This window comes from Onychostruthus taczanowskii, unplaced genomic scaffold (genome assembly GCF_017590055.1).
Source record: "Onychostruthus taczanowskii isolate IOZ18803 unplaced genomic scaffold, ASM1759005v1 scaffold142, whole genome shotgun sequence".
Lineage (NCBI taxonomy): Eukaryota > Metazoa > Chordata > Aves > Passeriformes > Passeridae > Onychostruthus > Onychostruthus taczanowskii.
The window spans coordinates 34775-263805 of NW_024498597.1; the positions used below are offsets into that span (position 1 = coordinate 34775).

At 45.1% G+C, this 229031-nt stretch overlaps 3 protein-coding genes across 21 annotated transcripts; 2 read left to right on the forward strand and 1 right to left on the reverse strand.

Moving 5' to 3' along the window:
- Positions 1 to 9684: 9684 nt before the first annotated feature.
- Positions 9685 to 63788, forward strand: LOC121332607 (rho GTPase-activating protein 39-like). 3 transcript variants are annotated; one of them, XM_041398205.1, is made up of 10 exons: positions 9685 to 9815; positions 34749 to 35147; positions 44983 to 46285; positions 48789 to 49335; positions 50622 to 50711; positions 57517 to 57590; positions 59332 to 59531; positions 60461 to 60552; positions 61065 to 61234; positions 61630 to 63788. In XM_041398205.1, the coding sequence occupies exons 1-10, from the start codon at positions 9805 to 9807 to the stop codon at positions 61822 to 61824; spliced, it is 3081 nt and encodes a 1026-aa protein (XP_041254139.1). In that variant the 5' UTR covers positions 9685 to 9804; the 3' UTR covers positions 61825 to 63788. The 3 variants fall into 3 exon arrangements, with proteins under 3 accessions (XP_041254139.1, XP_041254138.1, XP_041254140.1); XM_041398204.1 differs by lacking the exon at positions 9685 to 9815 and adding an exon at positions 14472 to 14497; XM_041398206.1 differs by lacking the exons at positions 9685 to 9815; positions 61065 to 61234; positions 61630 to 63788 and adding exons at positions 14472 to 14497; positions 60735 to 61057.
- Positions 63789 to 79471: 15683 nt separating this feature from the next.
- Positions 79472 to 144332, forward strand: PHF20 (PHD finger protein 20). Of its 12 annotated transcripts, none has more exons than XM_041398234.1 (21): positions 79484 to 79513; positions 84745 to 84793; positions 86424 to 86552; positions 90957 to 91071; positions 96937 to 97108; positions 97320 to 97404; positions 98106 to 98185; positions 101612 to 101999; positions 102388 to 102495; positions 103519 to 103695; positions 104506 to 104685; positions 111632 to 111910; positions 118939 to 119112; positions 122585 to 122683; positions 124411 to 124572; positions 126909 to 127105; positions 132283 to 132382; positions 136589 to 136784; positions 139220 to 139619; positions 141470 to 141653; positions 143191 to 144332. In XM_041398234.1, exons 4-21 carry the CDS (start codon positions 90989 to 90991, stop codon positions 143331 to 143333), a joined length of 3207 nt encoding a protein of 1068 aa, XP_041254168.1. In that variant the 5' UTR covers positions 79484 to 79513; positions 84745 to 84793; positions 86424 to 86552; positions 90957 to 90988; the 3' UTR covers positions 143334 to 144332. The 12 variants fall into 12 exon arrangements, with proteins under 12 accessions (XP_041254180.1, XP_041254168.1, XP_041254171.1 ...); XM_041398237.1 differs by having other exon boundaries at positions 126936 to 127105; XM_041398236.1 differs by having other exon boundaries at positions 104506 to 104679.
- Positions 144333 to 152385: 8053 nt separating this feature from the next.
- Positions 152386 to 217870, reverse strand: NDRG3 (NDRG family member 3). Of its 6 annotated transcripts, XM_041398203.1 has the most exons (17): positions 217730 to 217866; positions 190139 to 190243; positions 184672 to 184707; positions 169407 to 169512; positions 168614 to 168734; positions 168064 to 168126; positions 167679 to 167739; positions 166007 to 166093; positions 165418 to 165474; positions 164008 to 164111; positions 163554 to 163619; positions 163045 to 163096; positions 161694 to 161741; positions 161015 to 161050; positions 160873 to 160924; positions 159060 to 159098; positions 152386 to 153914 (listed from the first exon to the last, which is right to left on the reverse strand). In XM_041398203.1, exons 2-17 carry the CDS (start codon positions 190193 to 190195, stop codon positions 153736 to 153738), a joined length of 1164 nt encoding a protein of 387 aa, XP_041254137.1. In that variant the 5' UTR covers positions 190196 to 190243; positions 217730 to 217866; the 3' UTR covers positions 152386 to 153735. The 6 variants fall into 6 exon arrangements, with proteins under 6 accessions (XP_041254137.1, XP_041254135.1, XP_041254134.1 ...); XM_041398198.1 differs by lacking the exon at positions 152386 to 153914 and adding an exon at positions 202046 to 202127 and having other exon boundaries at positions 158637 to 159098; positions 160873 to 161050; positions 217730 to 217795; XM_041398199.1 differs by lacking the exon at positions 152386 to 153914 and having other exon boundaries at positions 158640 to 159098; positions 217730 to 217869.
- Between the last annotated feature and the right edge of the window lie 11161 nt (positions 217871 to 229031).

The window sequence follows — 229031 nt, forward strand, 5'->3', positions numbered from 1 at the left end:
CCAAGGCAGAAAACATCATTATGAAAAGTCTCCAATTACCCCCACACTGAATAAGTAAATGTCACATCAGCATATCGTTCTTGCTACATTTAGATATCACAAAGATTTGATTTCTGGAGCAGCTGGTTGGAGAACATAAAAGAAGGAATTGGGTTTAATGCTGAGTTGTGTGAGGGGCTGTTAGAACAGTCATGGATAGCAGTGAGTATAATGTATTCAATCTGGTGACAATGAATGTCAACAAAGGAATTCCTATCTCAAGTGGTTATTAAAAAATTAATAAACCGAAAGGATAACATGGTTGTAAGAAGCATGGAGATTCTAAAATTACTCAGAACACTTCCATCACCACAAAGAAAAAGCTATGGCTACAAAGCATCAAAAAATAAGGTTATGGAAATATTAAATTAAAGAAAAAAATGTGAAGGTGGCGTAGACCATGTCCATATACTAGCAGAGAAAATCCTGAATAGGTTATAAACTATCAAATTAATCTGACAGTAACTACAGAAAGTAGATTTGAACAGATCCTGTTTCCTCATGTGGATCCCAACTGCAGCCCACTGACCTGCATGAGGTTGCTAAAGACATGGACAAGGACTGGCTGACAGCCAGACAGCCCAGCTTTTTTGGCACACAGTGATCTTAGTCTGTCTCTGACATGAGGGGGAAAGATGTTCCCAAGGACTTGACAGTGGTGGTGGAGGGATTTGAGCTTCTTCTATGTATCAACCTGCCTGTCCTCAGCTTCTCTTCTAGTTTCACAACTAGATGAATCTCTTTCTCCTTCCAGAAGTTCTAGTGATATGTCAATATGAGCAGCAGTGCCAGCATCTACGCCCCTCCACTTTTGCTTGCTTAGGAATTGCACGTGAGGGAAGGGCAAAGGTTTTCCTTTGTCAACCATCCCTGAAGATCGGGACCTGGGAGAGGCAGAACTTTGGCTTCATTTCAAGTGGCCATACTCATGCTGTTGATCTCACCTGTCTGTGAAGCTATTCCCAGGGCCCCAGGAGCACTAACAAGCCCTTAGACCAGCCTCACTAAAGGCTTGCCCCCCAGCCCTGCTCAGGAGCCCCAGTGCACATCAGCCCTGTGTGGCAGCAGCTCTCTCCACAGACAGCAGCAGGCAGAACTTTCCCAGGTATTTTCCTGGGGAAGGCTGTGAAAAGATCAGAGAAAAGAATGAGAAACAATTCTTATCTCCACTTGCTGCACCTGTTGTTGTGCACATGTGGAATGCACATGTTATGGATATTTGTTTACCAAAGGGTGATTTCTTAACTGGACTCTTGTTACTCTAGGACATGAAACAGAAAGATGCAGACACCAGATTTTCCAAGGCAAAAAAGAAGGAAGTTTAATTCTGACTCCAACATTTATAGATTTCCAAAAGTGACAGTGGATTGGAAGGTGAAAGTGCCACCTCTCCAATGGCAGTGGACAAACCAACAGTCTATCAAATTTCTCCTCCTCCATAAAAGAATGCAAAACAATAAGTATTTACAGAAAAGTGCTTGAGAAAGTTCGTTACAAGAATGTAAACATCAGAAGGCTTAGAAGAACTCAAAAGAACAGGGCAGCAGACACTGGTGATGGTCTTTTGATTGATTGACCAATTAGGTCAAAGCTGTATCAGACTGTCTGGAAGGGGATGAGTTTCTTAATTAGTATAGGATAGGATAATGTACTGTAATAAAGTGATTGATCAGCCTTCTGGAATCACGGAGTCAAAGCTAATTATTACCTGGATGGGGGCCTGTGGCAACAGCCCTGGACCCTCAGTCCCCATGTGAGCTGCGCTGGGGTGTGCCTGTCTCCAGTACTCCTCAGCAGTGTGCCCATGCCCATGGCCATGCCCAGCCCTGAGTCTCTGACCCTGACCTGGAGCCTGCCTGCCTGATCTAACCTCAGCTTTGCCTTGTTACTACAGACCTGTCATGGGCTGCGTCTGTCCCTGGTCACCATCGCTGGCCTCATGCTGATCCCAGCCTGCAGACTGACTTTCCAGGCTGATCTCTGACTTGCCTCATCCCTGTGAGCTTCTCAACAGTCCAGGCTACCCATGAGACAGCCCCATCATGGTGGGGCTGACCATGACCTCCTGCAGATGTGCTATTCTGGGGGACTACCTGCAGCTTGCATGGGGTGGTCCCCTGAGACACTGCTCTAGTGTAATCCCAAGTGTTTTCTCTCTCCTCTAACAGCAGCTGTTCACAACGAGCAGCCTCAGAGGTACATGGACAGAGATGCACAAGTTCAAGCTGTCAGCACTCAAATTGAAATATAAGAACTGGTTGGTTGAGTTGATCTGCTTTGTAGTACATCTCCAAGTTGTTAAAAAAATTAACAAAGAACAGCCTTCAAAGGGGTTTGCCTAAAGATGAATACCTACATGCTGAGAGGAACCCAGCTTGCCTGTCACAGTCAGTGCAGCACAGGGGGACGTTGAGCATTGCAATGCTGGCAAGAACAGGTTTGGAAACTTCACTTCCCCCTGCAGTTATGTGGTACAGCAAAGAATTTGCTGCTATTCCCACTGAGTTCAGCAGGAACACGGCTGGTCTTCAAACCCTTGACTGTATGAGAAAGGATAACAGATAAAGAGTTATAACCCACTTCTAGTGCCCATGATAGGATTTCTGTTTTCAGTATGTATTAGTAAGCAGGTGGTGTGCAGGCAGAGGTAAAAAAATACCTGAGAGCTAAAGGGATTTAATTTACAAAAATGAAATCTGTTTTATTTTATTGAAAGGGTACAGTAAGAAATAACAACATGCAAAAATTTCAGTTGAGGACACCTATAAACAACAAAATGGAACAATTTTTTTGTGTTAGTTAAAAAGAACAGGAATAATGGGATGAAGCTGAGAAAACTTAGGCAAAACACCCTGGTGGGATTTCAGATAGGTGTCTGAATGGTCATCCCAGAGACAACAAGACCAGAAAGAATTACCCCCAGAAATGCCTCTGCACTGGTCAGAAATGGTGAAAGTGATCTCACAAATCCCCATCTTTCTTTACGTCTTGAGACCTGACTGTGGGACCTGCCTTCCAGGTTACTCATAGAAATGGGGTTTCAATTAGTTTGGCAAGGCTTGTGAGAAAAAAAAAAAAAACAAAAACATCAGACTGTAGGATTAACTTGAGGAGTTACAGGTTCTGCCTGTGGCTAAAAAATAAACTCAGTTCTTGCCAAGGACCTAGAATATTACATTGCGTAGCACAAATGTCAACCACAGCAAAGCCAGATGGGCCAAGCAGCAGGTACAGCCCGGTGGGAGAGTGAGCAGGGAAGTACAGGGAGCTGGCACAGCTCTGTCTCTACTGCTCGTGCTGCTGTTTGGGTGCACTAGCAGTACCAGCTCAGTCTTGTGTCGTAAGCCCACAGGTCTCTCAGCAATCGTCCTCTGCTCTGGGCAGGTGTCCCCCAGTTCAAGGTTACTGGTGGTGAAACAGTTTCATGTTTTCCAGACTATAACATCTCTTGTGGGGCAGAGAGCACTACAGCCCAGCTTGACCAGTAAATCCTTAGCAGAAATATATTTGAGAGCAGCAGATTTTCCCAGAAACAGAGAAGTATGGGAGGCTGTGATACGGTAGAAGTCCTTTGGGAACCTGTAACTGATTTGGTGTCAGGAACCCTTATTCTGGGGAGTTTTCATCCCACAGGAATTTTGAAGTAAGGCAGGCAAACCTCTGCTGGGTACATTTTCCTGACCTTCACTGCCAGCAACCTCAGAGTCTGGCTCATAGAAAGTTACCTGGGAGCATGGACCTCCCTTCCTGAGTCTTGTCTAGCCTTGGGACAAGGACTACCCTGGACAGCAGAATCGATCTGGTTCACAAGGGACATCCAACCTCCACCTTCCTCCCTTGTTCTTCTGGCCCATTCTGGAGTGTGGCTGCTCTCCTCATTCTCATCCCAGTGCTTGCCAGATCATCCATCAGGCCAATACAGGTTCCTAACTGTCAAAACACCTCTCACTTTTGATCTATGCCAGTTTAATGAGCTGATGGGCTTCATCCAAGCTCAGATGAACCCCAGAATCAGGACTCAGAGCAACAAGAGAAGCAGGACTTGTTGGGCCCTTGGCTCAGTTCAGCCATTTCACCCACTGCACCCTTCCTTCCCATGCAAGGGAATGTTGACATTGTATCTAATGCCCTTCCTCTCTTGGCAGCTCTTCTCTCAAAGGACACCTCTCTCCTTTGCTGCGGGGAGATGTTACCCCCGCTATATAATACCATGGCATTGTCAGCAGCCAGGAAGCCACAACAGCAGGGAAGATGGCAAAAACCTCCCCTGTATGTTTTTACTCACAATCTGTTTTACAAAGTAGGAGAGGAAACAAAGAGCATGTGCTGCTCCATGTGTTTCCGTGTCCCATACTGCACTGTTGGCTTACAGCCAGCTGCTGCATTGCTAAGCAGGAGCTAAAGATGGTAAGGCAGAAAAAATTAGGATAGGATGATTTTTTAAAAGCCCCATTGCAAAACACCTGGCTAGTTATATAAATTTGCATCATGCCTGCTATGAAAAAGAAACAAACCACCAAACGACTACAACCTGCTGATTGATGCTTAGAAACATGTATTTTTACAAATGGTCAAATATCTCCAACTATCCTTTTCCAGAGGACTGTCCTGGGCTATTCTATATCATCATCTTCACAAAACAGACAGGATTAATGAAGAACAGGGATGTTTTTTCTTTTCCTCATACTTGCTAAGACCATTTGCCAGAGAGAACTCTCACAGCACACAATCCAAAGAACTTCAGCCAGCAATGCCTGCAACCAGGTCAGCGTGGTTCCATACAATAAGGTCTTTGAGACACTGGATACAAGATGTCCGTGCTGAAATACTGGAGAATTCACCACATATGGTAAATTTCAGCCCAGCTCAAACCTCCAGCTCCCTGATATGGAGTTACAGACGTGTTGGTTGGGAGGGACCTTGGGTCAGCATTAGCTCAAACTCTTGCTTGAAATGAGACCATCACCAATACTAGATCAGGTAAACCATGGCTTTGCACAGCCAAACCTTGAAAATCTCCAAGGACAGAGATCTCATCACCTATCTGAATGAACTGTGCTCCCCAGTCAGCCCAGCACTTTGTTGCAGCAAAGAGCTCCCCATGGTGAGCCCACATGTCAACACTCGTAGGAGTATCTGGGCAGTAGTTTGACCTATAAGACAGGGCTTTCACAGTATGTTTTCTGGTATTATTGGCTCCCTCATCACAAAAGCACACTAAGCTGCTCCTGCTCCTGTTCCCCCTTCCAGCCATGGGGCTTGGGGTGCTGGAGGCAGAAGAGGATGACAGATGAGCAGGAGACAAGATGACAGCATGACAGCACCATACTCAACATGCAAGAGGAGCAGAGTTTGGTGCCAGTAACCAGGGCCAGCCAGGGTCGAGTGACTGCTGACCCAGTGAGTGGGCCTGGCACAAGCTTCAGTGGAGTACAGCTGAGGTGAGGTCAAGGCTGAGGACCTGAGCTCAAGTGCAGCTCAGGAGTAGCACAGGGAGTCCCAAGTGAAGCATCTCCCAACTCATCCTCCTACCATTGCTGGTGCCCTGGAAGGTGGATCCAAGGCTGAAGCTGCAGAGGGGCAGTGCTGGCTGTAAGCCTAGCCACACAGACCTTGCCAAGAATTTTAGGCATCTACTCCCAGTATCACCAGTCTCTCAACAAAGGTTTGTCAGACCTGACTGGAGCTGTTACTCCCTTCCTTGCTGTACATGGAGACAGTTGCTGTGGGTCTGGTGCTGGTTCCAAGGTGTACAACCCAGTTTGTTAATAGAGGCTGAGCAAGGGCAGTGCCTGCTGGCCCAAACCTCTAGGGCAATGTGCTGGCTGCGCTCACATCTGTAGTATATCTGCCTAGGGATTGCCAGAACTCTCAGCCTGGGACATACATCAGGACAGAAGCACTGCAATCCTAAGCTTTCCATAGTTTTAGCATCACTGGTTCTCCCACACCCCCACATGAGGAAGACCTCTCATGCCAGGACCTCCACCTGCCTTTTCCTGGCATGGAGTGTATGTCCAAGTATGAGCACCAGATGAGCACTTTTATGAAAGGGTGTACGACTCCAAATACAGTTACTTCCACTTGGGAGCAGTATCTGAGGAACAATTCAAGCATGATCTCAGGGAGCTGCCTCATTTTGCAGTTCTGCAGTGACAGTTATACAGTATATCCTTCAGCCAAGAACAGGCAGCAATGAGATGATCTGCTCCGGAAACACTGATCTCTTACCACATCTTACAGTCGTCTGGTGTTCACAGCCTTACAATTCATGAAGGCTATTTCTTCTTTTCTTAGCAGGAGAGCCAGGGCCCTCTGTTCTCAGAGACATTGCATTGTTTTTTCCATGCTCCCAAGTCACTTCACATTCACCTCCTGCTGCCACTTTTGGTGTATTGATAACAGGCCTCGTGATTGGTGGGCTTGATCTCTTAAGTATGTGTCACAGTGACCCACCTGTATCTCTGGAGGAGAACTGCCTTGTGTTATTGCGCCAGGTGCCACTAGCAGAAGTTTTCCTCAGCCCATGACTGTCTAAGGTGTGAAAGTCTCTGAAAAAGTTCCCACAAAAGAAGCTTCTCCTTTAGCTGCTTCATTTTCCCCCTCTGCTTTACTCTCCCCCTCCCTGAGTCACTAGTGCATCATTGGCACCGCAAGGCTCAGCCTCGGAGCTGCCTGTTGTGACGTGTAATTGAACCTCCTGTCACCCAGCTTTCCTTCTCCAGCAGTGGGGACTTCTGCTCCAAAGAGTGTCCTTGATGTCAGCAGGTGTGTGACCCTCCTTTAGTGGGGAGGTTCTGCCCTCAAGGTGGCTTCCTTGCTATGCATTTTGATGCCCTCCTGCTATGTGACTTTGTGCAGGTCAGCACAGAGCTGCCAGCTCATGAGTTGGACTGACCTGAGATGTCATGTCAGTGTGTCCTTTTTGTCCTTGAGAGCCTTCACATTGCCCATTTTGGCCTGAAGAGAGACAGGATCTCTTAGTGCAGAATAACATCCCAAGAGTTTGAGCTGTGGCAGCCAAGTGATGATGTTTAGGTTCTTCAGCAAGGCTGCCAGAAGTGTAGGTGGAAAACAGCCTACACATTATCATCAAATGCTGAAATACGCAAAATAAAATGAGAATGTTGCAAAAAATGAATATTTTGTCTGGTCCCTCCTGCAGCCAACTTCCCACTTACTGTGACAAGTTACTCATTTTGGGGGGCCCCAAAGCTGGGCCTTCTGAAACCTCCCATGTCCCAAGCATCTATTTTCAGCATATCCAAAGGACCTTGCTAGCACAAAAATTATGACCAAATGGTTAAAATTCTTACACACTAAGTCTGTGTCTACAGGAACCCTTAAACAGAGACTGTCAGGCTGCTATAAGCATTTTCCCAGTATTACTGTTTCCCTGAGGACAGGTATAGCCTGTATTGGCAAAGGTAAGCAATATCTGCATATCCACAAGGAGGGATGCCAATTTAATCATAGTAGAGCTACACCTGTTGTGCTGCACCAGTTTAGTTGTTCTCTTGCACTGGGTGATTGGGAATTTGCACAGAATAGTTTTGTAACGCACTGTATAGCTTATGTTACATCATGTGGTTTGTTACCCCATTTCCCCATCACATGGTCTTTTCCTCGCCTGTCCCGGAACCACCTGGCAATCTCTTCCCTGGGTTACCCCTCCCCTTGCCATTCCTCACTGGTGTCCTGTTGGCTGTAGACATCTTCCTCTGTCCCCATCCCCGGGGTTTAAAAGCTCCCTGCCGCCAAGAAACGCTCTCTTTCTCCCGTGGGTTTGTCCGCCTGATGTGTGTCTTGGAATAAAGGACAACGTTTCCCACGTGGAGGAGAGCGCTTCTCTAATCTTTTACCTTCGTCTATGAAATATCATGTGGGCAAGGGTCTTATAGCTAGCCGGAGTGGACCCCAACAGCCCAGGAAACACGTTTCGTCATACACCAGCAAATTTTTGTTTTCAACACAGACCCAGTTCAACTCCTCCTTTTCTTCCCTGCTAGCCTGTGCCTCAGTCCCGGAGCTTTGCAGTCCCACAGAATTCAATTTCTCCTGCCTGCTTTCCCACAGCACCTCAGGCATCTCCAGCAGCTTCACAGCCCCTGTGGGGGCCCCACTCACCACTGGCCTCGGGCTGCAGAGACACACTCTTCTCTTTCTTCTCCTCCCCCCCGCCCAGTAAGCACAGTGCAGCTATGTGACCAGCCCACAAGTGCAGCAGCCATGATCTCACTGTCTCTCTATTTGCTATTTAAAAATCAGGTGGGAATTTAATGGGAATGTCTTCAGATTAAGTTACCCTCAAGTTCTCAACAGTGCCTAAATGCCATTTGAAAGCGAGCGCAGTGTTGTCTGGGTGAGACCCTGACCACTTGCATGGGGTCATTAATAACGGACTGAATGGACTAATTTTTTACTATAGCAGACATTTGCTCCCTGGTGTGACATGAGCCCCAAACCACTCTGTTAGTGGCAAAATCCACCAAGTATCTGTCAAGACTTGTGCCCCTAGTTATAGGGTCTGAGGAATCTGAGCAGCTCAACCCCCAGGATTTGCCTCCACATGGGACTGTTTCTATTCTGGAATAACAGGACAGTAAAAGATTCCTTGGGAGCAGTGCCACACTGCAGCAATTACTGATATACAGGAGCTGTTCTGTGCCACCATGCCAAATGACATACCCCAAGGCAGTGGCTGACAGAAGCTTATCTAGCAAGGCTGACCTTTACAGCACGGCTTGTTTATTCAGAGTACTCATGCTGGCCGAGGAGCAGGGCTCTACTTGTTCTTGAGGTCTCTGAATCTATGCTGTTTGTACGCTGCTGGTGGATCTGTGCATCTGCTGGAGATGCATCTGATGGTCCTGCACAGCTTTGACCAGTCTACTATGTGCTCAGGATAGAGAAGAAACAGAAAGTCTGCAAAATCTGCCCAGACAAAGCTGCTGCGGCAAAAAAAGAGAAAACATCTGGGTAAACCCAGAGAATGGCAGCCTTACAGTTCAGGCTGACCCAAATGACTCTACCCTCCCACCTGGAAGCAGAGACAGCTCAGCATCCAGCACTGGCAAAGGAACTTCCCTCTCTCAATGCTCCACACTGGTTCAAGTCCCCCCTGCCACTTGGAGGATGTCTGGGAGTACCAGAGGGCAGAGCAGAACTAATAAAGCCTCATGTGCCCAGGGCAGCGGGAGGCAGCGGCGGGAAAACAGGGTCGGGAAAACAGGGTTCACCGGTGCACCTACGATCCAGCGGCGCGCACAGGCCGCACCTGGGGCCCACAACTACAGCGCTGCCAAAACACCCCCGAGGCGAGAGCGGGATGTGACCTGCCTGACCACGGTTTTCCTCACAAAAGAGGTCACGACCACTGACTTTTGCCATAAGGTTTCAGTGGCTCCAAAACTGACGTCCCGGGTGCGCTCCCACTCTCCTTGTTTCCACGCCTCGGGCCGGAGCTCCGCGACGCCAGGGCTCGGCGGACTCGGTCGGGTTCCATAGCGGCCGCACTCGCCGCCAGGGGCTGCCCTCAACCCGCCGTTCCCCCACTGGCCCCGTCCCGTCCCGTCCCGTCCCAGCCCGCTCCGCCCCTCCTGGCCCCGCCTCTCCTGGCCCCGCCCCGTCCCGCCCCGTCCCAGCACAGCAGCCCCCGGCAGAGGGACCCGGGGAGCGGCCGGGGGTCCCGGGTCGGGCCGCGCCGCCCCCGGGCGGGGCTGGGATCGGGTTTCACATCCTGCCCCGCTCGCGGGCAGAGCGGCCATGGCGGAGAGGTGAGTGCGTCTGCCGCGCACCTGTTGAGCGGCGGGAGAGGGGAGAGAGGCGTTGCCGGTCCCCGGGGCAGTGGGCCTGGGCCGGGAGCAACTCCCGGCTCGGGTGGACGTGAGGCCGGGAGCAGCTCTCGGCTCGGGTGGACGCGGGGCCGGGCAAGCCGACGCGGCAGGTGAAATGCAGCCGAGTCGAGGCTTGCCGAGCCGAGCGGTCAGACTCGTGAGGAGCGGTGGTCCCAGGCCGCCTCCCGCCACGCTGGGCTGTCTGTGGCGGGACCTCCCTCTCGCACCGTTCTAGCTCCCGCCGGGGCCTCCGCCTGGGGCCGGGACTGGGCTGTTTGCGGCCTCCGAGCAAGGCGGGCGGCCATGAGCTCGGCTGAGCGGAGCCGGCCCGGCCCTGACTCGGAGTCCTCCCTGGCCCCGGCGCCTCCCCGGAGGCTGCGGCCGGACTCTGTCGGGTGCCCTCGCACCTCCGAAGACGGGCGGCTCGTCGGGAGCACACCGTGGTTTTGTGCCCGTTCCGGCCCGGGCTCGCTGGCGATGGGCAGGGTACCCCCGTAGCTTTCTCTTTTTCGCTTAAAAAATAAGCGCTTTTACAGAGTGACAGTGAAAATAATAACGGGTGTGGCTGTTGTACTGTGGCCAGGAGAGGTTTCTGTCCTCTCCTGGAAGTGGCTAGGGAGACAGGATCACCTGTTGGCAGTGAAAATGGAGGGCCAGGTAGCCAGGCCAGTTTCCCAGGCTGCATCCGGCTTCCGACAAACGCAGGCGGATTTTACGGCTCCAATGAATAACCCCATTGAAGGAGGACTCTTCCTGGTACATCTGCGCCTGGGATTATCGGCCAGAAGTGGTTAAGTTTGGTTCTGCCAGGAGGAAAGTGCAAAGCCTGGCAGAGGCACTATCCTTGCTGTTGCTGATGCCAGTTGCTGTTGTGCTGTTTTCTAGTGGGTTTTTTTAATCCTAGGTTAATACTTGACCGATTTAAAATTCGTGCAGTGTGACTCCCAAGGGGTACCAGATTTCAGCTGGCTTCTCACGTTCTCGTTGGCTGGGGGAGAGCTGCACTGGCCTTTTGCTCAGTGCCTCATTGGTGATGCAAGGTGCTTGGAATAATTTTTTATTTCTCTTGCATTTGAGGTTGTTTTATTTCTTTTTCCTTCTGTATCTCCTGCAGCAGACCAGGGTGTGAGTTAGTCTGTAAGGAGCATTGTGGGAAGGGATAGCAAATCCCATTGAGGGTGGCCCTAGAATACCAGAATCAGACAGAACAAAATGATGAGCACAGCAGCATTCTCTCATCTTGCCAGGAGCAGCTGCTTCTGCCTCTGTGCTTGTGACAGCCAGAGGTGCTTGGAGATCGAGGTTGTAGATTCCTCATTTTGGGGTAAACTCTAAAGCCTGACAAAATTGTGTAGGTTTGAGGCTATCATTCCACTAGCTGGTGCAGATGAGTACTCCAGCAGAAGCTGGAGCTTCTTGTGCTGGATTTCACTGTGTTTTATCTGTGTATCCCTCGCTGTCTCTTTAGTACTTTTGAATTTTGTTTTTGCTGGGTTGACAAGACAACTCTTCCTATCAGTTGGATGGAGCCTATTTGGAGGGATCCTGAGATCACAGCGGATTGTAGGAATGCAGCTATAAAGACACAATTTTGTTCAGATAGTTCACATGCCTTCTGTATTCACAACAGGTTTGCATAGCTGAAACATATATCTTGGCCTTAGCTGGGTGAACATAGGCTACAGTGAGATCTCAGTCCACAGGTCTGGTGCATTTTGTAATTGAGAGAATTTTATGATCATCCCTGTAGTGCGAAAGTCTGGATTCAGCCTGACCCTGACTGGATTTGCAGCAGAAATCCTTAGGGAGACATGTAATATGCCATGCAGAACAGGGCTTGCCAAGTGCTACCCTGCTTTAGGGACACAAAAAAAGTGCCTCCCATTCAACTGACTTACGTGATTTCTAGAAAAATGTAATGTGTGGTACAAAGATGAAAGGAGAGCCTGGAATTCCTGTAGTGAGCTGCCTATGGGGTAAGAATGTCTTGCGGGTTTTCTTGCATTGGTGTCTGAGCTTTGATGCATTTTTAAAATCCATTTTGCTATTCTTTTGGGGCTGCCTTTGCAGGATTGACGTAACTGCCTGATAACAAACTGGTAGAGTTCTGTAAACCGGGGACCAAGGGATTTTTTTCCCCTGACAGCTATGGAGGAAGAATTATTAGCATTGTTGTGGGACTGTGGGATGAGCTTTAAGATACATAAAATCAGCTTTAATGGAATTACTTCTGCAATTAAAGGTAATAAAGCATAAACAGCTGTAGGATTCTGACTTTTTGGCCCATGAGGGTAGCTTGTTTTTTTCCACTGGCAGTGCCATTTAATAAATATTCATTAACCCTTTTTTTGGAAGTCATGCATGTCATATCTGTATTGCCTGATGGGTAAATGCTTTAGTAATGATACTACTTGGGTTGCCATTTTATTTATGGAGAAGAAAGCTTTTAAGTTTGGTCTTGCTGTTTTAGCAGCATGTTTTTGGCTGTTTGAATTAAACAGCCTCAGGATGGGTGCAAAGGGAGATCTTCCAGCCTATCCAGAAATACTGAGGTTGCTGAAGTCATGTTAGTTGGGTGGAAGGACTGGGAATGGTATTAAGTGTGCTTGTTCAGCAGGAAATGTGCTGTTCTGGTTGGCTGTTTCAATTTGATTTCTACAAAATATGTTTTGTTGTGATTACGATGAGGACTCTTAATTTTGTTATTGAATCTTGAGTCATTTTAGTATAGTTTGTTGTTTTTAGTTAATTCAGATTAATTCAGGCTTTGAGTTTGCATGAATACCAGTTTCCATGTTTTTTAGCAACTTTAATTTAGGAGTGAATGAAAACTCTTGACACTTCATCACCCTGCCCTGGAGCTGCTGGTGGGCTTTGTGTGTCTGAACTCAGCTGTGACTTTGCAGCAGAGGGGTCTTCTAGTTTTGGCAGGGCATCCAAGCCTCTCACTGTGGTGCTGTGCAGAGCCTTCCACATCTTCTGAAGTGGGTCCATGTGCCCTGTTCTGGTTTAGCCTCTTCTTAGCTGGCTTAAATAAGGCCATGAATAAACATCCTCTCTGTAGCTAACTCTGACTGCAGGACAAGTCCGCGCCCCTCAGCAGGTCATCCCACTCTTGTCTGCTGAATGAGCTTTTTCTTGGATGGGCTGGATGGTGGTAGTTCACTTGGCAGTAAATAAACTGGGATAGCAAAAGTCTCTGTTAGCTCTGCAAAATCACTGGAAATAAGTGCAGGTGGGAGAAGTTACTAGCAAACCTGACCTCTGCCATATGCTTGCTCCTGTTGTCACTGTTCCTCTAAACCTGCTGCTGAGCTTGTAAGCTTACCAGGGAAGTTTCCTTGGAATGAAATGTTTTAGGGTGACTGTCTTTAAGTGAAGCCAGGAGTTTGTTTTTCTCCAGGAGCTCTTCTGGCAGAAGCAGAAGAGGGGCTGTAGAAGACAAGGTGGTTGTCCTGTCTACCGTTGCTGCCAAAACCTTTTTAAGGTGCTTCCATCAGCAGGCCCAGAGCTAGCTCCTAAGGGGCAGTCAAACCTTCCAGCGTTTGCCTATGCAGATAAAGCCTGCTCTTTGGGAAACGCCTTCAGACACACCAGAGTCTTTTGATGGAAACTAATCAGAAGTTCAAAGGGAAGGAGTGTTTCCTCCTTCTTGTAGTCTCCTTTTCCAATGATTCTGTTCCTGCTGTACTCCCCAAATGGCTTTCTCAGTGGATGATGCAATTAGGAGGAGATGCTTGCAAGCTTTCAGCAATTACATAGGTCAGAAATTTAGGCTCCATCAGTCCTTCTCAAGTGGAGTGCAATTATTTGTGCTTTGTGACGTGTGTACACTTGTGTTTCTATAAAAAGTCCCCCAGGCAGATTAAAATAGTTCAGGAAGTGCCTCTTATCTGTAATAAAAAGAAATTCCAGAACAGGCACTGGGATTTGGTTTTAGCTTGATTCATAGGAGGTTCCCGAGTTCTGCTTTCATTATTGCATATTTAATGTTAATTCCTGCCTTCGCCAAGGAAGGCTGTTCCTGTGTAGGAAAGACAGCTTTAATGAACAAATAATTTCTTGTGCTTTTTAGTAGCTCAGTTGTGAGTATCCATTGAAGCAAGCTGTCTGTTTGATGAGTTTTATGCTTTTCATGAGGGAGAGTAATCTGCTTTGGATAGTTTCTTAAAGCAGTCAGTTCTTGGAGTGGCAGGAAAGTATTAACTAAAGCAGCAGCTGTGAGGTCCGTCTGGCTCATACATCTGGAAGAGACACTGTAGGTCGAGAGAAAATTCTTTTGTGCTTGGTCTTTGTCTCATGGGATAATGGAAATACCATTATTTGGCATATATTCTCTCATCCTAATTACTGTTACATGAGTTTGAGGTTGCTGCTGTAAGGGTTAAGTGTTTTATATTTCCAGTTGAGTGTAGCCCAGTAAATTCCAGTGTAGCTGGTGTCAACTGTCTTCCAGCTACTCTCCCAAGCTTTTTTCTGTGTGGGTTGTCAGCTGCCATTTTTTGGTTATGCAACTCACATAGCCAAGAGATATTTGGTAAACTTAAAATGAGACTGCTAGAGATCCAGACTGTTTGCTTGCAGCAAAGCACGGGAGAGGGAAAGGACTCTATGATTCCCAGGTGAGTGTTGGCATGGCAAAGGAGACATGGCCTCCCCCTCTTACATGCTTCAGGCAAAAAGAAGGGGCTTGAGGTAAACAGTATCAGCTTTAGAAAATTCTTCCTGAAAAAAAAAGACACTGAGAGATTAAAGTGCTGGAGATGCTGAGTTTATTTTTTTTTCAGGTTCTTTTGTCTGTTTGTACTTTAGGTCTTGTATGAAATTCCAGCAAGGGCTCTATGCTGCAGAGTGCTAGAACTTCTGAAACAAAAAGCTCTTAGTAAAATTATTTGCTGGCATCTTCATCAACCACCAGAGGCAAATAGAGGTCTGGTTCTCTAGGGAGGGTGTATTTTCTTACCCATCTTGTGACCTCTTGTACCCTTCTTACTCTGCTTGTGCCCAGCTCCCTGAACCAAGCTCTTGCTATGCTTTGTCTTCCTCAGTGGCAAGTGCTTCGACATGGGTGAAGATGAAGAGGGAGCACCCTGTGATCCTCAGATTTGCTGTGTGTTCCTGTCTCAGCTTGAAGCAGAGCAGTCCTGAGCCTCTCTAAACCAGCCTTTTTCTTAGCTGCAGGGTTTATGATCTACCAAAACCAAACAAGCCAAGAAGGGTTCCCCCACACAAACCTGTGCTGGGTTCACTTGTGTGTGTAACTTTGCAGCTGTGGGACACTGCCATAAGGCACTTTGCTGTGACAGATGGGGCTGTTTCCCACCTGGGCAAACAAGGTTGCTGCTTTTTGCCTGGAAACCTGTTACTGAGGCAGAAAAGACTCAGTGTAGTGGGATTTTGTGTCGTCATGGACATCATGAACTTGTGGCCCAGGGCCAGGTGCACTGTAGCAGGGATAGCCTCTTTGTTCTGTAGCTCTGGTATTTTCTGTTTGCTTTTGCTTGTGTCATTCATCTGGGAAAAAATAAACAAAGAGGCTTACTGTCTCCATCACTAGTGATACCAAGAAAATCCCTGCACAATGCTGCCTGATGAGCTGAGACTGAACTCAGCAAATCCCCTTTAACCACATGGAGTTCATCTGTCTTGGGTTTTTCTGACTCTGAGGCAGTGCAATATGTTGTGTACAAGCAGCCAGGGCTCAGGTTAGAAGGATGAATTGGTATAAAATATTTTCAGTCACAAAGGAAAGTCAGAGAAAAACTTACAGGAGACTTTCTAGCTGGATAATTAAATACAGGCCCAGGGAATACAAGTGCATGAGCTGTGCTGTGTAGTCTTGCTTGGAAAGGTTCCTCTGCACTGGCTGGAGTGGCTGACTCACATACTGTTGGAATTCCAACCTGCCTGCTGGTCCTGGCCACATCACCTGCTTCTCGCCCCCCTGCTCATCTGCTGGCACTGTTGTACCCCACCACATAGTGTTATCTCCTCTGGGCTTGTCGCCATATACTGTTGGTGCCATGCGGGAAATATCAAGTGCAGGGTTGTTTCCAGATGTGGAGTAAACTGCAGGTGGTCCCATTGTAATCTAGACACTGGGCCTTCCATTTAGGTGTTTAAATAGTAACCCAAGGTTCAGCTGTTACTTCAGACATGGTCACTTTGCTGTAAAGTGATAAATGCCATATTTGGTCATCTTCTGGTCCTGTACCCATTTCTTCCTTCTGTATATTGTAGTTCTTTGGTAGTCCTTTGATATCTACAGCTATCCAGCTGTGCATCAACCACATTGTTTTGCTCTACTTGGCTCCCTAGATCCAGTAGTTATGCTTGGGATTTTTTTTCTATTAGACCTTCCGAGTATTGCTCCAAGCTAGGTTGAGAGGAGAAGCTCCAACTGTTTTACGTATTCTTGATCATCACCGATGGACATGAAGTGAAGCAAAGAGAGATGGTGAAGTGGCTGTGAGCTGAGGTGCAGAGCCTGGAGTGGAGCCAGCATGAGTAGCGTTTAATGTAGGCCTGAGGACAGGTGCTTAGCATGTAGTAATGTGAAGACATATCATCTTGGCAATTTATACGCTGAATAGTCTGGGTGAGATATGGCTGAGTTGCATTTAATCAGCCTGGTAAAAAGAGTGTGAAGGAAGTAGCATTGGGGCTTAGAGGGCAACTTTGTGCTTGAGTTGGTGCTGCCCTTGGCCTCTCATCTGCAGTCCTGAGTTACAGTACAAATGGTGTGCAAATTTTGGCTTGGAAACTCCTTAGGAAGCTTGCCCCTGAAGTAATCTACTCTAATTTTCATTAAATTACTTTTAAAATCTCTGAAAACAATGGTGAAAAGCAAATATGCTCCTTTTTTGTACAGAGGGCTTAGAAGCTGCTGAGGAAATGCCTGATGGTGGTGTGACAATCCAGCCTAAATTTACTAAAGCTGTTGTTTGAAATTAGTCTAAAACACAGGTTTAAGAGTCTGGAGACTTCCCAAGTAGAAGTCTGTTTTGTCATGGCAATAAGCAGAAAAAATAAAAAAGACAGTGATGATCTGGAGGTGAGGCTGTGCACTGCCAGCGTACCTTTTTTTTTTTCTGGTTCTGAGTCCTGTTACCAGAACGGCTGAGTTCACTCAAGCAAGAGGAAACCATCTGCTGTTAGTTAGCAGGCTGAGTTATCCCTGTGACAGATTTGAGGAGCTCTCCTGGCCTCATGTGATGAGTGCTGGGGATGGGGAAAGAGTAGGAGGGGGTCATGGAGAGCACATCACTGAATCATCCGCTCTGATTTTAGTGTCCATTGTGCCATGACGTTATCATCCTGTTCCCTCTCCATGGTCTGTTGAGCCAGCTTTGAATGTAATGCTGTTGAAGAGACTTTGGCCTTGAATTCTAAACGCTGCTACAGGGGGAAGGCTGGCAGAGAGGTACTGTGGGCAGAACTTTCTCTAATGGTGACACTTCTTTGTGTTGATCTTGTTCTTGAAACAGAGAAGGCTCTATGAGTTAGGCTGAAATCACTGACATGCCCCTCACTGCCATTCTGGCTCCCCATAACTCTTCCCTAGGAAGGTAGCCTCTCAAAGTCCAATGACGCCTCCCCGTCAGCCATCTAGTGCTCTGATAGCTGAGCACTTTTATGCTTAAACTTTATTTGGTCTTGGAGGGATGAAATCACTCGCTATTTTCTCTTTAGATAAACAAAGCTGCTGCTGAGCTGTGAGAGCTGTCTGTACATGGAGAAAAGCTTTTTGGGTGCCTGGTGTTCAGTGAAGTTGTACTTGCTGCAGAGCTACAGGGAAGTTTCACCTTGGGCTGCTTTGTCCATCCCACTCTCCCTGGAGCAGGAAGCAAAGACTTCAGATGGGAAAGAGGGAACAGCATGGTGATCACCAAATGATTTAGTGAAACTACCCAGAGTTCAGCTGGAAATGCAAAAATTAATATCTTCCAGTAGTTGTTGTGCTCTGGCCTGGATGGCTCAGGTGGTGAGCTGAGCTCCAGAGGTATTGGTTTTGAGCTGCTGTGGAATCTCACTGGGGAGGAGCAAAGTTTTCTATTTTAGGGTGTCTCCTGATACAAGGTACATCTCGTACTCTGGATGAGAAATAAAATAGCCTCTGCAGCTGGCCCAGACAGCTCTGTTACCTTGGTCTTGCCAGGGCACATGGCACCAACTCCAAAGTGGAGCTGGGCTGCTGGGACCTGCACGTGTTGGGCCCTTGGTGCAGGCAGAGGAGGGCATGCAGTTAATTCCTGTTGCTTTGCTCAAGCCTCTGCTGCTTGCAACGGTGGTTATTTCTTCAAGAAAGAGCATGCGGGTGGTTGGAGAACAGACAAATTCGTCATGGAACTGCCAGCAGTGCTGCTTTCTTGACCTTCAAATTCCAGCTGGACCTGGCTTAAACACAGAGGTTTTACGGACTGCAGAGATTTGAGGGACTTTAGATGAATTAACAGTATTCCCCAGAAACTACCATTTTGGGTCTGTTTCTTATGGTAGGAATCTGTACTGCTTTGCCTATAGATCTATAGCTGTAAACCTTCCTAAATGGTGCGGGTGTTTGCCCTGGGAAAGGCAAATGTGAACTGGGGTATGAAGAGCTTTAACAGTGAGATGTGTCTGTGCTAGAGCTTGGACTGTTCTGTTGGCTCTCTGGGTAGGGTGGCCTGTCATTAGGACAGGCAGTATGTGGGCCCATGGACAGAAAGAAATGTTGGGGTGGCTGACTGTGGAAACTGGGTGCTGCTGCAGGGGGCATTCAGCCAGCCCCTTCTTGGGTGCAGCTCTGTTGTAGCAGAGCTCTCTGTGTTGCTCAAGATGCAGGACAGTATTGAGCTTCATCTTTCAACTTCACACTTTGCTAAGCTGTGAGAGAAGATGAGAAAAGGAATGAACAGCTGAGAGACGTAATCCTCACTTTTACTGTGCTTCAGGCAATAATTGATCCATGATGCTTTTACTTTTTAGATTAAAACCTGTTGCTGACTAAACTTGTTTTGCAGTTTGTTAGCCATTCGGCCCAGCTTTTTGTCTCATGTACATCTCCTGCCAAGGTCCTGCTGGCCTCAACCTTGGCTACAGCTCTGCACTCAATAGGGCTGAAAATAAACAAGGGAGAAGGTCTAAGCTGTGGCAGTTCCTTGGAAGGGAGGTGCTGTTGCAGGGTGCTGCTCTCCTGGAATCTTTTCTGCCCTTTGATGTCATCCTGCATTCCTCCTGGGAAGGAGAAGCCTTGACCCCTCTGCCTCTCACCTGGTGGGTGCCTCAGGAGGTGCTTTGTTTATGTAACATGTTTCCAGGTGGAAAAACATCTAGTTTTGGGCATCTGGAAACTGTGAATATGCAGTTACCTGTGAAAACTCAGTACATATATGCTGAATAGTCATAGTAATGCGAAGCCTGGGTTATGATGGGATCTTCATGACTGGCAGCATAAAAATAAAATAAATGAGACTTGTCTGCCTCACCCCAGAGCTGGTGTTTACTCCTGAGTCTGCTAAAAAGGGGCTGTTTGCTGTCTTGTACAAAACCTGGGATCCGCTCCTTGGCTAAAGAGGAGCTGATCGCAACTGAGGTGGCATAGAAAATATTTAGTGATTATATTACCAGCTCAGAAGAATGGGTACCTCCACCAAGAACAGATCAGACTTTTTTGTTTGGCCTTTTAAAGAAAGACACAAAAAAAGGGAAATGTGCAGGGGAAAGAAGGACAGTGGAATGACAAGCAGGCTTACCAAAAAGGGGAAGTTGTATCTAAGCAAGAAGACCAAAAAAACAGATTACATGTAAAATCAAAATAAGGTGGGCCAGATTAAGACTTTTGAGGAGTGAATTTGCCAAATATTAAACTTTCAAATGCATTGAAACCTTTTGGAAACTGGCAGCAGAAGAGATCAAAGTGTGAGAGGCACAGAAGATAAAGCCATCACAGAAAAATCTTAACCATTTTTGGCCATCTTGACTCCTGTGAAGGAGCTTTGCAAACTTCAAGCTTGCTACAGAAGAACTGCCAGAGAAGTTGTCTCGCATTGAACATCAGTAGAAATAGCTTGAGAGCAAAAGAGGAACTGATAAGAAACTAAGGAACAGATAGCATTTACTCAAGAGTGCCAAAACATCTTAAATCTGAAATTGCTGAGATACTTTCATATGTATCCTGCTGCTAAAGTGCCCTTGGTATCACATAAGTTGGTGGTGGCAAATGCAATAGCATTTTTAAAGGTTGAGAGTCTTGAGGAAGTTGAAGAAGTGGCTCAGTATTTGTCCATGTGCACTGCTAGGGAAGGGCTGTGAAGAGTATTCAGGGTTTCATGGACTGTTGGGTCTGACCCCTGTGCCTAAGTCTCTGCAACGAAGAACAAGTTTGCTGAAGACATGACCAATGTCTAACACTGCTTGGAGCAGTGTTAGAAAGGCAGTTGTAAAGGCAAGCCCTGCCTCTGCCTCATGGATCTGCTGGAGGTTGAGGAGCATGCTGTGATCAGGACCACTAGGCTTCGTGTGTCTGTGTTTTCAGACAGCCTTTGGCAAGTTTCTCTGCCAAAGGCTTTGAAGAAAGAGCTGCCATGGGCATGGAGGAAGGGTCTTGTTATGGACAAAGAGCTGGTGAAAGCACAGACTGCAAAGGGTAGGGCTTACTGGTCATTTTCCAGTCTGGGGAAGTCAGCAGCAAGGCCTGAGAAACTGGTGCTGTGAGTGTTTTGCGCCTTATGGGTAACCTCAGGTGAGTGCAGTGACATTCCCAGGTTTGCAGAGGATCCTCAGTTTCTTTAGTGGGTTGGATAGCGCACTGATGGTGAGGGAATCCATAAGAACCTCACAGAACTGAGGAAATGGACTGATAAATGATAGATAAGCTTCAGTATAGGAAAACATAGTGAACAGGGAAAAATTATCTGTACTGGACCTGTTTGATACTCAGCCTGGAACTAGTAGTTATAGCTTGAGAAGGAGCTTGGAGTCATTGACAGTTCTCTGAAATCATCAGTTCTGTCTGGGATGTTTGCCAAAGAAACCAATCAGTTTTGGTCACCATCAGCAAGGGAGTTGATACTGAAGCAGAGGGCATCAATTTGACCCTCTTTAACCGTTTGTTCTTGTCTTGGAGACTGCATGCTGTTCTGATTTCTGCATTGTGAGAAAGACAGTGGTGTTAGAGAGACTGTAGTGAAGATAATTAAAATTACTAAAGGGCAGAGCAGCTGCCTTATGAGGAGAGAGCGTAAAACTTACGATTCCTTGGTTTGGAAAAGTCTTGCACAGCAGGATCAAGGTATACAAAGTCATGAAGGTAATAGAATCAGAGAATGGTTTGGGTTAGAAGGGGTCTTAAAGATTACCTACTTTCAACTCCCTGTCATGTACAGGGGAGATCTTGGACTAGGCCAGGTTGCTCAGAGCGCCATTCAGCCGGGCCTTGAACAGCTCAGGGAATGGGCATCCATGATTATTCTGGGCAAACCCATTCCAGTGCCTCACCACCCTCACAGCAAAGAAGTATCTACCTTTCTAACTTTTTAAAAGTTGAGGACAGTGTTTCCCCTTTCTATGGGTAAGTTGAGTTTTTTCTACCAAGTCTGTGGCCCTAGAACTATGGGCACTTGGTGAAACCTAAAGGAGATTGGTTTGTAGCAGATAAGAGGAAGGCCATTTATTTTACACAATCTGTGATGAACTTCTGGTTTCAGTGTTCTTGGGGGTTGCGGATGCAAAAGGCATCATCAGGTTGAAAAAGTATTTGGGTAAACTTATAGACAGTCAGTCTGAAATAGTTACTAGGAAGAACAGCCAGCCATCTGCCTTTAACATCTGTAATACATGTGTGGGTTCTTGAGCAGTGAGGGAGAAGATGGAGAATGGACATGACCCGGCTTACATATTTTGCTTAACAAACCTCTTAGAGTGTCTCACCTGTAGGCAGAATGGAAGGGGCACTTGGTTTTACCAAAGGTGCATGTCTTACATTTCAAAGTTTCCAGAAACCAGCATTAAGTGAGAACATAAATAGGTGTGACATGTTGGGGAAGAGCCAGTATTGCTAAAAACTGAGCTACATGACTCCACTGGTACTTGGAAGGTGTTTCCAAGTATATGGCGGGCATGATCAAGTGGAGTGGTCTAGTGGACCTCACTGAAATGTTTCAGCACAGGGTGTCAAGGAAAAGTCCATCATGGGTGAATAAAATGGTTAAAAGATCATGTTGCAAAGATGAGGGTGGTCAGACTTTACAGAGGAGGAAAGTCCTGGGGGAGCCAGGCTGGGATCTCTGCTGCTCACAGTGTTTGTACCTGATCTAGAAATGGGGGTGAAAGTAGTGGCTGGGGAAGAGCAAATGAGGGAAGAAATCCTGAGCACTGAAATTCAGGAATGAGTTGAGGGTAACAGACAGTTCTGGAAAGTATCAGCACTCTGTGTGTGCTCTGTGCTTGGCAGTGCTGCAGTAAGGGAAGAGGAGGCTGGGAACTGCAAAGAGGAAAGCAAAGGACAGAATAGCACAGCATCCTTGTGATCTGCTGCCATGTTGGATATTGAATGTCAGGTCATCCCATCTTGGAAGAGGCCTTGCTTTAAGTGCTTCAGTTATTTGCTCTTATTTTTTTTATCGGTAGCAAATACGATGTATTGGGTGCGTAGTGTTTGGCAAATTAAGACTGTCTAGATGGATATCAAATAAAAAGCAAAGTTGAATGTGATGCAGTTTCTGCCCCTGTCTATCAGCCATGCCACTGCAGGAGGACAGGGAGTGGTGCCTGCTTTAATGTCTTCCTGAATTTGTCTCTTTTTTGCTATCTTCCGTGCCACTGTTGAAAGTGAAAAGCTCAGTTCTGGACTGAACACAAGCTAATAAATGTGTGGGTTTTGGTGGGAGAAAACAAAAGAAAAAAACAGCATTTTTGTTTTCTTGGTTTTGGGCACCAAATCAAGAAGTGTATTGTTCTCACCCCACTGTTCACTGTTACCATGTATAGCAATTTCTGCCATGGCAACACATATTTCCATGAACCAGCCAAGATCTTCCAGGGCTGCAACATAACTTCTGCTACTTGCTCATTGTGATGCTATTAATAACTGTGTTTCCCCCTGTCGTAGCCAGGAAGCTGCTTCTTCCTCATGGACCAAGTGCAAGGAATAAGCTCATTTAAAATCAATTGTGGGGAGAAGTGACACTGCGGATTTCCTGGCTTTTTGTTTTTTTGGTTTTTTTTTTTGTCTGGAGATCCTGTCTAGTGCTGCCAGCTCTGCAGCCACCCACTGCACTGTCTCTTTTGTGCCATTTATAAGAAAGTCATGTCTCAATTTTCTTTTTAATTCAGTTTATTTTTTTTTTTTTCTCTTTTTCATTGTTCTCCCTTCCTTTAAACCAGGACAAACAGATGATACATATTTACTCCTCCAGCTATGCAAATCAGCTTAAGTGTTTATCTCAGACTGACTTGGTGAAGGGGAGAACCTGGTGCAAATCAGACATGATCTGGGCCAGGCTCTGGTCTACATGATTTCTTTGCTTATCTCCTGGTTATTCAAACAAGATAAACTGAGTATTTAAACTTGCAGCTCAACTGTTCTTGGCACTAGTTGAATTTAGCGGTGTTTAAAACCCCAGAGTGCTTTAGCATGTGCCTGCATTAATCTTCTTTGAATTGGAACTGTGTCAAAAGTACCATCACCAGTGTGGTTTTTGGAACCTTTTAAAGAGCTGTGGAAAAGGTGAAACCTGGGCTTTTGCTTAAGAGGGTGTTCAGCCTGAGCATCTGTGAAGAGCTGCAGTGGGTTCCAGCCAGGGTTGTGAGTTGGTCCCCAGCTCTGGTTCTGGGTGTACACAAGTCACAGTTCTCCAGTTTCATCCCTCCAGAGGAAGAAGTTATTTTGCCAGACCTGTCTCCTCTCATTCGGGGAGTTCACTTTTCTTCTGCTGAAGTGTAGATATTAACTGTACAACCCTCCCTCCCTTTCCTCACCGACTTGAAAGTTTTTTTGGCAGTCTTGAAACTTGTGGCTTCGAATGTCACTGTCTTTGATATTGCACTTTCCCTGATCTCCCTGACCTGCTGGATTGATAGCCTACTGTCATTAACTGAGAAAAAAGATACAGTGAAACCAGGGAATTCTTTATCCTACTGACCTCCTTGGAGAAGCTGAAGAAATGAACATATGCCCTGCAAAAGGTTTGTCCAAAGCAAGGAGTAATTGTGATGTCCACAGTGCGTGACTGCATCCTTCTTTTATTGCTGCTCTCCCCATTTATTGGGAGGGTCTGTTCAAGGTAGTACCTCCAGAGGTGCTGCCAAGTGCTGAGTCTTCCTGGGGAGGCATCATATGCCGTGCAGGACTGCCTCCTTCTGCAGCCCAGCTGGTTTTTCCTGAGCATCTCCAAGAAACAATGGAGACCCTTTTTGAGAGCCTTCAGTGACTGATGCAGTTATTGGCCACGAGCTGCCTTCTTGTGGACTCTTGGGAATCATAGAATATGCTGAGTTGGGTGGGACCCATTGGGGTCACTGAGTCTACAACCTCCTGGCCCTGCATAGGACACCCCAATTATCCACTCTGTGCCTGAGACCGTTGTCCAAATGCTTCTTGAGCTCAGACAGGCTTGGTGCTGTGACTGGTACCCTGGGGAGCCTGTTCAAGTGCTCAGCCACCTGTTGGGTGAAAAAGTTTCCTGATATCCAACCTAAACCTCCTCTGACTTCATGCTGTTTCCTCAAGTCCTGTCACTGATCACAAGAGAGAACAGATTAGTACCTGCCCCTCCATGTCCTCTCATGAGTGTGTTGAAGACCACAATTAGGTCTCCCCTGGTTAATCCCACCTTTGTTTCTATGACATGGTGAGAGCAAAGGCAAATTTGGAGCTTTAACTAATTGCACTTTATTTTGTGAAGTCTTACATCTGTGGAATTGAAGAGATGTTCCGTTTCAAAAAAGCTGTGACTGTATTTTAAGGCAAAGTCAAACACTTCAGTCTTTGTTTCTCATTAAATCAAGCCAGAGCTTGTTAATGACAAAGCACTGGAACTATAGATAACTAGTATTTTGGTTTACTTGGAGTTCAAGGTGTTACTGTAGTCACTGCTGGTCTTGCAAAGGCAAGTGTGTAACAGACAAAACAGAAGCTGAAACACAGCTCAAGGGATGTGACTCGCCCTGTGATGTTGTAGAGACAATCAGGAAAAGAATGTCAGTTTGGGACATCAGTTAAGCATGCCTTTCCTTTTGGAGGAAGCTTTTTTAATTTTAGATAAGAACAAAAGACAAGATAAAATAGTCAAACATGGGCTGTGTTTTTCATCCCAAACGAAGAATTCACTTGCATCAGTTAAGCATGCCTTTCCTTTTTTAATTTTAGATAAGAATAAAAGACAAGATAAAATAGTCAAACATGGGCTGTGTTTTTCATCCCAAACGAAGAATTCACTTAGGGATAGGTGAGCTTTCCAGAGCTGGAGCTGTGCATAGAGCAGGGACCCATATACTTCCCTGTGGGGCAGGCATGCAGGAGGGGAGGCTCTGGGGTTGCAGGAGGGACCAATGCTGTGGGTACAGTGCATTTGGCTTTGCAACATCCTGACTCTGTTGTGTCTGATGTGCTTGTAGTTCAGCAATTCCTATAGGCAAAACAAATGGAAGAACCTCTTTTCCATTATATATTTATTTTTCTTGCTTATTGTTTTATAAAGAGCTTATGAACTTTGTGCCTGAGGTTTTCAGCTATTTACTTACTATCTCGCCTTCTTTGCCAGAGGAAATTGATGTGTTTTGGACTGAAAATCTTGACACTGAAGTGGCTCCTCTGCACAGAGTCCTGTTGGGATGAGCTTCCTGATGGTATCTCACAGGAGGACGGGAGAGAGTTGTTTGTTTGAAGACAGTTATTGCTTTGACTTGCTGCCAATGTGCTCCTATTCTTTCCTTTGACTTGCAACCAAATTCCTCTGCTAGCCTGGTATTGCAGTGGTTAACTTGAGTCACACATAACAATGTTGGACAGCTAATACTTCCAAGAGCTTCACTGCATCTGTTCTCTCATGATTTTTTCCAACAGAATTGGCAGAGACAGCTGCAGCTGGAGAGATTTGCTGAAGAACGAATAACCCTAAAGAAATTATGATGAAACACTTATATTTGTTTTGTGCTTTTAGCCCACAGTGTTTTGTGGACTCTGCTATCTGAGGAATTACTTGATCCCTTGCTGTCTGTGGCTATGTTGTACATGAGTTTTCAAGGGACCCTGTTTTTCAGCTCATAAATGACTGGTAGCCCTTTAAATTAATAGAGACAGAGGGCCATCATTTTGCTAATGTCACACTTCTAGAATTTTAGCTGCCTCAGATATGTAGCTTTGCTGAGTGGTGCTTGAAAGCACTATGCTCTGTGATCTGGCTGTTTGTAGGGCATCCTCTGTTGACACCTGGGGTGAGACTGTCCAGTTGTGCACGGCCTGGCAGTGCAGGTTCTCCACCCTGTAATTACAGTCTCAGTCTGCTGTTCCTGACCACTGCCAGCTCATGTTCTGCCTTTAGAAAAGCTATGGTTGTCATGTTTTTTTGATGATCTGGTGGAATTATTTTTGATCAGAGGTGGGTGTCTTGAGAGGTCCTTAAGTCCCCAACCCTGCATGCCCTCACTATGGTGGCTGTTTGGTCCTGAGGACCTGGCTGATGGGTTTCCCTTTGCTGGTTCTGGAAGTATCTTTTCTGTTTCTGTCTTCCCCATCTTCACCCTCTGACACTGTTCAGAAATCTATGTAAATATTTCATTGTCCTTACTCAGTGTTCCCTACTGCAGCAAAAAACTATCCCTGTGCATGATGCAAATGAGCCTTGGGAGCTGGCTACTTACTTTGTCTATTCTGGCTGCTATGGGTTCTCTCTTCCCTTCAGTGAAGATGGCACAAGATGGTTGTTCTTTTGCCCTCCTGTGTGGGGAATCTGTGCTGCACTGCAGTGTGTTTTATGTCTGTGCAGTGCCTGTTGTGTCACTGAGCCCAGGATGATCCATGTACAGAAATGACGAAGATCAGTCACTGCTGAGTCCTGCTCAGTCCTTCCACAGTGTACAGGTTCTGGATTGCTCCCAGGGTACTGGAGCAATTACTGGGTTTATGTGGTAATGTGGCTTTTCTAAAACAACTTCTGATCGGAGAGTGTCCTATTCCCAGACTGCTTTTTTTGGCGTCAACTGTCTGAGGCAACAGCTGCTGTGCTGGACCCCTGGTTGCAAGGGCTTTGTGGCAATGCTGGGAGGAATCCCTGAAATCAGTAGCGGTGACACAGGAGGCAGTGAAGAGTAAATCTCAGTCCTGAAGCAAGCCAGGACAGCAAGCCAGATAAATCAAGACCTTTGTCAGTAATTGTAGGATGACGGGGCAATGATTGCTGCTGTGTCCTTGAAATAGCAGGGATATCATTGATGTGATGTTGCTTGCTTTGGCCCAGAGAGAGCACTTGGTATATGCTGTTTCTCCAGGGCTCCGGGCTCTTGCCGTTCCTCATTTTGGCAGGTACAACTTCTTCAACTCATACCTGCAGCTTAAGAGCATGATGCTCTTCACACAGGGTGCAGTTTTGTCAGCATTGGGAAATATCATCCTGCTTCAGGTCTAGTTTACTTCTGTTCAACAGCTGCCAAGAGGTAGTGGGGTCTTATCGGTCTGTGGAGCCATATTCAGCTTTCTAGCCACTGACCAGGATTTCAATGAGCAGGTAGTGCTAAGAGGTACTGTGGCCCATTGAGAAGACTGGAGACTCAGGGGTTCCATCTCCATCCTTTCCTTTTGTTTGTATGCATCCTCCTTAAAGAAACACAAACAGCCCAGACCTGATTTTAGAGTTTCATTCATGCAGGGAGGCTCTTAGCTGCTTTGAGTACCATTGTGGGCAGATCCTGTATGACTTGGTGCCTGCATACAGTCTCAGAAGAGGATAAAGTTTAGGTCTGCTTCAGCTGGCATCATGTGTCTTAGATTCATGTGTCCCAAGAAGATATGGAGAAAGTAGATCTATTACCCTGGGTACCTGCCTGCAGAGATTTACACTCCTGGAAGGATGTGGCTGGTGCACCTGGTGACGATTTTGCATGAGTCCTGCTGCCCCCTTTGGTGGGACCCTGTACAGGTGGGAAGACCATGGTGATGCTTGCAGTGTGCCTGCATGAATCCTCCCCGAAACTAGGGACATCACCATGGGAGCAATGGGAAGGCATCAGGCTGCCTCCTTGGGGCTGAGGCCAACATGCTGCCATGGGGGAGCACCAGGGGTGGAAGGTAAACAGTATGCATCCCAGCCGTGGTCGTCGTTTGTTGCTGAACTGGCAGGTTGTCCTGTAATGCAACCTAAGCAACTGTAAAATATTTTCGCTCTAAGTTTTCCCATTTAAATCCTGTCTGTTGGGGACAAAGTCTAGTTATGAGCATGTTGAGGTGGGATGCAGTCACTGTCAGGTACTGTGGTGCTACTGTTGGTCTCAGTCCTGGTCCCAGTCCAACAACAGACCTGACCACATGTCCTGGGATTGATGCAGCCTAAGGCTGTGCAGGTAAGAGGCCAGCACCGAGCTGTGCCATGTCTCAGCTTCCTGCCAGGGCGCCTTGTGTCCCCTGGGCAGGGACCATCCTGCTGGCACCAAGCTTCCCCCCGCCCCCCCCCCCCCCCCCCCCCCCCCCGCTGCCTGCCTTCCAGAGCTGTGGTTTGGATGCAGCTGTGGATGCACGCAGCACATTTTGGAAGGAGAGGGGATGAAGACTGCCAGTTTCTTTTTTCCTTCTGCAACTTGTTCTTAAATGCTCAGACCCTTAAAAGGAAAAATAACTGTGCTGAAGCTTTCATTGAGCTTAGGAGGTGCTACTTCATCTGGGGGAAACCAGAGCTTCGGGGAGGCTGTTTAAGTGCTGTAGTTTTGGGCTTGTGCTCTGACCTGCAAAATGAAAACTCCAGCCATAATGGCAGAAGAGACCCAAGGCATGCTATCACAGCAGCTTGAGAGCTGTGTAGGGTATCGAGGCAGATCCCATAGCCCAAGGAGGCTAGCTAACTTCTCTGCTGTGTCCTGGGTCTCAAGCTCCACAAATGATTTTGCTCCACAGCGTGTGAAACCCATGGGCTGGCTGTGACAGATAGGTGGGCGAGGCTGCCTGCTAGATGTGTGTCCCTGGCCAGCCTGTGGATCATTGCAAAGAGTAGAGGGAAGCCCCTGGAAACTTCTTGATTCTGAATGTTTTTTGACTTGTCTTTTGCCTTCTGCTGAGGTTGCAGTGGCCACAGCTGGTCTCTAGCCATAACACAGGCAAGGTGCTTACCCTCAATGACAATTTGGAGACAGAGAGAAGTGAGAGACCCTTGGCCTCCAGGGAAGCAGCAGGTATCTTTCCGGTGAAGACCTGTACCTGGTCTGCATCACCAAGATTTTTTTTAACAGGAATGGATTTTACTGCTCCTCCTGCCCTCACGTGCAGTTTCCTTTAGTGTTGGTCTGCTGGTCACGAGGCAGTCCCCTGGTGCCTATGTCTCCAGTACATGACCTCCTTCTGCTCAGAATGTCCATCCAGCAAATGCTTTGTGTTTTGTCTCAAAGCCATGAAAACAAGTTTTCTGTCCCTTGGTCTTCCCTCTGTTGCAGAATTGCCCATCCTGTGATGGGGGAGGGGGGACTGAAGGATGGGGTGGGGATGAGCAACAGTTCAAGCCCTTCTGTCTTCCCCTCCCCTTGGGGCACTCTGCGTGGCTCCAGGGAGTGATTTCAGGATCCAAATCAGTCCTAACCTAGAGGACAACACTTAGCACAGAGTGGGTGATGGAGAAACATGAAGTTTGGTGTGGGAGTGTCTGTGCTGCCCTCCCTCCTCCCTGCTGACATAGGGAGCTCTAAGATGCCTGTGTATCCATCCCACCCAAGGCCCAGGTACTGGTCTTGGGCTGTTGGGCCTTATGCCTTTGAGACTGTTCTGGACTTTATTTTTAGCTGATTATCATTGTGGCATGGCTTGTCATGGTGTCTGTCCTTCCTTATGCCCCTCCTCTCTCCTTTTGCAGAGACCCTAAGACATCTCACCTGTGTCCTGAAAGTCCTTTTCTCTCTGAGACAGGATCTTGGGGGAGTTTGCTGGTAATTTTGGTGTTGCCCCAACCTGCTCCCGTAGACTGAGCTGCCTCTTTGCTGTCTGTTCTGCTCTGGATTTGGGATGAATCAAGAGGCTAACGGGAGCAAGATGGAACCAGCAAGGCTGGTACCTGGGCTGGGGGAAAGTTTGGGAAAGCCAGGAAAGAGGCAAGAGCTGACAGGCTTTGAGCAATCAGCATTTGTTCTGGATTTTCACAGTGTGGTCTGTCTTTGGCAAAGCAGAGATTGGTTTGTTTGCATAGTGCTTATTTTAAGGAGCAGGAGAGTTTTATGAGCAGCCTGATGTTATATTTACTTTTGTTTCTCTATAATTTTTGTTAGAAGGAGGCATGGGTATTCAAAAGAAGTTATTGAGTGTGTGTGTGTAGGAGGGAGATGTTTGTTTTGGGTACTTTTTTCGTCCTAGGATGTAAATTACAGCTTTCCTGGATTCAGCTGAGAGAAGGCAGTGAATAAAGCCTGAATTGTCTCACTCAGCTGAAGGGAGGATTACCATAAGGAGCTGATGCTAGAGACCTTCTGGAGGCTCTCTGCAGCTCAAGGGTAGAGATGAGTTTTACAGCCTTGTCCTGGCTTTGATACGCAAATCTGAGTGAATCAGAGCCACCTGGAGGTTGCACTTGGTTTCTCAGCGTCTGTACTAAGTGAATTTTTCTGAGATGGGTTTGCCTGTTGTGCAGAAGGGCCAAGCATGATTGTCTTAAAAAAAAAATCTGTGTTGGTGTTTGATTTCTTGAACACAGTGCGTGCTGTTCTTCAGTCAGCCAGGAGCCTAGACCCACAGAGGAGCTGCAAAGTCAACAGCAGTGGAGCCTCTGGGGTGGTACCCACTCCTGAACTGGCTTGCCATGGTCTGCTTCAGGGGCTTCCTTTTAGAGGACTTATGATGATGAGCATGGCATCATTCTCTGTATGACTGCTTCTGCTCCTTTTCATTGGTCCTTTGTCCTATGCTCCATTAAGCAAGTGAAAGAGGCTCTGAACTCGTCTCTGTGGGGTGGATAATTTCAGATGCCCATCCCCATCACCCCAGTTGATTGCTACAGCAAGTAGCCCTGCACACACTTCCCTGTCTTTGGCTGGTTTCACACCATGACCAGTCTCTGGGAATTATACTTCACTCTGTGTGTGATGGCCAAACTGCATTCCTCCTCCTCAAGGAGGACCTGTTAACAAGGCACTTAGTTTTGGCATTGGCACGTCTTCAGCTAGATGACTGATCTCTGATAATGGCAACAACTGGCATCTTTGTCTTGGGACTGGCTTTTAAGTATGCTGCAGGCCTCCATTGAGGGCATTAGTCTTGAAAAATCCCACTTGGTATGGAGCCGAGTTTGGCCAGGAAGGACTTAGTACTGCCCCAACTTCCTGCAGGGCTCATCCCAAAGAAGGGAAGTGGGGGAAGGAGGTGGGATTTTTGCTTGAAGCACAGAAATCCAAAAATTACAGAGCATGGAAGTGAAATGGGAGACCAAGTCATAAGAGGTGTCCTTGTAGCCATGCAGAAGGGTTTGTTGGCAGCCTGGTGTGAAGCTCCTTGAGGCAGTTGATTGCCATGGCTATCCTTGGTGCTCCCTTCCCCTTGGTGGATGTTTGCCTTCTCAAGCTGGTGCTGAGCAGCTTCCACAGGTGAGGCTGCAGATCACATCAAGCTGATCTTAAGCTGCCAGCTCTGGCTAAGCAAACATCTCTACTATTCTTACCTTTTTACAGCCTTGGGAAAAAGTTGTGGTGTCCTGGGAGTGCGCTTGCCTGTCTGGGCTGTGTTGTCACTTGGGTCATGGTGGCAGGACAACCAGCTCTCTTGTGGGGGACTGGCTGTTTGACTTCTTGGGGTTCCTCTGCTCTTCCTGAACTGACTCTTCACCTGTACCTGGTCCTTTCCATTTCTGGTCCTGCTCAGTTCTCTGTAGTTAAAAAAAAAAAAAATTATTCCTTCCTAGTCCTCCTACAAAGCATTTACAGTCTTTATGAGAAAGATCTAGTTAGGAAATGCTTGCAGATGCCCTTTCAGGATGAAACGCCGTTTCTTAAAAATTACTGCTATTATTTTTTATTCCGAGGCTTTGCCAAGCAGGAGTGGCAGCCAGGAGGAACTCAAGCTGGTTTTGAAGGAACAAAGTTTGTACATGTCCATCCCCTGTGTCCTTGAGGCTGCAGGACAGAGCGCAGCAGCTTGGCTCTTAGCTGTACTGTCTATTATAACACTTCATAAAAAAACCAGCTGCCCATCTGTGATGGGACCAAATCTGTCTGCCTACATGAGGTGTGATTATTCACAAAAAGCCCTACACTTCCTTCTGCTTTTTCCATGCCTGGTGCACCATCCTGTTCACAGCACGTTGCTGCTTGGGGGCTGACCCCTGCAATAGCCTTGCCACTCCCCCAAAACATCAGCATGCTTGAGGCACAAGCCATCACAGTTTGGGGGCTTTGCCTGCTGGGGTGAGCAGCTGGAGCTGTGTCCTGTTTCCCAGGTATGAAGTCTGGAAAGTATTACTCAGGACACACAGGAAGCTCCTGGACTTTCTGACAGTACAGGAGGATGCAGCTTGGGAACGTGGCTTGTTTTTGGAAGCAAGTGGGAGTTTTGTTGAAATCCCTCCGCCTTGCAGGCGCTGGTGGCTGCGTTAGTTCCCCGGAGCCATTGTGATGCCAGCAGGCTGCCTGTCCTGTGCTCGAGCAGTGGAGGGGTTTGCTCTGGCACTGCAAATGGGGCCTGCAGGTCCTGTTTTGGGGACACTGAGTCACAGGAGCTGAGGTGAAGCTAAACCATTGCTGTGATCCTGCTGGTGGGAGCAGGTGCTGCATGCTAGTGGGCACCCACTCTGTCTGCTGCATCCCTCAGCACTTGGAGTTGAAAGGACAGAGAAAAGTATTATTTAAACCATCCCCAGGAAACTTCTTTAACCTTGTGAAGTGGAATATCAATTAATTTTAGTTTTTGTGTGTCCAAGTTTACAGCCTTATCTCTGCAATCCTGGGTTTATCACATCTTTCCAGAGTTCCTGATGTTATGTTTGAGGCTTGTGTGGCAGCCTGGGGCTGGCTCTGCTCCAGGAATGTGTTTCTTGCTTTTCCTCAATTTTGAGGACTGGCCTGCTTTTTATGGGTGCATGCCAAACTGCTCAGCATTGATTGCTGTCAATCAAACCTACAGTGTTTCTGTCAGGGAGGTGCAATGGGCAACTAAACCCTCACCTAGACTTGCCTGATGGTAGGAGACATGCTGACCTTCCTCAGAAAGCCAGGGCTGGGCACAGGAGTCTGGGCTGCCATTTCAGGCACTGCAGTGCTGCCACCATCACTCCTGACCCTTCTGAGAACCTGCAGGCTGGGAGCTGAGGGTGTGAGAGGGATGCACTGGGATCTCCCTTCTCCTGCTTCTGCTGTGGTAATGGCTTCTGCTGTCATACCCTCCCTCGAGAGCAGCTGTTGGCTGTGTCAGAATGAACCCCTGGGCAGGAACAGGTTTCAAGAGGGGCCTTGGACCTGTCCTCTTCATATGGCTTTTATTAATAACAAAAGTAGCTTCAGTTATCTAGGCCCTCTTTCCTGCAGCCTCCACCAACATTGGGATGGAGGCCAGGCTTTGGGGTGTGGGAGCAGGAGGGGCTCATGTTGTTTTTCAGCATGCTGAGCATACAACTTGGTTCAGGATCATTTTAGGCAGCATCTCTCCTTTGTGTAGGGAAACCTTGCTGGGTTTGCACTCCCTTCTTCCATTTACCTGGGCTATCCAAAATGGTTTGGGCTACTGCATTGGGTAGGCATTGACTTTGCTGAGCTCCTCAGGCCAGCTCTTTAGGGTTGGTGTGTCAGTGATACGGTTGATATGCATGTATAACAGCTGTGCAGCCCAACACCTCTGCATAAAAACCATGGTGCTGATCTGCCTGAAAAGCAGTCTTTCAGCACTACCTGCTTTGCTCTCACTGACTGGACCAGTATGGGTGCTGATAAAGGACCCTGGGGCTCAAGGGGTTCTTTAGGGCTGCAAAGGGTTATGCATCAACAGCAGTACCTGCCCACTGAGTCACCTTACAGCCTGCTGAAGGTTCTGTCCCATCAGCCAAGGGGTAGGGGGAAGAGCCTGCAATGGAGATGGTCTCATGCACCAGTCATTCCCCATATATATATCTTTTGGACAGATAAATGTGGGCTCCAAGCAGGGTCCATGGCATCCAGAGGTCCGTCCCTTCCAGCCCCAGAGCATGTGGAGCCTGCAGGCAGGCACTCACATGGCGCAGGTTGCCTGCATTGTTGGGAGCCAGGGCTTTCATCTCCCCAGGTGGAATGTGCAGCTCTCAAAAGGAGCAGATCCTGTTCTGCAGATACTCCCTGCTCCTGAAAGTCAAATCCCCTACACTCCTGCATCCTGCACTCTGCATCTCCCAGGTGCTGGCACTCCTGTGACTGGGCCAGCCTTTGATGTGAATCATCCCAGCATCAACAGACTGTGCTTGCCAGCCCTGTGGGTTAGTCCTGAGCTGGGGAGTGGGAAGAGAGTGGGTCAGGCTGATGAGGCTGATCTCCCCTTCCCTGTGCCAGAGAACTGCTCTTTTGTAGCAGCCCCATCTCAAACCCTTGCCCTGGCTTTTCCTAAAATCATTAGATTGCTGAATAGCCCCAAGTAATGCTTTGATCTGCAACCAGGCTGCCTAGCCCAGTGGCAGCATCTCTGTAGGACTCTTCAGACAACCTATTTGCTTTGAGGCTCTGGCCCAGACTAATGTGGCTCTTGTGTCCCTGCAGCTCAGACTGGGTGGAGATCATCGAGCCCCGCTCCCAGGAGCGGATGTATGTGAACCTCACCACCGGGGAGTGCAGCTGGGAGCCCCCTCCCAACCTGAAGGTGCGCCAGTCAGACCAGAAGCAATGGTGGGAGCTCTTCGACCAGAACAACAACCGTTTCTACTACTACAATGCCATCACGCAGCAGACTGTGTGGCACCGGCCCCAGGGCTGTGACATTGTGCCCTTGGCACAGCTCCAGGCTATGAAGGGCAGCTCCCAGCCTGACTGCTGTGGCCGGGAGCACCGAGGCAGCAGTGGCAGCGGTGGCAGAAGCACCCCCATCCAAATGGCTGTCTTGCAGGAGATGGAGAAGGGCAAGTGGAACAGTGCAGCAGAGAAGAGGAAAGATCCTGCCAGGTATGGGGAGAGCTTCAGCCTTCTCTGTTTATATCTGTTGGGTGAATTTAGCTGCCAGGCAGGCCCTGTAAGACAGGTTGGGAACCGTGCTTCCCCAGGACGGTGCTATGCTGCCCCAGGAGGGTGCAGCACTGGGGCCAAGTAGTGTCAGGCCCCCAGTCACTGCTGTGTGCCCTCCTCTTCTTGGGGTACAGCTGTCTGCTGTCACCACTACCTAAATGTCCCCAGCTTGGGCCAGGCCATCTTTGTGTGAGACACCATAAAAATACATGTCAAAAGATAATCTTTGCTCTAGGTGCTACGACAGAAGGAGACGGGAAGGCAGGAGTGTCATGTAGTGATGAAAACACTCTCAAAAACTTGCAACAGGGTTTGTTGTAGTGGCATAGCTCCTGGGCAGGGGGTCAGGCTGATGTAGGATGCAGGTGAGAGGATCTGGTCTGACTACTTCCTTTCCTCCTTCCTCAGTTGCTGATGTCTTGCAACTTCAGCCAGTGCAGGAGTGGAGCTGCAGGGACGGAGCTCCTGGGCACAGTTATGTGGTCTCATCAAGTCTGAAATAAATGGCCAATAACAAGATGCTATTTTGTTTGACTAAGAGATTTTTTTTTTTACACTCAAACTAGTCTGACAGCAATTGGGGATTTTTTTATTGTATTGAAACTATGATTTCAGCTTCAGTTGCACCAAAGTATCCCCCAATCTCTGTTGGGTTGGCCTCTCTGCCTGGGATGCTGAGTGGGGCTGCTCTGCCTCCCTCCTGCTCTGTCTTGGCATCATCCTGCCCTGGAGGATGTGGTACATGCAGCTGTGGAGGCCATGCAGCAAGCAAAGTTGGGTCATACTGAGAACTGACCTGAGGGCTAGAGCAGCGTTGGGTAAGACTGACTGTCCTGCCATATATGCTGGGGTGGCTTGTCCTGGTTCTGGGCAGTGCAGCAAGTGCTAGCACCTTGGGTTTTGGATCAAGGCTGCCTCTCTGTGTGCCTGGTGCAGGCAAGGATAGAAAAAAAAAATGCCAAGTTAATGAAAGCCACAGAGGATGGCAGTTCTGGAAAGTCTATGCACCCTGAAGTGAGGCTTTTCATGTCTGCTGCTCCCTGCAAAGATGCTCCTGTATTCAGTCGAGATCTTAATGGCTGCAAGACACTGGTGATGCACATAAAGTGTGCTACAAGGAGCCCAACACTTTACTGGTGCTTGTGATGCTCCCTGTGCCTCCTGCCCCAGAAACAGCACCTCTGAGCTTCATATCTGTCCAGAAAATGATCCCTGCTCTGCCAGGAGAAATCCAGAAATCCAAGCTGTACCTAAGTAGTTCCCAGTTCTCTCAGGTCACCCCCAGTGTCTTGGGGGGGCGGGGGGAGTGTGTCACACAGTTGAGCTACAGGCACATAGGATTTGACATGAAACAGGTGACTTTCCTTCCTTGTCTGTCTACAGCCTGGCACTCCAGGGCAGCCCGAGTGGGCACCATCAAAACTACATTACATGTTTCCAGAGAAATGAGTGTAAGAACCCTGATAGGGTGTAAGATATTGTGAGCTTCACAGAGTCCAAAGTATTCCTGACTGTGCTGGTTTTAACACCAGCTGGAATTAAACTCCAAATATGCCACTCCTCTTCCCCTCACTGTTTCCAGTAAGGGAGAGACAAAAGCAGAGATTACAGGTTGAATTAACAATTTACTGAAAGCATAAAGCAGTGGAATAAGACACACACAACAACAACAGCAATGTTAATAGCAACAGTATACCAAAAGAGGAGGTGTTTTGCCCACAAAAAGTTGTTCTCTATTGGGAACAAAACCAAGATGGCAGATGTTCCTTGTAAGCTGCATGGTTTTCCTGGACAAAGGCAATGTGATGGTGCCATTTGTGTGCTGCCCATGTGGCCACTGGGAGCAAAGGCATGATGGTGGGAGAACTGCTGTGGCTTATGTTTGCTACTTCCAGGCAGAAACCACAAAACCCAGTGACATATCCCCTGAAAGCTGGATCGTCCAGGTAGGGTCCTGCAGCTGCGCTGCTGGGCTCATTTCCACACAGGTAACCGTGCCACCATTTCTACTGCCCAGCCGCACTAGAGGTCAGCCCTGCAGGGCACTGCTGCTTTTTTGTCCTACTGCTCAAATGCGCTCAGTTCGGCTGGGTTTGGCAGGGCTCCTTTCTGCTCGGCTTGGTGGGCTCAGCAGGGTTGGGGTCACTCCCACTGCTGGACTGTTCCTTTCCAGCAGCCTCCTCCTCACCAGGTGCTGTTGGTTCAGCACTGTGATCAATTTGCCTTTTCACCGCTGTCCCTTTGAACACCGTGTTCTGTAGTTGTGTAGGGAGAAAACAGGAGGGGAACCAGCAAGGGAGCAAAGGGACCAGGTCCTGCCGAGAGAGGCAAAATGGCACGCTTCAGATCAGGTGCCTGGCTTTCCCTCCTGAAACCGTGGCATGGTTCAGGAGGGAAAATGTTATTCTATGCGATGATGTGCCTGGTATAGAGTACCAGAAGCACTAAGCTCTGTCCTTGTCTGCAACCAGGACACGGACTCAATCTCTCAGGAGGGAACATGTCCTCCTCTGCCTTTGTATGGGAAGCTGTTGTGCCTCAAGGGAAAAGGGATGCCAGTTTTGACCCATCCCTCAGTTCTTCAGCTCTCTCAGCAGGGAAGACCCTTCCACAGGGTCCCCTCCTATAGAAGGAAGGGGAGTGATGCAATGTGGGCAGGAGTTTGCTGTACCTTTCCTTGTCTGCCAGGGCAGCATCACCATCACTGCTGATTCTCCTGCAAGGAGGGGAAGTGGGAAGGAGTTCTTGTTTGTTCCATCCCTAAATCAGGTTTATGCAGCAATCTTGGGGCACCTTGAGCCTGCAATGAATTGAAGGGCAGGTGTTGAGAAAGGCATGAGTGGCAGCTTGCATGGGAGTTCACAGGCTGCTTGGATATGCAAGGCTCTTTCAGATGACAAGGCTCATACCAGTAAGCTGACATCTGCGAAGTGTGCTTTCTTGGAAGCAGGAGATTGGACACTGTTTCCTTGCACACCTATTGTGTGTTCTCTACTGTGTGAGCGAGGGTTGTGTAACTGGTTGTAATGCAGAGTTTGATTTCTCTAGTTGAGCCTGACACCCAAGGAGAGATTTCTTGCCTTTTGCTGGCTTGTATAATGGGGAGCAAAGAGCTGAGACAGAAGCAAATGCTCTCAGGTGGGATCTAATGCCATTGCTGGGATGTCTGGTATACTAACAGCATGAGCACACTGAACTTTTCAGCTCTGTTGTCTGTGTTATTCTCCAAAGACAACCTCAAGCATGTCCTCCTCTGCTCAGGAGAAATGCAGCTGCATAAACAGAGGGTGAACACATTGAGTGCTGTTGGTAGTATTTGACATCTTTATAGTTACTTACGCCCAAGACAGTTTCGCTTTTGTCTCTTAATGCCCATGCAAAAAATAGTGTTTTTCTTTCCTTCATGTTTGTCATTCTGTGATAGATGGAGAGGCCAGCAGAGACCAGTGTAGTCCCCAAGAGGGATCTCCTGCAAGCCCATCTGACAGAGATCTGGGGGAAGGGATTTCATTCTGGTTTTAGTTATACTTTGTGGTCGAGTTTTTTTCTTTTTGTAAACTGGTTTTTACCACCTTTCCTCTCTTGTCCCGTATATTAGCACTGCTTAATTTGTTGTGCCCCCTGCCGCATCTCAGTGCTGCAAAACCCTCAGCAGCCTCGAGAAGAACAAAGAAGCTCCCCAAACCTTGCTGCCTGTTCCCTCTGTCTCTATACCCATGCCACCCCTCCCTCACTGCCCCACAGCTTGCTGCTGCTCTTCCAGCTCTCGCAGTGGCTTGGAGCTGCCTTCTCTAGACATCAGCCTTTGGCCTCCCCAGGCAGCACAGGATGGTAGACCCCCTAAGGAAATGGCAGCTTCTTGCAGTGGGATAAGACACTGGTGCTATTGACCATCTCTGGAGCCTCCTGGGGAAGCTCCTCTGCCCATGCTCCTGCTCCCATGTTGTCTTTCAGCTGTGCTCCCTGGGGCTGCCCAGCCCAGTGCTGGCTCTGCTTCTCCCTTGCTGGACAAGGACAGCAAGCAGCACACAGCTCCAGACCCATCCTGAGCTCTTACAATCCTGTTAGGAAGCAAGATGGACTCTCTTCAGGGGAAATGATGGCCAGATTATCATTTCACACACTGGAAAGCTGTGCGAAGGATGGATATGCTCCCTTGGGGACTGTGAGACCAGCCTGGGGTTGAATGCAGCATTTTGGAAGTGTACTCTGAGCCCCTGCAGCCATGCTGAGGTTTGCCAGACCTCCAAGGTAATGGGTGAAAAAGGGCTTGGTGGAGTGCGAAGGCCTGAAGAAGGCAATCTTTCTGGGAGGCTGTGTGCTGGTCTTCAGCATTTCAGCATGCTGCAGGTCAGGACTGAGCAGGCTCTGCTGTCCCCAGCCCTGCTATCCGTGCAAAACCAGCCCCTTTACTCCTCTTCCCCTGTTTCTCCTAAGGTCAGCACTGGGAGTTTCAGAATGCTGTTTCTGAGGTTCTATTTGCAATAACAGGCTATCCTTAAAATCCTGCTTCACTAGGAACATTCTGTCCCCCAGAAGAGGAAGGTGAGGGTCCTTTTTGCATGGGCAGTACGTTGTGCTGCCTATTCCCTCCTCACCCACCTTTCCCACAGCTCAGCATTCTCAGCTGGGAAGGAGCAGGGGCTTGGTCTTACAGTGCCAGGAATATGTGCTGGAAGAGGAGTGAGAGGGAATGTGTGATTAGGTGGCTATAAGAATACCTCTGCCTCTTCCAAGTCTGGTTTGTTTCATCAGGGGATCATGTCTCTCAAGGCACAGTATAAGTAATGCAACTGTTAAGTTTTCATAATCAAGCAAGAAGGACCATCAGAATCCGTGATACAGGTTTGTTTCGTGCTTGTGCAGTTGGGATTGAGGTAAGGATACGCAAACACAATGTTCTTTGCACAGCTCTGCAGAATTTTTGGTTTGGGCAGGTTGTATCCCTGCCTTCAGTGTGGGAATTAAGGGCAGAGCAGCAGTGCTGCTGGAATACAAACATCCCTGTTCACTCACCTTTGTCACAGCCCCAGGAAAACAGCTACTAGAAAGGGCAGAGCTAAGGTGCAGGGCCTTTTCTCCAGGCTTCTGGGAAGGAGAAAAATAAACATTGGAGACCTGGAGCCTGGGAAGAGCTGCTAGATATGCTGGGCCTGTTGGAGCTGGGTGCAGGCTGGGAAAATCAGTGCCAAATTGAGGCCTTTATAATGGAGCTACTTGAAAGCATTCCTCACAGGAACAGTCCCAGGGGATTCATCAAGGTTTCTGCTGCTGTTGGCTGAAGGGCTCAGCTGAGAGGCTGCACTGGGACACTTCTCCACCACTGGCTTTGCTTTTTGTCGCAGCTTTCACAAGGACAAGACTGAATCTTCATGCTGGGAAGTCAGGAAGTCCCTGTTCTCTTTTGCTTGGTCTTTCCAGCAGCCCGGGGATGTAGTTGAAGGAAGCTGTCTCCAGACATGGCCCCAAGAAATCATCCATGGCTGTGGAAATGGCCTTTTCAAGACAGCTTTGTCTTTTCTGTGATGGTGCTTCTTTCCTCTCATCTCTGGCAGCCAGGGAGGCTGGAAATAGCATGATGTGTCCATGGTGAGACTGATGTGCGAGGCGACGTCCTGTACACATTTAGACGTTTCCCTTCACCATCGCATTTCTGGGTGGGGGAGGATGGTGGCACTCTGTGACGTGGGAGTGGCACAGCTTCCCAGTTTCCTCTGGCCCCTGCAGGGCATCTAGGTGCTTTGCCTCTTACCAGTGTCCGTGGTAGCCTAGCTGTGGCAATCCCACATGTTTCTGCTTTTCCTCAAAAAGAAGCAGTGTCAGTGGGTGGGCTCTGCCAGCTCCAGGGGTTTGCAGCGGTCCAGAGCAGGCTGGCTCCCAGTGTGCACCTTGACTTAGGCCTGAAGGTGGGAGCATGTTGGGGCATGGACTGCAAGTGCCAAAATCCTGCTGCAGGGACGCTTGCTGCTTGTGGCAGAGCCACTTCTTCATTGACTTGCTCTGGCTGTCTAACTTGGCTTGCTGTCCTGCCGTCTGGGCTCAGGGCAGGTGCAGAGAGAGTCCTGTACCAGTGCAGAGCTCCTGCTGCTCTCCATCATGTCCCACCCATGTGGCCAAGTCTGTGCTAAAGACCCAGCACATCTTGCTGTCCTGGGCAGGCCCAAAGTGAGGGATGTCCCTGATGAAGGGACTCTGGGCAGTGAGGAGCTGTTGTGCTTTGAAGTGCCTTTTGCCCTCCGGCTTGCTGGGGCTCACAGGTAGGTAGTTTGCCTCTGCAGGAGGCTATGAGCACAGTATCCTCTCTTCTTTTTCAGATCAAATCCCTCATCACTTATCTGAGGACTAAAATCTGGGCTGTGCTCTTTACCACAGATGCAGGAGCAGAGGTTGTTGCCAGCTGAGGTCCCACAGGGCCCTAAAAGTTATAATGCCATGCTGGAGCAGAAACCCATCTCTGATGGGCAGGTTGGTGATGTTCTGCAGATGGCCAGGCCCACTCCTGAGCAGTGACCTACAGTGCTGCTCTGTGGGTGTGAATTGGGACAGATGGGGCAGGAGGTGGTGCCAGTGCCTGCTGTGTGGACAGGGAGGGGCTCCTTCCTGTGGCTCAGAGCTGAGCAAGTAGGTGGCTGAGCTTCAGGCTGAGTTGCTGGTCATTTGATTTTCTGGTGCCAGACAGTGTGTGATGAGCCTGGACGGGGGGCACAAGTCTGGCCATGCTGTGTCTGGCTGAGGCGGGTCTGCCAAGCGTTGGCTGAGTGGATGGCTCAGCTGTGCACAGCTGGCTGGACCTGCACTGCTGCACATCAGGGAGAGGAAAAACTTCAGGAGGTGGCTTGTGGAATATGGGCATCCAGCATCTTTCCACAGAGCACAGGGTTATTTTGCAGCCCTGCCATAACTGGCGGTCTTGTAAGGCAGTGGGACACATCTGCAGCTCTGGGCTATCCCTCTGCAACCCAGCAACTGGGTAATGCTGGTCCAGATGCAATGATGGTTGCTCTAGGGTTGAACTAAAATATATCCCAGTCACACACTTGTGGCCTGCCTGCTGAGTCAGGAGCTGGTGGATTGTTCTGTCCTTTGCCAGTCTCTCTTGTGTGCCATGAAACAAGAGACTGGCACAGTCTCTCTCACCGATACAGCCATGGAGGTGTCAGAAATCCTCTTTTAAAATCCTACCAAGTGTTGGTGTTCTGGTTCTTCTTGTTAGTCCAGGCACTCTTTGAGGAAGATCCTGGTCTTCAGCAGGGATTGAGACTGGAGCTTGGCTGTGCACAAGGAGGATGCACTGATGCAAGGAGCAGACCCTGTCCCCCAGGGAGGGATACCTGGTGGGCTGTGGAGCTGGCTGTCCTCATGAATGCCGCCCTCATCCTGCTGTGACTGCTGGTGGTTCCATGTGTGCATCCGCACTTGGCACCGCTGGCGCTCAACCCCTGCATTCGGCATCATGCCCCAGGAAGAAGCATGTGGAGGACAAGCCACTGAGGGCTAAACGGGAATGGGAGAGCAGGGGCTGTGCTGGATGGTGGCTTGGGCAGATGGAGAGGGGCCAATCTCATATTTGTCAATGTTTCCCAAGCTGCTCTTGGCATAGGGCTTAGGTCAGCACTGGGCTGCAGTGCTGTGAAGAGAATGAAGGTGGAGGCTGGGAGACAGGACTTCCTCATGGCAGTTATATCACCATCTTGAAGTAGTGTCAGGAGCTCCCTTAAAATAAAATCCTTGGTGCCTCAGTGGGAGATACGCAAGAGGTCCCAGAGCAAGAGTGGGCCCCAGGGTTCAAAGCAGACAAAGACAGCCCTTTCTCAACCTTCTCTGGCCACACCTGGGTAGTTGCACAAGAGAGCTGTATGGACTCTGTTCTGGGAAAGGAGCCAGCCCTGCACAGACAGGTGCAGCAAGTGTGATCTGAGTGTCATGAGGCCTTTGGACCCTAGCCAGGGGTCAGGCACTGCACCCATGGCAGGGCAGTGCCAGTCAGCCTCGTCTGTGCCACTCATGGTGCCATTGTGTCAAGGTGAGATTCACAACAACACATTGCCAACAGAGAGCATGTTTTGCCAAAAATACGGTAAGCAGTGGATGGGGAAGGAGCACACCACCCCTTTAGGAGGGCAGTGATTGGGAACCAGTGTGAGACATTAGGTGTGGGACAGAGGATGTGGGGAAGGTGACTGGAGTGCACCAGGTGAAATAGGACACCCACAGTGATGTGGAGCAGGTGTGGGGAGAGCAGGGGGTGTGCAAATGCACTGGCAGGATAACCATGGAGGAAGGACAGGCAGAATACTCCAGGGAAGCTGTGCTGAAGGAGGAGGCTGGCACCTGGCCAGGTGCAATGGCTCTGGAGAGCAGGAGCAGAGCAATAGGGCTGGGGTGTCCAGATACCTTGGGGTTTGGCAGGGAAGGCACAAGAGAGCCAAACATTGGCGGGGGACACCTCTGGACATGCAGCACGAGTGGGTGTGTGTTGTATTGCACTAAATAGTTATTTAGTTGTTTGCACTGGGTGTTTGTAATTTGCACTGTTCACATGATTTCTATCCTATCACCACATGGTCTTCCCCTTTCCACCTCTGCAAGTGTCACTGGTGGTGGTCTCTCCCCTGGTCAGTTCCTCCCCTCGCCCCTCCTCACTGGTATCCCATTGGCTGTGATCCTCTTCCTCCGCGCCCCCCATTCCCCCAGGTATAAAAGCCCCACCACGAGAAGGGGACGCTCTCTTTTCCATGCGGCCTCTTTCCCACCTGGGTCTCTTTCCCACCTGGGTCTCTTTTCCATCTGGTGGTCTTCTGGAAATAAACTGAGGACATTTGTACCCATGTGGAGAAGAGCGCTTCTCATCTTTTGCCTTCGTCCATGTAAGATCATGCGGGCTGGGGTCCATAGCTAACCAGATTGGACCCAAACAGCCCGTCCAGTCATGGATTCTTACAGGTGTGTCTGCTAGCACAGAGGCCATAAAGGACAGGTCAGCAATATGGAGTGGGGAGCAAGGTCAAGGTGCAAACAGCAAAATATCTGTGAAGGTGTTAGGGAAATATTTCCTGTCTCAGATGGAACATGTGCAGTATGCCTTCAGGTGATGGCTGGTAGCACATACGTGGAGGTAGGGCACAATTCAAGTGGAGCTGGGTCAGATTCAAGTGGACCTTCCTGGGGACTGTGGTGCCTTGGAAAACCTGGAAGCTCAGGTGGTTTAATATCCTTTTCATTCCCTTTTTCTCGGGGCTCACAAACACAGACTGGCTGTGGTCACAGCTGACAGCAGGTTGTTATTGCTACACTGTAGAATATATCCTGGGAACTGGGGGGCTGCAGTGGGCACGTCGGGTTGTGGTAGATCCCGAGTACTGTCATGGATCAGAGGTGATACTCCCTGCAGAGGAGGGTTTCAGCCATGAGAGCTGAGCAGGGCCAGTTGGTGTGGCCAGGGGTTCCAGATCCAAGTGCATCTGGACAAAATTGGGTGGAGGCATGGCAGGTTGTGTAGGAATGTAAGCTGTGAGTGGAGAATGGACACACCCATATGCCTCCCATAGACCTCATAGGTTTTTCTACAAAATAAACGCACATGTGGAAACTTAAATAAAAATACAGCATTGTCTGGAAGGACTGTCATCATAGTTGGATAATCTGAAAGCCAGTACTTCAGGGGAATATTCAGGTACTTTGAGACTAACAATTTGTTATTTTGTTAGATGTAGAAGGTACTTCAGTAAATATAATTCTTAAATAATTGTGTGTATTTGTATCTTTCTTCTTTTAGGGAGACTCCTACCCACTGGCAGCCTCTGCCAGGCACGAAAGCATCCATGTTGGTCAAAGTGAACAGTTTGAGGCAGATGCAGAACTTTTCAAACAGTTCTTTTCAGCTGCAGGGTACTCCAAAGCCCAACAGCCCAAAATCTCTTCCCAAACCAGCTATATATGCTCAGCCTCAATCCACATCCCAGAGCTCTGGAGCCACAAAGCAAATGCCTGCTGGAGAAATGAAGCAGTCTATGCAGATCAAAAAGACGGAGAGTGGTGGGTTTTGCCTGGTGATGATGAATGGTCCTACTCCTCAAACACCTCCAGCAAGCCGGACAGGAACCCCCCAGCCTGCATCCCCCACATATGCCTCTCCTGCACCTATATATGATGAGCCATCTTTAGAGTTGCCAATTTATGATGAGCCACCAGTAGATATGGACACCGAAAGTATTTGTGTGAGTGGGATGTCTCCACCAAGGTCACCAAGCAATAGCTTAAAAAAGCAGCTGCAACCAACCAAATTATTGCAGCATCCCAGTATGCAACAACAGCAAGCTGCAAAGAAGCATGTAAGAAATCCCTCTTCCACTGAGTACAGCCCAGCTGGCAGAGAATACATAAAACATATGGTAAATGTTGACCAATCTGTGAAACTCTCCCACTCTTCTGCTGCAACAACGGATACCTCCGCTAAACTGCCTGGTCACCTTGCTTCAAAGGACAGCTTCAAGGAGTCTTGGAGGATCTTGGAAGCCAATGTCCTCAAGAACATGGAACTCCACCACAGTCAGCAAAACAGCCTGCAGACTCAGGAGTACCCAACCGGCCATCAGGATTCTGGTTATTCAACTGGCCCGTCTCCAAGCTTGAGAAAAAGGAAAGGAAGGAGGCAAGGAATAGGTCAAGCAAGACCTGGCTCTGTGGGCAGCAGCAGTGAGCTCACAGCTCTGAATGACAAAGTGATCGCTGAGATGCGTGCTGTGGTGGGCAGGTCAGCAGCTTGCAGGGGAAGCAAAGCCAGCCTGGATGCTGAGAGCCTGGAGAATGGTGTTCCAGGAGAGAGCAGCAAGGTCAGGTTTCAGTCTGACCACTTGAAAAAATGCATCAGCCAGAGCTCCAGGGATGATGTCGCAGCCAGCAACAGGTCTCTGTACAGACAGGACTTGGAGATTAGGGAATTCTTTCCCAGCAGTGTGGCTGCTGCGCAGGATACAATGAGGCAGAAGAGAACTTTTGAGAAAATAGATTCTTTAGAAAAGAATGTCACCAGCCGGACAGACTTGGCTTCATCAGGTGCTACACGCCATTCCTCACAGGTACCTCCCCCATCTGTGCCATGTTACTTTTTTTTCTTTGCTGGACTTGCTAGACACATCATACACAGCTTGCTTCTGAGGGGGTTTAATTCCAGGGGTGTGCTGCAGGCAAGATACATCTGTTCCTGCAGAATTGCAAACAGGTCATAAAGCTTCACAGCTTTGCTCGTGGAAACCTGTTTGAGCCCAGTGGCTTGAGAGGAAGAATTGTGGGATGGGGCTCGTGTCCAGCAAGGCCTCAACACTTTGGGGAGCTCTGCTCTGTTATTTGGGTAAATGTGCTTGCCTGATCATGTTACTGTCACTCATGTCTCCTCTCATACATACTTTGTTCACTGGAATAGTCTGAGTTGGTGGGTATGGCATCAAGATTTGCGTAGCCACATGACAGCAATTCCTCTTTTTCTCTCTCTCCTTTTTCGAGTGGCTCTTCATATGCTATTCTCCCTCCCAATTCCTGAACATGGAATAGCAGTATTTAGAAAATCAGTGTCAGTGGCTCTAGCATCTTGTTGGAAATAGCTATTTTAAAGCCCCATCAGTGTGCCTGCATAAGGGGAGTAGTTTTTTCTCTCTAACCCAGCACTTCTGCAGGATTATTTAGCCGTCTTTTTTCCTACTTTGATTCAAAGGAATGTCCTGCTTCCTGGTTTCAGTTCAGATTTAGGTTCTTTGTAGATAGCTTTATATCTCCTGAAGCTTTTGCCCTTTTTTATCTTTGCTCACTCTTCCAGTTATTTTGCTCCCATTTTGAACAACCAGGGCCTCTGCATCAATTTGATAAGGCAGAGCTGATAATCATCCTCCATGCTGAAAAGTGGCTTCTTACTTTTCTCTAGTTTTTCTCCTGTTTGCTGGTACAAAATCTTTCATGAAGAAACTTGGAAAAGCTCCTTGACTATTCCAGATTGCTCCAGCAGACCTGTGAGGTGTAACTTTTCTTTGAAAGCCAGGCTGACACCTCTCTGCTCTATAAGATTTATCTGTATGCGTTCTCTTTATTGCCATTTTGGATCAATAAGTGCCTTGCTTTCCTCTGAAACCTTTTGGAAAACTGATATCATGTTTCCACATTTCCCACTTTTCAGGCAGAGACACATCAAGTTTACATGACTTGCATGTTACTATTAATAGTTCAGCAATTTTATTTCATAGCCTCTTTAGACTTGGTAGGAAACTGCTCTCCAGTCTTCTGGCTGTGTTACACCCTGTTACATTGACAGGGAGAGCTGAAAATTGATTATGCACAAGAAATGGTAGGTTGGGGATAGGCTGTGAATGTCCTTGAAAGTGAAGAAAAATAATTCATATGTGGTAATATGGAGAAGCAGAAAATGAAAGGAGACAGATGTTGTGGTAGAGGCGAAAAGAGTCAATTAAAAAAAAATATTCACAGAAATACTCAAGAATCCAAGGAAGGAGGGGAGGAAGTTGCAGAAAATATGGCAGCAAAATCACTGCCTCACCTGAAAAAAACATCAAGTGTCTTGAGTGAGCAGTGATGTCTTGTGCTGGGCTTGCATGATAGAGAGGAAAATCGGGAGATAAGAAAACTTGGTATCGGAGGAGGGTAGGTAGGAGTTCTGGGACAGGCTAAACAGAGGTGGCTGTGGACAAGACATGAGAGAGAAGCCTCAGAGAGAGCAGAGGAGAGAACCCAGAGCCTCCTGAACCTCAAGATAGTCTGAGGAGGTGACTCCTCAGAAGGAGCATGCTGAAGGAGCAGGCAGGGTGACAGAAGGAAAACCAACTCCACGCAAGTAAGGTGTTTTGAAGGAGACTGAGGATGTTGAGATGGCAGTCAATGTGTTGAGTGAATTCAGAGAGGGTGAGGAGGTAGAGGAGTAACTCGAGGGATAAAAAAACCAAAGTCAAAAGTCAGGGGAGATTATTCTGCCCTGGGCTTGCAATGAGGGGTGGAACGTGATGTGTGCTAATCTCATCATCTGCATGCCGAGTCATGTGGGGTGTGAGATGGGAAAGGGCTGGACTGCAGAAGCCTCTGTCCTGAATTCAGGAGTTCCTCTCTACTAAGAAGGAAATACTAACTTGCTCTAAACTTCTAAGGACTAATGTGTGTTTTGGGGTTAACCGTAGACCAGTGTCCCACCCTCCTTCTGGGCTCCTGGAGCTCCATTGGAACTGAGGAGTGCAGAGATACTTGGTTCCTTGGTGTGTGCTTGGTGCCACAGAGCTGTGCTGCTGCTCTGGAAATCAGCTCACCTCCTGCCTGTCCCTGTAAACTCGGCGACAGCTGGGACACTCAACCCTGTTGCTCCAGATCCCAGCACTTCCCTTAGTGACAGCATTAGTGTGTGGCTGTGCCAGCCAGGCTCTTTCAGAACTACAGGTGTTATTCACCAATTCTACATGTACCAAGTCATGTTTGTACAGATTCACCACTGTGCAGTTGCTGGCAGCTTCATGTCTTGCTCTGGATAATTTTTCTAGCCGGATAAGGAGTCACCTAAGCTGCTCTTAACGTGTCTATTCTTCTTTGCAGCCTGAGACCACAGAGCTGGAGACCAAGCAGGAGGGCAGTAGCCAGCGTGGTGGCTGTGTGGGATGCCATTTCCCTTACAACACCCTACGGAAGCCCATCTCTCAGAGCAGCATGGCGGACTGGGCTTCCAAAAACCTGAACATGCACACGCAAGGCATCTTCCGACGAAGGATCTCCATCTCCAACATGCTGTCCTGGAATGGTGGCTCCATTAAAAAGCCAATGCTCATCACTAGCAACCGGACCATCAAAAAAGAGGCATGTGAGATGTTCAAACTGGTGCAGAGCTACATGGGAGATCGTCAGACTCGCATGGACCGCAATCACGTGGCATTGGTCACAGTCACCAAATGCTGGAGCATGCAAGGCCTACGGGATGAGCTCTACATACAGCTGATCCGGCAGACAACAGATAACATGTGCTACCGAAGCCTGGCATGGGGCTGGGAATTGATGGCCATCAGTCTGGCCTTTTTTTCTCCATCACCCAAATTTCAGTCTTACCTGGAAGGTTACATTTACCGCCACCTTGACAGTGATGAAAAGAGTAAGTGCCTCATGCACCTCGTCTGTATGCAGCAGCATCTTGCTGGGTTGTGACACATAGTCAAGGTTGTCTGGGTTTTAAAAGTACAGGTAGTTCCCAGCTAGTGCTGTGGGCTCTGTCAGTGAGAGCACAGTGTGTTGTCTGTGTCCACCTTTCAGTGGTGGGATGAAGCTGCCCCCAGCTTGTTTCTGGAAAAGAAATGCGATCCCCAGACTGTGCTCACCTCACCCATCAGCACTTTGGAGGGTTTACATCAGAAATGAGCTGATGTAAACCCTCCAAAGGCAGAGCTTTTCTGGGCTCTCTGATGATATAAGTTACTTTTAAGTTCCTTGAAGCTGGCAAAAAAAAAGGATTGTTAGTATCTAAGTTTTTAAGGGAGCCATCACAGACACTGAGAACAGACCTTGGCTGTTTGGGGATCCTGAAGAACGCAGGCTTTTAGTGTGAAGAGATGCAATTTATCTGTCTTTCAGAAGTTTGGGGACCAGCCCAGCTTATATTCTGTTATTACCCCAATTTTAAATTGCTGTAGCATCTGGTTGGGGGGGGGGCGCAGGCATGAAGAAAAGAAAAAAAAGCTAAGTACCAGCCTGGAGAGTATTAACTAGTATTTATTGGCTTATTTCCCACTATTGCAGCTGCACTCACTGTGTCTTGTCCAGTCTCAGGCTAGAACCAGACACCTATTTTCCCCTTGATCTCTGGGGATCTGCTGTGTTTGAAGCCCCCCCAGGTCTCCAGGATGGCTACAGGAATTCTGCCTCAGCACCCCTCTGCCCCTTCTCATGAGCATGGTGGCAGAGATTGGACCAAGGGGCAAGTGGTACAATGGCAATATTTGCCTTCTTTTTTTTATGATTATAGCCTTAATGTGGGATTTCTTCACTGAACTTCCAGGTATGCAGCACTAGTTTGGGTTTTATAAAGATTTTCAGCCATTGTCACTTCTGTTCAAAACCATTCCCTCCAGCTGTGCTTTGCCCAGAATGCAGGCAACAAGGAGGAGTACTCTGAGATATTGAGAAGATGGTTTTTTGCTGGTGTTTAGGCAGGAAGTTTATTTAGGTATGAACTTTTCAACTGTTTGGCCATTTGGAGAAGCTGAATGATGTTCTGAGCCTCTCATTCAGGTTCATTGGGAGCTGGCTCAGGTGCAGGACCTTTCCCCTGACAGAGCTTCTTATGCTGCAGTCAGGCTGGCTGCCATATCTAAGCGCAGTTCTGTATTTTGGTATTTTAGTATATACCACATTATTAATCCAGACCCTCTTCTGAATTTTCAGTTGCCCAGCACATCAAGGAGCTTGTGGATCTGAAAAACAAGAAGATCACAAAATCCAGGAAAAAGAGGAAACAAAACACAGAGGATGAAGGTAGGGAGAGGCACAGGGAGCTGAGAGAGAGGTTTACACTGACTTTGAGCAGGTGGCAATGCTGAGCTCTGCTGAAAATCAGACCATTTCTTTAAATACAGAGACTTGGATTTGGGAGAATTTGTCTGGTGGCAGGCTGGTGTTTAAGGTTAGACCAGAGCCTGGATTAGCAGTGTGAGTGGCAGCTGGGCTGCATTTGGGGCAGGTGGGGGCCCTTTCAGTCACAATTGTGCAAGTTGTGTCAGGGATTTTAAGTTGTATGCAGACCTGGAGCTGTAATTCCTCTGATCTGTGCATGCCACATTTCCTGGAGCATATTCTGGTGCTAGAAGCCATATGAGCCAGTGTGTTGAAAAGAACCTGTCTCAGTTGTTTTAATGGATTTTGTAAATCGCTGCCTAACCTGAGGCTCTTCCTAGAGGGTGCTGGTACCTGGTGAAGGACACTGCCTTTTTCTCTCCAGAACTGGCTGACACACTTTCTGAGCTCTGCAGCCCAGGGCTTGCCCTGACATCTGGGTGGAATGAACAAGAGCTTGTATATTCCTTCGGACTTAGTTTAATTGCTGGCTGCAGGATAACACTTTATTTGGCTAAAGCCTTACTAGACAAAGTCTATTCAATATTTTTTATATTGATTTCAGGAAACTTCAGTTAGCCCTGTGAACTCCTCTCAGGCAGCAGTTTATATCAAGTAGCTTCAGTGTTTTTAGTCTGTGAGAGCTGGAGTCCAGCTTCCTGCATTCCTGAGCCCTCCCTGACACCAGCAGACAGCTGCTGCCTGTGGTGGCTTCGCCGTGTCATTGCTGTGTCACCCTGTTTCATGGGGCAGCTGCAAGTCAAGGGTAGGGCTGAGGACAGCATTCATTGAACATGAGAACAGTGTTCATTGTTTCTCTGTCTGTGGTGGGATTCAGAGCAGAGACTTGCAATTGCATGGAAAGAATATATTTTTGGTAGGGATATGTGTTTTTTCTTTCCTGTTCAGGCCCAGGAGAGTTCAGACCATTCTGAACCTTTGAAAATTCATTTTGCTTGTGCTTCGAGGGACTAAGATATCTTTATGAGACAACTCCATGGAGATTGTTCTGTTCAGCAGGGCATGCTGACTGTGGGCTGAGCAGGCTGTTCTGTGCAATTAAGTGTCTAAATTGCGTGTGCTGGAGATGTACTTAGGAAAACAGATGTAGTTTTCACCTAAAAACAAACACTAAATTTAAAGTTTTAAAAAAATACAAACAAAAACAAACAAAACAAACATCAGCAGTTAGAAGTTTTGTAGGTCCCTTCCAACTCAGGATTTTCTATGTTGCCTCTGATACCTATTTTTATATATATATATGAAATGTTACGAAAAAGGCATGCCAGGATAACTTTATAAAGTTTCCAGAAGGAAGCACTTGAAAGTCAGCTGTGCCTGTGTGGCCGTAGTTGGGGCTCTGGTGACAGGTCACACACACTTTCATAGAATCACAGAACCACTAAGGTTGGAAAAATCCTCTAAAGTAATTGAGTCCAACTGTTCCCACAACACTCTCAAGGCCACCATCAAATTATGTCCCCAGGTGCCACATCCATACATTTTCTTAATACTTCCAAGGATGGAGGTTCCACCACTGCCCTGAGCAACCTGTGTTCCAATGCCTAATTACCATTGCAATGAAGAAATTTTCTCTTCTCTCCAATCTAAATGTGCCCTGGCGCAGCTTGAGGCTGTGTACTCCTCTGTCTTTGTGGCCCAGGAGGCTGCTCTGGCAGGGACCAGGCTATGAGTTGTTCTGCAGGGATTCAACAGTGAAGGCAGCAGGGCAGCTCACTCAAAACAGCTTTTTCGCAGTGACTGAAACTCTGAGGACTTTTCCTAGAGACTGACCTCAGAATTGCACCTGAAGTAAGGGGGAATCTTGCAGGAACATACCAGGCTCTCTCTGCTGGCTGGAAAGGTCAGTTTTTCCCTAGAATACCTACTTCTGTTTGACCAGCCCTGCTTTCCAGATGTGTGAGGGGTGGGTAGGATGCACCTGAAGCTGCAAGGCTGTTGTGAGAAGTTTCGTGGTGGCTCTGAAATATTAAGATGCTTATGGATGCTGTAACATCAGTTTAGCAGAGAAATCCATAAGGAAATCAAATGTACTGACTTCAGTCAGAACTGAATAGAAGATAAGTAGGCATCTATGTAAGTCTTTCAGTGAAAAGATGAGTTGAAGCACTGATTCCCCACACATGCACACATACTCCTTTCAGTCCAGAAGCTCATAGGTGAGTAAATATTTACCACCTGACATATACCCAGAGAAAGAATTCTGAAGTTTCCCACACTTAACCTCTGCAGTATTCATCTTCTAGCTTAATTCTCTATGAGTAAATGAAATGCAAATGTGATGCAAGGTCTTTTCATGCATGAATAACCTGTTGGCAGGCAGAAGAATAATGGGTAGGAATAAATGCTGTGTTTTCAGAAGGAGGATTGTCTGCTGATCCCACAGGAATGCAAGCTGGTCTGTGGGTTTATACAAGGAGACAAATTATGAGCTGACATCTCAGTGTTGATAGAAAATTGTTAACAGCTATAAAAATTAAGGGTGCAGCGGGATCTGGCGAGGGTGACAAACAGAGCAATCAAGCAACAGAGAATACTGTGTCACCAAAAGCAATGTTTTTTACATGGGGGAGAGGTCCCTGACTGCAAGTGCAGGGCGAGGCCCCAGTTGAGCCTTTTTGAGGAGGGAAAGATATATTCCAGCTTCTATATGAATTTCCAGAAACATACACATTGCTGGGAAGTGGTCAGAAACCAAAAGAGGGGTCAGGAACTTGCAGGGAAGGACAGAGAGCAAAGCAGCATTTGGCTGTAGTTGTGCTGTGCCTACTCTGGATGTTCTGCCCAGGGTCTCTCCAAGGCTGATGAGTGAGGCAGGGGAGGCGATGTGAGCTGGATGTGGAATGGGGAAGAGGGGATATGGTCAGTGGGATGAAAGAAAGTTAAGATTACATAGGGAAAGCAAGAAGAAAATTTCTCACTGTGTGCCGTAGCAGAGCTGAAAGCTGCCTGGTTTTTGTGTTGGGCAGCAGGCTCAGGAATGGTCTGTACTGAAGCACAGCATGAAATCCCAAAGGGCCAGCACGTTGTTCAGATTGCTGCGACCTTCCTGAAAAAGCATCTTGAAAAAGACACCTCAGGGGCACAGGCACGTCTGTGCTCACACCGGCTGATTTCAGCTCTTCTGTGATCCGGGCCACACAGAAGGACACTTGGGATCTTCATGTGGGTTCCAAGGAGAGCCTTTACTGAGCTTCTTCCTCAAAGGGGTCCAGGGATGAGGAGCCACTCAGACAGGGAAAGCAGGGTTTTCATAGGGATCTTGAGGGGTGGGGCAGAACACCAGGGCCAATGGGCTGAGGGTGCAGGGATGGAGCGAGTGGGAAAGGCCAATGAGATACATTGAATCTGCATGTCACAGCAAGGCATGCTGGGAGAAGCTTTTTTCATCACCGTAAGAAGGGTGGTTGTGGCTTGAGGGGTTTTCTGTCCAGGGGGGTATTGTGGGTTCTTTCCCTGTTGGCCCACCAGCCTCCACAGTTCAGAATGTAAAGAGGTTTAGAAAGAAATGGGACAAATGCAAAGAAAAGAGGTCTGTCTCTTGATGGTTAATGGTCCAGGTACAACTCTGCCTTAGGGTATTGCCCACCTGCTGTTAGCTAGGATTTTTCTGAAGAGAGATACTAATTTTTAAGACATCCTGTATCTGTTTCTTGTCTTGGTGACAGGTGCAGGCTGCTTGCTTGTCTGGCTGATGAACATGGCATTTCCCATACAGGGAATGGTGATTGAGAAGCATTGTTGGGATGTAGAAGGAAGCACTGGTGGTGTGAGAAAGAAGAGCTAAAGCAATGCTGTAAAATGGGGGATCCCTGGGCAGATCTAAGCCAGGAGAGCAACACTGCTGGTGCCAAGCCCAGCTTACCTGCTCAGGAGCACATACCCCTGTGCTATAGAGTGCAGTGAGGTGGGATTCTGGTCTGAGAACCTGCTCTGGCTGTGCCAGGCTGAGATCCAAAAGGCTGTGGTAGATCGGAGGAATATCCAGACAACAGCTTCTCTAGTGCTAAAATACATATTCTATGGCCAGGTCCTAAATCCACTGTTTGGTGCATTTTTAGGACTTTTTTTTTGCAGGAAAGCATTTAAGTCTGTTCCAGAAGGTATATTCCTGCACGTACCTGGTCTGGATTTTAACTTTTCTAAAAGGAGGTGTTCTTTAAGGTGCTGTCCACATGTGTTTCTAGGCTGGCATATGAAGAAATATTTTCCTTTGAAAACTATTTTTCACTGTGTGGGCTGTTAGTAGTTGTTCCTGAGCTCCTGTGATACCATAGGGAATAACAGATCATCTTGGATTTCTTAGATTAATTATCTGCTACAGAAGTGGAATTGCCTTCAGGATTAGCCCTTTACAGGTAGTGCAGATGAAGCTGCCCAGCCCTGCACCAAGAGACAGGAGCTGGGCTGTGGAGGGAGTACCTGGTCCACATGTTTGGAAATGTCAGCGTGCATGATGAGCTCAGTGCTGGGAGTCAGTCTCCAGCTGAGTGTTCTGAAAGCAGCAGATGGTTGGGACAGGTTGCTGATTTGGAAAAGCTGAGGCTAAAGCTAAATTCTACTCCTCTCCCTCATGTTCCTTCCTGCAGCTCAGCAGGTGCCTTCTGGCGTCTCTGTCTCTCTCTCCATTGTTGCCCATCCCACTTTACACATGCCCTGGGGCCAGGAGCACTTGTGTTGGGGCAGGGAGGCTGCCTGGGAGCCATTGCTCTGTTCCCTCTGGGATGAGTGCTGCTCACCCTGTTCCTCAGGGCTCCTGCCTCTTTTTTGGCCATTCAGGTCTATGGACAGTAACTCCTCCATCCTCTTGTGCATGCAGCAAGTTTATTTTTCAGTTACTTAAATTTGGTCAGCTTCACGTGTGACTCTTAACAGCTCCCATTGGGTCACAGGCTGCAGCATAGTTGTCATGGGAGCAGGAGGCCTCGCTGCAGAAAGTGCTGGATGTAGATTTTAGGCTTTTTCTGGGACTGGGGAGCTTCCTGGGAAAGTACAAAATAGGCTGCCCATGCATCAGCCATGCAGAATCTGCAGGACACCAGTTTCTTTTGCAAACATGGTTAAGCTTTTAGGGTGATTATGTGTTTCATGGTCTAAATACAGTGTGAAAAAATATTTCTTATTATTAGTTTTGAATGTGCTGTCTCCTGCAAAATTGCTGGGATGCAGAGACACAGTCCAGCTTCGTCCCCTTCCCCTCTGAGAAGGGTGACACCTCACTTCGGGGTGTGTCTCACATCGGACAGCAGAAGCTGTAACCTGGGATAGTGAAGCATCACAGGGCATCTCATTTGATTTGTTTCCTTTTAATCCTTAGATATTCCCAGTGTAAGTCATGCGTAGGGTTAGCAGGATTTTTGCTTACAATGAATATTTTGCTTTAGATATTCCCTAGAGAGAAATTCCCAAAACTGGCTTTCCTTCCCATTGCCTGTGGGAGATGGGAATGCTGTTGTACCTCTTCTGGTATGGCTCCAGTGGTGTGGAGAACAGCCGTGAGGCAGATTGATGGAGGCAGGAAGTGCTTGTTTCATCAAGAGGAGCCAAGGACTGTGGTTTATGTGCTGGCTGAGAGGACAACACATCTCCCACCTCTGTGAATTGTTCTGCTTGGGAAGAGTTTGTCCTCCCTCTGCATTAAGAGGATTTGAAGACCTCCAAGCTCCCAGTCAGCATACCTAAGCCACAGGGGATGTGAAAGGCTGATGTGAAATGCACAGCGTCTGACTAGAATGTAGACTTTGACAGCCACAAGTATTTGAACTGTGATGCAAGTTTTGGGCCTGGCAAGGAATCAAATAGGGCAGATCTATTCACTGCTTGCAGTGAGCAGTTTTGGGTTTTACTTGGACAAGAGTAGAAGGCCAGCGGTTTTGGAAGAACTCTCAGCAATCAGTGCTCTGTCATTGCAAACATTTCTCTTGGTGTCAGGGTGGGATTATCTCTGTGAATCGTGGCTTGCACTTGCCTTCAGAGTACGCTGAACCAAGCACAAACAGAGCAGGTGCTCTTGTGGAGGGCAGCAGCTTTTGAGGTGCAGTTCCCAGGCTTTGGTGTGTCCCATTTTCCTTGTCTCACAGAGCATGCCTGAGCTGCATGGTACAAGCTTGGGTTGGAGAAGGTTGCAGGCAGGAGCATGAGGAAGCCTTCTGCAGGTCCCCGGGAAGATAAGATCCCATCAGCTCCCCACGCCTCTTCTTGTGTCCTGAGGTCACTGTTGGTGCTGCCACTCTATCCCCACACACCTGACTCTACTGCTCCTCTCTCCCTAGCAAAGGAATCGAAGTTCTCAAATAGTAAACAACCTTGGCTGTGCCCGCCAGGCTGGGGCCCAGGCATGTGTGTGTGCCCAGGCTGTGAATGCTGAACTGGTGCCGTGTGTGGAGTCAGGGAGGGCAGGTACACTCCGGGTGCGAGAGGAGGAGATCTGCAGGAGCAGGGATGGGAGGTGCAGAGCTATGAGCCTTCAGTCAGGAGATGAATCTTTCTAAGCCCAAGCACTGGCATGCACTGACGCTGCCTGCCGTGGTGCTGGGAGACCTTCAGGGCGCTCAGTGCAAGTTTTGGCAGTCCCGCCCTGCTGCAGTGGGCTGTGCATTGAGGGGGCTGCTTGTCCAGAATGAGCTGCTGTGCTGGAGCTCTCTGAAGGGCTTCGGTGTGGGGTGCGTGGCTCTGGGCTGACCACTCATTTCCTCTTTCCCACCAGGTCTGCCCATTAGCACCTACGCCAAGTACTGCTACCGGAAGCTCCATAAAGTAGCTGTCACCGGAGGCAAAAAGGTGAGCAGTTGCCCTGACTGCAGGGCCTGGGGGCTGCCTGGGGGACTCTGGTGGTCACCACTGAGTCAGTGATGGGAAATGGAGATAGAGTGAGCAGGGGAGGTTTGCTCAGAGTACATTTCCCCACGAATGTGTGGGAGAGGGCTGCTGTTCTGCCATCCTTCTGGCAGACAGCAGTGCCTGCTGTGCAAGCAGCTGCATGGCTGCCTGCATCCTGACCTCAGGGACAAAGACAAACCCAACACATACCTGTTTGCAAGGTAAAAGGAGTTGTCTGTGCAGGGGATACTCATCATTTTGTTTCTTCAGGTGAGGGAAGAGTCTCCCTTTGCACTGAGAGCTTATATGGGCTGTGTCTTGCAGCTGGTTTACTGCGGAGTTGTTCATTCCCAGTTCAAACAGTCATACAGCAGAGATGGCTGGTGCAGAGGGGAGTCTGTACTCTGTGTTACCTGAAAATCTTCCTTTCTTCCCTCTGCACAGTTCTGCCTGTGGCCATGAAAAGTGGTAGATGGCCTTGGCTTGTCAGTTCTAGGTCGCTAAGCCGGATCTGGTCATCAGGGGGTTTTTTTGGACATTCCTTTGGGGCCTCCCTGCCATCTGAACTTTGCGTAGTGAACAAATTAGCTGAAATACCTTGAGAGGGGTGAAGGCTCCTGGCATCCTGCCAGTGGCAGGACAGTAAACACATTGCACACAACTGCAGCCCTGGCCACTGACCCTCAGAGGACTCAGTGGGAGCTTCCCCCTGTCATGTTCCCCACTTGGCTGCAGGATCCCTGCTGAAGGTCACTGTGCTGGGCAGCCTGTTCCCCCTGCGATGGCTCTGTGCTTTTCCAAACTGACATTCAAAACCCCTTTTAAGTGTTGGTATTTGTCAAAAGCAGCAGGTACCAATGCTCACTTCTCAGGTTTTAGCACCTCTGAGAGCAAAGCTTTCCCTGGAATTGGAAATACCTGGAATTCCCATCTCCAAAAGACTGTTTTACACCTGTCCATAGCTAAGCACTCATCTGATGCTGCGTTGGGGTATAGGTGCCCTCTGCTAAGCTTACCACAGCCGGGGCTGGGCTGGGCTCCACTCCATACTGCCTGCTCCAGCAGGTGGAGTGTTGCTGACTCTCTGTGTGTGGAGACACGAGGCTTGACTCCATTTCAGAAGACTGATTTATTATGTTAAATATTATATTAAAATACTACATTAAGACTATACTAAAGAACAGAGAGATCAGAAGGCTACAACAAGAATAGAACAGAATAGAATAACAAAATGCTGTGACTGCTCACAGCCTTGGCACAGGTGGCTGTGATTGGTCATCAATGGAAAACAATCCACATGGACCAATCACAGATGCACCTGTTGTATTCTACAGCAGCAGATAGTAATTGTTTACCTTTCTCTCCTGAGGCTCCTCAGCTTCTCAGGAGAGGAAAAATCCCAGCAAAGGATTTTTCATAATATCATAGCTACAGTGGAGCTCCAGCCAGAGCAGTCCCCTTGCTGTGCAAAACACAGCAACAGAATCTCTGCAAAACCAGCCCAAATTCTCCAAAGTGGTCTCCTCTGCTCCTCCTGGGCCGATGAATAGAACCACCCCTGATTTTAGGCAGCAGAACAAGAACCATGCTGCCAGGAGGCTGATGAGGTGCCCACATGGAGGGTCAGCCTTCTCTGTCCTGGTCCCTCTTTCTCTGTGGGCTGGCTGTGCCATGGCTGCACTGAGCTTTTCTCTGTCCTCAGGGCCTCCGGAAACCAACAGTGGAAGAGATAACGCATGCTAGGAATGCCATCCTCACTCCGTCACTCTTCGGCAGCTCCCTGGAGGAAATCATGCTGCGGCAGCAGGACATGTACCCAGGGAACAAGCTGCCCTGGGTGCAGACACAGCTATCACAGCAGGTCCTGGCCCTGGGAGGGGAGCAGACTGAGGGAATTTTCAGGTGAGCTTTTGGGGTGCTGTGCTGCTTTTGAGCAACCCACTATGTCAGTCCTCATAGCCAAGGAGTCAAGATTCACCTCCACATGCTTCCTCTTCCCTAAGAATAGCACTTCACTGTGGACTGGACAAAATCTGACTTTCCTCAGGTTCAGGAATCACCTCTTGTAGTATCGTTAGCCAGCTGGCATGTGTTAGCACAGAGGGAACTGGTGTAGGTGTGACTTAGCTATGTGGTCAGCTCATCCCCAGGCAGGGCGATGAGCTTTCATCAGATTTGGCAATGGTGGTTAGCCGGTGTAGGGAAGGGAGGAGCTCTGGTGTCCTGACAGAGCCCCTCATCTAATGTGGCACATCAGCCATAGTGCTGCACAAGACACAAGGAGTCCAGAGAGACACAAAATCTGTGTGGTGAACACAGGGGATTCTGCTTTGGGTTTGGGTTTTCTGTGTTGTTTTTCTTTGTGTGTGTGGTTTTGTTTTGCACTTAAGATTTGAATTAGTTTCTCAGTAGCTAAACTTAAGATAGTTATTAAAAGGCTCCACTTTACCTTGTATGGGTAAATTTTTTGATAGATAAATAGATAGATAGACGATAGATAGGGGTGTGTGTGTATATATAACTATATTTAGCCAGAGATGCTGCTCATCTTTGGTCTGAACATGCTGCAAAGAAGCCTAGTTATGGAAAATAATCACTGCTGAGAACAGCGATAGTTGATATCAGAACTAGTTGGAGCCCCCACTTCAAGATGGTGTATAAAAATAAGCACCCCCTTCTCTCTGAGCAACTGCTGCTGTAGCTGCCACTGGTGCCTGAGGCCTTCTCCCTGAGGCCCCAGAAGCAGCTTTGGAGCCATGCTTTGCTGGCCAGCTGCCTCACCAAGCACATTGCCTGGCTCACTCAAAAGGACCTTTTCTGTGCCTCTGCAGGATACCTGGTGACATAGATGAAGTCAATGCATTGAAATTGCAGGTGGATCAGTGGAGAATCCCAAACAGTCTCAGTGACCCCAACATACCAGGTACAGGACTGTTGCAGGTGTGTTGCTGCGGCCCCAGCCACGGTGCAATGCGGAGGGGGAGAGGCAGGTTCAGGAGCAGCTCAGTGGGTGTGCTGCTGCTTGGGAATGTGTACACAGGCTGTCTGCACTGACTGGGATTTTGTTCTGTGTCTTTTCACTGCCTTTCCAAACACTGCCCATAGAGGAAACACTGGGAATGGGGAGGAATCTCTGTCTCTGATGCAGTAAGGCTGTGCAAGCTGGGCAGAGTGGTGGCAGTCTTTCAGGACTCCTTGTCCGCTTCTTTAGGCAGCCCCAGAGGTGCTTCCTGGAGGAGCAGGTAGGTAGCAGCCAGTATTTCCCACTAACTGATCTGTTTGGGTGCCTGAGCATTTCAGAGCCAAGACTGAATTAAGGTGAAGCAGCACAAGCACAGAAATCCCTTCTCTGCCATCTCTCTCGCTGCCAAGTTTGCCCCTAAAGGGGGTGGGGAAGTGACCAGAGCTATTCTCATGCTCCTGCTTTCTGCCCAGCCTCTCTCCTCAAGCTCTGGTATCGGGAGCTGGAGGAGCCTGTGATCCCCCAGCAGTTCTACAAAGAGTGTATCAGCAACTATGAGAACCCCGACGCTGCCGTGGCTGTGGTGCAGCTTTTGCCGGAGCTCAACAGACTGGTGCTGTGTTACCTCATACACTTCCTGCAGGTAGGCAGCCCCCACAGCCCTGTACTGGGGCCAGGAGCATGTGGGGCACAGTTAGTGGGACAGCTGTGCTGGGACCATCAGAATGGTTTTAAGACCTCTTCTCAGTATTTAAGGTGGGATTGATGGAGGGGTGTTTGCTGGCCTTGTTCCTTATGGAAGCAATAAACCCTGATCCTGATCTTGTAGAGCCTGGGGTTGGTTTCCTGTCTGCCAAGGCTGCTGCTCTGTTGGTATATCAGAGCACAGTGCTCTTCCCTGTGGATGTGTGGCACTTGGGGCACTGTCCTTAAGGCAGGCGTTCTGTCTGCTCTCCTTGCACCTTTTCTTGCACCATGTGTTTGGACTTCCATGCCCTTTTCCACTGCTCCATCTGAATGTGTTCTTGCTATCTGCAGATCTTTGCTCAGCCATCAAATGTGGGCAGAACAAAGATGGATGTGAATAACCTGGCCATGGTGATGGCCCCCAACTGCTTGCGCTGCCAGTCGGACGACCCCCGCGTTATCTTTGAGAACACACGCAAGGAAATGTCTTTTCTCCGCATGCTGATAGTACACTTGGACACGAGTTTCATCAAAGGGCTGGTCTGAGCCACTGGCCCCACGGTGCAAAATGTTGCTCTGAGGAGCTGCTAGATTAAGTCTTCTCCTCTCCACGTAGGTTTCTTCTATTGTCCTTCCTGTTGTCATGCCCTGGGTTAGCCCTTCAGCATCTCCCAATATATGATCATAAGGACTGGACATTTCTGGAAGGCTTGGTTCTGTCAGCACCAGGAGTCCTTGGGCACGCCAGGTCAGGTTTAGCAGTTCCTGGCCTTTCAGTGTGTGTCAGAGAGGAGCAATCCTCTTCCTGAGAGCCACAAGATTGGGTGCTCAGTGAAAGGGCTGTGACATGTGTGAGGAACTGCTACGTGGGGCAGTGAGACTCTCCATTTCTCTTCTGGAGGCAGAGTTGGCTTGAGGTAGGAGAACATCACTCCTGTGCTGTGGCATGATCTGGTCCGAGGGAAGGTGCTGCCTCATCAGGAATAATCCTACTACTATGGGGACAGCCTTGTTCACCTCTGCAGACTGTTGGCTGGAGGTGTCAGGGTTGTTCTGACATCCCACAATGCTGTCGGTGGAGGGCTGTGAAGGTGCGGAGGTTCAAGAACTGTAGAGCTGTGCAGCAGCATGTGAGACCAGCCCTGTGCTGAGTACCCACCCACACCATGGCACAACAGGAAGGCCACACACCTGACAACAAACAGTTAAATAATCACTTTGGCATACTCTTAATGAGGGCCGTATCTTCTGGAGCAGTGACCCAGTGGCCTTGCAGCTCCTGTTTGCTACAGACAGCATGAGCTGACACCAGCTTTGCTGAGGAGCACCTGAGCCCATGCTCAGAGAAGCCTTCACAGCTCCAGCTTCTCACACCCACATCCTTCCCAGACCACTCTGCTGGGAACTAAATACCAGTTTGACCCACCCTTCTGGCTCAGCCCAGGTCTAAAGAAAGCCCCCAAGAGTCAGAAGTGCTCCTGTGCTCAGGTACACCCTTCCAGGCAAAGCAGCAGCAGTGCTATGTGCTTGAGAAATGCTGGTACTGCCTGTAGTCAACTGTGGTATCTATACTCTTCCTTTGAGGTGTTTTCCTTGCTGGGGGTGGCAGGTCTGCTGCAAAAAAGTGTGTTTTGGGATTACTGATGCAGTGCTAAGTCTGTCAGTATCATGCAAGGTTGCATTTGTCTTTCTGTATCCCCCTCCCATTCCAGTGGGGACCTGGGATTGTTCTCTCCAGACTGCAGGGGGGAGCTGAGCCCTGCCGACAGTGAGGTTTAGAGCTGATGCCTCCATCAGTACCAGCGTGGGCGTGAGGTGCCATGTGCAGTCTTTCTGAGAGGGTTCCCAGAGCCTATGTTCAGATGAATTTGAATGAACTCCAGAGCAGGAATTCAATTTGTGCCCACGTGAATAAAGGTTCCTCATACCAGATGATTCTGTGGTCAGGAAGTCTTTCTCCCTTGTCAAGATTAACTTTGTCAGACATGCCCACAAAATGTGCCAGCATCTGTTTCATGTACACACCCATCTTCATGCTTTGATGCCACCCAGCTTGCTCTGTCCTTCTGTAGTGCTGAACAACTTATTCTTCAGATGTTGAGCTACTGCCCCAGAAGTGAAGAGACAGACAGAGGTTACCAGCTCTGACATGCTGTCCTGAGATTTGAATCGCTGAACAAGCTCAGGCTGTCCTGTTCCCTGCCAAGGGCTGGAGCAGCCATGTGGGACCTGCCCTCGTCTTCGGGCTGCAGGTGCCTGTGTCTGTGTCAGGCTTTGCCTGCAGCCACTGCAGTGGTGATCCATGTTATTTCTTGCACTCAACCAGTGGCAGTCAATCAAACCTTAGGCATTTGCTGTTAATAAAAGTGAATTATTCTGGCAAGGGTTATAAAACATGCTCATAAAAGACACTGGATATTATTGTCTTTGCCAACAGATTTGTAAATACCAATCAGTAAAGTAGCTTTTCCTCTGTTCTAATAATAATAAATACAATCTTCATGGCTGTATCTTTTGTGAATTGTCTTTCTTGTGAATTTCTGCAGCACTATTACATCTGGATGGGGCTGCACATTTCAACCTGAATGTCAGTGCTCTTGAGTAAGATTTGAGAATCAGCATGAAGTAAGCACTTGGAAACCTTGCTTTGGGCTGGTTCTGTTGTTCTTAATTCTCAGGAAGCTACCAAAGGACACTTAAGAATCTTGGAAGAGAATGGGTTGAAACAGGTAAAAGACAATACTGCTTTACACATATCTTCTGAAGCCTTTCAGGGTCATAAAGGTATGAGAGAAGTTTATGGGCAGTTGGAGGGTAAGAGGGATATTCTGCTTGTGTCCCTCCAGCAGCTGTGAGTGCTTTAGGTGCACTGCAGGAGGTGGCCACACAGGCATCCTCTGCATGGCCCCTGAAGGGTCTCTGCTGATGGAAATGTGATTAATTGGGCCGTTAGGCTGACCTGGTGGGGACATTTTTATGTTCAGACTGGAGCATTCTCTCATCTTTGCTCACTGGTAGTCCAAGGAACCACTAGGAGCAGCCTGTTGGTGCTCGAGACTGGTGCTGGTTGCACAGTGTCATGGAGCTGCAGGGCAGGTGCTGGCTGGTGTGCTACTTCAGACACACAGGAATGAGCCCAGGCTCTGGGTTGTGTTGCTGGTGCTCTGGGGGTGGTCACTGTCCTGTCAGACTAGGAAAAGCTGCTGCACTTCAGACAAAGCCAGTGAGGGCTGCTCTGTCACACCAGCAGTTTAGAATTACATATGCTGGCTATACCACTGAGTCTTCCCACCAGTGTGGTGGGTGTAGGACAATGGAGCGCAGAAGGAAGACCAGGAACATTGTAACCTCACACAGCCCTTTCCTAGGGTGATATCTGCAGCCCAATTTCTCAGTGTTCCCCAAAGCTTTGTGAAAAGAGCTGATTTTTGCCAAATCAGAAAAGGCCACAAACCAAATGCTTCAGCTCAGGCTCCAAGACTCAGGCTCACTCCTGCAGTCACCATGGCCTGAGACCTGGAACAGTTAAAGCAGTGATGACCAGAGCAGCAGCTGGCCTTGGAACAAGCTTGTGGATTTTCTGGGCTTCCATGAGCAGTGCAGTTGGAGCTGGTGCTAGAGGGCAGCTGGGACACAGCTGCTTGAGAGGAGGCACCAGCGGCTTGTCCACTACCTGCTGCTGGTTGTGGGAGAGTGATGTGTTCCAGTGGGGCCAGCACTCTTGCAGTGCTGGGTGTTCTTGCTTGTGCTGTTGGATTTCTGGCTGGTTTTGAGGATCCTTTTCACAGTGCCTTACAAGAACTTTTTGCTGTGTCTGCAAACAGAAATGGTGAAAGCAATTCTGCTCATGGCAGCTGATAGACACCATGTCCTCATGTCTGTTGCCCATGTGCCACCTCAGCTCCTCAAAAGGCTGGGCAGATGTTGGGGATCACAGGTGGATCACCTGTGATCCTAGATTACAAGGCAATATGTATTCTATTTGCCATCTGTTAGAGGTTTGGCAGTTATCTTCTGTTAATTGGGCAGTTTTTCTTCATCTCTTCCACAAACCAGTCCTCCCTCCAGGGAGACACCTGCTGTTAATGGGCTATTGAATGTCACTGCATGACTGATAAGAATTACATTGTCATCAAAAGATGTATGGCCCAGAGGGAGGAGCCAGGCATTCCTAACTGGATATAATCTGAGTTTTTGGGACACCAGATCAGCCTTTCCACTGGATTCCCAGAGGAACAGCTGCCTTTTCCACTGGATCTTCAGAGGAAGACTACACTCTTCTGCAGGATCACTGCTCCAGCAGAACCACAGCTGCCACTCCAGGAGGAGTGCAGCCACCATTCCAATTGGGCTGCTACCAACACCCTGACCAACAGGGTGTTGGGTTGTATTCTGACTGTCAGTGGTTTTTCTTTTATATTATTGCATGTATTTTGGGGTTTTTTTCCCTTTTCCTAATAAATTGTATTTCTGACTTGGAATCTCTTACTGTTGTTGCTTTCAAACCAGAACAGCCTCTCTGTAGGTTCAGCTTGAGATGGAGAAAGGGCTTAGCTTTGACAGCTGCCTGATGTTTTACAGGACACGGCAATCACAAGGCCACGCCTCCTGGCAGAGAAGTTCCCTTCTGTCTTTCCTCCCCTTGAAAATGTGAAGGGTATCCCTGCCCTTGTCCACTAGAGATACTCCATTTCTTTCTCAAACCAGAGATGTGCAGACATTCTGCCACCTCCTCAAAGCTCCTGGGTAACGAGAGGCCAGTTTTTAGCATAATTCTCATTGAGGTTTTTAGTCCAGTCCTTACATGGAGCTTTGCACTAAATCAGCCCTGTGGGAAGGCAGAGACCAGAGGAATGGGCAGGTCTGCTTCAGGAGCCTTGCAGCACTGGAAGGAGGCAGAGATGGGAGGCTCCCTGTCCTGATGCTGCCCCAATGCTGGTTTGATGTGGGTGCAGCACAGCACTGGCAGATTGAGCAGAACTAGCCCGTGGAGACAGTGCCAAGTTGGGGCTGTGTGGAGCAGGACTGGCTCTGGCACACCCATGGACTGTCTGTGGGACACCCACCAAAAATGAGATGGGAAAAGTTGAATTAGGTACTGAGGTTGCTGTTTTTAGACCTCCTGTTGTCCTATACCATTTGTTAGCCATGACAAATGATGAATGGTGGCAAGAACTGGTTGTGGGTGCAGTGGGCTGGGGAAACCAGCTCAGGTGTTCATCATCCCATGACAAGGGAAGAGGAAGGAGCACGGGTGTTTTGAGTGAGGTGGACCACATAGGGACCTGGCCAGAGTTGAGTGCTTACAGGTAGCCATGCAGGAAAGCTTTTGGGACATACGGAGTCACTCACCAGCTTGACTATTCCTTCCAAAGCAAGGGACACCAGCTGAGGACTCTGTCCAGGCCACAAGGATTTGAACCTGCAACTCCTGCCCCAGGCTCTGCCTGGACCTTCCTCTGGCTCACCACGTAAAGTATCCATTTTGTCTAAAGTGCTTAGTGTTTACAGGTACCCTAAAGGTGTGTGACCTCTGTGGTCAGGGCTGGATGATGTCAGTGGCAGGAATCGAGGCCTGAAGTCATGAAGGTGTTGAGAAGGTCAAGGCTGCTCTTAAAAGCTGCAGCTTCTCCTAGAGGAGAACTAGTGGGTTACGTCAGTTCAACTCTGCTCAGACACTTTTCTTCCAGCGCTTCTGTGCCACATCTGGTCTTTTGTTCAGATTACAAGTGAGGCAGGAGACCAGGTGGTCTGTGAGGGATGTAGAGGGTGCGGAATGGAGGAGGGAGCGGGGCCCTTCCTTTTCAGTGAGAGCTGGATTGCCTCAGCTGCCCTGCAGCAGGCTTCCTTGAAACGGCATGGCCTTGGTGCCTGCTGGGGAAGACAAAAGCACTGTAACCACAAACAGTCCCCAAATGTCTCCGTCTCTCTGGGTGCCTCTCAGGAACCCCGGCCAGCCCCGGGTCGGCAGACAACGGGGGGGCAGCCCCGAAGTGACCGACAGCAGGGGGACACTCTCTGGTGCCCCGAGGGTACTGAGGGCAGCTGGGCTGGTCACCTTTGCAGCAGAGGACACCAGAGACATCGGTAGAGGGTAAAAGGCCGACTCTGAACAGGGGGCCAATCCAAGGTTTATTCGGAGCTCCCCAGGGAGCCCCACACCTCAGTGTGCGCCTTGCTCAGAGTAAAACAAAGGAATCTCAAGGTTACATTTAAAGGGGGGAGGAAATCAAAGCTAGATACATTTGCTGACCAATAAAGACCCTCCAGGGATGCAGCCTTAGGGATGGACATTTGGGATAGCGTATAGAATAATACTTGGGGGGCTGACTCCTGGCCTCAGAATAATCACTCGACGACTTGGGCCGAAAGTTCTAGATAGAGGGGATGGGATGCTGACTGACAGAGAGCCAGGGGATTTGGGGATGATCTCGACACAGGGGAATGATTACACAGGTAGAGGGAGGGGGTACAAAAAGGCGCACACCATTTGGGGAAAATAAGGGGATACAAAACCAAAAGTATTACAAAGTATAAAAGCACACTACAATACCCAAATACTGGGCTAGGGTGTCCCCTGGTGGGTGTTACCTCCTCGCTTTTGGGACATGTCAGTCAGACCCCATAACCGCAGGGACCACAGAAAGGCCTGTAGAGCCTCATCTGCAAGTGGACACCCCTGTAAAGAATGAGGAAGTGAAGAATCTACAGCTTTCTCCCTTCTCCCAGCTAAATCAGGCTTTCTCCAGCTAAATCATGATGTCTGGGCGCGGTGATGTAGAAATGTCTGCTTGTCTGTGTGTTCCTCCCAGCCACTCCCTGGATGGGGCTTGCTCTGGCCAAGGGCACAGGCTGAGGGTGGGCACCCATCCCTGGAGATGTGTAGCCAGTTCTCAGCCTCTGGTGCTCTGATCAGCAAGGAAGGGGTGAGAAACTGTCCCAAAGTAGAAAGTACCCAGATGTGGAATCCTGCTGTGATGATGGCACACTCACCTGGTGAGTCACTCAGCTCCCATCCTTGTGTGCACCTTGGGAGCAGCCTGGAGGTCAGCTAGACCTGTGGGACCTCCAGCAGCACTCTGACAAAAACAAGTACAGACAGGGCAAAGCACAGTGGGGAGAGCTGGACACAAAGCTCATCCCTGGCCTGCTGTACATTGGTGTGGAGGGGGGAGACCATGACCAGAGGAATCAGTAATCCTCCTGCCCCAGAGTGGGATGCTGCAGCAGCTCTGCAGACTGCAGGGCCCCCATGGGGGCTGTGTTGAGGCAGCTGAGGGCTCTGGCAGACGTCTAGAGACAGGAGAAGACCCTGTTGGCACACACCCCCTCCTTCCCACTGCCATGCGGGCCCCAGAGTGGCCAGGCACGGAGGAGTGGAGGGTCTCAGGAAGGAATTGCTCCAGCCAGGCACAGAGGCCTCGGTGGCCACTCTTTGGGGCTGCTCCTTGGGTGCATTGCCCTGCCACAAGTGTGATTGTCTCGGCTGGGCTGTAGGGCTGCGAGTCAGCACGGGCAGTGTCAGAAGCAGAGCTGCTAAGCTCAGGGCCAGCTTCCCAATAGCACCACTACGGCCAGGCCCCTGAGGGGAAGGAGCTGAAGGACACCTCGCTGCGAACTTCCTCCCTGTTGCTCAGGAATGTTGCCTAACTGCAGACCTTTGCCCTTGGACCCCTGCCTGAGCGGGGTAAGCCATTTCTGTGATGATGGAGATCCTGGTCCAAGCCCATGCACTGACTTCCTCCCCTGACCTGCCTCATCGCTGTAGGATTTTCCAGTTCTCATCTGGTCACTGTCACTGTCCCTGCTTTGCTCCCATTCACCACTGGCCTGTCCTGTGCTGGATAGGGCAGTGCTCTTCCAGCTCAGTTCCTGCTCATCTGTCCTGTGACAGCTCTGGCTGCTCCCTGACAGTGAGTCCTGTGGAGTGCACAACTCTGCTCATGCTGAGCTTAAATAAAGGCTTTACAGGTGACACCTGAACTCCTTTGCAGAAAAAGCAGAGAAGATCCAAACTGATCCTTCCACTTGCTCAACAGCAAAGCTTGCTAAACAAGACAAAAATGCTGGCTACTCCTTGCCTCCCTACCTCAAATTCCCTATAAAATTTGATCTCAGCATGATAGAGGCTGAAGAATGGAAGATAGAACAGGTTACACTAGGGAAAATGCCCAGAGACAGTATGGTCTAGCTTGAGGAAAGTACAAACAAGGCCTTGGAAATAAACTCTTGATTTCCACCACAAGGATCTGGTCTGTGTTTGCTGTCTGAGGGCTCTTCAGCTCTCCAGTCACACACCTCATTTGCATCAGATGAGCTTTGGGTGCTCTGCTCTGTGCTGTGCTCTGGCCTGGGCTGGAGACATGGGCTGTTGGGAAGGCTGTGGGTCCATGGCAGGGAGAATGTCCTCAGTGGCACAGCTCTCCATTTCACTTTGGGATGTGGGTGGGTTTGCCACAGGCCCTTGAAAATTCTTGTCAGGGGCTGGTGCAGGCCCAGGTTGACTGATCCGCTCTAATACTGAGTCAGCAATCTGATTTGACATGGTCCTTATATCCAAAGTGTTGGCTAAGGCTGTTGACTCTAGGTTCCTTTTTTTTCCCAAGACCTCCTTCACCATTGCACAGTCTTCAGGCTCCATGGTTTTGGCACACCCAGCCCCTTCTGCAGGTGCAGGCAACATTGCTTTCAGGCTCTGCTGTTCAGATGCTCGGGAGAATCCTTGTCCTGCTTCCATGCCCTGCCTTGGAAGTGTTTGGGACGACTGCACTTGCCTGTTGGAGGCATTTCCCCGAGGAAGCTCCAGGATTTCAGTGTACTCACAGCCAGTGTCTTGTTCAAACTGAGAAGTTACAGAGGATTCCAAGGTGTAGTGAACACTCTCAACAGCTTGTCTGGTGAGTGTGTCAAGGGAGGTCTGTGAAAGTGCTCTGTCTGCTTGGGTAGCTCTTCCAGCAAGAGGCAGCTCCTCCCACTTGGCTGCCACCCCTGTCTCAGCAGCTTTGGATGTGCTGGATGCCAGACGGTCCCCCAAGATCTCCAACACTGTTGCTACAAGCTCTTTTCCCATCACTTCCATTTTCTGATGGTGATCTAGAGAAGTATCCGAAAGTTCTACTCTCATGCAGCCTGAAAGTCTTCCTCTGATTCCCTGGGCAGCCCTCTGTAAAAAGCTGACATGCTGATTCTCAGGAATCTTCAACCTCTCCAACAGTCTGTACACCACAGTCTCAACCAGCTCTTCAAGCTTCTTGGCTTCTGCTGCAGTTAGTTGCTCAAACACAGCATTCAACAGGCCATTGGCAGTGCAATCTGGCTCAGCTCTGGAGAAAGTTTGGCCCTTGTTCAGAGCTTCTCTCCCTTTTCTGCATCCCCCTGATTTTTGGCTCTTGGGTAGGCTAGAAGGCTTTTGAGGCTGCAGCTGCCGCTTCCCCTTGAAGGAAGTTTTGGTGATTCCTGGCAGGTTGGGGCCATGCTTTAATTGGGCCCAGGATGGCAGAGGTCCTTCCTAAAAGGTAACACCAGGTTGTGGGTTATGTTGCTTGGCCCTTGTGTGCTGAGGATTCCCGTGGGCCCAGGCTTCAGCCAGGCCACGAGGGCAGGAGAGAAGGGCTTCCCTCAGTGCGGTGTGTGCCTGCACATGGCCCTGCTGCCCGTGCCCAGCTCAGTGCCCTGCGCTGGCTCAGCTCCCAGCCTGGAGTCCTTTCCCTGCCACAGTGCCTGGCCCAGCAGCACAGCCCTGCACCGTCCCATGCCTCTGAACACAATGCTTTGCCTACCTCTTGCTGCCCCAAGTTCTGCTCTGACTGCAGCTTGATCCTGGTCAGGTACTGCCTGTACTCGTTGAACTCCTTCACAGTGCAAATCACCTATGGAGGGACAAGGGCAGAATGCCCCAAAACTGTCAGGCCATGCAGTCAGCCTTCCCTAAATCAGCCTGACCCCAGCGGGAGAGGAGCTGCCCCCAAGCCCTCCCCCCATACCCTGGGTTGGGGCCACTGCTGTCCCCCCAGCCGGGGCTGAACAGGCAGTGTGGGGCAGGCTGAGAAGGGCAGGACTGGGGCTTGCCAGGGGGATGTTGGCACTGCTTCTGCTCCCAGGGACACCAGCGCACGGCCCTGTCCTCTGGCAGCAGCAGGGCTGCAGCAAGGGCTGTGGGAGCCCCGCTTGAAGAGGGCTGTTCTTGATTAGCCTGATGTCCAAACCTACTTTGTTGTCACTGGTGACGAAGCCCTGTCTCTTCAGCATCTGCAGGATGTCCTTGCGCTTGTGGTAGTCCCGAAGGACGGGGTCATGCAGGCAGTTGTACGCGGGGCTGAGGTGGTGGCAGTAGGGATCATCCAGAGTGAAATAAGGAAATGGCCGGTGGAGCTGTAAGAGAGAATTTCCAGAGGCAGGAGAGTAGAGCAAAGAGGTATCACGTGGTACCTGTGAAAAGGTAAAGGTCTTCTCCATCCTTCTGTAGGCACAGAGACCTGCACAGACTACAGGGCTGGGCTGTGATGGGTTAGGGGACAAAAGACAGACCACACAGCAACTCCACCAGCAAATAGGTATCTTAGGCCACCAGGAAGAACTGCAGACCCATCTGCAAATTAACCTTCAAAGGTTCAAATGCAGACAGTGGAGAGTGGATGAAACCAGTCTTCTTGGGTTAGGCAGGCCCAAGGGCTGTGTTGGCTACCTCCACCTCCAGAAAATCTCTATCTTGGGAAGGTGCAGCGCAAGCTGGAGGACAACACAGTGTGTATATCCCCGGCAGGGAAGCCCAAGCTATTCCAAAGGTGTCAAGAAGGCAAGCAGAAGGTTGGAATTTCCCTCACAGGTGCCCCAGGGCCTGGCTTGACATTGTGGGATGAGCTGGAGGGATGAGTTGCCCTGGCACCCGGACACACACACAGCTGCCTGCTGAAGGCAGGGGCCTGGCCACACACATGCACAGTACCAGAAACCAGTGCAAATATGGACAAGTGCTTTCTCCTCTGTATTCCAGGGAGCCTGGAGCCTCCCTTGCCCAGTCCTGTCCAATTGAAGGGCTGCAGCTCCTGCTGCAAACAGGCGGCCGCAAGAAAATCTTTGCATGATGGGGACTCTATGAAAGAGATTTTCTACCCCTATTTCCTTTACCTTTTCACCCAGCTTTCCCCTGCAGAAGACAGGCTTGGATCCAGGTGCCACAGGGATCTTGACTGTGAGTGGGAGGTTCAGCAGTTCAGGGTCCATTTTCCTGGTATCTCCTTCTCCCAGGTGTGGTCTTCTGGGGCTGAGATGGGAAGACACAGACACTCAGGTGTTGCCCAATAAGCCTCCTGGCAGTTCTAAAGCCCTAGAGCATTACACTGTGTCCCAGGCTCCCCAGGAGATCCCTCTATATTGGCCCATTAGTCCCCTCCCCTCTAATTCCCAGTGCACCCAGCAGTGCCTCTGCCTTTCAGCAGGACACCAGCACTGGGACGGTGCTCCACAGCTCTTGCACAGACCTCTCATGGTGTTGTGATCCCACTCTGACTCTTGCTCCAGAGACATAGCAGCTGGTCTCCTGGCTAAATATAGCCATGGGGCATTGTTACATCATGGTGATGTCACATCACCGCATTGTCACATCACCGCGCTGACATTGTGTCACACAGAAACTGCCCACCACACCTGGGGGAGGGGGGCCCACCTGGAGGCCTCTTTGGACAGCCCTGTGGCCCACCCCATCCGTGTGACCCAGCTGTGAGAGCTCCTGTCCACAGGCCCCTTCCCCCCTCCCTGTCATGTCATTCTGTCAGGCAAAGCTTCCTCACCAACAGGAAGGAACAGGAGGAATTGCCACTCCAAAGATGCCCAGTCTGGGGGCTGCTTTCCCCATTTCCCTTTTTAGACCTTCTTCCCTGTCATGGCCAAGCAGCCACAACTGGGAAATTGCAGCAAACTGGATATTTGGCCCATCCCTGGCAACATCTAATTCCTGGTTCACATCTTGAGAAACAGTAGAGAAATACAGGCTGAGGGAAAGCCCTCTCCTCCTCTTTCGTCAGGTTTCCATTCAGCTCAGACACCTTCCTGCCACCTTCCCAGTCTCCCCTGGCCTGGCTTCTGCCGTCCCCATCTGCTCTCATTTCCTGCCCCTTCTTGGCTGGATTTGATGAGGTCTCTGGTGCCCGTTCCTCCAGCCTGTCTGGTTCCTTGGGGCAGCTTTTATGGCAGCCTCGCTTTTTGCACAAAGGCAAGAGACAGGCAGAGCAATCTGTTGCAGGTGCAGTTGAAATAAATGGGCAGAAGATCTTTCTCCTTTTTAATGCCTTTATTAAAGAGATTCAGCTCAGGTTGGGAGAACCCACGCCGCAGTCGCTCTCAGGAGTGGCAAGGAGGAGGAGGGTGGTGATGATGATGATGATGATGCAGCTCTGTCCGCTGGTCTGCAGGCAGAGCTGGGGACTGCGTCCTCACGAGAGATTAGCAGATTCCTACTTTTCGGTCCAACACTTCTGATCCCCTCCTTAGTAAACATCTTTTCAGTTCAGGGTGAGAAGCAAAAAGGATCCAAGCAGGCACTGGACTATGCGCCCATCCTTAGACATCACCTAGGTCCCCTAATTCTGTGTTGGCTCGTTGTTTTTAGGGGTTTTCCTGGAAAACTGGAAGATTTGGTGCAATGCATTTCTCATCTGCATACGAGCTCTGATGTCATTCCCATGCCCTGCTGCTGCAGGGTCCTGGTGTCGCTCCCTGGCAAGCACCAGGGGGACAATGGCTAATCACCAACCATTAACGGGCAATTGAAGAAGAACTCTAACAATGAAGCTAACTTAACAGCAACTGGTGCAACCGGTGTTAACTCTGCAACCTTAAAAAAAAATAGATAACTTTTTCTTCATAACACAGTGATTGATCTCCACGGGGCTCTGGGGAACAGCGAGAGGCGCAGCCCAGGGACGGTGTTCCTCTGCTCCCAAAGCCGTTTCTGGCACACGCTCCAGCTGCAGCTCTTCTCCGTCTCGGCCAGGGGAGGAGCAGCATCGGCTGTGCCCCAGCTTCCCTGTGCCACATGTCCTGCTCAGCCACGGGGGCCGTGAGCCCCATACCACCTTCAATGGGCAGGGACTGTGAGGTTCCCAGCATGGTGACATCCCTGCAGAGAAATCCACTGAAGTTCACAGTGCAGAACTGCAGCAGCTCAGCAAGGGTGGGAGCAAGGAGGTCTCTGCCCAAAGTCTTGGGCAGGGTCTGATGAACAAAGGGGACAGAGGAAAGTAGGGCTGCCTGCCTCTGTTCTCCCCGGTTTGGTCTCCTTCCTGGACTACAAAGCTTAGTTTGTCCACATTTACTACTTTATATGAGGGGAAACTCTGGACCCAAATTTATCCAGCTGATCCCAGCACGGTCTGTCATCAACCTGCATCAGAACAGGCAGAGAGCAGCCAGGTGTCTGTGGAGGAGCACTGCTCCTGTTCCCTGGGAAGGGCTGCCACTCCATGGCCAGCCAGAACAGGCAAGTACGGCAAATGTCTGAGCACTCATCATCATTTTAACCATGGACACTAACATTAGAGAAGCTGGAGCCCTGGACAGTGAAAAAGGAGAAATGTCACAAATTGGCACAGACACATCCCTGAACTACCAAGAGCCGTGTGCTGTCAGTGGGAACAGCAAAGCAAAGGAGTCCAGTAGGATCTAGGAAGACCTATTTTGGAGGAGAAGGAAATGGATCTAAGGGCAGGTGTGCTAAGAGTCTTTTTTTAAGTGATGAAACTCCAGAATGAAATACAGTGCTGTCTAAAAACCCATTATACAAACACTATGCTGATGTTTTGGTAAAATAAAAAAAAAAAATCTATTTCTCTCAAAACTTTAGGGTTATTTTCCAGTTGCTTTCTATTTTAATTCTTTCTGCTTTTTTTTTTTTTTCTCTTCTAGACACCTGCAATGTTAAGACCACTTCCGAGATTTCCAGGTTAAAATATAAATCCAAGCTGAAAACTGTATATTCAACCTTTTTTTTTGCCTCCCTGTTGCAGTACTTTTAGCAAGCCACTCTGCTTCCACAGATTCCCAGCACACAGTTCACAGGCTCTGTCAGAAAAGCACTAGCACCTACTGCTGTATAGCGATGGGGACACTCTGCTTTAAACCATCCTTTGTGCTCCCTGGGTGCTTCGATGCTAGTGGCACTGGGCAGAGGCTGATGTCAAAGAAGCAGCCATATTTGCGTAGCAACAGCAGCTCCCGCAGCTGTAGGAGAGGGAAAACAGAAGGGAAAAGCCCTTGGGCCACGCTGTGCCTTCCTCCGAAGCCCAAAGGCACGCGGCGGCGCTATGTGGACGCCTTGGCCACAGCAGCTACTCTTCCAATCACAAAACCTGACAGGCAGCTGCCCTCTGCTGCTCTGTGGCCTCTGAGCAGAATTTCAAGGATTATCCCAGGAAACCTACCTGAACCAGGGAGAATTTATCCACCCAGGATAGGATAGGAATTCCAGCATACATAGATTTTTGCTCTACTGTGTCAATGTGGTTTGGGCTTTAATCCAGCATAAAACTACCAAAAAAAGAAAATTAAATTAATTTCCCCTGAACAACTCTGTAATCCACAGCTGAATCCCCAGTCTTCTGGCCGTACCAGAGAGTGAACACGGCTGAGGGACAGCGACGACTCCCTCGGACGGGCACTAGTCAGGCCCACCCTCTTCCCGGCACACGGGGCACCAGCCCAGGGAACCGGGCCGAGCCCCGGGCGTGTGCGCGCAGGAGCGCCCGCATCCCGACATCCGCCTCAAGGGAGGCTCAAGAGGTCAGGCCGCCAACTCTTCCCGACATTTCACCGCCGTGCAACCCCAGCGCTCACGCTCCCTGCAGGGCACTGCGGCTGTGCCCCGCTGCGGGCCGAGTTCCGCCCGCCTCGGCAGCAGCGCCCGGCGGGGCCGCTCCCCGCGCGCCCTCCGGCTGGAGTGGGCGGGCCTCCCGCGGCCCCCGCCCCCCAGCGGCGCCGCATCGCGGCGGCCATTTTGTGCGGCTGCGGTCGGTGCGCGGGGCTCGGCGCGGCGGGGAGCGGGAGGTGCAGGGCCCGGCGGGTCTGGGTTCCGGTGGGCGGCTGTTCGTCACCCGGGCCCGGCAGTGGGGAACCCGCGCAGAGCAGGTACATGCCCTGCCAGATTTTCAGCACGGCAAGAGGAGTCTTCCGTTCGTTTTCTGTCCCATTAAATCTAGAGCATTTCTTTATCGCGCTGCATTCTGTCCCTTTAAACCATTTTAAAAGAACAGAAATTAAGATGGATATTTTCACTAACCCCAAAGTTGCCTCATGTCGTACCTGTGTAATGCGTACGGTTGGGAGGCACTATGGTGTTCTTCCTGGCACGTCTGTGTTCAGATATGACTTACTGCCAGCAAAGTGGATTTTTGTACCAGGTGGTAACCTGTAGCCATTCCAGGATTTAGTTAATATAAACAGGTACAGTTTCGGGAAACCATTTTATCTCCTTTACTGACTTAAAAATCTGGGTACCAGAAACGTTTCTGTGGTCCCGGGCTGTTGTTTCTAGCCTAAATACTTAAAAATAAATCAGGAGAGATATCTGAAAGTTGATGAGTCCAAGTTAAGTAAAATAAATGTCACTAGGATACAGAATTTTGTTGTGTTGTATGCAGTAGGGAATTAAACAAAATGTTAAAGCAATAGTAGTGACTTGAAGTAACCTTTTGTAAGTATCTGTACAGGAGTTAGTAATGGAGCATCTCTGTAACTAATGCTTTTGACCTAGGTTCATTTAGTTTTCTGTAGTGAGTAAGGATCCTTTTGCAGAATCAGTTTCTAAAAAAAAAAGGCAAGAAAGAAGGCTTGAGCAAAGATCAGTCATACAATAATTCTCTCCTCTAATTTTTGTGTGACTTCTAAACTTCGGTAGTAATAAAGGAAGGTGACTTAGAGGAGTGCATGTTATTTGAATGCATGCTGAATCAGCTTGTGGAAGAGTTCAGTAGTTTACACTCTTGCTGATAACTTCATGGATGTCTCCTCAATGGAAATAAAATTTTACTTGAGCAGGGTGAGAGTAAAATCTGTGTGCCTGTAATTTTAAGGTCAGGTTGGGAATGGGGCTAGAGTATTAATTGCTCATAACAGTACTGCCTTGACTGAAATGTAATAAGCATGTAATTAATTCTTAACTTTAATTGGCAAAGCTCTCTGTAGCACTTCTTTTTCTCCTGTGGTTCCTGCATGACCTAGGCAATGATATTGACTTAATTCTCCCTCTTGGCCAGGAAAGGAGAGCACAACCCCTAATTTAATAGTAGGGGATGATAAATTTTCTGTAACAGCACATTTTATTTATAACTGCCTCTGCAGAAGATAGGTATTGTCTGCAGCTGTAATTCATCAGGCTGACAGGCTAACTCTAGCTCTCTTACCTGTGTGCCACTGTCCTGTGCACATACGAGCACTTGTATTGTGAGCTGAGCTAAAGAATGTACATGGGACAGGGAAAGGATTTATTGCTCAGCCCTACAAGTGGTTGTTGTCAGTATTTAAACTGTACTCTTGATGGTTGTCTAGTTGTATGGATGCAGTGGGGTTTTTTAAATCTTAAGAAAAAGAACTGTCCTTTGGACTGGTGCATACTGCGAAGTCTTGTGAAATGCTAATGAGTTAATTGTATGTCTATGTAAGTCATCCTTTATTTTTTGCTTCAATTAATTCCTTGTCTTCATACTTCGTACTTCTGTTGCTTGCTTGCCTACAGGTTTATTTTGACTGCTTGTACTTCCTGCAGGAAAATACTTTCTTCAGGTGAAAAATGGTGGCTTGGAACTCTTGGTTTGTCTTTGCTGTTCAAATACCAATAGCTACCTGGCCTGTATATTTCTAAAGACCTTTCAGAACTACTGGCATTCCAGTATTTTTGTGTCTGCAAACATCAGGCTTAAATGATTATGCATGCATGGGTGTATACTGTGTCTGTGGTGACTGGCTGCAGATAATAATGCGTTTTGGAATATAAACACTCCTTTTGGGGGCGTGTTAGTTTGTTGACATGCCTGTGTATCTTTTTACTGGGCTTGAGAACTTTCAACCAGGCTTATTTAAGTGTAGGCAGCTATGGTCTGCCTTATTGTTTCATAAATCTACCTGAAATGGAGTTCTTAGGATTGGTTAAAAGGAAATTGATTAGAAAGGAAAACATGTCTTCAGCTTGGTAGCCGGTATTAATGAAAAGAGAGGAAGCACCGTTGCTTATTGTGCGAGGGTTTTTGTTGTTTTGTGGGCTTGATTGTTTGGTTTGGGTTTTTTAATATGAAGTTACTATCAAAGAGCTTTTCTGATCTTGTTGCTAATGTTAAAATAGTAGTTTCAGAATTGACTAATTTTTGTACTGCTGAAAATCAGCACTTTCCCAAGGAATTGGAGAATATCCTCTTGTTCCACAGAATCATTGAATGAAGAAACTGTTTTCAACAGCTCTGTGCTTCAGATGCAGAGCTGAGCATCCTTAGCCTAGACCTGTGCATCAGTGGCGCAGAGACAGTGTTATTGGTAGGGTTTGAGTTAGAATTTTAGTTAGTTTTAAAAGCATGTGTTGGCACAGCAGGGGTTATTAGTACACCAGGCTGGAATTGCTTCCTTATACTGTAGTTTGCTAATGGTTTTTTTTGCTCCAAGATCCCATGTGTTTGTATCAGTCCTTTCCCTGTGCTGCAGCTGTCTTTTGTTGCTGTTACCAGGCTTGCAGAAATAGGCACTTACAGTTTTTTGTTTTTCCTGCTGTCCTTTCATCTCTAAGCTGGGAGACAAGTCTGCACAAAGCCTTGAAGTGCACCCCTTTCTTTTCTTTTAAAACAAATAGGCAAGTTGCATCCTTCTTACAGGGTGACATATGCACAGATGATCTGTCTGCTTAATGAATTATCCTAAATAAAGACATAATTTTTATCAGTACTTATGGCAGTATAACTTGGAAGATTTTCCTTTATTTGGATGTCTTGAAAATATCCTCTTTATCAACAATTAGGTAGATTAGGTAGATTTGGTTCTCTCAAGGCAGGAAGCAATCAAACAGAATGCCACATCTAGGAGTCAGAACACTGTATACTGACTGGCTGGAAGCAGTGACCTCTGGGATTTTCAGTAGCCAATGTTGCAAGTGCTGGAAATTATCTGTGAAAAACGTTTTTCAGAATTTTTTTAAAATGGATATTTTTACAGGTAGATTTCTTGTAGGAGTCAGAAGTCCCAAGTCCAGTTACTGCTGCAGGTACTGTAACCAGATAATTTTTGTGCTTTGTGATTTGCTCCTTCCATTTTCAGTCATAATGTTTTCGTCTGATAGCTGAAATTCATGTTGATGCTTGATGATAAAATCTTAGGTTCAGCATCCTGCTGTGAGTGTATACTGTGCTGCTGGAACACCCAGAGCAACCTCAGAGCTGGGATATCGCAGCTGATGGGTGCGGTGCTGGGTGGTAATTTGGCCAGGTGACTGGGATCCCTGTCCTGTGATGCAGGCATTGACTGGGAAATCAGGAAGAGGACAATCATTTATCCTCTGGAGGCAACTCCTGTCAAGTGTGAGGGAAAGGTAGTCTCTCAAGGATGGTGTAATGCGTGCAAGGAGGTGGACTGCCATAGAGAAAGGTATCCACTACCCGAGAGAATCAGCTGTGCTGGGGGTAATCTGTAGGGATTCAAATAACGAGCAATGCCCTGTCAATCCAGGTCCAGAGTACATAAATGTTGAATCCCAGGGCTCACTTGGCAAGTTGCTTTAAAGAAGGTACTATGTTTCCCTGAGCTGGGCACACAAGAAAAGTGATGCAATGTTCTCAGGAGGTTAAAAAACCAAATCTAACTGGCAAACTTTAGCAGAGCAGGAATTTGGCAAAATTTAAAACAAAACAGTCAGTCTGAATAAAGCATTTCGTTTAGCAAATTCAACCCATCCAACCATATATTATCCATATTCCAAGAAGGTGAAGTTAGGAATGAAAAAGAGAGAAAACCAAGATACAACTACCATCTTTGATCCAAGTGCAATCTCAGCTATCATAAAACTCCAAGGATGATAGCAAAGTGACCACATGCATCTTAAAGCAGTGGGTTTACCTGCTCTGGCCTCCTGTGGCTATGCTTCCCAGGTGGGACTTCTGGTTGTCTCTGGAGCTAGAGTGAGGCTGCAGGTATGGAGTGTGGGGCATTGCTTTCAGTGTGCCAGGGCCTGGCAGTCATTCTGGGCTGGACTAGAGGTTTCTGGGGTGGGGGTGTGGAATGGAGCAGTGCATCTGCCACTTTCCACAGAACTGCCCCCTCCCCTTCAGTTGATTTAAGCCAGTAATAATTTTCTCTAGTTTTTCACAACAATCCATGTAGCAGAAGTTTGTATGGAGTGCACCGTTGTCATACGCCATGGCGTTGACATTGATGTCAATGAAAGAAGGAGGACAAGAAGTGCTCCAGGTGACTACCTGATTCAGGCAATTTGAGATCATCTTTTTTCCTCCTGACTGAACTGTGGCTGTGAACTGTCCAATGCTCTGGACAGACTTGAAAGACTCAAGCAGATTGGAGAGGAAATGTCCTGTAGTCCTAATTGTACTCATACATACAGTGTATGAGTACAACAGAGAGTGGACACTGAAGTATTTTGGCCTGAACGAAGTCACACCATCATTGCACCATCACTGTGCCAGACATGCTGGAACTTCAGTATGACCCAAAGTCCAGGGCAGCAAAGTGGTGCCACCATTGAGATTGCCAGTGTGTTTTTCTCTATTACTTTAGCAACAGAATGCAGGCCACTGTTAGTGTTTACCTGGAGTGGCATCCAGTACACCTGGAAGCGACTGCCCCAGAGGTGGAAGCGCAGTCCCACCATTTGCCATGGACTGATGTAGGCTGCACTGGAAAAGGGCGAGGTTCCAGAACACTTGCAATACATTGATGACATCATTGTATGGGGACAACACTGCAGAGGAGGTTTTTGAGAAATGGGAGAAAATAATCCAAATCCTCCTGAAGGCTGTTTTTGCCACCATCGAGGACTTGCCCAGAAAATTCAGTTCCTAGAAGTAAAATGGCAGGATGGATGTTATGAGAGTCCGGCAGATGTGGTCATCCAAGTAGTGTGTCCAGAGAGAAAAAAGAAACACAGGCTTTCCTAGGAACTGTGGGTTTTTGCAGGATGCATATTCCATAAGATAGTCAAGATTGTAAGCCCCCTCTGTCATGTGACATGGGAGAGCAACAATTTTAGGTGGGATTCTGAACAAGAACAAAAAGTTTTGGACAACTTCAACACGAGATTGTGCAGCAGCCTTTGGGCTACTCAGGACAGGATAAGATGTGAAAAATGTGCTCTACGTTGCAGCTGGGAAGCGTGGTCCTTCCTGGAGTCTCTGACAAAAGGTACCTGTGGAGACTTGAAGACAACGCTGGGGTTCTGGATTCACTGATAAAGAGGATCTGAGGCCTGTTACACCCCAACTGCAGAAGAGATCTTGACAGGTTACGAAGGGGTTGGTGCTGCCTCAGAAATGATTGACACTGAAGCACAGCGCTTTCTGGCACCCAGACTGACAGTGCTGGACTGGATGTCCAAGGGAAATTCTCTTTACACATCATGCCACTGACTCCATGTGGAATAGGTGAATGGCTCTGACCACACAGTGAGCTTAAACAGGAACTCCTAATCACCCAGGAATCTTGGGAATCATCACAAAGTGATGCCAGGAAGGCAAAAATATCCGTACCATCAGAAGAGGAGGAGGAAAAGGTGCCACCATGCTAAGGAGGCTCCACCATTTAATCAGCTACCAGAAGATTAAAAGTGATGCTCTCTTCACTGCTGCTTCCTGTCATACCATAGGGACAAATTGAAGATGGAAAGCTTCCATATGGAGTCTTACACAGTGAGTTGCAGAAGCTATTGAAGGACAAGGTGGCCCTTGCACAGCTGAAAGCCATCCAGCTGTCTTCAAATATTGCTGAATGAGAGAAATGGCCAATATTCTACCTCCACATTGATTTGGGGATGGTGGCAAATGCTGGGGGGAGGGGGGCTGGATCAATGGAAAAAGACCAGTTGGCAGTGCAGAGGGAAACCCATCTGGGCTGCTGAAGTTGGCTGCCTGGGTAGAGAAATTGACTGTAAAAGTATGTTGTGTAGATGCACACATACCCCAGAGTTGGGCTACTGAAGAGCATTGCAGCAATGAACAGATGGATCAGGCTGCCAAGGTTAAATTGCCTCAGGTGAATTATTTCTGGCTTGATGGGTGGCCTGTGACACCTCATGTCATCTGGAAAGAGATGCAACATTACAGATGGGCTCATGACTGTGGGGTGGACTTAACCATGGACACTATCTCCAGGTTATCTATGACTGTGAAACGTGTACTGCAGAGCCAAGTGGGTAAAGCTCTTGTGGTATGGGGGGCAATGGTCAAAATATAAATATGGGAAGGCCTGGCACATTGGTTACATCACACTTCTGCAGACCCGCCAAAGCAAATGTTACGTGCTGACAGTGGTGGAAGGCACCACTGGATGGTTGGACCTACCCCATGCCTCACAGCGCTGCCCAGAGCACCATCTGGGCCTTGAAAAACAAGTCCTCTGTCAACATGGCACTCCAGAAGAATTGAGTCAGACAAGAGCCTCGTAGACATCTGGGCCAGATACTGTGGGATTGAGTGGGTGTATCATATTCCTTAACATGCACCAGTCTCTGGAAAAATTGAACAGCATAATGGACTCAACCATATTGAAAGCAGTGGGTGAGGAACCATCGGACATTGGCATCTACATGTAGCAAAAGCCACCTGGTTAGTTAACACTTGAGGTTCCACCAGTCAAGCTGGCCCTTCACAATCAAAACCTCCACATTCCGTATAAAGGGATAAGGTCCCCATGAGGGATAGAATATGAGGAATATATTAGGGAAGACAGTTTGGGTTAGTTCTACCTCAGACAAAGGCAGGCATGTCAGGAGATTGTTTTTGCTCAAGAACCTGGGTGCTCTTTGTGGGTAGTGCAGAGGGACAAGGAAACATGATGTGTACCTCAAAGGGATTTGATTTTTGGGTGAGAAGAGTCTGTAATGTAGAATTGTATAGTATTGGTTGGTGAATAGCAATGCCACTGTGTGCCATAACTGCCATTGACAAGGTATACAGACTGCTGCAGATATATCAGTCATAAATTCATGATGCAGTTTGCAACCAGCCCTCTTGCCCTAGAAGACCTCTAGGATAGATTGAATCCACAGTCTTGGACTAAATGAACTCAACAGACACCTTGGAGGGACAGCCATTGATGATGGAAATGATCTCTGTGCTTTTGTAGATATCTATGTCTGTGTGTATGTGTGTAGTTGGAAAGGGGTAGGATTTGAACATGATGTGTGTGGTACAGAATAAAGGATGGGTAATGTCCTAATAGCCAGAAGAGGGTGTGGCTAGAATCTGATGTGGATATGCAGAGGGGTGTCTGTGTGTTTGTAAGGGTCTCTTAAACATCTCTCTAGTTTGGATTACAGCAGCCTTCTGACCTGTACTGAAATTCTGCACCACCTCACATCATTTTATGGGGACGGGGAAAGGGGCCCCTTCTGGGTTAGGGTAGCTTGGGTGTGGTCAGATTGCATCAGGCTCTGCAGTGAGCATTCACATGTGAATTGCTTGCCTCTCTTGTACACTTCTGTTCTTAATACCATGACGTTTACAGTTCATTTTCTTATCTCATTGCGGCTTTCAGTAAACTGTTCTTATCTCAACTAATGATCTTTACCTTTTGTGCCTCTAATTCTCCTCTCAGTGGGAATACTTGATGGAAGAATACTATCCCTAAACCACAACAGGTTCTATGCAGCTTCAGTTGAGGTAGAGACTAGGAGCAATGTCATTAGAGTGCCAAATCTGCAGCCTAAATTGGGCTTCTGGGAACAATTCAAATGGCTGTAGTTGCCACTTCTGCAGTGTGAGGAAGCCTATGTGTATTGACGGGAATTGAATTTGTGGATGAAGAAGCAATTCTGGAGAAACACTTGTAGTTCATTCTTGTATTAGCAAAACACAGCTCCTTCTGCCATGTGGTGAATGTAGATTATCCAGTTGAGGATGTCTTCATTGACAGGAGCAGACTGCTTAGTTAATGCCTAGTTAGTTAATACTGCAGTACCTGTTGCACTAAAGTAGGAGTAATGATAAAGTTACTGGTTACTTTTAGTTGACAACAGATAAATAAATGATGGAGAAATATGATGTGGATATGCAGAGAGAATATCTGTGTGTAAGGGCCTCTTAAGCATCTCTCTAATTTGGAACACAGCAGCCTGCTGACCTGTACTGAAATATTTTCAGATTACATTTTTGTTCTAGAGGTGTTATTCTATTCTGAAGCTACTGTTGACCGTAGAGAGGATATTTGTTTTGAACTCAGAACTGCTTCTAGTCTTAGAACTCACATGTTTTTATTTTTCCTTTCCTGTAGTTACACAGCACTGGTTGGAATGTTTGCAGCAACATAAACAAGTTTCTTGGTGAGTATAAGCATAGATCCTTTTTTTAATTGTGGCTTTTCCTTAAGCTTTTGAAATTTTGCTTTAAAATTCAGGTTTTACTTAAATACTACCCACAGTGCTTCTGCCGGACTTATCTGCGTTGAATTCTTGTATTCTTAAAGGCTGCCATTTTTCTCTTAAACTGAAAATGCAGTCTTATTAAAGTCAGTTTTCATTAATATTACTTTATTTAGGAAAAACCTGATTTATTTTATGGGACTGAAACATTTTTCCAAATTCTTTTGATTTGTTCAGTGCTTAGGTGCTTCTTTTTTATCTTTAGTGTTTACAGGAAAAGAGAGGGGAAACCAGAACATGGGATATGATCAAATAACTGAAAATAACTGTTTTCAGTAATGACTATTTATTTCTTTTATTGCACTTGGTAATTCAAATAGATTTCATTATAGAAAATTTTTTTTTGTTCTGTTGAATTGCTTATATTTGTAATTTCTGCTTCCATGTTGGTCTATCCCAGTCTCAGCTCCAGTTGAAACTGACTGCACAGTTACATGAGATGTTGCTGAGGGGATGAAAATTATGTTCTCCAGGCCCTGTAATCTCAGGGAGAGAGTGAGGATCTTGTTCAGAGGCTCATTGATGTAACACCTTTTCAGTTTTGTCACCGAATACTTTGGGAAGGTCTTGGTTCTGCCTGAGGAGAAGAGCAAATGTAGATTTTTACTACAGTTCTCTTAACTACAGTTTACTGCAGTTCTGTTAACTCAGTTCTCTTAATCTACTTGTATAAACTAGAGAAAAAGTAGGAGACTGAAATCAAGTACTCAAGTCTTACGGTTTTAGGGAATGTCAGTGGTGAGTAGTAAGCTGTTCAGCATTCTTGTTACGCAGATGTTAAGTATCAGTTCAGGATCCAGTATCTGTGTTGTGTGGCTCAGAGTTCACCTGTGTAGTTGTTAATTGAATCTGGGAAGCTTTTAAACCAAGAAAGTGCTGGTGAATATGTAGTTGAGGATGCTACATCGTGCAAACAAGAACTGCATATAGTCCAGTGTCTTGTTTGAAATGTGTCTTTTGGATAGAAGAAGGGGGGTGATGCAGTATTCCTTGAAATTTGTTGTGGTGTCAGGTCTTCCTGTCTAGTTTAAATCTTTCTTGTTCCTGTTACTTTAAAAAAATCCCAAACACAAAAACATGCCTTAAGACCTAAGCATTGTGGTTTGAAATACTGAAGGACATAATCTGAAACTTATGGTCACATCTGAAAACAGTAACCTACCTGTGAAATGATACACAAAACCAACATGAGGCAGGAGCAGACATGTTTGGATGAGCAGAGGCTGTTCTTGGGTTAACATGTTTAGCAAGTATAGGAGTTTTACGTCTGTTTTTATGTGTAGGGCAAAACACAGTAAGGCATACTTCATGGTAGTACTGCTGCTTTAGGTAAAACCTGCCAGGCAGAGGGTGTTTTGTCTGCAGGCAATAAAAGTCAATTGTAATGATCTTCCTAGTGCCAATGCAGTTTTTAAGTGCTGCTTGTGAGCCTCAACGTAGTCTTCATAAGATGCCATTAGGATTATATAGTATAGATGGTGTCTGTAAATACTGTTTTGCAGTCTGATATCATACCTTTTCTCATCTGCAGGTGTGTGATTTCAGCACAGCATGGCTGTGGTCATCCACTTGCAAGTTGTTCCGATTGCGGTGGGGACCATGGACTTCTCTGGACTGACCATTCCCGATGGGGGTGTGCATATTGTAGGGGATGAACTGGGTGAGGCTTTCATCATTTTTGCCACTGATGGAGACGTGAGGCTGGTGTCATGGGTACAGATGATAAAAGTAAAAGGTCAAAACTAATTACATTGAAGAGTGAGAAAAACCTGATGTACAAAATATGAATGGACTTAGTCCTTGGCAGTTCCATACGTAGATGTGCAAGCAGATTTGGAGCAGTGGTGCTGGAGAGGATAGCAGAGTCAGTCTTAGCATTAGGTTTTGTGGAATCATCTGTAAACATGCTTTGTCCTAGAAGGAAACAAAACAAGCTGGTGTTGCTTGTGTAGGAGTGGCAGTGCTGCCTGCAGTACCCCAGGTCAGCAACACCTCTGCTGCATCTCCCAGGAATAGAAGACAATCTCTGGCTAGTTGCTTTTACTTCCTGGTTTTGCTAGTGCTTTTTATTACCTGTTCTACCCTGTAGTCCTGTGGAATCACCACCAAGGTACTGAGTGCTTCCTAGGAGTTGGGACAGCAAGCTTCCCATCCAGAATAAAATATAAGTTCTGAGTGCAAAGTAGGATTGTATTTATGCCAACTGTCAAAGTTGACTGTGCTCCTTTATCATGTCAGAGAACTGTGGGGTTTTTTTTCATGGTGTTCCTCTTCTTTTCTTTATTGTGTCCTTATGGCAGAGGGAGGGAAATCCTTGGATGCACAGAAGAATTAAGGAAATAGGCTGAATTGTGGAAGTGAGTTGCATTTTTTCTGAACTGCTTATGAAGCAGCACTGAGACAGAATGAAGTTTGAAAGTGGAGCTGATTTCAAGGAAGGGGTTTTGGTGTGACACTTTGTAAAGGAATGGTTTAATAACTCCACAGGGATTTGGAAAATAGTTTTGCCCAGGTAGGTGTGGTTTGGAAAAGGCTGCAGTGGTTTTGCAGTTTCCACAGAGGAAACAGTAGAGGCTGTTACTAGTGAAAGCTTGCCGTAACTGCTTGGGTTTGTTCTGTCTTAGAATATGAAACAGATTTTCACTTGCCAGAGGAGCCCACTTCTGTTGCAACTTGGTGATATCCCAGATTTGGAGCTCTGCACTGACAGAGCCTAAAGCTGGAGAGAGTAAGAACAGCTACAGGTGAAGGTGTACAGGACCTGCACTGTTAGCAGAGCAGAAAGCTTGTTTTAGGAGTCAAAAATTGTGATCCCTGAAGGGATCAATATTAATATATTTTCCTCTGCATTGCCCTGAGATAAATGTACCTTTGTCACTGATATCTGTCTGAATAGTCAAATAGTCTTTAGAAGTTAAATTGCCTTATGATGACTTAGATGGAGAACAAAAGACTGTGTCTTTTAAATAGCATATATTTCCATAATATAGATTTAGAAATGTTTTGGAAGTAGTGACTTATCTAAATCCTGAAGTATTTGGTCCTGAAACAGATCTGATCTTCATAGAGAAGTAAGGAGTTTTGGAGAAAAGCCATTAAGCTTTTGGAGTAGGCCTAGTCTCCTTGTTTTAATCATGGTCTTCAGTACACAGGATAAATGTATTCTCAGCGTTACCAGAGCGGAAATCCTGTTTGTGTGTCGATTTAGGTACCAAGTTAATACAAACTGATTTTCTGGTGAAGAAAATTTTAGGAGAGATGTTCTGGCAAAGTATTCTTATTTCCAAGTTGTAGCTGTCTGATCAGTCTGGGGTTGTTTGTTGACAAGCTGTTTCAATGTAGTTCAAGTTTTTTGAGCAGTCTTTCCTGGAGAGGACGGGGCAGAAACATAAAACCTCAAAGCAGGCAAGCCCCTGTGTTCAGTGCTTGCTTTCTGAGAAATGAAGTTATCAGTATAGTCATGGTCATGCTGGTGAAGCGTATTTTGGCACTGCCTCTTGGCCTAGTTTGTGCAGAGCCATGTCATGGTTCTCAGTAAAAGTTGTGTCTCATGGTTTCAGTCTTGCTCTAAGGCTGGGTATTCGGAGTAAAATGGTTGAGACCCTCTACTGAGTAATTTATGTCATGTCAAATATACATCTGCTTGAGGAAGCTGTTCCTGAAATGGGCTGTAACTGGAAAAGCCAGCCTGCTTTCATGGTCTGAGGAGCAGAACCACAGTGTAAGCCTGTGGTGGGATGTGAGAGAACCCAAAGCAGCCTAAGCTTTGTGACTTGGGAGGGGAGAGAAATGAAGACTTGGGACAAGGGGCCAATGATATGAGATTTTTTGCTCACAAAATTTTTTCTCTCTTTCAACTTTGTGACCTACTGCCTTCTAACAAGCTTAGCTGAGTTAGTGAAGTGCAGTATGCGTGTGCTTTAACTATTGTTGGTGTTAGCTGACTAGCTGTGTTCAGATTTTCATGGAATGCGCTGCCTCTGTACCTCTTGATTAAATGGCTTTGGTTGTTTTCTTCACATTTCCTATTAGTTGTGATACTCATATTTTTAAAATATTTGAATGAAACCATAGTATGACCTTCTGCACCAAAATTAATGTGTTTATGGAAGCCCTGTTGTGTGTGATCCTGTTAGTGAAGTCAGGAGATGTGTATGTTCCTCTCCAGCCCCATGGAGGTGAGCTGAGATGAGTCCCCTCATCCAGATGGCAGCTCTTACTGGGGAGAACCATTGTGGGAAGCTGAAATAATGCACCGAGAGTGCCTCTGTCATGGCTTTGCATGTCCCTCCTTAGTGAAAAGGAAAAATAAGTGTACTAGGGAAAGAATCACCTTGCAGATACAATTTTTTCAAGTGTTAAGCAAGATGTATGTCTGCTCAATGTTTGGAGGCATGAAATTCCATTGCTGGAGTGAGAAAGGGATATTTTAATGATGTAAATCTGCAGAGAAAATAGTGGATATTTGAGATGTTGGTGGATAAACCTCTTAAAATATAGCTTTGGATTGCTGCCTTTTTAGTTTTTTCAAATTCTATGTTCTGATGCAGCATAAACTCTAAAATCCCAACCATCTTAAGTTTTTCTTAATTTCCTTTCCCAGTGAAAAGTTATGGACTCCCACCCCAACCATTAGAAGACTGGGCTGGTTCAGATCCAGTGTGATACTGCGAAAGCTCAGTCTGCTATCAGATATTACTCTAGGAAATGAATTTTTTTCAGTTCCTAGGTGGCTGTAATATTTTGTCTTTTGCTGTGAATCAGACTTACAGGCAATAGTATTTTTTCCCCTACACCCTTGCAGGCTGCTTTAATAGAGGTGAGGATCAGTCTAAAAAACACTGTTAGAGGAAGGCAGCAGATGAGCTTTTGATAGAGAAGTTTGTTTGCAGTGTGGTGGTTGAATGGAGGTGGTTGGGCTGTCCCTGTGGTCAGCCCTTGCCAAATGGCCTGGCCTAAAAAGTGTGGTGAAGGAGTAGCTTTTCCCTATTGTAAAAGCTCTACAATATTCCTGAAAATCTTTGATTTCTGAACCACGCTTGAAATTACAGTAATTCTTCATGATGTTAGTATTTTTGTAGATGCAGCTAAGTTGATACCATTGCTATTTATGCCTTGTGTGAACCAAAATGCTAGTGCTTATATCTGTGCATGTCTCCTTGTTCATGTAGTGTAAGACTAGGTTTTTTATTTTAACTCGAATCAATTTTGTCCATCTGTAATTGAATCTTCAAGGCACAACCTTACTATAAGGACAGTGATATTGAGTGAGACTTACTTGTGGTTTTGGATCTTGTGAGCTTGAAGACTATAAGAATGGATCATAATTTGTATCTTAAAATTGTGAGAAACAACTGACAAAAATCAGGAAAAAGAGCTATTGGCCAGGCTTCTTCACTGTGTGTACCTTGAGAGAAACTACTAGAGCAAGATGTCTTAAACTTTTATATTACCTGTTGGAAACAAATATCAATGAATACTTCTTTTATATTCTCGTTAAAACAGTGGAGAAATTGGATGAACACATGGCAAATATGCAAGGAGTATAGAGAGTCTTCTAAAATTGATTAAAAAAACCTACATATTTCTAATGTCTTTGAACTTTATTGCACTTCTAGTGATGAGGTGACATAGTGTTCCCGAGTGTTTCGCTAATGCGGTAGCTGTTGAAAGATTGTCATTGTGTTTGGTTTGCCCACTTCCTGTTTACTGGACTCCTTGTTCTCATCAAAATGGAGAGGGGGGAGAAAATATTACGAAACTTCCATCTCATTTGTGAATAAACACTGGGTTGCGTGATTCTTAATTGACCTGGAACTTGGACCAATGGACAGAGGATGAGCTTCACTCTTTCATGGTCCAGTAGCTGCCATTTTGAACATACTTTTGGAATCTTTCTGCACACTGTCACTTGGGAAGCCTTGTTTAAAAGATAATTGCCCCCTTACTTTCTGCAAACCAAAATTACAGCGGTTCCTTAACATCTGGCTTCTGGGAATTATAGTTCATAAGCTTATTTTGTGTATGTCTTGATTAGTGATTGATATCTAATTGCATTTTTCAGGGGAATAAAATCAGCAGTGTTGATATTACAAAATGACAAAACATCCTCCGAATAGAAGAGGGATCAACTTTGAGGTGGGAGCCCAGTTGGAAGCCCGTGACAGATTAAAAAACTGGTATATTTTTAAAACCATTCATGTTATATTAAAGTCTTTACTATCTATAACATTTTGTATTGGTTCAATATTTAGAGTCTTATTCATTGGTTTGTAGGAAAGTAGCTAATTTATATAAGTTTATATACCAGTGATTGAGATGGGGAGTAGATGCTGATATGTTGTGCTGGCCCTCCAGAAGTGTACTGGTGTTGTGTCTGGGAATAGGACTGCTCCTGAATCTAGTTAGACTTCAGGCTCTCATTCCCCTGAATTCACCCTTTAAGTTCTGTGCTATATTTAATATTGCAGAGCAGATATTACGGAAGAATAAATTCTTTGTACAGAATATCGTTACTGCTTCCTTTCCCTGTGCTGTTGTGAATTCACAGGCTCTCTGATTGAGTTTGTTAGGCCTGTACTCATATAATGGTGGTCAGCTTTAGTATTAAAGAATTGTGTGGAGAAACATGTTTCATGCTAATAAGTCTGGTCTGGTGCCTGTTTTGCAGCTCTCAGCTGTGAGGAGAAACATTTTTCTTTGCGAACCACTGCATTAGGAAGATGAAAAAGAGCCTATAAATTACTTAGGCTAACTTTGAATTTTCTAACTCTGTACATTTCAGGTAGTCAGCTCACAATGTAGCATTTAATAATTCTCAGTGAATGAGAGATAAAATAAAAATCGTCAAAGACTTCTTAAATACAGGAATTAATTTGGTTTTGTTAGCTCGTGTAGATAAATTCTTTCCAGAAATCATCTGTAGTTGATTTTTATTAAGAAGTTTGTATGGGTTAGATATGATTGTACTTAAAGCTCTGGAACCTGCCAACAGGCGAAGTGTGTGAGGTCAGTATTGAAAAGTATTTGGGCATCTCAGGAAGACGGTGCACTGTCTTAGACACAGGAGATTTATTTCAAAGTGTCTTGGTTGCATGCAGAGCATGTTCTCCCCAGGTACAAGGGCATTGGAATTGTGAAAATGAGAAAACATAGCTCTTTCCATAAAGAACGCAAAATATGAACATTAAATCCTATTCACAGGTTAATTTGGCTTATCTGTGTCTTCAAGAGTTGTGTAGGTAAGCACTGATCTGAACCTGCCTCTATTTTCAATATTCTTGAGTTTTGTTAGTACATCAAAAAAAAATTAAACAAGCTTACAAAAATAAGATCTTGTAGCCTGTCTGTAGTGTAGGCTTTTTAAAGATGCAGTTTGGTGTAGCTGGTGTTTGAGTAAGCCTAATAACTTGTGTCCATGACTCTCATCCTTCTGACGTTTGCTCAACAACAGTGTTTGAGTGTACATAACTCTTGCATGGGAAAACTTGGGGGGAGGGAATTCAACAAACTGCTCTACTTTCTGCATATCCCTTGGCTTAAATTTGAATTTGGGGTGTGCTATTTGTTCCGTGTTCTTTGTTTTTTAGAAAAGCTTGGTCTTAAATTACCTGTTCTACACGCAGTGCTTCGCAACTCTGGTCTCACAGCTTGGTTATGAACTCTCCAGTTCTGAAATCTTTTGTTTACTTGCTAAGCTTCGAACCCTGCATTTGTGTGCATTTGCATTTTCAGGGTTTCTAAATAAAATTTTTTAAGAACTGGGGGCTTAGCAAAACTGTCAGTACTGACACAACTCACTGGGTGTGGATTTGTAGAGGACAGCAGACTGTTTTTTTTTTTCTCTGCTGCTTTCATCTGCCCCTGTGCAACCAGGACCACTCTGTGGTGTGGTTACCATGCACTTCTCTAGGGGCACAGGATTTTCTGTTTGCTGATGCTTGCTTTTCCCAGTGCTAGACGTTTGGAGGTCCAAACTTTTCTTGTGTGTACTTTTGTTGCTGTGTTGGTGCTAAAACGTAGTCACAAGTCTCCTGTTAAGTTGAAGTGCTGGCTTTGATTTCTGCTCTCAGTACCAAATACATCAGTCAATTCATGGGCCACTATGCCAGTCTATTGGCAGTGATGCTTTGGAAAATATTTCATGTCAGAGTGCCATATACCTCTCCTTCATGTCAATGGCTTGTGCTCCAAATTGCTAGTTAAGGACTTACAGGGTGTTTGGATGCGTTGTCAACTCTAGTGAAGAAAAAACACTGTATGCCAGCAGAGTAGTCAGTGTGGAGCCTCCTCCTTGTCAAAGTGCAAAGTGAATTTTGCATCTTTACTGCTTGTCGGAGAGGTTGCTTTGTTGTGTTTGGAATCCTGTCATATTGGCAGTGTGCTGCAGGTCCTGGTGCAGTTGTCTGTCACGTCCTATACTTGAACTCCATGGAGCACAGTGAGTACTTTTGGTGTTTCACTTTAGGTTATTAGGGCTTGGGTTGATGCATCAAAGCTGTCATGAAAGGTTGGTCTGTTGTCCTCAGGTTGCTATAGGGAGAGAGCCTCTGTGGATCCTGAAAGGTCTCATAGTGCTGGAGTTCAGAGGATGAAGGAGAGGGACTGCTGCAGTAGGGCAGCCCTGAGTAGAGGGATCGCAGAGGGGTTGCTGTAGCCATGGACATGGGCGCACTGTCCCAGCTGAAGTGACATTTTGAAACCTTTTGCATTGAATCATTTAAACTGAGTGGTGGCTAGCTGCATCTTTTCTTACTGAAAAGAGGATGACAGCTCTGGATGCCTGCAATAGGCAAATGATGTTTGTTACCTTGTAATGACACATCCCAGTTTTTCTGTCTGTTGTCTGAGTAAAATGGATGTGAAGGGGCTTTTGATGATGGTTAGAGCTCTTGAGTAATATTAAGGGTATGGTGCTACCCTGTTAAGATTCAGATTGTCAGTCCCATGAGTTCAGTTGTTCGTGCTGTCAGGAATTGGTCTCTTAAGTACTAAAAAGATGAACCACTATAACTGTTGTTCTTTACAGTGCTGCTTCTCCTGGGTGCTTCCTTCCCTCTCTGCATTGCTTTGACTGCACTAAGCTTGTCCCTTCCTAGTTCCAAGGGAGTGGGGGTTTATAACAGTTCTGCTTTGGTGCATAGGAAAAGAGAAGGGAAACAGATGTAGTCCAGGGAATTTCCAGATATTTGCCTCTTCCCAGAAGAGGATAGTTTTACATTTGTGTACCATAAACCCATTTTCATACTGTTTGCTGTGCTTAGATAGCTGTAGTCTGAGGTTGCTAGTCATTGCTAACCATAGTCTATTTAGTTCTTGAGGTTTTGATTGCCTCTTAGGTTCTTAGAAAACTAATGCTAGCAGTTTGGCCATCTTAGAGATTTTCTCTTACTGTTTAGCCAGTTCATGAGTCCTTGAAAGGTATGAGTGCATCACTCCTTTCAAATTGAGCTGAAAAACTACTTGTTTTGCCCTTCCTGTATGTTGCAAGATGTCTCCAATTTCACAGTGTTTCAGATAAATATTTAAATCAGTACCATTTGGGATTTTCTTACCCAGGATCTCTTAGCTGTCTTGAATATCCATTGAGTCAGCTGAATACTTCCTTTGTAGTTTGGGGGAGGATGTGTTGAGCCACCCTGGACATATCTTAGTTGTTCTCTGGGGCCTTATCCAAACTTCAGCTATTGGCCTTTCACTTAGTGTATCCTCTCATAGTATTTTTTTTTATAAACAAGTCTGAATTTCTTTTAAGTTACGTCTACCCCTATGTATGTTCACAGGCTATATGGAGGAAGTGTATGGGTAATGTTCTGTTACTCTTCTGTGTAAGTCTGTGAGCACTTATACCTCCTGATGTGGTGTGCTTGCTCAGTTCTACAAAAGGTGTGGGAGGAAGGAAGCTTGGCCTGTCAGTGTGTGGTGCTCAGGGCTGTTGAGAACCTATGAACCTTTCTGTGACCCTTTCTGCTTTGTTTTGTAGCTGCCAGTGCTCTCATCTGAAAGGAAAGTGGTGTCGAGGTGCCAAGGTCTGTCAGAGTTCATGGATAGGTCTAGCACAGCTTGTAATAGGTTTCCTGCTTTCAGTCAAGAGCACTGAGTGTATGTTAACTGATGTTTATTGCTTCAGAAAGAGAAGATGTTGAGGCTTTGCAGCGTGTTCTCCGAGATCTGAAAGCTCTGGCTCAACCACACTTACTCAGGTAGACTCAAATTTGGTCTCATTGTCAGATACGCTTTTCTTGATGATCTTGACTCCCATTAATGAAGTGGGATAGATGCAGATGATACTGATGTATGGTTCTGGTGGAGAAAGTTCCTTCTTTTGCTGGATATGAAGCAGGGAGCAGTCTCGCGTCATTGAGTTAGTTGGCTCTTGTAACTTGGGCTTGTCTCATGTCAATGGTAGAAAGTGAATTGTGCTTCCTAGAGGTGGTTATCTGCTTGGACAGGATTATTAGCTTCATACTGAGTGAGCACTCTGTCCTTTTTATCAGCTTCCCTCTTCATCATTGAAAATCTAAACGAGTCCTAGGCATACTGCAGTCCCAATGGCAAGAGCACCCTTCTGGCTGCTCTCTTGTTGAGAGGATCTGGGATTTTTTTACCTGTTTTTGCTGCTTTCAGATTGTAAGAAATGGCACGCTGATTTTTGTCATTACCTGTACTTAGTGATATCCAAAAATAATCTGTTTAGGTTGTGACTGTGACTACTGCCCCCTCAAGAGCTTGTGGAGGGCAGTGCTTTGAGTTACCTAAGTACAAAGTAACTTGACTGTCACAGGAAGGAAGTTTCTTTTTTTCCCAAGAAGTTGGTAACCAGTTACAGATGTCCCTGCATAAATATCTGCCATTGCAATTCCTCTCCTCTACAGCCTTTGCTGCATGCATTTTGGTAATACATTGGGATGAACTAATGGCATAGCTTGACATGTGTGGCAGTGAGTATTCTTAGTCTGTAGTTGCAGTGTAAGACTCTAGTATGTCCTATTAATAGTTTTTTGTGAAGTCATGACTGGACATGACTCAGATCTGCTGGAGAACTTCAGTTGTAGGTAGATTTGCTTTCTCTTTGTGTAGGTTTGTAGAATGGTAGCCTGGGTTGCATTTGAGTCTTAATTCTTACATGTCTAGGCTTTACTGTTAGTATCATGCTTGATCTTTTTGAGATGCCACTTCTTTCTACCACTTGTTCTGTCTTTCAAGTGTGGTTTGCCAGATAAAGAATACTTGTGGAACTGAGTTTTGTCTTCAGCCCTTTGTTCAAGAATTCACTGAGGCCTTGTCTTTCCAGAATACCGAAAACACCAACAAATGGAAATTTTCTCTTGATGTTCCTATTGTGGAAGGGAAAGCTTTGTACTTGGAATGTTACCTTCATCTGGGATAGTGAAATAGCTGTGATTCTGAAATCTGTACTGAAGTTACAAATTACCAATGCAATTTAAAGAAATACAGAGTTTGCAAGGTCTTCCTGATCAGAAACATTTGAATTTGGCTCATCTCAGATTCCCTTACTACTAATGTACTAAGAAATTTATATCTTAAAGATCCCAAGATTTTGCAAATTAAATTTAACTTTGAGAGTCTAACACTTAAATTACATTTAGTGTGCCTGCTGGATTTTTCCTGTTGCATTGGGTAGATGATTCATGATGCCTGGTGATGGGTATCTTAGAGAAGTGAGTGTATTGGCACCCAAGTGTTACTCTTGATAAGAGTGGACTGAAGCTATTGATTTTGTAAAATGTGATATGTCTAGATGTAGGGAAGGTCTTTCTGACTTCCAAATCTGTAGTTAAATTTTTTTCCACCCTAGACTAAGAATTTGTCTCCTCTTGCTGCAGCCAATGTTTGCATTTGCTGTTCAGTTTTGGGTTTTCTTATGTGCTTTGCTCCCTCATTATGTAGCATCTTTATTGCTTACACGAGTGGTACACCAAATCAATACAATTGTAGGAGCTAAACCAAGGGTAATTTGTATAAAGTGTCTGAGACAGTTTACCTTATTCGTAATTAAAATATTTTAATCTACCTTTGACTAGGTATCCAGCGCACATTGAAGAAATTGATTATGAAGAGGGGAAAGTACTTATCCATTTCAAGCGCTGGAACCATAGATATGATGAATGGTTTTGTTGGGACAGTCCTTATTTGCGTCCCCTAGAGAAAATACAGTTAAGAAAGGAAGGATTGCATGAGGAAGAAGGTTGTGCAGTAAGTAGAAATTTGAGAACATTTGTGTAACAGTTTAACGTGTCTTTGTATGAATGATGACCTTTAAAATTCTTCACTGTTGCTGTGTTACCTGCTTTGTAAATTTTATGATTTCTTCTAAACATTGGAAAGCTAGTAATTGAAATGTTTTAATGAAGTTGTATGTTTCAGTAATTCTCAGATGAAGACACTTCTAACTACTGTTTCATAGGGATTTCGTATCAACGATCGGGTATTGGCGTGCTGGTCTGACTGTCGCTTCTATCCAGCCAAAGTTACTTCTGTTAACAAAGATGGTAAGGATTCCTGGTTTTGTAACACTTAGTAGTTATGTATTTCTAATTGTGCTGGAACCTCATTTAGGTGGAGAGATACTACAGCAGATGGAAATCAGCTGTGGAAAATTGCATTTTCAATTATGTGTTTTAGTCTGTCATTAACTTTTTTAACCTCTTTCCTTTTTTACAAGAAAAAAGCTTTCTGCTGGGATATCCAGTCAGTACTTGCTTTTAAGTATATATGTGGGGAAAGTTGTTTCTTAAATTTGTTGTTATTGCCTATAAACTGCATTAAAACCCATTGTCAGAGCTGCAAAATCCCCTTAAAAATCAGCAGGGGAGGGGGAACTGTGAATGATTTGTTCTAATGTTGGGCTTGCTTTAGATTGTCTTTGTTGTAAGATCAAGGAGAAAAGGACTGTGTAATTACATATTGGAATATTCCACCAAAAATATTTTGGGGTTTTGTGACTAAGGTGCATCTGAGGAGCAGCTCTAAGATTAGACATGCACCTTTCTTTTGACCAGAATTGTTTTGGATAACTTTGCTGCGTCTTCCTGGCCTGTGATAGGAGCTCTGTGTTGAGGGTTCTGACAACACAGGTAAAGAAGCTTTCGTCTAGGGCTAATTGTGCAGCTGGAGTATGGGAGCTGTTAGCTGGTGCTGTGTTAAATATCTTCTGATATTTGAACTCTTACACTTTGTTTTCGTATTTTAGGTACATACACTGTGAAATTTTATGATGGTGTAGTTCAGACAGTCAAAAACATTCATGTCAAAGCTTTTTCCAAAGATCAGGTAAGTATGGTGTTTGTGCAGCTAGCATATTGTTAAATGAGCAGTTCAGATGGCTAAATCTGTTGAATTATAAAATGTGAAATTAATTAAGAACCTTTACTGCTAAAATACAGTATGTATGAAATGAAATCCCTTAAAATGAAAACAGGTGATGGATAGATATCTCAGAAAGGGAAAAAGGACACTTCATTTCCCCTTCATTAAAGGGAATCCCTTAAAATGAAATGTGAATCTTTGTGGTATGATTTGCAGAGCTCTCAGGTTTTTTAGATTCACCTCTTGAACTAAAGAAGTCAAGGTATATAAGTAAAGCAGATTTCTGAAAGTCATTGGAAAATTCAGAATGTACATACTAAACTAGTGGTAAGGTTTTGAATTGTGCTGTGATTGTTTTACCTGTTTGAGATTACTTTAAATATATATATATATTTAAAAATTATATATATATATATTTAAAAATAAAGAAGTGACAACTATGGAGTGGACAGAAACTATTTTTTCCCAAAGTAACTGCTTAATATTCATGAGACACTTAAGGAGCATGGCTATTAATCTTTCACCTCACAACTTTGAGACGACCAGTTTTTTTAAATATTCCTTGTTTCCCTTTTGTGGTTTGGCTGTTTTACCAACCCTTCGCTTGCTCAGCACACGGGTTCAGCCTTCAGCTCATGATGTAAAGTAGTAGTGAGCCATTACATTCAAAAAAATAGAAGCTGTTGTGCTGATGGTGAGGAGGAGGAAGTGCTGCTCTGTACTTTGATTTTCATGTACAGGCATGTAGGAAAGGCTGACCAAGTTCTGGTCTTGAGTAACTTGGTTAAAACTTCTTAAATACCTGCTTCAGAATAATTTTCATTACAGACAGGATTTTAAGTTTGATCTCTTGCCACACATTCCTGTGTGGTAACTGTAGCATGTCTGTTTTTTGTCCTGCTCTCTGCCTTTAGTTTTCTGAAACTTTAAGTTTGAGCAAAGAAATTTAATTTGTCACCCCAGTACAGTCTTAAACACAGATTCCAGTAATGAACGTCACTGGTACAATTTATATTTGTCACTGTTGTGTAGAGGTAGGCAGTCCTCCAGATTTCTGTATCTGCCAGGCTGGGACAGAACACTATTTCACATTTGCTGTAAAGTGCCCTGAATAGCTTTGAAATGGTTATCATTGTGTGTGGTGGAAAGTTGACTAATACTCACAAATGAACTACTGCAGAATCTTCATTTCCATGAGAAATGTTTTTATGATATTCAGTGTTAAATAAAGGGAGTTGAACAATCTGAAGAAATAGTCTGCATAAGTAAACAGAAATATTTTCATCACTCTTCTGGGAAGTTTCGTGATACTGCATAGCTTTGGAAAGGTTTTGAAAGGAGACGAGAGGGGTTTTTGGTTGGTTCTGTTTTCTCCTTTTATCCTTTGTCCAAGAAGATTTCTCTTAGTCCAAGAGAATCTCTTAAGTTACGCTAGAACATTTTTTCTGTCCTTTAGCATAAAAAAGCATAAAGTGAGAATTTACTAGTGAGCTCTACTTATACAACCAGAAGTAAAGTTTGAAAAAAAAATTACTTGAGGTACTGGAGTGTTCAAGAATCAGAAAAAACCAGGTGCAGCAGTAGTGTAGCAGAATGTTGGAAGTGGAAGGGAGGTGTCTTGTTCCTGTTCTTCAGGGGGGAGAGAGTGTAGTCATGAAGGCACACATGGCTCAAATCTTGTTAAGAAAAAAAAAAAGTAGTACTTGTTAAGGAAAAAAAAAGTGCTCCAAACCACACAGTTCATGAAGGGAACAATATAAGCAGGTCATAATTCCTTTAATTACAGTATTTCTCTGTCCCTGTGTAGAGTGTGTAAATGGCTGTGTTGAACAATGATGGTAAAATGCTAATGACCTGTAACAGTGTGAATGTGCCTTTGCAAGGACACACAACTTGTAAGAGTTCAGTAACACCAAGAGGTAATTCAGACATACTGTATTAATGATTCAGTTTTTTGAGAAAATTTTGACTAGGATGGCTTAGGAGTATTCCAGTACCAGATACTTGATTCAAATCAGATGGTTTTGTAAGCATGGAAAGTGTTGAAACGTAGTTGTCTGAGTGTTGTTTTTTGAGGTGGTAGGTGTTCATTTGTTTGTTTGGGATGGGGTTTTTGTTTTGTTTATTTTTTCCCAATGTTTGAGTTGCTGCTAAAGCTTCTCCCCTGAAGCTTCTCCCATAAGGAATTTACAGAATACAGACTTACAGGATGTGTGGTAAAAGGAGTGCTCAGACATGTGGAAGACTTCCTTCCAATTTACCTGTCTGTTTTCATGGAATATATAGCAATTTCATTTCATGCTTTTAAACAGTGACTTTTTTTTTTAATCACATCTATTCCAAGTATGGTTGAAATAATATTATAGAGGGTGGAGCAGATTGCATGTTCACCATTTTAATGCAGCAGTATTATTTCTAAAGGCTTTGGTCTGAAAAGACCTTAAAAGATATCAATTCGTGTAAGCCACAGATAGACAGGAATACTGGAGTGGGACAAGGCAAGATGTAGTGCAGTACAAGGAAATAGTCAGTCTTAAGTGGTTTCTCAGAATTTCATGTGGTTTGAATCACGTGTTCCACTTCCTTTCCCCAAGAAGGTGTTGAGCCTTTCCTGTCCTCTCATCCTGGGTCAAAGTTCAAGATTGTTGTGCCCTGTAGAACTGTGTCTGGGAGGCAGCATGGTTGCTCTTCCTGCTTCAGTTAGGTAACAGGAAGAGAGAATTAGTTGAACTAAAGGCAGTGTTGACACATGACCAAATATAAATTACTAACCTGTGTGCAAAGGTAGAAGATTTCTGCTCATCTGGGACAGCCTGTACCAGGATCACTGGAAGGGGAAAAAAACATCATTAGCATGTATCATCCTCCCTGCCCCTTCCCAGTGGTGTAAAGCCTGATCACAAAAGGGGAAGGATGTGGATTAGCCTTAGCAGTATCAGCAGCAATGATTAGTGCAAGCAAACTGCGTGTCTACTTTGAATGAGACTCTTCTGTGAAAGGAAGAGAGTTTGCACATCCAAGTGATTGAGCTGTCTGCCGTTTTCTCTGCTCCTGACTCTCACTCTTTCTGCAGTGTCCCAAGTAGGTTTTGTGTAGTACTGCACAAGCTAGTAGGGACCCAGCCTACTTCTGGGAGCAGAGGAACAGCAAATGTCTTCTGCCATTGCGAGGTGAAGAATGGATTTCTTGACCTGTCCTGTTCACATTGCACAGGTCCTTCACTAGTTCACGTGCCTCTAAGTTTTAATCTGTGTGTTGCAATAGAGTGCAATAGTGTGTACTTGTATCACTTGAAAAATTGGACAAAGATGCAGGTCTGCTACACACAAAGGGGCGGGGTGGCTTTTAGACTACAGTGAGTTGATTTTCCTGTCATTGCCTTTATTCTAGAATATTGTGGGTGATGCTAAGCCTAAGGAAAGAGGTAATGAAATTCCATCATCTCCTGAAAACCAGGAGAAATTTAAAGAGCAAAGGAAAGCAACAGGTAATGCAAAGAAAGACGAAGATGAAAAGACATTAAAGACTGAGAAACGAGTTAAACAACCCGATAAAGAGGGAAAATTTATAGTCATCTCGGAAAAAGGCAAGATCTCAGAAAAGAATATACCTAAGAATGGAAAAGAAGATAAAGAGAATATATCAGAGAATGATATGGAATATTCAGTAGATACACAAGTTGAGAAGAAGCCTGAGAATGACAAGGTAAAGAGTCCACAGGAAAATGCGAAAGAAACTAAGCGAAAGCGTGGCAGACCACCAATAACACCTCCCACGGGTATGTAGCCAAGCTTAAATGTTTAGGCATGTACCAGAACACTTTTAAACTTACCTAAAGGAATAAGAAGTGTCTTGCTCTTTCACAGCCTAAATGTCTAGAAAGTCTTAAAAAAAATTAAGTTCATCTTTGTTCAGGACAGCCAGGAACATACTGAAGTTTGGAGCCTTGGTGGTTTGGTCAGAGATTGGATTTAGGCAAGTAACCATCACACAATGTAAAGCATACCTGTAGTAGGGTTGAATACTACTATACGGGTTTTAGAAGGCTGGATGAAGCTGTATTTATGCAGGTCCAGTATTTTAGATTGTGAGGCTTGGGAATTTGTGTTAAAGTGTTTCACAGCTTTGTATTTAATCAATTTTTCTTCTGTTATGTAAATATGTAGAGCCAAGTTCTCAGACACTGCAGCCCATAACTTTGGAGTTAAGACGTCGGAAAATACCTAAAGGAGGTGATGTTCCATTGAAGCGTCCCAGGATTGAAAAAACGTTGTGTGAGTTTTTTGATATTTAGCTCTCACACTATGTGTGTGTGTATAAATATAAAAGTTCTTCAAGCTTAATGGATGGAGGAGGGATAAAACAGCTATGGTATTAATCTTGAACTGTGATAGATGCATTGACTGAAGTACAGCATTTGTTTTTCACAAATTTGCCATTCATATGTGGCATCATCATGCTGGAATTCCCCCCTAAATCTTAAAAGTTGGTTTTGGATAAAGGAGGCATAAGTTGTGAGACTTGATGCAAAAGTTCATAGATGTATGGGTGGCAGTGATTATATTGCCTCCAATATATAGAAGGCTATAGAAGCCTTAGAAGTTGTAGAAACTCTTCAGTTACAAGATGGAGGATTAAAGCAAGGGCAGTTTAATGGTACATAAATATTCATGCCACTGCAGTTGAATAGCTTCTATTTTATCTTTGTGTGGAGGCTGAAGAACTTGAGTGTGTTGATGAGGAAAGAAAATTATATTCTCTGTAAAAGTGTCATGGCCAAGGAGATGAAGAGCTGAAGAAACTTTCCTTTCTTAATACCACAGTCTTAAACTTTAGTAGGTTATCCAGCTCAGTCACAGCTTTTTGCGTGTCTGAATTGTCTCATCTAACTCCTTTAGTCCGTGGAACAGTTTGTGTAGACCAGCTCCACTATAAGGTGATGAACACACCCCCACTGCTCTGCAGTATGCCTCTGTGTGCATTTTACTGAGTGGAATTTTTTTTCTCAGTAAGAAACTAATGAGATACTGATCTGTATTCATACTTCAAATCTGTTACTAGAAGAAAAAAGTTGAGAGCTTTTGCTGTATTTTTATGCTTATTTGTAACTTATTGTAGCTTTTACAGAGGCCTAATTTTCCAGGCTTTTTAGCTTTTGGTGCAAAAAATCTCCTTAAGCCTTAATCCTTAAAAGCACACTTTCAAAGGAGTCACAGGGAGGGAAGAACTTGGAAGTTTGCTTGTGATCTGTTTGTACTCCTGTAACTGCATAGTACCATTAAATACAACTGTTCCAGCTCAGGAAAAATTTAAGAACTCTTCAGATAATGCTGAGAGAGACCAGATCAGGAGGCGATCTTCAAGACTCTCATCCAGTATTAGCCATGAGATTTTAAATACAGATCTTGTCACAACTTCCACGGAAATTCAGACTTGGAAAGATGCAGTACCTAACCAAAATGAATCTGAGAAGGGTAAGTGCCTTCACACTGTACCCCAGATTTTGGGATGAGATGGTCGTGTGGTTGTTGCAAGCGTTATATTTTCAGTTGCTAAACCTGCAGGCTCTATATCTGCCATGAAAACCTGTTTGCATCAGCAGTACAGGGAAGACTCATGTAAAGTTTCTATTGCTCTGCTGCCCTGATTGCTTTTGGCTTTTGATTCCCTTTCTGTCAGTAACCTCAGCATTTCCCTTGGGTGATGGGAGCTTTTCCAGCAAAGGAGAGCTCCATAGGCTAAAAATTCCAAGGAAATAGTTGGTTTGGGTTTTTTTGATTGGTTGGTTTTCTTTTGTAGGGAATGCAGGTTCTGATTGTGAAAATGAGGTAATTTCAAAGTTTTAACACTTTCACATTGTAGAAGTAACAGCCCTTGTACTGAATTCTTACAGTTCTTACAGGTTAATCATGTTGTTGAACACTAAAAGCATCAAATGGGATGCTTTTATGCTTAAACAGGGTTAAGATAACACTCCCTTTTCTGCCCTCTGCTTCACTGCCTTTCCCTTTTGAGGGAGCTCTTGTAGTGGTGTGAGATCTGTCCTATTCTGGGCTATAAACAGTTAAGTTGTGTGTTTCTCAGCAGCTGTAAGTTCAGAGGGATACAAGTTAGTTGTGTTGCAAAAATTGTGTGTGACCAAGAGCAAGCAGTCAAGAGCATGGATGGGTATTTTTCTCCATTATAATGTGATGAGGATTCCCCCACTCCCTGCCCCCCGCCCGAGTTCTGAAGTATGTTTTTGTATACATTTTACTCAGGGGAAATTTTTTTTCTCATTCTAGTCCAGTTAGAAATTCCTGTTGAATCTGACCAAAGTTGTGGTGAACAAGGAGCACCTGGAAACGCATTGCATAGCACAGCACTCAGTGCAGATGCCAGTTTGCAGGAAGAAAAAGCTGAAGACACTGAGTCTTCCTCTGTTCCTGTCAGAACTCAAGAACCTTCTGCTGCTACAGGTTCAGGTTTTTCATACTTAATGTTGATGCATTTCTTAAGGCAACTGACACCGGGTGTTTTCTACTTGTGCAAGTGTTAAAAGGGAGCATTTTTGAAATGTTAACCATGGTAAAAAACGCATATTTTTATTCCTTGTGGACTCAGTTTTAGTCTTATGCTTTAAAGTTGGACAGCAATCTTAAAAGTGGAAATTGTAATTTTTAAATGACTGGGTGTAATATTTTCAGCATGATGATGAAGTTAACAAATGCTTGTTTTCAGTGTTTGGAATTCTGGATTAAATTGAATTTAACACCATAAAAGGTCAGGTTCTTTTCTCCTTAATCTGCTGCACGTATGTGGTAATACTACTGTTACTGCTGTTTGGAAATCCTCATTATGCATTTTTATATCCTTATGTTTAGACTTGGAGGATTTAGTGCAAATTTATGAAATAGTTCAAAAATTTCAGTGTCTGTTGTAATACATTTATTCTATTTTCTCTTAGCTGGGGAGTGTTCTTACCTTGCCTTTTCAAATTGAAATTTCCTGTGCAGATAGTAGACATAGTCAAAACATGGTGCTGTCTGGTGATTATTTCTCATAACTTTAATCTATTGATCTACAGCTAACTGGGGAAACTTGAAGTATATATTTCCTAGTTTATGCTCTATTTAACAAGTTTAATTTTAAGTGTAACAGAACACTTGGAGAGATTTACGGTTTCTCAGCATTGCTGGAGTAATCTCTGTTTTGTTTGGTTATTTTAAATTTGCCTCTTGTTTGCATTTATCTTCTCTCACTCACTTGGGTATAACTGTTCAAGTCACATGTCCTCTTCCTTTCCACTAATGGGTGGAAAGTGCTGGAAGGAACCGACCTCTTCACTTAGGTTGGATGTGTAAATGAAAATTTACACATTTACACTATTTAGAAATATGAGCTCTTTTGATGTTGGTCTCCTTCAGCTACTGCTGAGCATTTGTAATTTGAGTTTGAACTCGGGAGAATTCCAACTGAATGCTTAATATTTGTGTGTGTAGTGTGATTCACATGAATGGAATGTGTGGGATGTGGCCTGAGCTTGCTTCATTGGATACAAGCAGCAAAGCTGTGGGAGCAGGGCTTGGCTCACACTTGCCCAAAGGCTCTGATAGAGAGTTTGTGTACTCTTATTTCTAGCTCTTCTGTTAAGACTTGAGCAAGCTCGATTAAAGGTGATTTGGGAATATTCACTCACATTGAATTCTGACCTGAGGTACAACACTGTTTTTTACATAAAAATCCACACTTCTGAGTGTGGATTTTATTTAATTGAAAGCTGTTTCAGTTAACGTTAGAAATCAGACATGCACCTGAGTGGACATCCGGGTGTGGCAAGCAGGTGTTCTTATTGTAGAGTACTCTTAAGGATTGATGATAAAAGCTATGCAGGGTCTTGGAGTAAATACTGTAATCTGAAATCCAAGTGCAAAAATCTACATTTCCATACTTAACCAACATTAAAAATGTTATTAGCAAGCAGTTTTAGAAAATCCATTATTCTATCACAGAGAAATCCTTTGTAGTTAAAAGTGGATCTGTGTTTCCTTCTCTGTGCTCTGTCTTGGTTGTGGGATTGTACTGGTACACCCCAGTGCTGATGAGCTGCTTGATGGGGGAACAGCAGGACTTGGTATTTTACCTGGTAGTGGTGTATGTGTGTAGCAGCATGACAATGTCAGGTGCCTCTGGTGGGATCTGAAAATACTTCTAAAAATTGCCAGTGGCTTCTGCTCTTATGGAGGGGTAGATATGTTGCTGAGCCCAGGCATGCTGTCCTGAAAATAGCTGGTGTTGGAGACTGGAAGCTGAATTAAATAATTTATGGATGATTAGCAAGGGAACAGATAGGCTCCAGATAGAATAACTGTGTGTCAGGCGGTTATGTTCATTAGTCTGCCCTGTGTTTTAAAGAGATTTGGGGCTTGGGCAGGGGCCAAAGTACATTGTTGGAGAGTAGGTGGTGTGTGTGGGATGAGAGGGTGTGTGTTGCATGTGAGATTCCCACAATGTACAGCATGGAAGTTAGTCATTGGTAGCTTTCCATGTGTAGAACAAAGGCAGTATTGTAACCCAGTATTACCGTTATTATTTGTCTGTAGACTTCAATTCTAGTCACTTAATGAGAATGAATTACCTTCCTGTAGGAGAATACTGTGAAACCCGTTTTCCTCAGTGTGATTTGTTGGTGTCATTTTTGGCATTGTTGAGTAGTATATTCTGGTAGTACAAATTTTATCTTGCAGGATGTATAGGAAGAACATTATTTTTATAGCATTTGAATATCAGGAACTTTTAAGGACATGAGCATTCCTTTTAAAGGGTGTTTTTCTAGTCACTGATTGGTAGATGATTCAAGATTAATAGTGGTTGCAGATATTTATAACAGCAAACACAGTCTGGAGTCTTCCTATAACTGAGATGTTTTAAAATGTAACATGTTCTAAAAGGGCAATATAGCATTGCTTGTCAAAAACGAAGTTCCTTTTTAAAAAGCTTCACCGAAATTGTGAATAATTACATGTACTGAAAGATTAGAATCCTGTTCTGCTGGCTTTTGGCCCCCTAATGACAAGAAGGGGTGATCAGAATTTAGCTAAATCAAGCTGTCTTTCCAAAAGATATGTGACAGTCAGTTGGCAAATTTTTGCAGCCAGTTAAAGCTCTGCATACATGCAAAACCAGAAGCATTTCATAGCTGTTCATGTGAGTTTACTCTTAAAAATTCCTTTAAATTTGAAGGTGAGCTGCCTTTGTTTTGTGCACATCTGCTATTGTGTTTGTAGCTGTATTTGCTAGCACTGTTGAAGTTACTTATTTATTTGCATAGAGGTGCATCAGGGATTTTATTTGCTTTATACTTACGCCTGCTTTTCTGATTTTGCTGTTAGCTTTGGGTTTCAGTTAAGGAGAAGCCTAAGACCTTTTCATCAGTTTGCAAGAGCTGCTGTTTCTCCTGCAGCTCACCTCAGTAGGCTTTAATCCCTTCACGATAGCGTGAAAGTTGTATTTTTGAGCCTAACAATATATGGTAGGTAAGTCAGTCCATCCTGCGTTGCTCACTTAAAGCTCCCTAGGGTGGGGCACCACAGTCTGGTCACAGTGTTCCAGTTACAGGTCAAAGTGCAGGTAAAGCCTTCACATCCCCCCACCTGGCCCCTCCAACAGTACGCTGAGGTGTGAGTGCTGCACTGCAAGGCTTACGTGCTTTACTGCCAGTACAGGCTGCTTTTATTGGCACCGATTTATTTCCAGCACAGGGGGGAACTGGTGAGTGGAGTGTCATAGGAAATACTGTCTTGAGTAGTTCTTGCAGTGCCAAGTGATGTTACAGCTCAAAACCTCACAAGTTTATAAATATGTAATGATCAGTGATTATTGATGCTGTTATGTATTTCTTACACCAGGCATCTCCTCCTGTGGATTCTGAATGCACTGGAAATTCTTGGATGCTGTCCTTACCTAAATTAGCTTGAGAAGAGCAATTAAGCAAGATGGTTTTTGTTTCACGACTGACGTATTGAAAGAGAGGGGGTTTTTGAAAATGAAGGAAGAAATGTAGTTTGAGAGCTACAGGAAAAACAGCAGAAGATTTCAGAAGAAATAAGTTGAATGAAATAAGTAATTAGTGAGGACACTGCCCAGTGGTGTCAAGTGGTCCAGAGCACAGTGTGAAAATTGTCAGCTCAAGCATGTTTGTTACCATGACCTATCAGGATGATAATGCGCCAGAGAACATGAGTTTTAGAGAGTTTCAGCGTGTTTAATTTAACAGCAAGTGAAGAAATAATTTGATCTTCACTTAGTATTTCTTTGGAGACCAGGAAATAGAAAGTGAAGGTCTCCACATTTTAGCCAGCAGTTGTGTGTGGAAGTCTAATGGCTTGAAACTGTAGTAAAGCCACCTTTAAGTGGGGGGAAACAGGAAGAGTTCTGTGTGCTGCTGGCTTCTTGGATTGTTTACCAGGGTGTTGCAGGAGATGCCACAGGATGGCAGACCTTCAGTTAAGGTATATTTTTATTTATATATATATATATATTTGCTGCTGCCAAATATTCCTGTCCCAGCAGGAGTCATGTCAAAGAGAGAATTGGTGATAGTGTGAAAACACTTCTGGTGGACTTGGAAGCTTCACACTGTGCATTTTACAGTAAACTTACTGCTGAACATGGTCATAGCTTGAGCCTTGGATAATTCAGCCCAGTGAAAAGTGGGAAGCATTGCCGATGGGAACACTGAAGGAATGTTTTTCTCTGTAGTGAAACTTAAAGGACACATTGATGTTTGACCATGGGTGTCTGTGCTTAATGTTGTAATGGCTGAAAAGCAGATGAGGAGTTTGAATTTTGATTATAATCATGGGAGAAATAGCAGGTGTCAATTTACCATTCCTTTTCCTCTGTACTCACAGAAAATACCCACCAAGCTCCTCTGTAAAGGCAATTGCCTGAAAATCTGAAGACAATACACCAAACTTGTTTCTCTAGAAACCAATTGTAGTGTCATATGTTGTGAGCAAAAATTCCGCGTGTAAGGATGGTAGCTGCCGCTTTAGGTGTTGGTGTAGGATGTCATTTTCAGAGTGCACAGAACAAGGGCTCTCCAAAGGCTCCCCTGGGTGGCAGAGTTGGTTGTCACTTTCCTGCTGTGCCTGGGTGACAGGGAGTTCTATTGTGATACTTGTAAAGAAGGAAAATGTAGTGATGGGAATGATTGAAGCTTTGTTTCAGATTTTGTGGGATCGTCTGTATTTCTGTTACTCTGAATTCATTCCTTTTGCACATTGCAGTTAAGCTTTTTGTCTGCTTCATTTCCCTTTGCCCCGTGTCTTTGTTATCCCTATTTCTAACTTCAGCTAATGCAATAATTTCCTTTTTGAACTTGTAGCCGATTAGGTAGAAGCCATTCCCTATATCTTCTTCAGAATCTTTCTAGCTCCGTGGAGGAGAAGTGCTCTGGATGCAGGGCCTCATACTGACAGCTGTGTGATGGTGTAATAGTTTCCCTTGTCATCTTTATAATGGTTTTTGTTAAGTCTTTTTGACCGCATTAGTCCCTTCTGCTGCAGTTGTTTTCCAGCTTCATGTTGGTTACTAAATAGTAACAGATTCTCAGCATCTGTAGTCCCAAATGCTGTTTTTATTCCTTTACAGTCAAGAGGACCTTTCTGTGTTTGCTTTCACTAAACCCACAGGCCATTGCACTGAGCCTTCCTGAAATGTTTTCATTCTTCCTATATGCAGCTTTTGGTGGTCTGCAGTATATTTTGATTTTGGTAGTGGCAAAATTCATCTTTCTGCAAGTGTGAGTCTGGCTTTGCTGCAGTCTTATTGATGTTCCTGTCCGCATGTTCTTAATGTGGTTATGCCACAGTGTCTTCCTCCTGGTCATTACCACTGTGAAACACGCAGAGCTAGTATCTTCCTTTGTACTGTTTTGTTCTCCAATTTTATTGCATATTCTTTCTTTCTTTTAACCAGCTTGGTGTTGCATATGACTTAATCTTTCCCTATGCATTAGGGTACAACTGCTTGTGTTTTCTCCGTGTTAAAGATTTGTTTGTACATGATACTTAAAGGCTGGATGTGCCTCAGGTATAGCTGTCTCGGATGCTTCCCTGCACTGTGACAACCTTTAATTCTGCTGTTCAGTAACACCATTTTTGTTACTGCATGCTAAAAACTTGGAAACAAGCTGTACCGTGTTTTTACTCCAGGGTCGTGCTGACACTGCCTTTAACACTCTTGTTCAAAGCCCTACTGCACGTAGAGAAAATCTTACTCTTGTTCATGATGTTTTTGGGTACTTTTGTCTCTTGCTTAGAGCTACTTCTGATACAGTGTCTTAATTTTCATTCGTGTGCTGCATCCCTTGAGTTTTAGTCATGGTTGCTAGGTTCGGGTCTTGCACTTAAACACTGTTTTCTTAATCCTGAAAGTCGAAAACTTGTAAAGATGGAAATAACAATTTAGTACTGGCAAAGCAAATGGAAAAATTGTATTTGGAGGCTAGCTTTTTTTAAAATGATACCTCCTTTCCATTGTTTTCTAGCTGGAGAGGGATTTTTTGATGCTGTGTGTGTATTAGTGATGGATAATTGTGTAGATCTATTTAGATCGTTTCCTCATTTTTACTTCTTATGTGTTGTATTGAGTACAGATACTTGTGACAGTAATCTGATTTAGTTCAAAATGTTTCTTTTGTATGTTTCTTAGGAAAAATATGAACTAAAAGTTCCTAAAATTCTTGATAGATACAGCTCTGGGTTGCAGAGCAGTGCTCTGTGGAATAGGTGCCTTAAAATGTTCCTACATTTGAATCTTTAGACTTTCCTTACTTTTTTGAGAAACTAAGTAACATAGGGAACATTTGTAACAGATGCAAGCAAATTTGTTTTTCATTGCTGCTTAGAAACTGAAATAAATTCCAATTTTACTTTTAAAATGTTCTGACATACTGCTTCTGTTGTCTTTGAAAGTAACCAGCCTTTGGTGGCAGAACTCTGCACCAAGAAAGCAGGTAGCAAAATAATTGTAAGGAGAAAAGCAGAACTGTTTTCTTGCTTTCACCAAAGATGTGAATAGTTGCGAATGAATAATCTTTAGTATTCGGACTTGTGATTCGGTCTTTTATCTTTAGGAGCACCATACAGTGATATCAGCTGTTGGGCAAGGACTCAGGGAAGCAAAATATTTTAACTTATTCATAAAAACAGTGGCGTCATTACAACCAGATTTATGAGCAGTGTAGGGTAGAGTTTTCTCTTTAAAGTTACTAATCTTAAAGGCAGATAAGGCATTAACATTTTATTTCTAGCATTTCATAGCTAATATGTGTGAATGCATGCTTCTTTTTGCTGTTTAAGTTTAGGAAACCATTTGGTAAATATAGCATATGCATGGGGCAATTTATCTGTTTTGTTCTTACAGTAACAAAACCTTGTAGGAGAACAGATTTTCTTGCATCAAAAAAAGCTGCAACTGTTGACCAAGATCACAAGTTTAGATGCAAGTTCTTGGACTGTTCAAAATCCTTCCGCAAAGCCAAGTTATTGCATTATCACATGAAATACTTTCATGGAGTGGAGAAGGCTGCAGAATCACAGCAGAACCCTGTAAAAAGAAATATTCAAACCAGAGCTTCTTTGGCTTCTGAAAAAGCTAATCAAGAAAGGTCAAAAAGAGGACGGACCACAGCTGGTTCACTGTGTAAGTATGGTGTTGATCTCTTTCTTTTTTAAAACAGCAGCAGTCAGGACAGACAGAAAATACCAGAAATCAATTTTCCTTTGGGCTGAAGGAGTCTCTTTCAGGGCTGTGTCTTAGCATGTTTCTGTGTAGAGAAGCATCATAATACATGTGTACATCATGTTGTAGAAAGGTATGAAGGTGTTTCTTCTTCTAGAATTCAAGATCATTTTCTGGTAAAGATGCCACTGTGCAGCTTCTCTTATTTTTCTGTAGCAGCTCACTTGCGTATTAAACCTTTGTTGCCTTTTAAAACCCCCAGTTCCCTGAGTTTGAGTTGATTTTCATTTTTCTCCTGGCTTACAAATAGTATTGGTTGGAAACCTCCATCCTTTTCTGTGTTAGAACTGGAGGTACCCAAACCATTCCCTTTCTTATTTCTTCCTTATCTTTAGATTTTGACTTTACTTTTCTGTACGCCTTCAAGCACATACCTGGCTGGAAATCCAGTATGAGTATTTACTGTTCTATGTAATGAAAAATCCTATATTTAACAAGTGCAGTTTTTTCAGCTGTGCTTGAAAAAGATCTTCACACAACAGATGGTCAATGGAAAAGGACAAAAACTTACTGATTAGCAAGAATAAAAGTAAGTTTTAACTGCTTTGCAGTCTGCAAAATCACGTTCACTTCTGCTTCACCCTCGTTCTCTGAAGCACTCTCTGCCCGGTATGACACCAGAGTGGCAGTCCAGGTCTAGTGAACACTGCAGTGGTTGTTGATAACCTGCACAGGCTTGGCGCTTGTGGACTGATGTCTCTGTGTACCGCAAGTCCATAAAACTAGTCATGTCTTCTGTCTTTTCACTGAGCCTTTTTTATAAAATCCATCTTTCTCCTTGCTGACTTCCCTGATGTCTTTTGTCTTTGGCGTAAATCTTTCATTAATACGTTGTTTAAGAACTACAAAGTATGGCAAGTTGCTCATAGAGCTCCAGCTCACTGTAGCAGGATATGTCCTGCCTTACTTTGCTTTGTGGCTGCTCTTCTTAAGAGTCCAGAAAACGAGTTTTCATTTGAGGTGCTGCTGCTCGTTCCTAACAAGATATGTGTGACTTTACATACTGTAACTACATATAAACCCCAAATATTTCTGTATCTTTAAATAATGCAAAGGCATAAGCTTGGATTAGGTAGGAAAAGAGTTCTCTTTAAATGCTTTAGGATGTAATGATTTGTATGTATTGTACTCTGCATGCAGCTTAATTGAACCCAAGTGTTGCCTGGAGAAACATACCTGAGGTAGGCATGGTGTGAAGACTGGCTCCTGACAGCTGCAAATTGATCAAAACAGGCTTTGTGCATGTCATGAACTTTTCAGTAACCATTCTTCTATTTGGCTCTTTTGAACTGTGTAATTATTTTTTTTATTTGAGGAGTTGTTTTGTTGTGATTGAATGCACTGACTAGTAACTCAAGATCTTGACCCTTCCATTTATCCTTTCCTCCAAGTGCATACAGTTAGGTGCACCATAATCACTAGCAGGTAATTTCTTGTGGAGCTGAGGTCTAACTGTGTTTGCTTATTTTAAGCCTCCACCCCGACTTAATTCCCCATTTGTGGTTGGATACTTTTCACCTGGATCATTTCCATGATGTACTCCATAGCCGCTCTCTGCACAGAGTGCCTGGGGTGTGCTCACAGCTGCTGAACATTGCATCAAGGTGAAGGGGGATCTGTAAGGTTCTCAAGTCACCTTCACAGTTGAAGCCTGCTGTTGTGGAGCTATAGTAAATTTTTTCTTGATGAGGAAAGACAATGTCGTTGTATATTAGTTACATGTCTGATATTAAGTGCCACTGTTTTCTAACTCAGTGTGTTCTTCATGACCCTAATTTTTGTTTGGTGGTGCTATACAGTTGAAAGCAGAGTTAATGAGATTAATGAGCTCTTACTCTGAAGTTGTATTTAAAGTTCTGTTCTTCTGGCTTAATGACACGTATAGAAAGCTTGTCTTATAGGCAAGACCTTCTGTCTACTGAGCACTTATGCCACCTTTTCAAAAGGCTTTTCAGGAGGTACTGCTTAGAGTGAAAGCTTTTGAATCCATAATTCAGTCTGGTAGTGATGGGTGTACTTTTCATCTTTTTGAGATCCTTTTGTGAGCAAAAATTCTCCTGTTTGAAAAGAATATATTTAAATCATTGTATCTTTTGTAGAAGTGTCCTTTTCTTATACTTCACTGTATTAGGTAGATTTTAGTGCTTAAGAAAAGGTGGCAGTTTCTAACAGATAAAAATTTCAGCAATCATGATTTTTGTTATTTCATAAAATTGAAGATGCTCTTGCCTTAGGACCTTTGTCAAACTTATCTCAAGTTTTATTTTAGATCTCTGGAACTCCTTACTCTTTATGCTGCACATAAAATAAATGGTGGGGGTTATCTGGTGCTGGATTTAAAGTGAAAGTACTTACTGCTTCTAAAGTTGTAGGAAAATGTGGAAAATGCAGAACAGTAGCAAAACCTTTTCCTTGCAGTGCTTAAAATTAAAATTTTTAACACATAAAAAAAAGATTAATGTAAGTGGTCTTCAGTGACCATGTTGTGAGATTTGGGAAAAAACAATTCAAATATAGTTGCTTTGCACTGGAGTGAGACTCCAAAGTTAAAATTTCTAGTATGTGAATAGTGCTACTTGACATTGGAATCAAAGCTTGAGTAAGCTGGAAAGGTTAGCGTGGTACTGATTTGAGCTGTCTCCCTGTTTCCAAGGAAGGCTCTTGCCTTTGCAGTGGCAAACTTGACAGATAGATCTCTAAATTCTGTAGTTGCTCTGAACAGAGAGGAAGGAAGTGCCATCGCCTGCAGCTCGTATTTTACATATGCCTTACAGAATATGCCTAAACAGAATGACTAGGACTTCCTTAAATTTATCAGAAAGTAGTATGGGATCATTTTAGCTGATGAGCAGCTCTTCCCCGAAGTGCCTGTTACAATATTTACCTCCTTGAGTTGCTGCTGCTTTGGTCTTCCGGAAAGAATTGTCCTTACATAGAAGAAGGCACTTGATGTTGTGTCCCCCCTGGGCTAGAGGAGATGCAGGTGTGCCTGCCCTCAGCTCTCAGGTTGCATTACACCTCAGGCGCATTGCAGAACCACCTGCAGGCCTCTCTTAGGAGAATCGAGATCTGTACAAAATATGTGTGGATGTTTAAGCCTAAAAGAGGCTTTTTGAGTCTGGGCTGCAGATGACTTCAGTGTTGGTCTTAGATCGAAAGAGTTGCTTAGATTTTTGTGCTAGTTGAAATAGAGATGCTCTATCAGAATAATTGCTTGGAAATTAAATATGGTACATTATCTGTGACAGTTTGTCGGTTAACTACCTATTGATTGCTTTAATGAAAAAAATGGAGTACAGATGTACAGAACATTCTTATTTGGAAGTCATCCACAAGGATCATTGAGTCCAACTCCTAAGTAGAACTGCATTCTGTGCCCATATGCATTAACCTTAAGACAGTTTACTTTCTTTGTGGTCCCTTCTCTTTCGCTGCAGAACCCCTTACTTTACTGTTAAAATACATCATCCCATACTGCGACTTATGCCCTGCAGACACTGTAAACAGTTTTCTCTTTCAGATTTTTCTGTCCATGTTATTTTGTATAAAGTGCTTGCAAAAGCTTTTTCTTAATAAAGATTGTTCTTTCCTGACCTATAAAAATTGTGGGTTTTTTATATAATTTTATAAAAAAGGTTTTTTCCTGATCTAGACCACTCCAAGGGCATGAGGCATAGAACAGTTAAATTTCTTTCTTTGTTACCTGCAAGTCACAATTTTGACATCTTGACTTGGAGTTTTTCTGTATTGGTGACTTTGATCTTTTTAGTGAAGTCTATCCATTTGGAGATTTGCTAACGTAGTTAATGCATTTGGGCTGTGAACATACCTTCTGAAATCCGAAAGTCAGGACTTGAGAGCTTGCACAGCTGATGTGTCCCCACATCATACCTTGGTGAAGCTCTGTACTTGCTGGATGCTGAGGATTTCTCAGGAAACACAAACCTCATGAACAAGAAGGGGAGTTGATAACAGAAGTGCCATCTGAGGTGATCGGTGTGCTCTTAATAACTGCTTAGTACTGGTGTCAGCAGTTGTACTGACAGCGACCTCATGACTTGATACCCAATGACTCCCTAGGACATGGTTTAGTTCCTCTCAGGAGATTTGGTAATAATAAAAGCTTAACTCAGTTTTGGGACTTCCAAAGCACTGCACAGTATTAGGCTTTGATTTGGAGTGTGGGTGTTATACAGTAGCCTCAGTCTGGCAAGTTGCTGCCGCTCTTGGCTCTCCTGTGTTCCTTGCCATGAGGAAGAAACTAAAGGAACAGACCTGCAGTTTTTAGTTTGGCTACTATAAAAAAATCTGTCCCAACTGTGGAGTCCATATAAATCACTTAAAGAAGGAAAAAACGTTTTGTCAGTAGATTTAAACTTTTTTACATAACCTCATTTTTAGAAAATTTTGCCTACTCAGAGTTATTGACAGTATGTCCTGTTAGTGTATAAACTACTCCATGCATTAATTCTTTACATGAGTAAACAAAATAGGTATTTTTTTCCTTACTCGTGTTACTGATGAGAGCTCAGTTGTGTGTGGGTGGGGTTAGCAAACTTGTTTTGACATCTTAAGACATCTCAGGCATCTGGTTGTCTCTAACCGCTATTCTCAGGCAAACCTCTTGCTTGTGGTGTAGTGGTTGTCAGATTAATCCTTTGGGAAATTTTCCTGTTTCCTCTTGATTCTGGCTGACCCATGCCTCTTTACTAGGCAGTGGGTATGCATGGTGATCTACAAATGTGAGCTTTTTCCATGGAGCCAGGGAAGATCTGTATGAACACCCTGTGTGTCTGCAGAGTTGCCGGTTGTATTTGGCTTATCAAGACAGTACTGCATTTGGTTTCTGGGGGGTGGCTGTAAGTCAAGATGAAGCATGGTCTTTCAGTTCTTGAAAATACCACTGGAAATTCCCAGCAAATGATCTCACAGCTGTGGCTGGTAACTTTGTCTGATTCACATACTTGGGAATGCAGTCTCTGCTTCCTGTGAATGCTGAGTTATCGTCTTACCTGGGGTCCTACATCAGGGTTCCACAGGACAGAAAGCTACTGCCTTGTCTGTTGCTGAACCTCGATGTGTTTAGTAGTAAGTTTTCTAAAGCTTGATCTGTGTGGTTTCTGCATCATTGAGATAATTTCCTATTTCAGGTTTGTGTGTGTTAGTTTCTAAGATCCTTCACAGCTTCTGGGTCGGCTCTTTATACGACAGAGGATACTTCTTCCAGACTTAGGAGAGACAGGCCTGAAAGAACTCCATGGAAGAAGGCTAGAGACAGTTAATCAGCAATCCAGTTCATCTGCAGTATCTTGTGAACATACGTCATATTCCTGTTGGTAGTATTCAGTGTCATCTGAGCTGGAAATTTTTGCCATGTGAACTGATATCTTGACCCCTAGTCATGGAAGTTCTCAGAGGATCAGGAAGTCGAAATAGACCTGACTTAAAAACAAACAAGTAAATAAAGATAGCACCAAAAAACCCAACCAAACAAAAAATTAATTAACCGTCTGGACAAAAGGCATCTGTTAGAGAGTCTTGTGAGTAAATAAAGATAGCACCAGAAAACCCAACCAAACAAAAAATTACCACAAAAATTAACTGTCTGGACAAAAGGCATCTGTTAGAGAGTCTTGTGTGGTAATTGGGTTTTGGTTTAATTTCTGTCTTTTGTGGCTGCTACAGAGCACTAGGGCAGTTGACTAGAAGATACAGTTGTGGAAATAGTTAAAAGTGGCGCCTTTTTTTGGAATTTTTTTTTTCCTTTCAGTTCAAACTTCCTAGAGAAAGAGGACCAGGGAAAATGTCGTCAGATTTCTGCATCTTGGAGTTTCTTTTGCCTGAAGAGATCTGTGTGATTCTGAAAGCTCTAACAATGGCGTCTCTTAATGTGCCTTTTTATTTCTTCAACTTGAAATGTTGATCAGGGCAGAGTGTTTGATCCAGTTTCTTCTCCTAAGTGTGTCCTCTGGGACTCTTTCCCTTCCCTTTTCAGTCACACTCAGGTTCTGCTCACAGTTGTTTTATCAAAGGTGTCTAAGTGTGGCATGTTAATCTCCAGACCAGAAACAAGCTGCCTTTCTTACCTCTGAACTTGAGATGCATATGATGATAGAACTGGATGTTTTTGGTAAATGTCAGCAGCCTGTCACCTTGGCTACTGCGTCTCATTGACCAGTGTACTTGATGTGATGACTCCAAAAGTGCAACTGGTCTTGTTTAGTCTGCTGTCCTATCTGCCATGCAGCTTTAGCTTTTATCACCTTCACTGCTCTGTTCCTGTGTTCAGGAGTCTTTCAGGAGGAGTTGCCACTTGCAGTTAGGAGGATGAAACTGCTTGAGTTAATTTAAATAAAAAATGAAATCTCTTACGAAGCCATGTGTGCATCTTAACAATTTTTATGAATTTTAGGTAGTGGTTCTGAGTTCTTGCATCTCACTCTAGATTGAAGCACTGTTGTTTCAGTAGTATGTATTTAAAAACTGTTCTTCCTTATATGTGCAGAGCTGCTTTATGCCACTTCAGTGTGTGTTACAAAGCACACTTTCAAGAACTGGCTGTGGTTCCTCTAATTACACCAACTGGGCACTTTTTCACTTGGAGGAGCTAAGAAAAATTACCCAACCTCTATCTCTGCTGAACTGAACTGTTTCTCTTTTCATTTTTTCTCCAAAAAAAAGTCACAGTTTTTCTGGAAGAATAGAGATTTGGGAATGTGTGGACATCCCCTGTTTATTTTTGAATGAAAAGCCCATCAGCAAATCCAGCAAAAGTTTTGGAGGTTTTAGTGTTTAAGTCAGGGCTAGGACTGAGTTGAGCAATGTCTGATCAGAAACATTCCACATGGTCTGTCAGAGCTGCTGCTGCTGAAATAGACTGGCTTTGGAAAGTATTTAAAGCTTGGACTTGGTCTGTGTTCTGTTTGTAGATGCTCCTCTACACATAACCCTCAGGAGTACCCCATATAGAGATGAAAAAGTAGAAAAGAGAAGAACTTCAACTCCTGTAAGTGCACTAAATAGTCACCGACATTCTATTAAAGACCAAACCAGGAGCCGCATAGCAAGAGCACTGCGGAGGCCTCGGGAAAGAGTTCAACATGGTACGGTTTGGGTTTAACGTGGAAAGTTAAGCATGGAAGGTTAACGTGGAAAGGAAAAAGTCTTGAGAAAGTTTTAAGCATTGTAAGGCGCTGATAATATTCTGTATACCTTTGTTATAGATGAGTAAATGGTTGGCTCTCACAATTAAGGGGTAAATATTATTTGTATGGTATAAGTTTTATAAATGTATAGTTATGTTACTGCAGTGTGCTCCCCCCAATATGTGTTATCATGGGATGGTCTTGATAATCCAGGGATTTGGGAAGGTTGGCTTGCCACTATGGCAGCACCTGACCTCCAATCAGAATGTAAGAAAGTGACTTCTACCACTGGATAGCAAGGAAGGAATTGACTGACAAGGCTTTAGGAGAGGCTAACAACATAAAAGGCGAAGCATCCATCTTGAAGATGAGCCAGCCACTTGGTGGGCAGCCATGAGAGCAGTTCCCAGTACTACTTTTTCTTATCTAGTTCTTTTGTTGTATTTTCATTAAGATTTAATAAACCCTTTAATTTTTTTTTTTTTTAAGTGGGCAGTTGTTTCTCACACCTTCATTTAGAGAGTAATTCGGTATAAATGTATGGCATAAAATGTAAGCAGTGCTTTTTCACTGTCATTTTGTAAGTTTTTATGCTCTCTGCACTGGGATTTATTCTTCCCAGTCAGCTGGTAATATTTATAAGATGTAAAAAGTACCAAAGTATTAAAGATCATTAAAAGGTTGTAGGTCTTAATTCTGTTAAACTCCTGGCTGCCCAAATCATTAAATATTTTAAGTAATCTTGTACCTACTGAGACACCTAAACTTAGAAGCGGCGGATGGGGGTGGACATGAGGCAGGATGATCTAGCATGGTTTATTTTGCAGGGGATTTTTTCCAATAGCACTTGACCACTTCTGGTAGTCAGCAGTTGCTACTAGACATCTCTGAAGAAATTCACAACTTTGACTGTTCCGGGGTATCGTGTAAACTCTGTACTGAAATCTACTCTAGTATAAGTGGGTAACAGCCGAACAGGATGGGGGGATGTATGTATTCACTCACATACGCTCAGAGAAACAATAGATATATTTGAATATTTTGTATGTATATAAATAATACACAAATAATTCCCAGCATTCTTCTAAATTACTACATCACCACTTTCCTTCAGATGTTGGTAAGAACTTGAGTCACAGTGATGAGGAAAACATTAATAAAATTTGAGGTTAGACTGCTGTATCTATGACAGATGCGCTGTCCCCTGGAGATGACCTCTTTAGCTGCCTATCTCTGTGTTGTCCTGTTGATCCTAGCAGACAGACAGTACTTAGCATCTTGTTTATTCTTGGGCATCCCTCACTGCCCTTCCTTGTAGGAAGGTCTGAATGAGTTCCATCAGTATCTCCTCACTGTTCCTCACTCAGCGGGATGTGTCCTATGTGCAAGTATGGCATTTAGAGATTATAATGAACTTTCACAGTGGTGATGTGTTGGAGGATGGTGAGCACTCCTCCCAGTTCTTACGAGTCTCTGTTATTCAAGGAAGTTGAAATCCTTTGTCTTTTCAAAAAAAAAAAAACCCAAACCATTTGAAAATATAGTTGTTTAGTACCTGGTTTTTTGGAAGACTCAAGTAGAATACTTGAATACTTGTTCTTTGAACTTTTTTTTTTCCATGGAAACAGGCATTAACTGTGTTGCGCATTTCAGAAGATAACTGCACAAAGAAATATGCAAATATTTAGATTTTTTTTTCAGATTTTAAGACACATGGGGAAGCTTAAGGGGACAAAGTGGATAAAGTGGCAGTTTATTTTGTATTTATCTTGGATATTTTGATAATGGTTGAGGAGGCTTACCATGTGCCCTTGGATATCTTCAAACAAATCCAGCAAAATCTGATCATGTGAATTTGAATTTTCAAATGAAAAGACGCAAAATTTTCCTACCTCTGTGGAGTTCAGTTATTCTCTCTTTGCCCTTCTGGAAGAATAAAATGGTAGAACTTCCTTGCATCCCTGTGAGCAAAGAGAAGGAAATGATACCAAGAGGATCGTGACCATTGGAAGTACAGGAGATGAGGACAGAAGGAAGTTGGAAGCACTGTGTTCGATACTTAAATTACCTGCCTTTTCTTTTCATGTTTTTTGTTTTGCTTTGTTTTTAACCTCCCTCAACACCAAGAGGTGAAAGAAGGTGACTTTTGTGCTGCCAGTCGTGCTGCCTTTGGAGGCCAGGTGCCTGGTGTGGCCGTGTGGGTGAGCACACTGAGGTGTCTTTGCTAAGCTCATGCTAAGAGGGGCACAGAAATAGCAAAGTAGCAGGAAATCTTTGAGGACTGAGAGGGATGGGGAGGTGCAGAGCTCAAGAGTCTCCTGAGGACAAGCTATTAAGCTTGTCCTGCATGCTTACCAGAACTGATTAAATGTGACTGCAATTCGCCGTTTCTCAGTGAACTGTTCGTGCCATAAATACTCAGCCGATGAATCGGGGAGTTTGCTGTTGACATAATAGGCTGGTATTGCTGGTTTGCTTCATGAATGGTTACAGACAACCTAGGGTTCTCAAATGGTTTGTGCAAGTGGAGATTTCTTACAGTATGGACTCTCTTCAAGGGCTTATTCAGATCTCTATCATCTGACATTGTAATGGATTTCTGAATGGGATGGTGAGTGGTTTAATCAGCCAAGCACTCTGGGAGCAGAGCCGTTTTGAGATACAAGGCATCCTTCCATAATAGGTGTTCATTACATCTCTGAGTCAGGATAATTTACATAAAGAACTGCATAAGTACTAGAAATACTGCTGCTGGGATCTAAATCTGAAAGACAGGATGTAACCAAACACTGGGGTCTGGAAAGCAGGGGTTTGTGTCCATGCCCTTGCAACCAGGTTATACTGAGCTGTGCATGCTCTGGAAGCATGCTTTGAGGATAGACTTGATTGGCAGATGTCAATCATTAAAAAATTATGGTGTGTTTTTAATCCCATAAAAACAGGATGGAGAATGGATGCTGAGAGAGTAGTTAAAGCCAGCTGAACCAGTTACTCCATTTTCAATATAAATAAAATATTTGACTGGGGAACTGAACTGAAATCTGGGGTGTTGGGGTTTTGTTCTATTACAATGCTAGTGAAATGTCCAGTCATAATGAGGTAGAAAGTGGATGTAGCAAATCCCTCAGTGTTTTTTATGATATCTCTGAAGCATGTAAATAATAAAGGGACACTGCTGTACATTTTATTTCTCCTACATGGTACTTATATTTTGTTATGGGACAGTCCAATTAGGACTAAAATAGATTAATCCAATTGAGAGCTGGGGAATTCTTAAAAATAAGTTTTCTTCTTGGGTTTTTTGTTTTGTTTTTTTTTCAGGGAACTGGCCTTGATCGACCAAAGGAACAGGAGGCTTTTAAGAACATTATGAAGTAGAATAAATGTATATGTTTTTTTAAAACTAATTTGGTATTTTGTCTAATTTCAGCTGTTAAAGGACATGAGAAGAGCAAAGAAAAAAAATCCAAAGACTTCGAAAGATCCAAGTCAAAGAAAAAGAAAAAAAAGAAAAAGAGATCTAAGCCTGGTAAAGTTCATTTTTCTTTTGTAGATGAAACTGGCTTCATTATTTTGTTTTATTACCTTAAAAAATCACTTTAGATCACTTAAGACCAGGCATTGCGTTTCAGCCATTTTCTTCACTTAGCTTTTACTTTATCAAATAATTTATTTTAAATTGTGACTGAGAAGATAATCTGTTTCCTGGTTAAGCTTCATTATTAAGGCTGAATGGTGGTCGGGCTTTCCCTTAATAAGTGTGCTTCTGTGCAAGCTTTGCCCAGTTAAGAGGGTGCAGATGCCCTGTGTACAGGCTGTGCTCAGTTATGTTAGTTCTGGGACTGCTTTAGAATGCTGGAGTTCGGAAACATTGAAGCCTCTTTTTCTGCTGTTAACCTTATTATTTCTTAAACCTTCACTTTGTGGGGGAGAGGGCTGTAACAATGAGCCCAATTAAACCTATCACAGCCTTAATTTCTTTCTTAAAGAAATTAATCTTTTTTCTGGAGAGATTTAGTAAAAGCCCGATTTGAAGTCTATACTCAGGCTGTGTCCCTCTTTCATGTCTCATAACATGCTGTTGCACTAGATGAAAATGGCTGTAGTAGCAACGTGTGTTCTTGGTTTCATCTGTGGAGGCTTGGGAATGGTTTCCTGGTGCCACTTCAAGCTTTGAACTTTAGGTAGAGGCCAAGGTGTTAGAGGTAATGGATTCTTCACTGCTGAAAACACAGCTGATTCTGGAAAATCTCTTTGGTGAAACGTTTAAGGATCAAGTGTGACAACTTCCTCTGCTGTTGATGGGGATGCAGCATACTTCAGTCTTCTAGGCATCATTTGTGAAACTAGATATCTCCCTAAGGAGGAGTTTGTGAGATAGAAAATACCTTGCTTCTCTGATTGATGCCATGAATAAGGCAAGCTATCAAGGGAGTGGATTGGAAGAACCATAGGCCAAGTCACTTAGAGTTGTACTGAAACAAATAATTTTAATGAATTCCTGATTGTATGGTGCACACAAGTACAATGATAAAGTGAAAATCTAATTTGTAGGTTTATGCACCAAGTCTCCGTGAGCCACTTATCAGTCTGTCCTTGGGTTTTAAGATGTTGCATGCCTTTTTTTGATGTTGACCTTATAGTAATTCAGTCCAGAACTGAAGATTTTTTCCAGATAACTGGAGAGTGCTACTTGTAACTTTGGCTAGCCTTGATTTATATCCTGTGTAGGCCTCACAGAGGAACCATTCAAGGTTTTTTCTTCACACACTCTTCATCTGGGCTTGTCCACCTGTGCATTCTGTTCCATACATACACTAGGAAACAAAGTGCTTTCTGTCCACTGTGAAGTCTGTGAGATTAGGGAATGTGTGTGGCCTCGTGTGAGTAAGAGTGGGATGTGAGGGGGAGCTCCAGCTAGTGGTGCTTGTGTGGAAGGGCCTGTAAAGCATTTGTACACCTACTCAGCCTGAAGAACAATTGGCCTGGAAAGGCTGGTCACTTAGACCGTTGTCACTTCTGACAGCAGTGAACAGTGACGGAGCGGCATAAAATTGTCTGGTTCAGAAAATACCTTCTTGCCCCTGGAAAGCTTGCGCATCTTGCAGCAGTATCATTCAGTCCCAGAGCTCCAGCATACTGGGAACTGGCTCAGTGAGTTACACATTTCTGCTATGGGCATGGATGGTACTATTTCTTCTGTCAACTTTTTTTGACCGTAGATTTTTAATTGTAACATTTACTACAATTTTACAGGGTATTCGGGCACGGGGGAGAACACAGATATCTCACAAGAGCTTTCACCTGAAAAATCAGTTGTCACAAAATCTAATTCTTCTAATAAATCATTGGCTCACCCAAGTACCCTGCTTCACTGCACTGATTCTGGACAGCACAAGGGAAAATCAAAAGCAAATGGTGAGATGACTCTCCTTTATGGCTTTCTGATTCTGTCTTTCATTACCAGTAAATATGTGAGCAGCACTAGCATACTTGAAAACTGGTTCTTATTGTATAAATTTGGCTATTCTTACTCAGGATTGTGTGTATTTCTTTCCCCCTGTTTGACAAGACTGGACCCAGTTCGTTTGCCAGAGCTTGATGTTGCTGCTTTTTACTTTGACTTTACTTTCATGTACACTTCAAGAGTGTTGCCCTTATTTCAGAAATCAAACTCATTTTGTGGGGTTTTTTCCCATTGCCTTATTAACTCCTAAAATAACTATGTTACAACTTAATAATTAATTTTTTCATATTTCCAAAAGTTTGTACGAAGTAAGGACTCCTTCAGAGTTAAAAATGGGTGCTTTGCAAGCTTGGTGTGTTCAAGAGAACACTGGCTGTGGTGATGTGTAGTTGTATTGATACAGAGTGAATATGGTTATAATCACTTTCTGAGCTTCATATGAGAAGCCCTTGAGTACTGTTTATTGGTGTCTTCATAGTACTTCATACACACAATCCATAAAAATCTGGCTGCTGTGTACCAGCTTTTATAATTCGCAATATCTTTCTCCATGTTGCTACTTAGTGATACAAACTGGTACAACAAAAAAGATAAACATTTGGTTTTTTCTCTTGTTCTCAAAACTCACAGATTTGTAGGAAATAGAAAATATATGACAGCTTGATTGTATACAAGAACCTTAAATTCCTTTTTGTACAGATATACTGTTGAGAACCATGTGAGCTTGTTTTGGGTTTTTTTGTTTGTTTTTCGGTTTGGGTTTTGGGGTTTTTTTGGGCATAACTTTGGTTTTGGTTTTTTTGTTTGTTTGAGCTTGTTTTGGTGGGGTTTTTTTTTGTTTGTTTTTTTGGTTTGGGGGTTTTTGGTTTGGTTTGGCATAGCTTTGTTTGTTATTAAACAAAAGTAGAATTTAACTTCAGTTAAATTCCCCTTTATAGGCCAAACAGGAAACATTAAAAACTGTTGAAGTGCAGATAGTGGCAACATCTTGAAACTCGTTTTGCAAGTCTGAGCAGTTGTGTTTCTGGAGTATATCAACCATAGGACATACAGTTTAGTAGCTTGGCCATCAGTTGCTCTGGCTTCTTTTGATCAGTTAGATAGATATTGAAAATGGTGAAAAATACCAGAAATTATTTTATCTCATCAATTTTTAAATTGTTTTGTTGCTTTTTGCATCTGCAGACTTGTGCCTAAATAAACAAGATCTGGTGTAAACAAAAATGAAACTTTGGTGTAATATGGAAGTGTAATGTGCCTAACCTTTCCTACTGTCACTTCCACAGTACTTTAGGAAAGAATTTCCTAGTTCAGAGGTGGAATAGAACTTTTAAACATGGAAATAAACTATTGTGTTAGGTTCTCATCCCTTTTAATTTGACAACAGATATTTCTCCAAAAGATACAGTTTCTGCCACAGACCAGTAGTTCTGTTTTTGCATTCTATGAGATAAATGATGGAAATAGTCATACTCACTGTAGGTGAGACCCCACCATCGTACTTAAGACTAAAACTTTTACTTTCCGTTCTCCTCTAACTCATTAAATTATTTTCAAATAATTAAAATACCTCATCTTCTTCCTCTGACCCTCCCATTCTATCCCCAAGGAAGATGCTGACATTGATTTAATATTACTGAGGTAAGAGTCTCAATTCAGCATGCTGTTCAGTTAAAATTTTCTTGGCAGTTTTATTCAATCTAGGATGCACTAATGCTTCAGTTGAGTAGTGTGGGTGCATTCTGGAACAATACCTTGTGCACTGCCTGTGAGTTTATAAATGCACCCTAAACAGAAGATTATATGAAAATAATAATAATTTCTGAAGCAGGATTAAATTCTGTGTTGGAGCCAGTATTTCTGTCATGGAAACATCACTTGGTGAGATTGAATGGTTCATAAAACAGAACCCACTTGCCTCTTTTTGAGAGCTCTACACTAGAAGTGCCAAGTCACAATTCTGTACCAATTGCAGCAACTAGCATGAGTCCTATTTGAATGTACAAGCCTGGTTTTGTTGTTTATAGTTTTGTCTGAAGAGACTTCGTTCCTTGGTTTGAGATGCTGTATGTTGACATACAGTACAATTTTAATGGCAAAAGCTCTTTAAGATGGGTATTTTGAGGGAGCCATTAATGAGACTGTAAAACTTCATTATGTAGTAACATTCAATAAACAGTTAAAATTGTAGTATTCCTTAAATTACACTGTGAACTCATGCTTTTTGGAATGTGTATCTGCATACTTGTGATGAGATTTTGAGGGACCTTTTTTTATAATTACTCAGGGTTTTATGTAAATACTTCTTGTACAGAGGATGACACCCTGAGTGAGTCATCTATGGATAGCTTGCCTTGGAGTGACGATGACTGCAGTCAGGATGTTGATGTAACCACCAACCCTGATGAAGAAGTTGAAGAAAGTGATTTTGAGATTGTTCGGTGTGTTTGTGAAGTAAAAGAAGAAAATGACTTCATGATTCAGGTATGAAGTGGAGGGTAACTCTGCATTTCAGTGAATGCAGTGGAAGGTGTCAGTAGAGAAATTTTTGTTTTGTACATGAAATAATAAACTATTGTTGTCTTCCAAGGTCATAACATTTTTTGAGGTAATCTGTCAGGGTGACTGCTATGCTAGTTAACTTCTGCTTCATAGTACAGTTTAGGATTTTTAATTGAAGGAAAGAGGGAGCATTCACTCCAAGTCAAAAATGGCTGGTTTGTCATTTGTGAATTTTTCTAAACATAGACTTCCTTGATTCTGAGAACAGATATTTGAAATCAGTGATTTTTTGGGCAGCCTCTAATTTAGAGCCTTTTCAGAACATTGCCATGAGATAGTAGTGTACTTCTCATTCCTCTGCCCTGGTAAGAAGCTTGACTTACACATACAATTCTCCAGACAGGCTGGAAAAAAAAAAAAAGGAGGGTTTTGCTTTAAAGCACAACTGCATTTGTCATTTGTCCATTCTGCAGTAATCTGCAAATTCAAAGTTCCTAATCTGCCTAAGGCCATCTGTCCATTCCACATGCATCTGCTCTTTTTAAAACAGCTTCGCAGAAAATTTGGAGAGGCTTCTGTTGTCTCTCCTGCTTAAAACTGTTGAGAAAAACCTCCTTGGAAGTTACCTGGCTATTTACATTGAGGTGTTTGTAAATTATCAGGAAATCATTTCCCTGCGTAGCTGCTTTAACCATCCCACCCAGTTCCTATTAATTTCAAGAAGTGAAGTCAAAAAATCAATTCAATTTCTTCATAATTTTTTGCTCTAATTAATTTTCTTTGAGTTTCCCTGCTATTTCATGGAGCCTTGCTGTGGAAGGTATGATGCTTTTGCTCTTAGTGGTGAGTTCCCTTCACACACCTTTGTTTTAGTGCTGGATCTTGACAATGCAAGGCAAAAAAGTACCTTATGAATTAGTAAGGAAGGGTGGAGTGGTGGGCAGTGGTCAAGTGTAAGTAAATAGCACCAGACTGTACAGGAGGAGTCTGACAGTGGTGACTAAAGGGGGGTAGATGTCCTCTGAGAAGATGGCTTACAGAAGATCACAAAGAAATAGCCTGGGAGTGTAACTGCCAAAAGTAAGTTCAATACTAGGTTAGCATTACAGAATGTAGGGATCAGTCAGCTGGCTGTGGATGCAACCTATGGATGCCTTTCCTTTAAAAGTTTTGTGGGCTGCTTCGAAGATTACCTTGCTATGTTGAACTAGTTTGGGCAGGGTTTTTTAGCATATTGCAAATTTGTAAACACTTGAATTGATTTGTGAAAGAATTGGTCTCTGGAAGAGAGATGGCAGATCAGCAGTACTGTGAGTATTTGCATTCTTTATGGGGATTTAGGTAATAGGAAATGTGCTGGCACCTGGCATACCTGCTTGGGTTTGCTGCCTACCTGTCTTGATATCAGAATGAGGAGCCAGGGCAGTTTCTTCATGGATCTGGCTCGAGGTTCCTTGCTCCCAGTGTGCATGTATCCCCTCCTCTCTTACAAGAGGGGGAATGCTGTGTGTTCTCTTTCAGCTGTGTTCATTGCCATGAATGTGCCAAATTTAGAAATAATGCAGGAAAATGTTAATTTTAAACACATCAGCATCTTCTTGTCCATGAAAGACTGGGGAACATTAAAGTTTAATGAAACTCATACACAGTTAAAATGGGAGTTCCTTTAGGTATTTAAACTAATAATTTGCCCCCACATTCAACAGATTTTATAAAAAGTTTTCTTTGACCTGTTCTTGCCTTAAATTAATTGTCTTGAGCAATTTGTGCATTAAGGGTGTCATTCATTGCACTAGGATGCAGAAATCTGGGTTTGCATTTATAGAAGTATCTGCTTCAGTTAGTAGAAATTAAATCTGGAAAAATAGTGTATTGTTGGTTAGTGCTGTATTGTTCCAGTCTGTAACTCTGCAGGGAGGTTACTAGACTTCATTTATGGAGCTGGTGTAAAGCAGTGGTATAGCATTGCCCTGTGTTCCTTCTGGAGGTACAGCACACAGATTTTGAGGTGAGGCCTAGAGAAATCCAGACAGACTGTTATTGTCCCTTCTTTTTAGTTTTTATACCTAAACACTGGTGAATTTGTGTATGATGCAGAAAATTCTGGGGCTGGATTTGATGGCCTCAGAGGCGATGGATGTAAACAGACTTGAGATATTTTGTTCTGGAAGGTGAAAAGCTGCTTTAAATACACATCTTTTGGGTTTGGTTATTTATTTTGTGACTTGAATTTCAATTTAAATATTTTTTGCACAATGCTGTGTATGTTTTTTCTCTTCTAAATCTCCTGCTTAGCATTCTTTGAAGCTCCCTACTACCACCTGGGCAGAGAGTGGTTTCTCAGTAGCACGTGCCAAGCAGTAACCTGTAGCCTAGCAGCCACAGTGTGCAGTAGAGCCTGCAAATTAAAGAATGCACCTGTGCCCTGAAGGGGTGGATATTTAAATATCAGTTGAGTAAAATTTTTAAAAGTTTAGATGTTTGTGCTAGTTTGAAAGTAAACCAGTGGGAGAAATGAACCCCACACAAATATCTTAAGAGAGATTTCAGGTTAGAGTTACAAGGTCATTAGAAAGATTACAGTAAATGCAACAATACACAAAAACTGGCCTAAAGTCAGGCTACAGCCTGATACCCTGTTGGTCAGGGTGGTGGTCTCAGTCCTGTCAAACAGTGACAGCAGTCCAGCAAAATTATGAAGTTGAGAGCAAGGGTCCTCTGGGAGGTCTAGTCCTGTAGAAGTTCAGGTTCTCCTCTGGATCTGTCCAGAAATCCCCAAAGCACTCAGATTATTGATGGTCAGATAGCGCAGGATGCTCAATACCTCCCCCAGAGCAGGGAATTTCACAATGGAATGATGTAATCCTATGAGTCCTGGGATGTTCTGGGGAGTCCTTGATGGCCTAGGTCCTTACAGCTGCCCACTGGGGCATTAAGGCCGCTGGCAGAGATGACCCCTTAGGCTGTATGTGGTTATCACAGCTCAGTCAGTTTGTGAAGACAAAGAAAAACTACCCTGATGTACCTGGACTGTCGGGAGGGAGGTAGCAGTGGTGTGAGGGGTTTGCCTCTTTCCTTTGTCTGGGTAGCTCTTGCAAACGACCCGCCATTAACAGTTCATCAAGAATAATGTAGATGGGAGTAGCATGCATAGTTGGGTTACAACCCCACTTGAAACCTAGGACAGATGCTTCACTAGAGTTCTGGGCAGAATTGCCTGGAAAAAAACTGAGTGCGGCTCTGTAAAATATGGCATGATCCACAGGATGCAGGTGTAACTAGATCCAGGAGCTCTCTTCTTATTTTTAGCACAATCTGTTTCTCTTAATCTGTTTTCTTTGTTTTAGAACACCTTTTTCTGGCTCTAAGTTGTGAAAGGAGGTTTGTCTCTGCCTTTTTTGAAAACATCTCCCAATTGCATTACGACTATTTACCCAATTTGGAAAGCAAAACATTGTTGGTTCCATCCTTCAGAAACCTGTTCCTCTCTAACCTTTTACATTCTCCAATCCCAGAGCTCCCATCTCCTCCACACCTAGACCGCTCATTTAATGCAGTGAAGTATTCAAAGTCTGGTTGTTCTTTTCTGTCCGTCCTAGCTTGGGGAAGGGCAGGAGATAATAGCATCAATTAAAGTGGTGTTGAACACAGATGAAATGTTTAGCAAGTTGGCATCTTTGTAGGTCAATGAAGAGCAACATGTGAGATGCCTTGCTGTTGCTGTTAGGGTTTGGTTTAGCTCATACTGCGGTCCTCTACATTGACAACATTTCTGCTTTTGATTTATGCTCTGAGAAATCAAGGGTATATGATCTCTTGTCTCACTGCTTGGGAAAATAGTAACTTTTAACTGACATCACAGTTTCCAATCAAAATAGACTTAATATTCTTATGTGGGGTTTTCTTCCATGTTTCAGTGGTGTGTAGTCTACAATCACAATTTTCTCATTAAAATACTGATGGGGGAGAAAATGACAAAGCATGAGTAGTTTTTTCCCTGCTCTAGAACAGCATGGCTTTAAGAACAGTGACTGCATTTTAAATAGTGTAACTGTGCTAAAGAGATCCAGGTTCTATTCAGTCGTTGCCAGTATGATTGTCCTGCCTTGGAAAGATGTTGGATGCTCTTAAAGCTGGTGCAACTGATCTGCACTGCAGGTTTGTGTTAGTAGAGCTACCTTTGAAATGGACAAAGTGTTGGAGATACAAGAATCGGTAAAGCATAATATCGTGACTCCTGTATGGCATAAATGTCTCTGGGATTTTATAACTAAACGTGGATTATTGTTTGGGGGTGTCAGGAAAATTAATCCACAAACATCAGAGGCTTATGTCCAAAAAGTAGACAGAGGAGTCCTTTTACTTTATTTGAATAAAGAGAGAGGCCATGGGGCATTCACCTGGGGTCTGTCAAATTTTTGGAGGATGATTTTTTGACACTGGCCTTTTTATCCCAATTTCCCAGCTGCATTTCCCTTCTCTCTTTTCCCATTGGCTGAGGTACTTGGGGGGTACAGACTTCCCAGAACACCTGATACCAAAAATTTCCCTCTAATGTATAATCCTCCTTTTTAATTTTTAATCCTAGGGGTTTTCCCCATTGTTTCTTTCATCTTTCAATATCCAGTTTCATTTATCAGCAAACCTACAGATCTCAAGGCAAATATCTTTTTCCATTCGTCAATCAGTGGAATCCTTCCCATTGTTTCTTTTATCTCTCAGTGGTTTTATCTACCAGCAGACCTACAGTTTGTTTGTAAAGACAAATCTGTCATTCCTCTCAAGGGGAAATCTTTTGAATTCAGAAAAATTGATCTGTTTCGGTGAAAAAAGCTTGATTGCTCTGGTAGCTATCCTGATTACATGCACATGTGTCTCATGAATGATTTTCATTTCCAAAGGAGTATTTTTGTACCTTTCAGATTCTCTGCTTTGACTTTTTGTCATTCTTCAGAAACATACATGAAAAATGTGTGGGGAGGACTCACATTTTATTGTAGCCTGTTTCTGTAATGTATTTGTTTGTAAGGGTGAGGTGAGGATATTAATAGACCTTTTTGTCTTGAAATATGTAGATCCTGTGTTTCTTGATTGTCATAATGGTACTGAGCTCCTCTAGCCTTCATTTCTATTAATGTGCTCTTCTTGACTTTGAACAGTGTGAAGAGTGTCTGTGCTGGCAGCATGGAGTCTGTATGGGCTTGCTGGAAGATAATATACCTGAGAAATACACCTGCTATATTTGCCAAGATCCTCCAGGTACAGAAATTTAAGGTTACAGTCCCTTGTTTTATATGTAGTAAATCTACTAGTTTATCTATATCTAATCTATATCTATCTCTGAAAAACTACACTGTTTTTTTGCCCTGCCTGTGTCTGTCACTGTAGATAAGTTTCACTAAGTTTAATTTATGTGAATGTCCATGAGTCAATATTATGAAATTTAAAAAGGACAGGAACGGAAAAGTGTTTTCACTGTAATCACCATCTGTCACACACTTGCAGTAATAAGGATTGTGCTGTCTGACTACGGCAAATGAGTGTACAAAACACTCAGGAAACTCGAGCAAAAACTCCCCATGGGTACATCTTAGGGAATGTGGCTGCAGCTCTCCCCCAGCAAATTGGGCTGATGCTTTCTTTAAAATAAGTCAGCAGAAGGCTCCTGGCTCTCCTCAGCAGTGACTCTTGTTGTTGGCTGCATTACCTGCTGTCCTGGTGTGATGCTGACCCAACACCAGCCACCCATAGAAGCCGCTCGCTCACCCTCTCCTGCTTCAGCTGGGCAGAAGAGAGAAAAAATTAACAAAGAGTTAATGAGTTGAGACCAGGAGAAAACACTCCAAGGGCAAAACAGGCTTAACTTAGAGATACAAGGTGAGTTTATTACCAGCAAAATCAGAGGAGGATTATGAGAAATAAAATGAGCCTTTAAAAACACCTTTTCTTCCCCCAACCCCTCCCTCCTTCCCACCAACAGTGCAGGGAGACAGGGCATGGGGGTTTGGTCAGTTCATCACTCAAGGTTTTCTTCCACTGCTCAGGGAGAGAAGTTGTTCCCGTGTGACATCGTGGGGTCCCTCCCACAGGACACAGTTCTCTGTGAACTTCTCCAGCACGGCTTACCAATCTCACGAGCAGCAGTCTGCCCAAAACTGCTGCAATGTGAGCCCCTCCCACGGGCACACAGTCCTCCCAAAACTGCTGCAGTGTGGGTCACTCATCCACGGGGTGAGTCCTCCAAGAACAGGCTGCTCCAGCCTGGGAGCAGGGGCCCTCTTTCTCCCCACCAGGTCTCCCACTGGATCACAGCCTCCTCCAGGCATCCACCCACTCCAGCGTGAGCCTCTCCCCCGTGGGCTGTGGCTGGATCTCTGCATCCTCTGTGAATCCCCATGGCTGCAGGGGCACAGCTGCTTCACCATGGTCCCCACCACAGCCTGCAGAGGAGCCTTGGCTCTGGCACCTGGAGCACCTCCTCCCCCTCCTTCTCCACTGACCTTGGTGTCACCATGTTGTGTCCCTCACATGCTCTCACCTCTTCCTCTTTTCGGACTAAAAGAAAAAACTGTGCACCTTTGTTTTGATTTTCTTCCTAAATCTGTTATCACAGAGGCATTACCAGCCTCTCAACTTAGGCTAGCTTTGTCCAGCAGCATGTCCATCTTCAGAGCCGCCAGGGATTGCCTCTGCCAGACATGGTGGAAGCTTCCAGCAGATATTTTGAAATGTCTTAGTGTTGGAAAGTCCCAGATTTACAGAGACGGGGCAACTAAGAGGCAATTAAAAAGATTTTATTGTGTTATCAGTCTTGTAGGAGGGTGAGACATAAGAGATCTAAAACTCGGTGCCATTCCACCAGAAGCCAGCCTACTTCCTGGTTACAATACCTTATAAATGTTTTACAGCCTATTAGCTTTTGCCACACAATGCTGCTAATACCTCTAACACCAATCACCTGTTATTTTACCCCATATGATCTTCCTACAATGCATCTTTCGCAGTTCTAGTTCTCCAAAATACCTGGTCTTTTTACAAGCCATCATTTGAAACTTGTTTCCAGTTCAATCTCTCTCTCAACAATGTCATCTCAATTCCATGGCCTTTCTAAATCTGCACACCTTACCTCAGAGTTTGCATACAGATGTACAAGACTGTGTGAGCTTTCAATCAGGTTTTGAGAATCCTTTACAAATCCATTTCTCACATCTTAATCCATCTGACACAGCAGGTAAAGTTACATTTAAGCAAATATTTTCTGACTTTCTACTGTATTTATTACAAAGCCTTGCTGAAAGTTAAAAGGATGAGGTTTGGACTTGAGTCCATGGTTATACATGGGAAGAAAATGGATCTCTGTTCACCTGATTAAAATACTTTTTTGGTTTATATTCATATTTGGATTGTGATCCCAGTTTTTTTTTGGCTGTTGAAAGCTACCAACTCTTTTGTACTTTAACTCACAGATTTGTGTGTATGTTCACTGCTGTTGTTTGTACTCTCAGCAATGGAGACATGCTACACCTAAATTTTAAACTTTTACTACAGTAAAAGATACAGTATCTTGCTTCTAGAATTTTAGCCTTCTATTAAAGATATTTTGCTTTATGTCAGTTGAAGGTAGTTTTAAATGGGACTAAAATGCGCTTGCAAACTGAAGTTGTGTTGTCACACTTCAGTGAGTGCTTTTGTGCAGAAACTGATTACAGCTTCATTTGTTTAATTCATCGTTAACTATTAATTTCAAGATTCTGAAGTTTACATTTGAGGAGACTTAATTTTTACCTCTGTCTTGAAAAGGGAAAACATATCCAACTTTTTGACTGCAAAGATAGCTGTTCAGTGACTGGTTTTGGCTTGAAGTGAGCTAATAGGCTGTATGAATCTACAAAGTGGCTTTTAAAACTGAGCATGGCTATTCAGTAACTCTTACTTAGGAGCTTTCTCTAGTCGAAACTGCTGGGACTTGTAACAGCACCACTCATTCTATTAGAAGTGAAAAGCAAGTTTAGTGTAATTTTGTCTAAAAACTATTAACTACTGTTTTACTCAGGTTTTTTTGAGTTGGGTAGGATTTTTAAGAGATTTGTTAACATTTACCCTTGCTTAAAAACATGATCAAGATGATTATGTAGTACAATTGCTTGTGGGCATAGTCTGGTGTCTCCTCTTAAGGTTACATACTTCAAAAGGGAGCACTTTTTATCTCAGGGTGCACATCACCTCAGTTGTTCAGGTGACCATGAAGTTCTCAAAGTCACTGTTTTACTCTTGTGGACTGAACTGTACTTTCTGTCACAGATGTCAGCTTCTCCAATGCAGAAATTAATCAGGGAGGGCCAATGCAGTTGGCCAGGAGTATCTCCAGTGTGGTTCTGACCATACCAAAAATTCTGCTTGCCTTCCTGTTTATTACAGTGTATCTGCATGCAAGGTTGAGCTGAAACACCTTTCAAAATTCTTTTTTACCCTATCATGATTTCTGATGCCACCTAATACCCATGGATTTCTATGTAGTGCTAGCCTCAGTCTTACTCTGCTGTCTGGTAACTCCCTTTTTCTTTTTTTTAGCTTCTCCTCTAGTTGACGTTAAACTGCTTATATTGGAGACCATTTTGCAATTATGGTTCCCAGTCTGTGCTCCAGTTTTATCTCTGGTTTCGTGGGCTTGCTGCCTGGGCTGTAGATAGGCAGTGTTGTACATGTACATGTGTTGTTTCTTTGGGTGCTGGGCTGTCCACTGAGAATATCTGTAGTCAATGTACCTTTTACAGAGTGTGGGGGAGCTTTTATTAGGTATTTAACATGGAGGGTTTTTCTGTGTGTTTGCAATTTAGCAAGCATCTTTCCTTGTAATACCATTTGTTTGGCAATTTAAGTTAGTTCTGTTGAGACATTTATCACATTCAACACTGTTTCATTTCAGCTGTTGCTGATATTCAATATGAAGAGATAATATAGATATCTCTTAAGAGAGAATTATCAATAGCTTGACTTAGGCAGGTTTTCTGTTGGAACCTTATCTTTGATTCCTTCAAAATGTATTTTTGTACAACTGTACTAGTACATGTTGATGTTAAAAACAAGACCACTGGGAAGGTGATTGCCTTTTTCTACATTTTACTGTCTGCAGAGAGCTGCAGTCAGATTGTGACTTAATAACCATGGTTAGACTGGACAGTGTAATACCCTGCTGAAAATATGCCTTTCTCAGCCTCATCTGTAACTGCCTGTTGTGGATGTCCTTTGGTGGAAGTTGGGGTTTGAATGTTTTTACAGTTGGGCAAAGGTTTTTGGTTTCCTACTTTACAAGTTCTTCATTTCTTCATTCCTTATGTCTGCTGTTACAGGATCTTCTTTGGTTCTGTTGATAAGAACAAGTAAGTTGCAGTACCTAGAGATAATGAGAATTACTACCAGCAATGTCAACGTTTCATTTTAACTCACTCATTACTGTTACTTTAGGTCAGAGGTCCAGCTTAAAGTACTGGTATGAAAAGGAGTGGTTAAGTAATGGTCACATGCATGGCTTAGCATTTTTGGAAGAAAATTACTCCCACCAGAATGCCAAGAAGATAGTGGCCACTCACCAGCTGCTTGGTGATGTACAGCGAGTGATCGAAGTCCTGCATGGGCTGCAGCTGAAGATGAGCATATTACAGTAAGCAGTATTTAAGTACCAGCTGACATGTTCTCCTTGGTAATTAGACTGCAAGTATAAAAATAAGCAGAAATTCAGGCTTGCTTTTGTGCTGTGGGGATTTATAATATAGTTTGAATTGCTGATGTGATATTGGGAAAGGACTTGGCTGTTTGAAAACTGTTTAAATGGGATGAGTGTAAATGGACAATGTGTATAGAAAGGGTTAAACTAACAAAACTAATGACAGTTTTTCTTGAATCACCCAAATGGATTTTAAGTAAGAAGTAAGAGTAAGGATAGACTTTCAACCCATGGCACCATTTTTACAGCACTTGCTTTCACCATTCCAGGAAATCTGGTCATAGCTTGTCCAAGAGGAATCAGATCTTTTTGTTTGGTAAGGTATCTTGCTTTGGTGCAGTGGGAGAGTGGTTGCACTCTCAGCAACTTGCAGTAATTAATTTCTGAGAGGTCATTTCAGCTATATCTACAGAAAATAATAATTATTTACATCAAAGATTTTTTTTCTATTAAGTCAACTTTTTTGTGTATTTTCCTATTTAAAGTCATCCTTGGGTTCTGGTGACCAAAAAAAAAAATTTACTCAAATACGACAGTTTTAAATTTATTGAATTCCATAATTGTAATTTATTCGTTGATAAATTGCACGGTAGTAGCTATTTGGAAAACAAAGTGATTTTGGCATTTCTTTAGACACGCCCCCCCCCCCTCCAAATCTGTGGTGGTGCAGGAGGTCCACTGACATGGAATAATGCTTAAAGAAAGAGAGGAGCCATTTTAACATAGGGTTTTGCTTTTCCATTATGGGATCCTTTTATTTAGATCTCTAAGTAATCTCTTTCCTTTTTGGAGACTGAAACAAATATTTAAGGCCACTCCTTGGGCCTGTTTTTTAAATGGTGACATTTGAGTTTCACGCTTTCCAGTCGTGAACTGAGATTTCTGTAGCTCTGAGGTAAGGAGCACTGGGCGTATTTGTGATGGTTGCTGCAGGTTTTGTTCCTTTTCTCTCCCATGCTGAAGTCAATATGATGGCCTGGCTTCATTAAAGGTGAGGTGCAGTCCTGTTTGGATCATCTGGTTAAAAGCTTCAGCTGCTGGGTTTTTTTTATCATGATATAAATTAGAAGAGATATGAAAAATTGCTGAATTATAATAATTATTATATTGTTGATGCAGCTCAACAGATAGAAGATTTCACAGGTGCCTGAAATTATTAGGAATTGCTCAGTGTTTCAGGGAGGTTGCTCAGTGTTTCAAGGAGCTGGCAAAGGACCCGAGGTGACCCTGGCAGTGCCATGGGAGTGTGAACCTTCAGCAGGCAGGAGTTAAAACGTTATTCAAGTATTAGCATTTGACTTTTCATCCTTAGGTAACTGGTGCATCATTTTTTTCAGAAAAATTTTCTGTCTTTTGTAAAATTATCCCTTGCTTTGTTCTGAGCAAAGTACAGTTTCTTTAGGTGCAGATGAGTGGAGCTTGAGCAGAAAGCTTTCACTTTTCCAGGCATGCCTTCAGGATGGTTCACCAGGGAACTCTATCCTTGCTGTGCCAGCGCTAGAGGCAAAGGTGCTGCTATGAAATAGTCTGAGCTGCTGTACTCACTTTGGTTTCCTCTGAGAGACACTGAAGAAACCTGAGCTCCTGCAGGATGGGTTAGAAAGCAGTTACTGCCAAAGTCAGGTGGTCATGTTTTGTTGAGTGGTTTGGTGAACAGCTAGAAAAGCTGGATCAGCTGAATAGAATCAGTCCATCCACCTTTGCAAGGAAACAGAGAGGGGGGCTTGAGGGCAGCCCCCTTCCTGTGCAGCCCAATGCAGCAAGTGCTTTAGAGCCAGGGTTTGCTCTGCTGTGTTCCTACAGCCTGTAACAGATGAGCTGCCAGCCCTTTGAAGATATGTATAGCAGAGTATTATGCTTTGGTCTCCTTTTACTGCTGTTTTGATGCTTTACACAAGGAAGAACATGGGTTACAATGCTCACTCTAAATCTTTCATTTGTTATATCTGTAATAATCTGATACCTATCGTTGTCCCTTCTGCTGGAATGAATAATGTATTAGTCAATTTGAAGACAACTAAAATAAGAATTTTTCTAAGAGCAGATGAAGGGAAATCTGGCCACTATGGAATACCACTGCAGTGTACAATGTTTGTGTACCATACCTTTACTAAAAATATCCCTGTTAAAATTAATTTTTGCTGCTAATAAATTGCAAATATTGAAGCAAAATGTTCCATGAAGGGCCAACGTTGGTGAGAAGTTGTATGTGTCTATTTGCAACTTGTTCTTCAAGTTTTTTCTTAATCCAAACACTTGGCTTTTTCCTTTTTTTCTTAATTATTCTTACTTAATTTCTTTATGCAAGAGGATAGCTTGTTTAGTCATTTTGGCATTTAAATTGAGTGGTTTACTTTTTTATGTTTGAACAGAAATAAAGAACACCCTGACTTAAAGCTTTGGTGTCATCCATGGAAGCACATCACGATGGATGAAAAAATCCATACAAAACACATCATCCACTTCGAGGAAAACTGTTGCAAAGAGGAGACAGCAAGTTATAGAACTTGGAATGGGACAGTTGAGAAACCCTCAACAATTCCTTCTGTGGAGGAATCTTACATTACGAGTGAACACTGTTACCAGAAGCCTCGGGCCTACTACCCTGCCATAGAGCAGAGGCTGGTTGTGGAAACAAGAGGATCAGCAATGGATGATGGAGTAAACAGAATAAGAGAAAATGGGGATGATGCCTTCTCAGAGAGGTTTGGCTGGAATCTGGACCAAGAAATATGCAAGATGGAAAATGAATCTAAACACAATTACTCTAAGGTATTTTTATGAAAATAGCTATCTCTGGCAAAGAGCATGTGTCTTTCTGGCAACCTGCAAATTCAGCCTTTTTTAGTACTTTTTGGTCTGTGGTGTTTTTGTTTTGTTTTGTTTTGGGGTTTGTTTTTTTTTTTTTTTTTTTTTTTTGTTGGTGTTTTTTTGGTTTTGGTTTTTTTTTTGCTTGTTTTTGGTTTTTTTTTGTTAAACTGTTACATTTCAGTTGCCAGTAACAACTAAAATGATACCATGTGATCAACTCCTTCATTTTATAATTTAAAAATCTAGTTTGACTTCTGGACCTCCAGTTGTTTGAAGAGTGTGGACCATACCTTATGGTTCACTGGTAGCTCATTGCTGCTTACTTTTGTGTGCTTTTAAATGAAACATAAACACTAGCAGAGAGAGAGCAGGCCAAGTGTGTATGGTACTACCAAATACACTGGTAGGCCAGCTTCTAATTATGTCCCTCTTCTTTCCACATTCTTTCTAATAACTAAATTAATTTTAGTTCTTCAGGCAGCATTTCCAGATTTAAAAAAGAAGGTGTCTGCCTGAAGTGATTTTTTTTAAGACTGATCAGCATGGAATAGTCCTTTATCTTCTTCATACGTGGAGCACTTCAGGTTTCGCTTTTCAGAGCTTGGTTCTCATTGTCAGCTCGTGTCAACCTAGTAGAGGCCTTTCTACTCTCCAGTGCAAAAATTTTGCTTCTGTTAGTACCAGTTGCTGTGAAATGTGGGGTGAGAAATATTGCAAACCCTCTGGGGAATGACTGAAGCCCTTTGCTCTGAAGCAGGCTAGGGGAGCTGTGGCTGTTCACCTAGAGAAGGATCCAGGGAGACCTGAGAGCCCCTTCCAGGGCCTAAAGGGATCCTGGAGAGCTGGACTTGGGACAAGGGATGGAGGGACAGGACCAGAGGGAATGGCCTTAACATGAAGGACTCTAGATTTTAGAGGGATATTAGGAAGAAATTGTTCCCTGGGAGGGTCCTGGCACAGGTTGCCCAGAGCAGCTGTGGCTGCCCCTGGATCCCTGGAAGTGTCCAAGGCCAGGGTGAATGGGGCTTGGGGTAGTGGCAGGTGTTGGAACTAGATGACCTTTAAAGGCCTCTTCCAACCCAAACTATTGTACAATTTTATGATTCCATTAAATACTGAGTTCCCCTTTTTTATATTAAAGGTTAGGATAGCTCTTATTTCATCCATATGTAAGTTGTAATTTGCTGCTTCTAACTTCTATAAGTCTATTGAGCTTGTGTTACATTTTCTAGAAAGGGAAATATTTTAGTTCTCCAATCTTAAAGAGCTTTTTTCAAAAGGGTCATATTTCAGCAGAAGGATGAGAAAAGTAGGGGAGGAGAATGAGCACTGCTGATGTAGTCAGGTTTTATAAGGAATGGTAATGCTTGTTTGGAGATGGGTCAGCGAAAGTTTTAGTAGAATTTAGATTAGATTTCTTAAGGAAAAATCCCTTTTCACTCCTGAATTGTTTGGTCTTTAGTTGATTGTTGTCAGGTGAAAAACAGCTTCAGCATTCCCTGAGATGAACAGATTTAGTGCAGGATCGTCCAGATGAAAAGTGGCAAGGAGATAACTACATGTGTATGTTACATTCAGAAAACCAGATACTTGTGAAGTACAAATATTTTTTAGCAAAATGCCCATTAAAATATGTTTATATTTAGATCTTCTTGCCCAAATCAGGTTAGTGTGTGTATCTGGTCTGTCTCTCTCCCACTCACTGGCCTGTGATGAGTTCAGCTGTTACGGGGGACTGGGAGGACTCAGGCAGTTTGGCTCCCCAACTCTCTTTCACTGTAACAAATATTTAATGTGTGCATTTCTGCTAGGTGAGAGAGTCTGTCTCTAAGAAGGTCTCTCCAGAGGAAGCTATTGAAATGAAATTGCTGGAAAAAGACAAAGAAGGAGTAGTGAACTCACAGCTGCAGTGGCAGCTCAATCTTTTAGCTCACGTGGAGTCTCTGCAAGATGAAGTCATACACAGAATGGATTTCATTGAGAAGGAGCTAGATGGTAAGTAGTGTTATTCTAGTTTAAAAAAAACTTTTTTTTTAACTGAGCTACCTGTTCAAAACATGTTAATCAGAATTTTACTTCTTCAGACTTACAAAGAGATCAATGTTTCATTATCACATTTTCTAAATAGAAAATAGACATGCTGCTGATGTGGGGGGTGGATTTTAAAACAAAGAGCAGAATTTCACAGAAGAAGTTCTAGCTAGGTCATCTCTAAATAGTTGCATCAGATGTTGTACTAGAACATGTTTGTGTGTTTTTGGGTTTAGGTTTTTGTCATTTTCCAAAACTCTGTGTGTCTGCATTTCTGTTTTTCAGGGCCTTGCTGGCTATGTTAGTCTGTTCTGAGTGGCCTCTTCAGTGCACAAGGCTCTCATTCTTTCCTGTCTCTTCCAAATTCTTCACTTAAATGTCTTTTAAGATTTTCGTAGTAATGGAAATCTTATAAATCCTTTGCGTTGCATTAAATGACTCAGGATAGTTCTTCTTTACATTGTTAAGTCTGACCATTGGTTGTGTAGTGGTTACAACAGCAGCTTTACTTGCAGGGGAATCCAACTTCTGCCCAAGTAAGAGCCCTCTCTTTGGAAGTAAGGTACTGAAAAGTTGGACAGCTATAGGGCTATTTCAGGTAAAGAAGATCAGTCAGGGCTGTACTGCCCAAAGAAGCTCTGGTTCCAAAAAGTTACAGTTTTTGTACCTGCTGCTGAGCAGGGGTCTGTGCAGTGTGTTGCTGCTTTGAGCAGGAACTTTCTTACTCCAAGATGGGATGTGTTAGCAACGAGTGATGCTGCTGGTTCTGCAGCAGGTGCTGCCCATGGGTAAAATTTACCTGTTGATCTGGTTGGTGGCAGTGGCTGCTCTTGGTAGAGGTATTTATTCTGTCTCCAAGGTTTCAGTCTCCATCTGCAATACTGTCAACATCCCCAGAACTCATCATAGTCCAACCTGACCACCTTCCTTGTGAGCATGTTACATTGTCACTTGACTTGTCCTCTGCTCGTTGGGATTTCTTGTTTCCCACAAAGAAGCTTTTTAAAGCAGGAGTTTATTTTCCTTGTGGAGCACTCTACTGGTTTGTGCTTTTGATCTTCATCCCCATTTTGTGTTACCCAGTTCTATCTTGGTCTGTTGTGTTCCGTGTTGATGACAGATTTCTTTCACTGTGATAGTCCCATTTTTGATGGTGTAAACGCCCTGTACAGCAGTGTCTTTGCCCTGAAATTGACACAGATCAGAAGAAGTTTAGCATGAGGTTTCACGATGTCTGGTCCAGAGTTTTCCTTTCCTGCTTTTTCCTAGGAGCAGCAGCTTCTTCCTCCATCCCCATGTGGATTATTTGGTTACGTATCAAAAGTTACTTTCAAAGATTGGTGTGAAGGGGTTCAGTTCTATGATTTCTCAAATAACTGTTAAAAATATTGCCCACTGCCTTCTCAAGATTTACAAAATATTTAAAGAATTCTTGTTTTGTGATTTCAGATGAGCTGTTTGCTGAGAGCTGCAGTAGTGACAGATGTTGTTTTCTTTGCAGTTCTGGAGAGTTGGCTGGATTACACAGGAGAGCTGCAACCCCCAGAACCACTGGCTCGACTCCCCCAGCTCAAGCATTGCATAAAGCAGCTGATAACAGACTTGGGCAAAGTGCAGCAGATCGCGCTGTGCTGCTCCACGTGAGGCTGGAGGGCTCTGGGCTGTGGCTGCCTGCAGAGCTGCAGTGGGATGGGAGCACCTCTGAAGCTGTAAATTAAACTGGCATGCTGGTTGCATGGGATGCAGATGGACTTCAGGGACTTGTGCAGAAGCGTTGTTCAAAGAAGAGCAAAGAGGTTATTTCAGGTCTATTAGACAATTCTAATACTGTGGAAAAGGTCATACTCTTGTCTCCAGAGGTTGCCTGTTGCTTGTTAAGTTACACTAAAATTTTCACTCCCTACAAGTTGCTCATCAAAACGGTATACTTTTTCATCATTAAATTGACTAAAAATTGTGCCACTGAAGAACAGAGTTCTAAGAGCCAAAAAATTTTGGTTGACAGGGGTTGTAAATAACTTTGTGTAGTTTAAGTGACTCACGTCATGTTTTATTTCTTCTGGTTTATGCATACTAGCACTCAGTATTTAATCATTAGGAGATGTTATAACAGTTTCAGACTTAGTAAGTATGAATGTCCAGCTCTTGACTATAAGTGTTATGTGGAGGTTTTCAAGTAACAGTGGCCTGACCCACAGTTCTGTTACAGTAAATAATGTAGCAGGAAGTCACAGGTGGATTGCACTTACTTTCAGAATAAATGATTGTTTTCCATATTTATCCTCTCACTGTCACATGACTTGGTACTGGGGAAGCCCATGAAGGTGGTGTTTGTGTGTGTGTATTCTTGAGCTCTTGACTCCAGCCATCCTGTGCCTCCTGCAGCAGTTGCTGGGGGGATCCCTCGTTGCAGTAGTATGGAATTCCTCCAGGAAAGGACTGGAGCCATGCTCTGAGTTCAGACTGCAACATGGTCTGTCATGGATGTGATATATTTTCTACCCATTTGTTAATAATTGCCATTCCGGTTATGTTTGGAAATCTAGATTTTTTTCAATACTCTGGATGTGTTCATTGTAAAGACTTGCTATGAATGTGTGGTTTTGGGAATCAGTTTTTGTGTAAATAAAGCCTCAAGATCTATGCATGAGGTGCTGTCCTTGCAGACAGTGAGTGGGTTATTATCTTAAATGTTCTGTGTTCACTAAGTCCCTTTTTATACCTTAAGTTTTAATTTTTAGTTTGTATTTACTTTGTGATGTAGGTGACAAGGCTGCTGATGTTCAGTCAGGTTTTACAGAACCTTTGGAACGTTGTGAGCATTTGAGAGGTTCAGAGTCTTTCAGCTGCAGATCACCACTCCTGAAATAATGGCTGTAACTTCAGTTTTCCTTCATAGACATTGCTGAGTTCAGTTCCTTATGGAACACAGTGAGCTGGTTTTGCAGTGAGAGGGTGTCCTTAAAAAGCTGGATTTGTTACCTTTATTTTATTGTGTTCAGTGGTACTACCAAAGGGTAACATTCAGAGTTGTAACAGAAAGGTCCATACCTGTACAAATTACAAATTTGGAATATATATCTGTAATGTTTTTAATCTGCAAAGAATAATGAAAACTTGAAATATCCAGTATTATTGTAGGATAGGAGTTACAGTCTCCACATGGTGAATATTTTATTTTCTTCAGAAAACAAAATAATTAGGCTCCTCTAGATAGTAAAACTAAGACTTTTATGCCAAGATTCAGTTCAGGCAATAATTTGTCTGACAGTTTTATAGTACTGACTTGGTATATAGTGAATACAACGTACATACAGCAAAAAAAACAAACTTTCTTTTCTGTAACACAATTGGAATAAAGCTTACATTGTATTTTAAGGATCACTTGGCTCACTGAAGATGAGACCAATGCTTATACCTTGGCTCATTCCTGTCAGGTACCTGAGCTCATTAGCTCAGAACAGCATCAGAGGAGCCTCCCCTCGCAGGCAGCTGGTGATTTTTGGGTGAAATAGCCCAGAAAAGGTGTTCCCTGGTTATATCTGTAAAGCAGGACATGCTGAGTGGGAACAGCTTAGTTGTGCTGGCAACCATTCAGTCTGAGACCATTCAAGCACTCAGTCCCTGAGCTGGCTTCTTGCTCCAAAGGGGGATTTCTTCTCAAGCAATGGCTTCTGTGTGCTCATTGTGTATTTTCACTTGTCAGTTTATTTTTGCTCAGGGCAGTATTGGAGGTTTGGAAGAAAAGGCATTTCCCATGGGTAGATAAAGTTGCAGACCCTGGAGACTTGCATCCCTTCAGTAGTGCTGGGGAAGCCCTTGCAGATAAAGACTGAAAATATTTATTTAAAATAGAGTAGTACTTCTCGTATTCAGGGAAGATTCTTCATTGTGCTCTGCCTGGATTCATTTCTGTCCCTTTTTTTGCAAGTTTCCTCATTGTTATTTTTAGTCTGGACCAACTGTTCAGACTGGCAGGTCACTTTTTTGTTTCTTTAAATCACTGGTAAGTGAATGCAACGTGGAGCCTTGATGAACTGAGCAAACATTGCACTGTGGGTACACACGTGTTTGTTGATGCACTATTAGAACCAAGGGGCTGTACATAGAATTTTGTTTTGGAGCAATATTTGCAAAACTTGAAAACTTCTGTATCTTGGTGTTTGGAATAAATAAAAAATAGGTTTTTGTTGTTTAAATTCTTAGTAAAGTCTTTGTTTCAATTAGTGATAACTCAATAAAATAATTTTGGAATTTTTTCCTTCACACTGCTTTGACATGCAAGTACTGTAGTTTGTCAGGTATATATATCTCTCTTAACTGTTGCTAAAGTCTGAAAAGTACTATTTTCCAGATCTATGTTATATAAACACCCTTAAAATAGTGTGTTGGATATTGTTTAATGAGGAGCTCATACATTTTGTTCCTAGATCCTAATACATACAGTATATTAGTACCAATATATGTAATATATTAGTACCTAGTATGTGTGATCTGACCCTAATTTTTGTTCTGTTGGATGAGCAGCCTGTCAGGGACAGCCAGTGCAGCTGACAGAGGAAGCACAGCATTAGGATGGTGTGAAGCAGGGAGCTCTGGATGCTGTTGAACAATCCATATAGAGAAAATGCAGGGGAAGAGGACGAAGCTGGGGAGGGCTGGAGGAGCAGTGTGCTTGGCCCAGGGTGCCTGAAGGCAGAGACAGGCATTGATGTACCTTCAGGTTCCATCTCTTCCCTCTCAATTTCCCCAGTGGGAGGAAAGCAGATGTATTCCCTTGTCCCTTGTTTTGCTTTCTAACTTCATTCTCAAAAAAAAAACCGCAAAAAAGTTAAAAGTATTCTTGTGAAACTGGATTTCAAGGCTGGAGGTGCATCAGTGCTGGAGCCTGGAGAGGTTTGAGCCACTGATGGAAGATCTCAGTGTGTAGTGTGTCTCACTGCACGGTGTCATCATGCAGGTATTTGATGATCATTTAAATGTCAAAATCAGGTTTTGAAGTTGTGGTCTGGATTTGAAATTATTCAATGGGATGTGTGCTGTGGTTTGTCATGTTTTGATGTGCCCTCTGATTTATTTACTTGCCTGATGGGAAGGCTTCTGTAGATGCAAACTCCGAGAAGGAGGCAGCTCTCAGTCAGCTCTACCTGTGGGTAGAGTCACCATGTTCTCGCTGTTATTTGAGCAAAGCATCATCTGTAATTGCAGGATCTGCTGTTGACATTGTCCTGCCCATGGCTCGTGTTCATGCCCATCCTCATGGCCAGTGCTCCACTCATGCTGCTGCCTGTCCATCCCACTGTGGAGTGCTCCTGGCTGTCCTTGTGCTGATTTCCCAGGGGGTTCTGGTGCACTGCTGGCCATGGCAGGTGTTCAGCAGTGTTTCACAGCTTTGTGCTAATCCTTCTGGTTGCACAGCAGTTCTTGTGAAGGGAAAAAACTGTGTACAGCTCTTGTCTGGGTAATACCTGCGAGTAACCCACAGCAAGGTTCTGTTGAAACAGTTCAACAGTAAGTACCACTTATTTTTTCCTTTTACAACATAGAAGCAGACAGAAAAAACTGAGAACAAACTAGCAAAACTGGGATTCATCCTGTCCTGCTGAGGAGTTTTGCTGCTGGTGGTGCTTGTGTGCTGTTGGGGTGAAAGGAAGAGGTGAAAGGGGCCATGGGGCGTTGCAATGCTCCACACCCATTTCTGAGGGGCTGCATGGGCTGGCAGTGAAGCTGTGTGAACCTTCAGTGCTTCCACACCGGTGACTTGGTAAGTCATGGAGCTTTATACAGGCATGGCAGAGGACACCAGGGAAGGACCAGCTCCTGAACAGGTGGTTTCTGCCCTTGGGGTGAGGGTTGGGGGGGTGCTGCTCTGTGTCTGGGCTCCAGGCACAGCCATGTCCTTTGTACAGAGGCTCTGAGCTGATGAAGACACTTTGCCTGCTTTGCAGCTCCTCGAAATCCCTTTGACCCCAGCAAATGCTGCTGCAGGGAAAGATGCTAAGCTCCAACTATCAAGACTCATCAAAGGCCAACTGGGTGGTGAGATTCCCTCCCTCCCTCCCTCCCTCCCTCCTTTTTTCTCTTTTCCCTTATAAGTGTCCTTGGGTGATATTTTTGTGGTTTTATTTTGTTGGAAATCATGTAACTTTTACAATTTTCAAAGTAACTTTAGTCATGTGTTTGTTTGCCTTTGCCAAAGGGGAGGGGGGTGGAATTGAGGTTTCTCTTCAAAAGACTACTCATTGAGGGTTTGAATTTTGCTCAGTGAGGCCTGATAGGCTTCAATCAGCAAAAATCCACATCTACAGGTTGGGAGTAGCAAGAAGATACAGAGAAGATAAACAGACATTAACAAATATGCCCTCATTAGGTTGGAGTCATCTGATGTGGAAAAAGATTGATATGAGAACCAAAGAATGAGGACTAAATTAGCATCAAAGGTAAAGGGATCCAATAGGAGATAGAGTACTGAGAATTGTACAATGTAGAACCCAATGAATGAGAATTTATTTGGGTTTTAAATGAATAAATATGTGAGAAGTCTAGCAAAGAACTAGGTGAGCTGGAATGATTTCTACTGCACATCCTGTCTGGAATAAAGTAATGTCTGCTTATCTCAAACTTGAAAGATGGTACTCAGGAGTTTCTTTTATTCCTGCAGTTTCAGTGACAATTTTGCAATGCTTTCATGTTGTTATATTACTATAGATAATAAATAATAAAATGGCTACATACCTGCTTTCCTTTGCAGCCACATTGTTCAAAAATCAACCCTGTGTACGTGTATTTATACACATTGAGCATTTCAGTATCATTTCACTGTAATCCACTCCAAGGGATCTTTTAGCAAGAATCTGGGTTACTCCCATCTCCTGGGAGAAGTTTGTGACACTTGTCCCTGCAGAGGAAGTGGTTTTGTGGCTCCTGGGGAGCTCTGTGCTGCCCACGGTGTGGCTGATCTGGCCCAAGTGGCCGCGAGTCACAGTAAGGTACCCTGAGCCCTGGGGAGCAGATGGGAAGCCCCTCTCCCCTGTGAGGATCCTGGTAATTGGAACACCACTGGAGAAGATCTGCTGTGTCTTCACAGCTGCCCTGGCTGGGGTGGCTGGTGGCTCCTCCCCTGTCCTGGCACTTGTGGTCTTGCTGGGGTTTGTTCTGTCACTTCGGAGCCGTCAGCGTCCCTGTCCTGCGCTGGGAGAGGAGCCCCATGTCAGCGTTCTTGCTCTGCTCTCCTCAGGCTGCCGCAGCGCTGCTGCTCCTGGGAGCTGTTGGACCCACTCTGAGCTTCAGCTGTCTGGTAAAATCTGCTTCGTGCCCGTGGTGTTCAGAGGCTGCAGCATTCAGCCACAGGAGGCAGGGAAGAGGCTGGCAGTGCCCTGGAAGACATTTCCCAGCGTGAGTGGCGCGTGCCCGGGACAAGGAGATTTTCCGGACAGGGAAGTTGGAGGGCTCAGAGGCTGCTGGCAGTGGGGAAGGATTTAAAAAACCTTTACAACCCCATCTGTCCCATTTTATCTGGCTCCAGGTTACAAGTGGCAGAGCAGCAGACTTTTGACTGTGGTCTTCTGTGTAAATGTATCCAACAACCTGGGTGCAGATTGGTGATGGAGGGAGGAACCCAAGAGCGTGTTGGTTCATACAGCATGGATCAATAGCAAAAATAAACTATGCTAAACTCCTCTGAGTTACCTTGGGGCCCCAAGCGTGACAGCAGCAGGACCAGACCTGGGACAAACCCCAGCCTATTCTGTGCTGAGGCCACCTGGGCTGGAGGCTGAGGCTGAGCAGGTCTGTAAAGCTCTGGGTGGAGAAGGAAACAAGAAAACTATGGTAGGTTGCAAGATTGAGCTCATCAGATAGGAAAATGAGGAAGGGATTGGAGCATGTCCAAGCAGGACACCTGCAGCTTTTGGGTTAGGGGCAAGTCTTGCTGCACTGGCCTCGGGGTGCAGAGAGGGATTGTGCCAAGCAGCAAAATTGCTTCTGCACCACTTCTAGCCACAGAGGAAGCTCCAGCTTTGCTGATAAGAGCCTGTTGAAAGCAGAGGCTCATAAGTATGGCTGCTCTGAGGCCTTTCTACTGCTGTTCAGGCCCCTCAGCCTTGCAGTGTAGCTGGGATCAGTGCTGTATCTGAGTATTTGCATTTTGCTTCTTTGAATTATCTGTTCCTGGCACAGACCCATTTCTTTCCCCATTGTTCCTAGAACAGCAGTTGTGCATGTTAAATTGCACATTTAAACCTATTGGGCTCATGAATTTGCCTGAAGAGAGTTGGCTGAGGACCAGCACCAGCCTGTGGCTGCCTGCTCACTCCAGCTGGGCCAAGGGCCATGGCAGGAGCAAATCCCCCCATGTTGTGGCAGTGAAATTGGCCCCATGGGCAAGTCACAATAGGTCCACCTCAGCTGTGAACAAGGTGCCTTTTAATTGATAACAGATGGTTATTGCTGCATGTTCAGCAGGCTCCTGTTATGTGGAATTTACAATCTATGCATTAAAAGGTGTAAAAATTAGCTGCTTTGGGCACAGTCAGGGGCTGGTTCCCCCCTGGCTGCTGGTCCCAGCAAGCAAAGTGGTGAGTTATGGATGTGGAGTATGGATTGTCCACAGCTCTGCTCTCAGGCCTGCACAGGCACCCATGCCCCTAAAACAGTTGTGCTTGAACTTGGGAGGTCCAATAGGCTGGGGCTGCTCCTCCACCTGGGCCAGGATTTGGTTTGTTGAACATTTCTCTCCTCTCTCTGCTGCTGAGAGTACAGGTGTCCGCGTTGGTCTTGGCTGTCCCAAGTTCCGGTCAATGGGCCCCAGCACGAACAAGAGACTGTGGCTGAAAGTAGGAGAAGGCAGAGCTGGGGCATGGGTGTCCTCCACAGAGCTCTGGCCAAGTGGGGACCCTGTCCTCAGCTGTTCTTCACTATGTGAGAAACGATCCTCACTTTAAAAAATTTAAAAGGTTTATTAAACTTAACAAAAATTACAACAAAGGACTGAATAAGGAAAGATTTCAGTGCTGGGAGTCTCCGTAACTAGCAGCCATGTCCTCATCTACAAAATGGATACTCTGCCTTTTATACTCTTAGTGCCTCCCAAAATTTTGTCAGCCAAGTCCATCTCTGACATCAGTTGGTGGAGATTACTTTCTTACATCTTGACTGGAGGCCAGGTCGTGTTGTCATGTTGCGCCTCCTGGTAACAAGGCAGCGCTCCCAAATGCCCTCACTACCAAGGCTATTACAAGGGCGGGGGGAAGGAGGCCTCTGGGAGGACATATTACAGTAACATCATTATACATCCACATAATATCTATCTCTTAACTGTGAAAGCTGACTATTACATTGCTTATCTACAACAAGCACCTTTCCTGTGGGGTCTGGCTCAGGGGTGTCAGTCTCTGAGAGACTCAGGTAAAAGCTGATGGCTTCCCTCGGGCCGTGGCTGATGGGAGAGTCCTCTGGTGGGGATGTGGGCTCCGAGAACTGGAGGGAGCTGCTTGAGAGTAGAAAGGGCAGTCAGCAGGCAGCCCAGAGCCCCTCGAGGGTGGGGTGCGGGGAGGCCCAGCCCCTGTCCCAGCTACCCTCACCTCTCAATCGTCTCAGTGAGGTGATGGCTTCCTGAAGACAGTGAGTGCTGTGGAGGCCGGGCCGCCCTTGGCCCTTCCATGGGGCAGGGCTCACAGACGGGGCAGTTCGAGCCCCTCGCGGAACTCTGGGCAGGGAGTCAACAGCTTCAACAGGGTACAGCCCTGCCCCCCAACCTGGGCGCACCTGGGCAGGGCGGGACCAGCTGCCACCTTTTCTCCCTCCCTCCTTTCAGGGCATGGGACATCTCCCCACACACTGCTCAGGGTGCTGGGGGGCTGCCGGGGCATTACCAGAGTAGAAGCCCACCGAGTTGTGCAGGCTGGGGAAGGTGACCAGGCGAGATGTAAAGCCATCCATTGTCCAGCCGTGACTGTGGCGGTGAGTCACCGAGGCCCAGGCAGAGCACTTGCCACAGCAATAGCAGCCTGGCAGGCACAGGGCAAAGAGCACTTGGCTGGGCTGTGCCAGGACCCTGTTCTGCTCAGCCCTGCTGCCTGATGCACTCTTACACACTACAGGGATTCAACCATCCTACAGAAGCGGCAGGCATCATCACCTTTCTCCCCATGGGCCTTGTGGCTGCTGTACCAGCCCCATGCCATGGGCACCTTCAGAACAATGTAGGCGATAGGGAATGGCTGGGACATTGGGTGGCATTGGTGCCACCAGCCATCTGCACAGTGGAACCTGGCAGAGTCTCCTCACAGGGTGTGATGGAGCCCCGTTTCTTTTAGGGCTGTCTCTTGTCACTTCTCTGCATAACCCAAAGCTGCAGGAACCTGATCGTGGTTTGCTCTTTTGAGTCCCCATGGCAGGGGCTCAGCACAGACTGGGGAGCAGCAACAGCCAGAAGCAGCCCTGTAGCCTGTGCTGCTGCAAACCTGTTGTTTCCATTCTGGATGTTTCTGGTTGCATTTTGGCAGAGGCCAGCTCTCCAATGCCCTTGGACAGCCTCCTGCCAGGGGCCACAGGGCCGCCAACCACATTATTCTGGTGCAGAGGTGCCCAGTCCTCTCCCTGTCCTGGGGATGTTTGCTGTACGCAGCAGGAAAGACAGACTGCCAAACCCCAGGGGTGCAGGTCGTGCCAAGAAAAACACCAAGAGCACACAGCGTAACAATGAAACTCAGTTATAGCTTTATTCAATAACCGGTACAAAGTCCCCCTCAGGCAGAGCCTCCCGGTCCCATTCCCTACCTGAAATGGAGCAGAAAATGAGCATGACCCTGGGAGGAGTTGGCTCCCGTTAGGTCAAGGCTGCTCAGCAGTGAGGAAAGGTTTTGCTTATCAATTGAGACTTGCAGCAGCCTGCCCACTCATCCCTTTTCTCCCATTAACACCAGACCCTGGCAGCAGGCATCTGCTGTCCACCCTTGCTGACCCAGCCAGGTGTAAAAAGGTAGCACAGTTGTGAATTGCACAAAGACAGTAACTGCTACCTGCACAGAGGTGTTCACTGCTCACCCTTTTGACACGATTCACAGGAATGTGAGATTTCTGCTGCCACACTCACTGGTGTTCCCTGCCCCCATATAACTGCATCCTGTGCAGATGCTGCCTGGGGCAGCGGCAGTGGGATACAAAGATGGCAGTGCAGGAGATTCTGGGATCTCCACCTGGCAAGAGGCACTGCTTCCCATTTCACAACCTGCTCAATATTAAATATTCACCTGTGCCAGGGGAGAACAGCAACCATGTGTCGCTGCATCCTGCCCTTCTGCGGGGTCAGCAGAGGGTTGCAGAAGTGGTCTAGAGCCAGGGCTGCTGGAGTTTAATCCCTTGTACTGGGTCAATAGTGCACCTTGTTAGTGTAGTTTACTGGTTAATTGCTTTGCTTTTTCAGGAGGCTCAGGTAAGAAATCACTCTGCTCCTTCTTAACACACATACACAAGTAAGACCAAAGCAGTATTCCTGACCATTTGTTATTCTCAGGCTGCATGGCATGTGAAATAGCCCTGGGGACACACAGATCTTCTGGGTCCCAGGTACAGCTCCACACTGCATTGCCTGCTCCAGTGCCTGGAGTGCCGCATCCTCGTGGTCTTACTTTCCCACGTCCCACCAGTGACATACCAACTGCATCACACAGGTCCTTTAGCAGAAGCACAACTAGGAAGCAATTCTAAACCTCACAAAGCCACAGAAATTATATTTAAATGAAGAGGGGAGACAACGGCTGTCATCTGGATTGATACACAGCACAGACAGGAGATGGCATCAGCATGTACAGTAATGGGACTTACAAAGACTGTGGAATGTCAACGAGTTTTAAAGAGACTGATGTCAAGGGGATACAGAAAAGATCAAAGTAATGTCAAGTACAGACTACCAAGGAGGTGGCTGCTCAGATGGGCATGCACAGGTTAGAGAGAACAGTTAATGCCGTTTTGGATGAAATGCTAAATTCTGAGTGGGTTCAGTGGGGTGAGTGGAGCTGTCTGAATCCAGAAGGGGGGCTCCTGCCTAACAGGATACTTCCATGGTTTGAGGTGCAGCCTGGAGGTCAATTCCTTCTGGGGTTCCAGCACTCCCTTCCCCATGGGTGCTGGCATGGGACCGGCTGCGGCTGCTCTCGCCGGAGCCCACGCTGGAGGAGGAGTGGCTACGGGAACGCATCAACCGCGTCATGCTGGCTGCTGGCACTGCAAGAGAGAACAAAGACGGGACTCAGACAAGGGGGCAGCTCCTGGAGCCAAGACCACAGGCACTCAGGTAAGTGTCCCAGGGTAAGCACAGAAAGAGCTGTACCCTTCGGAAGAAAACTCACTCTTCCCTGTCAAAATTAAGTCTCTGCATGTCTAAAGCAAGATGTTTAAGGCCCAATTTCAAAAGGTCCAAGGTGAGAAAATGCCAGCAGTGTAACTGATCCTCTGCAAGTGCAGCCACGGCCAGTGTCTGTGCAAACCAAGGCAGCTGTGGCACGGATGACCTTTTGAAAGTCAGTCTCATCACTAGAAAACCACAGAGCTGATGTCATGCAACAATCAACAAAATACAAATGAAAGGTGGAAACCCATAGCACGCACGGTACAATCATCAGCCCACCCACAGCAGGACATGCTGAGACAGAGCAAAGCACCCGGAGAACAATTCCACTCAGCACACAGACCAGGGCCGAGGTGGATGCACGGTTGGAGGTACCTGACTCAGTGCTTAGGTGGCTGAGCTGCACATAAGGGACTGGAAACAACATGAGACAAGGAAAGGGATGAATACAGGAAAGAGCCCATTAGTTGCGGTGTGTGACCAGTGGCTGCACTACTCCTGGGACCCCCAGCTACCTTTCCTTCCGTTCCCAGCTCGTACACTGCACTGAAAGCTCCCAGGATTTGTAAAAACAGCTGCTAATAAGCATCTCAGGGAGATGCCAAGCTCACCTAAAAACCCATCAGGGCCAGATCTCTTCAATGCCTTTAGCTGAAAATCCCCACTGCACACCCCACACCTGTCAAGAGAAATATGGTTTCCCCAGGATATACTATGTAACTCCAGCTATGGGACAGAAATTCATGTCTGTGGGATGACAGCATCAGACTCCTGATGCAAGTCTCCTTCAAGGCTGGTACCTTCCATCTGCAGTGTCAGCAGAAGTACATCCAGCTGCTTCAGCCCATGTGCAGAAGGCAGTGAACAGCTGTTGGAGAACTGTTTTCTGTATTTCTAGCAGTGCCCAGCTGGTTTGCTTCTACCGTGTTCTCCCCAAGAGAACTGACCACACTCCACAGTCCCACAGTCTTGCCCATGAAAGCAGCTTTCATTTCAATTTTTTCTCCTTCCATTCTGGGACCAGCTACTAATTATGGAAGGAGAAAATTGGCCTGTCCTTCTCCAGGGCTGCGTGTCCTATTGACAAGAGAGCTGACCCCCAAAGTGCTGCTGAAATGCTGCTCCCCCTTGCTCTGACAACAGCACTTGCTGATTTTACTAACTCCAGGAACACAAGAGACATGAAAATTGAAATACTCTCAATGAGGCTGAGGGACCCTCCTCACACAGCATCTTCCTCTGCAGAATCAGGTTCCTTTGGCCAACATGACTGTCCTACATGTTTGTGTTACCTGCAGAGCCCTCAGGAAAAGGACAGGCTCTGCTAAGGCCTGACCATGACCTGGCAAAGCTGTGAGGACACCACTGCAAGTGTCCCAGCTCTTATGGTGGCCATGCTGAATGGTCATCCAGTCACACAAACCAACCCCTTCCCTAACTCCAGCTTTTGAAGGCTCACCCACAAAAGGGAACTCCTGACCCCAGTAGGCAAGAAAGAGCTGCTGTAGTGCACTGAGAAGCCCTTCTCCTGATGTTTCTGAGTAGTAAAGCCCTTCTTGGAGATAAAGAAGTAAAGAAGCCCTTCTCCTCCAATTCCTCAGGAACACCAAGGGCAGGGAGCTGAGCAGCTGATAGTCTGACACACTCAGGTGACAATGTCTTCTGCCTCCACGCATGGTGAGGAAGCCATAGGGCAGGACATGCACTGGTGCAAAGCACAGCTCTCTCTGGGCTCCCTGGGTGCCTCAGAAGTCACCCAGGAACCTGTTCTGCCATTAGAGGGTTTGTTGTGGAGTATTGCTTAACCCTGGTGACTCAGAGAGAAACAGGAACATGTGAGGAGAAAGGGGGAGCTCTCATACCCAGACTAGTCATGGGGTTGCACTGCTACTTCCTTCCCCTTTGGGGAAGGTATGCACAGATTTGCTGTTCTTGGGAACACATTTTTCGGGATTGGCACAAAGACAGACTTAAAAGGTTTTACCAACACATGTCAGGGAACAACACTAGCTTGCTAAGGCATGTCAGCACACTAGTTGATTTTCCAGCATGGATGGATCTCCTGGCAACCACACTAGCTCAAGGGTAGGAACACAGGTGCCAGTGGGCTCAGACGGACCAGAAAGCTTGAGTTCCCTTCATGACAACCCTACTCCAAACCACAAAATTCTGTTTGCCACTTACTGTAGCCCATTCCCTGCACAAAGTACTTGAAGGCTTCAGTCAGCTTGCCAGGCTGTGGAAACAGAGAGGGTGGCTTTAGTGCAAGCAGAACAAAGGGCTCTTTTGCCCTCAAATGCCACGGGAGAGCCAAGGTGTGTCTCACCTGAACCACCTGGGGCAAGCCACCGCAGTCGGCCATCTGCAGCAGGAAACAAAAGGCAGGTTGAGCTGTCCCTTCCTGCCCGGGAGGACAACCCCAAACCAAGCCAGCACCACCCACCCACCAGAGCTGAGAGCACCACACTGCAGCTTCCACCACCTCACCTCTGCAACCAGAGCAAGACCAAGGTGACACACCTTCAGGGACCTGCTGCTGAGGGAACCCTGCAGGCCATGTCACCAAGTGATCTCAGACCATGCTCCAGAAGCCCAGCACCTTCCCAGCCACCCCTCCCCCAGCCACTCTGCCCAAACCCATCACTTTGCACTTTCACACAGCCGCTGTCTGGCACATGGCGGGGCCACAGGTGAGGGTGGAAAGGACCAGTACAAAGACAGGAAAAAGGATGTTGCTGCTGCAGAGAGCAGGGTGGAGGCAGGGCATCTCTGCTAACTCTCACGGGTCTTCCCTGCCAGTTGAAGGTGGCCATAAAGCAGGGACTGGGGGGCTCCCTGACAAACTCTTCCCTCTCCAGCCCTGGCTCCATGGAGGAGAGACCACAGCCCTGAATGACTGTCCTAAAACTTCTCAAAGCCAAATGTATGGAAAGCAAAAACCTAAGTAGAGCTGAGCAAAAATAGTGTCTTTATGCTGGCCAGAATGATTCTGGAGTGGCACTTACCTTCAGAAGGGTAGTTTTGGTTGGGTCAAGACGGGAATTGCATTCAACCTAGAAAAAAGGAGAGAGGGACATGGTGTCACACAGAAAACTCGAACACTCAGATATAAAATGTGGACTAGCTGCACCAGAAGCAGTGGCTGTCTTCAGCAATGGTAGCTTCTCTGGAGCCAGGAAGGACCAAGCAAGAAAGCAGAGACCATGTAAGAAGTGAACAATGAATAAAAGATCCAGGGAGGAATGGCAGGTGTTCCATCTAAGGGACCTTGTGATGACAGGTCATGAATTCAACTGAAATCATCCCCTAGTTTTGGGATGCACTATAAAACCCTGGAGCACCTTCTGTGCTATGACAGCAAGACTGGGAGGGAAGGAGATGTCTGTGCAATGCAGCATAAGGGAGGTCACTCAGTCCCCTGGCCAGACAAGAAGCCCTCCACCACCTTTTCTCTGCAAGACTGCTGCAAAAAGGAAATAGACAGGGGCTCTATAGGAAAGCAACCTCAGCAGGGGACAGGGAACCTGGGCAGCCAGACAGGCACATTAACATGCAGAAGACCTTATACTGTACTGTACTGTGGCCAGTAAGCGATGGGAATCTTCAGGGATAGTATCCTGGAAAACTTAAAACTTGCAGACTTCATTTCAGACTTCCAGATCAAAGAGACCAAGGCAACAGGCCATGGCCAGAAAATGTTCTCCATGCGTGGCTCCTAGGTTCAAGTTACTGCTTCAGGAGACTCCTATACTCTTCCACAGTTTTAGACAGCTGCTTTTGTTCACAACCCCCTGGTCTCCCCATGATCCCTGCCTGACAGGGAGGAGCAACATCCACCACAACCACACCACCCTGTGCCATGCCCCGTTTATAGCTGTGCTGGGAGGGAAGTGGGCTGTGGGTGTTCTGCAGAGGACAGAGCTCCCAAGTGCTGCCTTTCTGGTGATGCAGTACTCTAAGAGAGCTCTACCTGACTCCCCAGCACAAGAACTGGAGTCACACTCAGTTAGTTTTAATCCCCAGGTAGCCCCAGAAAAACAGCAAAACAACAGCAATTCAAGACTTGAATCAAACTGCAGGCAGCAGCCTGGCAGAGCTCAGGGAACGGTGCACGATCCCAAACAGGGTCCTTTGCATCACCTGTTGAGCAGGGTGCTCATTCAGATTCTGCCATCCTCACCTTGGAGTTGCCCTGAGGGCCATTCGGGGCCCCTGAGCCTCGGCTCTCCCATGAGTAGCTGAAGCACTGAAAAAGAGCTTGTCTGTAACTAATTCTGAGCAAGGTGAAAGCACTGCAGGGCTGCTAAGTGACTCGTGGGGCTAATGTCACAAGAGGAAAGAGTTCATGGATACATACCACTGCTTCCACAGCAGGTGAGTTGTCACCAACAACAAGCAAGGCAGGGCACCTGGTCAAAAGCCAAAACAGAGGTGTTACTCCAAGTGCATCAAAGGGGTTTCTGAGAAGGCTGAGCTCTGTGAATCAACACCCTCATGAAAGGTTAACAAAAAAAGGTTCAGCAAAATCCCTGCCTGCCATCACCTTGGCATTTTGTTGGGCAGCTCCTGGAGCCAAGACCACAGGCACTCAGGTAAGTGTCCCAGGGTAAGCACAGAAAGAGCTGTACCCTTCGGAAGAAAACTCACTCTTCCCTGTCAAAATTAAGTCTCTGCATGTCTAAAGCAAGATGTTTAAGGCCCAATTTCAAAAGGTCCAAGGTGAGAAAATGCCAGCAGTGTAACTGATCCTCTGCAAGTGCAGCCACGGCCAGTGTCTGTGCAAACCAAGGCAGCTGTGGCACGGATGACCTTTTGAAAGTCAGTCTCATCACTAGAAAACCACAGAGCTGATGTCATGCAACAATCAACAAAATACAAATGAAAGGTGGAAACCCATAGCACGCACGGTACAATCATCAGCCCACCCACAGCAGGACATGCTGAGACAGAGCAAAGCACCCGGAGAACAATTCCACTCAGCACACAGACCAGGGCCGAGGTGGATGCACGGTTGGAGGTACCTGACTCAGTGCTTAGGTGGCTGAGCTGCACATAAGGGACTGGAAACAACATGAGACAAGGAAAGGGATGAATACAGGAAAGAGCCCATTAGTTGCGGTGTGTGACCAGTGGCTGCACTACTCCTGGGACCCCCAGCTACCTTTCCTTCCGTTCCCAGCTCGTACACTGCACTGAAAGCTCCCAGGATTTGTAAAAACAGCTGCTAATAAGCATCTCAGGGAGATGCCAAGCTCACCTAAAAACCCATCAGGGCCAGATCTCTTCAATGCCTTTAGCTGAAAATCCCCACTGCACACCCCACACCTGTCAAGAGAAATATGGTTTCCCCAGGATATACTATGTAACTCCAGCTATGGGACAGAAATTCATGTCTGTGGGATGACAGCATCAGACTCCTGATGCAAGTCTCCTTCAAGGCTGGTACCTTCCATCTGCAGTGTCAGCAGAAGTACATCCAGCTGCTTCAGCCCATGTGCAGAAGGCAGTGAACAGCTGTTGGAGAACTGTTTTCTGTATTTCTAGCAGTGCCCAGCTGGTTTGCTTCTACCGTGTTCTCCCCAAGAGAACTGACCACACTCCACAGTCCCACAGTCTTGCCCATGAAAGCAAGACCAGCTTTCATTTCAATTTTCTCCTTCCATTCTGGGACCAGCTACTAATTATGGAAGGAGAAAATTGGCCTGTCCTTCTCCAGGGCTGCGTGTCCTACTGACAAGAGAGCTGACCCCCAAAGTGCTGCTGAAATGCTGCTCCCCCTTGCTCTGACAACAGCACTTGCTGATTTTACTAACTCCAGGAACACAAGAGACATGAAAATTGAAATACTCTCAATGAGGCTGAGGGACCCTCCTCACACAGCATCTTCCTCTGCAGAATCAGGTTCCTTTGGCCAACATGACTGTCCTACATGTTTGTGTTACCTGCAGAGCCCTCAGGAAAAGGACAGGCTCTGCTAAGGCCTGACCATGACCTGGCAAAGCTGTGAGGAGACCACTGCAAGTGTCCCAGCTCTTATGGTGGCCATGCTGAATGGTCATCCAGTCACACAAACCAACCCCTTCCCTAACTCCAGCTTTTGAAGGCTCACCCACAAAAGGGAACTCCTGACCCCAGTAGGCAAGAAAGAGCTGCTGTAGTGCACTGAGAAGCCCTTCTCCTGATGTTTCTGAGTAGTAAAGCCCTTCTTGGAGATAAAGAAGTAAAGAAGCCCTTCTCCTCCAATTCCTCAGGAACACCAAGGGCAGGGAGCTGAGCAGCTGATAGTCTGACACACTCAGGTGACAATGTCTTCTGCCTCCACGCATGGTGAGGAAGCCATAGGGCAGGACATGCACTGGTGCAAAGCACAGCTCTCTCTGGGCTCCCTGGGTGCCTCAGAAGTCACCCAGGAACCTGTTCTGCCATTAGAGGGTTTGTTGTGGAGTATTGCTTAACCCTGGTGACTCAGAGAGAAACAGGAACATGTGAGGAGAAAGGGGGAGCTCTCATACCCAGACTAGTCATGGGGTTGCACTGCTACTTCCTTCCCCTTTGGGGAAGGTATGCACAGATTTGCTGTTCTTGGGAACACATTTTTCGGGATTGGCACAAAGACAGACTTAAAAGGTTTTACCAACACATGTCAGGGAACAACACTAGCTTGCTAAGGCATGTCAGCACACTAGTTGATTTTCCAGCATGGATGGATCTCCTGGCAACCACACTAGCTCAAGGGTAGGAACACAGGTGCCAGTGGGCTCAGACGGACCAGAAAGCTTGAGTTCCCTTCATGACAACCCTACTCCAAACCACAAAATTCTGTTTGCCACTTACTGTAGCCCATTCCCTGCACAAAGTACTTGAAGGCTTCAGTCAGCTTGCCAGGCTGTGGAAACAGAGAGGGTGGCTTTAGTGCAAGCAGAACAAAGGGCTCTTTTGCCCTCAAATGCCACGGGAGAGCCAAGGTGTGTCTCACCTGAACCACCTGGGGCAAGCCACCGCAGTCGGCCATCTGCAGCAGGAAACAAAAGGCAGGTTGAGCTGTCCCTTCCTGCCCGGGAGGACAACCCCAAACCAAGCCAGCACCACCCACCCACCAGAGCTGAGAGCACCACACTGCAGCTTCCACCACCTCACCTCTGCAACCAGAGCAAGACCAAGGTGACACACCTTCAGGGACCTGCTGCTGAGGGAACCCTGCAGGCCATGTCACCAAGTGATCTCAGACCATGCTCCAGAAGCCCAGCACCTTCCCAGCCACCCCTCCCCCAGCCACTCTGCCCAAACCCATCACTTTGCACTTTCACACAGCCGCTGTCTGGCACATGGCGGGGCCACAGGTGAGGGTGGAAAGGACCAGTACAAAGACAGGAAAAAGGATGTTGCTGCTGCAGAGAGCAGGGTGGAGGCAGGGCATCTCTGCTAACTCTCACGGGTCTTCCCTGCCAGTTGAAGGTGGCCATAAAGCAGGGACTGGGGGGCTCCCTGACAAACTCTTCCCTCTCCAGCCCTGGCTCCATGGAGGAGAGACCACAGCCCTGAATGACTGTCCTAAAACTTCTCAAAGCCAAATGTATGGAAAGCAAAAACCTAAGTAGAGCTGAGCAAAAATAGTGTCTTTATGCTGGCCAGAATGATTCTGGAGTGGCACTTACCTTCAGAAGGGTAGTTTTGGTTGGGTCAAGACGGGAATTGCATTCAACCTAGAAAAAAGGAGAGAGGGACATGGTGTCACACAGAAAACTCGAACACTCAGATATAAAATGTGGACTAGCTGCACCAGAAGCAGTGGCTGTCTTCAGCAATGGTAGCTTCTCTGGAGCCAGGAAGGACCAAGCAAGAAAGCAGAGACCATGTAAGAAGTGAACAATGAATAAAAGATCCAGGGAGGAATGGCAGGTGTTCCATCTAAGGGACCTTGTGATGACAGGTCATGAATTCAACTGAAATCATCCCCTAGTTTTGGGATGCACTATAAAACCCTGGAGCACCTTCTGTGCAATGACAGCAAGACTGGGAGGGAAGGAGATGTCTGTGCAATGCAGCATAAGGGAGGTCACTCAGTCCCCTGGCCAGACAAGAAGGCCACCACCACCTCTTCTCTGCAAGACTGCTGCAAAAAGGAAATAGGCAGGGGCTCTATAGGAAAGCAACCTCAGCAGGGGACAGGGAACCTGGGCAGCCAGACAGGCACATTAACATGCAGAAGACCTTATACTGTACTGTACTGTGGCCAGTAAGCGATGGGAATCTTCAGGGATAGTATCCTGGAAAACTTAAAACTTGCAGACTTCATTTCAGACTTCCAGATCAAAGAGACCAAGGCAACAGGCCATGGCCAGAAAATGTTCTCCATGCATGGCTCCTAGGTTCAAGTTACTGCTTCAGGAGACTCCTATACTCTTCCACAGTTTTAGACAGCTGCTTTTGTTCACAACCCCCTGGTCTCCCCATGATCCCTGCCTGACAGGGAGGAGCAACATCCACCACAACCACACCACCCTGTGCCATGCCCCGTTTATAGCTGTGCTGGGAGGGAAGTGGGCTGTGGGTGTCTGCAGAGGACAGAGCTCCCAAGTGCTGCCTTTCTGGTGATGCAGTACTCTAAGAGAGCTCTACCTGACTCCCCAGCACAAGAACTGGAGTCACACTCAGTTAGTTTTAATCCCCAGGTAGCCCCAGAAAAACAGCAAAACAACAGCAATTCAAGACTTGAATCAAACTGCAGGCAGCAGCCTGGCAGAGCTCAGGGAACGGTGCACGATCCCAAACAGGGTCCTTTGCATCACCTGTTGAGCAGGGTGCTCATTCAGATTCTGCCATCCTCACCTTGGAGTTGCCCTGAGGGCCATTCAGGGCCCCTGAGCCTCGGCTCTCCCATGAGTAGCTGAAGCACTGAAAAAGAGCTTGTCTGTAACTAATTCTGAGCAAGGTGAAAGCACTGCAGGGCTGCTAAGTGACTCGTGGGGCTAATGTCACAAGAGGAAAGAGTTCATGGATACATACCACTGCTTCCACAGCAGGTGAGTTGTCACCAACAACAAGCAAGGCAGGGCACCTGGTCAAAAGCCAAAACAGAGGTGTTACTCCAAGTGCATCAAAGGGGTTTCTGAGAAGGCTGAGCTCTGTGAATCAACACCCTCATGAAAGGTTAACAAAAAAAGGTTCAGCAAAATCCCTGCCTGCCATCACCTTGGCATTTTGTTGTACAAAATCATTCTCCAGGGCTTGCAGATGCACCCAGACTGTCCTCTCCATGCACACCAACTGGCACTGCTGTTGCACATATGTGCCTCTGACCCTGCCTTTTGGAGAAATTCAGTGTATTCTTAATGAGAGGACTTCCAGACACCTCTGCCCCATAGCAGCTGACAGTCCTGTTACCACAGCCTGGGACTGTCGTGGACAGTCTTCCTAGCACTTGAGCTTGGTGCAGCTCTTGCTGAGAAGCAACATCTTTTCTGCTGAAGAACTGCAGAGTCAGCAACTCAGATAGACTGATTCAGACAACTTACTTGAGTGTTTTTGCAATCATTTCATTGACACCAACAACTGGTCTCTCAATTTCTAGATCTTTACGACTGAAAGACAAAACAGAACAGTACTCCATTAAATCTGCAGAGGAAATTGATTATCATGGGGACACACAAAATCCAACCATGAGAGCTGGCTCCAGCACCCAGGCAACTACATGCATCGTGCCCTGAGCAAGAGCCCCAGCAATCATTCCCAGAAAACAGGATTCATCCTCTCATGGCATTGCAGTGTGCCCAGAGATGAGCTACTGAGGTGTGACAGGGCCTGGGGGCAGACACAAGGGCTAGGTTTGGCTCAGGATATCAGCTGAAAACTAGGCTTAGGACAAAGGTTCCCCTGATACAATACCCAATAGGATAACACATATGGCAGCAAATCTACTGAGTGGGGAAGCTATGGGAGCTGTCTGCCAGGCAAAAAGGCATCCGATACCTGTTGTATGAAGTGAGGAACAGCTGGAGGTTATCTTGGTTAATGTCCTGCGCAATATGAAGCCTGTATGTTTGGATCAAATCTAGATTTGCCTGCAGTTCCTCCTGTACAAAAGCAGAAGAATTGAAGAACAGGTAACATACTTTTCACAAACAAAGAAGCAACAGTCATAAAAATGCCAAAGCATTAAAGCGCGTCCATCCACGTCATTCCCTGTGAACAGTGACACAGAGGGCAGCAACTCCACACTGCATAAGGATCCCAGAGACAGGAAGTGTTTATGTGATGTGCTGGTACATGCCGTGCTTTGGTAATGTGACCACACTTTTACAACTGATAGTGCACAAGCTGCTGCCAGAGTACAAGCATCCAGAGGTGGGATAAGTTAACTCCCAAGCCTCAGCAACGCTTACACAGATACAAATCACTCTGCGTTTGGCAGGTCTTCCACTTACTCGGTGGGAGTAAGTCTTCTCAGTGGGAGCTCAAGCCCCCACTGAGACCACAGGGCAGTGGGTGCTGAATGGTGTACGTGCTGTGCCTCAAAACTCCAATGCACTTACACTTAATGTTTAAGAAACAAAATACATTATAATACTAATAAACGTAATAAAGTAAAAAAATACTTAAGCTGTAAGACTGTGACCAGGGGAAAAGTTCAATTCCAGCACCCAGTTATAAGAAGAAACTGCATTCTGAGAGAGCCAGAGAGAACAGGGAATGCAAGGAAGCACTACATACAATGAAGGGGCTCGACAGTGGGAAGAGAGCAGGACGTGCACAGGAGGAAGCGTGCTGGAGAAGGAAGCATTCCTTTCAGTGCTGATGTGTTGTTGCAAGAAGTCTCCAGGTCAGGGATTCATCTGCTGTGTGGCATATACAGTGTGCACAATGCACTATCCCTGCCATTGCCCAGTAAGCCTGTCGGTTGAGAGACAGCTAATCCCAAGCAGAAGGCATTGCTGCATTCAAAGCTTTCAGGAGGGGCTGGTTTGCCTCTGCTGAAACTGAAGGGTAAGATGAAGAGCAGAATGCAGCAGTTCAACATCTGAACAGATACAAGATCCCACTGCCAGCTCCCAGCTGGCCTGTGCTCTACCCACAGTCCAAATGCTTCCATGCTGGCTACAGAGAACTGGCTGCCACTCGTTTCTGCCACTCGTTTCTGTGGTTCTGGGCACCACAAAGGAATTCTACCACCAGTGCACAGCCTGGAGACAGTGAGGGCAGGAGGGAGGATGCCACTGCCCTGCACGCCAACCCCAGTGTCAGCTTGACACATAGAGAAAATGGTACTACCTGTGGCAACCCTTATCTGATGGATCAGAACTATTTGGGAGCAGACACATACAGAAGTTATAGCTCCATGCACAGTTGTACAAGCAACATTAACATCTGCTGGGTACTTACATGGCCAAAATGATGTGCCAAGACAATATCCACTATGTTGGTTGTCCAGCCTGAAAACTGAAGAGTGGCCATGAATGAGGAGAGAGTAACAGAAAAATGCAGTTTCATCACACATTGCAAAACAGCTACTCAGAGTAAAGGAAACAATGAAGTAACTATTCATATTATATAAGAGGCAAATGCCTGAAGCTTGGGATGGACATGCAAAGCTTCAAAGAAACTGTGTATACACAACCCAGGTCTCCAAAACACCTGAAACCTTAAATAACTTCAAGGCACCAGAATAAGAGAATAATTAAGAGATCCATTCAATATCAATCAAATTAAGCCTGCAAGCAGAGGAATCAGAGGAGAGCTGAGTGATCCAAGCAGTTTATCTGCATTTCTCATTCACATGATCATGCCCACCCATGCTCCTGTGGCAGAGGCCATACTATACCCAGACTTAGAACGCAACAGGGACAAGAAATGAAATTGTACAGTTTTTGCCAGAAATGGAAAAAATCCTGTATCCTGTCCTTTTTTTTTACTCTACACACTCTTCATTAGGTGCTGTGGAGAGCACATGTGTGGGAAAGCAGAATCTCACCTTGGATGCTGCCCAATCAATCCACCCCTTTGCACATGGATCAACATTAATAAGAACAAGTCCCTCCACCAGGTCAGGGTGGTTGAGCTGTGGGAAGAGAGCAGAGGCACACTCAGAAGGATGATTCAGTCCACACAGTGGTCAACAGCTGGTGCAGAAGCTGGAAAGCTTCTTGCAAAAGGTGCAATTCAAACTAGGGAGCTCCTCTGTGCCAGGCAGCCAGTGGCTCCCAGCAAGACCAGACCTGACTTAGTTGTGGCACTGAGGTGCTCCACAGCACCTATAGACTCAGCAGTGCCTTCTGGTGACCTGTGTGCCCCTGTGCTGGGGGCACAGCTGCAGGTCCTGCTCAGGCCCTGTGTGTTACAGGGAGCAGCAACCTTCTTTGCTCCAATCCAGCACCTCTGTGAGGAACCTCGACAAGCTACTGTGCCTGGAGAGCATCTCATTCTCCTCAAGGAAGAAGCAGTTTTCCCAGTGGAAATGGGGCAAACGGCAGGGGAGTTAGTGCTGAGGCCCCCAAGCCCCTGCAGTACGGAAAGCTTGAGCTACAGGGCACTCTCTCCCCAGACAGCACCCCTGCTGCCCCCCGCCTGCAGACACCCCTTCCCTGCTCCATCCAGCAACCCAAAACCCTCCAGTGCACCTCGGGCTGTACCTGGGCAGCACAGGTACAAAGCACTTATGAGAACTGCTTGCAAATACAAACTCAGAAATCAGAGGCAACCAACCTCTGCTGAGTTCTGGGCTCGCTCCAAGGCAGCTCTCCTGCACTCTGCACTGATGTGAAAGAGAAGGAAACATCTCTGTCCTCAGCAGGAAACTGCCCACAGCCCAGAGAGTGTGGCAAGGGCACACTTGTGGCACTTCGTTGAGGACTAAGGTTGATTTGCACTAAGTCCTCTTTAGCAAGGCTGAAAACTATCCAAGATACAGAAGGCAAGGAACAGTGAAACACCAATGCCTCACACTGCCCCAGCTCAATCCTGACTGTAGGGAGTGGGACAGAGAACTTTGTGTAAGGAGGGACAGCTGCCTAGCACAGTGGCTTGAAGAAATGATGGTGGCCTAAACAACTGGCAACTTTCTGCATACAATAACATGAAGCAAATTTTACTGAAAATGTCAGATTTTCTGGGATTTTTTAACACTAACTCTGAAAGACTCAAGCAAATTCCTGATAAATTCCTGTATTGTACTAAATGATACCCACTGATTTCACATTAACACTACACCAGAGAGAAATGTATAAGCAGGTACCAAAATAGAAGCAGCTCTCCCGTGCAAGGGTGGAGCAAAATCTGCTTCCTTCCAGTGACAAAGCACATTCCACATCAACACCAGTTTGGAGTACATCACCACATCCATTCTTTGCTGCCACAAACAGTGGACACAGCACACAGTCGTGCAGTCGGTCTCTGTGAAGATCCAAGACTGACTATTCCTAGCAGCCAGGATGGGCTCAGCTGACTCAAAGGCATCACATTACAATGTTTCCATGCCTGGCACAACTTCAGAGTAACCCCAAATACTCCAACATAACCATATGGATGGAGGTAGCTCTCCCATGGCGCCCTGCATCCCTGCTGTAATTACTGAAGGTTACTTTTCCCGTGCCCCACACAGTCTGATGGACAGTCCACATGAGTCAGAGCAGTGAAGAGATACTTACTGCACACCTGCTGAGGACATAAGCACCAGCTCCTAGGCCAATCCCAATGAAGCTTTTCAGGCTGAAACACAGGCATTTCACAGTCAGCACAACTAACTTAGCTCAGCTGAAGCATCCCTAGAGGCAAAGCCTTTCCCCTCTGCATCCAGCTGTGCACTTATGGTTTGTTTTTAAAACAATGCAGTAATGATGCAGCAGCCATAAATTGCTTCATATAGCAGATGGTGTCCCCAGCACAAAACTAGACAGGGTCCCACTGGTGAGCAGATACTTGTGCCTCTGGGGACACCTCAGTGAGCGTATCAGTCATGGCAAGCAGAGACTGAAGTAGGTGCTGGAATAGCAGTATCCAGCTGGCTCACCCCATTTCCTTTCAGAGACTTACTTTAGGTGTGTCAGAACAGCAGGTAGCATTTCAGCCAGTTCATCCATACTGGGATACTGGTACCTGAAAAGCAAGGGAGCACCTCCAAATACAGCCTTTCAGAGGTTACTTTCCAGTTCCCCTCAAGGTAGGAGGGACAAAGAACATCTGATAGACATGTGCACAGGTTATTAATGTGCAACGATACTGTATTTTTCAGCTGACTGTGTGGATCCCATCCCTCAGAGCAAGTCTAACACAGAGCTATGGTGTTTTGGGCAGTCAGACTTCTGTGGCAAGATGGACAGATGAAATGCCAGCTCAACTGCAGTGTGCTGGGTTCATGTTCAAGTCAGAAAGGTGGTACCAGACTCAGCCCTAGTGAGGGCTTTACCCATGCCTTAGTAATTGGAGAGTTCTCTGAATGACCCTTGGAAAGCTTCCTCATCTTGCCATTTCCTCTGCTGCTGGCACCTGCTTACCACTACACTCAGCCTGGCAGTCCCAGCTGGCTTAAACTGGGTGCTACCTCAGTCCAAACTGAAAACATGGGTCACTGCAGAGCTCTTACCCAGATGGGAATGGGGGGGCTCCTTCCTGTTGGCCTGGTGCATCCACATGGCACACAGCAAAATGATGGGTGATCTCTTGCATGTCTTCAAAGTTAAAGAATGCATTAAAACAGGATTTGTCTGAAACAACAACAAGAAGAAATTAGACACTTCTTTAAGTTTTATTGCAAGCCACCCTCCAAACACCACGGCACACACCTGCAGGAGCTCAAGACCCCACAGGGCCATGGGTGCTGGATGGTGTATGTGTTGTGCCTCAGAACTGCAATGCAGCACTGAGTCAGCAATGGAATTGCCATGACTGGAGGGCAGGCAGACAAACAACAGTCAGCCTGCAATGCCCCAGAAAGCAAGGCCTCGCAGCACCTGGGTACTTAAAGCACTCACAGAGAAGTACCTGTGTGAACGTAACAGTACATTTTGGGTGGGAAGACATCAAAAGAGCAACTGCGCCCACCAGAATATTACACTGCTGCTGCAGCCATGTAGAAGGGACTTGTTCACCTGCCCAGCACCCAGAGAATGGATGCCCTATCACACAGTGCAGCAAGTCAGCTAGAGCACTATGGTGTGTTGGGTGGACCTATTTCCATCTTTCCACCGTGGCCCTACCTTTCAAGGGCTGTTGGATTGGACAGGTGCATGCCATGCGCTCTCTCCCCTGCAGACCTTTATCTTTTCACCTTGGAATGACCTCATCTCAGCTCCATACCAGGCCTGCTACTCCCCATGCTCAAAAGCAAATACCACGAATAATCACTTTTTCAGGGTCCTGGCAATGCAAGGGCTTACGGTTGAGGCCAATGTCATGGTATGTGAGGATGACAGGTCTGTTCCCCTTGGGTGTGCCCCGCATGGTGACATGAACCACTCCGAAAGCTGTCTCAATGTCATGTTCCTGCAGAGAGAGAAGAAGGAGCCCCGGTGTTACATGTGCTGCCTTCATAGGGAACCCTAACTGAGGGCCAGCAGCAAGGGCCTCATTCCCACTTTAACACTGCTCTCCTACCCACAGTACAGCTCTAGAAATCACAGAATGGCTTGGGTTGGAAGGGTCCTTAAACACCATCTCATTCCACTCCCTGGTCACATGCAGGGATACTTTCCACTGTATCAGGTCGCTCCAAGACCCATCCAACCTGGCCAATCCACAACCCTGTCAAACCTCTGTATCCAATCTCTGTGTCCAACCACTGCCAAAGCCACTTGCTTTTGTACAGATGTGCAAATGCTCTGGGGCTGCATCTTCTCATGATCAAGATCTCTGGGATAGCTATGGACTTTGGAAAAGCTGTGGAGATGTCAGGAAAGCTGGGTACGCAATATCACCTGTAGATCCCTTCTCTTGTCTACAGAAATCAATGGAGGGACATGCTCTTACAGTAACTACAAAAAGCACCAATTATCTTCTTGATATTAAGAAAGTATCTTAGAAAAACGCCACATGGTTCAGTTTGAAGATGGGACATTACAACCTCAGAAATATGTTTTACTAATTTACATAATGTATATTATTTTTTTTTAAACAGTAATTTTGAACAACCTGAAAGTCATTAAATCAAATACAGGACTGGTGAGAGTACCTGCCTTGCAGCACATCAGAAATCCACCCCACCCACTTTCTGGGCACTCCTGAGATATGGTTGTGGGGCAGACTGATACAGTTCTTGCAGTGCAAGACCATCCTTCACCCAGCTGTGCTTCTTTTCAAGAACTCCAAAGCCCCTCTCTTCCCTTGCTTCAAGTGTGGCAACAGGAGGACACTGGCCCAGCCAAATCACATGAGGTAGCTGAAACCATTTCAAGGCTTGTGTTTGAAGGGTAACAAGACACCCCTGTCTGTCCTTGTCCTCAGAATGGGGCTGGGCTTTGCCTGCATGCAGCTGTTGCATTGTGCATGTACGGAAGCTGGAGCACTTATCTACAAAGCAGCAGAGACCCACCTGCAGATGACATTATCTTATCTGAGGCTCATCTGGCTCCCTTTTCCTTAGGAAGAGATTGGGGGTGGGAAAGGACTCGCCTGTGTGTGCAGAGCAAGCATGTGTCCACAATTCCTGTCCTCACAGCAAGGCTGCACAGAGCAGCCCACGGTGCAGTCCCTGCTTCAGCAACCTCCAGGCTCTGCCCCTTGCCCATGTCTCAGCTCTCAGGGGTGCTCTGCTGAGCTGGACAAAGCTCTGTCCTGTACCTCTGACGGATGTGCTGTACAGCCACAGCGCTGGACTCCAGTTTAGTGCTCTCCAAGCCTGCAGGTCCTTTAAATAACGAGTCCTTTAAATAAAGCGGCCACTTTTGGAGAAGACAACTGGCAGTGCAGGTGGCTGGAAGGGTGAAACACAGTTAACTCAATGGAGAGTGCAGCAGGTGCCCAAGTGGCTGCAGCCTGCGACCCTCACCTGCACTTCCCTATGCCCCTGAGGGCTGGACTAAGGACTACCACTAAGAGCAGGTCTCTCTGCCAGCTCTGGCACTTGCTGGGCTCTTCCATAAACAACTATCCAGTTACCTTTTTTTTTTTTTAATTAATCTTGCTTTGTTAGACTACTGCCAGGTCAGTGAGTTAAGAAGCTCATAAAGTGGTCTGGCAAATGCTGGTTCTGTTTCAGAGTCCAAGGGGAGTGCATGGGGGGCAGAAGGAATAGCCTTGCCTGAGCACAAGATCAATTAAACTGACTCATGGCTCATGAAAGGGGGACACCTGCAGGGGATAAGGGAGAGTCTATAGGTAGCCGCAAAAGGTCAACTATCAAATAGAAGCACAAACACTAGACTGAGAAAATAATGAGAAAAGCACAGAAAGTAACAAAAGAGCTGATGATATTGAAACATGTCTGCAACACAGTCTTTTCTGTAGTTACGTTTGAACTTACTGCTAGGGTCACACATGCCTTTACTAGGTGAGCTACAGGACAAGGTATTAGAAATAGAAACCTCCTTCCCTTCAGAGCCTCTATCCAAGTATCTGACTGTGTTTCACACTGCAGCACCCTGCATTTCTGTTTTCCAAAGCTGAGCTTGGATCTCACCTCTCAAGTGGGGAAGGAAAAGTTTCCTCGAGCTAATAATCAATTTTTGGTCTCCTGCTTACTTTGACTTTGCAGACTGTGTAAACTGAATCCGGGGGAAAGGGAACTACCCTGCTGCTCTTCAGTCACATTAGTGACCCACTTACAAGGAATGTACACTTGTTAGAGGTTAGGATTTTTTTTTTTTCCTTTCTCTCAGGGAATTTTCTCCCATATGTTGCCTAAGAGATGATAATAACCAGTACTTAAGAGAGACAAAAGAAGTGACCAAGGTGGGGGAAGGGAGTGCAGCTGGCTGCAGCCACTTAGCCGGGGGCTGCGGAATTTTCTCTTACATTTTGTCACCCTGGGTGTGCCCGCCTCTGCCGTTCCAGCTGCTTCCAAGGTGCTGCTGCAGTCCGTGTCGCCGTGCGGAGGTGCAGCGGCACCGGCTGTCCCTGAGGGCTCCACAGGAAGCCCCTTCTCCCTCCCTCCCGCCGCCCGCCCGCCAGTGCCGTGAACAACACTGAACATGGCAGCAACATAAGGAATTCCATCTTTAACAAATCTCAGCAAGCAGTATTTGAAAAATATAAGATGCTAAATCTGCAAACTTCTCATTCTGCCCAGTACAGCATCAATGCCTCAGACTGGGAGCTCTTAAGGCTACTTCTTATTTCTCTTGTTAGTTCCCTGGCAAGGTGGAGATTCTCCTCCTGGGAAGCAGCTACTCTTCTCTGCTCTGAATAAAGCATATTACTTTTTACAGCCTTTTCCCAAAGCTTTCTCCTTTCTACAAAGGGAGCAGCAGACAGTACAACTAGATAAGGGTTTCTACCTTTACTTTTTAAACTGCACATCAGCTATCGTGCTGATCTCTTTTTCAAGATTATCTGTAGAAATAAGACTGAGTTTTACCACCAGTTTCCCTACCGGTGATTCAGTGTCAGTTTTTCCAGTGAACTTTATTTTCTCTGGAACTTTCCCTAGAGTTTTAGGGCTTTTATCTCAATCTCTCATTGCAAAGGACAAAATCATTTTCAGATGCCACACAATTAGTGCCCACATGATTCCCCATCACCTGTTTGTCTTCACAACAGCTCTCCTATGTATCAAGCCAAAGGACAGCATGAGATGGGAGCTTAAACCAAAGCTTAGGTATTATGCTTGAGATGACAACAACAGTCTCTACACTTATACAACGGCTACCTTGAACTGCCCCCCAAAGTTATTATTTCATTACATTACTACTGGCTTATTACTCTCTCAAATATGGAGCAGAATAACCCACTTACAGCAGGTACCAGAGCACTCAGTGAGAGAACAGGAACTTTGCAGGCTGCACCCTCTGCCCTTGACAAACACACTTTCTTCATGTGCTTCTTGTAGACACCCTTCAGAGCTGCCTACTGAGATGTTCTGCCTGTGTCACACTGCATCAATGCTTCCATAACGGCTGCCCAGTTCCAAAACACAGTTCTTGCATGTTCACCGCTGGTATTTGCCCTCTGCTTGTGTAGAAGTGTTGTGTTGGAAAGTAACAGACACTTCCAGACTCTGGCACATTTGGTTTCTTTTTGCTCTCTGCTCAGGTCAGCTATGACACACTGTATCAGTGTGTCATAGTTTGAAAAGAGATTCAAGGTTTTTTACTTTGCAGGTGTCTAATTCCAGCTGACCTCTGAATGCTTATCTGGTCTAGTGCAGGGAAGCAGTGATATGAGAAGGCAGGTAGAAAACATGTGGCCAGGAGACAGCCAGACTTTTGCAGACCTGCAGTCTTTAAAATAAGGGAGATGAATGCAAGAGAAGCTCATGATCCACAGGTTGTGTTTTGAAGAACTGGATAAAATTCAATTTCCACTTAGGGACTGAAAACTTTATCAGAAGTTTTTCTTCAGAAAAAAAAAAAAAAAAAAAAAAAAAGATATTTTTATCTTTTGCCTTTTTTTGTACAGCAGGTAAAAATAAACAGCAGCTGCAGCCCACCTGCTGCAAACAGGAGGTAGCAGCAGAGGCAGCGTGGCTCCCAGAGCCGGCTCTCAGCAGCTGCAGGCACTGCCCGTGCCACACTTGCTGCTGAGACACAGCACTGAGGCTGGGCATCGATCCACCCAGCACACCTGGGATTCACAGCTGCAAACACCAGCAGTGCCTGGAGGTCAGGAATGAGAAGAGCATTCTGCAGGAATGATGCAGAACAGAAGGCATGGAGACGCTGCAGCTGCAGCCTGCTGAGAGGACTTCAGGAGCCTGCGCTTCTGGAAAAGGACAAAGTGATACAAGTTCTCAAACACTTGCATCTTGTAACAGTGTCCCACAACTTTCCCAGCTTCCAACAATCTGTAGGTCCAGTAAGACTTCCTTAACTGGAGGTATGGTCTTTAACTTTTGGAGGATGGGGCTGCAACTGCCAAATACTTGTGCCTCACCCCCTGTGACCAGAGCAGCTGAACCTTATTAATGTGTGGGGTAAAGAACTATGTCATTCCCATCTCGTATCTGCTGATTTTGCATCTCCTGGCCTTTGGTTTGGAAGCTGGGGAGCAACTGAGCCCATTTCCATACTCCCCAGAAGCAATACCCTAACAGCTTGTGACCCTCACATGCTCCTTTCTGGGCTGATGTGCTTGCCAGCCCTGGTACAGCAGCGGGCCCTGACCACACTGGTCCCCCAAAACTGCCCTGGGGAGCTCTGTCTTTGCTGAGCCCAGAGGCCTGGCAGGATGCCGAACGCATGCAGGCACGTGTTGTGGATGCACAAAGCAGCACAATGGAGTTGCTTTGTTGTCTGTTCCTGATGAACAAACATTGATTTATTTTGCTGAAAGCCACGAGCCCTGTGCTGACATTGTCACTCATCCCCTGCAATGTTACAGCCTTATGCCTCTGGGTTATCATCAGCCCTGAGCCCATGCTTTCATTTTCCACTCTAGGAAGGTCTGACTCAATGTGTAGCACACTTTATTTACCCAAAGGCAGATAAGTTTCGTCACTGCACCTTTCATCACTTTTTCCATACCTCCAAAGAGTATATTTAAGCAGCACAGGTCCCAGTACAGATCTTCAGAGTGCTCAAGTGACCTCAACTTGTGAAGACACATGCTGGGTTTTTTAGTAAGTATTTCATCCATCAGTGGACTTCTCTTCTGACTGCATGGTCTCCTAAGTCCCTTAAGAGATATGTCTTAAGACTCCTTTTGGTCCTGTCTCTTGGAAATCCAAGTAGGCTGCATTGACTGAATTACCTTTACTTATATCACTACTGATTCATATGAAGAATTCTAACAGCTTCGCAGAGCAGGACTTCTTCCATGTAAAAACTTACATTACCCTTTCCCAATATTTATCAGTGTCACTGATCCACTGTACTCTGCTAATTTTATCAGTCTATCTGATATAGCTGGTCAGTGAATTTCCAGAATTCCTCTGAATTCTGATCTGTCTTATAAAATGTCTGAGAGATGAATCATTGGTCACTATGGCAGGTTCAAGAGAGGAGCATAACCTCTCACTTAACATCTCAACTATTTAATCTTTAAACTTATTTAAAACTCCTGAGTTGATACTTCTATTTCTGGCAACCTGCTACAAATGTATAAATATTATTTTTGTAGAGCCTCTGCAGCAGGCACTGCAGGGTAAGGCAGGGTCTGCGCTGACTCCCCACAAAGAGCATTCCAGCACAGTGCTCTCTGTGAGTTGCTCTGTGCCAAGCAGAAAAAATTATATTTAGTTTTTCTGCTATGACTAACCATAAGCCTCCCTTCCAGGTTCCATTTTGACAGATCTGAAACAGGACAGTTGGGTTTTTTCCCCTTTGGAAATCATCTCTCAAAAACCCCTCTGTTCATATATTTAATCTGTTAAGAGTTTATAACCTCTTCCATTTTCTCTAGCTTTTTAAAAAATGCTTTGTTTACAATAACCTCCCTGCCCTTCTGCTAGACATGCTGGCTTTCTGGCACCATTCCTTGACACTGCTGCAATGGATGGTGGGCATTTGCTCTCTGCTCAGTTTATGTTCAACAATTTTCTCTGTTTCTGTGCAGGCTTTGTTCTGAACTTTGAGTGCAAAACTAGTGAAGTTTTCTATGGTTTGCTGGTTTATGTTTTTTTATCTTTTCCCCAAGGATGTTAATCTGGAATACATTATGGCTCCCATCGCAGAGCAGCTCTTGGAAGGCACAGAATACATTTCTCTGCACAGAATCATGTCAAGGATGGCTTCTCACGCTCTGCTGCTCCACGGAAGTTTGTGGCTGAAATGCAGTGTTTTTACCATATAATGGATGCAACTTTGATTGACTGACTTCATGATGAAGTGCCACTGGAAAGAGTCCTTCTCCTGTCCCTCTGCCCTGCCCCATGTCCAGTGAGCTGATGGTCTCACAGAAATCCGTAGGCAGGAGTGCGGGGTTGGGCTCACTGTCCTGTGAATTTTGTTATAATCTCTATGGTGCCAGCTCCTAAGAATCTCTGCTCTTGATCAAAGAGCCCTGCACTTCAGAAGTGTGTGTGAACCACAGTGGCGCAGACACTGGAAGGTGATAAAACACAACCCAACAGAAGCTTTAAAACATCTGAGATCAAACTCAAACAAGAACTGCTGGAAGGCATTCCTTGCTGGGCATTTGCAGCTCAGACAAGGCTGGGATATTATTCCATTTGCCCTTAACATTTCTGAATGCTTCTCAAACTAAAGAGGAAAACCCACACCCAACTATGACTGCCAAAGCCTAAATCTACTATGGGACTGATTACAGAAAGAAGTAGACACATGGTAAAAAGGTTCAAATGTAGGAACCATTTCTGACTGCCACCCTGTGCCTCTGGCCAGAGAGGGAAACAATGCCAGTGCCACTTACAGGTGCCATCTGTTAAAGAATCCATTCAGTAGCTTCAGGTGCAGCTGCAGTGGAACTGCAGGTTGAGCTCTGGAGGGGCAGGAGCCTAAGCTCGCAGCAAGAGGCCATGAACTGAAGACCCTTTGCAGAAAAGGGCCCAAGGACCTGAGACCCAGAGAGGGGACCCAGACTCAGAGACGCTGCAGCAGCTGAGGACCCTCAGACTTTCCCTGTGCTGTGAAGGGATAAAACCCTAGGGAATCCTTTGTTTGGGGTCCCTCTTTGGAGGCACCAGCTCAAGCTCTTATTTTGTTGCTTTGCTATTTAGCTGTTGCACCATGATTGAATTATCTTAGGGATCTGGACATCCGTGACTCTGCTATGGAAAACCTGGGGTAGAAGCAGTAAAAAACCTGCTGTGTCTGAGTGTGGGATGTGAGCTGCCAGGGCTTGGTCCCAGTTCAGGTGATGCAAGTGACTGCCAGAATAGCTCTGGGAGGGTTGGACAGGGAAGTTTCCTTAACACCACAAAAAATTTCCCATATTGAGAAAAAACATTCTGAGTGAAGGAGTGAGGCATCCAACAGAAGCTCCAGAGGTGCTCAATGCCTTGAGCTCCGGAAACTCACAGGAAGCAGAAGCAGCAGTCCAAATTCCAGCTCTGCTCCCACAGACCCAGGTCACAGTGTGATTCAGTACTTAAGTTTTAAAGGTTTTTAAAGGTTGAAGAAACCATTTGTTTCACAGTGGGAATGATTAATGACTAGAATTCATATTACCAGTGCTTTTCATGACTAATTTATTAAGCTTCTTTTTTGGCATTACCAGATGAGTTTTACTCCCAATGTGAAGCTCTCAAAGTTCAAAATTAGTTCCTTAAAAAATTGGGATTTTATTTGATTTGGAAACTGGCAATAAAGAACATATCTGTGAAATATCTTCAAAAACTTTTTCTGACATGAAAACCTGGGAGAACACAGAGCAGTAAGGCGTCTGTTGCTTGCACTCTGCTCAAGCTTGCTGAAGGTCTGTAGTAGCACAGGGCTAGAAACATCCCCAAAAAACCTTTCCACTTAAGGACATTCAGTTCCTGGTTCACCTAAGGCAAAGAGAACTGCCTCTGCTGCTTTGCTGTAAGGTGGAAGAGATGCAGATTACTCAGGGCAGGCTTTCCCCTTTTTCACTGACTCTGTGGCTACAGCTATTTACTTCATATCATCTTTGCTAGTTTTGGCAAAGGTGAAAACAACATCATGCTCCTGGGACAGCCTATCCAAGTTACTAAATATGGAGAGATTAAAGCAGAGACTCTGTTTTCTTGATCTCAGAAAGAGCTGCCCTCAAATTTCTACACGTTACTAAAACAATACCAGAAACTATGACTGTAAGATAAGAAAAAAATATTGTAAGACTGTAAAATATTACCACCTGGTAACTCTTCCCATTATAATACTGCCAACCTTAAGGCAGCTGGCAGCTGCTTCCCATCTCCTTCTCAGTGCAAAATTATTTTGGAAATGGTAGAGTTGAAGGAGATGGTGGCATGGGAAGCAAATCAAAATCAGATTTAAAACAACGTCTTGAAGTAAATTATTCACTTCCATACAGAGCAGAAATTTGTTAATAGAAAACACAATATGACCTATGCAGGCAAGCAATGGTTTCTGGTAGTCTGTGTAATTGGATTAAGTGTTAAGAGAAATTCTGTGTGAGAACTGAGAGCAGCAGAAGAATGAGACATTCAATCTGCTTACACAAACTCAAAAGCATCAGGAGACAGAGTTGCAAGCACCTGTTCCAAAGGCAGGAGATGGTGAAGGATGGACCCAGTGCCTCTCTGTGACCCTTGCTAATGCTCAGTGTCAGCCAGCATGAACTGGCAAGTCACTTCCAAACACAGATCCTGCCAGAGAACAGACACTGGCTTTGCAGTCAAAAGGAACTCAGTCAAGTGAGCTACAATATGAGCATGGCTGACAGGCTGGGTTTGTGGTCCCAAAGCAGAAATCACAAACCCCTACAGCCATGCAATGCTGAGACCAGTAAGCAATTCATGACATGTCTGAGATGTAGAAAGATGCACTTCTCCACCTCCTGCCCTGCCCATGCGTTACAAGAAGCAGTTAAAACCACAACTTGCACTCCAGTCAAGTATCCAGTGTCATGAGCAAGGCACCTAGCACAGACTGAGGAATACGTGGTGCTTCTTACTCCTGCTCTGAGAGTAGATCCCCTCTTCCCTGCTAAGGCAGGAAACTGGACCTGCCTGGATCTGTAACAGTTCAGGGTGAATTAAACCATGCAGCTGAGCTCTGCTCTGTGCAAGGCTGGCAGGGGGGCACTCAGCACTGTCGTTTTGAGACAGCAGAGTGAGACTGCAGCCTTCCCCACGGGCTGCAAACAGAACAGAGAACCTCTGGCTTTCTCCCATCCCCTGGGCAGTGGACTAAATGCGCCACACCTGCACACAACAGCCTTTGTAAACCTGAAGTCTGCACAACAGAGATCTGAATGCGCTAATACACAGGTGAGCCCGAAATAGTTTGTGTGACTGCTAAACCCCAGACCACCTTAACTCCTCAAGGAACCTGGAAGGTAAGCCAAGGGCCATGTTTCTAGCCAAGGACAATCCTCCTACTAATACGATGTCCCAATCTGCATTTCAGTGCCTTGCTCAAGACAGTGAACATATTAAAATCTCTTGAAGAAGAGAATGCAGGGCTGTGTTCTGTGTCTCCAAACTTTCCACATCCCTGGGAACTAGAACGGCATTGAATTAAATCTGATAGTACAGTTACTCATTAATTGCTGTGAAATACCATTAATGGATGTTGCATAATGGATGAAAATGCCTCAACCTTAAGCACATTTATTTGCTTTGCTCTAAAAACTCACTCAACAAGAACATAAAAAGTACAGGAACCTCAAGTATTACAAATGCATAATCACCCCTTTGGCACACTGTTGTCACAGAATACAGAAAGCAAAACTAATGTTTATATAAACCCCAGGGAAGGACTGTGCACATACATTTAGAAGTAAGAGTCATGTTTCAGTCCAAGTCCAGCTAGTTAAAACTTTCCAGGACTCAACACGGCAATTTTACAAAAAAAGTGAGCTTCTAGATAGAAACCCAGATCGGAGGAATCACAGGAAAAGCTTCCCAAGAAACATAAATTATGCAAAAAAAGAAAGCCAAAATAAAATTCTATTTTAGTAATTGTTATCTTTACAGTGTTTTTGCTGTGATGCCAGAAGTCAAAACCAGTACTTTACTGGTGATGCTACTTTTTTTTTAAAGCAGCATTAATATAGCAGGTATTAAATAGACTTGCTTTCTAGATCAAAACATCTTATGTGTTCTAACTGATTTCACTCGAGAACTTTAATCAAAAGAACTCATTGTACAAATCAGAGAACAATGATCTTTAATATCCCAGACAAAATGTTTCAAGAGGGGTGAGAACGGCTCCCATTATTCACACACAGAAAGCAAACCCTTCCTCAAACGTGCTAACATTCTATTTTATTTCAGCACAGTAAACAGAAACATCTTGTATTTAATGCCACTGGGTAGCACCCACAAGCTGTCTTAAATGAAAAATGAACACAGTTTCAAAAAATGAGGACAGTTTCAATTCAACTCCAACATCAGGAAATGCACACAATGGAGTATGTCAATAACTTCTCAGGAGCACATATCCTTTTTGACAGCAGAGCAAGTAAAAATAAAGCAAAGAGACTAGGCAAGGATAAGCAAACTTTTAAAAATGCAGATTCAAAAAGCTTCAAACTACTTTTAAGTTTACATACTTGCAAAAGAAATTCTCCACAACTGAATCAGTACAAACATGGGCTTATATAAAAGTGACACTTGCAGTAAAAGCAAGTGGCAAAAAATTCCTTATCAAGGTCTGACACTAACTCTGCAAACATTGCGCTTTGTTTTACTCTGGGCACAAGCAACTGAGTAACTCCACATTTTCCATTAATGCCAGCAAGACGGCACATTTTTATACCAGGCAATTTCTTTCTTCCAAGGGTCTATGCATGCCTTGTCCTTTCTGTTTCAGATGAACCCTGCACGTCCTAGACTTACTTATTCCCACCTCCTCCTCGAGAGCTTTCTGCAAATACTCAGCCAAATCCCAGACCACCTCCACACTCCAAGCCCCCTTCTGCATGGTGTGCGCTGAAAAGCCAAACATTTCTCTGCCTTCCTGTTGGTGGGAAGCAGCAGAGGCAGCTCAAATGATCAAATCAACTCATCAGATCAAATGCCAGCTTATTTCAGACTGAAACATAACACAGGTTTAGTTGGATAGTTTTACAAATATATCAGCATATTCCTTCATTTCTATTTAAAGCAAATAATGTGGAAAAGAAGAGAGAGATGTAGACTGAGACAGAATATCTATTTCTGAAAGCAGCAGAGGGTCTGCAGATAATAATAAAAGCACAGGCACAGCTCTCTTAACAGTGCAGATTAATTAACAGATCACCATACCATCTGTCCATCAGCATTCCAGACCATTTATTTGACCATCTGCCCATGGACACTGGGAAAAGCAAAGCCTAGACTTCATTAGGGTTCATACCACTTTCAAGTAAAATGTAGGTCTCAGATTTAGGTTAATACTTTTTAGTTCTGAGAATAACCTAAATTCATATTGGTAAAAACCGCTAAGCCCCCATGCTAGCTCTCCACTTCATCTCCACTGCAGTTACCAGATTATGTGGGGTTGTTTAACTGACACCCAGACAATCTGTTATGTATCAGGGTTGGCTTTTGTTGCTTGCATATGAACAGTTTCAGAAAACCAGGACAGCTGTATCTGGAAGTCAGCTGTACCTGAAAAGCTAAAAGCTTCCTCACACACATTCACCCCAGAGTAACAAACTTCAGAAGTAGGAAGAAGCAGAAACTTGTGCTGTTGACTTTTCTCAGATCTGATCCTGGAAAGTTACTCAAAAATAAAACAAACATACAGGGAAATGAATAGAAATTCACAATGGCATTACCCCTTTTCACCAAAGGAAAGACCTTACAAACCTTAAATATACATGTTCCATTGAAAAGTAACACATGTCAAATATAGAGAAAACAGCGTGAGGAGCCTGTGTGCCTGGCCCTACACACCTCCTAGAGTCAGTCACCGTGCTAATGACAGTTCCTGAGATGGGATTAAACTAAACACTTCTCCCATTCATAAGCATGGGCCACCTGCAGAGAATGTTTTGAAATTCCAGATTTCAGACAGAGGGAAGTCTACCAGCACCACAGAACTAAGACTGAGGGTGGCTGTTACTCTGGCTGTATCCAAGGAGAAGCTAGAACAGGGACATCAGTCAGTCCTGGAAGGAGGTGGGACCCTGAGGTTAGTTGGTTAGAGCATGGTGCTAATAACACCAGAGATGGTGTGTTCAATACAGCCCATTCACTTAAGAGTTAGACTCAGTGATTCTTGAGGGTCCCTTCCAACTCAGCATATTCTGTGAAATTCTAGCATAGACTTACAGCAAATGATCTCATGGCCAAGGGCACAGAATAATACAGACAGATAAAACAGGACATGTTCCCATATGTCAGTTCCCATAGTGGGGAGCTCTAACTGGATCTGCACTGCCAGCAGGGTTATCAACAGTGCTGACAGAGGCTCACCTTTCCCTCACCACCTCCTTCTCTCACTGCACTGCCTGCAGCCCTGCAAGCACAGCTCAGGATGTGAGCTGGTCAGCCCCAGTCAAAGCTACAGCTTTAACTCCATTTAAAACAGATTTTTTTAACTATTAGAAAAATAAAAAGGTCTGAAACGCAAGTCTCACATCACTGATGCCATGGTCTCATATTGCAAACACTACACTGTATAAGATAGTAAAATCTATCTCACAAATTCTTTAGGTTTTGCCTTAAAACCCACCAGGGCCCTTGCAGATGCTGCTGCTATTGGAAGCTGACTGAGAACTTCACTGCACTGTAACTGGAAACCATCTTCAACCAGTTTGTGCCTATTCTTGTCAAACTGAGATCCTCCCCAAGGCTCCTCCTCCCTGTGAAACTCAGGACAAATGAAAACGCTGCCCCAGCCTAAGTGCTTTTAAATCATTCTCTACACAAGAGGATGTTCCTTCCTCTGAAAGCCCTGGTAACCTTCTTCACTTCAAATTCCTCTGACACTGGTAAAGTCACAGAGGCCTGGATGTGCTTTGCTAAATTAAAAAGCAGCAGTAATTTTTCACAGGACACAAGCTCAGTCTCCAAGTGTAAGCACAATTCCTGGTACTAGCAATTGAGACAAAAACCCCAAGGATCCAACACACCATCCATCCTCTCTGGCAGATTTCAGAGACTTAAACCAGCCCTTGTGCTACTTTCTAGCTATGATGTGGGGGAATGTCAAGCCAGGTGTGCCCTGAAACTACACCTTGCAGGGAGAGATGCTGGAGGAAGGTGAGGCTGGGACAATATTTACAGCCATGAGAGACACCGTGTTAACATCTTGATTTAAAAAAAAAAAAAAAAAAAAAAAAAAAAAAAAAGGTATTCTACATGAATTATATGGTTTCCCAGAAAGAACATCTTGCCTCCTGCCCAACTGTTGCCATGGCCACCAGCTCACTGGTGATCTACGGTAAAGCACAGGAACAAAAGCCTGTCCTTCCAGGCCTAGTACTCCCCAGAGTACCACTCCCTGGCTGCAGACCACTCAGATTTTCCCAAAGCTCAGCCCTGGAGAGGACAACCACAGCTCTGGGACATGCTGAGTGCGCAGGCTGATGGCTGCAGTGCCAGGTTTCTGCGGGGTTTGCCCAGTTTCAGATCTGGGGCTCTGTTTAAAGAAAAGTGCAAAGAGGCTTTGCTTGTTGAGGGAAAGCATAGAGCCAAAAGGCAGCAGCTACACACAGCTCTGTGACAGGGCCTCTTTCCCACCCTCCCACTCTGCTCTGGCTCCCTCGAGCCATGCTGCTCACAGCCAGGCAAGGCGTGGGCAGCCCAGAGCTTTGGTGGGTCAGTAGAGAACTGGCAGCAGAGGCCAATACACAATATATTCATATTCTTCCCAATCCTGGCACATGGATCACAGTAGGAAGTGCCTCTGCTGTTTACACTTACTCAAAGGCATTGCACCTATTTTTACCCGTTACGCATCTGACATGGGAGCAAACTTTACCTCTAAAGGTAAGAGAAGATATAGATAGATGGAAACATGACAGTACAGGAAAGTGTTTTAAATCTGTTATCTAACTTTATTTCAAAAGAAAAAGCATTGCTTAACACTATTGCTGCTTTCCAGAGAAGGAAAAAATATGGATTACCTTCATAGGACTGTATTTGCTATGTTCCTGCTGTGCACAGGCTTGCAAACAGTTTTCTGGAATCGCCTACATCAATGGACTTCTAGTAAACTTATCACAATGTTGCCAGCTCCTAGCGTGCTACAGCAGTGCAGTATGACCTGCCCTGTGCTGAGCAGAGGACTACAGACACAACGGCCTCCAACTGCTAGAGAGAAACAACAGCCACTAGATGCATACCCACATGCTCAGTGAGAAGGCAGCAGGATAATCTGCTATGGGAAATGAGCCTGTGCTCCACAAAATGCCCCACAGAATCTCAGTGCTCTGCTCTGCCTATCACAGAGCATACATCCTCTGTCTTAGATGCTGGTGGAGCAATCACTTCGACAAAAGGATTATTCCTATGGTAACCAGAGCCATTGGGCTCACCTCTGTACCACCAATAAACTCCTGGTAAACAACCATGGCTGTGTCAAACCAGGCCCAGCAAAGCAGTGTGCTGTACCTGGGGCAGCTCTCTCACTTCCATCTCCTCTCAAGACAAGCAGGTAGAGCATGCAAGCTCCTCCTTTCCCAACCAGTGAACCAGACAGGACATGAAAGAGCTGCAGTTCTTCTGCATACTGCATTTTTCCAAGAAACTGTTATTCAGGAGACCAGCCATCCTGCAAGATGTTGTGCAGCCTTGGCAGAGCAATTGCCATCTCAGAACTCAGAACCTTCATGCTGCTTGGCACGTAAGGGTGAAGGGCAATTTCTGTCACTGGATAGATCCCAGGTCTTATTGAATAAACCTTAAGAGAGCTAAAATTAAAATACAGAGATTTTTTTCATCTCTCTCAACATTACTGTTGAGCTATGGGGAGTTGCCAACTGATCCTTGTCTCCTACACATGATCTTACCTGACAGTCGAAGTCCTGGAAGTTGCGAGCTGCATTCTGTTAATGAAAAACAGGAAAAAAAAAAAAAAAAAAAAGGAGATCAGCACAATGCTCCAGAACACCCCCAATAACAGCATGAAAGTTTCCCATAGAGAACTCTGTTATAGCACAGACTGGCTGCAGTCAGGTAAGCAGTGAAATGTAAGACCTGTACAAGCAAACTCCATGCAAGATCTCCCCATTCCTATACAACAAGGTTATAGGGCTGTAAGGAGGCTACCAGCCAAGGGAAGTGAGTACCTGTGTGCACAGCTGAGAGTGTTAAAGCAGGGACAGATGCACATAGGAAGTACACTGGCCACAGCTGGGCTGCATATGGGTCTGGGTTTTGTCTATTCCTGGCGTCCATTAACAATTCGGATGCAAAACTCCTAAAGGAGTACTCCTGGGATCTTACATACTGAGTGCAGGAAAACAAGCCATGCAGTCAGCTTCTGTGCAGCCACTGCTGCAGGTATGGGATTGTTCCGCGACAGACACAAGGACCTGCAAGCTCCTGAAAGCCAAGCGCATGGGAACTGCGAGCAGTAGCTCACCACTGGCTCTTCCCAGAGGGTGACCCCTTGCATGCAGGAGAACACAGTCAGTACAGCACCCACTTGGCATTCTGCAGGTTGGAAGATCTGCAGGAACCTGTCCTTGTGCCCATGTGCTTTGTGAAATACTGTCTCTAACCACACAGTAGGTTACATCACTGACAGCTATCAGCAGAAGGCTGAGCAAACCACTTGAGATGGCATCCCAGCTTAGGGACGTGTTTTAGACATAGCACCCACTGTGATTTGATACTGGCCAAATGCCAGGCACCTATGAAAGACATTCATTTACCCTCTCTTGCTCTCATCTGGGCAGAGGAGAGGGAAAAAAATTAATACAGGGCTCATGAGTCTCAACTCATGAGGACTGGGAGAAAACACTCCAAGGGCAAAACAGGTTCAAATTTAAAGGTATAAAGTAAATTTATTATTATTAGAGTCAGAGGAGGATAACAAGAAGTAAAAGAAACCTTTAAAGCATCTTGTTTTTCTCCCAATCCCTTCCTCCTTCCCACCAACAGCACAAGGAGACAGGGCATGGGGCTTTTGGTCAGTTCATCACTCAAGATCTTCTGTTTGCTCAGGAGGAGAACTCTTGTCTCTGCTATGCCATGGGGCCCCTCCCACAGGAGACAGTTCTCCATCTGCAGCGTGGCTCCAATCTCACGAGCAGCAGTCTGCCCAAAACTGCTGCGGTGTGGATCACCTATCCATAGGGTGCAGTCCTCTAAGGATGGGCTGCTCCAGTTTGCAAGCAAAGGCTCTGTCTCTGGAGACAGGGGCTCTCTCTCCATTTGGGTCTCCTGCTGGATCACAGGTTTCTTTGGCATCCACCTGCTCTGGCATGAACACTCCCACCATGGGCTGTGAGTGGGTCTCTGCATCCCCCATGGACCTCATGGGCTGCAGGGACACAGCTGCTTCACCGTGGTGCTCATCATGGTCTACAGAAGAATCTCAGCTGTGACACTTGGAGCACCTCTTCCCCCTCTTTTTCCACTGACCTTGGTGTTGCCCTGTTGTTCTCCCTCACATGTGCTCACCTCCTCCTCTTCTCTGACTAGAAGTAAAACTGCTGCTCATAGGTACTTTTGATAACAAGTTCTGCTAATTCGAAGATTCCTACAGGATCCCGCTGCTCAGAGACATTGATCTCGTCTAGGTTCCCTGCCGGAGAGTCTCTCACCATATTTCTGCTGCTGGCCATGCGGCCCCGACACCACCAAGTGGGCGGTGACGGCCAGCACAGCACTGGCGCTGTTTAACGCCTCTCTTCCTGCGGGGCGCTGGGAACGAGAGGCTGCTGCCACTGGCCCTGCCCTTCTTCCCGCAGCACGGCTGGCTGGGGATGGCCGGGCAGTGCCAGGATGGCAGCAGCTGCGGCGCCTCACCACCCCTGGAGAAAACTGCGCGCGTGTGCTTTCAATTTTCCTTCTTAACTGTGTCATCAGAGAGGCATTACCACCCTCTCTGACTGAGCCAACAGCACGTCCATCTTCAGAGCCATCAGAGATTGGCTCTGTTGGACATGGTGGGAGCTTCTAGCAGCTTCTCACAGAAGCTACTCCTGTGGCCCTCCCCCACTACCAAAAACCAGGCTGTGCCAAATCAGCACAGCACCTTAGTACTAAAATTAATAGGAGAAAACTAGGATCACATATGGACAAGAGAAAAACTCCAAACATTTCTTCTGGTTGAGCACCCTCATTCCTCTCTGTATGTAAACACATGGCTGTGTTTTCTTTGCTGCAGAGCCTTGCCTTGTTAATAAGAACAAGAGTTGCTACCTATATTCTGCACTTTGAGACACTTGAAATATCTGCAAATCTGTTTTAAGAATCCATTCTCCTCTTTCCTCTTGTGTGTTAAGTATGGAACTTTGGCCATGTTTTGAGCAGGACATAGCAAAACCCACTAAATCCTGAGTATTGGGGAAAAGAAAACAAAAAACAGTCTCCTCTTATTTCAGTCTGAGACCCTGAAATTAATTGAGATTTCTACACCATCACCAGCTTATGAAGCAGGTCAGTTCAGTCACCCATTTATTTATGGAGAAATGAGAAACATCTATATACGGCACTGTATTTGGATGGTGCATGCTAAGTAAAAAAGAAGGTGATCTGAATTTGTACTTAGAAAAGTCTGAGATTCCCCAAGTGAGTGGGGAGGAATGACACAAAGCAGGGAATGAGGCTCTGAATTGGGCTGCTTGTTGTAAAGGCACACCATGAGGCAAAAGAAGCTGACATGCCCTGACTCACACATACTTGCTTTTAACACACTGAAAATCTGACTTTAAACCATTTATTCATTGTCTTAATTTGAGAAAGTTTAAGGCAAGTTTTTCAGGCCTCTGAACATGCCATGCCTGCACCTCAAAGCACAGAGCTGGCTCGGCTGACTCAATCCAGCCTAAAGGCTGCCCATTTCATTTCCTGAATCTGGCTCTGGCATTTCAGTAACTTTTCACTGAGGCTGAATTAACAGGAATTAAAGGTGCCAGAATAATAAAGTGTCACTGGGATAGTTTTTCTGATCAGTCAATACTCTCTTTTTTTCTCTCTTTCAACTAAATGGGAACATTTGAAGTTCCTTTGCTTCCCCAGTAAAAAGTCACTGCATTTTAGTGAGTCTGAACAAGGTGAACAAACATAATGTATTTTACTTTCCTGTACTTGATATGAGTTACACACTAAGTAACATTAAGTTACACACAAACAAAATAGTGTTTATATTCTTCAAAAGTCAAGCTTGTAACTTTTGCTGACTTGAGGCAGAACAAAGCCAGGACAGAGTCATCCACAGTGGCACTACCTATAGTTCAGACAAGTGAACAAGATACTTCCATTGGTAATTCCACTGGTTTAAGAGTCTGAGACACCAGAGCTCCTTCTCTGTGTACAGTAGCCTTTGTGTCTGAGGAGTTCATGAGCACTCACTCATTAGTACCTTAAGAGTGTCACTTGTACTATTTCTGGCCATTAATCCATGCTGGCTCAAACTCCAGTATCTAAAGTGTGTTGTCATTAAAAACCTTAGTGAACTGCCAGCTCAATAGATTTTGGACTCTGATATGTTGCACAGAACAGCAGGTTATTGCACCAAACCCTCATGCTCCATAAATTATGTCTAAAAAGTACATGTATTATCTCAAGCTTGAAAGCCTTAATAAGGGCCAGATCTTGGAGGTGGCTGCTCCCTGAGGCCCTCATTTTGGTAAAAGTGTGAAAAGGAGAGCCACAGCATACTTCTCTTCCCAAGCAGTACTGAGGATGGTTCTGGAGCTACCTTTCATATTTCTCCCTACTGAGATACTACATATTTCCTGTAACTTCAACACTGAGTCAAGCAAAGAAGTAATCACTCTCTGTGTGTCCTTCTGCACCCTGGTTAATACCACTTGGTGTTCTGTTTGAATGAGAACTCTGCATTTGAACCACAATGGACACCACAGCAAGAACTGGATGGGACTGACCAGGCAATACTTTAGAGAAAGACTAGAAACTTATTAAGTGAAAACCACTTTGATTTGGCATGCCTCAATGTCTCTTACTTAGGTCAGCTGACTGAAGCAAGGGCAATCTACCCAGTTCAAACACAGAAAATCCCAGGAGAATCATGAGCAAGATCTGGGCCACTGGATTTAGGAAGCTTGTCTTCTCTCTTGTTTTGAAATTACAAACTGCCCTCAAAGTCTGTATTCCATAATTTTATTTGCTGATCTACACTGATTTTGTACTTTCAAGACTCACCTTTCCAGGAAACTTTTTTTTTTTTTAAATGGTGGAAGCCCAGTAGTCAGCACTAGTCTGTCAGATCAGGCAGCTGGACTGCAGATTTCATCTGAGGTTTTAGATTTCTAAAAATACTAAAACCAGATATGCTAGAACACTAAAGAAATGAGCAAAAACTAATCAGTACAGATTAAAACATAGCAGAATTCCAGAGATTTCACCCAATTTGTGGAGGACAATGCAGTCTTCTGCAAGCACACAGTGAGTGGACAAACCACCACAGACAGCCCTTCGGCAGCACAAGCCAGGTCCTCCTGATCATCAGCCATCAAACAGCAAAGCCTTAGGAACTCATTCCCACACCATCAGACCTGGCTGCGAGCTACGGAAAGTGACCAAACCACATTGCTCATAATCACAGTTTGCAGATGCAAGATGCTAGATCTTGCCTGTAATGAACTTAGGTACTCTCAACAACAGTTTGTGGTAGAATCCACTAAGCTCAGATGGCTCTTCCCCAGCCCACAGAAGACAGAGTGAAAGACTTAAACAGCTACTGCAATACAATGATTTTCCAAAGTCTCAGTATTGCACAAATCTGGGCTGCTCTAACTGGGGTCTGCAGGCATTAAAAGGAAATTACTCTCCATTACTAAATCCAGGGAGGCAGGGCTGTTTTAGGGGTCAAAACACTAAAGGATCATTTAATCAGAATATTTTCAACCAAAAAAAAAGGTAAAATAAAAGTAAAAAAATCAAACAACAAAACAAAACAAGAACCCAAAACCAACCAAACAAAAACCAGGATATAATACAGCACTTCTCTAACAACGAGAAACTTATTAGAGGTTCTACAGCTACACCAGGTCAGGAATGGGATCACCTTTCCAACTGCTGTCCAACCTTTGCAAATCCTCAGTACAGGCACGATGTTTTGTTTGGCCAGGACTCCAAAATTACCTGAATTGTTGTGGTCTGTCTTTCCTGGAGACTTTGGAAGAGTGGGTGGTGGCAGATTACCAGAGTGGGGAAGAATTTACTGGGTTTCAGTACTTAAGGTACTTCAATCTGTGGACAGATTCTGGCAGCTAGGGCTCCTTGCCAGACACAAAGTCATCCCGAGTACACCTGTGAGGACAAAGCAGCAGCCAGCATTACCTTGTCATTCAGGAGTGGCTTGATCTCTGTCAGCTGAACATCCTGCAGTTCATCCATTGTGCTGGAAATAGAGCCAATTAATCCTCAAAGCAGCAAACAGGGATTCTGAAACAAAGGCATATTGTTAGAAACAGCATTACAAGATATGCTAATCAAAGAACGCTGAGAGATTTTTCATTAGACTTGTCTGTGCTTCAAATTAAGCCTGGAAGAAGCTGGTTCTGGATGCAACACAAAGCACCTGTAAATGCAGAAGGCAAACCCTGTGCTGCTCTCACTGTGTCTGGTTACTCCTTGCCCTGCCCACTGAAAGCTGCCCCTGAAAGCTCAGGCCTTTCAAGTGAGAAACTGCATCTACTTCCATGCATTGCTGGTATTTCAGGCATAGCTTGTCTGGAAATGAACTGGAAATTACTTGATCAGCAGAGTGAAAAACTGTTTAATACTGACTTCCCCTGCCATGCCCTACATACCCAAACCCCAGCACTCTGCCACCAAAGGCAAGGCTGTGCTGTATTCCTGAGACACAGAGCCAAAACCACATCCATGCACAGGAGACAGAGGTGTGGAGATCCACGCTCCTCACTGGCAGAACGAGAGTCCAGAACTCAGGGCAGCCCTTGCTGTACAAGGTGAGATATAAAAATCACCCTAGATAGTGCTGGTCCAGTGAAACACGTGCAGACATCACTGTTAGCTTGGCAGCCCAAACCATCACTCTATCAGATGGTGCAGAGTCAGCAAAGGAAAGAAAAAAATTTAATCAACAGTATAAGAAACTGCCATATGTTCATGGGAAATTGCTGCTGCCACAGAGCCAGAGGAGAAATCTTCGAGTATAAATACAGCAATGAAGGTGGAGGAATAATATGGCTGAGTTTACAATGCATTTAATTTTTACTCTAGACACTCTAGCTGTGTTTCCAGACAGAAGATTTCTAGTGCAAGCACCTGCAAGCAACATGAAAAGGGCTCTGGCAAAAGATGATCACACCTGATGGTGTGGACTACCTGGTTGTTCGGGAAAATTGTACCTATTACTGCAGATGAAATAAACAAAGTCATCAACTTAATTTGATGGAATAGAAATAAGCACGTAGTGGACTTCCTAGGCATCAGCTGAGTGTGCCAGGAAAATACTTTTGAATACCGTCACAAATCAAATTTTTTGTCTAAGATATTACAGGCTACTAACCACAGAAGAAAAAGTGTGGAAAAAGAAAATTGTGTTCACCATCCACCTTAATTCAACACAAACATGCTGGGGAGAAGGGGTCCTCCTCACCCCAAATGCTGTGCAAGCTGCACCCTTTCACCTTTGTGCTAGGAGTAACCCCTGGGGTGGGGGGAGCTGAAGCCAGTCTGGCACAAAACAAATTAAAACAAAACGCCTTTCCTTCTGAAAATCAGCCACAGGAACATATGTCTCTTTTAGCTCCTTTGCTTTGGGAAACTCAATTATTTTTCTTTTTCAGGCTTTTTTTTGCTGTAAAACATACAGTAGAGTTGTAGAGAGTTTCAAGAAATCAGTTAATCTACCAGCAACAACCCCCTTACTCCACAATGAATTCTTATTCAGAAGAGGAGCAAGAGCCATTATGTAGTGCACTGTAAGCCCCAGAGGAAAGCTCTCTACTGTCATACTGCTAAGACATAATGGAATAAAAAAATATTTCTACTAAGGAATTACAACTGCCATATCTACTGGGACTGATCAAGAGCTCAACATCTACCAGGTTCTCTCCAGAACAGCATGACACAAGGTTACAGGCACAAAAGGAATTTCAAACAAGCATCACAAAGCTTATCTGCAGATAAGGTGCAGACAGGTGACACAGTACTAGAATGACCACCTTCACCTCATTAGTTGGAGAGCATATCCCTTCTCTTATGCTCCTTTGAAAAGACACCTACTGGTGGCAAGCAAGGTGGTCATACTTATTCTTGGGGGTCACACAAGAGACAAAGAAGTTGTCCACTCTACCCAAAGGAATGAAAAACTGGGCACACACCAGCCACCTTTCTCTGTGGGTTTTTATCCATGTGGGAGTTTTCCTGAACCTAGGGTTCTGCCCCAACCAAAGTCTACAGAGAAGGACACCAGTATAATAAGCCCTCTCTACTGACCTGTGGCTGACCAAAGAACACCTCAGAGCACCAATTGCTCTGCATTAGATTGCTCAAAGAAACTTTTGCTACAGCCTTGCAGATATCTCTTCTACTTTCCCCTGAGCTATACAAAGTCGCAGAAAGGCCTGACATACATCCTACACAAATCTGCCCAGGTACTCTGTTTGCTGTCAATACAAGCACATCCATGAAGTGTGAAAACCTAGAGAAGGAGAGACATGCATTTTGTACCCATGCACTACATTGTTAATCATTTATTATATGAGAAGAATAAAAACCTAGAAGAATAAAAAGCAAGGATTATCAAATGCATTTATCTCATCAGCTTTGATTTAATACTTGGTCTCCAGATATGACTACAGTGCACACAATAAGCAATATTGAAGCAACTCTGAAATTAATCTGATGTTTATCTCCCTAGTCCACTATTGCTCCAAATGCTGTCTCAAGGGAAGGGAGTTCTCTAGGGCAAGCTGCTGTTAGCCATAATGAGCAATATGTGCTGCCCCTTCCTTAAAGCAAGATGGACAGCAACAAAAAAGGGCTGCTCATTTAGATGCTGAGATTTATGTGAAACTTCCTTGAGACAGGAGAAACAACCTTCCTTAACACCAGCTGGGTTCAAACAGGTGTGAAAACCTCTGTAGGGACAGAAGAGTAAGAGACTTGCTTTGCAGAGAGCCTGCAGCACAGGCAGCCTGGGAAGCTGCTCAGCTCACAGCACATTCTCACCCAGAAGTAATTAGGAAGGGTCCCTCCAGTGGGGCCCAAATACTGAGGTGAGCCAGGAATTCACTGACAGCTGCTCAGCTGAGAGCAAAATCACACAGAAAGATTAAACTGCACAGCCTCAGATGGCGGATTTTTTTCTAAACATTTAGATTCTATATTTATTAACCTGGCTTGTAAAGTTTTTTGGAAACTTTTTGAAGGAAAAGGCACATGGGGTCACCATCACTCCCTGCAAGCAGCTTTTTTAGCTTGCTGAACCAGCTCTTCCTAATCCACTCACTGGTGAGCTCTCCAGAAAATGGCTGACACAGCCTCAGGACTTCATTTTAATCTGGTCAGAGGGTATTCCATTGGCAGATGCACGTACTTTCCTCTTCCCAAGATTTTAGCAAGCTCATTGTGATTGCCCTAGATTAAATCTGGGCAATTTCTCATTACAGCACAAAATCTACTAGCTCTATGACTATCTGCCACAACTTCACCTGAGCACCCTGCTATGCCAACAGCAACGTGTTTTGGCTTGAAACATGGCAAATGGGCACATTTGAGTAAAAAAAGCCTCAAAAATTCTCAAAAGAGGATGCTTTGTAGTAGAGGGACCTTTGTAGAGCATATTTCCAAGTGCAGAGGCAAAGGAAAGGGTGGGATGTTGGTGAGCTGAGCTCTCCTCTTTTCCAATCATGCTAAAGACTCCTTGTAAAATCTCTGCAGACTTGTCTGCCCAGAAGCCAATTTTCTCCCTCCATTCCTCCTGTTATTTAAAGAGACAAACATGTCATTTCACAAGCTGAAAGCAAGTTTAAAATACCACAACAAAGCAGCATAAATATTCATAACACTGAAAAGATTTTTGTAGAAGTCAGGCCACAGGCAAAGCAGAAAAATCCATGTATAAATCATAATTTTTTCCCTATAAATGGCCCAGTACCACCTGCTTTGCAAGTATTCCTCTTGCCTCTATTTATATATTACTATAAATACACTCAAATCCCCCAACTGAAACTCTCTATCCCTTTCCAAAGGTTTCCTAAAGGCTAAAGTAGATTCTATGTTCTTTCAAAACCAGTAAGACAAGAACCAGAAAAGATGTGGTGAATTATTAAGCACAGAGATTAGAATCAGGGCAGAAGACAGAAGGCTACAAAAAAACAAGGCAGGCGAGCCCCAGAAAGAAACCATCTGCCTATAAATAAGATCTTAAATATGTGTTTGCATGTTTACTCTAACACAAGGCTGCTCTCAATTTACATCATTTCAATATACAAAGAAAGAAACGGGAGTTAAGTTCAGTAGTCAAGGGCATGAGTACTACAGGCTGGACCCACCAAGAGCTGCGGTATCTGTAGGTTCTGAGGCTCTGCTTCCCGGTCATTGAAGCCCCGGCACAACTGCTTCCTGCAGGGTTAGGACTTGCAAGAGCTGCAGAGCTGCATCTTGAATTCAAATCTATTTTCTTATGGAGGTACAATCTCTCCACACTATTTAGGAACTCAGTGCAACAAAACCTTGCATTCAGAGGCTTAAAATTATTGGGTTTTCACCTCAATTTGACTATGGCTTATAATGTGTCACCTCCATAGCCACTTACATTCTTACTTTGTATATTAACCACACTGAGGCAAAATCACACCCATCAGTTGTCAAGCTATGCTACAAAACATGGCGTTAAATGTAACTAAACTTATGCTCTCTCATTTGGCAGAAAACAGAGGCAAGCTGAAGAAGCTCCTCTCTAGGGACTCACAGCCATGACAATCTGGGTAAGGTTCCAGAGAACCACTCCCTGACAAGCCAGCTACATCTAAGATGGAAAGCTGAATTGTTGCTCCCAGGTATGCAAAGGCAGATGGAAACAAACCCACAATTTACAGCCCATGCCAGAACCAAAAAACACTATCAATGGTCTGCAGGCTTACTGCTCAGGCATGTATTTCTTGAGCCATTTTGCTGTGTAACTCTCCACTGCAACTTCTCCCTTTCTTTATAAGAGGATTCCCACTTCCTGTGCCTCCTGCGTTGCTCTCCCACAGATGGGAAAACCAGCTGCCTGGCAGGGCTCCTCAGCCTGCCAGGCAGACCACAGTCTTGGCATATAGGCCATAGTATTGCATTTTATTTAAACGGTGTGCTCTGTCGCACCCCCCAAAATGTATGGTATATCCTATGCCTGTGGTCCTGCCCTGAACCATCATGTACCTGTAATCCCACTGGCCCGAGTCTGATTCTGCGCCCACCTCAATCTCCCTCTCAAGCTGTGCTAGTGAGCCCAGTCGCTCTCTTAGCCTTTTCCCCTCTCTTAGCCTTCCTCCCCCACTCCCCCTCCCTCCCCCCTCAGTAACCATGCTGTTCCCGGGGGTGGGACCCCCAATAAACCCTCATCAATCAGCACCCTCAGAAGCTGTGTGGAGTCTCCTTGCCTGCCCGCTGCTGCCAGCCAACTCCCAGCCTAGGGGGCCCTCCGGGGACACCCCGGGGTGCCCCCCACCCAAAACGAACCACACCAATAGATCTCAGCTAATTTTCATTTATGGGCCTTGAGACCCTTGGGCATTCCTGGTTTGTTGCTCCTCTGCTCTGAGCAAGCCTCTGGACAGCTTTGTGCTTCCCAAAACCTGCACAGGCTACTCTGTTTTCTATACTAAAATGCTGGCTGACATGGTAAACTTCCAGAGAAACAGGCAAAGGGCACAAATTCAGTTTCAAAATATTTTCCAAGGCTGCTCACTTTGCATTCCAGCTCATGTGTGTCTTTTTGGAACTGTGCCACATGGTGCTCCACCTCCAAGATAAACTGCGTGCCTACAGAAAGAAATTGTGTTCTGCTTCACCAGCGCAGTCCCAGGTTCCGCTGTTGCCAAAATGATTTTTGCTTTTATATTTCCTTCATATATATTTGTAGCTCTGTAGATTATTGTTGCACAGTTATATAGTTCCTAGCTAACTCCAGTACTCCTCCCTACCCTGAAAGGCAAAAATACAAAACACATTCCAAAGGCTCCAAGCCCTGGGGGCCCAAGGTTAGACTCTCTGGGAGCCAAGGTTGAAACCAGCTCTTCCAGATACATTTTCATAAAGAAAGTTTAGTTCTTATCTAAGGAGGGGGAGAAATCAGAAAAGGGTAGAACCAGGGAGGAATTACCTCATCACTTGTGCTTCTAATTGGGGATTCTTGTCAATTATGCTAATTTGCTAAACTTACAAAGCTGTATTCATCCTACGTGGGGGTTGGTATTTTTCCATATCTGCCCCTGGAAGCCCCCAGTAAAGACCAGTATATTACCTCCTATTCTAATATTGTCTCAAAAGTGTTTTGTTTTATTCCTAGCTCTTTAAGGCATCACTGCACTTGAGCAAAGCAACAGCAGCTTCCTAAGCCATGATTTTACATCCCTGGAATCTGAGCTACACCTAGGACACAAATGTCAGCTGGTGCATATAATTTCTACATTATTTAAACAAGACCCTACATTTAACAATGGTTTTGTAAAGAAAAGGTCTGTGCCTAGCTTTTCATTAATTCTGGATGAATCCAGTTTTAATTAAAAGCAATGTCATACTGCTATGGGTAACAGGCAGTATGGGAACAGTGTCAGCAAGCAGGACACTGTTCCTGCCGATTGCCTGAATTAACAGGCATTGACTATATTGCTGATTAAGCAAGAATGCTCCAAAAGTCTTTAAAGTGTTTTACATTACCTGGACCAGTGCCCATGAAAACACTGAACTATTTGCTGAGCTATCCCCTATACAGGACAGTCCAAGAAGTTTTAGAGTGGTGACACCCAGGGTATAAACTGGAATGAGAAATTTCTGTGATGAAAACTGTGCAAATGATTGCCTTTGAAACAGAGTCTCTTCTGATCACAGTATCCCTTTTGAATGGTTTTGCCAGTGAAATAAGCTGTGACGTTACCAGCAGTCATTACTACGTCACAGTTTCGGAGACAGGCACACGACTGAGCACACCAAAGGGCACGCGACAACAGCCAAGATTTGCTGATGGACACCTCTTTTTACAGGGGTTCAAAATTCCCAAGCTGAACGTCTGAGTGGTCAAGATCCCACTGGCCAATGACATGTCTACACTCAGGGCTGAATGGGATTGGCTGGGGTCCCCAGCTCGAGTTCCAATCTAACCTACCATTGCCTCATGCAGGGTCTTATTTACCTCCATAACAAACTAGGCTAGCCAAAATGGGTTTGTTATGGCCAAATTTATCTGCTCAGCTTCGGACCAGCTGTAGCTGTGACAAGTCACATTATTCACATGATGTTCTAAGCCCTTTCCTGCCCAGTGGCATCACACTAAAGCAACACTGGTGTTACCCCGTGTCAGAGCTCACACAGCTCAGACTAAACTACAGAGCCCTTCTTGCCAGTTTCATGGTGAAGGACACGTTCAAATGGATCTGTTCCAAGATGCTTTCACAGGTACTGGCTTAACTACTTCCACTAGCCCTGTAGTTCAGGAGGTCCCACCCAGGGACTCACCAGGCACTGGTGAGGGTTCTTGAGGGTTTTGGCTAGATGTTTGTCCAAATCAAAACAATCAGCACTGTCACCATCAAGAAATCCACAGCACCTCCTCCTCCTGCCATCTCCTCCCTGTCCTGTGTCCCCATCCTTCAGCACTCACTGTGAGCTGAACTCAATTGCTCCCCAGCACACACCCACCCATGGCAAGTAGGGAAAATGTTGTCTTCAGCGGGAATATGCTTTTAAGCAGCTTATGATGAAATCTGACTGCTTTCCACCAGATCCTTCAGTTTTCTCTGCAGTTTTATTTTCAAGCTTGTTTCTGCTTCATTTCAGCCATACTTCCTACTAATTGACTGTGTTTTCACATTTTAAGTGAAAGAAATTAATCAAATGTTGCATTGAGCAAAGTAAAGCATTCCAGAGCAAGGTGGATTGGAAATCTGTTTAAATGAGATTTGAGCAATGATTTTTATCATTAAATACAACATTTCAATTTACTGAAATTTAATGCTGATTTTGCATTTTATTTATCTTACTGAAAAGGTTGCATTTTCACAGGTTACTAAACACTAAATTGCAGTTAGGTTAGATGGGGCTTGGAACAACTTCATCTAGTGGAAGGTGGACTTAAAAGGCCCTTTCAACACAAACCATTCCATAATATAACCATTCCACTAAACTGAGCCTTCTTGCTGTCTGTGAGGAACCGGTATTTAAATTAATGTATAGCTAAAAAAAATAATTAGACCTCAGTTTTCATATTTTCTAATGCAATTTTGATTGATATTTTTAGTTAGTTTGTGTGGGGTGCTATTGGGACAGAAGAAAAATATTGAAATCAAATGCATAAGAAAAAATTTGTAGAGACACTTTTATTTAAACTTTGTGTTCACCCAAATATATAAATTGTACAACCTAAACCCAATGTAGTAATGTGTTCACTTGTGAAGGTGATCTCTTGGCATGAACAGTGTAATATATATACATATATATATATATATACACACACATATATGTGCAGTCTGGATAAACCAAACTTAAAAATCATCACAGACACGTGCAAAGTTCAGGAAGAACAAACAGTTCTGCTCCTCAGCAGCCAAGAAGACACAAATGCTTCTGGTTCAGCTCATTCAGGTAAAGAAGAGCTGAAAGGCTGTACACATACATGTACTGCCTTTCACTGTGCTGTACATGTATGTACATCTAAATCACTTCTAGTGTCTTTGCAGCTTTTCTTCTTCACTCAAACTTGAAAAAAATTATTTTGGCCATCAGAAAGTAGTATACTTCCAGGCAAAAGCTGATTGAACACTTCAACAGCTCCAATTCTAAGTTATCCACCATGGTGGACATGGAAAAGTCCCTAAGTTTTAGCACAGCAAATACATATTGTTCAATATTGATGGTTAATAAGAATATCAAAGTACATAGAAGACAGACATAAGTCTCGGATGCAGTTTCACTATCTTAATCTGCTCCAGCTGCAGGCTGCTTGCAAAAGGGGCATTCACAGGACTGACACAAATTTTAAGACCACATTGTATGAAAAACAAATTACTAAAATAAGATTTTTATGATATGCTTCTTCTTAATTTACAAAATAATCCTCTTATGCATGTAGTACTGCTCCTTGAGCTTCTCAGAACAAGCTCTTTCCTTTTTAGCCCAACCTGTGTCATTGAAGGACAACCTTCTCAAGTATCGGTGCCATTACTTCAGACTCATTGCGACTGCCACACAGCTGTTCCTTCCATCATTTCCAGTCTGTGAATTTGCTTCCAAGCAGAACACATCTTTGTATATGTCTGGCTGAATTGCATGTCCCTCTTGAGGAAGCTGGCCAGGAGAGGCAACTTCACTTAGCACAGTTAAAAACAGTAATGGATACAGGACAGACAATTCAGGACCAATTCAGGAGGTAATTTCATTACTCATTTAAAACAATTGTGAGTTTCTGCCAAAAGGGATGCTCCTGTCCTCCCTCCCTACACCAGACAGAACTTCCTACCTCTCCTTCCCTTGCACCAGGCTGATGATTATGCTGTAACATGGCAAATCAGATCTCTTTACTCTCTCCCTCATGTGTTTTTTCCAGGGCTACCACCTTTCATTTGGATGAGTGAACTGACTGATGAAAAGGCTTCTTGTGTGCCATCTTTTTTTCTAAATCTGTCCAGTATCTCAATTTGAGGTTGGATTGTAAGAAACCACGTGTCTGGGCAGTGTTAACTCTTCAGCTGCATCAGGGAGCAGATAATGTACATGCTCATAACACTGCCGAATGATATGCAGGGGCCTGCACTTAGCTTCAGGATATGATAAATCTAATCCATCTAGAGTGTATACAGAACATAGGACAGAACTCTAATATTGTCAATTTGCCTTGCTGTAGGCTATTATTTCAGGACATACAGAGAAACTAGCGTTTCACCTCACAGCCTCTGAAAGAAAACCCAGACCCTTAAGCTCTCTCCTTTGCTCTGTCCCCTTGCCAGGACCAAAACACTGCCTGGGGTCTGGCATGCTTGACTGCAACATGAGCAGGTGTAACAGAGACTTTTTGCCGGGCCAGCTTTCTGCTGGCTTAGTGAGCTGAAAGAGTCACATAAACATTAGAACCAACTCATATAATGAGGACCAGACATGTAGTGACCTCTGGAACTGCCTCCACATCCTGCAGTCTAAGTTGAGGATCACATACAAAAGGGTAGGGAAATATAATCACAAACTCACCAGAGTCTTCATGGTGCTCTGTGGATACAAGTAACTAGGGCTGTAAATGAATACACAGTACACATCAGCATGGACCTTCATGCTGTAAGTTTCTGAAATGGATAGAAGTCTTTTGATAAACCAGGTAATAATGTCTTACTTCACAGAGGGTAGAAACACCCCTTGAAGTGCTCAAGTTCAGGTTGGATGAGGCTTTGAGCAACCTGGTCTAGTGGAAGGTGTCCCTGCCCATGGCAAAGGGGTTGAAATGAGGTATTTGAGGTCCCTTCCAACCTAAACCAGTCTGTGATTCTGTGATGCAGCAATGGACCACAGTTTCTTTCAGCCACTGTAAGCATCCTCCCTTACAAATTACAGGGACAGTTTGCAAACACCTGCACAAATACAACAGAGACATAGGACAGAAAGCTCCAGGTACTTAAGCTAAACATCACTCATAAGAATGACTTGTGTTTGAAGTTAAGTTATAAAACTGCATATAAAGCAAATACCTAAAATACCATTAGAAGGCAAGTGATGTTTTTCACAGGATTAAGAATGCTTTTCTGCAAGCAGCTGGAAGCCAAAGGCAGATGGCACTCTGTACCAAACATGCCTTCCCAAATTTTGTCAGATAGGTCTAAGAAGGAAACTGACCTACTCACCAGGTTCCATGTTCACCCAAACCCAATTTGCTCTCTACAGATTTCCAGTAGATGTCCTTGGTTCTGGCTCTTGTGAGCTGAACTCTTCCTGCAAAAGCTCTGGTCATTACTGCCTGAGATCTGCAAAAGTCCAGCAGGCACATCCTCCTATACTTGTAAGATCCAAGCCCTTGCCTTCCTAAAATGCTAACAGAACTTCTGTATCCCTTTTTCTCCATCCTTCTTTCCCTCCCTTTCCTCATTCACCCCCACACCAATTCCTGTTAAAATCTGAGTGATCAAAATCAGAAACCGAAGCTATCTACTGTGTGTACTGAACTGGGTAAACAACTCATACCAAAAAAAGAGCAGTTTTTAGAAAGGTAAGGTGAATCTGTATAGCTTTTGCTTGCAGTATCTATCAGGTAAAAGCAATAACTTCTTTTTTCCTCACCCAAACTTCTCCACACTGAAGTCCATGGGTTAGATCAACTCAGAGTTTAGTTTTCATTAAGAAGCAACAGTGCAAGTTAAGCTGGTGCCTTTTAAGTGAAATTCGTTTTGGTACATTTGGGATATAACAAACATTCACAAGGTTAAGACAGTTTCACATCACATATCTCATGATGGAAATCCATGATCCCAAGGGCAACTGCCAACTAGGACATGCAGTTATTGTAAACAGACCCCTGAAGATGTTAAACCACAGAGGTTTTACTTGTTTCAAAACGAATTGAAGATCTCAATACAATCTATGTAATTCTAATACTCTAGTCCTGAATAAAGGTGGACCATCATGTAGGTTTCATGTTTAACCCCTCCGTGTTTAGAAAGACTGGTTACAGCAGAGCAGTTCCTGATTTCATTCCCTAGAAATCGGCATGAGATGAGGATGTACCACACCAAAGCAACAGTGAAGGAAAAAGCTAACTACACCAAAGTCTAAAACTAGTTCCTCAATTAAGAATTAAGAGGAAGTTTCAAAGAAGCCTGCTCACAGCCTCTTTTGCAGGTAAGGACAGCACAGCAAGAACGTGGCAAGGTTTCTGTTTATGGGACCTGGATGCAATTGCAGAACCATGGAGGCTGGAAGAGGTTTCTGGAGAGCAATTACTCTCCAAGCAAGAGTAATTTCAAAGCTGGATCCAGTTGTTCAGGCCTTACACATTTTCAAATCTCTAAGGATGTAGATTCTAGCATTACATACCATTCTCATTGCAAAAGTAGTTTCCTTTTATCCAATGGGAATTTCCTTTGCTGCAAGTGGTATAATCAATGAGATTTTTAACCTGAAAATATCACAGAATAAAAAGAAAAATGAAAATGAACACATCAGAAGAATTTAAAAATTCCCTTTCCAAAACTTTTTATAATGAATAAGGAGTCAACTTAGATACTTCACATTAAAGGCATAGTTGGAGCAGAAATTAATTTCCTGGTAAATTTTTCAGGGCAGATGTTAATATATCAAAATAACAGGCTTAATATTAAATTGATTGCCAACTCTGAAAAATGTTCAATACTTTCCAGGAAAAGAACATGTGAAGAACTGTGCAAGATGAGTAGTGTATCATCCAGTCTGATTCAGATCAAGAGCAAATGTCTAGGATATGGCAAAAGAAGAGCACCTGACAGTAATTCCCCTTTGCTTGTACACCCATCTGTACTTCAGGCAGCATCTGTCTCTCCTGAGTCCTGTAGAAGCTTCTTCCCCAGTGCACTGAAACAGTGCTGCTCCTTGTGAACACAGAAGTTATTTATTCTCACACTTTGTGCTGCAGAAAAACAGTAAGGCAGCCTCACCCATGAAATTTTGTGATGCCTTCCTTGAGTCACAAAAATTATCAAGAGCCTGACCTATTATATACAGAATACTCTTTCACCCTGCTATTACAAAAATCCCCCAAAATATGCAATATAAAGTAACACACTCTGAAGACTTTATCAAAAACTCTTTCTGACAGACCATTTGAACAGCTCTGAGTGGTCACAACTCCCATTGCCCACACACGCTGTCCAGAGAAGGAACTTTCCAATGCTCTTGGCAAATAGCAAGGATAAGAACATCAGCCTCAACCATAAAAAAGCCTGACAAAACATTCTCTAAAGACAGGCTGGCTTGCCAACACTCACCTGGAGAGAAAATATCAAATACTTTGACTTGGTGTAGTATTTCCTTTCCGTAACATTACTTGCACATTTCTCCCATATAAACCTTTAAGCAGAATTTAAGCTGATGCAGACGTCTCAGACATAAAATGAAAGCCCTAGTTACTTCTGTATTGAATTTATTTACTCCAACATTACTCTTTTTTTCCTCCCTTTCCAAGCTTCATTTCCTGATCCTTTTGGAAAATGGCAGCTGTATTACATACCCCATGTCCAGTATTGCAGTGTTGTAGTTGGGGTTTCTAAAAAAATCCTCAGAAAATATTTAAAATCTTCTGAAGAAGGGCAGTCATACAGATGTAATGGCAGATGTAAGAAAAACAGTATTAGTCAGGTGAGTTGTGGTACAATCAGGTGCCAAACCCAACTGTAAAGAGTATCACATTTGTTTAAGCCACCATGAGGGAACCAAAGCATGGGTACTCTTTTGAGCCTCGTCCACAGCAATTTCAGCTAATGAGCTTTAGCTGACTAGTGGAGAGGTCTGAAAGCACCCACGGAGCACAGGATTTAGTTATCCATGAAACCTCAGTAATACAATTACTCTGGAACAATAACACTTTAAAAGTAAAATGATAGTAACTCACCTTACCGCTGAACATTTCCTCAGCACCTCAAGAGTCAGATTGAGTCTTGGGCACAGCCGTGCCCTGCTCAGGAGCAAGGTGTCCCCAAGGAGACATAAGGACCTTGGGACAACATGCTAACACAAGCTACCATGAGGGGTTAGCTCAGCAATACTAGAAGACTGCACCACTCCACTCCCTACTCTTTCAAACTCCAAATATCTCAAGGATTTGCAGATGAAGGTCATAGCTTTTATTTAATGAACTGGAAATAATGACATGCTTCTGTGACTAGATGCACTTCTGCAGGTCAGGAGCAGAGGTTAAACACAACTCAAAAGCACAGGTCACTTGAGTAGTTTATGAGTTTAAGTTAGTGAAGTTTGTCTTTATAATTCACTAAATAAATGTTTAGCAAGGTGCTAAATCGGCCTAAAACTGCAAGAAACAAAACAAAGCACAGGTGACAAACCACAAATAAATAGTGAGACATAAACTTTAAGGAATTTAGAAATTTTAGAGGAGCTAAGATTTTAGTTAGAGATAAGCTTTACTGGAATTAATTAAAATAAATGGGTAGGCCTTGATGAAGTTAGGAGTTAGTAGTTAACTAATAATTGATTGCTTGTCAACACAATGTTTGGTTAGCTGGGTTTATAATGAAGAATATAGAAACCTGACAAATAGCTTTTAGGAACATGAGACAATTGGGGGCCTCCTTTGTTCTGAAACCAAGTGAAGACAGGGAATGGGAGTTCTACCAAGGGTTCATTTGTCATATTTGCATTGAAAAGGTAGAAAGGTCAGAATGAGGAAGACTTCATTTACTTCCTCATTTTGGGACCCCTCCCCATGAAAGGGACCACCGACCCATTTCAAGGAACAAACTATGAATGCTTAATAGCTTTTGAACTAATTAACACACGAAGTGGGGAATGGAATGTACCAAAGTTGTGAATATGTATTTGTATTTTGGGTATTCAATACTTGTATAGATAAAAGGACTCTGTAATCACCTGTAAATTGATGTGTGTATTTGGGAGTTATCCCACATGCTGCCCAGCGTCACAATAAACATACACGTTCTAACTTTAAACTGTTAGAGAGTTTTTGTCCGTCACAGTTGGATATCGGTACTAGATCAATACCCAGATTTTTTTAATAAATCAATAGTACCTGTACACTGAAGCCATACCCAGTTTCCACGAATCCAAAACCACCTGCTTTTCTAGCTCCTGTGGAGCAATCCGAAAACAACGCTATTGCAACTGGTTGGTATTTTAACGTCGTATTATTTCTGTAGCAGAAGCAGCTGGAACTACCACCACAGCATAAAAAAGTGCCACCATCCCAGCTAATGGTCAGACAAAGAGGGTATATTAGGTCTTGCTGTCACAGACATTTTAATACTCCAAACCCAACCTGAAAACACCAGACGCAAGGCAAGGCTGCATGTCCTGAGCTGCAGGAACTGTATTTGACTTTGGTATTTCTTGCCTTGACCAGGTATTTGTATTACAATATTTTGTTGAGAAGTTGTACCGATTTTCCCAATGAAAATTGATCAGAGGGACCGTTTTAGCCTGCCAGGCTGCATATACCTACTCCACCGTTTGAAAGGATTTCTCTTGTGCACAGAGCTCTAGAGCTAAGCTTACAAAGCCCCATGAACAGCATTCTGATGAAGTGTTAACTGCAGTATAAATCAGCTTAAATCCAGGGAATTGTTCCAACAGATTAAACACTTGATGCCAAAGAGAAAGGAGGAGGTTCTGCTCCCATTTTAGAAATATCTTACTTTGTTTTGAGCCTGCAACCCACTATTTCCATTTGGTGGTCTTAGTTTTTTTATCAAAAGAGACAGTGAATAATGGGGGTTCACATACATGCCATGCTGCTAAGACTGTACTTCCATCATATCCTCTTCAAAGGCATCTTTTTGAAACTGGAGAGCTTTGATCTATTTATCATTCTTTACAAGGAATTCATTACACACCTTTGATCATTCACATCACCCTTTTCAGAATCTCTCCCAGTTTCACTGGGTCTTTGAGAGCGATGGAACTAGAACTCATGCAGCACTCCCAACACAGCTGCACTGTGAGCTTACACACCACTGTTTCCTAGTTTGATCACTATTATTTTTCCACAAGCACCTAACCCTCAATTTGCTTTTCTAAACAATGAGATAATACTTTGATAGAGCTGCTTATTATAAACCCCAGTTCTGCCTCTGACTGGAAAAGCAATTCAGAGCTCATCACTGTACACATACAGTGGGGGCTGTTGTCCAGCTGCATTACTTCACTGATGAATTTAAAATGCTACTCTATCACTTAGTGCCACAGGATTTTTTTCATGTTTCCTCAGAGCTAACTATGATAATGTAAGCTTATTGATACAAATCAATGTCACCTGTCTTCAGCTTCTTTTTCTAACTTTGACTTCTCTGTGCTTTTGGCTTCCACATCACCCTCTGGCAATGGTTAATATTGTGAAAACATTGTATAAAAGAGATCTTCCATCTGTCTGATTGATAGCTATATTTTTATCGGATGTCCCAATAGTCCTCATGGTCTCAGAAATGCCAGTTATTTTTCTCTCACCTCCTGCACCAGTCACCCTTTCATAAAGCTTTATTACTTTCCTTTGTCCTCCCAGTGGCTTCCTTCTGAGGTGCAAAGTCCTAAACCATTTAATGTCTCCTCCTCTCTTCTAATTCCATGCCTTTGCTCTCTCATCACCTCTCTCTCTCTTTTCTAGTTCTCTTATACTCAAGAGTTTGCCAGATTATGCTGATAATGAGCTCCAGTGTTGATTATTCATATGATTTTACTGCTTTATAGGACTTCCTCAGGGAGATATGTCAGTTTCTCTTTGGAAGTGTGCCTTAATGCTGCCACAAACCTTCATAAATGTTTATGCAACCTTTGACATAATGCCCTGCTTCCCCCACCACTCCCAGATTTGGGAATTTCATTAAAAATATTTTATTACATAATTTTAAATCTAATGCTCATACACTTCTCTCTTGACCTCAAGCTGACTACATTTTTTTATTTTTTTAATTAGCCCTTTTATGTCCATTTGCTCCATTCGTATATGAGCTACACTAGGAGCTGCAAAGAGGAAAAGTGTCCATCCACTGCAGAGAAATTCTACACTCCTCTCCTTGTCCAAGAGCTTTTATGATGCCAAGGGAATCACCATAGGTGCAGGCATTCATTTCTTCTCAAAACAATGGCTTGATCTGGTTTAGTTGAGTAAGTTCATCATGATGTCTTTCTAGGCTGTACTCTTGGTCTTCTTGGACCCTTCAGGTAATGCTTCTTATGTCAATATTACTCAATACAGTGAAGCCAGAGATCAGTTTCTTTGATCTATCTGAACCTCCTGTTTAGCACTGGAACACAATTTTTTTTCCACAATTCCTTCACCAAACCACACATTGGGATTAAGCAGTCTTGTTTCTCTTGGTATCTTTTGAGTCAGCATGAAATTACTTAGCATTTAATGAAGGGACCAACAATTTCCACTGCAGCCCAATACAGTAGCACCTGATACACTCCTGTTAAATATGCACCTCAGCTAGAGATTAAATGTTTTGATTTTCCTCCAAATGAAGACATAATCAGGGGAGAAACCAAGAAAGAGGGAAAAGCTCCAAGGCTACTTCTCCTGCAATGCCTCTGCAGCCAGTTTGGAGGAAAATAGAACCCTCACCCATCACTGATTGAAAGCTGTTTTCTACCTTCCACTATGCAATCCGCAGTAATAAAAGTCATGGCTCTTCACCTAGCCACTGCATGAGAGAGGCAGCACTGCACCGCTCAACCAAGCTTCTCCCCAGCCTGGGGGTGACTGTGGTAAGGCCGGTGCTCAGAGGAAGCAGCAGTAGCTGTCATTGTTAAGATGTGACTGTTCATCTTTTAAAAGTTAGGAGTATGCAGGCATGCCAGTAAAATAAGGATGGAACTTTCTAACAGCTGCTCAGAAACCACTGCAGGCTTTGTGTGTTTGGCCAGACAAGAGAAAGAAATCCCCCTCCTACTGCAACTGCACACAGGGGTTCAGAGGCGCCAGAAGACACTGGGAGGAAGGAGCCTCTGCTCCCCACAACCTGGCTTTCCCTGTGCCTCTGAGCCACACAGATTACTAACCCTGCTGCAGGCAAACAGAGACCAAGGGCACGGAACAAGTCCCTTGACGGATGGAAAGGTAAGTGCCAGTCTTGAAAGCCGAGGTCCCAGACCCTGGAATCACTGCTGCTCAGAAACCTTGGTGTTTTCTTAAAAAACACAAAAGAAAATTTGAGTCTAGTGATTAAGAATGGGATAAAAATACTTCAGACTTCACTAAATGAAATGTTTAAAGATCAGGATTTAAACTCTGTGAGCTTTTCCTACTGAATACAAAGACTGTATTTGCTTAAGTCATTTTTAGGCCAACAAGGTGATTGATGATGGCTTCTGCATAAGCAGTTTATTTTAACACAGAGGCAGGATAAAAATAGCAGCATAAGTGCCATATTTATAATCAGTCCATAGACCTGATCAGTTGAAAACTAGAGACCTGAGAAAACATTAATATATCACATCAGTGAATAAAACTATTGGAAAGCAAGACATCTGCATTACAACACTTCTCAGTTCACACAATTAATGCTCAGGTAACAAATTAAGCTTTCTGGTGCAGTGTGTTTCAAGCCATTCCAATTTTTTTCCCCAACAACTACTACCTACCAATGAGAGAAAGCAGAGAGATTCATGTTCTGGAAACCTCCCTAAATGGCTGAGTAATATGTGCCTAAACAGTTCTTATTTTATGAAAATGAAGTACTGACAGTATTTCTCCTGCATTTATACACAGTTTTAAATTCACATTTCTATTCTACTGTGAATTTCTTCAAAGCTTACTATACCATACAAGGGACTTGATCCTATTTCTTATTTCTTCCTTTTTGGAAAGAGAGCACATGCTTCTCTGTCTGTTTTATTACTTTTATTGTTAAGAAACTCCTGTCTTTGTTAAAGAAAAATAAAACAAAGTAAAAAGGGGAAAAAGCAGTTATCATTTGTAAGGCCCAAGGAAAAACCTGCATTACTCTTCTACTACTGACAAAAAAAGATAATATAATGCTCAGTGGATGTCTCCTCCATCTGTCTGAGAAATCCTATGCAGCACAATTTCCAAAGCTGACATTTGAAGGCTGTCTTGGGCTTGTTTTGCAACCTCAACAAAACATGGTTTTAAACAAGGAAAAAAGAAGAGGAAAGTTTTTTCCTTGGATCAAATGAGCTCTTGAGGACTCTTCCCAAAGCTCAGCCCCAAGTGACACAAGCACTCAGCTCACTGTCCCTTCCCAAAAGCTGCTTCTGCACTGCCTCCCAGAACTGCACACTCTCATCCGCTCTTCACTGCTGATGCTGGAATTCCTGCAGAAATTCTGCTCCCTTCAGGACATCACAGTTAATAATCAAAATAAAGGGGAAGTAACAGACTTCTTAAATGTTTCTAGAAGTCACTGTACTGCCAAGGAAAACAATGTTCAGTAAGGAAATATAATTTTCTAACACCTAAAACCACTGCCAGAAACGGAATGCATTCACATGGAACAGGCACAGGACCCCCTCCAGAGAAACCAACTGGTAAGCTCTGCAAATAGTTTTAAAGACATTTTTATACTGGTGTGAGTGTAGCATACATATAATTATAGTGGCCTAGAATTCCCTTTGAAAACACTTCATTTAGGCAATTACTACCAAATGTCACATCAAAAGCCATTTCTCACAGTGTAAGCTCAATCACTCTCCAAAGGGCTTGATGGATTCATTATTCTTGTGAAGCTTCTGGAGTACACATGACCAGGCAGCTCTGGTGTTGATGCAGTTGTTTCCCAGATCTCAAGAACTGCTCAAATACCTGGATACAGGACTGTCAAACTACCTAAAATTTGGAAACTGTTGGAAACTGTTGCCAACATTCCTCTGCATTTACAAAGTATTAATGAAGACATACTCAACATCAACAGGAAACCAACCAAACAAACCAAAACCAGTAAAAAACATTTGGTTAAGAAAGGCATAAGAAGTCTTTGTTACTACTTTGTTCTTTCAGGCCAGAGAGGGACCAGAAAGGTGGTATGACCTTAAGACTGGAAAAAACCTCTAAGATCATTCAGTCCAATAATTAAAACACTAAATTATAAAAAAACTTCCATTTACTACCAAAGTATATATATCAGAAAGTAAGGCTTAGCCAGGGTGGGGGTGGGAAGCAAGTATGACAGCATTTTTTATTCCTGCACTTCCACCTTTATGCTTCCCAGAATGCCACCACAGAATTTCAGAAGAACCAGGATGGTCCCCAGGGAAATCAGCTCGGCAAAGGTTTTTAACTTCCCTGCAGGTCTGGGGTGAGAACTGGTACTCTGGCTGAATGACAGCGAGTGCTGCAGAACTGCCAGCTACTTTTAAGGCAAGTAACAGTAACACCTCTGAGTAACCATCACAGACCTGAGATGGCTCCTTCCCGTGGAGCACAGCCACAAAGAAATTAGTCAGCAATTACTGTGACAAAAGAGTCTGGTCACAGACCCTCTGAGCACTCGCAATACATCCAGACAAGCACATATTCAAACACCAGGACAACAAAAATCAACCTGGCCTTAAGTTAAATTTTTAAAAGCTTCTCCAACTGCAAGCATCACACTTCACAATTCCACATCAATAACTCTTCTGCATGTTGGAAACAGGAGAAATGATCATGTTTTCTATTTTCTAAGATTTGAACTGCTGCTGAAGAGATCAGAGAAAAAGCTTTTGGAGAGCAGCAGAGCTTGCACACACAGAGGTGCTTCCTGAAGCTTGGCTGGCAGCGGGAAATACTTTGAGTTGTTTGGGGCATTTCAGTAGAAGCTCAGAAAAACTTTGTGATCCCTTGAAATCACAGGCAACTTGTCTCTGGCTCCTGCCTCATGTGGTCAACCCCACAACTGAGTCCAGGGGCAGGATAGTCACGAGCTCCAAGTCTATTTAGAACACTTACAAATACAGAAATTAAGTGTCCAAAGGTATTGAATACCTGGGCAATGTTTCTGCTCGGTGTGGCCAAAAAAATACTTTAAACCTTTACTCTCTTATGTCAAGACTGCCCCCCCTATGGCAACATCCCCAGGCTGGGGTACACCTGGATCTCTACAGCACACAGCCCATGTTGCTGCTCCTCTCTGCGGTGGAGGCCTTGCTTTTTTTTTCAGTGCAGCAGCGGGAAAAAAGAAAATTACACTTAAGCAGAGATGACCTGAACTACTCCATTAGCTCTTTTCTACAAACAAAGCTACAGCCCCCTCTGTGCTTCTGTATCTGCTGGAAAAGTCCAGCCCTTTTGCAACTTAGACATTTGTGCTGAAATCTTGACAATGACAGGTCAGTAACTGAAAAATGTCAGCTGAGAGCCCTAGATTATGCCAACTCTTCAGTTACAATAATTCAGTTCTATGGCACAGCAGCATGAATTAGCATGGTGCCCAACACTACCAAGTCATATTATGGCCAGGGACACAACCTAGGCTACGGCCCAGCACCACAGGCTAACAAAGACAAGCCAAGGACTCACCAAGGAGACATCCTGATGGACAGTCTTCTAAGCAACCCCTTCCTTGTGTTTCTTACAACACCAAAGCAGCAGCTACAGTGGGGGCATGATATAGGCACTGCACAGTTTAAAATGCTGAATAATATCCCTCCTCTTAAAGCAATGTCCTCACTGTGAGGCAGCAGCCCTGGGGTCCCACAGCTCTGCTCTCAACTCCAAAGCAGTCCCGGACCCCCACACGCACTGTGACCACGCTGCCCTGTGTGGGGATGGAGCAGAGAGGCCACTCACTGATCAGTGACCTCACAGACTGCTCAATAAACACGAATACCAGGAATACCTGCTGAGTGGTCCATCCACCTACTGCTAGAAGTAATAAAAAAAATCTCACTGATTTTTTTTTCAATAATGAATGTTTCCAATTAACTACTTAAAAAATGTCAAGAAAGAATAGTTTTATTCTGTGGCTGAGTTAATCCACATGAAGATTTTCACCAAACTCTGTGTCTTTCTTTAGGTCAGCCAATGGATAAAGCCCAAATGCATTGTAAAATGAGTAAAAAAAATCTTCCCTGGCTTTCCTGGTAGCCATATGATATGTATTTGATAACCTTTCTTTTAAAAGAAGTTTAATTTGTAACAAGGGCCATTTCTTTCTGGAAAACTGTATCAGAACAAACTACATGAGCAAATAGCAAATGTAGAGCTCTTATACAATGATTAAAAACACTTCTTTGTCAACTGAGCATCCGTTCCTTGCCCAAGACTCCCAGCACTGTTGTATTAGTTCTCCACCAAGGCAGAGACAAACCACACAGCATGTGAGCTGGCAGAACAGAAAAGCAGACTTAAACCACTCCCCAAGTCACATCTTCTGCCATCTGGACACAAGCCCTCCTTTTCCAATCTGAGTCATAAAACTACATGCTTACACAAATCAAGTTTTTTCTTTCTGCCTATGGAAAGGTAGAAATAACCTTCACAACCTGAACCCATTCCCCCACCCCCAGATTTTATTGGCTAAGTAATAAATTTCAAAACTACCACAGCCAAAAGGAACTGTTAAAAACACAAACATCTAACTTCAATTACCACATAACAACAGTCCAAAAAATCTCTCAGCAAAAAACTACATGTGTGACAACAGTACTGGAAAATCCAGGCAAATTTTCAAGAACAGATCTGAAAAATCAATTTAGAGAACAGAAATTTCATTAAAGACCTATGTCCTTTGTATTTAGAAAACTTAAATGGAAACAGACACCAAATAATTCTAGAACACACTATAACGGTATCAGTAGCAAAATTTGTGAATTTCCAGTTATATTTTTTAAAGTATTTATGATGCTTATAAATAAATTAAAGTCCATATATAGGATAAAAAGTATTACTAGATCTTTACTAATTTACATAAATGCACTAAACCCCTTCCTTAATCACTGTCTTTGTTTAAGGAATTCCGGAGGCTAACGCAGGGTCAGACTGTTTATCTGCCTCAGCACAGGGAAACCATCCCACACACAGACACAAAATCAACTGAATTAGGACCTAGGTGTAATTCATACACCAAACTGTGCTAATCTAACTACAGCATCAAATGGGACCATTTGAAATAGGAAGTGCATGCACAGACATACGGCCTCAGTCCAGACTGCAGTTCAGCCCATCAGGTCGCAGTTTCCATCGGCAGCAGCAAGCACAGATATGCACTTACCTGACTAAACTGATACTAATTACACCCCCGCACGTGTATACTGCCAGTGCAACACCACTAAATCAGGACTAATCAGTAATTTGTTGGGCTCAGGTTCAGTCCGAGCTGTTTGCAGACCGGGCTCTCTGGGGCAGCAGGAGCGCCGGGGGCGCAGGACTGCGGAGCCTCTCCCTGGGCAGCGCTCACAGCAGGCAGAACTGCCACCCAGCCAACATCCAGACAACTTCAAAAACCCTGAGTGGGAAAGCCCCTGCCCGGACTAACATGGAGCTGAAAGCAGACCACAGAGGGTAGGCATAAGTGGTCAATTTTCCCAGGGAGAGAGACTGCAAGGAGCCTTTTGCAGCACTCTACTATACACTGTATTCATCAAGTCCGGAAAAAGGGGCAAGGAGCAGTGACAGTCTCCTGAGGATACAAGCTATTCTGAGAGCAAAAAGAAAGGCTGGCTGAAGATCTCCAGAAAAACCCTCTGAGAGTAATAATGGAGAAATAAAACAACAGATTCAATTCAGCACAAATAAAGTTCCAGTCTGAAGACAAATTGTCCTTATTTCACATATAGAGTGGTGTGCTCCAAACTGATCATTAACATTCAGAAAATCTTGCTGGCATCACAACAGATTGATTGAAGCATCCGTTCAAAGTCATTCAACACATGAAAAAATAATGTTAGAAAATTATTAATAATAAAACTACCATATAAACATATAGAATGGCTACATCTTAAATCCCGGATGCAGTGCCTGATCCTTCCTTTCAAGAGGACATAATGGAAAGGAAAATATTTTTTTAAAGGAAACAAGGTTTGAAAATACAAATGAGAAATAATCAATCAGGCTAGGGTTCTTCTGCCTGGAAACAGAGATTGCTGCAGTGACATAGAACAGAAACCTGTAAAATCATCAACTGAATGGAGAAGGCAAATTGAGATCAGTTCTTCTTCTCTGTCCAAACAATACAAGAGCTAAGACATAGGAAATGAAGCTAGCAGCTGTCAAGTTCAAAACAAAACAGAGGTAGTCAGCACCTACAAGGTGATTTTGTGCTCTTGAAAATCTCCCCTGGGATGTGGCAGTGCCTTACATTTAAGTGGATGGGAGACAGGCTACTTCACAGAAGAAAAATGCATTCATCATGAACTAAATAAAAGCAAACAACATCTACCTCTTGATATCCTACAAATGACAAGAGACAGGAGGGTCATCAGGCAAAGGTTTACATTACACATCCTGATCTTACGATCTTTTCTATTTGGTCACTGTTAGAAAAGAACAGTGTTCTTACATGACAAAAATCAATTACAACCTTTTTTGAACTCACTCAGCTTACTTACCTGGCAAAAGCTGATCTTCTGGGGAGATGAGGAGACAGAGGGGCTAGATTAGTACTCTGATTATTCAGCAAACTGAACTGGATCGGGAAAACCTCCAGTAAATGCTGAAGATGGTACAAGAGAGTGCAAGAATATGTGACCACCCCTTTTGAACAGCAGCCAGTCTTTTGATCAGTTTAAGATGTAACACACATCTTCATCACAAAGCAGAAATGAAAAGGAAGCAGCTGATTGCCTATCTTCTCTGTTCAAACACACAGGTAAAAGCCACAATTCCAGCTCTTGTGGAGGGAAAAAATAGTGTAGCTTCACATCTTTAGTCCATCTGCTAACTACAAAGAGAGTCTGGTTTATACATGACCAAACAGTAAAGGTTACTTTAAAAATAAACATTACATGTATAACCTCTCCTAGTTTTATGTTATGTAAATAAGGAAAACTCCTTTGGGGAACTAGGCCTATTGTAAATACAGAAATGCATCCAAGTCTGGAAAGGACAACATCTAAATGAAAACAGAGCTGTTCCTTCCATGCTTCCCACAGCACCCACTGGATTACCATAATAAATGGTGCTATACCAGTCACAGCATACAATGGGATATGACCAGATAGAAAACAGTGAGTGATCAATAAGATCATTAAAAATCCAGCAAATTCCATTTATAATTCAGAATTTACAAGAGCAGAACTGAAAACCAAGTGAGGTTATTTAAGTCTCTCATCAATTCTGCTTTCCACAGTAGTAGGCACAGTCACCCAACCCTTTCCACAGCAGCACCAAATCACAACTGCTCTGCTTAATAACTGACTGGACTGGCCAGAACACTGAGAATTCCCAGAGAAAAGCAATACAGGATTTTATTATTCCTCCCAAAACACATTCACATAAACATGAAACCACGGAGGAGTGCTGAGACACCTATCAGGAACACTGTCTTCTACATCACACAGGGAAACTACCAACCTTCTCCTCTGCTCCTGGAACCATCACAGGTTAAACCAGGCCACAATATTCACAGACTTAAATAGCCTGAGCCAGCCCTGCACAGCACCCAACACGGGCAGCACAGACATATTTACTTTTATCCAAGACACAGCTGACACAATGAGCACAAGGTAAGCTCTGCTCAGGGGGAATTATGGTGTTAGCACTGCCTATGGAAACAGAACTCCGGGTTCGGCTTCGCCATTTTCCAGGAAGAAACTAAGATACTGTTTGTGAGAATGAAAATGAAGTAATTAAAAATTAAAGCCCCTAGTCTCTTCTTACACATAAAAAACCAATCCCCCCCCAAACTTTAAAGCTGAATTGCTTTCCTTTCTGTTTTTATTTTCACCCTTAAACTATACTATGATTATAATTTTTTTTGTGCTTCTTACTGAAATACCTGTATGTTACTACTTTGCTGTAATGCTTACCTTGAGTACACAAGACAGGAATGTTTAAAAAAGAAGTCTCAGAAGTATCTCTTAAAAGATTTTCTAGTATTATGTATTATTCTAGAATTATTCTTTAAGGAATCATAATACATGTTGTAGGTAATAAAACTTCTGAAATCTAAAGGTATCACTACACTTTCCAATGGAAAACACAGAGGACTGTGTATGACCATTGTGAAATAAGACCTGCAAATGGGAGCACTTGAGGGTTTCTGAAGGTGAGATCAGAAAAATTAAAATCAAATACATTTATTAATTTCAATTAATTTTCAACCTCAGATGCAGAATGAGTAGCTAGGAATATAGTTACAGGTTTCAATAATGCTGCTTCCAGCAGTTGTATAATTTTAATTACATAATATTGTTTAATTTTCATTGTGTAATATTTCCAGCCTCCACCTTTGCAAATATCTTGATACAAGGCAAATATAAGGCACATGAAGCTGCTGCCCTAAGACATGGTGCTTTGTGTGCCACGCAAGGTACAAAATCCCAAACAAATAATTGAAATTGGAACAGTCATTGCCCATCTCGAGCCACCTCAACAATCCCCAGTCCAGTGGCCAATAATCCAGATTAATCCTACAGATCACTTTGCTTCTTCAGGACTCTACCCCAGTTCACTAAGTGAGATATCTGCTAAGCTCTGCTCGCCTAGCCCTAGGAAATGATTGTGCTAGAAAACCTTCATGTTAATTTTAAATTGAGCTCCCTCACTCTACATCACCTTTCTGCTTTTTCCCACAGACTGATGTGCTGCTGCTTCTGCACCTGGTTCGCCAGGCTCCATCATTTGGAAGACAAATGTTTTTACAGACAAGGCAAAGCAGAAGCTAAAGCAATGAGCCTCCGAGTCCTCTGAACATGGGAGGCTCACAAGCATGCCTGACACATGTAGCAGAAGCAGATTCTTCATAGAATGGCCTGGGTTTGGAGGGACCTTAAAGCTCACCCAATACCAACCCCCCCTGCCATGGGCAGGGACACCTTCCACTAGACCAGTCTGCTCCAAGCCCTGTCCAACCCGGCCTTACATACTTGTATTCCATTCTTCTCCACTTGTAATCCCCATCTTCTCATCACCTCAGTACTCAAACACAAAAACTCTTCTGGATTTCCCAGTCGTAACGCCGTGATCCTTGTCAGACAGTTCCTGTTCACAACCTCACGGCAACTGCTGTGATGTACTTTATCACGACACGATGGCACACCGGCTCCAAGCTCCTCGCGTGCCACCAAAGAGCGGCGCAGCCCCGGCTCTCAATGGGCACCGCAACACCGCGAGGCAGGCCCGGGACGGGGCTCACGGCCTCGCTCGTCTGGTAACACCCCACCTTCGGCAGTGCCCTTTGTAATGATGCTCTTTGAGGCAGCAGAAGCCTCCGATTTCGAGACAACGTTTTTAATTAGTACTTGTGACTTACACTAAATACAAAACACTCATTAAACAGACAAAAGAGACACGATGTTTCAAGCCAAAGAAAATCTTCCAAAGCTATTCCCTTCCCATTCATATCCCTACAAGGCTGGGCCGAATGAAAGATAAACACCCAGTCTGCGTTGCCCAAACTAAATAATACAAACGAGAATTCTGAGATCTGAAGAGCAACAAGAAAAGCTATATGAGAGAAAGCAGAACGCCCGACGCACTCCAGTCCGTTATTATTTACATGAAAAAACCATCTCCGCAATAACCTCGGGCACTTCCGAGGCGTTTCCCGCACTCCCAGCGCAGCCCGCTGTGACGAGGATCATTTCCCACTCCTGCGGGGGGAGCGGGTCTCTCGGCCGGCGCCTCACAGCAGAGCCGGGCCGCGCTGAGCCCCCCTCAGCGGCCCGGGACGGCGGCGGCACCGACCCCCCTCGCGGCGAAATCACCCCCGCCGGGGCCGGGGCCGGGGCGCGGCGGGACACAGCGCCCGCGGGCGCGGCTGCCATTGACCCTGGCCCGCCCGCCGCTGCCGCATGGCACCTCCTGCCCAGGAGCAGCCGCGCGTCTCGGAGCCGCAGCGGTTCCGCGGGGTCCCGCGGGTGCGGGGGGGATCCCGGCGGGGCCGACCCGGGACTCACCTGGACCGCGGTACCTCCGCACTCCGCCCGCCGCGGCACGGAGCGCTCTGCGCCTGCGCGGAAGCCGCCTCTGCGCGGGGTCGGGACTACAAACAACATGGCGCCACCCCCCGCCCTCGGGCGGCGCCTCTCGCAGCCTCCCACTCCCGCCGGCAGATGGCGCCGCCTCGCTGTGGGCGCCCGCCGGGCCCCGCCCCGGCCGTGAGGGCACGGCGGGCGCAGCCGTGCCGCCGGGGCTTGGGACGGCGCCGGTGCTGCCGTGGCTCCATAGGGTGGCCTCCTCTGAGCACGGCTGTCCCTCCGTCCCCGCTCGAGGGCCGCAGCAAGCTGCCTGTCCCACAGCAAGCTCGCTGCCTGCCTGGAAGCGCTCTGCGGAGCGCGCTGGTTATCCTCCACCTGCTCCTGCCGGTCCCCCTTTCTAGGAACGTCTCCAAGTGGAAGCACTCCCTTTCCGGAGTCGTGTGGCATTCCCAGGGCCTCTCGCCTTAGGCTCGTTAGGGCTTTACCCTAGACGTTTAGGATCTAGGTATTTCCCAAACCTAACCTGTGCCCTGGTTTCTGGTGCCACCCTGTGGTCTTTACCTTGAACAAGTCTTGGAGCAAGCAGCAGTTCAGGTAAACCACACCAGCTGCATTGACTGTGCCTCCCTACGAGGATCGGGATTTTCTTTGAGATCCCTCTTCAGAAGTGTGCACTAAGTGATCCCTGGGTACAAGGCAGCTCCTGAAGGCGCTGGCTGAGATGGCCCCGTGCTGGACCTGAGCGTTCCCAGGGAGGCCGGAACGGCCCTGGGCAGCCTCAGCCGGGAGCCCCGGCCTTGGGAAGCGCCATTCCCGCTCAGCCCAGGGCCCTCCTCCCTGCCTCGCTTACAGGAAGGTGCCTGTCTCCAGCTGTGCCTTCTCAGCCTGGCTCTGAATGGACCTTGGCTTTTACGCAGTTTGTCCCTTGGGCAGACCCCTACAATGTGTATTATATCCCACTAACCTAATTAGACAATTTTTGAATTACATATTTTTAACTTTTGTTTCACATAGATACTTTTTCATATAAAAGCCATTAAATAGTACCATGCCAAGTAATGTCTGCCCCTTCTTGCACACTACCAAGCATAATTCCAGCTCTTCTAATACCTTTGAACTTGCCTGGCCTGCGGAGCTCTAGAGAGGAAGGAAGAGGGGGTATATGTGGACTTGTGCAGGCACTAGAAGCAGAAACATCAATACTGCTGTTTACATTTTTAGGGATTATGTAAACTAGATGAGCTAGTTTGAACAGAGGTAGAAAGAGGGAAATTTCCTGCCACATGACTGTAAATCATTGTGCTCTCCCATCCAGGAAGCTGCTTTTAGGCTCTCTGGTGTGGCTGATCCCCACAGTTCTTGACGTTGTCCACATGGATTAGGTGCTGGAGTGTATCTAGATAAGGGTGACACAGCTGGAAAAGGGTTTGCAGCACAAGATCCTGAGGAGTGGCTGAGGGAGATGGAGGGGGTCAGCCTGGAGAAAAGGAGGCTCAGGTGAGACTCTGCTACTCCTGACAGGAGGGTGCAGCCAGGCTCTTTTCTCCGGCAACAAGTGATAGGATAAAAGGAAATGGCCTCAAGTTTCTCGCAAGGGAGGACTAGATTGGATATCAGGGGAAATTTCTTCACTAAAATGGTAGTCAGGCATTGGAACAGGCTGCCCAGGGCAGTGCTGGAGTTACCACTCCTGGAAGTGTTCAAAAAATGTGTGTATGCGGCAGCTGGGTTTTAAGGAAACTTCCCAGTCTGACCGTTCCCAAGATTCTCTGGCAGTCCCTCTTCCACCAGCAGTGACTTTAACTGCTGGGACTGAAGCCCCTTTGCAGCAGCAGCTCCGGTGAGCCGAGGAGTGCCCTGCTTGGCTCCCTGCACTCCCCACTCTCCCAGGCAGAGCAGCTTTCCTCACTGGTTCCACCCCAGGTTTCCCATGGGAGTCTCAGCTGTCCTGTTCCATAAAGCCCTTTATTCCTGGCACGGTAACACAGAAACAGCTTGAGCTGCCCCCAAGGAGCAGCCCAGCAAAGGACTCCTGGGCTGTTATCCCCTCACAGTCCAAGCTTGTGCAAGTCTTGGCTCTTCCTTCTTAGTCCTCAGCTCTTGCAGAGTCTGAGCACCTGGCTGGGCCACAAGTCCAGTGCCCTTTGTTATGCACAGGGTTGGCATTTCCCAGCCTCTTCCCCAGCCTCCTTCAGGGAGCTCAAGCTGCAGCTATCACTGCAGCTGCACCACCAGCTCTGGCACCGAATGGATTCCTCCACAGGGGGATGTGGTTCAGTGGTGGCCCAGGTAGTGCTGAGTTAACAACTGGACTTGATGATGTCAGAGGGCTTTTCAAACCTTAGTGATTCTGTGATAATTCCATTATTATCTCATCTGTGCCTGTGCTGCAGAACAGCAGTACAGGAGCCCACAAAACAGAAACATTTGCCCTAAAACCACCTCCTCCCCACGTGTTTTTTACTGACCTGTGTCTTTTTTTTTCCTGCAGTGCTCCCAGAAAGTGTTAGTTTCTATTTTTCTCCAGGAAGACACTGAAGAAAAGTGGTGCTGTAATGTCATGCAGCATTACACACTGCGATGTTGAACATCCAATGCAGCAATAACTACCCTGTGGGCACTGGTGAGGCTGGGAAGCAGATGGCTCTGGCTGTACAGGCAGTCAGGGCTGGGGGTCCTCAGTGCTTTTGGAGTTGTTCAGTACAGCCAAGTGTCCTCAGTGCGACTCTGGGCCAAGGCTCCAAGAGGATGGAGCTGCTGAGGCCCTGGAGGGGCCAGCTGACTTCACACCGATACTGAAATTGTCTGGATAGAAACTTTGTAACACAGTTTTGAGTATTCGAAGCAGGCATTCTTTATTGCAGCATGCTGGTCACTCAGGGGAATCATTTCTGCATTCCAGTGGTGTTGTGGTGTGTTTTTTGTTTTATTAGTAGGTTTATTGTTTGATTTGTAATTTCGTAGTTTCCTTATGCTGTTTTCCATTTTGTTCCTGCCTTTTCCCTTTCGTCACTTTTTTGTTATTAGATGCCAGTTTCTTTTTGAACCTGCCATAGTTTCCTTATGCTGTTTTCCGTTTTGTTCCTGCCTTTTCCCTTTTGTCACTTTTTTGTTATTAGATGCCAGTTCAGAAGTCCTGATATGGTTCTTTGGGGTCCATCTTCAACTTCTGGTGTCCATTTTAGGTGGCTGTTCCTCGACCCCTGCTTTTGAGTAACACAAAACAACGATACTGCGCAAACTTCTGTTTTGTCAGCCTTGCAGAGCTGAGCTGGCATCCTGCTTGCAATTTGTTGCCTGCTTGACTTCTGTTTGCCTTTATTTTTTTCTCCAAAGCTGTGCTGTTTTGTTCCACTGTCCTTGATAAGAGTAAATACTGTTCTGTTCTACTGCCCTTATCAACATCAGGAGAGCAGAGGTTTCTGTTAATTTCTGAACAAGCAAGATATAGCTGTAAAATTCTCATGTCAGCCTAAATCCTTCACAAAGCTTTGGCTGAATATTCTTCCATTTCAAAATCTACAGTTTACATGAGTTGATCTAGGAGATCAGTATCAACAAGAAAACTACTCCCTCCATTCAGGTCTGCAGTCATAAATACTAAGACAGTATTAAAACAATGTTGTATGTTAATTCAATTAATTATTTTTCAAGATTTATAGAAAAATTAATTGTTCACTACAAAGTGATAAAACTGCCTTAAGCCAACATAACCCATCACTTGCACAATGTGTGCATTTAGTGCAGCTAAATGGAGTGTTTGCATTCAGAGGAAAGTTGGATTTGTAAAATAACAGCTAGAATTCAGTCTGTCTCTGCCAGCCTCTCTTCTAACTAATCCAAGTCAGATTTTCCAAAACATGATTGGTTTTTGTTGCAATCAGAGATGTTGGAACATATCTGCATATTTACCTTCAGCCCTCTCTGAGGAGAGAGTGTCTGCCAGAGATACAGCTTTGACAAAAGTGAGTCTCCATCAAAGCATCTAACAGGGCTGGAAGGCTACTGGGATTGGTCTGATTCTGCAAGGAGTTTAAAATATAACCTTTTCCTCTCTGACAGTTCTTGTGATACACTGAAAGAAGCATGCTGCATATATGCTGCTTCAGTGCATGGTGAAGGGAGCCTATTCCATTGATTTTCCCACAGGAGACTCACTTGATTGTTGAGGGCTTTCCCAGTTGATGGATGCCTTGTTTCCACCGAGCACCAGGAAGGGCCAGTAGGGATCAGGTGACAGGCAGTGAAGAACCTGGGGCTGATTCTGAGACGAGGCCTCTGCCTTCTGTTGCAGCAGTCATGGGAACACTGGGATACAAGCATAGCTATGCCATCCCTGCATCCCCAGGCCTCCCCAGGTTTGTTCAGATCTACTGGGCCAGTGAGGTTGATCTTCCATGCCTTTCCAGTTTCACGAAGAGAGCAAAGCTTGCCTGGAAGCTCCTGGCTGGAGCCTGTACTCCTGCAGGGGTTGCGTGCAGCTCTGCTTTGCCAGGATGGATCTCTCCTGCTGGCTCCATCTGTCCAGCATCTCTCCAGGCTACACAGGTGATGGCTCCTCATCTTCAGTCACAGCCAGGATATGGAGCAATGTGCTACACCATCCAGAAAGCTCCCTGAATGCGGTACCTTGGCTCATAGCAGCTGCTCAAAGAACTACTGCAAAAGGCTGCTCTGCCCATAAGACAGAGACTGTAACGCTGAGAGCAGGGGCAAAGCTGCTCTCCACAAACCTCATTGCTCTGTACCACAGCCCGCGGTTCACTTGTGTCTTTCTGGGGCTTTCATGGTAGCAGAAGAGTGGAAAGGAACACTCTTCTTGTTTCATTGGCATGTTGGAAACACCTTCCACACCATCACTGCACAACTGTTGTGCGGACCATTTACTGAGGACACCTGAGGGGCAGTGCAGCTCATATGGAAATAAATAAATTATTTATAATTTATAGGGCCAGGCTGAGGCTGGCTGTTCAGCCTTCTCAAGGCAGAGAACTCTGTGTAGGCTGGCTAGTTTGTTGACATAGATCATCTTCGAAGGAACCATACACCTGTCCAGCAGCCAAACACAAAAGATACTTCTGCTTCTTTTCAGCAAAACTCCATTTCTACCTAAGCTAGACCCTGCTCAGACACAGCAGCTGGGAGCACTGGCTCTGTGTGTGAAAATAGGAGTAGCTCCCTGTCTTTCAGCCTAGAAAATAGACATCAGATTCCTTTTTCCATTAGAAATCCATGCCTTTCCATCAGTAAGATCTAGTTGTTTAGGGGTTTCTTTCTGTGTTCACTTCCATTTAGGTATTAATGGAAACTAAAGCAGTGAAAACTCAGCATGCCTGAAAGTACATCTCCATGTTAGAGATGTGCAGTGGAAGCAACAGAAAATGTGTGAATGTGAATGATGGAATACATTTTTTCACATCTCTTTTTCTGAAAAATCTCTAAGTGGGAAAATGCCACCAGGGTTACAGTAAAGGGGAAGAAAATCTTCACAAGACACCTGTGGTATTGTCAGGTTCAGAAGAGCAGGCCGAGGAAGCAGCCAAAATATCCAGATAAAAGATATACATGTATGTAAATAAATGGTTAAGATTATACATATGTTATCTATGATACATTAATGATATATGCCTTATATGTTATATGTAAAATATATATCAAACTGATGTAAATGGATATAGAATTAAGTCAGTGCATAGTCCTGGAAACAGAGTAATTTGGGCTGGATCTTTGGACTGGAAATATGCTCAATGTTTGTAAAATAATTAGTGAATTAAAACATGAATTATAGAAGACATCCTCTTCCATACATGGTGCAGTGTAATAAAAAACTGACTAAATGCTTACTAAAAAGATATCTACTTCAGATACAATTTTCTGAAGCTCAGTCATGCCTGAGCACTTGCTTCTCTACAGCAGACCTGTGCAACAAATTTTGTCCCTGATCCAACTGGGCAGGAAACATCTGTTTCTCACAGGGCTCAGAGCAGGTTCTGAAGCAGGCAGTTGTGAGCAGTTGTGTCTTTCTGGGCAGAAAGGTTGGGATGAAATCCCAGCCCCTCTGCCCAGCTGGTGCCAAATGTGGGCAGGGGGAGAGCCACACTGCAGGATGAGCAGCTGGACAAGGATGTGATGAAAAATTTCTCTGAGGTGCAAAGTCAAGATAAACTCCATCTCTGTCTGCTAATTGTCCAACAACACTGAGGTTCATGCCTAGAAAAAATCTGAAAGGTTTTTGAGAAGACAGATGAAGCCTTTGCACTGCTGTTTCTCCAAAAGAGCTTCAGGATATTCACTGGCTGAGACTTTTCTTTATGTGGAATCAGTCAGCCAGAAAATCTCCTTCAAACTGAAGTAAGTAGAAGAAATCTTGAAACAAATTGCTTATAAGAAAAAATTGCTTGCACTAGATCATACTCCTGTGTTGAAGACTAAACAACCATTAGTCATCCACCTGCTTATGCAACCACAGGATAAAATGCCCTTGATAGGAGGGGACCAGGACATGGCAAGTGCCATTCCACTTTTCAAAACGGATTTGAGGAATCATTGATTTTATTGTCTCTATCAGGCAAACATATGGAAGCTATTCCAGAGAATGTGATTGATAAAAAGATGGGAAAAAAAAAATCTGGTAGAAATGGTGATGACTCATGATAATTTTATAGAGGGGGAAGTGCTTTTGTGTTGAAGCAGAGAGACTGGAGGTTCCCAGTAAGTGAGGGCAGGGGTCCATCTGGGTGCCAGGAGACAGCAGAGTGCCTGGCACAGCGTCCTGTCCCCTCCACCAACCCAGGCTGCTGCTCCCTGGCAGCTGTTCCCACTGCCCACTCCACTCCACCCCAAAAGCAATGGGTGGTGGCACCCTGGGGTGCCCAGTGCACTGCTCGGGAGAATTGTGAGTGGGTAGAGGTGGGGGCATGGAGTGATGCCCCCTTGCCTGCAGCTGTCAGTACTGAGTCACTGGCCAGTATTACAGATGAGTAATACGATGACTGGCTCTCGCAATTAGGGGATGAATACTGTGTGTGTGTGTTAAGAGAAGTTTTATTGATGTGTGGTTACATCATTGTGATCTGGTTTTTGGATGTCCTCTGCTCTCCCCATAGTCCCCTTTCCCCCCTCTGTATTGTTGCCACTGATCAGCCTAGGTCAGGAGATGTAGAGGGAGGACAGGTACATGTGCCCCTTGCTTGGGGCATTTGTCAATAGGGGAGGCTTGTTGCTAGCACGGGACAGCGTGACAACACCTGACCTGGATGGTGAAGAATAGTTAATTGACAAACTTTGGGAGGAGCCAGGGTTGCCTGGGGTATAAAAAGCAGAGCAGCCATTTTTGTGGGCAGATGGTTACACACTCCTGGTTCACTGCCCTTTTTCCTTATTCAGTTGTCATGGTTTGACCCGGAAGTACGGTTTTGGGAAGTTATGGTCAAACCAATCAGTGGCCAAATTTTAGATTGGCACCTGGTGTGGCCACTGGGGATGTGGATACGCCTCTGAGAACACACAGGGGTTAAGAGCAGAGCACTCCCAGAGAGACTTCCTCTTTGGAGTCCGGCAGGTAAGCAGATCGGACCTCTCCCCAGCCCAGCTGTGAGGGAGAAAACAGTGACTGCTGACCAAAGCATCTCAAATGAGATTTGAAAATGAGCCCTGAATTTTGAAAGGAACTTTCCGGAGAAAGTTGGAAACTTCCTTTTACTTCCTCATTAATCATTTGGTTGATGTAATATTTTGTCCCAGGTGCTGCTGCCAGCAGTGTAAACCACAACAGGACTTGTCAGACAGTGTAACTAGTAGAGCAGTGTTAATAACATGATTAGTGAATGGGTGACAGTCTCTAGGTTGCAAAAAGGCCTTACAACAAAACAAATCTTTTCCTTTGCTTCTTTGAATGCCAACGGTCTTCCCTCTGATGTTGTTCTTTTTTTTGGAAGCTGTTGTTATAGGTAAAAATCGATCCAGCCAATTAAATAAAAAATAAAATAGAATTTATTCGTGACCGATATACAGTCCCAACCGACACCAATCAAAAAAATAGCGCCGATCCCGGGATTGGAGTGGGTGAACGATGATCCGGCCTCTGTCACACTGAGCCCCCTGTTCACCACCGAGACCCGGCAGAGTTCGGTTTTTATACTCTTTTTCTTGCCCGCGGCAGAGTCCCTTTGTCCCCTCCTGGAGTTCTTCATATTCATGCTGTGTCTATTCACTGTCCTGTGCTGGACAAAGGCACGTCCGGGAATCGATGTGTATCTGTCTCCAGTTCCCGGAATCCTTCATTCAGATGTATGTTCCTTGATGGTCCTGTCTGTCTGAGGTGGACATCTACACGGCCCATCATCGCCGGGTTCTCGTGATGGTGCCATCAGAGAGTGCCCATCTCCTGTGCGAGCTGGGTTTTCCTTGTTTGTTAATGATGTACTTCCTTCCTGGCTGCGAGCTGTCCTGCATGGCAATCACCCCCTCCCCTCAGCTGGCATGATCTTACAGTTTTACTTTATATCACATTAATAAAATTATATTTCCAGCACAAATTATCCCCTTATCTCTAACACTGTGGTTCCAATCCTGGATGAAGAGAGTTGGCTGAGCACTGCTGTCTTCTGTCTTGTCAGTTAGGCTTGTGTTTGGAGACAAATTCTAGGAGAAAAACGCGCTAAAATGAGTGTTTTTCTCTAAAGCGAGAGGGCTTTAACAATTCAATTTTCTTCTGCCAATGAGAGAAATGGATAATTAATTTCCCTCCATTCCCAAGTTAGAGCCTGCTTTGTTCTGTTCCCGGGTCACATCTCACAGCAACCATTTTGGGAGATACACCTTTCATGGGGGCACTGGCACTGTGCCAGAGTCAATCCATGACAGGGATGAAAGTGAAAAAATAAAACAAAGTAAAACTGTTTATTAACAAAGCAAAATACCCAGAAAGCACAGGAAAAAAACCAAAATTGAACCTTACACCCCAGCCTCACCTCGCCATGTGGCTGAGAAGCAAAGATGGCAGCTGCCTGTCTTTATGAGGGGAGGAGAACAGAGCTCACAGCAGCTGAGACCTGTTGGGTTTCTGGCATGAGTGTTCTCCTTGCAGCAGCCGAAGTTGGTGAAGTTTTATGTCTCTTCTTTTCTGGCTCAGTCTTTCTGAGAGGCCAGAGCTGCCCTGCAGGCTCCCTGGGCTGGAGAAAAAAAAAAAAAAACAAACAAAAAAACCCACCCCAAACTAAACCAAAAACAAAAAAAAAAAAACAAACCAAAAAAAAAAAAAAAAAAACCAAACCAAAACAAACAACAAAAACAAAAAAACCCCACAACAAAAACCAAAACCGAAAAAACCAAAAAACAAATAAGACCAAAACAACAAAAAACACTGCCAAAAAGATTTACAAGGGAAGAGTCTCCAGGCCAGGGGAAGGGAAATAAAACAAACAAAAAACCCCAGAAGCTTCTTGCCTAAATTGGCAAAAATTAATCCAGGGGAAAAAAACCCAAAAACCAGCAACGAAGTAAGAATCATTGCAGCCCCCAGCCATGCCAGATAGAGCTTGAACAGGGCCCGCACAGGATCCCAAGGCTCCCAGCCCAACCCCCCCGGCTCCATTGGAAAGCTACAGCAGTCATTTTCTGGGCATAAAGCAGGCAGTTAGGAAATAAAGAACCATCATAATATCACCCCAAGACAGTTTCCCCGCACACCATCAAATCCTCTTGGGACACAGGATGGGAAAACAGCTCACACAGGCTACCTTTGCAAAGTGGTGACTGAGCAGTTTGAAGCTCTGGTGGGTACAGCTGTGGGGAAAGGGAACTGCCACCCAGCACCAACCCCAGTTTTCTAATTCCCTGGCCTCTTTTCTCCCAACACATGTGGTCTTTTCCTGGAATTCCCCTTGAGTATCCCGTAATACTCCAACCTTGCCTGTAAAAACCCTAGTCTAGGCTTGGATGGAAAAATAGTTTATAGATTTGTTCAATGAACGGGTGACTGTATCACAGCCAGTAGTTCTTGATCCTTCAACAACGATAAGCACACTGCTTTGTGAAGCCGTGTCCGTCCGCATATCCTTTCAGGACAGTCCTGGCTAGCACTGGCACAACTAGCAGCAGGGGGACACCCTCCTGCTCCTCATGGGCCAGGAGAGCAGTTATGGCTTTCACCTGTGCAGAAGGAGAGATACTGGGCAGCAGCAGCAGGAGTAAGGAGAGTGGACTGCAGCTGGGGGCAGCAATCCAGGTTTATTGATTCTTCAAAAGGGACCTCACCCCAGGGGAGCCAACCGGCTGAAGACCCCGAGATGGGGCTTGCAAGGGTTATAAGGAGGGGAGGAAATAGGGGAGGAGTTGATCGTCAGGCCAGTGGGAGCGCAGGGTGTTTCCTGGGCCATCCTGGAGAAGGGTGCTACATCCATCCATCCCTTTGCTAATTAGGTCTTTCTCCCTGCTGCGGTTTCGCAATGGCATGCTGCAGTCTTGTGTATGAGGCAATCCCTCGGCTCCCGCATGTGGATTTAAAAATGCTTTTGAGTATTTCTTCCAAACATGATAACATATATTCCCTTCATATTCTACATAAGCACAAATTACCTAAATCACCACCAGGGCAAGCAACAGCCGAGCTGACCACATGGCTCCATACGGGCAGACACTGAAGAGAAGCCTCTGCAGCCGGTTCTCCCGGGCCAGCCCTGCTGGGTGCCACTGCTCCTGGCACACCCAGGTTGCCATGGGTAGCCCTGTACAGGTGAGCCCACAGCACTGGGGCCCCCACTAAGAGGCACCGATCACCAGTTGTGCCACGTGCAACCGTTCCCTGCACCCCCATGCCACCTCCCCTTCCCCACCAAGGTGGCAGTGCCAGGGACAACAGTGCTGGGCTTCAGTGCCCCGGTCCCACGGCTTTATGCTGCTGGATGCCGTAGGGAAGCCAGTATGGCCGAGTACGCCCTCCCTGCGTCTGCTCGGCTTTGTGCTGGTGAGTTGCTGAGAAGCCCCTGCACCAGCGACCTCCGCAGTTTCTGAGACTCTGGTACACCCAAGCCACCTCCTGACCCCAGCGGCCGCACTGCTGCCACCAAGCCAGAGCCCTGCACTGTCTGAGACCCCAGCACAACCCAGCTAGCTCCTGACGCCTCCGGCGGCCGTGCCGCCACCACTGAGCTAGCGAACCAAGTGGTTTATAAGACCCTCGGACAACCTGACCCTTAGACTGGGACAGCGAAAACTGGAAGTTACTGTGCTGTGTCCCCTCTGGCTGCCACTCAAATGGACCAGGTCCCACTGGCATTTT

Excerpts from the sequence above, each read along its gene's own strand:
- PHF20 (XM_041398234.1), top strand. The coding sequence starts at position 90,989 with ATGACAAAACATCCTCCGAATAGAAGAGGGATCAACTTTGAGGTGGGA. Across the intron at positions 122,684-124,410 it reads GAAAAAGAGATCTAAGCCTG|GGTATTCGGGCACGGGGGAG; the intron begins GTAAAGTTCATT and ends ACAATTTTACAG. Across the intron at positions 136,785-139,219 it reads CTGAAGATGAGCATATTACA|AAATAAAGAACACCCTGACT; the intron begins GTAAGCAGTATT and ends ATGTTTGAACAG.
- LOC121332607 (XM_041398205.1), top strand. Across the intron at positions 49,336-50,621 it reads CCTTGACAGTGATGAAAAGA|TTGCCCAGCACATCAAGGAG; the intron begins GTAAGTGCCTCA and ends CTGAATTTTCAG. Across the intron at positions 50,712-57,516 it reads ACAAAACACAGAGGATGAAG|GTCTGCCCATTAGCACCTAC; the intron begins GTAGGGAGAGGC and ends CTTTCCCACCAG.
- NDRG3 (XM_041398197.1), bottom strand. The coding sequence starts at position 190,195 with ATGGATGAACTGCAGGATGTTCAGCTGACAGAGATCAAGCCACTCCTG. Across the intron at positions 163,620-164,007 it reads TTCCTCACTTCATACAACAG|TCGTAAAGATCTAGAAATTG; the intron begins GTATCGGATGCC and ends TTTGTCTTTCAG. Across the intron at positions 163,097-163,553 it reads ATGATTGCAAAAACACTCAA|GTGCCCTGCCTTGCTTGTTG; the intron begins GTAAGTTGTCTG and ends GCTTTTGACCAG.